At 47.6% G+C, this 288,358-nt stretch overlaps 1 protein-coding gene across 1 annotated transcript; it reads left to right on the forward strand.

Moving 5' to 3' along the window:
- The first annotated feature begins 50,296 nt into the window (after nucleotides 1-50,296).
- Nucleotides 50,297-223,924, forward strand: FAM135B (family with sequence similarity 135 member B). Its single transcript, XM_045899186.1, has 19 exons — nucleotides 50,297-50,383; nucleotides 88,729-88,808; nucleotides 128,318-128,457; nucleotides 137,141-137,211; nucleotides 142,267-142,440; nucleotides 147,397-147,523; nucleotides 182,823-182,976; nucleotides 185,157-185,206; nucleotides 194,996-195,151; nucleotides 195,895-195,968; nucleotides 202,902-203,056; nucleotides 208,089-210,084; nucleotides 212,066-212,232; nucleotides 216,585-216,676; nucleotides 218,422-218,519; nucleotides 219,776-219,927; nucleotides 221,917-222,027; nucleotides 223,408-223,521; nucleotides 223,719-223,924. Exons 1-19 carry the CDS (start codon nucleotides 50,307-50,309, stop codon nucleotides 223,922-223,924), a joined length of 4,194 nt encoding a protein of 1,397 aa, XP_045755142.1. The 5' UTR covers nucleotides 50,297-50,306.
- The last annotated feature ends 64,434 nt before the right edge of the window (nucleotides 223,925-288,358 follow it).

The following is a 288,358-nucleotide window of genomic DNA, read 5'->3' on the forward strand; positions in this document are numbered from 1 at the left end:
CCAGGAGTTAGCATGAAAATCAGAGAGCACTGGGCAGGACCTGGACAGGCTCTGCACCTAGACAGCTTGGATATGAAGCAGGTTCTCTCCCGTTGTGGTAATATGCAGCACTCTACTCACAACATCTGAAGGGCCCCTTGATTACCTGCCATCGGAGGGAAGCCCGGAGTACTCCCTCTCCCCATATTATGCCCTCCTCTGATAGCATCTGGGTTTGTGCGAAACATTTCCTTCAGGGTTGAAGGGGACGCTTCTGCTTGTGCGCAGCAAGGACCACTGAAGTTACACAGTGTGGAGGAATGAGCATAGGCTTTGGGATCCAGCAGGCTGGGGCTCACCCTGATGGCATCATGTGTAATTAGGCACTTAGCCCCCAAGCCTCATTTATTGCTCTGGGCGCTGTAGATTTCTCTCATACCGACCACCCGGGACCATTACAAAACGACAATTGGTCATTTGTGTGGCGGAACTTTGAGACCCGGAAGAATACCATTTTTGTGTTGGCCCTCAAACAAAGCATTCCACAGATACGTGCTCTGGAAACTTTGCTTGGTAAAGCTCCCCATGGATGAATGAAGGCCTTCAAATGGGCAGGAAATAATTTCATTTCCATGCAAGTTAATAGAGATCTGTGTTTTCTAAAGGCTAATGGTCTGGTGAGAGATGTCCTGAGTCCAGCTAATGTGATGACCTACTTGTAATTTTTCAGGTACCCATTATCAAACAGAAGTCCCATCTGTCACTGTGTACCTGTTTGCACAGTGACCTCTCCCGTCCCGCCCACCAAATCTCCATGGCTTTTAGAGGGGAAGAAGGCCATCCCATTGAAAGACACGAAATGCACCCCCAGGCAGCTTGGTTTCAGTTGCTGCTACATTCCATGAAGCAGCCAGACCAGTGTTCGCTTAGGGCTACTCTGGGCCAGGCACAGGCTAGACATGAGCTCACGGAAAAGAAGCCATGACCTCCATGCTTAGAAGGCTCTCGTTTTTATTGGGCGTGAGAAGAAGATTAGAAAGAAAGTGAAAATGTCGGGCGCCTGGGTGGCTCAGTTGGTTGGGCGACTGCCTTTGGCTCAGGTCATGATCCTGGAGTCCCGGGATCGAGTCCCGCATGGGGCTCTCTGCTCTGTGGGGAGTCTGCTTCTCCCTCTGACCCTCCCCCCTCTCATGTGCTCTCTCTCAAATAAATAAATAAAATCTTAAAAAAAAAAAAAAAGAAAGTGAAAATGTCAATGCATATTATAAGAGCAGCCATGATTCTATATAAAATATGCATGAGGTGGGGCTGGTCCATCATTTAGGGCAGTTAATGCTCCTTCAATGTCTTTAACAATTTCTTTTTTTTTTTTTCTTTAACAATTTGTAACAGCTCAAGAGAAAGTACAAATCCCATATTATAAAATCATAGGAGACAAGAAAATCAACTACCCCTCACCCCAGGCTTGCTTTCTTCTATTTTATTTATTATCTTCATACTGCTTATCATGATTCAAAATTATATTATTTTTTTCTCTTTCAGTACACACACAGATGCAAACACACACAAATTGCCACATGCACACAAATGCACACATACATACACAATGCACATGGAGAGGCCACCTCTTGATACCTTGATCAATAGATGAGGGCTTTGAGGAGAAGATAAGGACCGAATGCATGAAATAAGGTTTAAGAAACCCAGATAATATAGTTTCAATTGTCAGTTTTATGATGTAAACTAATTATCTCACACAAAACAATGATAATCTTCATTTTATTTTATTTTATTTTATTTAAATTCAATTAATCAGCCTATAGTGTATTATTAGTTTCAGAGGTAGAGTTCAGCAATTCATCAGTTGTGTATAACATCCAGTGCTTATTCCATCATGTGCCCTCCTTCATGCCCATCACCCAGTTACCCCATTCCCCACCCACCTCCCCTCCAGCAACCCTGTTTGTTTCCTAGAGTTAAGAGTCTCTTATGGTTTGTCTCCCTCTCTGATTTTGTCTTCTTTTATTTTTTCCTCCCTTCCCCTATGATCCTCTGTTTTATTTCTTAAATTCCACATATGTGTGAAATCATATGATAGTTGTCTTTCTCTGACTGACTTATTTCACTTAGCATAATACCCTCTAGTTCCATCCATGTCTTCCTTTTTGATGGCTGAGTAATATTCCATCATATCTCTCTCTCTCTCTCTCTCTATATATATATATATATATATATATATCTCACATCTTCTTTATCCATTCATCAGTCAATGGACATCTAGGCTCTTTTCACAGTTTGGCTGTTGTGGACATTGCTGCTGTAAACATGGGGGTACACGTACCCCTTTGGATCACTATGTTTGTATCCTTTGGGGTAAATACCCAGTAGTACAATTGCTGGGTTGTAGGCTAGTTCTATTTTTAACTTCTTGAGGAATCTCCATACTGTCTTCCAGAGTGGCTGCACCAGCTTGCATTCCCACCAACAGTGTAGGAGGGTTCCCCTCTCTTCCCGTCCTCGCCAACATCTGTTGTTTCCTGACTTGTTAATTTTAGCCATTCTGACCAGTGTGAGGTGGTATCTCATTGAGGTTTTGATTTGTATTTCCCTGATGCCGAGTGATGTGGAGTATTTTTTCATGTGTCGGCCATTTGTAAAACCCCCATGAATATAGAACAGAAGTTTCAAGAAACCTGGTAACTTATTAAAGCCAGTTCTAGAGGTATGCCTGGAACCTGTGTGTGTGCAGTGATTATCTCTTGAGTTAATTAATTGATTAATTATACTGAGTTCCCAGGCTCCTGTAGCTGATCTATCCAAATACTTTGTCCCCAAATACTTCAAAAGCTAGTATATTTGTGAGATAAAAACTGTCCAACCTTATAGGATTCTTCACTTTTTTTTCATTTGAAGTAGGGGACATGCTAGCCTCATTTTCATGCTTAGCTAATTTTCATTGATTGTAAGCCTATTTTCCATTATGTCATTAAGTATAGTTATAATGTTTGCTATTTGCAACACCTGTGTCATCTTGGGGTCGGTCTCTATTGATTGTCTTTTTTTTTTTTTTTTTAAAGAATGGGTCGCATTTTCCTGTTTCCTGTCCTGTTAAACTCGTTTTGGACTCCCTTCTGGATATTGTGAATGTTGCATTGTGGAAACTCCAGATTCTATCATATTCTTCTGATGACTGTTTTGTTGTTGATGTTCCTGTTGTCATTTTTTGGTGTCTTTGTTGTAGTGAGCAATTGACCTGGTTCAACTCAGATTGCATTCTCTGCCTATTGGGCAGTAGTTGAAATCTTGGTTAGTTATTTTATCTTTGGTCTGGCTACTCGGAGTCTGCCCCATGCATGCATGGTTTTGGGGTCAGCCAGGGATTTGGACAGATTGTATATAGAGACTGTGTGGTTCCCTTCTCTGCTTCTTTCCTTTGTAGGTTTCTGCCTCCCTTTATGGAGGTTGCAGTTTTCCTGAATTCTGTCCTCTGGTCTTTTGGACCCAAAAGACTATAGTCTTTTATAGGGATGGTGTTCCTCATTTGTGCTCAAAGCCATATAAATAGCAAACAGTGGTGTACTAATAGGAGTGCAAATTGAACCTGATTTGTAGATTTAGGAGGAAGGTAGCTGGTGTTTGAAAGGCACTAAAATTCTCTTTCCTATCTTCTGCTGTATTTTTCAACTCTACCCCACATTCTTGCTAAGGAAGCAGAGGGAGTCAGTCCGTAGGATCCTGGCCCTCAACTAGAGAGAGCCGTGCCGTCTCTTGATGAGACGTGGAGAATTCTAGGAGCTCCTTTTTACTTGAGAGCCCCCTTGAGTAACAGTCATAAAGAGATGTTATAATAAAACTTTGCATTTAAATTGCCTCTTATTCTTAGGATGTCAAAGTGCTTAACAAACACGAATTGCTAAAAACCTTTTAGATTAATTAAAATGAACAGATTTCCCAGACAAAGAAGGTGACTGTGTTTGTACTTTCAGATTTTTTTTTTTCCTTTTTCCCCCTACAGGTGAGTGAGTGGAAGCACAAATAAGTTCGTTTTTCAGACTAAGATGTTCTGAGAACAGGTGAATTCAGCGTGAGCACAGTTAACTATATTGCCCAATTTCATCGCTCTTCAGAATAATAGTGATGATAATATCAGGGCTTCATGAATACTATGATTGGGTGGAGAGGATTTGTGCGGCCACTTACTGAAGGTCTGTGGTAAATCAGGCATGCTGCCTGGCACGCGGTTTGCACTCATGCATTGTTTTCCTCTCGGTGCCTCTGTGAGGTGGATCCTACCTTCACTTTGGGGGGGGCGTCTTATCTTCATTTCACAGCCTAGGAAACAGAGGCTGTGAAGCTGCTTGCTGTGGTCCTCCGGCTAGGAAGCGTCAGCGCTGGGATTTAACTCAAGTCTGTTTGATTCTTATATACTTCTGATAGTCTTCTCTGGATTTTTGGTATTTCTATAGAGAGTCCCATTCTCTTCTCTACCAATATCATTACCAAATATGATGCTCTGCCCCCACCCCCCATTTCTAAACTCCGAAGGAACATAACACAGTCTCGTCAGAAATAGCAGCTCATCACAGACCCAGTAGTTGCAGGTAGAGGACATGAGGGCGGAGTGTTCGTCGAGCTCAGATGGGAGGCTGTGCATAATGGAAGCCAAAGTGTTTGGACTTTGTTCTTTAGATCACACTGTTTGTCAGAGCTGACATTCAGTACTCAGCAGTCCAGAGGCAAAGGGAAGGAGACTCCTAGTCTCTGGAGCATAGAAAATGAACAGATCCTCTAGCAAAGAGGTTGCCAAATGGTATTCTCACGAAAACCCTACAAGTAGGTTCTCGTCTCTATTTTACAGAGCAAGAAACTGAGACTTGGAAAGATTAAAGGTTTTTTCCAAGGTTGCATCACCTTAAAAATGTCGACAGCTTGCTTAACTTCGAGACCATTCCCTGCCCTTTTCACACTGTTTAGAAAGTCACATTCTTTAATCAGATCTGACAGCCCAATCAGTCTGCGTCGAATATGCCCATCTATGTGGACATGCTGTGTAAGGATTTTCTGTCCAGGGTGGACACATGGTTGCCAAGTTCACGTTTGGAGACTTTCTGATTTTCCATCCTGGCCATACCCGCAAAATATGAGAGCACGCTTCCCGTTGTACCCACGCCAGCCTTGGCATGCTTCTGTGTGCAGACGACCTTGCCCAGGGGTAAGCCCAGCAGGGTGCCTTTGCTCTTCTCATTTCCATTTTGTTCTTAGGATTGTTTATGAAGCTCAGAGCAGCTCTTTGATGCAGGTTGATGTGCTGGGAAAACAGACCAGACATCTGTGCATTTCACAGAAGGTCGGACTCAGGGCGTGGTGCTCACTGGCAAAACCAGCAGGTACTTTAATCCCTGCTGTCCACCTCCGCTGAAGACATTTTGACAAGTGTTTCTGTGGAGCGAGCCATTTCTCCACGATTCACTGCCATCGCTCTCCTGAATTCTCACTCACGACATGTCATGGGAGGGACAGTGCAGGGGTTTTCCAGGGAAAGGGAAAACGCGCCCAGAGAAATGGGATCTCTCCAGCACTCCCAATACGTTTTCCTGCCACGTTATGCCCAACGAACTTCTCTTCTTGTGAATCCATCCAAGGTTTTCTTACCCTCTCATCACCAGGGACATTGCTTAGTTCTGTGTTGACCCTCTCCAGGGCCCGAATGGCCACATCAAAGAGAAGCCTGGAAATAATGATCCCTGCCTGTCATGTTGCACGAAGGGGGAGGACTCTGGCTGCACCGTTTAATGGCACGGTTGTTACAAAGTGGGGCTGCACCAGCCCTCCCGGGCCGGTAGGGCACACAGCTTGTCACAGATTCTGTGGTCCCAAGGCCAGGAAAGGTGGGCTGTTAGGAGGCCACCGTAGGTCTGGGTGACAGAGCAGTGCTGACAAGGTGGTTTTGGAGTATCTGCTGAATCCAGACCCACAGCCTTCAGCTGCTGACGGGCTGGCTTACTTCAGTTCCACTGGAGATCAGAATTGAAGTCTCCCATTGTTTTTAAACAGAAGTAACAGGACCAAAACTGCGACTTAGAAAGAGCATGTTGAGAGCAGACCAGAGGGCAGTTGGCAGCCTTTAAATAGGTGTTTTGATGCACTTGTGTGATTTGTTTATTTAATTATCAGAGAAAATTGAGGTAATATAGTTGAGAATACGTGGAAACTTGCAGAACTCTATACCTGAACTCTTTTTGGATATTGTTACTGTATTTGGTACGTACTATTTAATACAGTAACATCACTGCATTTTAATAAGTAATATAATAGTATTATTATGGTACTTGTATGCAGTGGTGATGCGGCATGGTTAAATGGGACACCTGCAAAATGAGGGTAACCCTCTCAGCTTGCCATGTGGTTAGGAGGCATTGGTGGGATGCCAAGCATGGAGCCTGGCACATGGCTTCTGCCAGACTTGGAGGAGCAGAAGCTCCAGGGGGATGAGCAGGAGGGTGCTCCAGGGCCTCGTGGTCAGAGGCTGGCAGTGCCACTGCTTGAGGCTTGTCCTTGGAGCTCAGAGGGCCCCAGTGTGACTGGTAGTTATATGATACGGGTGTAGATCCCTGCTCCTTTGAACCATGCATTTCGTATTAGCTCTAAGAACCAGATTTGTTTGGTGTCCCCAGTTCATACGCAGTTGACAGGTTCGGAGATAATTAGCTTCCCAGCTGCTAATACAGTGTCCTAAAATGACGGTGGACAACAAATGTCATAACCATGTTGGGGAGAGTTTTGAATGTTACTTCCAGAAGGAACCATAATGTGGAGTCAGTCTGATAACCATGTTTCATATTATAACCAGTGAGACGGGTCAGGAGTGTCAGACGCATGGGGTTTGGTGTCTGATTCACCTTAATTGGAATCCTAAGGTTCTCCTCCTTACTAGGGAAAATAAATGGCTTATGTATGCTTGGGGTTTCTCTTAACATCTACCTTAACTTGGAAAAGCATAGAGCCAGAGTCACGGACAGGGCAGACCCTCAATATGTCGCCTTTTTTTTTTTTAAGCTTTCCTGATTATTTTTACTCCCAAAGAAAAGGAAAGTTCAGAATTGAATAAATCTAAGAGCTTCAGAAGCAACATTAGATTCATATTTAGACAGCAATTAATTTTTTCCTTGGGTAAGAAAAATTATACATTTGCTTCTAAAATATGAAGAGTGGTGATTATGATTCATGCACACATGATTCATAGCGAAAGCTGGAGCTAAAACACAGCTAAACTAATAATATTTCATCCTTGTGACTGAAGCTTGTCTAAGCTTAGAATGTGTGCCCGCCGTTAGAGCAAAGAGTCCCAAGGACAGCTTTGCTGATGCTTTGATTTGGTGATGGGGCATAAGCAGAGAAGGTGTTCTCACTTTCCCGAGGTGTGTGTGGGGGGGGTGCCTCTGTGTCCTCTTCACCTGTTTCCCGCTCTGCACCTGCTTCGTTTCCAGGTATGATTGATTTCTGGTAACAATGCCCAGAGCCAGACTTCATCCTATCTGTTGTGGATTATTACAACAGCTCCTAAATGGGTTTCCCAACCTATAATATCTCTGCATCTCCAGCAAACCTGTTCTCTCTCTTCCTACCAAAGTGAATGAATCCTTCAAGCATGGGTCACCTGTGTGGCTGAGAAGAAAGGTCATTGACTTGGGCATTTGCCATTTTCTCGCATGTGACCCTCAGCCACCATCACCTCGCTGAGCGTGAACTTCATCATCCATGAATGAGAGATTGCCACAATTTAATAGTCTCGTTTAGGAGGATTAAATGTATATAAGTAGCTTACACAGTTCCTGAAATAAAATAGGTAGACAGCAAGCTGTGTTTGCTCTTCAATGGCTCTTCATCACTGCAAAAATCAGACCTAATTTTCTTATGGCATTCTGTGTGCGCCTACGAAGATACCTCCCCCACGTGCATCGTCCCCGCTTCACTGTCTGTGTACAGCACGCTCTTTCCTGTCTCTTGCCTCCCTCCTCTGACTTTGTACTTCTCCCCGTCAGAGTCTCCCAGGACCTGATGCTGGGGTGGATACTTCCATTGGTTTTCTTTCCCGTGTGCCTTCTGATCCGGTACCTGGACTGTTCCAGGAAAATCAGGGTCTCCTGGGACCCCTTCCTCCCCAGCAGACTGGAGCAAGCAGCACCCCAGGTCTGCACCTTCTGAGCGTGATTCAGTGGACATTCATTAAGAATGTACTGTGCGCTCTGACCATGCAGTGTGGGTCTGAGTCGGGTGTGGTCACTGACCTTAAGGATTCACACCCTAATAGGAGATGAGAAGGCAAAACGAATCCACACCTGAGTGTCCACCAAGGGGAATGAGAGTAGTACCAGGACGGGCTGGGGAAGAAGGCTTACCCAGGAGGACACTCTGGTTTGCAGAGTGTGATCAAGACTTGAGGAAGACCATGATAGGAGAGCCTGTACCTGAAGAATAGGAGCAGTTTCTGCAGACAGCTTGGGGCAGTGGAGACCACACAGGCTTTGGCTCAGAGAGAGGGGCTTGAATGCCAGCAATTCCCTGTACCCGAAAGCTCTTTCACACGGTATTTCTAAACCCTGCCCCTTGTCGTGCTCAAGGCTGTTTTCAGAGGTCCCATCTTGTAAGTCCTTCTCTGAACATTCTTTCTAGAGGTGCCTGTGACTCGTATACCGACTGCAGTCACTCTTCATATCAGACACCATTGGTGTCTAATATCCTCTCCCTCCTGGGCCCCCAGTGTTTTAGGTCTGTACCCCTCCAAAGCATGCTTTAGGGGACAGGGATCCCAGCCCCAGGGATTATTCTGACTGGCATGAGTCCAGTATATTGGTCCCCTTCCCTTGCCAGTGCCTGGTTAAGGGAGGACAGAAGACTCAGTTCTGGGTGGAGAGGCACAGAGGGACATTGTGGGGACCTCAAGGAAGGATTGGTTTGTTTCCTCCCAAGAGGAAACCTTCCACCGCAGCTGAGCGCTCCCTGCAAAGCTGGGGCCCAAGACCTGGTGGTGTCCCTTGCTTTCTCTCTGTCCTGGAATTGATCTTTCCAGACCTCAGTTTCTTCGTCCTTGGTGTTGCTTGGGGAGGTGGGAATTTCTGAAAGGGACCTTCCAGATGTAGAGAACCCAGCTCTGATTTTTGAAGTACCTGTGAGCATATTTTCATTGATGCCGAGACAGCGTCTTTGATCTCTGCTCTGGGCTGGATGACACCTCTGTGTCTGCGCCCGCCTTGTAAGATGGTGTTTTAACCAGGTTAAATGCAAAACCCAGTCATGGCTTGGGAGTTGTGAGGAGTCACTAACAGAAAGCTGAGCTGCTGCAAGCTTGTGAAGGAGCCTGGGGAGGAGGCATGGAGAGCAAATTAGCCTCTCAGAGAGGAAGTCGGAGCTAGGCAGTTTTCTTATTTCTTTGACATCCACAAAGTGCTCTTTCCTTCCTTAGGTGCCAAGAAGATGCCCTTTAGTAGAAGTCATCACTCGGGGCTTGTGTTCACTCAGACACTGCCTACATCTTTCTTCAGTCATGGTGGTGGCCACAAGGGTAGCAGGTGTAATGCTGAGGATGACATCCCTTGGCCACCTACAGTGGGCCACCCAGGGCTTCTAGGGCATGGGATCGAGGCATGAATAAGACATAGTCCTGTCATGTTACTCGTCGACTATCGTGGAAACACATGGGAGGACAGATTACAGTGCAGTGAGTGCAGGTGGTATCAGTCAGTACCATCAGTCTCCCCTGATTTCCAAGACCAGAGCCAGTGCCCCACTATCCTGTTTTAAATCTCCCTGTACTCTTCACTCACAGCACTTACCGCAGTTGGAGATTGCATCTGAGAGTGATGCATGAGAGCCCCCCTCAAATACGTAAGCACTGGAAGAACGGGGAGATGGCTACTTATGCACCGTCGAAGACTCCGTACCTTGGCTACTGACACTACATTATAGGCCACTGGGGACAATTTTTTGAAGGAAATAAGGGAGTAAAAGATCTGAGAAGTCCTCTGAGAGAATGAGATATTTGAATTAGGTTTTGAGGGTTGAGTGAAAGCCTGCATCCAAAACAGCAGGAACAAAAGTAAACCTAAAAATATTGACAATTTAAAAGAAAGGTGTGACCCCCATTAGCCCTTCGTTATGGAATTGTCAGAGATCCCTGCTAAGACTCACTGACATCTGAATCTTTAGGGAGGTGGGTTTGTGTGGGAGAGAGCCTGGCATAAAATCATTAAGGTTGATGGTTCTAAGCCCAGGTCCCACTGCTCCAGTTAACACGTCTTCAAATTGAGGAGAATATTCTCTGTCTTCTTAGGATCAAATAAAGTAACACAGGTTAATTCTTTGGCTGCTACGGATGACACTCTGCATACATATGACTCCCATCTTATGATTCCTCTATTGCATAAGATATAGTGACCTAGGGACTGAAATAGACCTCTGCCTCAGTTTCCCTGACTGTAAATGGATAAATCACGATTGTGTTACCGAGAGAGACAGCCTTATGTCTGGATCCACTGTACTGAAAATCTGTCAGTCAGTTGTCAGTGACAGTCTGAGGTAGTTTGGGATAGGACATTTGGTATGGCAGCCCACCAGACCTGGTTTGAACCCCAGCTCCTCTTGTTCCCAATTTTGTAAGAAAGATGTATCACTTAGCCACCTGGAACCTCTGTGTCCTCATTTAAAAACTGGGATATTAATGCCTAATTTCCTTGGTCCCTGTCAATTTGTTTCATAATTTGTTTATTTTAAAGCTATTCAAGAATGTATCCATATTGTTTCAGGGATAGATTGGGTTATAAATTAATGTATGTAAAGCATGTATCCTAGAGCTTGACACATGGTTGATACCCAATAAGTGGGAACTGAGTATGATAGTGATGCTGTTATTGTTCTTGAAGGAATAGACAAAGTATGGGAGTTAGAAATTGGGAGAGGACTTTGGGGAGGTTGCACGTGGTGTGCATGGACACTGAGAAAAATAAGAATGCTCTGGACAGGTTGATGAGATGAGAATTCCAAGAAAACAACATTGGAGTCAAGACCAGGTGCAGAAACAAAATGGGTTGAGTTTGGGATGAGTAGGGGGTTTATTATAGCAAGAATGAAAAGTACATCAAGGGGTACAAATTGAAATATGGGACATTATCAGGGAATGGTATAAAATCTGTTTAAACACTCTACATTGTACAACTAGCTTACAGGATATTTGTAAGTCCAGGTTTAGTAGATATTGCTGCATAGTTTTCCAAACTATGGAGCGTATTGAAGTAATAGTATTGCTAGGACTCACTCACTGCAAGCATTTGTTATGCCAGTAAGTTGTTGGTACAGATTTTCTAATTTAATTCTCATATCCACTTTGTGAAGGTAAATGTTACCATTCTTGTCTTACAGGTCAAGGCTCAGAAAGTTTAACTTGCGTCTTTGAAATGTAGTTTTTGTTTCAGGATAAAACATATGACTTTTGGAAAAAATCAAGGTCCAAGGCATATATCAACATATCAGTATCATGGAAGAAACTTAAAGAAAAATTTAATTGAAGTATACATTTGTATAGTCTCCACAGATGTTCTCAAACTCAAAAATCTAGTTGAACTGGTACAAAACTCAAGAAACGACATCATCCTGTAAATCCCCTTTGTGCTTTTCTCCAATTACTACCCACCACCACTGCCAAGTGTAGATACTACCTTGACTTCTGGCACCATATTGTTATTAGTTTTGACTGTTTCTGAACTTCATACTGTGTGTATCATTTTGTGCTTGGCTTCTTTTGCTCAAACATGATTATGCAGTTCATCCATCTTGCTGTATCTAGTAGTATCTCATTCTTACTGCCATATAGTGTCCAAAGTATGAACAAAGCACAATCCATTCACCCATTCTTCTAAGATCTGTGTAATCTTCATTGTTGGAGTATTATAAAAAATGATACAAACATTCTTATACCTGCTTTTTATTTTTATTTATTTTTTTATTATGTTAATCACTATACATTACATCATTAGTTTTAGATGAAGTGTTCCATGATTCATTGTTTGTGCATAACACCCAGTGCTCCATGCAGAACGTGCCCTCCTCAATACCCACCACCAGGCTAACCCATCCTCCCACCCCCCTCCCCTCTAGAACCCTCAGTTTGTTTTTCAGAGTCCATCATCTCTCATGCTTATACCTGCTTTTAAATTCCTATGTATATGCATTTCTGTTGGGTATATTATGGAGAATGCACAGCTATGTTATAGGGTGTGTACATATTCAGTTTTAGTAGATACTGCTACATAGTTTCCCAAAGTGGTCATCTCAGACTTCCTCCAGCAATACATAGCAGTGTCAGAGTCTGCTTCTCCTCACACACTTGGTATTGCCTGCCTTTGTCCTTTTGGCCCCTCTCGTCAGTGCGAAGTGGTATCATCTTATGGTATTAGTTTGCATTTATAAGATTGTAAATGAAATTGAGTATCTCTTCATATGATTATTGGTCTTTTGGCAAAGTATTTTGGTGTATGATTTAAGACTTGAGTTCCTTTCTTGCTGAGCTAACTGTAATGTACTTAAATTATCCAGTTCCTGTGAACTCTTTGATGGATGGCATCAGCTGAGCCTCAGGCCTCTGTGTGGTTTCAGCACCAGGGACAGCGTCTGAAACATTTTGCTGGCCAAAGCTCAGGTGAAAGCCCAGGGTCCACACGGAGTAAGAGGTGAAGCCAGGATGGAAAGCCAAGCCTGGCAGATGCTAATCCTGTGTTCTCACTACTCTAAAGAGGCTGAATATGGGGTGGTTCACCTTTCCTTCGCTGTTGCCCAGAGCCATTCCAAGTGGAATGCTCAATTAATCCAATGAGTAGAGTCCTTATGAACAATGGGCATTCTAATATGGCCATGGTACAGAACACACCTGCAAGAGATAACACCGCATTCTCTCTGAATGGCTTTATGAATTCAAGAATGGGCTCTAACCCAACTCTCTCCACAACGACATCTTATCGATGGGGCCTTGCTCAGTGTGATATTTGTCTTCTCAGCAACTACATTTGATATTTCCAAGTAAGTACTTGTAGCTGAAATATACTGCCTAAAACTGTGTGCTTTGGGATCTAGTTCTGCTTCTCATTTACTCTATTTGAGCTTTGGTTAAATTATTTGCCCTCTCTGAGTCTTTTTCAAGCCTAATATTGAGGTGATCTCACCCACTTCAAAGGTCATTGTAAGGATCAAATTATCCGTGAGTATAAAATACTCAGGTGAGCTCCTGGCAACTACTGATCACTCACTAAATGCTAGATCTTATTATTAATGGTAGTACTTGGGGGGTTAAAAAAGATAGTGATGACCATGTGGTTGGCCCAACATGACAGACCTGTTTTGAAGTAAGAGGCAAATCAACGGAGCAGACTATGGCTAATTGAACATTGCAAGGGTTACATGGTAGCAATACATAGAGAGTATACTTTGAAAAACCACCTGAGAAATAATATTTATAAAATGCCATGTGATGTATGGCACAAAAAATGTTGTGGCCAAGGGAAGGAAGGGGGAGGTTCCCTGGAAGACTGGGGTGAGAGGTGAGACTAAGAAGGTACATTGAAGCCAAAACAGAGGGCTTTGAATGCTATGCCAGGGAAGGGGACTTTATTTAGTTTCTAGACATCTCAGGGCCATTGGAAGCACTTGATAAAGGAGTAAGTAGATGAAGCCATTTTTCAGGAGATGGACCTAAGGGGAGCTGAAGGGTTAGAGTAAGTTAAGTTACTGTGTCGCTGTCATTAATTCTTGGACTCTGGAGAGCAATAGGATTGCCCCTGAGGCCATATCCCCCTAATTAGCTCTTTACACTAATTAGCTGCCTCTTGTCCTTCTGTCTTCAGCCACTTAGATCATTTATGATCTCCTGCAAACTCATCTTTAGCTCTGCTCTTTGGGAAGCTCCATGAGAAATATAAGGAGGTCTGCATGAAATTGAGGGACCTAGGTCTCAGCCCTGTCTCTGCTGCTACCTTGCTGTGTCCTGGTCTCCCTGGGATTCAGTTCCCAAACTCTATATTGAGAGAGCTGGCCTGGAAAGTTACCCACTGGGCAAAGATTCTGTGATGAAATCCTTTGTCATTGTCACCACAGATAGCTAAACTGGGATCCGTGGAGCATTTCAGGAAGCTCAGGGAGGGTACTGCTACTTACTGGACACCTGCCGAGGGCCAGAGGCTGTGTGAGGCCCTTCAGTCATGGTTGCAGAGCTCACCCAATCAGATTGACAAAGAAAGGTAGCTGTGTTTCTCTAGTTGAACCTCGTGTCTCTTCCAACCTCTAGGCCATAGAGAACAACAAAGTCCAGAATCTTCCTTCACTCTTCCGTGAGGCTGAATCCAGGTTCTTAGACTTGCAGAAAGCCACAGCGTTAGAGATGGGGGTTGAGGGTGGGAGATTGGGTGGTTAACCCTTGATCATCATCTACCCTCACTGGCATCCTTGGAGTTTATGTTTTCCCATGGGAACCTCAGTCATCAGCCTCTTGTCCCTTACCCCAAGGCTTCCACTCCTGGCTCCCTGAGCCTTTAAGGTCCTTCTGATAGGATACCAGTTGGTGCTTGAGGAACCCTGTGGACCTGCTGTGTCCCCAGGCCCAACCCAGGGATGAGGACACAGGTAGTTTCTGCACAGAGAATCCTCCAGGTCGTGTGGGGATTCTTGTTCTCTCTTTAGGATAAGAGCACTCAGCAGGGTTTGAGGGTGGGGAAGGAGCATGGGGTCTCAGCAGAGAATGAACCAGGTGTACGGTCATTTCTGCCTCCTCTTCAATTCACCCTCAAACTGCTCTTGTCCGATCAGCCTTTATCTAGTTTCTAGGTTGGGGAGGGGAGAAGTGATTCCATTCTAGACTTCTAATCTTCTTCTAATTCCTAGACTTTGGAAACTCTAAAATCTTTGCTGTCAAATGACAATCTTTCCCATTAAATTCAAAAGTCTGTTTTGAAACTTATAATCAAGAACCGGCTGTTCTCTTTGCATGTCTGCAGTTGTAATGCACCAGCTGTCTTCCAGAGGTGGGGATGCAGGTGCCCAGTTACCCCGAGTGGAAGAGGGTGCAGGGACAGAAGTCTGTACTGGAAGGAGCCATCTGTTTAGAGTCAGAGGATTTCCTGTAATTGTCCCTGCTGTCCATCGTGTGAGGCAGTGTGGGCCCATTATTGTTTCAGTTTTATAGATGAGGGAACTGAGGCTCAGTGGCCTGGTGACTTGTTCCAGTTCACATATCCTAGGAGAGGACATATCAAATATGCTCTCTATTCATTACCTAGCTGGAAACTAAATGAGCTCTCTCAAGTGGTGATGAGATGAGCTTTCCACGTTTGGAGTGTGTGTGTGTGTGTGTGTGTGTGTGTAAAGGATTTTAAGCAGATTCAATTATTAAATTATCTCAGCAGTTCCAAAGCATTTTAAAGTCCCCAGTCTGTAGACACATTTCTTATGGTTATAGAGCTTTGGATGCTCTGTGTTCTTGCTCTTGAAAATAAAGCCCAGTTAGAGGTGGGGTGATGGGAGGTGAGGGTTGTTGGCCTAGCCAGGGAAAAGAGGGATGTGAAAAATGCTTAACACCCTTTCCCCAGACTTTGTCTCATGTTTACTTGGTGATTTCACAAGCTCTCAAATGCACAAGGAGTAGGGCCGGATCATTGGTTTTGCTGAACTGAGGCAGTGGCTTATCAAACTGTTGCCTGGATATAGAAATGGTAGAAGAATATGTGTTTTTATTCTAATTCCTCTCTTCCAACAGAGGAGTGAACAGCTTTTGGATTTATGTCGAACTTGTCAGTGCTGTGTTCAAGGGAAAATTAGTTTTTGCCATTCTTCTTCTATTATTCAGTGCATCCATTCATTCAGTGAAAAGTAACGAAGCACTCAGGGTGCCAGATGAGAAAGCATTCTTCCCTGTCACAGTTAACTTTGCTGTGTTTTTTGAGAAAAATGAATAATTTAAGCAGACATATACTCGAGGTACTTCCAACATCTCAAACAAGGCATGTGTAGACCAAATTGGGGGGGGTTGGTTTGGGGAAGATGTCCTAGATTATTGGATAGGATGACCCTTAAAATGCATAATTAAGAATACTTAGGAATTAACTGGAAGGTGGGAGGCTCATCAAGGAAGAGGGAACAGATGAGCAAAGACTTGGCAGTCTGAAACAGATGGTGAGGTGTAGGACACCTAAGCTGGAGAGTGTCAACAAGGCACACAGGACAGGGAGGGAGAGAGGGAGCTAGGAAGGAGCAGGTCAGAACCAGCTCACTGCATATAACTTGTGTCTTCTGTTTTGCTCTGTGCTCTGCTGAAGGTGAGACAATGTAACAATATTTGGAATTGTAAAACTTTCAAACTGAAAGAGACACAGTTCGGTCTCCCCCAGCCATGGAGAGAAAAGGCTTGACCATTCCCATGGGTTGGGCATTCCTGTTACATTAGATCCTGTCCGTCCTAGCCTTGCCAGCCCCGAAAGCAGAGCTGGAGACAAGGGTTGTGTGCACACAGTGCTAGGAAGTGTGATCCTAGGGTTAGGGAAGCAAAGCATGAAAGGAGAGAGAGCCAGTGTGGGTGCCGGCCAGGTGGCGATGTCCACAGTTCTGGATTCGTAGTCCTGTAGATGCCAAGGGCAGTGCCTGATGAGCAGTGTAAAATGTATCTTAGGATGTCCATCCTGGCTGCTAGGAAAGAGGAAATCATGTATTTGTTGTTCCTCTACCCTTGGACCAAAATTTATTCCAGGGCAAGTTAATACCCCTTTACTTCCAGACTGGACATGCAGGGGTGCAAGGCAGGTGCAAGAGAGAGTGCAGTGTAAGGCTCAGGCAAGGTGGGAGCAGATCCCACTCCCAGGAGGTGACTGGAGCCCCAGCAGAAATGGTCATCTGAGATGATTTGGATCAGAGTCAGGTGAGGTCCAGAGGATGGGAAGTAGCACATAGGAAGAATCCAGTAGGCACACTGTGTGAGTTACCTCTGACCTCAAAGATCATCAGCTTAAAACAATAACATGCATTTTGTCCCCGGGTCAGGAATCCCAGTGTGGTTTCGCTGGGTGGTCTGGACCAGGACTTGACATGGTGCAGTTAAGCTGTTGCCTGGGCCTGCAGCCCTCCTAAGGATGATCCCCTTTCAAGTTCACTAAAATGGTGGTATACAGGATTCGGTTCCCAGAGGCTGTTGACTGGGGATCCCTCAGACCCTTGCCATTTGGCCCTCTCCCTGGGGCAGCAGGCTCTTACCAGAGAGAGCAAGAGATAGCAAGCAGAGCGGGAGCCAGAATCATTGTGGTCTTGGGGGAGGGTTACCCAAGGGCATAGATCCCAGGAGATCAGGTCTATGGGGCCCCTTTAGAGCCTTCCTGCCACATGAATGTATGGCATGGGACATTCACCGAAGTCCCGTGGGCATGATCATCTTATTCCACGAGGAAATCAACTCAGAGGTTTGTCATTCTCTCCCCCTGGAGTGGAGCCCTTCCTGAGAATGTCAGCCCCACGGACAGGGTATCTGCTTTCTCTAGGCCTTCCATTCCCTCTCCTTCCATGAGATAAGAGTATTACCAGGCTCATTGTCTCTTCTGAAGATGACTTAATTGATACATTAAAAGCACTCAGAACAATGCAGGACTTTCTTGGCATTTTATGTTCTCTTTATTCCTTTTGCCCAAGATTCTCAACCTCAACAGGATCGCTGTGGGAAGGACTGCCCTGTGCATGGTAGAACCCTCATCTCTGGTCTCTCCCCATTGAATGCCAGTGGCCCTCTCTGGCTGTGAAAACCAGAAATGTCCCAAGGTCTTGCCAGCAGAATTGTCCCCACTTGATGAACCTCTGCCCTGTACCAATCAAAATGCATGACTGTAGATGGATGAATTTGAATGCATGAGTGTGGGGATTGGGTCTTTGTGATGAGGAGAATAAAGGCAAGGGAAATGGAGCTCAAACGAAATCTCCTTACAACTTGCAGCCCACTGAAGAAATCAGTTCCTGAGACATGCAGAGCATGACATTCCTCAAGGAAGTCATGGCTGTCTTGATGTTCATGTCTTGCTAGAGACTAAAAACAACCTTCTCTTGACAATAGCCGGACCCTCCAGGATCCTGTCACTCTTCCTTAACATGCAAAGGTCCCTTTAGGGACTTAATGTTATCTCTGTCCCTCCCCCCAAAACTTAAAAGTATATCATCCGTCCCTCTGCACAATCACAAGTGTGGATCTTTCTGCCCGTGGGTCCTGTCCCTGTGCTACCATAAAAGCACCTTTTTGCACCATAAAATGTCTCAAGAATTTTTGCTTGGCTGCTGTGCTACACGGCCCTGCATCATTTGGAGAGGGGGATGGGCAGAGGGAGAGCCGGAGGCGGGGGGGAGGGGGGTTGTAGAATGTGCTGAAGGGGCCAAGCTTTAAGGTCACTGTGCCCTGAGCACAAGGTCAGTGTCCGGCCTGCTCTCCATTGGCGCTGGGAGCCACTTCAAATCTGCGGCCTTGTTTTTTCACCCGTAGAACAGAAATAAAAATCCCGACTTTCTGGATTGTTGTAAGAACGAAGTCAAATAATGTCTGTGCAACAGTGTGAGACAGTTTACCTTTCATGACACCAGACTCCCTTTTACACGTGGAGCTCTGTGTTGTTGGGTCAGCAATGTGATGAGCTGCCTGAATCAACCGTCCTGGGAGACTGACTTGCAGACCATGATTCCTGGGCCACTGGCCAAGACGGTTGTCATGGTGGTTCTGCCGGGTGGGGCTTGGGAGTGGAGGCTGAGGGCCTCGCCTCGACCTTGGGAGGGTGGAGCAGGAGAAGGGGTCCAAGAGGCTTGCATCTGGAGAGGACCGTGTTGAGAATTTGTGTCCTGGGACCATCACTGAGTTTTGCTGCGCAGTGAGTGGGAGCCGTATTTTCTCATTTCCCCGAAAACTTCGCCTTAATCTCTGTTATCCGCCTTTGCGCTGGGAGCAGAAACTTGGAGCCGTGAGCGTGGTGGCTGAGAGCACAGCTCTGGAGGCAGACCAGAGTCTTGGGGCCCAGCACTGTCCTTTTCGACTGTTGGACCTCGGATAGATGACCTGCTCTCCTGTGCCTGGCCCAGGGTGAGTGCTTTGAGCCTGTGACAGCTGTGGGTCCTGCCCGAGGGGGGCTGGTAGAAGAGCAGCTGTCCTGTCTTTCACATCTGGGGCAAGAATGTCCAGGGCTGAGCACAGAATTGCACATGAGAGTTTTTCCCTATTTATTCCCGTGCGTGCCTTCGTGTGTGTGTGTGTGTGTGTGTGTGTGTGTGTGTGAGCTTTCTTACGTACGTATTTACTTATGGTGGGAGCACTGTCCCAGCTGAGGGTTTGTTTTTTGAACCATTTTATTTTTAAAGATTTATCTATTTATTTGTCAGACAGAGACCAAGCACAAGCAGGGGGAGCAGCTGACAGAGGGAGAAGCAGGCTCCCCGTGGAGCAAGGAGCCTGCCGCAGGGCTTGATCCCAGCACCCCGGGATTATGACCTGAACCGAAGGCAGACGCTTTACCGACTGAGCCACGCTGACGTCCCTAAACCATTTTATCGAAGTATGATTGGCATGTAAAAAGCCATACATACTTAATATATGCAACTCCACGAGTTTGGGGGACCCGTCCTCTACCCGAGTTTCCTCCTGGCTTCTTTCTTATTCCTCTTCCTATTTTATTATTTATTTATTTATTTAGCTTATTATTTATTTATTTATTTATTTATTTATTTATTTATTTATTTATGAACATTGAACATAAGATCTACCCTCTCCGCCGATTTTAAATTTATAACATTGCATTGTCAGCCGAAGGTACTAGGCTGTGTAGCAGATCTGCTGAACTTATTTGTCTTGCATAACTGAAACTTTGTACTTTTTGACGGGTATCCGGATACCTTGAGGTATCCGAGGAGTGCCTCTGGCTCCAGCATTAGCCCACCTTCCATTTGCCCTCGGGCAGCATCCCAGGCCACTTTTCCTGACTCAACCCATTTCCCTGTCCTCCTCACCCTTGGCCACTGCTTCTCTACTCTCTGCTTCTATGAGCTTGACTCTGCAATTCTACATATAAGTGAGATCGTACAGTATTTGTCTTTCTGTTCTGGCTTATTTCTCTTAGCCTCATGCTCTCCAGTTCTATCCATGTCATTACCAATGACAGGCTCTTTCTTTTTTAAGATGCAGAAGTAAAGCTACGGATAGGCCACATGTCCTTTACCCATTTGTCCATCATTGGACAGTTAAATCATTTGGATATCCTGGGTATTGTGAATAATGCGGCAAGGAATACAGGAGTGCAAGTATCTTGTTAAGATCCTGGATTACAATCCTTTGGACAAATACCCAGAATTGGGACTGTTGGATAATATGCAAGTTCTGGTTTTTAATTATTTGAGGAACCTCCAGGCTCCTTTCCATTAAGGTTATGCCAGTTTGCATTCCTCACCCTGTTTCTTGAATGTGCATTCTGTTCCCCAAGCAAAATAAGAAATCCCTTAACCTGGCTTTGTAGGACCTAGTACAGTACCAGACATACCCTGTGGGAGAGGTTGATGCTGCCTTGGAGGAAGTGGTCGAAGCACTCCCTAGTCCACAGGTTTCTAAGACCCCAGAGAATTAGGAGTTTAACTCTAGCTGCATTTTCTTCCCGTTTGCTCTGCATGGGAGCCCTATTCCTGGGAGGGCTTTGCAGCAATCTCTCTCTCTCTCACACACACACATACCCCCCCCCCCACAGGCACGTATACCAGGAACAGACACACAGTAGGCACTCAGTAGCTAATTGCAAGCTGCCTGACTGGTGTATGATTGGTGTAGCTATCTGTGGAAGTCAGGACTCAGCCGGGGAAACCATGCCTGTGTTCCCAGGATGCTGGTACGTTCCGTGAAGATCCACTTAAGCCAGATGGTGCTCAGAAACGATCAGGTCTCATGGCTTTACCCTAAGATATATTACCCTGGGTGTGTTCCTGGCTCATCAGTCACATTCAGCACCTGGCTCTTGAGAAAGGAAATGCAATTGGTCATTATTGCTACAGGAAAAGACTGCATTAAGTAGAAGGATGCTCATCTGTGGCCTTCCCAGCTCCCACTGCTGTGGCAGTGGGGTTAAAAGGCCATTTTTCTTTCTTTTTTGCTGAAGATTGGGAAAATAGATATGAAACATGCCTGGGACCAACATTTGGCTCAGAGCCCAGGCACGTAAGCAGATGGGTTCCTTCCAAGCCTATGGCTGCCACTCAGGCAAGAAAGCCAGCATGAGCACCATGGGTCTCCTGTGTGCTTGCTCATGGTTTTCCATTACCCCACACTTGGTTCTGCAGGATGCAGATTGCAGAAGAGGCAACCAAAGTTCACAGCATTTCAGTGGCTTGCTCAAGTTTACAGAGCTAGTAAATGGGAGTTTCCTTGTCTTTAATAGGATGGTATTTGATTAGATTAGGTTTTCTCTATGGAGTGTACCATAGTCTATCAGTCCAGGTGGTAACCCACAAAATAAGAATTCCATATCAGGGAAGGTGGAGAGAGCGTCTGTACTTTTTGGAATGTCATAGGGGAATAATCCTATCAAAGGCTCTGAGAAGTCCTGCAGGCTTGACATCTGTTTAACCCAGTTTCTTCCAAGTTTGGTTGAGGATGGAAACCTCTTTTGATATAACACCAATTGATGTTTCATAAAAGAGTGTCCAGGTTCATAATTTGGTAAGTAAATGCTCAATTAGAAGATCTCTAAGGGCTCTCTCTTTGGACCCCTAGCATTTTGTGAGTTTCCTGAATTTCCAAGTTGCTTGTTAAACATACTGCTCTGTGAAATCCGATCAGAGGTATTGAAGTTATTGATGGTTTAGTTTGTGCAAAGTCACCAAACTTTAGACAATAAACCACAAATAGTTTACGAGCATTTCAGCTCTTCATCTAAGATGGCATTTCTGGTACATTCCAGTTCCATGTCCAGGGCATATTAGAATCTGGGATTTGGAGGGGTCAGTTACCATAGGAGTGGAGTGAAGCTGTGGGGGGACCAAGGAAAAAAAAAAGGTCTTGGCAGCCGTGGAAGGTAGTAAGTGTTGAATGGGTTTAACCAAGGGTTGAGCCACAATGTGCTAAGGAATTAGGGGGACTCCTCAGGTTGCATCAGGTAGATCCTTCCATATTTGGGGTTCTGCTGGAAAGCAGGCCACTTTTCCTGGCTCAACTTTCCCCGTCCTCCTCCTCTCATTCCTCCCTTCTTCCCGTTCCCGTCCAAAGGCGGCGGGTGGAGGCTAAGACTGGGAGAATCCAGGGAGACACTGGGACCTCAGCCTTACAGGATGACCAGGCTTCTGGTTTACCACCCGGTCTCTGACTGCTGGTGAAGCATCCTGCTCCCCAGCCATTCCAGAACTAAGAGTTGGCATGCTGCCATTCTGTTCCAGGCCCTGAGTAAGTGGCACAGTGATTTGCCTTATGTCTCCTGGCCTGGAACATTCGCATTCTCCAACCCCGTCTGAGCTGGGATATCTGAGGAGTGCCTCTGGCTCCAGCATTAGCCCGCCTTCCATTTACCCTCGGGCAGCATCCCAGCCAAGCACTGCCGTGCTTCCAGAGCACCCAGAGCCCAGGTTCCAGAGAGATCCAGCACAGGGGATTCCTGGACCTCAAGCACCCATTCATCCATCTAATATTTAGTGGGTCTTTACACAGTGCCAAGTACGCACAGGAACTCTGGGGAATAGATACAAATAAAACCTAAAACCTGGGGCTCCTGGCATGAAGGGAAAAACAAGTGAATGAGAGATTGTCTATGCACTGGGTAAACATAACGGATGCACATACAAGCATTGGGGGGGGGGTCAGAGAATATGCATGCTAATTAGAGGCAAGCCTTAAGAAGAAAATTAAAAGTATGTGGTTTGCTCGATAATGTTAACAGATGACAATATGTATTCATGCTTTCTCTTTATAACCTTGCCATGGGTATACTTTTTACGTCCAAAGCCAAGTGAGCGCAAGGATTCCTTCTGTAATTAGGACTTTTTGTTGTGTATTTCCATGTTATATATAGCCTATGAAGTTAGGGTGGATCGTTCTGACATGAGTATTTTGGTAGTGAATTTTGCCATGAATATAATCGGTCACTAGAAAGTCTGTGTCAGTCAGTTCAAATCAGCTGTCGGCCTGAGAAGTTACTAGGTAATGACTAGAGTTCCTTCAGTCATTTATTCGAGAAGCATTTACTGGGACCCCACGGGCCCGGCATTGTTCTAGGTACTGGTGATACAAAAATAAAGAAATCAGTTTGTTCAAATTTTTAAATATTAAACTTTTTATTCCCCCAAGGAATTCTTGCAGAGACCTTCCTTCTCCCTCTGTAAAATAGATAGCAGGGGTTGGGTCTGCCCACGGTGGGGGTGGTAGGACCCCTAAGCCCCACCCTCCTGGTTTTTCTGAGTTCCCTGGTGGATCCTAAGGAATGCCTCTCTCTGCCCAGGGGCTAAGGGACATTATCTGAAAACCATCCATTTTGAGTGGAAATGTTTGGGGAGAGATTAGCTCTCAGCCTCTATTTTAGACAGACTAAATTTGAATCCTGGTCTGCCACTTAGCTGAAATAATTAATCTGTCTGAGCTTCCATCACCTCACTTGTAAAGAGGCAGCAGTAATAAGGCATGTCTTAGAGAGTTGCTGTGGGGAGGATGGTCATAGAAGCTCTTGTTCACACCTGGCCACTTCTGAGCACAAATGGGGATGCTATTAATCATCGTACCGTGGGACACTAGATATTAGCAGGGCATTCCCTGGAAAATGATGTGAGGGTTAATTAAGATGATGCCATGGAACAACAGCCTGAAATTGGTGTTTTCAAAATTTTTTTATCGTGACTCCCATTATTCTTTTATTAATGATGAAAGTGAGGGTAAATATCCATAACATGGTGTTGTGGTGGAATGAGCTTGTTCCAGAGTCTTGGAGATCTGAGTTCAAGTCCCAGTAATAAGTGTTTATTATTTTCCTAGTCAAACTTCCAGCGAGAGTCTGTCAAAGAATTGACCATACTCTATATTAGGGGAAATCGAGGCTGGAGGCGGGGCCAGGTCTGGGTGGGGACTGAGCACCTAAGAAAGACAAGGCATTTTTACTCCTTTCTCTTGGAGTCTGACCACTGACCTCCCTCATTTCTGTGGCTGCCTCACACAGCTTTCAGCATAGGCGTAAAACCTTCATGTCCACAGGCTGCCTTAAATTCATGGAAGATCTCCACATTGGGAGAATGTCCTCCACCCATCCTCTGCTCCCTGCACCTCCTCTCCCAGCCCACCCATAGGTGCATTTAATGCCTCTGTTATCCCCAGAGCAAGTCTCTCCTGGGCCTGGGGCTAGGTCTGCAGGTTGGTAAGCTGGACTCCTTTCTTCATGGGCTCTGAACTTGGCCAATTTTTCTTAAAACCCATGGCTCACTCTTGCATGTGCTGTGAGCATCTGTTCCAGGTTACCTGAGGCTAGTAGGGGTGGGGAAGAGAGGTAGCAAGGTTTTGACATGTAAATTGGGCAGATTTAATGTGAAATCATCCTTAGAAGAACTGCTATATTTAGCATCCTCGTATTCTTGAAAAGCCAGTCATTCCCCCCTCTCTCCCCTGGGCCTTTCCACCTGCTTGGACCCCAGGAGCACCCCACCCCTGGAAGTGAATATGCGATGTCTCCTCTCGGCCCCCCACGAGCATTGTCCCCATTTTACAGAAGATGCAGAGCGGCCCAGCCAGCCTCACAGGGTCCTTGAATGAGCTGGCTGCAGAGCCGTGGGCCCCCTCTGTGTCTGCCTCATCTGGGAGCCCAGGGAGAGGGGCAGGGCTGAGCACCTGGTAAGGAGGCTTACTTGCAGGGGAGCTTCACACCCAAGCCCAGGACGTGGGAAGGCACCAGAGGCTGGAGTGCACTTGCTCAGGTTGGGAGAAGAGATGCAGTGCCCACCGGAGGGTGGTGGCCGCCCTGGCTTGGCAGGTGGTGAGCCTCCCTGCAGGCATGCCGGGGCCGCGATGGGCCAGGGTATAGCAGAGTCTCTTCCTCTCTGAGGCTGAAAGACCCAAGTGTGTGTGGTCTTTGGAGGAAAATGTTCTGGGGTCATGAGCCCTGAGTTCAAACTTCTGGAGCTCTGTCCGTGAGAGATGGAGACTCAGTGTAGGAAATCAGAACCAAGAAGTGGGCGGGCAGCCTTGAAGTCAGAGAAGAGACAAAAGAAAATCATAACTGTTAATTTTTTTTTCGGAGTGAAAGAATTTCTTATTCCTGAGCGACTGGCTATGAGTCGCATAATACGAACATATTGGACATTGTATGTTTTTGTCGAAGTGAAGCCAACATAACATAAAACGTAGGATTGGAAATGTCTTCAGCACCTTCAAGGTGCTGTGTGTCTCGTTCCCAAACACCTTCATCCCCCGCAAAAAGAGAGGCCAGATCTGTTAGCAGCCCTCACTCCTACTTCTCACCACATCTTCGAAACCACACATCGCCCTCCTTAAGGATTTACCTGTTCTGGACATTTTATAGGAGCATAGTTGTGTGATACATGACCTTCTGTGTCTGACTTCTTTCACAGAGGATAATGTTTCCAAGATCCACCCATGTTGGGGGGCTGGGCTTTGCACGCTGGCCGAGTTTGTCTGGAGATCTTGGAGACATGCAGCCTGGCCCCATGCAGGATCTCATATGCGTGTGGGACCTGGTGGTACTAAAGCCGTGCACTGGTCTTGGGCTGCTCAGGATCGGGACTGATCACCTGGGGAGGTGGTTAACTGCTCCGCTCTCCCACCTGGGGGACGGCACACCCCAGCTCAGGCACACATTCGCTGGGGTCTCAGGCAAGTCAGTCAAGGAAACCTCTTTTGTCACACGTTTAGTTTGTCTCCTGGGCTTCTCTGGCTGTGTGACCGAATGAGCCACGCGTACCCTGTGGTCAATGCGAGGGCCAGGTGTGTGCTTTGCAGAGGAAGCAGGTGCTGCCTTGGGGTAGCTCGGGGGAGAGGGCAGCCGGGGTTCCTGCTCTGTACAGCTACAGGTGGGGAGAGAGGGTCATCCCAGTCAACAGCCCTGCTGCTTCGGATGAGGTTGCTCTGAGCCTGGCAAGGTGGGTAGCGGGAAGCTCGGGGTGGAGGTCTGCACTTCTGCCTTGGGCCTCAGTATCCCCCTGCCCCCACTAGTGATGGTTATACACAAAGGACCATGAGGGTTAAGTAAATAAATGAATGTATCCATATGCTAATATTTATTGAGCCTTCACTAACCGTGTAGGGGCTTCTGTTGGATGCTGGGGAGATAGGGCAGGTGACCCTGCTCATGGTCCTTCTCCTCCTCCCTACCCCATCCCTGTGTCCTGGGCACTCAGTAGATTACATGGCACCTGAACACGGTTAAGAATGAGTTTACTCTGGGGCGCCTGGCTGGCTCAGTTGGAGGAGCATGTGACTCTTGATCGCGGGGTTGTGAGTTTGAGCCCCATGTTGGGCATAGAGATTACTCAATAAAAAAAGAAAAAGAAAAGAATGCGTTTACGCTATTTCATGCCATCTACAGGCACAGCTGCCAATCTCTACCTTCTGTCCCTTTCCTTCCTTATTCATGCTAAGTGACAGTGGAGCCTCACCTGCTGGCCATTGTGCTTCCCTGAGAGATGACACATGGCCAGGGGCATGCATGAGGCTCACAGTTGTGTGGGGAGACACCAGGGAAAGGAGCCCTGAGAGGGTCTGTAGCCCAAGGCCATTCCACCAGTAAGGGGCAGGGCTGGCCTCTGGTGCAAGTCTGGCCCAAAAGCCCATGCTCTTCTCAGCAAGCAGAGCTCCCCTTTCATTGCATGGATGGGTAAACTCTGGTTCATAAACAGAAAAATAAATGACGTGAATGTATAGCAGGGAAGCTGGTATTGCAGTCCTAATGCCCGGAGTCCTGTCTGTAGGAAATCAGCAGAAGAACTACATCACTTTGTGGAGCAGAGGCTGGACCCAAAGACTGTGGTCGGGGTTTTGCCTGCATTATTTTAATCATCACAGACATCGGAAAAGATGACTCCTATTCTCATTTTGTAGATATTGAAAATGAAGTGCCACAGAGTAAAATAATCAGCCTAAAGTCATCTCTTTGTTAAGTGGCAGAGTGGTTAAAATCAAGGTCCTTAGGAGTCCAGAATGTCTCTGCTCTCTGCCCCTAAAGCACAGCTATCAAAGGTGCTCTGTCATGTGCAAATGCCCAGTGCCAAGCATATTAATTGGCACATGATATGTGCTCAGTCAGTGTTTGCTGCGTGAATGAGACCTGTTTCCAAGGAGACCCACCTAGGACCTAGAAAGATGAGATCCCTCACATCTGTCCACATCCAAACCCTAGGATCTGGTGGGGCCGAATTTCGAGGAGGTGAGGGGATAGCACCAAGGCCACCCAGCTGGTAAGTGGCAGAGCATGGATGCACACTCAGGTGTGTCTGGCCCTCAGTTTTTCCTCTTACCCTAGAGCTCCTTTGGTTTTCCAAGTGCTCTGTTTTGCTCAGAGCAGAGCCCATCTGCAAGTGACACTAAACACTGGGTGTGTTAAATGCTGCTTAAAGTCTCTGAGAACAATATTTATTCTTCCGATCCATGAGCATGGAATGTTTTTCCATCTTTTTGTGTCTTCTTCAATTTCTTTCATGTGTGTTCTGTGGTTCCTAGAGTATAGATCCTTTACCTCTTTGGTTAGGTTTATTCCAAAGTATCTCATGGTTTTGGGTGCTATTGTAAATGGAATCGATTCTCTAATTTCTCTTTCTACAGTTGCATTGTTAGTGTATAAGAAAGCAACTGACTTCTGTGCATTGATTTTGTATCCTGCCACATTACTGAATTGCTGTATGAGTTCTAGTAATTTGAGGGTGGAGTCTTTTGGATTTTCCACATAAAGTATCATGTCATCTGTGAAGAGAGAGAGTTTGACTTCTTCTTTGCCAATTTGAATATATTTTATTTCTTTTTGTTGTCTGATTGCTGTTGCTAGGACTTCTAGTAGTATGTTGAACAATAGTGGCGAGAGTGGGCATCCTTGTTATGTTCCTGATCTTAAGGGAAAGGCTCTTAGCTTTTCCCCATTGAGGATGATATTCGCTGTGGGTTTTTCATAGATGGATTTTATGAACTTGAGGAATGTTCCCTCTATCCCTATACTCTGAACAGTTTTAATCAGGAAAGGATGCTGTATTTTGTCAAATGCGGTTTCTGCATCAATTGAGAGGACCATATGGTTCTTCTCTCTCCTCTTATTAATGTGTTCTATCACACTGATTGATTTGCGAATGTTGAACCACCCTTTCATCCTGGGGATAATAAATCCCACTTGGTCGTGGTGGATGATCCTTTTAATGTATTGTTGGATCCTATTAGCTAGGATTTTGCTGAGAATTTTGGAATCCATATTCATCCGGGATATCGGTCTGAAATTCTCCTTTTTGATGGGGTCTTTGCCTGGTTTGGGGATTAAGGTAATGCTGGCCTCATAGAATGAGTTTGGAAGTTTTCCTTCTGTTTCTATTTTTTGAAACAGCTTCAGCAGAATAGGTATTATTTCTTCTTTGAATGTTTGGTAGAATTCCCCAGGGACTCCCATCAGGCCCTGAACTCTTTTTTTGGGAGATTTTTGATCACTGCTTCAATCTCGTTACTGGTTATTGGCCTATTCAGGTTATCAGCTTCTTCCTGTTTCAGTCTTGGTAGTTTATAGGTTTCCAGGAAGGCATCCATTTCTTCCAGATTGCTCGGTTTGATGGCATATAGTTGTTGATAATAATTTCTAATAATTGTTTCTTTTTCCTTGGTGTTAGTTGTGATCTCTCCCCTTTCATTCATGATTTTATTAATTTGGGTCCTTTCTCTTTTCTTTTGGATATGTGTCTGGCCAGTGGTTTATCGATCTTATTAATTCTTTCAAAGAACCAACTTCTAGTTTCGTTGATCTGATCTCCTGTGTTTCTGGTTTCTAATTCATTGATCTCTGCTCTAATCTTAATTATTTCTCTTCTAATGCATGGCTTAGACATCATTTGTTGCTTTTTCTCCAGTTCTTTAAGGTGTAATGTTATTTGGTGAATTTGGGATTTTTCTATTTTTTTGAGTGAGGCTTGGATGGCTATGTATTTCCCCCTTAGGACCGCCTTTGTAGTATCCCATAGGTTTTGGACCAATATGTTTTCATTCTCATTGGTTTCCACGAATTGTTTAAGTTCTTCTTTGATTTCCTGGTTGACTCAACCATTCTTGAGCAGAGTGGTCTTTAGCTTCCAAGTGTTTGAATTTCTTCCAAATTTTTTCTTGTGATTGAGTTCCAGTTTTAAAGCATTATGGTCTGAGAATATGCAGGGAATAATCTCAGTCTTTTGGTATTGGTTGAGACCTGATTTGTGACCCAGTATGTGGTCTATTCTGGAGAAAGTTCCATGTGTGCTCGAGAAGAATGAGTATTCTGTTGTCTTGAGGTGGAATGTTCTGTATATATCTATGAGGTCTATCTGGTCCAGTGTGTGATTCAAAGCTCTTGTTTCTTTGTTGATTTGCTGCTTAGATGATCTGTCCATTGCTGAGAGTGGAGTATTGAGGTCTCCTACAACTAATGTATTATTATCAATATGACTCTATTTTGGTTAACAGTTGGCTTATGTAGTTTGCTGTTCCCATGTTGGGGGCATAGATATTTACAATTGTTAGATCTTCTTGTTGGATAGACCCTTTGAGAATGATATAGTGTCCTTCCGTGTCCCTAACTACTGTCTTTAGCTTAAAATCTAATTTGTCTGGTATAAGAATTGCTACCCCAGCTTTTTTTTGAGGTCCGTTGGCATGGAAGATGGATCTCCATCCCTTCACTTTCAGTCTGGATGTATCTTTAGGTTCAAAATGAGTCTCTTCTAGACAGCATATGGACGGGTCCTGTCTTTTTATCCAATCTGCAACCCTATGCCATTTTATGGGAACATTTAGGCCTTTCATGTTGAGAGTGATTATTGAAAGATATGGCTGATATCCAAGATCTATAAAGAACTTCTCAAACTCAACAGCCAAAAAACAAATAATCAAGTCAAAAAATGGGCAGAAGACAGGAACAGACACTTCTCCAAAGAAGACATACAAATGGCTAACAGACACATGAAAAAATGTTCATCATCATTAGCCATCAGGGAAATTCAAATCAAAACCACATTGAGATACCACCTTACACCAGTTAGAATGGCAAAAATGGACAAGGCAAGAAACAACAAATGTTGGAGAGGTTGTGGAGAAAGGGGAACCCTTTTCCACTGTTGGTGGGAATGCAAGTTGGTACAGCCACTTTGGAAAACAGTGTGGAGGTGCCTCAAAAAATTAAAAATAGAGCTACCCTATGACCCAGCAATTGCACTTCTGGGTATTTACCCCAAAGACACAGATGTAGTGAATAGAAGGACTATATGCATCTCAACATTCATAGCAGCAATGTCCGCAATAGCCAAACTGTGGAAAGAGCCGAGATGCCCTTCAACAGACAAATGGATAAAGAAGATGTGGTCCATATATACAATGGAATATTACTGAGCCATCAGAAAGGATGAATACCCAACTTTTACATCAACATGGATGGCACTGGAGGAGATTATGCTAAGTGAAATAAGTCAAGCAGAGAAAGTCAATTATCATATGGTTTCACTTATTTGTGCAACATAAGGAATAGCATGGAGGACATTAGGAGAAGGAAGGGAAAAATGAAGGGGGGGGACATCAGAGGGGGAGACGAACCATGAGAGACTCTGGACTCCGAGAAACAAACTGAGGGTTTTAGAGGGGAGGTGGGTGGGGGGGATGGGTTAGCCCGGTGATGGGTATTAAGGAGGGCACATATTGCATGGAACACTGGGTGTTATAAGAAAACAATGAATCATGGAACATTACATCAAAAACTAATGATGTAATGTATGGTGACTAACACAACGATAAAATAAAATTAAAAAAAAGTCTCTGAGAAGTCCTGTAGGATCAAGGGTTAACCTTGTTTAGTCTGGTGAATCCCAAATTTATTTGTCCAAGAGATTCTTTTGGGAAGAAACACTTAATAAAGAGTACATTCAGAACACAGTCTAATTCCTTCCAAGAGGCTTGGAGGGTGGAGGAAGCGGGGCAGAGAGTTTGGCACAAGGAAGAGAGACCCACACCCGTGTCTCCTGGGTGTACCAGGACTGTGTTGGTCTAATCCCTCCAAACCCCCCTTACAAGTGCACTGTTCTTTTTCCCATTTTGACTTAGAAAAATCCCACGCTGGTGGGATTAGCTCTGTGACTTCGAGAAGGAGCGAGAGGTGGACGGGCTGACTGGGGTTACTGGCAGTGAAAGGTCAGGCTCCTGGAACCAGCACGGGATCTGTGCGGCGTCTGCCTTAAAACGCATTCCCCTCCCTGCTCCCCTCCACCCGTTGGCTTCGTTCACACCTTGGTGAGAATTACTCTAATTAGCTAATGTTTTCACACACGGCAAAGTGCTACTCAGTCTTCTGGCCTAGGGAGCTCTGCAAAGCAGGCTCTGGGTACACACAAGTTGGGAACAGAAGCTAGGTTTGGGTGGGAGGGGCTCCTCGGCCAGAGGCCAGACGAAAGAGTAGTTTGCAAAGACAGTTGCAAAGTCAGGAAAGGCAAACGTTTATTTAAATGAGATGGTTAAATTCCAAACCTATTTGAATGTACGACATTCGATATGCAAGTGGTTTTCCCTATGTTATGCAGTTTCATTCAGTTAATCCTATTCGCCAAGTGCCCTGGTCCCCCGTGCTCCCTCCTGGCCCGGGTGCTGGGGCCGGTGCTGCAGGGGGCCTCCTCCCTCCCTGTGCAGTGCCTGCTAGAGAGGCACAGGCAGGGCAGGCCAGCTGGGACCCCAGGCAGGCCCCCTTGGTTGTCAGGTGGGTTTTGTTACTTATTTAGCTGTGCGACCCTCAGGCAAGTTGCTTAACCTGTCTGTGCCTTGTGTGTAAAATGGGGATGATCATAGTAGTACTTAAGTGCATGGGCTTGTTGGGAAGATTACATTAATTGTATAAACATCTTAGAATGGGGCCTGACACACAGGGAGAGCTCAGTAAATATTAGCTAATGTGATCATTACCGTACAACCATGACTGAGAGGAGATTGGGCTGAAGCGGGGCAGGGACGGAGGGCCTGCCAGCTAGCCTGCTTGGTTTCAGATGGCAGCTGACACCTGAGTCCTTCTGGAGGGAAGGCGGGAGGTTGCTGGGTTGGAGAGACGTGAGATCAAGGCAGGGGAATAGTCTGCACAAGGCTAGGCTGGAGGAAACTATGAAACAGCCTAAATATTCTGGAAACCAGTAGGGTCTCCATGATGCTGGCAGGTAGAGAGGTTGATGGGGTGGGTGGAGAAGGGGGGCTGGTGCTGGAGGTGGGGGGTGGGAGAGGCCAGTCTTGTGGGGGAGAGGGGTTCAGAGCTCTAGATCCTCAGCCATAAAATGGGAATAATGACACCCACCGGCCAGGAGACATTCAGTGGAAGGGATCGGGACAACCAACATCTCCCCAAACCCTGTGGCTCTAAGACCAGAGAGAAGGAAGTGAGCTAGTCAAGAACAGCCTGCAAGGGGTGGTGGGAGGGATGGGGAGCAGGTGGCTCTTTGGTTTCGGAGTGGTCTTTTGCTGCCTCTTACTGTCTTGTTCATCCCATCTTCTACAGTCCTGCTGGAGGGTCCAGATCCTCGGAAGGTCGCTCTGCAGGTGACCTTTCCCCTCTGCTTCCCCAGATGGCACTCACAGAGTCATCACCATTGCTCCCCTGTCTTCCCTTTCCAGTTGCAAATTTCCAAAGGGCGGTTCCATGACACTTACTTGATATCCCCCATGCTTATTCTGTTTCTGCACCACCACAGTGGCGTGGAAGGGGACGGGGAAGGGAAGGAGAAGGCAGATCTAGATGTGGCCACCTCGCCACCTTCCTCTTCTCATTTTGCTTTCTCTGCCCACTAGAGTATTACAGTGATCAACACACACACACACACACACACACACACACACACACACGGTGACTGAATTCCTCATTAGTGAGCACAGAGGTATCGGCCTACGGATTGTGTCTTCATTCCGTTTTTCATAAATATTTATTCTGCACCTACTCTGTGCTCTTGGGATACACTGGTGAGACAAGGCTGCTAGAGAAAATACAGGAAGCCCCGTTAAATCTGAATTTCAGATAAACAAAGAAATAGTTCGTCTTTTTTATTTTTTTTAGTGCAAGTAGGTCCCCCATTTTGAATTACTTGTCTTTTTTTTTTTTTTTTTAAGATTTTATTTATTTATTTGTGTGAGAGAGAGCACATGAGAGGGGGGAGGGTCAGAGGGAGAAGCAGACTCCCTGCCGAGCAGGGAGCCCGATGCGGGACTCGATCCCGGGACTCCAGGATCATGACCTGAGCCGAAGGCAGTCACCCAACCAACTGAGCCACCCAGGCGCCCTCGAATTACTTGTCTTTTTAATTGCCAAGTCTGGCAATGCTAAATGCAGAACAAAGTAGAGGAGGGTTATTCCAGTGGGCACATGCATACATTAAGAAGATGAATATATAAGAAGATAGGAATACAGTGGGAAGTACAGCGTGGATCCTTACAAGAGGGTGTCCTTGTCCTAGCTGGCTACTTACTGGGGCCCCCTAATGGCCTTGGGGCTAAATTGTTCAGGGAAGGATGTTTCAAAAGAGGATGAAGTAGAGAGACTTGGTTTTCTTCCCTTTTTTATGGTAAAATACACAATAAAATTCACCATTTTTTTCCATTTTGAAGTGTAGAATTCAGTGGCATTCAGCACATCCACAGTACCGTACGATGACCACTACTGTCTTGTCCCTGCACATTCGTCACCTGAAAGAGAAATCCTACACCCGTTAGCATTCATTTGCCATCCCCCTCCTCCTAGTCCTTGGCAACCGCTGATGTGCTCTCTGTTTCTATGACTTTCCTATTCTGGACATTTCTTATTAGCAAAATGATACAACTTGGGACTTTTGTGTTGGCTCTTTTCACTTAGCATAATGTGAAGGTTTGTGCATGTGGCCCCACTTCATTCTTTTTCATGGCCAAGTAATAGTCCACCGCAGGGAAAGCCCACCTTTAAGTTTATCCATTTGTCAGTTGTGGCAAATTTAATTCATTTCTCCCTTTGGATTCTTGTGACTAATTCTGCTATGAACATTCAGGGACAGATTTTTGTTGGAACATGCCTTTCGGTTTTGGGGGTTCCATCCCGAGGAGTGGAATTCCTAGGTCGGATAGTCGTTCTGTGTTTTTTTGTGGAGGAACGGCCAAACTCTTCCCTGGTGTCAGTGTCATTTTACATTCCCACCGCGATGTACAAGGGCTCCGATTTCTCCACATTACCGCCAGTGCTTGTTTTCAGTTATTTGCTTACGCTTAGAGCCATCCTAGTGGGTGTGAGCTCATTGTGAATGGCATCTCACTGTGATTTTGATTCGCATTTCCCTGAGGATGAATGATGTTGACCCTCTTTTCCTGTGCTTTTTGAGTATCTGTACCTCTTTAGAGGGACTTGATTTTACAAAGATGGAGGGGAAACTGGTGGGGTTATGGGGGTGGATGTTCATACAACAGATCCTCTGGTTTCTGGGCGAGAATGGGGGAAGCAGACCGATCACTTAGGGGGGCGTATTTTAGGAGTTGGGGGAATGATAGTGGAGGCTTGAGTGATGGTGGTTCACGACTCTGTCACTTCCTCTCTGACCCTGGGTAAGTCACGTCACCCCTGACCCTCAGTTACCCCTGAGTGGAATGGGGGAGTTAACAGCACCATCCTCACAAGAGCATGCGTAGGATTAAGTGGGGTTGTGGTTTCGGAGAGCCCACCCTGGGCCCGGCATGAAGTAGGAGCTCCGAGAAGCAGGAATAATGTCCCTGGCAGCAGCTTGAGGGTGTGTCCTGGCTGGAGTCCGATGGGGACCCTGAGGAGCTGGTCCCTTGGCAGCTCCATCCATTTCCTCTCTGCCCTGTTGCTGCCAGGCTGGTGGGGAGGGGAGAGCAGGGAAAAGGAGGAGGGAGAGGAAGGTGGGATAGAGAGTAGAAATATCACAGACTACATTTTCTTCTCTCTGTCTCTCTATCTGTGTATCTCTCTCCAAAGCTCTATTTATGGACAGGCTCCCTGGTCCCAGACCCACAGAGCATGAGGAAGCCAGAAGCTCCTGGGGTCTGTGCAGCGCTTACGATGGGGGCTGTGGGAGGCTGGGCTAGGAGGAATGGAGGTCTAGATCTTGTGAGGCCTGGGCCCCAGCTCACTTGGAAAGTCTGATGCTCCTTGCTGTCACCTCTGTGCTCCCCACTCAGCCTGCCCCATAATGCTTGGCTTGTCTCTGCAACTGCATGTCATGTTTATGTGAAGTGTTTACCATGCGTCTTTAATTCCTGAATGTCAAATAACACTTTGTATGTGGCTAAATATGTCAAGTTAAGTGGGGAAGAAGTGTAACTTAGCGAGTGTGTTTCGTACTTGCTCAGCCCTTATGGGGCCCAGGGCCTATAAGACCATCTCCAGCTCCCCGACTTGTCACACAGGTGCAGGAGTGATTGCCCCCCACCTCCCCAGGGCCCTGTGGCAGGCTCCTTGCGGAGTCACCTTAGAGCACTTACTGTGGCGTATCCTGATTATCTGGTGTCTCATTTCCCTTTCTTGAACTCCTGTTTTATGCATCCATGTCTCCCTGATACCCAGTGCAGTTGCCAACGCACTCGTGGCCTCTAGTTAATATTAATGTTTGCTGAATGATTGAATGAACCAGTGGTCTCATCACGACGAGGGCGGTGGTCTGAGCAGCCTTTGCGGAGACACTTAGGAAGGGAAGATTGTTTTTAAAATTTAAAAAGCATCAGTTCATGATTAATTCATGCCCCCAAACAGGTTGTTCATTGTCATTTTATAAAGATTAATATCCAAGCCAGCATGAAGGTGTCTACTTCAGGTGAGTTCTGTGTCACACTTGAAGGTAACTGCTGAAATCCTGGACACTGCTTGGTCTTCCACCGCCCTACCCCCTCCACCCAGGGCCTTTCCTTGCAGCCTTGCACCCCCTCCCCGAATGCCACACCAGACCCTGGGTGTTTGCCAGGATGCCCATCACCCTTCTCATGGCCTAGGGCCCATAGCTCAGACCATGCTGTGGTTGTGGGGTTCTCTTTGCTTCTGTTTCCTCCCACAAACACGTGGGTATTTTTACAATGATCTATTGGGCTGGGTTTTGAAAACTAAGTGGAATAAAATGACCAAGTATCCAGTATCATAGCTGTTCCAAAAGTTCTGTCCCCGCCCACCCACCCCCCAACCGCCCCTGTCCCCTCTGCCTTAAATATGTCTTTCCCGGCCCTCAGCTCCTAAATCGTCTACTTTCTTCAGGACTCTGCTCGATTTTGACTGTGGGCTCATTCAGTAGAGAGGTATGGAGTGCTGTGTCTGGGTCAGGCCCTTTCCTGCTCCAGGGGATACGGCAGCTCTGGAGTGGAGGAGAACCTGTTCTCCCAGAGGGAGGGAAGAGTCCCGGAGGGGGGTTGCTTGCTCTGGAGGAAGAGAGAGGAAGTGAAAGTTCTTGTGGAAATGACATTTGAGCACCCAGAAGGAAAAGTGAGGGCCAGGCCCTGGGGCAGGCTGCAGAGAGAACCTTTGAGACCTGCCTCATGCAGACCCCATCCCCGAGCCTTGGAGGAACAGTGAGGAGCCTGTGTGCAGGGGCATCTTAAGGGAAGTGGATTACCTGAGGTAGAGCCGGGGCACGTGGGGCACGCAGGCCAGGGCTTTGATAAGGAACTGGGAGGCCGCTGGAGGGTGACGTGATGGGGCTGACTTCTTAGGAAGATCCCCGCCCCTCATGCTGCTGAGTGGGGAAGGGCCACTGGGGGCAGGGACCGAGTAGAGAAGCAGGGACACCAGTGTGGAGGCTTGTGTCCACCAGCTGAGTGTCCAGCAAGGTGGTGGTGGAGGAGGTGACCGGTGGCCAGCCTCTGTATAGAACATGTCTTCACATGGCAGGGCTTTCTGAAATACATATTGGGCATCCAGGACCATGGTGTTCTTGCTGCCTTCCATTCCCCCTTTGCTCTAATACACCCATTCTCAGATTTTTATAAGGAGATAATCTGATAACTGGGAAAATAGAAACACCACATTCTCAGGACCCCACCAACCTGCACGTCAGCTCACTTGAATACTTCTCGTGTGCAAATTGCACTTATGTCCGTTCATCTCCACTCTTCTCCTAAGAGATGAGTGTGCTTTTTTGCAGACAAAGAAAACTGAGGCCCAGCTATGTTCAGCCACTGACCTTGAGTTTACAGAGAAATACACACCGGTTGGGTTTTGAACCAAAGTCAGTCTGGCTTTTGAGGCCCTGAGTGGAAAGTAGCAGAATTGACTCTGGGTACCTGTGGGTTTGCGGGGTCCTGGATCTGAATCACTTCTTAGGGAGCTGAAGGAGAGAGATCATCTGCCTCGTTGATGTCTGGATCAATAGATGACAGTGCCCAGAGGGGCATTTCTGTGGTTGGGGAGAATGGGGATACTCTTTGTGGTCGTTCAAGTTCATGAACTTTGCCAGCCCTGGGATTCTATCTGGCCCTCAACAGTGGACATGTCCAGGTCAGACTAATGCCTGCCCCTGACCTGTCCCCACGCTCTCCATCCGCGAGATGTCCTCTCAGACTCCTCCCCACCTTCCTGGGACAGCTTCTTGCAAGATCGTGCCTGAAGGGCAGGTTTTCAGGGAAATGTTAAATATGAAATGAAACCCCTCCACTCATTTTAAGGGAGACTATTTCTGACCTTGAATGGAAGAGTTGTCGTTTCTCTAAATTACTCTCCATCCCATGCTTGTCTCCATGAAAAGACCATTAGTAATAGTAAGAGCTATTTAGTAGCGATTTGTGCATGCCAGATACTGTGGTGATAAGTCCTTCACTTTCTCACTCTAACCCCCCGAGGAAGGTCTTTATTAGCCCTATTCGTAGATGAGAGAACCGAGGACCAGAGAAATCAAGGCGCCGGCCCCAGGGACTAATAAAGGGCAGGCTTTATGGTTGATGATGGTTTGGTACCCGGCTTTGCTGCTTCCCCTGCACAGAGCTGCCTCTCCAGACCGCACATGGCCTCAGTTTCCTCTTCTGTAGAATGGACTGCCCCATGAGCCCCCCCAGCTCTGTGGGTCTGCGGGCTGACCCCCTGGAGATGCCTGCGGCCCCGCAGGACGAACCCGCAGGATCTCTGACCTCACTGAGCGCAGGACAGACTGACTCTCCCCTTTCTCCTGGCACCCGGAGGCTCCAGGAAATGCTGCTGGTTGCTGCTTTGAAGGCCTTCCCTCTCCTGTCCCTGCTTGGCTTTCTATTTTGGCTGGGAGGGTGGCTGGACGAGGCGCCCACGCGAGTGTGAGAGAGTTGAGAAGGCTCACAGATCCTGTGGGTGGTCAGTGCGAACACAGAGGCAGGCTGAGTCACTGCCGCGCTTGGGAAACTGATGACAGGCGCCTGCAAAGCTGGATGCCCAAGCGTGGCAGCCGGGTGCAAACAGCGGGTCTGAAATGCCAACCTTGACTCATTCGCTGGGGGCCCGGCGGCTTGCATTCACCTCCTCTCCTGTTTATGCTGAGGCGTCGGGAAGGGTAAATAGAGCGCTCCTCTGCAGGGGGGCCACCCTCCTCACTGCATCCCCGCCCTGCCAGCTCCTCTGCGGGATCTCCTCCGGCATGAAGTGTGGCACCGCCCTCCCTCCCCCCCTTGGTGGACACATGCAGAGGACAGAAGGAGCTCAGGCCTGTGCTCAAAATAAGAAGGTACAGTTAGCATCTCAGTCCCAAGTAGTGGCTGCTTCCAAGTCTCAGGGAAAGTGTATTTGATTAGAAGAGTAATCGGCGTGCATGCATCCATATGTGCCTATCTCTTGCATTTGTTGATTCTTGCATCCCTCCTCTCCTTCGCCCTGCACATGTTACTGCGTACTGTTCGCTACCCTGTTGTATTGCTAAAAAGTGGTGGCTGGCCCTTCCTTTAAAGGGCTCAGAGTCTAACCTGCAGGAGAAGTAAGCTTTTAGAACATCACGTGGCCAGGGCTGTTTCCGTCCACACGCAGCCAGCTGGGGCTCGTGTGGGGAGGGGGGCCTGGCCGCTCAAGAGGGGCTTCCTGGAGCTGCTGCTTGGACGGGTGAGCCTGGGAGTTCAGCAGCTGGAGGTCAGAGGTGGGCCATCCAGGGGGAGTAGAGCTTGAGTACCGGGGGGCATGTTCCAAGGAGGCCAAGGGGTGATTCTGGCAGGGGGGTGCGCTGACATACAGAGGATGGGCTGCAGGGCAGGAAGGGCCTGGAGTTTGCAGTGCCTGGTGTTCCTACCCAGAGCATGTGCTGTGCTGAGGTTAAAGTCTGGCGTGTCAGGCCGGGCTGCCCCTGCCTGAGGGTGTACAGCTGCCGAGGGCTGAGCTGTAGATCCTTTGGTCTGGCCAGGCCCAGGCAGGCTGCCCATGTGTGCCATAAACTTCTCTGTGCACCCTCACATCATGGCACCTGTCCCTGTGGACCACACTTGTGACCTGGCTCTCTCCTTTCCGACCTGTGTCTTCTGAGGGCCCGAGGGCTGTGGCTCAGTTGTCTCTCTGTCCCTGGGGCTCTGAGCAGTTCTGTGTGCTTGGTCCAGTGTGTCGAAGGGATGCCTATGTCCAGGAGATGCTCCGCCTTTGTTCCTAAGCATCTGCTCTGACAGGACAGTGTTGGCCCACATTCCAGATGTGAACACTGAGGCTCAGAGACGTTCCGTGACTTGTCCAAGTTCCCGGATAGAGGTAAGGCCCCGGGGTGGGGCTCGAATGCCAGTGAGATGCTCTCAGGGGACCCTGCCTCCTTGATGAAGAAGTGCTGATTTTCATACCTAATGAGATCATTGTCCTTGAACATGGAGCAGATTCTCCCTGCAGTGATCCCGCAGGAGTTAGTCCCACGGTGGAATGTCTGCCTGGAGTGAACCACCTGGGGGGACTGAAACCCACTGAAGTGGCTACATGTGTTTGAGAAGGATCCCTGGTGCTCGATGCTCCTCCCAGACCCCAGGGAAGGCAGCACATTCTGACTGGGGCGGAGGGTGGGGGCGGGTGGGGGGGGCGGGTGGCTCCGGGCTCCCACATGCCTCTCCCAAGAACATTCTTGGCCATGCTCTTGTGGTGTCCCTTCTCTGTCCTCATGGTCCTGCTCTGTAGCATGAGAGGGCCCTTTCCTGAACCTGTCCCCGCTTACCCTGTTGTCAGTCTTTGATTTATCGTTTTTTGAGCACTTTAGCTTTGCATGCCCTTTTCATAAAGTAAATGCTGATGCATGTTAAGATCAACGCGCTTTTTTTTTTTCATTTAATCTTCCAAAGGCCACGTACTTTGAAGATGGATGTTTTAAAAGAAAAAATACATATTAAAGGGAGATGTGTTTGTAAAAGGATTTGTTTCTAAATAGTATCTAATGAGGTGTTGAAATCATGGTATTTCTCCATAATACAGCTGTATCCACCCTCATCTGTGGTGGATATGTTCCAAGACCCCCAGTGGATGCCTGGATCCACCTGTAGTACAAATATGTCGATTGTGTTTTTCCCTGTCCATCCATACCTGTGACAAAGTTTCGTGTATAATGAGGCACAGCGAGAGATTCACAGCAGTTACTAATAATAACATAAAACAATTACAACAATGCTGTAATACAAGTGATGGGAATGTGGTCTCTGTCTTTCAAAACATCATACCGTTCTCCCTTTCTTGTGTTGGTGGGATCTGGTAAAGGGCCCACATGACGAGAGGGAGTGAATGTTGCAGGCACTGTGACGGAGCTTTAGGCCACTCCTGACCCTCTGATGATATGTCAGCAGGAGGATGACCATCTGCTCCCAGACCGCGGTTGACCGGTTGGCCGCAGGTAACTGAAACCACAGAAAGCAAAGCTGCGGATAATGGGGGACCACCGTAGTCTTAGTATTTTCAGCAGATGTCCTCAGAGGCAACTGAGAACAGTCTAAAACATATGAGAAAATGCAAGTAACTGATGAAACATTTTAGACATATCACAACAAAAAGCACAGTTACTCAGTGTTAGTTGACGTGGAGGCCAGGCCTCCAGGGACCCTGGACTTTGGAAAAGAAAGGAGGGAGGCCTAATGCTGTGCGCCTGGATTCCGTGAGCGGCCTTTTGAACTCCTGCCAGCAGTGTTGAAGGCAGAAATAAAATAAGGACCGATGGCTGCTGAGGGACGGCCCACCGCTGGGACCTGGCCGGAGTTCGTCAGACACACGACGGTCTCCAGCCCTCAGCACCTGATGCTCTGGCTCACTCCCTACATCTGTGGAGAGATGGGGCCCTTAGAGGACTCAGGCTCAGCTATGATGCAGGAGGGGGAGGGGGGAGTGCCCACGCAAGAGGGAGGTGACCAGGACAGCCAGGGTGGCGGCTTTGGAGACAGAAGGGGTTGCATTTGAGAAGCTAACAGTGGTCAGAACTGGTTGCCTTTGGGGGTGTCTCTGTCCATTCCTGTGGGTTGGAACAAAATACCAGTCTGGGCGGCTTATGCATCACAGAAATATGTTTCTCACGGTTCAGGAAGCTGGAAGTCCAAGGTCAGGGGGCAGCGTGGTCTGACGAGCGCCCTGGTCTATTGCAGTCATCTTCTGTCCTCACCTGGCAGAAGGGGAAGGGAGCCTCTGGGGTCTCTTTTGTTAAGGACACTAATCCCATTCAGGATGGTTCCACCCTCATGACCTCCTGGCTTCCCAGGAGGGAGTGAAAAACTTCACTTTGGGGGTTAGGTTTCATCATATGGATTTGGGGGGACCCAGTTATACCACAGCAGTGGGGAAAGGGGAAGGGAGGACTACAGGCTGATGCCCGGTCAACACCAGACAGCTGGGTAGGTGGTGGCCGCCTTCCTCAGCTTGGGTGCCAGTCCTCGGGCCTCCAGCACAGGGAGCGGAGAGTCCTCTATTTCCTGGCCCCATTACCAGGGCTGTGGCTCTCTGGAAGAGAGAGAACAAGGATCCTCTCCCGCCCACACCATGAGTTTTGCGTGTCTTTGAATATACCGTTCTGGATCAGAGTGGCTTACAACTGGAGGGAAGCAAACACACAGAAAGAAAAAGCTCAATGAAATCCGATGATGAAAGAAAAAAAGCAAATTCAAAATGAAGCATTCCTACAATTAACTGAATGTGTTAACAGTTCTTCTTGGTGACTTCAGCTTTATGTGTCACTGGAGGGCTGGGACTAACGTCTGTTGTCAACCTTCTCTGTCACCCCTGGGGGTAAAGAGTTATCTCTGATTTGCAGAGTTTTGCCACGTGCAGTAAATTGTAGAGCAGATATCTGGCTCCTGGCTTGTTTATCCCCAGACCTGATGATCTTACACACACACACACACACACACACACACACGTCACGTGTTCACTGCCCTGAAGGCTCTGTTTCAGATGCCATTCAGAATTGCTGCTTTCTGCCTGGCGATTGCTATATCCAGACCACTTAATGAAGCTCTCTAAGAAGAAGAGCTTCATTTCTGAAGGAGAAGCCTCCAATATTTCTTCCCAGAGGGGCTTCCTTGCCCTCGGTAGGTCACACGAGTGGACAGCAGATGCATTTCTCTGGTCTCTGGTTCAGGACTTGGCTACGTGCATGGTTTTCCCATCCGAGCTGGCATGAGAAGCAGGTGCCTCAGGGTTCCTCCTTTAGCACCAGTGTTCCTCGATCCCATTCCGAGTCTCATTAGGTCTGGGGGTAGGACCCAAGAATCTGTTTTTGTGTGTTTCCTAGGTGGTTTTGTGGGGGAAGGTCCTCGTCCCCAGTGCTGAGGAAGGCTGGACTACCCACAGTGTGGTCCCTGCCATGCTGTGTATGGAGAGATTAGGATAACATCCTGTCCTCGCCCTGCATGCGTTCCTCGTGGACACCTCACGCTGCACGTGTCACGTCTCTTGGTCAGAGCTTGGTGCCAGTCCTCAGTGCTGGACAAGCCTGGAAGGGCTCGCCGGGCCAGCCTCATCAGTATCTGTAATCACAAGGAAGACGTGGGCGCCTGGGTGGCTCAGTTGGTTGGGCGACTGCCTTCGGCTCGGGTCATGATCATGGAGTCCCGGGATCGAGTCCCGTATCGGGCTCCCTGCTCGGCGGGGGGTCTGCTTCTCCCTCTGACCCTCTTCCCTCTCGTGCTCTCTGTCTCTCATTCTCTCTCTCTCAAATAAATAAATAAAATCTTTAAAAAAAAAAAAAAACAAGGAAGACGCTCTCTCCCACATAATGCACGCCTTGTGCTCATGCTCCTTCATGGTGCAGCGTGTGTTTTGTGTTGCTCTTTTCCCTCGTTGAGATTGGCCTCCCTTCTGCACTCACACTCCGACTGCAGCTCTGGTTCCCGATGCCGTCCTGTGTTTGTTAATTCCACATGCATCTGTGAATGTCTGCGGTGTCCCAGCCACCGTGGGAGCTGTGCAGGGCCCAGAAAGCCATAAATAGACATGACTCCTGTTTTCAAGGACCTTAAATATCTCCGTCCTCAAGGAAGAATAAGTAACATGCTTATTTTTCAAAAATAGTTTTTGTTCCTTACTTTAGTAAGACCCTATTTGACACCAAACATAGTTTCATACTTTTTATTTTTTAATTTTTTAAAAAGATTTTATTTATTTGACAGAGAGAGAGAGGGAGAGGGAGAAGCAGGCTCCCGGCAGAGCAGGGAGCTCGATGCATAGGTGCTCGATGCCAGGACCCTGGGATCATGGCAGACACTTAAGCGACTGAGCCACCCAGGTGCCCCAGTTTCATACTTTTTAAAAATCCCTTTCGTTAGTTACCCTTGCATATCATTCTCTTGGTTGATTTTCCCTTGACATACAGATGTGGAAATCCGGGCTCAGAGAGGCCACGTAACGCATGTAGTGGGTGACTCCGTGGACATTGGCTCTGAGATGGGGGCTCCCTGACTTTGCGGCCTGGTTCTCTCCTCTGCTGTCTTCTGAACCTTATAACTTTTTCCTTGCTAATCCGAGCTAAACATGGTCTGCCTGGGGATGATGCGATCTCACGACATTGAGGCTGGGAGGGAATTTCATTGCCACTGAAACCCAACACAGGGGCCTGGGATCCCTGAGCAGCGGGGCCCCTCCTTTGCCCGGACACCCCCAGTGATGAGAAGTTCATTGCTTCACGAGACGGGCCCATCCCTCGTGGGACAGATGCGATGTGAGAAGTCTCCCAGAAAGGGCAGGCCTGTGGGGGGTGCCTGATAAAGATTGCTCTGAATGAATGCAAAGCAAAGGGGGCGGCAACTCCAGTGTGTAGTCCCGCTCTGCCTCCTGGGATAAGATTAACAGAAGCCAGCCTCTGTCGGGGTTCCTTCTTTGCCAGGTTCTAAATGCCTATGTGTATTAACATTTTTCATTTAACAAACCCATGAAAGAAAGTGTTAGGAGGCTCCCATTTTTCAGGGCGGGAAGATGAAGCCCAGCGAGGGCAGCAGCAGGTTCTAGGTCACCTGGTGTGGGCCCAGAGCATGGGTGTGTGGTGCCCTAGAGACCGACGCTGTTATCCCCCCACCAACAAGGAAGGCCGCTCTGAAGCTTGGTCCCGTTGTCTCTGCCATATGCACCAGGGGTCCCTCACTTACCCTCAATTTCTCTGTGGGTGCCCGTCCCTAAATCATGGTCTCCAGGTGCAAGGTGTCCCCACCCGGGTGCAGGCTGCTGGGGGAGGAGCCTTACTCCGTGTGGGGGGAATAGCAGGGCAGGTGTGCCGACGCCAGGTGGGCTGAGGCCCTGACAACCTGCTGGGGGGTTCTCCTTGCTTTTTGTTTTAAAGTTTTTATTTAAATCCCAGTTAGTGAACGTACAGTGTAATATTAGTTTCAGGTGCACAACATAGTGATTCAACACTTCCGTACAACACCTGGTGCTCATCACAGCAAGTGCTCTCCTTAATACCCATCCCCTGTTTCCTCCATCCCCCACTCACCTCCCCACTGTGACCACCAGTTTGTTCTCTAGAGTTAAGAGTCTGTTTCTTGGTTTGTCTCTCTCTCTTTTTTCTCCTTTGCTTATTTGTTGTGTTTCCAAAATTTCACATATGAGTGAAATCATACGGTATTTGACTTTCTCTGACTGACTGACTTCACTTAGCATGATACTCTCTAGCTCGGTCCATGTCATTGCAAATGGCAAGATTTCATCCTTTCTGGTGGCTGCATAATATTCCATTGTATATATACACCATGTCTCCTTTATCCATTTGTCTGTGGACGGACACTTGAGCTGTTTCCATTGTTTGGCTCTTGCGGATAACGCTGCTGTAAACATCGGGGTGCATGGGTCCCTTCTCGCTTTCTAAGCAGAGGGAGGTTTTCGTGGATGACCCTGGACCAGGCATGACCTTGTCACTCAGAAGTCTGCCTTCTCAGGGGCGCCTTCCCCGAGCATCCAGGTCTCTTTCTCCTCGTCCTCATGCTCCTTGTGAATGGCACTTGATTGCCTTGTCCCAGTCCTGAGCATTGTGAGGACAAGGTCAGCTCCTAAGATCACGAGGCGCAGCACCTGGACATGCAGCGGGCTGTCAGGAAATGCATGTTGGGAGTTGAGCTTCTCAGGACCACAGCAGATGTGGTCAAATGATTGCAGTCTCCAGCTTTGGAGGTGACAGTGGTTGTGGTAGGAGGTTAGCGCAGAGATGTCCGGTGTGCATGGGGTGGGTATGGTGCCTGTGTGTGTTTCGTGGGTCACGTGTGTTGCGTGTTGCATGTGGTGCGGTATGTGCCATGGGTGTCTCGTGTATGGTGACTGTGGCATGTTGGTGTGCGTGTATTATGGGTGTGTATCTGTGTTTGTATCTGAGTGTGCACGGGTGTGTGAGTGTAACGTGAGTGTGGAGTGCACTGAGCGTGTGTCACGTGTCTGCCATGTGCATGTGGAAGGTTTGGGTTATTTGTCATGATTAACGGTGTACCCGTTAATAGTCCATACACTTTGTATTTTGAGAAGCCAATGAATTCCACCACGTGGGCAATGGGGCTATTGCCGTGACCGCTCTTTGAGCCATTTGTATGTTTACGAAAACTGTTGTGTGGCACTTTCTCCCACAGAGCTGACATCTTCCTGCCTAATGGGACATTTTAAAAATAAAATCTGGCCTATATTTTTAAAAATGCCTGTATTGCGTGCATATGCTCTAACCTCGTATTGGGCACTTCCTGGGCTTTATCTCTGTTGATCATGACAACTACCTTATGGAGCAGGTACTCCTTTACGACCGAGGAACAGAGATCCAGCAAAGCAATGGGTCCAAGGTCAGGCGACTCCCAGGGAGCTAGTGATCTCAGGCCCGGGTAACTCTAACCTCCAGTCTCTACACCCGTGGTTCTCAAAGGAGTGTTGGCGTCAGCATTCCCTGGAGGGCATGGACACTGATTCCTGGGTCTCATCCTGTCCCTACAGTTTCTGGTTTTGTGGGTCTAGGGTGGGATCCAAGACTTTGTTTTCATAACAAGTGATGCTAAGGCTGTTGACCTCGGGCCACATGTGTAGACCACTCCTCTTAATATGCTCTCTCTAGTCCTCAGATAGAGAGGGCAGAGGAGGCAGTTGGGACCCAAGCCAATGGTTAAGATTCCTGCAGATTCCTGCAATTTCTGCCGATTGGACCAAGTACAATTACCAGTAAAACCAATATGGAGGTTTTTTTTTTTTTTAAGATTGTATTTATTTATTTGAATGAGAGATAAAGAGAGAGTGGGTGAGAGAATCTGAAGCAAACTTTGTGCTGAGCGCAGAGCCCGATGCAGGCCTTGATCCCATGACCCTGAGATCATGACCTGAGCCCAAACCGAGAGTCAGACACTCAACTGACTGAGCCACCCAGGTGCCCCATAATGGAGTTTTAAAGCATATTTCATTTTATTCTGTATATTTGTTATGGCAGTGTAGTTGATTTACAATGTTACATTAGCTTCAGGTCTGCAGCAGAATGGCTTAACAATTCTGTACCTGACTCAGTGCTCACTGTGATGAGTGTGGCCATCATCTGTCACCACATGTCATGACAGTGTTCCCTATGCTGTGCCATCCACCCCTGCGACTTATGTATTTTATATCTGGAAGTTTGTACCTCTTCATCCCTGTTGTCTATTTCACCTGTCCCCTCTGACAACCACCAGTTTGTTCTCTATATTTGTGAGATATTTCCAGTTTTTTGTTTGTGTATTCATTTGTTTTTAGATTCCACATATAAGTGAAACCATCTGTTGTCTTACTCTGTTTGACTTAATTCACTTAGGGTAATATCTGCTAGCTTCATCCATATTGCTGCAAATGGCAAGATTTCGTTCTTCTTTACAGCTGAGTAATATTCCACTGCAAGTATATACCGTGCCTTCCTTATCCATTCATCCATCAGTGGACACTTGAGTTGCTTCCCTATCTTGGTTATTATAAATAATGCTGCAATGAACATAGGAGTGCATGTATCTTTTTGAATTAGTGTTTTCATTTTCTTTGGGTAAATACCCAGCAGTGGAATTACTGGATCATATGATCTTTCTGTTTTTAATTTTTTGAGGAACCTCCATATTGTAAAACTGGTATTTTAAATGTGAGCTTATCTTCCTCATGGTCTAACTGGGTATTTGGGTTATAATGAATCACATGGCCTTAAAAACGAACAGGCAGCTTTCCACCAATAAGCTGTGTTCACATTTACATGTTTCAGGCTCTAGCTAATTTGTCCTGAGCAATAGGACAGGAGGGTGCATCTTCCCAGGAGAAGACAATGTTTTGCCGGGTATTCTCCATGCATTAAGTATTTTTCTCTTCTAAATACTAATTCCCTAGAAAAACACTGTCCCAGCCATTCTACCAGTAAGGGCCAGAGGTGGAAAACTAGCACCTGCAGCTTCTGGGTCAGTGCTGTTCTTCTGTAAGGTGCTGCTGTCTCCTGGGTGACCCGGGGCCAGGACTACCGCAGAGATGTTTTTATGCAGTGCATGAAATGCGTATGAACCCTCCGAGCAGTGTTTGGCGTGCAGTAGGCTGGAATGTTAGTGTGTGGTGTTCTTGCTCTCCCTCTGTTCCTTACTCTGTAACATCCTCCCAGAGTTAGGGACCAGGGAAGGTCAGGAATTATTGACACTGGAAACCACAAGCAGGGGTCAGATGGCTTTGCTGGCTCTGCAGTATTTCAAGGATTGAGACTGAGCGCGGGGCAGGGAAGTAGGGAAGAGACAGCCGTCCCTCTGTTTAACGTGATAATGAAATTAGGTGCAGAGTGGCTTTATTTGCTCACCCTCAGTTCAGCTCTTACTGGAAGTGCCTTGACGTTGAAATCGAGGGGTGGGTTTCTGACCTTGACCGGCTCAGGTGTGCACCTTGAGGGCTCTCCCATTAGGGAGATAGGATTTCAGCACATTTTGTGAGCCAGACATCTCTGGGCGCGTCAGCTTGAAATTCCGTCTTGCAGGATTTATAGAGGCTGTGTTCTGGGATCTGCTGCATTTTAATCTGGTCAGTGGAATTCTGCATCTTCAGAAATGTTTCCCTGCGTGGCACCCTTGCCGGAACCAAGATGCAGAGTTAAGGCCACATTAATCTCTTGTGCTCTTATTCTTGGGAGCTGGCCTAGCAGGGCCCCACTGGCTACAGCGAGGTTGCGCTCTGAACCCCAGTGCTGGTGTTCTGGTCATTGAGGCATCAGGGGAGCAGAAGGAAGAGAGGCTTTGAAAGGAGACCTAGGTACCAGCTAGGAGAGACTGGATCTCCTCTTAGCTTCCGTGCTCCCTCTCTCTCATTCTCCCCTTCCCCAAGTTCATGCCAACTGCCACCCAGTAAGAACCTGCTCATTGCAAGTAATTACCTCCTGTCCTGTGGGGACTCCTCTTAGGTAGCTTGTATCACCCCATTACACATGGTGGCAAACTGAGGCTTGGAGAAAGTGCAGACCCCTTCCAAAGTACACACCACTAGAGCATTCTAGATGAGGAAAGTGGGTCCAGATTAGAGCCTCTCTGATCCTTTTCCTAATCTGCCTTATGGGGCAAGGACCTTTTATCACAAAATTCTTCTTGGACAAAATCGGGCAACTTACAGAAAATACTTTATGCAGCACCAAGAATATAGTAGGTGCTCCATAAAAGTGAGTTTCTTTCCCTTCCTCCAAATCACTGGTGTCTAGACAATCTCATATCCTCAGAAAGTTCAGCCTGCTTTGAGTCTTTCTTCCCCTTGGCTCATTTCTCAACCTAGACTTGGACTATTTTAATTTTGTTCCCTCCCATCTTCCCCATGCAGCCCTCTTGTTATTGGCCCTAAGGCCTCCAACTTTGAAAATGAGCATCCTGTCAAGTGGGGTTCAACATCTGGGCAATGACACCCACTCCCTTGGCTTCCCGGGCTCAGTAGAAAGCACATCCGGAATTGCCACCCCAGGTCCCTTAGCACTTTCGAGATGGCATTTATACTAACAATGATCAAGTCATTTTCTTTTTTTATTTTATTTTTTTTTAATAATTTTTTTTAAAGATTTTATTTATTTATTCATGAGAGACAGAGAGAGAGAGAGAGAGGCAGAGGGAGAAGCAGGCTCCCAAGGAGCAGGGAGCCCGATGCGGAACTCGATCCCAGGACCCTGGGATCATGACCTGAGCCGAAGGCAGACGCTTAACCATCTGAGCCACCCAGGCGCCCTCAAGTCATTTTCAATTACTGTTATTAATCATTATGCATGTCAGGAACTGTGCAAAGTGCTCTGTGTGGTAGATGCGTTTAATCTGTCCATCCTCTATCAGTTTTGTGCTATTATCAGGGCTCGTGTTATAGAGGAGAAGTTAAGTGACTTACTCAGGGTCACACAGGTAGAAAGTGGAAGAGCCAGGGATTCTTGCTCCATTGGCCATTGGCCATATGCTCATGGCTGGGCAGCTGTTGCATCCACAGCACGGACAGATAAGGAATGGCATAGCCCTGCTTTAGGATTAGGATAACTGGGTCCAAGTCTGGTCCTTCCAGGAGTGAGCTGAGTGACGACATTAAGTGCGTCTTCTGTCTCTGTGTCTTTTCCTATAAAAGGAACCTCTGAGGGATGACATCCAGTGGATGCACCATGCTCCCAGGGGTCAGGTGCATTGGGTTCCCCTTGTGGAAGCCCAGGCTCTCTGTGTTTGGCTGATGGGATCTCTCAAGCTGTTAATTTCTCTCTTGTTTTTCAGGTAATGAACCAAAAAGATCATGTCTGAAGTACAAGGAACGGTTGAGTTTTCAGTAGAGCTACATAAATTTTATAATGTGGATCTCTTTCAGAGAGGGTAAGTATGCATCACTATATCTATTGGTGTGTGTACACACATGTGTATACAGTTGACCCTTGAACAACATGGGTTTGAGCTATGCAGGTCCAGTTGTACATGGATTTATAAATATAGCATAGCACTGTGGATGTCATTTCTCTTCCTTATGATTTGCTCAATAACATTTTCTTTCCTCTAGCTTACTTTAGAGTAAGAAAGAATACAGTGTATAATACATTCAACATACAAAATATGTGTACTTGGCTGTTTATGTGATCAGTAAGGCTTCTGGTCAACAGAAGTAGTAGTAGAAGTGGCTAGTAGTAGCTAAGTTTTTGGAGAGTCCAAAGTCCTACATGATTTTCGACTCTGTGGGTGTGGGTGGATACCTTGAACCCCATCATTGGTCAAGGGTCCTGTGTGTGTGTGTGTGTGTGTGTGTGTGTGTGTTTCTCCTGGCAGGAGGTAGAGGTGGTAAGGACAGGTTGTAGGACATTCTGGATTAATTGAGGAAAGGATTTTCATTATTTTTCCTGCCAAGTGGAGCATCCAAAAGTTTGGTACAGTTGAAAATCATCCATATATTGACAGATTTGAGGATGCTCATTTCTCCCCTCCCTCTTGCACTTCTGTCCACATCCTCTCTTCTGGGTTGCTCTTCCCATGATGTACATCAGTCAGTTTTAAATTTATCGGAAATGAAGCTTGCTTGTGTTGCTCTGAAAAAAAAGGTGCCTGCATGATCAATATTTGGAGGGCCCATCTCCCAAAAGCTGCATATCATAAAACCTGTGCCTAGATCTCTCAAGAACTAAAAATTTGTGATGTCCTTTTTAAATACAGAACTAAAATGTAGTTGCTTGCGGTATTTGGTATTGTGCATGTGTGATCTCAGTAGGTCTTCAGGATAGACTTCCCTCTCAGGGTCACCGCAAATAATAACCACGTGGAATGGTTATGTGAAGCATCCAGTCCCACAGCAGGACTCTGTGTACTCCCAGTGGCAGCTGCTGCTTTCCCGGGATTACAGACAAGGAAACCTAAGTTCATAGAAACTGAATTTGTGATGTGCTCAAGTTAACAGAGCAAAACAGGAGGTTTTCCATGTTGTGGAAAGTTGACCTCCATGCTCCAGAGCCAAAATATAACTCCAAGACAGAGTTGGGGATGAAGAAGAACAATAGTTTTATTGCCGTGCTGGGCAAAGGAGGCTGCCCATGGCCTTCAAAAAACCGCAAGGCTTCCCAGAGGAAGGGGCTGGGGCATTTTATTGGGAAATGCAGGATCTAGCTGGTTCCACCAGGAACCGTGGATAAGCTGCCAGCCTCCTTGTTAGTTATGGGTCATTTTCAGAACCGTACCGAGTTCCTGAAAGGCAAGACCAAGAAGGGAGGAGGGGAGGTTTGCGGAAGAAGGGAAGAAGGTTACTTTAAAGTTGAGCTTAGCTAAAGCATCAGGGCAGCCATTTTGATTTTGGTTCAACTTTATGCTTTTAGGTGGTTCCATCTATTGGTTTGTTTTTGCTGCATAACAAACCACCCTTAACTGTAGTGGCTTAAAACTGCAGCTTTCCATTTAGCTCCTGATTCTGAGGGCAGGCAGGTTGAGCCCGGCTCGAGTTGGGCAGTTCTGCTGAGCTGGAGCAGGCCTGGCCACCCTCACCGTGGTTTGCTCCAGGACTGGGCCCTAGGCTGGGAGGCGGCAGCTAAGTCCTCCAAGCGGAGTGGAAACACACACAATGTCTTGCTAGCTAGCCTCAGACTCACAGAGGGGGGTTTCTGTGGCCTTCTCCTGGCCAAAGCCAAGTGCAAGGACAGTCTGGATTCAGGGCGGAGAAGTAGAGACCATTTCACACTTTTACCATCTGCCACCCGGGTCAGGCTCCAGTTTCAAAAGGATCGTTCTGAAGGTCATGCTTCCAGTGTCTCTTGTATATGATGGCCCCTTGTTACATGAGGTGTGATTCGGTGACCAGACCATTTTGGTAGATGACCTGAATCAGGTGGTGTGGGGTACAGGCAATGATCCTGGGGCCAGCTATGTTCCAGGGACTGGGCCCATGAAGGGTTCTGGTTGGGATTCTGGGGCTGAGTTTTGAGGAACTAAAGCTCTGTGCATCCTCCAGAAGCTCATCACCATCGGTCTGCCCCGCCTCACTTGATCAGAAGTTGTGCGGCAGAGTGAGAAGAGTCTGGCTTGGGGCCCCGCCTCCTGAGTCATGGCTTGGTTTCTGCTTCCTAGAGCCCCTTTGGTTAAGAGAGCAAAACAGGAGGTTTTCCATGTGCATGTGTGATCTCAATAGTTCTTCAGGATAGACTTCCCTCTCAGGGTCACCGCAAATAATAACCACGTGGAATGGTTATGTACCTTTTGGTACCCCCCATTCTGCTGTTCATGTTTGAGAATGTCATGTGTCTATCATAGTGTTAGACACTTCTACTGATTATTTTCTAAATCCTCATCACCAACCATAGCATGATTGACAGTATCTTTATTTTGCCTGGTATTTTGGGATCAGGGTGGTGGAACAATCCACAGCTCTAACATGGCATAGGGGGGATCTGGGGCTGAGTTGCTTGTTTTCTGTGATGTAAGCCTGACCTCCAAAGTGAGCTGCCTTCTCCCCAGGGCTGCACAAAACACCCATCAGGATGTGGGAAGAAAATACTAAAACTTCCACTTAACATAATTGTTCTCATCAAAAATCAGAGAGAAATCAAGCTCCATTAATAATTAGAATCCAGGCTGACCCTGGAAATCTTTTGTGTCCATGTGGCACACAGTCGTGAGTTCTACTCAGTAACTCTGGCCTCAGATCAAAGAGGGTGTCCCACAGCACAGATGAGTTGATGACATCACCCTCATGTTGCAAAATACTACAGTTTGGACTGGGCAGTTATGCACATCTGTAAATTGTTTTCTACCTTTAACTACACTAACCGCCATAAAATAGCAAGTGCCTTAAAAACAAATACTGTAAAGCAGTTATTAATTGAAGGTAATATTACTAATGAAAGTATTGCAAACAGCAGGAAATGACAGAACCACACTGGTCTTCTCCTGCACAAGCCTGTTCACACACACACAGAGATTGAATGACAAGCTGATCAGATTCAAAAATAAGTAGGATGTGGGGCACCTGGGTGGCTCAGTCGTTGAGCGTCTGCCTTCGGCTCAGGTCGTGGTCCCGGGGTCCTGGGATCGAGCGCCGCATCGGGCTCCCTGCTCGGCGGGAGGCCTGCTTCTCCCTCTCCTGCTCCCCCTGCTTGTGTTCCCTCTCTGGCTGTCTTTCTCTCTGTCAAATGAATAAAATCTTGGAGGAAAAAAAAATAATAATAAGTAGGATGAGAAATTTGAACTTATTTAAAGAATTATTTGATATATGGATTTGTAACCATAATTGTTCATAATACACCTTATCCTATGGTATTCTGGGCCTTCAGGTACTGACTAAGTCTTGTATGAAATTGTCACCATTAGCAGGACATTTCAAGGGACACATCCAGAACTAGAAAAGGGCCCTGTCCAGTTGGTTAAGGAGTTTACAAGACGAGTGTGGAAACCATGACCCACTCAGCCAGCCTAAGATCCTCTAGGTCTGTGTGTTTTGGGGAGTTTTCTTGTGTAGCCATGCTCACCACCAAAGTCTAATATTTCATTAAACTAAATTAAAACCAGAACATCGAATCACTGTAATATGCATATTTTTAATAACAGCAAAAAGGTTATGTGTTCCTTTAATATAAAAAAGAATTGATTTTTAAAACGGATTATTACATTCCTTATCTCATCTTTTAAAAGATCCTTTTCTATACTTACAATGCATATTGCATAGGTGTATGCCGTCGTGCGGGTATATTTATAAATAAATATATGTATACTGGGGTTGCATGCTTGAAGATGTTTTTACTGTAAGTATGAAATCACTGGCAGTTGGTGACCTTGGGTCTAGTGGAGCAAGGGTTCTCACAAATTTCTTCCAGCTCTCCATGCGAGCACTTCATGGTGATGGTACTTTGATGTGGATGAGGGCATAATCTTATGATCAATATGCTTGAGGTGGGCTTCATAGCAGCCATGGCCATGAACAGGCTGGGGCATCATTTGGATGAAGGCAGTCAGACCTCTTAGGGGAATGGAGTGGGTTCTTAGATCTCTAGAGCCCTGTCAGTAGTAATAACTTGAAGTTAAGAGTCCCCAGTCCTCTGGGTCCACGCTGCAGAGAGCCATGGACAGGCCAGGTGTGGTACCAGCCAGGATTCTGCATCTTCCAGGTGTGGTCCATGCTGCTCGATCACCAAGGATTTTCCTGCTCTGAACCCCACAGGAGCCATGCTCACAGAGAGATGTCGTTACTTTACCCAGCAAACACTCCGCGGGGAGGTGATTGCGATTCAAGCCTAGTGGGTGAGGTGTGTCCCATGTGAAAGAAAATGGAGGATTTCCATGTGTCATTGAAGAAAAAGAAGGCAGCGTTTGGGGAGGCTGGCCCATTTTTGGGTGTGAGGATATGCTCCAAAGGCCCTTGGGCGGTAGGAATTAGAGATAGGGGTTGCAAAGGAAGGCAAGTGCCCTTCCTCAGACTGCACTTGCCTGTGGGCATCCACATTCCAGCAGTTTCTCCAGATAATGAGACATGGCCCTTGTACCTCCATCCCGATGTTCTAGATCATCATTGCCCTTTCTGGCCAGGTAGACAGTCCCTCTTGGTTCATTGTGAGATATTGTGTCAGAACCACATGGATGCAGAACTGAGAGTATTACATGAGATTCTGCCCTGATCAGGGATTGCTTGCTTCTAGCACGTTTACATTTGTGGATGGTTTTTCTAGTCCCAGAACCTATATTGCCTTTTGGTGATGTTTACTGTGAGCAAACAGTTAACTTGCATTTATCCAAAGTCTATATTGACTGAAGCAGATTCTCCAAGGAAGAGCATCTCCTGAAACCAGTCAACAGGCATTGTGAATTGTCAACCCGTGCTTGGCAGCAAGACTCATCCTGACAAAAAGGGCAGGGGCAGGGAGACACTGGGGAGCCTGGCTTGGGGGTCAGACCTGAATGTGAAGCTACACTCTGCCCCTTGTAGGCTCTGAGAGCATGAAAATGTCCCTTTAAAACACTCTGAGCCACCATTTTGTCACCTGTAAAATGGTGATGACACAGTCTCACGGGGTAATCAGAAGTCTTATGGTATTAATTGCATGAGCTAATATAAGTAGAGCAGCTAACATGGCGCCTGGTATGTAGTAGACGCTATCTAAATTGTCATTACTACTAATACTGATGTGACCACCTCTCTTTCCTCTTTACAACCCTCTAGCTTGCTCATGCTCTCATCCAGCTTAGTGTTTAAAACCTGAATGGTTTGACCTTAAACTTCTGCACTTTATTGTCTGTGCTCAGATCATTCTTACCCTCCTCCTTGTAATATCTACCTTGAAGATTCTACCCTATTAAGTTCTAGCTTAAATATAATCTCCTGTCCAGACTCTTTGTTTACTGATATTTATATACTGTATTCAGCCCAGTTTATAGGAATCCCTCATTCCCATATTTTTAAAAGCCTGTCTCTCATATGTTTTATTCCGCCATCCACTGACATAGTCATTACTTTAAACACAAGTAAGCATATGCTGTGGTAATAGGCTCTAGAAACATGAAGGTGAGAGACTCTGCCCGCAGAGTGTTTACCAGCTAACGAGGGAGGCAGATACACACAGAGGAAATGACCACCATGTGGGATAAGTTCTGTGACAAAGACAGTCTTGGGATGCTATGAAGAGAAACAACAGGGGGAAGCCACTCTGTGGGCAGGGTCAGAGAAGGTGTCCCAGGAGGAGATCACACAGAGCTGTCGCTTGAAAGGTGGGTGGGAGCCAGCCGTGCAGGGGACCTGGGAGGGCAGGACCACAGAATGGCTCAGTGGTCAGGAAACAGAATCCATCTGGAAGGCCACGGGGAAGTGGAGAGTAAGAAGGGGGGAGTGGAGGGTCACAGAACTTATCGCAGCCTGTCTCTTGTTAGACTGGTGATTACAGGGATGTTAATGTCAGTGCCACAGATGTTCTGAGATGGCAGTGGTGGGGGACAGGGCTGGGCTGCAGAAGGGAATGGTGGTGATGGCCTGTCTGGCTTTGTCTTCTCGTCAACTGGCTTGAAGCTTCTTAAGGCTAAGGACCCGATCTTACCTGACTTTATATGGCCTGTGTCCGGCCTGGCACAGAGCCTGGCATCTCCTCGGAGATCCATAACAGCTTGTATTGGCCCTGGGAACTTTCTGCTTCTTTGAGAACTTCCTGCAACTCAGATGGGGGTCACATGGATCTTTGTTAAATGATACCAACAGTGAGAAAACAGTTCCTAATTCCTAACGTACTATTTACATCAGTGCATCTCAGAGTGTGGCCTGTGGGCTACAGCATCCCCATTACACTGCTGTTAGAGTTGCAGACTTGTGGCCCTGTCCCAGACTGGCCAGGTCGGAATCACTGGTCATGAGGCTCAGATAACCATGTCTTCCCATGTTCTCCAGCTGAGTCTGGGAGAACAGCACAGGAAGTCTCTATGACAGTATCAGCCTAGACTCTGTGCTACAGTCATCTGCAGAACCAAACAATTTCTCCTCTAGGCTAATTAATAGCAATTTTTAGGGTGGGCCCCAGGCACCAGCACTAGTAAAGTTTCCCAGGTGGTTCCAGGTGGAGAATGATGGGGTTAGGACCAAGGGAAGAGTCCAGACGCTGGAGACCTCTTGGTCTCCTTGCTTGGAGACCTCTTCTGCCAAAAAGAAGAAACTCAGGTCCCTTCCTTCTTAGCAGGACTGTGGCATCTCTGCTTCCCCAGTAGAAGACTGGACCTTGCCTCCCTTTGCACATGGATGCCTCCTACTCAAGAGCCCATGGAGATTCCGTGTTAGCTTTCCAGTGTGGATTCTGGAAGCTGGAAAGCAGGAAGGTCTTACTTCATTTGCAACAGTTTTCTCATAAGGAAATACTTAGGTGAACAAGTATCAAGTATATAAGTATAACCCCCCCCACTATGTGAATATTTGCAGTTATCAATTTATTAATATCTCATTTATACTTAGGAGCGTGTGAGCCTTCATTCCCAAGGGAGCCAACACTTGTCCTCGAAAATGTTTTCAAGTTTATTTTAATTCAGACAAAGCTTTACATCAAACTGGCTTTCTTTCCCTTTTTTTTTTTTAAAGATTTTATTTATTTATTTATTTGACAGAGACACAGCAAGAGAGGGAACACAAGAAGGGGGGTGGGAGACGGAGAAGCAGGCTCCCCACGGAGCAAGGAGCCTGATGCGGGGCTCGATCCCAGGACTCTGGGATCATGACCTGAGCCGAAGGCAGATGCTTAATGACTGAGCCACCCAGGTGCCCCAAACTGGCTTTCTTTCTGAGCGAAGGTTTTCCCTGATGTTGTGATTCATCTCCTGGCCTTTCTTACATGCCTTCTCTACAATCTCACTTAGGAGATTCTCTGCCCCAAGGTTTCAGATGGTTACAGATACATTCTGTCCTACCCACAGAAAGACCTACAATCAGTATTATCAGATCTGATGTCTAAGGTCAGACACTCACGGAACTATTAGGATTGAAATCCCCTTTGAACAAACTCACCTGCCTTTTCGCTATGAGAGTGAAAATGGATGAGTCATAAGTCAAGGGATTTCTGAAAGAAAATGCCATCTTGTGTTTATGCCTTGATGTCCCCATCATAGTCTAATGGCCGGTGACAGCCAGCTCCCTGTGAAATGAGTTAACCAGCCCTGATGTGTCTTAATAGACTCAGAAATACAATTATCTTTGCTTGCCAGAGATCAATTAATTGATTTATCTGGTTCTGTCAGAAACAATCCTTTTCTTCTTATTAAAATAAGTAACCATCCTTTTCATTCATTCCCTCATTTTTGAAAGAGAGTAGGGATTATAAAGGGTTGAGAGCTCCATTGGATGTCCAGCTTTCCTAGGTAAGGAGAGGCCAAGATGGTTCTGGGAGGGCAGGGTATGTGCGAACCCGCCGGTGAGTATCTCCAGGGCCTTGATGGGTGCATTTGCTGCAGAGACAGAGTGTGTGCCCTGATGAATGGCCAGTGGGTCCGATCTTCATGGCGTAGAAACCATGGATCTAATGCACCATTTCAGGCCCATGACTCTACACATGTGCAAACACACAGATTCCCTTCACTCCTGTATAAGTTAGTGTGAATCAGGATTTTTATCCCTCAGAGTCAAGGGTTCCATCTAGCACAGGGAGTGTGGGTCAGCTCCATGGTCTCTAAGAATAAAATTCCATAATTGTTGTTTTAATAAAAAATTTGATCTCCCCTTCCCAGTAAAAAGGCATTATTAGAATTATTCCTATGATTGTTACTCAAGTATTCATGTAGTTGGGAGACCCTGGAATATTTTTCTAGCAAATCCACATTCCTGTCAACAATTGCCCCATTTTTTCTTCTTTTACCTTTAAATCTGTGACTTCCTGAGCCTGCTGCTTTAAGCCTTTTATCCTCTTAACCCCTGGCTGAGGACAGGCTCAGCAGGTCTGTGAAGAAGAGCCCCTTCCAGGGGGCTCAGTGTGGCCTGTAGAGATTAACATGCTTCTGGTGAGCTCAGGGCCACCCACAGGGGGAATCAGAGGTGAGGCAGGAGCCCCTGGGCAGTGTGGCCCTTTCTAGTTTTGAACTCAAAGTGGTTCTTGCCAAGGCCTCTCAGGGGAGCGAAAGGCCTCTGGTCTCGAAGGTGGTAGAGGGAAAGGAGTGCAGGCACAGATCTTGATTCGGATTCTGTTTTTTCTGTTATTAGCCAGGTGCCCATGGGCAAGATGCTAACTTCTGGTCTCCATTACTTCACTGGTTTTATAGGATCACATTAGAAACCAATGAGGTGATGGGCGCCTGGGTGGCTCAGTTGGTTAAGCGACTGCCTTCGGCTCAGGTCATGATCCTGGAGTCCCGGGATCGAGTCCCGCATCGGGCTCCCTGCTCGGCAGGGAGCCTGCTTCTCCCTCTGACCCTCCCCCCTCTCATGCTCTCTGTCTCTCATTCTCTCTGTCTCAAATAAATAAAAATAAAAATCTTAAAAAAAAAAGAAAAAAAAAAAAAAAAAAAGAAACCAATGAGGTGATATTTGTAAAGCTCCTAGTTAAACTGAGGTCCAGACCTTGCAGGGCTAGTCAAGACGGCCTGAAGTGGCCTGCTGATCTGGCCGGAATCTGAATTGGGTGTTCCTTCCTATGTTTTAAGCGGGTGATTTAATAGTCACCACAACTAATCCCCCAGGAAGAAGTAAAGGCCTCTTGGTTTTAAAATTATTTTAGGGGCGCCTGGGTGGTTCAGTTGGCTAAGCATCTGACTTCAGCTTGGGTCATGATCTCAGGGTCCTGGGATCGAGCCCTGCACGCAGCCCTGCATCCGGCCCTGAATCAAGCTCCTCGCTCAGCAGGGAGTCTACTTCTCTCTCTCCTCTCTCTGCCCCTCCCCATGCTCATATGCTCTCTCTCTCTCTTTCTCCTTCTCTCTCTCAAATAAATAAAATCTTAAAATAATTTTTTTTAAAGTTGCCAGTGGAAAACCAAGTGGACGCCATGCCGATTCAGATTGGCCTCAATGGGAGAAATCCTGCTTCCTGTTCTTTACCTCATACTTGGGATCTCCAAAGTAAAAATGCCACCTTTCTTTTTGTTTCCAGCCTTGTTGAGAGATCATTGACCTGTAAGGTTATGTAAGCCTAAGGTGTACGTGTGCTGATTTGGCCTATGTTTATATTGTGAAAGGATCACATTAAGGTTAGTTAACGCACCCGTCACCTCCCGTAGTTGCTGCTCTGTGGGTGTGTGTGTGTGGTGAGCACACGTAAGTCTCCTCTTTGAGCACCTTCCAATGCACAGTACATTTCTAAAGAAATAATTGTTTTGGGGACTCTTGTGAAATATAGTCAATAGAGATATACTAAATCACAGATGTTTCTTTTCTGGAAGGTTCTTTGAATAGATCTTGGGCCAGAGTAGAAGGCATAAGGGAGTGAGGTCCTTAATGGCTCTTGTTTGGTCCCATTGGTTGTCCAACATGGCTCAAAAGCAATTTTAAAATGCATTTCATCAGATTTCCTCATTTTAAACATTTAATTACACACATAGGCACAAATAAGATAATGTTGTCTGGTGAAGGAATCATGGTGACAGTTTCATCTTGTACTTTTCCTCATTTTTCACAATACACATATTACTTTTATAATCAAAATTCCTTCCCACCATCTCTCTCCTTTTCCCCACCCCTCCCTCCCTCCCCTTCCCTGTCCCTTCACCTCTTCTTTTCCCTCCCTACCCATCCCCCTTCCTCCTCCTCTTCCTCTCCCTCTCCGCCCCCTCCCCCCTCTCTCCCTCTCCTTTTCTGTCCCCCTCCCTCTCTCCCCTCCTGGTCCCTCCCTGCCCCTCTTTCTTCCTATAACCCTCCCCCCCTTCCTCCCCTTGTCCCCCTTCCTCTCCCTCCCTCCCCCTCCCTGTCTCTTCCTCCCTCCTCTGTCCCCCTCCTCCTCCCACTCCCTCCCTTTCCCTCCCCCTCTTCCTCTCCCTCTCTTTCCCTCCCTCCCTCCCTTTTCTTTCACTGAGCAAACACTGTTTTATATGCACACGTGTTTTCCTTTACAAAAATGTAATAGACCAGTTTGTTCTCTATTTTTTCTCTTTTCCTGTTGGGAACACTTCCTGTAACCCTGTGCATTCCTTTACATCATGTATAATCACTGCAAAGGATTCCCTTATAGGGTTCAACCATCAGTTACTTAACCAGGGCTCTCTTCTTGAACACTGTTTTATTTTTTAAAAAAATTAGAATGCATTTTATTATTTAGAATTTGTCATGACATTTATTTTAAAGTTAGGACATGTTTCACGCTTGATAACAAAACCCAGTTACCCTGAAGATGACTAAATTTTGCTGCTTCTCATGCTTCTAAGTCCCTGGTAATATTAATGGAGGTTAATACTGTAGTTGAGCATTTGACACGGTGAGGAAGGACATGACTTTCAGCCTAACAGTCCTCACTGCCAGATCTCTCTTCCTTCTTCTCCTGAACCCCTGCGAAAGGCGCAGTCCAGAGCTCCAAGGAATTCAACTTGGACTCAGGGGCTTTGTGGCATCAGGCAGTAGATCTCCACTCCTTCAGTGTGAGGAGCTCTTAGGAGCCGTGGAAGTCTGACCATCTCCCCTCCTGCCAATGCTGGGGTCTCCATGCCTCCACCAGTCCCACTCGCTGACATTCAGGTCTCTGAAGTTACTGTTTGGGGACTTTTGGGAAAAGGGGTGTCCCCAGTAGGAGGCTGGCCCTTTCCTGCTCTTCCTAAAAAGAGGTGGCTCTTTGTGTTCACCAACGCACTCTGTGTTCCCCAAAAAGGTGAAATTCTCGGCTTGCTTTGAAAAACTCTCTTTCCTTTCATTTGATGAAGCCATCTCTTGAATTCTGTCTCAACCCACTGGAGTCAACCAGAATTTCCCTGGAGAGGAAAATTTTAAAATTTGGTATCGTTACAAATAACCTCTCATAATCCCATAATTTGACAAGAAGTATTATCCGTCCACTGCAGAGGAAGCAGAGGCTCGGGTAGGCTCCGCGGCTGCTCACGTTCGCATGCTTGGCCAGTGGCCAGAGGGAGGGGTTCTCTCGGGGATGCCTGGACCCCAGAGTCTGGGCATTCTGTCTCTAGCCCACCAGGCATGTTTGTTTCCTTGGGACCAGGCTGGGTGTTCAGATGTTGTGAGGTCCGTGTGACTCCTTCCGTAAATACTCTACTTCTGCCAACAGCAGAAGTACAGAGTCCTGCTGTCAAGGGCAAATCAGACTTGGACTTGCTTTCCTTGCTGCTGGTCACCCGCTGCATCTCTTCCATACATAATAAGAGGATGACCTATTGGGAATTCAATCCTCCCGGCCAACGATGGGCAGGCAGGAGGGGTACTTTCTCAAACAAACATATTCACAACTCCATGACAAAAGTTCTTCCCCTAAATAGAACCCTCACAGATGAGCATTTGCTCCCCCTTTTCCTTACCCACTAAAACTTTCCCTAATGTCATCCTCCTCACGAGGGAATGTGTGGCTTCCCTCCCATGGAGTTCCCATACATATGCCCCCTGGTGAAGCAGATCACTGTCATCCCTGTTCCTCTGTTTATGCGTTTATAAACTTGTTAATGTACTCATCCAGGGGACATTGGGCTCTGGCTCTCCTCAGCAGTGCCCTAGGAACTCTGGCAGAACAAGGAGAAAGAGACATGAACTCAAATGGTTCACAGCGGACTGTGGGAGTTAGAGATGCAAGTCAAGAGAGTGACGTCCCAAACGGGACAGCAGAGCGTGAGCAAGGATGCCCTCCCCTCACCTGGGAGGCATCAGGACAGGTTACCTGCAAGAGGGGCTCACTAGTCACATAAAGACTGGGAGGGAGCCCCGGGCATTGAGACCCCCACGTGCAAAGACCCTGAAATGGAAAAGCGTGGCACCTCCTGGAAAGTGCCGTGATGTTCGGTAGTCTTTTCCATAACCTGGGAGGGGTGCTAACCCTGGTCATCGTGAAGATTTGCTGTGTCCTGGAGCAAATGGAATTGGAAGAATTGGGGCTTTTAGGTAGCCCCAATTTAGGTAGGCTTTTAGGTAGGAGAAATGGGTTGCAGTGGAAATCAGCTGTTCCCTTGGGTGAATTAGTAGATGAAGCCGGGGCGGGGGGGACAGGAACTGGGCAGTCAGGGTGGATGACGTGAGTCCACAGGTCCGGAGGCCACAAGGGAGCTGAGTCCAAGGACAGGCAGGAATCTGGGCTGGGATCCATCAGCTCATGGGTATTCAGTGACTTGTGACCCCTTGTGAGCTCAGACCGTGTGTCAGGAGCTTTAGGACCTCAGTTCGCCCGGGGCTACTGACAGCTCTATGAGTTAGGTATTATTACTTTTCATCTTCCAGATGAGTAAATTGAGGCCCGGAGATATACCTGGCTATCCAAAAGCAGAGCCAGGGTTTGAATTCATGGCTATCTGTCTGCAAAGCCAGGATGATCAACACTGTTCTTTATTCTGTTGGCAAGGCAGACTCCAAGAGAAAAATCACCCTTTCAATACATCTGAAGGTGAGGAAACATGCAAAAGTGTCTGAGCTAAAGCTGTTGAGGAGGTGTCAGAAGCACCAAAAGAGTGGAGAAATTGCATAAGTGAAGAAATGGGAGAGCCTGAAGGAGGGAGCATCCCCAGGGTCGCATGTTGCAGACGGATCAAAGGATATGGGGACCCAGAGTGTCTTGAATTTGGCCTCAAGCGGTCAAGGTTCACCTTTGTCAGAATAGTTTGTTTGTATGATGGGAGCATGGAGCCAGAGAGCTTGGTATGCAGACAGATGCGACCTGGCCCTGCAGAGGAAAATCTCCCGAAGTACTGGGGAGAGCGGACTCCTGAACTGGGCTTTGCTATTCAGTGTGATCAAGCCAAGTAGAGCCAAGGGGCGTGGCCATTCACCACCTGCTGCCCTCTTTGAGCTGATGCTGCTGGGGTGGGAGAGGGTACTGGGAGGGCCTCTGGGGGAGGCAGAAGTGCATACCAAGGAGCTGGAAATTTTTCTTGTGGGGTTGGTGCAGGAGGGTTGAGTATGGGATCTTGTAAGCAGGTGAGTGATCAGATTTGGATCAGAACATCATTTGGCGGACGTGTAGGACCAAGATTGTAGCAGGAGGATCCGTGTCCACTTGGAAGAGGATTGGCAGGCATCTATTTAAATTCATAATTACTGGGTGAGGTTACTTATATGAACGGGGTAGTGATGATGCAGTAGACATTTACTGAGCTGTGTGACAAAGAGGTTTCTGACCGCACTCCAAATCCTATGGATTAGCAATTTCCAATGTTTGTATAAAGCGCAAATCCCACCACTGATCTCTGTCTTCCCATGACTTAGTGAGCTGCGGAACCATAAGAAACAGTAATGAAATGGAACCAGTGTGCTTTATTTACAGCTGGGATGGTTCCTAAGACTCTCCCAGCACAGGGTATTGAGAAAACAGGGCAGTGAGGATTAGGCATAGGCTTGGAGGCCGAGGTGGAATTTCTTCCTGTCTCTCCCCACTCCAACAGAGATAAATCTTTAGACTCAAGTGTTCAGAGGTGGCAGGGAGGGAGAGGAGAAGGAGAGAAGATGAATGGATGTTTGGGTCCCGGGAGGGGCCCAGGGCCCACTGGCTGAGCTGTAGTTACTGAATACAAGGAATAAACTACAGGTAGAAGACTCTGTGGTTCTTGATAGTTAAGGCAAAGTAACGCTGCCCTTTATTAACATGCACCCCACTCAGTGTCACAGGCTCTACCAATTACATTGTCATTGCTTCTCTATGGACGCTCACTTCCTGGGCTGTCCAGTCCCCTGGGTTTAAATGCCATCCAGTGTCACTGGCTTCCTGGCTGATGTCATCAGCCTCTTCCAGACTTCAGACTTGCCCAGCACGAGCTGGACTCATTATCATCTTGCTGTCCAAGCGACACCCAGACCAAACACGTGCTCTCCCACCCTCCCTCCCGAACCTCTTTCGTCAGTCACCCCACCTCGGTTAATGGCACCTCCGTCCTCTGGTTGTGGAGATCAACATCGAGAGCAATTCTTGACTTCTCTCTGCCTCCCACCTCATGCCACTGCAGCCAGAGATCCTGTTGGCTCTTCCTTCCAAATGCATCCAGAAGAAGACCTGTCTCACCCCTACTGCTACTGCCCCAGTCAAGCCACCATCTGTCTCATCTGGATTTGTACGATTGTCTTCCCTGTCTGGTCTCCCTGATGCCACCCTTGGTCATCTCTGGTCCCCCACAACGTGGAGGCCCGGTGGTCCTTCTAAAGTGATGCTCCTGTGCTCTTCAGTTTGCTGGGAACGGAGCCAGAGTCCCTGCGACAGACGCTTAGTCTCCCTCCTTCACGTCCCGCCTGTCACAGCGGTGTCTCTGTAGCTCCCTGATTGTGCCAGACATGGTCCTGCGATAGAGCCTTTGTGCTGGCTGTTCTATAGTCTGGAATGTTCTCCCCTTCACTCTTTCAAAGCACTGCTGGAAGTCCCCTCCTGTGACCTGCTGCCTGGGGTCTCTAGCTGTGCGCCTGGGCACCTGCAGCTGGGTCCCTCCTCAGGAAGGTTACCTCCGTAGGAAGTCTCTGCCTTGCCCAGCGTTGCGTGCACCCCCTCCCCCTGCTCTGGGGTGTTGACATCCAGTGACTGGTTGATGAGTGCTGCAAAGGCCTGTCCTCCTTGCCATGATCAGGGGCATCTCTGACGGACCATCCCAGGTTCTGCGCTCCCATGGATTGACCAAATCTCCTGTTGCAGTTACCTCTCCATCTCTCCATCCATCTCTCCCACCCTCCTGTCCTACCTTCCTCACTCCCCCATGGGGATGTTCCTGAGATCATGCCTCAACATGCAGATCTCCAACTCAGAGACTCTTTATCAGGACATCCAACCTGAAACACCTGCCCTGAGCTTCTCTCTAAACCGCAGTCCCCCAGCGGCTCTCCCAGCCCTGTAAACGCTGTTACCTTACTCTATTGATATGTTTTTGGTGGTGTCTGCCTTCCCTTCACCCCCACTGTGGGCTGTAAGCTCCTGGAAGGAGGGACGCCTGGTGTGTTCACTGATGTCACTCAGGTGTCTGTAACTGGGCCTGACTCATCATAGTAGCTTGTCAAGTGTTAACTGAATGAAAGGAAGAGAGAAGCGAAGATTGTGGGTGACAAGCACAGGGGAGGGGGCTGTGTATTCCCTGCTACAGTGTCGTGGGCACCTAGAGTGTCACATCAGGGAGTCCGGGGTCCCTGGACCTGCAGGAAAGAGCACCCTGTTAATCAAAGGCAGGACTTGGGGGTGTATTGGCTTCCCAGGGCTGCCCAGCAGAGTACTGGACACGGGGTGGCTTACACAAGAGAACAGCATTGTCTCACAGGCCTGGAGTCCAAAAGTCTGAGCTCAAGGTGCTGGCGGAGTCGGTCCCTTCCAGGTCTGTTCCAGGTTGTTCCAGGCCTCTGTCCCGGCTTCCGGTGGTCGTCTGCTGATCTTAGGTTTGCTGATGCATCCCTGCACTCTCTGCCTCCATCCTCACATGGTGTCCTCCCTGTGTCTCCAAACCTCACCTTCCCTTGTGTGTGTCTGTCCTGTGTCCAAATTTCCCCTTTCCAGGGGCGCCTGGGTGGCTCAGTTGGTCGAGCATCTGACTCTTGATTTCAGCTTAGTTCATGATCTCAGGGTTGTGGGATCAAGCCCCGCATCAGGCTCTGCACTCAGCGGGGTGTCTGCTTGAGATTCTCTCACTCCCTCTCCCTCTGCCCCTCTCCCCATTTGTACTTTCTCTCTCTCTCAAAAACAACAACAACAACAACAAAAACCAACAAAAAACCCAAGAAAATAAAAACAAATTTCCCCTTTTAGTAAGGACAACAATCACTGGATTAGGGCCCAGCCTAATGACTTCATTTCAACTTGAATACCTCTTTAAAGATCCTATTTCCAAATAAGGCCACATTCTCAGGGCGTGGGGGTTAGGATTTGAACATACCTCTTTGGGGGGGACTTACATGCACCAGATCCCCAGACCCAGCTGCTCTCCCCAGGGTCCTCGCTGCTTACATGTCACCTCTCCTGGAGCCTGCCGCTGCTTTCTCTGGGTCCTCCCTGTCCCCACTCTCCCTGTGTTGTCAGCCCAGCAGCCAGAGGGTCCTTTTAGAAGCTGAGCCAGGGAGTGGCACTTCTCTGCACCAAACTTCCCAAGGACTTGAATCCCCGCTTCCCTCAGAACAGAAGCCCAAGTCCTGGTGATGTCCCATGAGGCCCTTCCTGACCCTCTGGCCACTCCAGCCATTGTCCTGTTCCTCCTACATGGACCTCTGTGGCCCGTGGGACACCCCCTCTATCTGGAATATTCGTCCCGGTACGTAGTCTCTCACCTCCCATTAAGTCTTTGTTTAGATGACCTTCTCTGGTTACCCTTCACACCTGCAGCTTCCTGCCTCTCACCCACCAACAAACCACGGAACTAGCTCATCTGTGACATCTGTATTCTTTTTGTCCTCCCCCCCACCCCAGACGGGGAAGCTGCCCCAGGACAGGGGTTTTATCTGTTCTGCTCACTGGTGGATCTCAGCACCGATACCGCCAGACGGGCCCTGAGTACCTAGCAACTATGTGCTTCGTACAGAGAAGGAATAATGGGGAGATACATGGTACACTTGGCATTCTGTTTTTGTTTAGCTGTATTTATTTATTTTTAGTAATCTCTGTACCCAGTGTGGGGCTTGAACTCATGACCCCAAGATCGAGAGTTGCATGCTCTTCTGATTGAGCCAGCCAGGCTCCCTTCTAACAGCCAGAAGGACCCCCCCTGCCACTCTCCCAAATGAAAACCCACCCCCTCCTTCTGCACCCAACCCCTTTCCTTCACTCCCTTCAAACAGAGCAGGGGCCTGGCTTCCATGTGAGGCCTCCGAGTAGGGATTCGAGAATACGACCATGTCCGTGTAGCCGCCTAATGAACAAGCGAAGGAGGCAGGGGGTTGTGGTCTGGGAAGGAATGCAAATGGAGGTGCTTTGGGTCCTGAGGTGTTTGTGTTATTAAAAGGACCAGAGTGTGACAGAATTGTAGAGATAGGATGGAGGAGAGATGGGGTCTCTAGGGGTGAGGAACTCAGGGGCCTGGGGAATCTGATGTCCTGCCCCAAACCAGGAGAGTAGCCATGGACCAGAGAGGCACACGGTGGGTGAGCCGCCTGCCCCGGGTCCCAGGAGGAGGTCTGTGGACAGCAGGGAAAGGCGGGATGGGGAGGGATGCCTTAAGCGGCATGGGCTCACGGGTAACGCTTGGACAAGGGGCTGGGGCCCCAGTGGTCTGAAAGTGGCTACGGGAGCCAGAAACTCCCAAACACCACCTCTGAGCCCAGCCATGTGCAGCTGAGATTTTAAGAAACCGGTGCCCGCTGCAGAGGGCTGGAGGGAGCCGGTCCTCGGGGGGTGCAGGCTTTCACTCAACGACAAGGAGACACAGGGAACATTTGAGGGCTTTTGCTGATCGCGAAATGAGAGTTCCAAGGGGACATGGTGGTCTGGGGTGGGAGGTAGCAGAGTGATCAGGACTTGGTCAAGGGCAAGGAAGAGCAGAACATTCTGGCAGTCTTACCCTTTGGATGTTGGCTGGTGAGAAAGCAGGGTAAGGGTGCCAGAGCGGGTCTCGTAGTGGAGGCTGGCCCTGCCACACTCATTTCCCCGCGCGTGCCGAGGCTCAGCGTGGGAGGTGAGCACGGGTCCTGCAGCTTCAGGTGAGCCCTGGGGGCCACATACAGAAAGCAGAGGTGGGATGGAGTTAGCTCTGGAGCCCCGAGGTCCTTCAAGGCCCCCCTGTGGCCCTGGAGATAGAGCTGTGTGTTTGGGAAGCTGAGGTCAGGGTGTCCTCGCCTTCATGTGGCTGCTCGTGGAGGCTGTCATGAGGATGGCGGCGGCTGAGAAGGAACCAGCACATTCATGCCTCGTGTTCCTTCTTGCCTGTACCTCCCAAGACCGAAAACCCAGGATGTCGTGAGCGTCAGTTCCCTTCGTGGCTGGCTCTGGGGTCAGAAGGCCCTGCCGTGGGCAGAAAAGCCTCCTCTCCTTCCCAGGCTTCCCTCCCAGGTTTCTCCCAGAACCTTCTCAGGGCATGCCCTCTCAGCTTCTTAAAACTACTGGTCGTGGGACCAACTCTTCAAGGAAGGAACTGCATGCAGACTTCAGGAGCCAGTGCACGTCCATTGCAGCCAAAACTTAAGGAAGACAATGTTCCTGGTCTTTAAGCGCATAGACTTCATTGTGGTCGGTTCTGAATTCCATGCACACGTTTGTGGAAGTGTGTGGCTGTGCATGCACGCGTGGCTGTGTGCAGGCATGTCTGGGCACGCGTGTCTGTGGGCACGCATGTCTGTGTGCAGGCATGTCTGGGCACACGTGTCTGTGGGCACACGTGGCTGTGGGCATGCGTGTCTGTGCACATGTGTGGCTTGTGCAGACATGTCTGTGGATACCCGTGCATGCTTGATTAAACAGATGGGCAAGCAGACATACCTGAACCCTGTTGTGAAGAATTGGCGACTCTGGGCTTTGAGGGATCCTGGTTCTGTTCCCTTTCTTGTGTTCTTCCCCCCAAGTGATGCTTTGTTTATCCACCTCATTGTGCTAAAAATGAAGTTTCTGAGTGTCACAGTCTCCTGCTCAACCACCCTCTCCAACGCCCTCCTCTCTCCCAGGGGTCTACAGGGCTGTGTTCTAAGAACAGTTGGAGTACTGAGGACCCTTTAAAGTCACCTGAAGGGCTCTTTGTTACCAGCGCAGGTTAAAGCACCACCCCCCTTCTCTGATCTGAAAGGAGGCTGTGCCTTTTGCTTCTTGGTAGCTGGCCATGCGGATTTAGAGGTCAGAGCAGGGATGGATAGATACTCCTGCTGATGGTGAGCTGAGGCGGTTCTAGGGCAGGTCCTAAATGGCTTGGCGGGACCCGAAGAGTCACTATACTTCTCTGGCTCCCGGCTCCCCATCCGTCACTGGTGCCCAGATCGGCCTGCTCCCGGGTGCTCGGGGCGTGATCGTGGCCCTGCCTCGCCAGAACAGGGGTTGCCCTGTCTTGTCTCTGAGCGCAGTCAACCTGTTTTCTCCGTATCATAACCTATCTCGTGGTGTTGCAGGGGTCAGAGGTGAAGAAATACGGAGCTCTCAGCACAGTGCATGGCACGCAGTGGGTGTTCTTAACGGTAATTCACGGCAGAGTCGAAGACAGGCAGAGGGTGTGTCGGACCTGCTGGTTTGAGAACACCAAGCGGCTGAGAGCAGGAACCTGTGAGGGGTTCCCAGACAGAGGGTGTATCACGAGCATCCCGTGCCTGCCCTTTCTCGGACAGCTTCATACCCTCCCTGCAGAGAGGGGCCTCGGAGGCGGGGCTGAGACTTCATGTTTTTGCTTTTGGGACCGGAGGGGTTGCGAGAGCAGGAGACGCGCACCCAGCCGTGTGTGAGGGCAGGGGAGCGCTGTCACAGGAGGCTTGCATTTTCTCCCGTTTTAAACAAATTGTGGTAAAATACACAATGAAAATGTACCCTTTTCACCATTTTTAAGTGTGCAGTTCTGTGTTTTTAAGAGCATTCACTTCCCTGGGCACCCATCCCCGCCATCCTTCTCCAGAACTCTTTCTCTTCCCCAGCTGAAGCTGCAGACTCCTTCAACACTAGCTCCCCGCCCCTCCCCCAGCCTCTGGCCCCACCCTCCACCTTTCCGTGTCCCTGCACTTGGCGGCTCAGGGCCTGCATGCAAACGGCATCATCCAGGGCTGGCTCTTTCGTGGCTGGCTCATTTCAATCATCATGTCTTCAGCGCTCATCGGGGTTGGAACAGATGTCAGAATTGCCTTCCTTTCTAAGGCTGAATAACGTCCCATTGTAGGGATGGACCACACCGTGCGTATCCATCCATCCGTTGGTGGACGGACGCTTGGGTCACTTCCACCTTTTGGCGACTGAGGCTGACCCTGCCACGGACGCAGAGTGCCAGTGTCTGTGTGAGGCTCTGCTCGCACTTTCTTCAGGCAGACACGCGGTACCCAGCACCTTCTGAGTACTTTGTGTCAGGGTCTCTCCCAGGTGCTGGAGACAGAGGGAGAATTTAGACAGTGAGACCCTGTCCTAAGGGAGCGCTCAGTGTTGTGGGATTGTGGAGTCCCGGGGGATAGGGCTGACGCAGGGTCATTTATGGTCATCAGGAAATGAGCCTTGAACCAGCCCTGCCAGGGCGAGTGGATGTGAAATGGTACAGTGACGTCTGGGCAGAGCCAGCCTCATGGGCCTGGGGCCGGAACATTCCAGGATGCGGCAGCTGTGCGTGCAGAAGGTGAGGAGGGGATGTGCGCAGAAGGGCCAGCTCACAAGGAGCCCAGAGTACCTGGCAAAGGGACGTGGGTGCCACCCCGTCAGGAGGGTCTCTGAAAGCAGAGCAGTGTCATGGTCTGGTGCTCAGTCACAGATGCGAACAGTGAGCGGGGCGGGAATCCTGGAGTCAGGCTCCCTTGGGTTTGTTCCCCAGCAGTGTGACTGCAACACGTCCCCCACCCTGGAGCTGTGTCCGTCTCCTATTTGCGGGCGACGGTATGGATTGCAGTGTGGACCCAGTGATGGGGATCCACGGAGACCGTAGTAGCTACGTGGACCGGGCTCTTGTAGGATGTAGGGAGTCACCAAGAGGCTCAGCCCAGAGCTGGAGGCTCGGCAAGGGCTCAGTGCTGGTCACTGCTCTGTAGTCTTTCCTTTGTTGTCGCCGTATGATTATTTCAGAAGACGCTCTCTGGTGGAGGCGGATTGGGTGGTGCTGCCTGCCCCGAGGGCAGAGACGCTCTGCATGGGAGCCCCGGACTGCCCTTGCCGTCCCAGAGCCCCGTGGGCTGCTCTCCGTGGCCAGCTGATCAAGGTCCCACGGAAGGGCTGCAAGTGGGAGGAAAGGAGTTCTTAGAGCTTCCTGCCCATCCCCGAATCATGAGTAGGGCCCGGCTCCCAGAGATCACAGGTCAGCTGTGAGGAGATCAAATTGAGGAGCTGTGCCCATGGCGGGCCGGGCTGGACGGTGGCGGGGACAAGGCGCAGCCTCCTCCCACCCCTCCCCTGCGCCCGCCCACCTCACATGCTGCTGCACTGGAAGCCAAGGGCCCCTCTACCTGAGGGGCGTGGGTGGGAGGGGTGAGTGGGGGAGGCTCTCCTATAACACGGAGCAGGGAGGGATGGCCTTCAGATGTTTGTAGCTTTTTTTTTTAATTTTATCTTTTTTTTTTAAGATTTTATTTATTTATTTGACAGGGAGAGGGAACAGAAGCAGGGGGAGTGGGAGAGTAAGAAACAGATTTCCCGCGGAGCAGGGAACCCAATGCGGGGCTCGATCCCAGGACCCCAGATCATGATCTGAGCCAAAGGCAGATGCCCAACGACTGAGCCAGCCAGGAGCCCCCAGATGTTTGTAGCGTTAGCTGCGATGTTGCAGGGCTCAGCCGCTGGAATGCTCTCATCACTGCTTTAAATGCAGCCCGGGCCCCGTTTGGTCAAAGCTCACTGCACTTGCCTAGGCCCTGCCGCCCCTTCCCCTGTTTCCTGATAGCCCGGCCGCATGGTGGAGATGGTAGGTGTCACCGTCCCTGACTCTAACCCGTCCCTGGCCGCCTGCCTTCAGGGCAGCACAGCGGTAAATACAGGTGGGGGGCCAGCGGTCCACATTGTTTACGTGTAAAATATATGTTTAGTTTTGTAAACACGATGCAATGGTCTTATCAAATTTGAATTACTGCCACATAGCCACTAACATTCTTATGATGGTTTGGGGTTTTAAAAATGCACACAACACATTGCACAAACAGTAGGAGGTGGAAAGGGGACAGTGGGCGAGAAATCGTTTAAAATACTAAGTGTGGCTGCAGCGTGACCTGGCTTCCACTGAGCTCCGGTGGCCCCGGGGTTGTCTGTCACCTGGCGCTGGGGCTCTGCGCTGGGCGGATGGCATGGGGGCCCATCTGGCTTCATGGACTCCTAGCCATGGCTCTGGGACAGGGCGTTTTCACCACGAGGACCAGTTTGTAAACTGCGGCTCAGAAGACCACCCTGGACTCTAAGTCCTGTCTAGTGCTTTGTGGGGAACCTCCCAAGGTCCACATTACATGCATCCTGTTGCACAAAAATGCATATTCATTTATGTAAATTAGAAAATGCAGAGAAACCCAAAGCCTATTTCTCAAAACCATTACTGAACTTTTAGAAAACTTACAGACCTCTCTGCATGGATACAGATACATGTACACACCGTCAGCATCTTAAACAAAAGGAAGATTCTACTTGTACATTGAACCCTGATTTTTTTTCTGATTGTTTACTGAAAGTTGAGTGAATGAATATTTCCTAAGGAGATCTACAGCCATTTGCTGTCGACCAAACTCTGGGTGATGTGAAAATGCAGAAGTATCGTCAGAGTGAGGTGGAGGTCAGGATTCGGAAATCAGTGTCACCTTCTGGCCCCCAGAGTGACTCAGGATTAAGTCATTCACTCATCCCTCACATAAACAGGTGGAGGAAGCAGTCTGGAGAAATCAGTACCTCACAGCCAGGGGCGTGGGTTGAACAGATAAAATGTGTGTGTTAATCCTTTCCTAATCCCTGGCGAGGGACAGGGATGGTTGGGGGAAGCAGGAACGGGCAGGAAGATGGGATTCTAATGGGGGCAGGCAGTGGGGAGGCAGAGTCCTGGGTGCAAAGACACTTAGAGAACAGAGGATGGGGACAGGTGGGGCCCTTTCTGCAGGTGCCAGGGAGGGAGGTTTTGAGCGGAGTCCTGATGTGTGAGGGCAGTTCCCTGGATGTTTGAGGCGGGCATTCCAGGGAGGGGTGGGGGCGTGTGTGCGAAGATGCAGTGCGTGTGCAAGTGCAGGAGGCGTGTGCAAAACCACAGTACCCTAGAGCAGCAGTGGAGGCCGCCCCCTGCCCCCTCCTCGCTGACCCCCTGCGGCGCCTCATGGGTGTGGCTGCAGCTCCTGAATCAAGTCATCTAATCACCAGCCTCTTCTGCCCACTACACTTTTGCTCATCTCTTTCCCGGGGACGAGAGGGAAATCACTCTCTTTGTCGTAAGTGTGTTTCTTTCTGAGCTCCTACTTCCCTTGAAAATGCAGTTCTTGTATCCCCGGTGTCTTGCGAGGAGCCAGGTTAAAGGAATGGGTGGTAGCAAATGCAGTCCTTTTTGTCCTGACCAGAGAGCAGGGCCCATATGAGCCCCCGAGAGTGGCAGCATCATTGGAAAGCTGGAAGCAGGGAGAACTGTGGGCCTTAGGCATTGGCTCACAGAAATACCCTGTCCTTGCAGACCAGAGGGATCAATCTTGGGCTAGTGGAGGGGGGTCACCTGGGTTCCAAGGGATGTGGTGCCTGAGCCTTGGACTACGAGCCAGGCAGTCCAAGTGCAAATCCAAGCTTCGCTACCTCCCCACCGAGAGCATCATTAATCAGAAGACCAGTGGACAGTCTCTTATTTGCACCTGTCCTTTTTTACTTTTTCTTGCAAATAAGCATGGAGACATGGCTCTCAGGCTCCCTGGGAATCTGAAGGTTGGTTCCAGACACTGCAAAAGGCTCGTTGGTCAGCTTGGAACAGGAATTAAGTCTGGGCTTCAGAACATTGTAGTTCAATCTCCTTATTTTGAACATCCAGACGGAGAGGCCTGGGGACATTGGGTGACTTGCCAGAGGCCACAGGTGAGTTGGGGGCAGCCATGCTTCTAGGACTTCTGACTTTCCTCTCCCAGAGGAATCCCATAGCGACATACCAGGGACGCTGACCATCTTGGGAGTTCTGTGGGGCCCTGCCCAAATTCCGCTAGTTTTCTTTTATCTCAGCTTCAATCCAGCCTGCTGTGAGAGAGGCAGAAACCCAACGAACCAGAAAATGATGGGTCACTCGAGAGTAAAGACTTTTTTCAGATATCCACTGATTTGTCATCAATGTGAGGTTACTCAGGATTGACTGTGTTGTCCTTGGAAGAGCTTTCTGGAGTTCAAAGAGTCTGATAAGCCTTGGTTTAAAATCCCAGCTCCCCTGTATCTTTGCTGTGTGACCTTGGGGAAGTCAGTCAGTGTCTCTGAACCTCTTTTCTCATATGTATTCTGGAACGATGCCTACTTTTAGATCTGCTTTTAAAAAGAAATGACACTATTCTTTGCCATCCTAAAGATAGTAGAGCCATTTTATTTCTTCACAAGTTAAATAATAACATAAATTATTTGGCGTTTTCACATTATTGATTAAAATGCCCCAAAGACCCTCAATTAATACCTTGTATGCCTGAGTCAGATGACGAAATGCACGCCAAAGGAGGCAGTATATTTTTCTTTCTTCAAATAATGCATTTATGATTGAAGTCTTTCATTACTCAGCACTTTATGGTTTTGGGTCTCTGTGTTAAGTCAGAAAACATTTCTAGCACCGACTATGCGTGGCATGCTAAGGACACAGGAATGAAAATGACAGATTTATTGAGAGAGGATGACAGCTCACCATGGAGATGATTGATTGCCTGAAACTCCCAGAATATAAGTCCTGCTAAGAGAATGTGGGGTGGGGAGGCAAGGACAGTGCTGGGCTTTGAGGATGGACAGTACTGCTCTAAATGCCCGCTCCGCTAATTATTAGCAGCAGAGCCTTGGGAAAGCCACTTAACCTCTGTGACTCTGTTTCTTTCATTAATAAAATGAAGATGGTCTTACTTAGGTGGTTCACTGAAGCCTACAGAAAAGGTGTCCTCCTGGATTGAGCAGAGGCATGTGGCAAGATTCAGTGCTTGGGAGCTAGTGATTGTACTAATTTTATTTGGAAAGGGCAGTGCCCTGGAGCAGGAAGTGTTGAGGAGATTGTGGTAGGGCAGTGAGTATTCTCTGTGCACCTGCTATTAGGCCTGAAGGTTGAGGGACCTGCGGCTTCTCACGTTCTGCTCTTGCAGGATGAGGGGTGGATTGCTGTCCACCGGAGAGACATTGCCTTGAACCACATAAACCAGCAGCTGGAGCTTTGAACTCCTAGCACCTTGATTACAGGGAAGGGAGAAGCCTAACAAGAGGCCACTGATAGTAAAAATGAGCAGCTGGTGCCTGGATGCGCAAGTAAGAGTGGACGCCCTCGCTTTATAGACAGAGAAGAGTGTGTATGTGTGTGTGTGTGTGTGTGCGCGCGCGCTTCAGAGAGAGAGAGCACAAGAAGGAGAGACACAGAGGAAGAGAGACAGACAGGCGGAGAGCGAGCCTGAAGAGACTGACCGGTCAGGGGGAGAGAGCCCATCCAAGGGCAGGCTGCGTCCCAGAATCACGTTAGCTTTCCTGGTTTCCATCCCCCATAGCTTTGTGAGGCAGTCCCTAATTCTTCCCTCGGCATTGGGGATTTTCCCCTTTCTTCCTTCTGGGCAATTTACTGCATATTTAGATGGTGCCAGGTCTCCATCCCTCTTCCTGACCCAGGTCTTCTTAGCGCTGACCCGGGCTTTTCCAGGCATGATGCTGCGGCTGTCCCTGGAGCCGGCGGTGCCGGGTCCTGTTCCGCCGCCTCCCTAGAGCCTCGCAGCCACGCTGGGGGGCGGGCCTGCTGCTCCCCCATGTCCGGCCGCGCCCGGGGGGCCCCCACTCCGTGCATCCCCCCGCCAGCGGTGTGCAGCAATAACATGCCTCCCTCAGCGTCAGCGCCGTCCGCTGTAATTACGGAGCCCATCTCTTCGTTACGTGGAGCTGAGGGGCTTCTTTGTTGTCCTGTCGCAACAGTTTTGCAGAAATAAAGATTTGATTGATGAGGAAGTGGGGAATTTTTATGCAGATGAGGAAATCCCTCAAAATCTCCAGGCCGCCTTCAAGTTCTCGCAGTTTCCATACCCAATGGTAATCAAGAGGCGGGGCTCAGGGAGGAAGACTGACTGGGGCCGTGACAGTTCCTTCTCAGAAGAGACACATTCTGATGGAAGGGGCTGGAAATCCGTCAGGGATTCTTCCTCCCAGAGGACAGTTGGCAGGTGTGTCTGTCTGTCTGTCAGCCCCCTATCTAGCTACTCTGGTGTGGGCCCCAGTGGCCTGCTTCACCTGCCCTCATTGCCTGGACGGGAAACATGGCTCATGCTAGGTGGCCCGAGAGAGGAGGTGAGGTAGACAGATGGTGGCATCATTCACAGGGAAGCTCAGAGCCTCTTGCGTTTCCTGAGAACAGGTATGTATGGGCACCTTGCAAATTCTGCCGCACGGACTCCTTACAGCAGACCCACCAGATGGGCCTTGTTGTCCCTCTTTGACAAGTAAAGAAACTGAGGCTCAGAGAGCTGGAATGATTTTCCTCATGCCACACAACCAGAAGGTGGCAGAGGCAGGATTCAAACCCAGGTTTCACTCCGAAGACCATACCTCCCCAGGGGAGCACAATGCCTCCATGAAGACTTTCTTTATTAGAATAATAATGGTAATACATATATTAATCAGTTAATGATTATTGGAGACTTACTTTGTGCTGTGCTGAACTGTTTTTATGTCACCCTCACTCAACCCTGTGCATTGGGTCTAATTGTTTATCTGCATGTTACAAAGGAGAAAATGGTAGCTCAGAGAGGTTGAGTAACTTTCCTATGGTCACACAGCTGGGAGGGGATGAATCTGACTCTTAACAAAGTTCTGTTCGATTTCACAGTTGGTGCCTTTACCCACTACACTTAATCCTCTGTGGAGGGTGAGGGTAGTGTGGGCCATCTGTTTACACAGTAGCAGATACTAGGGTAAATATTTGGGAGAGAAATATCTATTTGTAGTTCCTCATTCCCCATCCTGTACTCCAGCCAAACTCAGCTCCCCACTGTCCCTACACATATCTCCGGGCACCACCCCTCTGCATTTTTCCAAGCGTTCCCTCTGCCTCAAACGCCATTATGGCCTAGTCTTACCCATTCTTCAAGGGTGAGCCCAGATGACATGTGAGCTTCATCGGTACTAACTTACGTTTGTAAAATGGGTCAGATTCTGGATAAGTCAGGTGAACTCAGGCATGGCAATATGTAGCGCGTACAAAATTCCATTACAGAGCATCTCTGTCTACCAGCATCTCCGTCATGCTCTGGGTCAAAGCCTGCAGTCTAATACTAAAGAAGTGCCCTGTGATTCTTGGGGGAGTCTGGATCAATGGGACACCGTCCCAGCCTTGTTCCCCGGGACTAGCATCATAACAAGGCCCTGCTGCGAAGGGGTGATGTCAAAGATACCGCCTTCTGCTCCGGCCACTCCTCTCTCGTTCCTGGCCTTGACCTCCCAGCTCACATTCCTGTTCCTTGACGTGAGAGATCCCTCCTGCACACTACTATCTTTTAGGGACCGGTTTTAATTCATCCCTGCCTCGAGGCAGGATCTTCCTCCTCTGAGCTAACCTTGCCCTTTATCTCATCCTCTTGGAAACTCCAAGAGCCTCCTTAGGATTATAATTACTAGCTGTGAAGTTAGTTTATTCTCTAGTAGGCTGTAAGCTCCTTGAGGGTGGGGACCGTTTTGTCATTTTTCTAGGTCCTCAACCTCTGTTGTGGTGCCTTGTCCCCACATTGGTCAGTTCAGTTGACAATAACTAAGTAGTGAGAATATGAAGTCAAAAGCTTGCAATGGCTTTTTCCATCACTGTCACTGGTATGACTTCTTTTTAATTTAAATTTTTCATTTTTTAAAAGATTTTATTTATTTGAGAGAGAGAAAGAGAGAGAGCATGAGCAGGGGAGAGGGAGAGGGACGAGCAGACTCCCTGCTGAGCAGGGAGCCCCACTCGGGGCTTGATCCCAGGACCCTGAGATCACAACCTGAGCTGAAGTCAGAAGCTTAACTGACTGAGTCACCCATACGTCCCCTGGTATGACTGCTTAATGCTTGAACTCTTTGTGCTACCCATTGCTGTACCCCAGCCACATTTGTTGGCGGCCAGTATGTATAAGTGGACCCCAATTTGAAGAATACTTTTGTGTCTTTGGGGTTTCCTAGCCATGAGCTTGCATACCACTTGTTTTTATGCTCTATAAGTCTGTGAGTGAGGTCTGCTTCTTTGGAGCTCCAGCTTCCACATAGGAAGAGTGGAGGAGATAATGACCATCCTTTCTGAATATTGTCCAGGTCGAATCTCACATCACATGTACCACACCTGGTGTGGTGCCTGAATCAGGGTTGGCTTGCAACCCAGGGCAGCTTCCTTCACTCTTGCTCTGATGTTGTAGTTGTTATTGTAAATATTTATGGGGTCTCCAAAAGCAACAATAAGATAATTTTATCCACCTACTTGTAGAGTATCTTTTCTTATCACTTAATATCAATATCCTAGAACTAAGTTATGTCCAAGTGTATTGGTATCATGGATTAGGTGATGGGCCAAAATTGGCAGTCTTGTGTTCTTTTGTGGACTCTGCAAACTAGCTGGGTGTTCATGGGGATCTTTCCCCCCGCTTTCTAGGTCTACTTCCCATTAGCAACATCTGGTTCTAATGATGAAAACAGTTCCAACTACATTTTAGAAGGAATTGGTGCTTACAGTGTCTCATGCACCGTGCCGGGCACTCTACCTGTAGAGTCCCATTTGTTCCTCACAACCACTGATTTTTAAGATGAGAAAACCAATGCTTGGAGAGGTAAAATGGATTGCTGAAGGCCACACACCACTAGGAAGTGGAGAATCCGGTATTTGATACCCAGGCTGTCGGAGGCGAAAGCTGGGGCCTTGGATTCCCCGGTGCGTGTTCATATCACGCTTTTGATCCCTCTATATGAAAGACCTGGCCTCTCCCTCCAGGTGCTTGGAACTGGCTTTCGGATCTGGCCTTGCCAATTAGAAAAAATTCTCTCTGCAGAGCCCCCTGTCACAGTGTGATTATGCACAGCAGATTTTCTGGTCTGAGGTTTTAAATTACCCATGTCATTTCAAGCTGTGCAAGACGCTTAAAAGCCTGCTTCTACCTAACCTCACTTAATCAAACAACACAACTGTGAAGAAAATCCAGTGCTACTTCCTATTGAAAGGGAAGAGAACTGGCCCCTGTTGAGGATGCACTATGTCCCAGGGAGCTCGTGATGGAATCCCATTCCGTACGGGCTGTCAAGAAGGAGTCTTCGTTTTACCTGCAAATGGTTCTTTTCTGGTTGACCTGGAGACTGACACAAGCAACTTCTGGAGAGCCACATTGACACATGGCCACTCATGCAAATGAGAAACCTCGTCTGGGTTGACTCATTAGCTAGGAACAACAGGTTCACCAGGGAGTGCGAATCACAAAAGCAGAGGGAGATGCAGGGATGGAGAGGCACTTTGCAGTGTTTCAGCAGCCTGGCAACCTCATTTTTTATACATGGCATCTCCAACAAGGCTACTTGTGTTGCTGATTTGAGCTCCTTGAGCCACCTGCTCTGGCAAATAGGGAGGGTGGTTCACCAGCAAATCAGGCTGATATGTAAAAATAATGACCCATCATTTATTAAAGCCTAGTGTTGGTGCTGCGCATTGATTCCGATTTCAGTCTCTATCAACTCCAGAAGGTAACTGATCATCCCCATTTGCAAATGGAAACACCGAAGTGCAGAGTTTAAATTGTCTGAAGTTGGACAAAAAACATTATCATTGCCGTTATTGCTACTATGGGTTTGCTTTGTTTTTAACCTGAGTAAGAAGAGCGGAGAATGGGGGAAGAGGTATAGCTACTTTGTTCAGACTTTGAAATCTATACTCACAGGGTATACGCCTCTTGCAAAGGTCATTCTTTCTTCCTGCTCACAGGAGAATTATCCCAGGAGTGTCATGAGTAGAGCTTTTTTCAATGAGGTATCTCAGGGCAATGAAATAGATTTTTCCTGAGGGCTCAACAGTTGGAGTCCTACCTAAAAGTGACTTTCTTAGAACTCTTCCAAATTGCCCCCTTAGTCAATCTGTGTGGGCTCCATATTTCCTTTGGTTAAAAGGATGGAGTGGTGGTCATGGAGGGGTACACTGGCGTACTGAGAAATGTTTAAAAAGTGGCTCAAAAAAAGTACATAATGACATTTGTTGATTTCCATGGGGTAAATACTCCACTGTGGCCAGTTTTAAGCTACCAACCTGGGATCTCTGGCTGAGTCCTGATCTGTATATTTGTATGAGGCAACTGCCCAAGACTGAGGGGACTTTGGAAAATCTTATTTCCGTACCTGTAAGTGGGAATGTAATACACGATTCGGAGAGTTCTCATGAAAAAGAAATGTGGTGTCTGTTGGTGTCACGCCACATAGTGCTAGACATGAAGGACTCAGACTTCTTCTGTCTTTCTGCTCTGCCATCGTTTTCACGTGGCTTTTAATCCTCATGGCCAAAACATGGCTGTTTTAATGCCCACTGGTGTTTTCTTTCTGTATCAAGTCAGGAGACAAAGTCAGAGAAAGGACAGACAGCCCACAGGGCGTGGAACCCAAGACTTGCCCTTTGAAAGTGTTCCTCTTTGCTCCATCTGGCAATGAATGGTTTTCTCTCATTAGCCAAGAGAGGATCACACGATCTCTCCTAGCTGCAAGGGAGTTGAGGAGGGGTGAGCATTTTTAGCTAAGCATGTTCCTTTCTCTGGCAAAAACTGGTTTTTCTTTGTAAGGAAGGAGGGGGATATGGCTATTGAGCAGACAGGTCAGAGTGTGAGCATCGCACAGGCCCCTCCAGATGAGCAAGGAGATGGGGACGAAGGAACGAGAAAAGTCATCCCAGTAAACATCAGTGGCATCTGACTGAATCATTATAATCATTATGTTTTGAACATATTGAAGTATCCAGACAAGTTTTGCTGAAATGTTAGAGTGGGTTTTTCTTGAGAAAGTATCTCATTAGTTGCTATTGAGGCTAATAAAATCTAACAGAGTGGTGTGTAGTCGTCTTATGGAGTCCTCTTATGTTATGTAGTCCAGTGGGTGGACCCTGTCAGAACAGATGAGTCAGCCTGTGAGTGTACAGTAAAAATATATTGGTCATTTCCTGGGTACTTTTCCTTTTATTAACTTTTTAGAACACCAAGTTCTCTCTTACTGGCATGAGTACCCTGTCTTCCCTGTTAGGGCAGAGAGTTTTACCTTGGGACCAGTGGGTCTTCCATTGTCAAGTTAGGCCCCACAGCCAGTCAGGGCAGAGTTCCAGAGTTCACACTCATAACCACGTGCTCTATTACCTCAGAAGACTCAAAGATAGAGGGTTTTTTCTTAGCCATGTGGGCACAGCCATGTCAGAGCAGAACATTAGCTCTTGTGTCCGCAATTTTGTATTTTCAAGTACTACGGGCCACAGGCATCTCTGAACCTTGTCCTGCCCAAGTCATCACCCTTCCCCCTGCTTCACTCCAGCCATGACGTTGGAGGGGTTGGGACCACAGCTCGGACATGATGTCTGTCCCACACGTCTTAGGTAATGGTAGCAACACTATTTTCTCTTTAGTGAAATACTAAAGGTTGAACATCACACTAAGGGCTTTACACATACGTCCTGTTTGCAGCGCATGACAGTTCTGGGAGGCTGGTACACGTATCCTCACCTGTGAGGAAAGAGGCTCAGAGAAGGGAAGTTACTATTTGAAGTTTGCCTATTTGGCTTTGGGACCTAGGCGTTCTGACTACAGAGTCTTAGTTTTGACCCTTTTGCAAACACAGCGATTTGTACTTTAGGTCATGTCACCTGTCTCTGGGTCAGAGTGGTTGTTTCCTATCATGCCTGATATGAAAATGATTGTAACAAAATGTCATGGGTCTCTGTATTCCCATTATAGAATATCATTTCTAGTTTGTTAGTTTCATAAAAATTGCCTGTGGATTCTTAGTCACTCACAGAACTGTAGATGTTGGGAGTGAATTGTATAACCCCATGGTTTTTGAAGGAGTCTGTGTTACTGGATTCAGTCTTTCTCTCTCTCTCTCTCCTTCTTTCTTTCATTCCTCTGACACTGATTGGATGCTAACTGTGTGTAAGCACCATGTAAGTTGCTGGAAATACAGAGATGAATAGGACATAGTTTTCCTCCTCCAGCAGCTGGTGGTAGTGGATATTTCTATAATCAACCAAGCATTATTAGATGCTCTTCTCTCCTTATACAGTGCTAAGAGCTCTAAGGAATACAAAAGAAGCAAAAGATAACATTCCTATTCTAAAGATGGTTTTGGGAAAACAAAGGGAAATACATTAGTGATCAGAGGGAGAATGTGATTGGACTCCTGGTGATAATAGTGATGGGGAAGTTGAGGGGAGCCTAATGAAGTTTAAAGCACCTGCGTTTGCCTCCCTAAATAAGAGCTTGGTTTAGTCAAATGGCCTACATTTTAATCCCTAAACTTTCCATTAACTAGCCATGTGACTATAGGAAAATTACCTAACATCTCTGAGTCAGTGTGTATATTGTTAACATAAGGGTAGTCACTCCTGCCCATTAGCTTTGTCATAAGGAGGAAATTTGAAAGCCTGTATGCATTAGTTTACTATAAAAAATTGCCACAAACTAAATGGCTCAATACAACATAAATTTATAATCTAAAAACTCTGGAGGTCAGAAGTCTGAAATGGATCTCACTAGGGCAAAATCTGGATGTTGCAAGGACTGGATTCCTTTGTGGGGGTTCTAGAGAAGATTTTGTCTCCTTGTCTTTTCCAGGGCATGTAGGCCGCCTGCATTTTTGGGCTGATGGCACCTGCCATCTGTGAAGGCAGCAGTGGCTGGTAGGGTCTTTCTCACCCTGCGCTACCCTGTCACTCTCTCTCTTGTACCTCCTTCTTCCATTTGGAAGGATCCTTGTGGTTACACTGGATGTACCTAGGTAATGCAGAATAATCTCATTTCAAGGCCAGGTGGTCAGCAGCCTTAATTCCACCTGCTGCCTTAATTCTCTGTTACATGTTGTGGAGATGAGGATGTAACTGTCTTTGGAAGGGGCATTATTCTGCCTCCCATATTATGTAAAGGGCATAGTTTATGCCACTCTTACAGATGGAAGCCCATAAGGTAAAAAATGACTGTATGTATTTATATCCCAAAAGGAGTCACGTGCAGATCAAGACAAACTTGCTGGCACACTGTCTGAAGGTTTCTACGTCCTGGTCTCCGCTTCCTTATTCCTTCTGACTGCAACTCACTCCCCCACCCCTTGCTCACCCTTCAAGGACTTGAGCTAACTGTTCCTTTCTTCATCGTGTCTTCATGAATGACCCCCTCTGGAAGAAGGTAGATTTAAGATGGCTAAAGGAAATCCATGTGGGAAATAATAAAAGTCATGCCAGGAGATGTGCTAACATTACTTACTGAATGTGTGAACGTGGACAAATCTCTTCATCTCTAGATGGGGGTTTTCTCATCATTAAGATGGAAATCATAGTAAGAGTATCAAAGGTTTCCTGCGGAGATCAAACGATATCGTGTATGTCAGGTAGGACGCGTGGTTTATGGATTTATGACCTGGCAGCAGTTCGTGTCAGTTAGAAGAGAATTATTAAAGGGGTTTAAGCATTCTGTTTAATCAGGGCAGAGCCCGATTGGGCCAATCTAATGGAAACTTATTTCTTTCAAACATGTGCCTGTAACGCTTCTGAAGTTCAAAATGATGACTGATTCCTTGAAGTAAGACTCAGCAACATCAAGTGCTTTTAAGGAGTAAGAACTCAGACAGTGCTTTGGAATTGGTTGTAAAAGGTTTTAATGTATGCAATAAAATGGGATTCCTGTGAGGTGTCGCAGGCAAAAAATTAAAAACATACATTTATCTCTGGGTTAGAATGCTGGGTGCCCTTTGCTACTGGATAAGTAGTTGGATATTCCCAGCGTCTTCTCTGGGTAGCCCCTGAGGTGGTGCTTTCTCTCTCAGAGGATTTATAGAGGCTGCCACAGGATTGCCTGCATGGAAGTTCCTGGCCCAGGCCCTGGTGAGTGGTGCTGAGTAAGTCTTGTGCATAACTGTAACTGCTCCGAGCACCGCCTGATAGAAGAGTGATATATCGCCTCTGGCAAGGGGTGACCCATTTTGTGTTCAGAGAAGAAGCCTTTAGAATATTAAAACTGGTGGTGGTAGCGGTGGGATTTACATCTCTTCCTCTGCTGATGAAATTATTGCAATGCACGGGTCTTTTTATTAAAGAAACACCAGAAGCGGCCTCTTGTATTTGTATCCATCAGCGTTTGCCGATGATTGGCGCATGGGGAGGTGGCCTGAAAATGTGTTCCATTCTGCAGACACGGAGCTTGATTGTGAATGTGGTGGCCGCCTCTCATTGTTTCGCTGTTGCTGTTACTGCTCTCGTCACTGTCACTAATTTATGAAGCAGCATTTTACATTTTAAAGAGGTTTTATTAAGAATCCAAATTTCTATCTTTCTTTGAAAACCCCAACGATCTAGCAATACACAGTCAACCTTTCTGCCCAGTGGTAATTAGTGACTGCTAAGGAGCAGTGGTCTCCTATAGATAGGGTGGGAAGCTTCGCTGCCTCAGTCTCCCTCACGCAGATATGTGAAACTGATTTGTGATGGTGCTTCCCCCGTGGATTTCCCGGTGGTAGTAAACTGCCTCTGTGTAATGAGCCATTGCTCCCCAAGGACACATAGAGTGAGGGGCTGGGAGCCTTTGGTCACAACGTGTTTATCAACGGATCAATACGTAACCTTGTTTTAGGTGTGTTTCTGTATAAGGCAGTGCCATCTATCTAGCTATTTATCTATCTATTATCTATCTACCCATCCATTTATCTATCATCTATCCATCCATTTATCTATCATCCATCTATCTATGTATCTATGTATCTATCTTCTATCATCTATCTATCCATCTATCATCTGTCTATCCATCTATCATCTATGTATCTGTGTATTTATCATCTGTCCACTCATTTATCTATTATCTATCTGTCATCAATCTATCATCTATTTATCTATCTATCCATCTATCATTTATCCATCTATTTACTATCATCTATCATCTATCTATCTATGTATCTATCTATCATCTATCCCCCCATTTATCTATCATCTATCTATCTATCATCTAGTCTATCTATCATCTATCTACCTATCTATCTTTGAATTTTTTTTTTTTAAGATTTTATTTATTTGCGAGAGAGACAATGAGAGACAGAGAGCATGAGAGGGAGGAGGGTCAGAGGGAGAAGCAGACTCCCTGCCGAGCAGGGAGCCTGATGTGGGACTCGATCCCGGGACTCCAGGATCATGACCTGAGCCGAAGGCAGTCGCTTAACCAACTGAGCCACCCAGGCGCCCTATCTATCTATCTTTGATCCACTAACATTGAACTCATGGCCAGTGGCACTATGCCTCAGGTCTGAGTGCAGCTCATCTAACACACTCTTGTCTCTGCTGGTGTCCTGCATTTAGGGACATGGGACAGCACTTCAGCTCTACACTAGGGGCCATTTTAGTTAACAGAGTCACCAACAAAAAGCACAAAAATACAAAAATAGAAGGGTACTAAATAGATTGCAGAGGACACGTGTTTACAGCATAAGAACTGGAAACAGAAGGTAGTGTGGTCTTGCCTGAGCTCAGGTGAAACAGGTGCATGGGGGAGTCAGAACTTGTCTGTCTGGGAGCACATCTGAGTGACCATGGAGCCCCTGAGCACCGTGTGTGAGGGTGTAGATACACGTTAGCAAGTAGGAGAATCCACATATACAGAATCCGTAAATAGTGAGGGTCAACTGCATGTGACTGGCACGCATTTTCTCTCACCATGTAGCCTGTCTTACAGTCCTCTTAATGGCACATACTGCAGAACACAAGTGTTTAGCTTGGTGAAGTCCAGTTTGTCAATTTTTTTGTATGTGGATCATTCTTTTGGTGTTAAGAACTCTTCACTTATCCCTAGATTTCAAAGCTTTTTTTTTTATTTTTCTTCTCGAAGGTTTAATGGTTTTACTTTTTGCATGCAAGTTTATGATCCAGTTTGAATTAATTTTTGTAGAAGGTGTGAGATCTAAGTTGAGCTTTTTGTTTGGTTTTGGTTTGGTTTGGTTTTTGCCTATAGATATCCAAGCACTTCAGGATCATTGATTGAGAAGGCTACCTTTTCTCCACTGAATTGCTCTTGAACTTTTGTCAGAAACCATTTGAGCATACATGTGCTCTCGTTACTGCTGGGTGGGGGTAGAAACTCAGGCCCCCCACGTGGTCTGTACTTTAAAAAGGTGGGATTCTCATCACCATTCATTAGTAGTGAAAATCTGGCTCCCTCCTCAAAGACCTTCTCTTGCCAAATGAGGAAGGTGCCTTGTTAAAGCTTGCCAGTGACGTCGAGGCTCCCACTTGGCCTTTGCTGGTATGTGTGGGGGTGAGGTCACATCTTTTGTGTGTAGTGTGGCTGGAGTACAGCTACTACTGTCTAAAAGTTTTCTATCCCGCGAGGCTGCCCATTTTCTGGTCCTTTGTCTAGAGAAAACAGACAATTTTGTTGGGGATTTTGTTGTTGTTTTTGTGCAGCCATTAGAATTTCTGGGTGGTTGGTTTCTCTCTGGGATATACGAGGCAAAAAGAAGTGCAGAGAACTCACCACCATGTCTTTATCTGGACCTTGAGGTCCTTAGACTGTTTGCTTTCTTCTTTGTCTGTAAAAGTCTGTTGTTTGTTTTACATATACTGTCTAGAGGTTTTGTTGTATGTAGTGGGAAGGATGAGGAAAAGTATGTCTACTCATCTTTCCTGGAAGCAGATGTCATAGGAGGTACTTTCTTTCTTCTTTTTTTTAAAATCATCATTTTACAGATACAAAAACAAGTTCAGAGGAGTTGTGTGGTGTATTCAAAAGCACACAGCTCACAAATGATGTCACCCAAACTCAGGCTATGAATCTAGCACCAGTGCTCTTTGCTCTACATCTCCTCTGCTTATCACTCAACGCACACGTACAACAAACCGAGCCTGTCAACAGAACCTTCTATGAGTATATTCACAGTGCAGTGTCGCCCCCCGCCATACGCTTGATGAGCCAGTGGAGACTGATGGGTTCATGGTTCATTTTATCTCTATTTCACTTTGTTTTATTCACATCCCATTTCACAATGGGCTTGAAATCGGTGGAAGGGGAGAATAGCACGATGCCAGAAATCTTCCTGAGTGCTTGTGAGCAGAACGGCAAAGGCAGGGACCTGTAGGAGGTACTTCTGCACCTGTGGAGGAAGTGGACAGATAGGAGGGTTACTGATAGTGTGGGAACCTGCACGATGTCCTGAAATGATGGGATTTGGAAATGGGAGTGATGTATTACACATAAGGGCACAGAAATATGCTGGAAAAGCGGTTGGCAAGACCCCTGGGATTGGCAACCCAGCTGCTGTGCTTCTAAAGGAAGAATTTGTGTTTCAACATGACAGCGACTCAGTTTATGTATGGATTTTGCACGATGTGTTAAAGCTTCCATTTTCCCATAGAATGGACTTTCCTGACCAAACAAAAGCCATGCCCCTTACGGTACCAACCTTGTGACCAACCATCTATCCCTTTCCCTCTCCCTGTTACCATCAACCTTGTGACCAACCATCTATCCCTTTCCCTCTCCCTGTTACCACCAACCTTGTATGTGTCTCCTATGATCTCACTTCAACTCAACTTCCTGTGTCCATCTTGGTCCCATCCTAGCCCTCTCCCACTGTCCCTTCTTGATGCCAAATGACTGTGCACACTGCCTAGAAACTTCCATGGTTCCCTTTGGCCTGTACCTTTAGAAGAAACCAACAGTAAGGAGTCTGATCTTCATCAGCCTGTCCTCTCTTCTTTCCTTAGGTATTACCAGATCCGAGTGACCTTGAAGGTGTCCTCAAGGATCCCCCACAGACTGAGCGCCTCCATCGTTGGGCAGACAGGTGAGCAGGAGGATGGCAGTGGGGTACTTGCTTTCCACTGGTAAACTGTCCTTTATCACTACACACCAGTGCACAGCAGAGTGCAACGTACGTAGCGACATTCAGTAAATCGCATTGAATGTTGGATGCGTGAATTTTGGAAATGGAGGCCCATTCTTGGTGTAGCCATGTGTGCACATTGTTGCAAGGGGAACCTGGCTGAAGGAAAACACACTCTCCCAGGGATAAACCTGGCTGTGAAGGGTTGGCTACAGACAAGTCAGGGAGGAAGACGATGGCAAGTGTCATCCTGTTGTCAGTCCTGATGATCAGCTAGTTACAGAGGACTGAATAAGTTGGCAGTTGTGGTAGAGCTTCCCAGGTACAAGGAGGACTCAGAATCAACACTCCCAGCTTGGGGAGAAGGATGGCCAAAGACAGCCCTGGTTCTAACTCGGAGGAGGCTGGGTGTTAGTGGGCATCCAGGACTCCCAGCAGGTGTAATAGAGCACTGAGTCCAAAAAATAGTTTATTGCATAAGAAGTAAGGATAGGCATCAAGAGGAAATACTTATATTAGTACATTTGGGAGAATGTGTAGATCAGTCATAGCATATGAAGGAGAAAAACAGGGATGGCAGGGGCGCCTGGGTGGCTCAGTCAGTTAAGCATCTGCCTTCGGCTCAGGTCATGATTGCAGGGTCCTGGGTTCGAGCCCCATGGTGGGCTTCCTGATCAGCGGGTAGTCTACTTCTCTCTCTCTCCCTCTTTCCCTCCCCACTGCTCATTCTCTCTCTCTCTCTCAAATAAATAAAATCTTTGTAAACAAAACAAAACAAACCCTATATGGATGGAAGAGAGAGAAAGCAAGGAGATAAAAAGAACTATGGAAAATCTGCTTAACTTTAAAGATACAAATAGAGGTAGTAAAGATTGTTATAGACATAAAAACCAGTAGAGTCGAAAGCTCTCGTCATAGCTACCCTTCAAAGAAGTCCTTTTGGAATTTCCCTGGCAATCGGGTCACTTCATTATTGGCGGTGATATTATGGTGAGTGGAACCGCATGCAATGAAATACCCAGAGACTCCGGGTGTAGACACAGTGGTCTGCTTAGCTCCACCTGCAGGAGGCTTGGGCGGCGTGGGGCAGAGCAGGCTACTCAGACCACACAGGACAACATCAAGGACTGCTGGTGGTTGATCAGAGCCTGTGGTCTAGAAATAGAAAAACACTGGAGACCGCCTGCCCCTCCTCTGACTCTGGGCAGAGTTAAGTGTCAAGTACTAGGCAAGTCAACCCATCTCCAGGGTGTCCCTTGTCTTCCACTCTGCTCCTCTCTCCGGGGAAGAAATCGGGCAACTGAGACTGGTGGGCACCTGGTTTCCTGTGTCCCATGTGCATTCCGGAAGCCTGCGGTTCCCTGCTGGCCACTGTCTGTGTAGTGTCCCATCTCTACCCCACTTTCTTTTTTTTTTTTTTTTTAAGATTTTATTTATTTATCTGAGACAGAGAGAATGAGAGAGACAGAGAGCACATGAGAGGGGGGAGGGTCAGAGGGAGAAGCAGGCTCCCTGCTCTGCAGGGAGCCTGATGCGGGACTCGATCCCGGGACTCCAGGATCATGACCTGAGCCGAAGACAGTCGCTTAACCAACTGAGCCACCCAGGCGCCCACTACCCCACTTTCTGCCAGAAGAAGGTTGATTGGCAGAGGGAGTAGGAATCCTGCCATTGCATGAACTCCTGTGTGACCCCAGGCATTGGCAACTTGAAATTTAATTTCCTCACCCGAAAAATGAGGATAAAAACCTATCCTCTGTAGTATTCTTGTCTTAGAGATTATAAAGGAAAAGGACATTTTACATTCACAGAGATTATACATGTTAATTGCCAGGAGAGGAACTGGCTCAATGTCATTGTTCAGTCAGTCTGACCTGTGAGTGGCCACACAGGGCTGTGGGGCTGGGTCTGTTCTCAGGGACGAGGCTGGGACCTGGAAATTGGGTGGGATCTGTACCCCAGCCCACCTGCCCACAGCCAGCCCCAGGTTCCTGACAAGGACTCTGGTCCTTCCCTGTGACTCTAGCACCTGAGGTCAGTTGCTGTCGCCAACGGAGCCTTCTCTTGGAGCTGGTGGTCCCCACCCCCCACCGTGAGGACCAGAGGGCTGCTGGACATCCGGCTGCCGGCAGAGCCCAGCAAGGGGCTTGGGGAGAGGAGGACTTGCCACACAGAAACAAAGACAAATGAAATGCAGTTTGGGGGAGGAAAAAAAAAGCTTTTCTTCTTCTTTGGTCTGGTTTGACATAGGGCTAATTGGGGTACACTTGCTGTGCCCTTGGAATATCCCCGAGCATACTATTTAGAACAGAATGCTAACATAGAGGCCAGCAATAATTACCATAAGGATTGCTCCATGAGTGAGCAAGAGAGAGCTGTTGTGATTTCTTTCTCAAAGTGATTTCCAGTTGCATTATTTTCAGTTAGATATCATTGCACTGCCAGGCACGCCAAAAACTTAGTGGTTTAAAACCATGATTTATTCTCGATGTTTTGAGTTGGCCGGCCTCATCCAGGTCATTCATGTGCTGCTTTCTGCTGAGATTTCTGCAGAGAGGATGGATCGTTGGAGATCATGACATCAGACATGTCTGATCCTTGGTTGGGGTGGCTGGACTGCTCAAGGGAACAGCTGAGCTTCTGTCTCCAGTTGGGTGGTCCAACCTCTTATATGGTGGCTCAATTCACTGAAAGAGAGGGGGCGGTTGGGGGGAGAAAGGAGATTCTAGGTTTGTAACAGGCTGGGCTGGGAACTGGCCCAGGGTCCCTTCCCCACATTGCATTGCTCAAGGCCAGGTGCAAGGCCAGCCCACCTTCAAGGGGAGGGGAATATACTTTCACCCCTGATGAGGCGCCCTCTGCAGGTACAACAATGAAGGCAGTTTTAACAGTCGTGTTTGTATATATTATTATCCAGACATGATTTCCATCATATGCATGTAGTTCTAAGTAGGCAAAAAGAAAGAAAACCAGATGTTTAGACGATGCGGTAGGATATACTGAGAAACAATGAGAAGGAGTCAAAGCATATGGGACCTAATGATGTCTTTGACACTCATTAGTGGAGTGGTCTTGCAGGGACAAATGATTTAATTTGGCGGTTTTATTCCATTTATCTCTAAAACAGAAATAGAAAAAGTTTGCTGTGTCTAGAGGTGCAGAATTCAGTAGTGGTGAGAACCACAGGCTCTGAGCTTTCCACGTTCAAATCCTACTTCCAACACTTGTCCGCTGTGTGGATTTAGAAAAGTTTTTGATTTGATGGATGGGTTGATTGATTTTTGGATTCCTTACCTGTAAAGTGGGGCTGGTAAGAGGCACCTACCTCCGGGTTTGTGTTAAGGATTGAATGAATTATGCAAGGAAATGCCTGCAAGAGTGCCTGGCACAGAGTAAGCTCACAGTACCTGTTAGCTGGAGTAAATGTCCCTATTGTGCACACAGTGGTTATTCGCTTAGCAGCTCTCTGCCCCGTGCCGGTCCGGGACACATCGCCGGGGATGGGAGGCTGCCTTGCTGCTTTGGAAGAGCTCACGGTCCTCCAGGGGAGGTGGGCAAGTGTCCCACGAGTCCAGCAGAGGTGGATGTTGAGATGGGATCCCAAGTGAGGTCTGGAATTGGGAGCAGAGGTTGGCTCAGCAGACAGAGGTAGGAAAGGATGATCTGGGCAGATGTCGCAAAATGACTGGGGCCTGAGCAGTGCAGGCGCGAGCACAGGGCGGGAGAGATGTGGGGTGGCAGGGCCGAGGGGGGAAGAGAAACGGTGTGGCTAGGGGCCGGGGAGTGGGGGCCGAGTTGTGCTGACCAAGCACACGGACTCCCTTGCAGCCGGTTGGTCCAATGAAATGAGAGCACTTCAGAGACACAAACCCAACACAGTTCAAACATGAGATGTTGTCTCATGAATGAAGGGGCAGAATTAGACATTTTTGTTCTCTTCCTCAATATATCTGTCCTCTGGTAGCCACATTAGGTAGAGATGGTTTCAGTTAGGCAGACGATTTAGATACTGTTTCTCAAGATGTGAAACAATTGCTCATTGAATTTTCCAGGCTCCATGTTTATGGTTGGATTCTGTAAATAAGAGAAAACGAATAATTTCCCATGTGAGATGCAACCATTACCTGCCACCATCGCGTTGTCTTTTTTCAATATGTTTTTAAAAGATGACTTGGGGAAGGTTTCTTCTGGTCTGAGTGAACTGTGTATCTCATGACTGTGAGGGATTCTGAACTCAGAAGGGACCATCCCCCGGGCATTCTGGAAAGATCCCAGCATTACAGAACAGACATGCAAGCAGTCAGCTGACTGCACAGCCTGGGTGACAGGTGTCCCATCTGCTCCTGGAACTGGGGGCAGGGCAGAGAGGGGGCTGTTTCTCTGTGGATGTGGCAATACTGGGGGGTGTTTGGCCCTGGTGTCCGGTGGGAATCTAAAGTCTACAGCGTCTTGGTCATTACCAGAAATAGAAAAGTATAAATTACAGGCGATCCCATCATGATCCACTGGGGCCAGGATAAGTCTTGGCTGCCCCAAACCTTTCAGATGCCTCTACAAACCAAAGTACTGGGATCTCAGAGGCACAGAGATGAATTTTGGTCACTTAAGATGTGTAACAGGAAGAGAAACCAGAGTGAGAAATTTTAAAATGTGATTTGCTTGCCTCAGAGCCTTGCTTACCCTTCGTGGGTCTCCCAGAATGGTCACCTCCTCTCTCCTGAGGTCAGGGTTGCGAGTAATCGACATGTCTGTGCCTGTGAATAAGTATTATGTCTACTTAATTGTGATAATTTCCTTCCACCACGATGGTGCTATTTCATAGATTTTGCTGTTTCTTCCTCCCTGAAGGTGTTAGAAAATGTTTCCCTGGGGTGGGGCGAGGGGGGGGGATGATCACTGAAGTCAGAGAGGGCAACCTCAGGCTATTGAGAGCTGCGCACAGAAAAGGCATCCGCTTGTCACAGTTCATCAAAGCCCGAGAGAAGATAGCATAGGAAATTGTGGAAATGTATAAAAATTACCATGATTAGTTTTAGTACTGTTTTGAGAGGTGATTTCCATTAAGTAGAAGCATTTAAGGGTTTCATCATGTAGGGGGCGCAGGGGGGCATTTATTCTTTAAATGAATCAACCTGATTTCTTTTCAGGGTCCATCAAAGTGCACCTAAATATCAAATATGCCTGTTCTTATGGAGAATACTAAGCACGTAAAACAGTCGTGCTCCCAGGCTCTGAGTACCCACCTGGGGCCCGAGGAGAGCACTGCTCGGGGCCGTCAGAAGGAGGTCTCCGGCCAAGCCGAGACTTGAGCAATATCCTCCCACCCGCTCAGCTCCGAAATCAGTGGTCAGCTCAGAACCACTGAAGCCCAGGTCCCTAACTTTTGACCCCCCCTAGGCAGACCAGGAGTCTACTCTGCCAGCTGGCCCTGTGACATGGGGCCAAGCCTGGTGTTGCTCCTCCTTTGTCCTTGAGATGGCATCTTTAAGCCTGCTTGCCCTGCAAGGCCCTCCTCTGGAAGTTGTCTTCAATGTGCTCTATCTCTGCCTCTGTTCTTGCTGTTCCTTCCACTCTGAATGCCTGTCCCTCCCACCCTCCCCCTCGGGTCCAGGAGACTGGCAGAAAGGACTGATGCAGCTTCTGGGAGGGAGATGTCCCACCACATCGAAATTACCAATTCCCTATCTGAGTGTCCTTCTCACAATTGCCTACACACACACATACCTCCCCCATTGCCGTGCTTCCATTTCAGTGTGCCCTCATCCCCTGCCTCCTGCGACTTGGCTTTGGAGGACCACCCCAGGCTTCTGGGAGCACTTTGTTCAAGAATGGAACTTGCCTGAGCCTTTGAATCCCACTGTCCCTCACAGTCTTCCCAAGCCCAGCCCGCACCCATGATCCTCCGTACAGGGACAGGGAAGCCCCGTGCCTTGTCTCAGGATGGGACAAGCTGAGATGTAACTCATATTCCAGAGTCCCCTGCAGGGTCACCTTTGCTGAAATGCACCCATGTCTGCCTCCCTGCCAACTCCCTGCCTTCCCCTGCCCTGTGTTCTCCATCCTGCTCCTGCTGGAGCACATCCATAAGAAGTCACCAGCGCATGAGCCCTCGTCTCTGGGTCTGCTGCTTTATCAACTGTATCCAGAAACCACTAGAAGTTGCATAGCATTAGTTGTATTATAGGAAGTAGAGCGTGAAGTTAGCCAGAGCTGAGTTCACCTGGGTTCCTTGTGACCCTGGGCCAGGAGCTTCTGTGCATAGCGCCCTCTGTGAATGGAGTAACTGTGATAGAAACAACCCCGTAGGGCTGTTTGGGGGATCAGGTGACATGCATGGATACACCAGGAGCCCCACGTGCACACATGCCAGCTCATGGCCTCCTTGCTTCAGCTGCCCACCACGTTTGGCAGGAATAATCTCCTAATCCACCCCATACTCAGTGTGCATTCTGTGGAGACACTCAGCGTCACACCCCAGTTTCTGAAAGTCGGCTGCGTGTGAGGCCGTTGAAGCAGAGCTTGCTGACAGACCCTGCTCTCTCGGAGCTCAGATGTGGTGGGGAGCCGAGGGGCTGAGTGACAATGACAGAGAGAGTGATGAGGGCCCGGGAGGAGAGAGGCCTGGCTGCTCAGGGCTTGGGCAGCCTCCCTGGAAGGGCCGCAGTGCTCTCTTCCCAGGTTTGACTCCATCAGGCAGACCTGACCTCCAGGGGTCCAGGCTTCTGGCCTGGGGTCGTCAGAGCAAATCTCTTTGTGTTCAGAGAGGAAGGAGAGCCCGCCACCAGGTCCGCAGGGCCTCAGCCCACCTGGCGTCGGCACACCTGCCCTGCTATTACCCCCACATGGAGTAAGGCTCCTCCCCCAGCAGCCTGCGCCTGGGTGGGGGCACCTTGCACCTGGCGGCCATGATTTAGGGATGGGCACCCACAAAGAAAGGTGAGGGTAAGTGAGGGATCCCTGATGCATATGGCAGAGACAACGGGACACAAGTTTCAGGGCGGCCTTCCTTGTGGGTCGGGGAGAACAGCGTCGGTCTCTAGGGCACACCACACACACACACACACACACACACACACATGCACACACATGCTCTGGACCAGCCAGCTGGGTCCCACTCACACGGGAGACCTAGAACCTCTGTAAAATGGGAGTCATCCTCCACATCCTTTCTTCATGGAGTCATGAGAATTGAAAATATGAATATTATGAAAGGGAGGTTGACATCCTAAGCCTTCAATACATTCTGGCTATTTTTAGTTTTATTGAAGAAGCCACAGTCAGCAGACGAGGGTGAAATTTATATGGACTGAAACTAGGCCTGATGGGTTTTTGCTTATTCTGTAAATGCTCCTTCAGTGTCTCCTGTGGGTCCCGCACTGTTTCCAGAGCTCTCTGAACTCCCAGAGGCCCCCCGACAGATGTTGTCTTCCCTGGTGAACTCCCCATCACTGGAGGTTCCAAGCCTGGGTTTCCAGCATGGTTTGAGACCCTGGCAATGGAGAGGAATACTACAAGGTAGCGTATACTGACTCCTAGTCCTTCTAGTCTTATGAAGATGAGGTTGCCTTTTATTGTACTTTTTGTGTGTGTGTGGATATTTAGGGATGTTAGTAAATCCTCCATGTGCAAGATGATGTCTACAGCCCTGGCACCATGTGGCTTTATTCCGTTCTAGCTTCCTGGTGCCTATCAGTGTGTCTGGAACATAGTTGGTGTTCCCTGTACATTTATTGAATTGATGAATGAAAGACCAGGGAATGGAACTTGGACCAAAGAAAGAAAGAAAAGAAGCTAAATTCCACGCAATTAAAAAACAAAACAAAACACAAAAACATAGTGAGCTCTCGAAGGCTCGGTGATAATAGGGAGGAAGTATCTCAATGGAAAAGTATGCTGTTTCTGGTTCTCAATTAGTAGTCATAAGCTGTTGTTGTTGTTGTTTTTTAAAAGATGATTATTTGGAAAACAGCAAAGTGTCCCAAGAGGCAAGACAACCTCTTTCTGATTTGGCTAAATGGTCTCTGAGAGTCTAAGAATGAACCAAGTTGTGTGGAATTGGGAGCATCCATGTGGGCGATGTCTGGGAGGGGACGGACCCATCAGGCCTCTGAGTGTGGGGACCACACCCTACAGGATTCCTGAGGGATCCAGTTTCTAGATCCTCACTCCTACCCCTCCTAAGTCAGCTCTAAAAGTGAGATGAGATGGGGAGCAGATAAAGTACTGAAGAGGAAATAGACGTGGGGACACACAAGATGAACTTGGTGCTCTGTGAGAACCTTGAAATTCTGTAATTGTAGCTATTAAGTTGATCCTAACGGCAGATAATCGGATGGTTTCATCTTCTCTGCTCAGTGACTTACAGCTATGTGAAGAAATTCCAAAGTCTTAATGCCTTAACGTAAAGGACCTCTTCCCTGAGGATAGACCTGCGTGGCAGAGGGTCCTCATAACTGATCTGCCTACAGGTGCAGATCATCCAGGGCTGATGAAAAAGTGTAATCATGCAAAGAAGTATTTGTTTCTGAGCTAGCCGAGGTGGTTGAGCAGATGAAATAGTAACTGCCAGAAGCAGCAGAGAGCCTCTCTCTGTGTGGTCCAGACACATGCTCCCTGGCTGGGCCCAGGGTCCTCTCTCTCCACCGTGAGGAGCAATCAAGTTTATCCTGTCCAGTATTTCCCCAGTGAAAATGAGGGAGTCTGTGCCCCCATGACATGTGGAGTTTTTTTTTAATCCAAGGGATCAGGGATGAGTATATCAGAACCCCTAGAATAGAGGGAAGGGGAGCATTCTCCTCAAGACCAGATTCCTGCTGAGGGAGATTCTGCACGCCCCACACTGGGTCCTGAGAGCTACTTCAGAACCTCCGTCCGCCCGGCCCCGGGTACTCTTACTTTTGGTGACCCCACTCCACTTCCTAGGAGACATTGAAATGTACCAATTTCCCACATTGAATATACATTTTTTTCTGTAAACTTGTTTTTATTTTAGTTATTATTTTTTATTTAGAGAGAGAGCACACACGTGTGTGTGCACAAGTTGGGGGGAGGGGGAGGGGCTGAGGGAGAGGGAGAGAGAATCCCAAGGAGGCTCCACACTCAGCATGGAGCCTGACGTGGGGCTCGATCTCATAACCTTGAGATCATGACCTGAGCTGAAATCAGGAGTCAGACACTTAATTGACTGAGCCACCCAGGTGCCTCTAAAATGCATTTGTAATATTAATTAGCTCCAAATAACTATTTGTGAACACTTGTTATTTTTCTGCATACTCAGGAAATGTTGCAAAGTAAGACAGTCTACCTACAAGATCTTTGCAAAAGCAGCATAACATTTATAAAGACTAAATGTGACCAGTATATTATTTCGAGGAAATTTAATGAAGTATTTATTAATTTGACCTTGCAGCATTATGTTTATATCTCGAATCCCGTTCTTTTGCTTTAATCTCAATCATTTAGGCCCTTGGGCAGCTTGGAGACCCCAGGCATCCTGACAATGGAGGCCGAGCCATAAAGCAGACCATGCTGATGGGCCTGTGTCCTACATACGGGCACAGTCCAGAATTACTGGACAAGTTGAATCAGTGGCCATTTCAATAATAAAAATGTGAAATTTTCCATTTCCACATTTATTTTAAGAACTAAGTTTCATCCATGCCAATAGGACAAATTGGGCCTTGTGCCAGAGACAGAATAGTCAGGTTCTAAGGGGCTTTGAAGGCAGAGAAAGCTGGACTCACATCTTGGCTCAATCTCTTATGGGCTTTGTGCCTTCAGGCAAGTCACTTGATCTTCCTGAATTTCAGGTCTTTTATCCGTAGGATGAGGATCATAATTTGTACCTCACAGCACGCTTAAAGGCTGAAATCGGCCTTTCCCACAGTGTGGCATTAACGCCGGTGTTGGTTAGTAATTGTACGGGATTGTGAGTGACGCAGACATGACATATTGGGGCTTAAGCCAGATAAAAGATGGCTTTTCACTCACATTAAGCTCCAGATGCAGGCAGACCACATTGGCATGGTGCCGTCACGTGGCCATCAGACCCCGAGCTCTGGCTGTCTTTCTGCTTCTTCATCCTGACGAGCAGCCTCCACTATTGAGATCCCCTTAGGGTCCAGGCTGACTTCTGAAGTTTTGGCTGTGGCATGTGAGCCACAGGCTGGGGAAGGCAGAGAGGAAAAGCAGAGTGAGGGTGTGCAGTCCCTTCCTTTCCCTGGGGGGAGCCGTGGGTGGGGGGGTGATGTTCCTACATCTCATTTACTATTTATTTATCTGGCCACACCTGAGAAGCAGAGACGCCGAGAAGAGCAGCCTTTGAAATGGGCACCATTCTAGGTTTTTCTCCAGGAAAGAAGAGCCTTTGATTCGTCCTCTGCCACTCTCAGCCTTTGCCCTGAGACCACTGGGAAGAATCAGGATGAATTTAGCAGACCCATGAGATAATGCTCCTGAATAGTAATTCCTATGGAAAACTTTCTTCATTTTCAATTTTCTTTCAAGACTGTGTTTAATTCAAGAAAAAAAAAATGTGTTTTAGGATAATAAGCCTTTGCTAATCTTCGTTTTTTTTAGCAAGGAGAGCAGGGGCAGGATCAGCTCCATTACCTGTAACTGGCTAGACTTTAATGACACTGATCTGTTTTCCCAAACAAGGAAAGACGCGCTGCAAAATCAATGTATGCGTTTATTTGGGGTCTTAGGGATTGCAATCTGGGAGAGAGAGACAGCCGAAATCGGGTGTGCTCCATGCTACAGGCAGGAGGCAGGGTTTTGAAGGCAGAAGGACGCAAGCTTCCATAAAGCGTTTGAAAGACTTACGATTGGTGCTGACAACATTTAAACTGACTTTCTGATACATGATTGGCTGTTTAGTTAACAGTGTTGTACTATCTCTGTTTCAGTCTAAAGTGTGAGGATGTTTTCCAGGATGTGTTACCCTTATTGCTCAGTCCAGAGCACCAGGATGTTTTCCAGGATGGAGCTAAGCTGCGGTTGTCCAAAGTCAAAAGTCCATTTTCCATGTGGTGTGGACATGCCTGGATTCTGCCCGCACGCCACTGTAAACAGACACCCCGAGCCATACTTACTCCATTGTGAATCTTTCATATGTTCCACAAATCTCTCCTATGTATGGAAAGCAAGAACAGCTTCGTTTTTATTTAAGAGAATGATGCCAGTTCCCCTTTAAGTTAAATTTTAAAGCAGAACAGATTATTGCAAACAAATATAAGTAATTCTTAATCTCAGGAAACAAACTGAGGGTTGCTGGAGTGGTGGGGGGTGGGAGGGATGGGGTGACTGGGTGATGGACACTGGGGAGGGTATGTGCTTTGGTGAGCGCTGTGAATTGTGTAAGACTATTGAATCACAGACCTGTACCTCTGAAACAAATAATACATTATATCTTAAAAAAAAAAGAAGAAGAAGAAGATAGCAGGAGGGGAAGAATGAAGGGGGGAATTGGATGGGGAGACGAACCGTGAGAGACTATGGACTCTGAGAAACAAACTGAGGGTTATAGAGGGGAGAGGGTGGGGGGATGGGCTAGCCTCGTGATGGGTATTAAAGAGGGCACGTTCTGCATGGAGCCCTGGGTGTTATACGCAAACAATGAATCATGGAACACTACATCAAAAGCTAATGATGTAATGTATGGTGATTAACATAACATAAAAAAAAAAAAAGTAATGCCAGTAGAGGTAGTCTGGGGATATTGTAAAAATCATCCACTTTTTATATAAATAACTGAAGTTGGGTAATTGGCTACATTAAATCCACTAGTAGATCTAAAGCTCCCAGCTCAGTGTCTGAAGAGTTACGTTGTACTGCGAGCCATTTTTATTTCCTGAAAGAGCAAGATTCAAAGGTACTCTCGGTTTTATAGAGTACCTCTGATTCATTGCCCTATTTATGTGTACTCAGTAAAAAAATTAGGAAAATATTACTTGAGACAATGGTACAGAGCAAAATTCTCCCACAGAGGCTGACCATTTGATCTAGATACATTTTAAACCAGAGCAGGGCTGTCCTGGAGAGTGGGGTTACTAGATCAGGAATTCTCACAAATTGGCTTTCAGTGCATCTGTCCAATATGTCCCTTCTCCAGAGTTAAGAGGATGGGATTTATGTTAAAAATTTTCTCTGCAGGAAAATTAACAGAAAATGCTCCTCTTTTTTTTTTTTTTTTCGCATCTGTATCATATTTGCAGAATACGATCTGTATCGCAGTTGCAGAAACTACATTTCCCATTTTGTCTTGTTAGCTAATTGGGACTGTCTATCTCAAGGGAGAAGCCAGGAGGAATGCACTGCCTCTCGAGTCTGCTTTTACTCGGAATGCTCTTGAAGGAAGAGCCTGAGAGTCTTGTTCTGTTTTTCGACATTGCCTCCCCCCGCCCTTTTTGGTAATAGTACATCCACTTTAGGCAGCCAGTAGGTTGTAAAGACTTGACTTAGCTGGACCCAGCACGTACATATTCTCGGGGGAACATTGAAATCTCCATGCACAGAGCCATCAGCCACTAGTTCCATCTATGTGCAATGCAGTGGTCTCTCTCCAGCGCTCCGGAGGGTCAGAGCACCACTGCCAAAGGCCAACCTTTATGACCTGCTCACGGAAGCCAGAGGACTATTTTTTACTTGTGGATAATTCAGATGGTGTTTGTTCCCTGCTCAGAAGCCACAGATGATGATGATGAGGGTGGTGGGGACAGTGGCGGCTAATGCTTACGTAATGCTTGATAGGCACCTGGTGCTGTTCCCGCCCGCTCTTTGCAAATACTTCTTCGCAGCAACTCTAGAGGGGAGGTACTGTTAACATGCCCATTTTCCAGTTGAAGATACTGACAGACACCCCTGGGAAAGGTAGGGTCAGGATCCCATCCTAGCCTGTCAGTCTGGCTCTTACCTATGACATTGTATTGCTTCTTGTAGATCTTGGAGTAAAATACAAACTCATGGGCAGGTGCTGGTTGGCGCCTTATGATGTCATCCGGGACTTGCCCCTCCCACTCATCTTCTGCCCCTCCACCCCATCCATCTTACTTTTCCTTGGACGCACCACGCCCATTCCCAGCTCTGAGCTCCTGGACTTGGGGATCCCTCCACCTGGAGCCTGGTCTGCTGTGTCAGGTGTCGGCTCGATGGCACGTCCTCAGAGAGAACTCTTGCCTTAGGTTTCTAAATAGATTTCCCACTGTCACTCAGATCCCTGCTCTGCTTTAGCTTTCTTCAGACAACTTCAGCTGATTTTATCATATCCTCATTTATGGTCTGTGTCTCCTCTAAGATGTAATAGTCATGCCCACTTTCAGTAAATCATTACCAAGTGCCTTCTATGTGCCAGGAAATAGAATATTTTAAATATTTTATGTATGGGAATGTACTTAACTCATTACACCTACTACAGGTGATGGATCCCTTTTTGCAGAAGAGGAAATTTAGGCTTGTAGAAGCTCACGGACTTTCTCACGGTCCCCCAGACACTAAGTCATGGAGCCAGGATTCGAACCCCGTGAGTCGGCAGGTCTGTATGGCCCCTCCTCCACCCGCAGTGCTGAGAACAGGACCTGTAACAAGCAACAGCTGAAGGAAAACATAAGCTATGTTGAGAAATGGCCCTGCCGCCCAGCAGGTCCAGCAAGAGGGACCTGTCCTTCACCTTGAATCCCTCCCCTGCCCTCACCTCCACACTGAATCAGATTTCAAGTCCCATCAGTTGGGACTTTCTCCTCCTCAGGTCTCTTGGGGCCTCTCCACGCCTCCTGATGTAGCTATGGCTCAGGATCCCATTCTTCCTTCCTGGGCTCAGCCTCCTCACTGACCCTGCTCCCCGTACACCTCCAGTGTCCACCAGTTATTCACAGAGTAGTGACAAAGCAGACCTGCAGGGGCTGCCCGGCCCATGTTCTGTGGACCGGCTTAAACGGCATTGCATATACCATCCCAATTCTACTATTTAAATATGTTAAACTTTCATAAAAGAGGCAGTGAATGAAATGTTTGTATTATTAGCTCAGTCTATTCCAGTCTCTCTGGGTTTGAACCCTTGTTCCACCTCTTTGAAACCGTGAGACAAGTGCTTGGCGCCTCAGTTTCTCTGTCCCGGAACTGAGAGCAGGGCAGAACCTCCCTCAGAGGGTCACGTCGAAGATTCAGTTTGGTAACGGGAGTCCCTGAGGAGTCGCGCTTAAATGTCAGCTGCTGTCCTTCTCCTCGTCCCCGTCATCAACCCACGCTGGACTTGCTTCTCTCGCCGGCCGTCTTTGAGCCATGCATCACTGTGGGAGGGATGCAGCAGGTGCACACATTCAATCCCATTCTGTGGTCCCCGCACTCGAGGTGGCGCCGACGCCGGGCCCAGAGGCCGCGGCTGCTCAGCACAGATTGGCACCGCGATGTGACAACAGACGGCAGCCCAGGTCATGATAATATTGTGTCCTGTGCAATGTCAGCACTTAGAGTTTCCCTTGCTTCGTATTTGACTTTAATATTCATGAGGAAGAGAGTCAGCATTTGTTAGCTATAATTAGAGATAGAACTTTCCAACAGAAATCGATGACAAACCTTTGTTTTCCAATCACTTTCAGGACTCTTGAAATATCAAGGCAGATAGTGATCTTGGGAGTTAAAATGAAAAACAGAACCAAAACCAGTGTTGGGGGATAAGCATGGGAGCAATCAGGCATTTATCACAACGCTTATAAACAGTAATTATTGTAAATGTTAAATATACTGTATCTTATGCAATCAGGGGAAAAAGCAAAGCTTACCTGTGTTGCCTCAGCTGCTGATTTCAAGCTTGCGTGTCAAGCAGGATGGCTTCTTGGTTTCATTTTCTTGCACAAATGTTATATATTTGCAATATATGAACCAAATGACATTAATAAAACCATGCTTCCATGTTTTACAGATTCGAAATCCATAGAAGATTGAGTTGGGAGGGAGGGGTAGGGACTCCATCGCATAAAAATAATTCAGTATGACCGCGTGCACAAAGGCCCGAGTGCAGGGAAGTCCGAGCTGGCTCCAGGGATGATCTGAGCTGCAATTAATTCATGCGGAGCCACCAGCAAACAGCCAGAGGTTAAAGCCAGAGGTGCAGACAAGGTTACACGTGGAGGCTTCTGGGGCTGGGTGGACGTCTGGTGTGTGGGGGGGCAGATGAAAAGAAGCTCATGAAGAGGCTCAAGGAGGAACTGAGAGAAAGAGGCCAGGCAGGGATTGGAATTCAAAGAGGAGGTCTCAGTTTCAGGGCCAGAGTTAGAGAGAGGTTTCTGATAGGGAGTGGGAAGCATCCGTTAGCAGTAAATTTCTAAATTTTGGCTTCAAAGTCTTGAAGTCAAACTTTCCGAGTCATCCCCTGACAGGTGCCCTGGCTCGGCCTGGACCGATTCCTGTTACCCTGCTCTTTCTGTGACCCCCACTCCATGTGCTTATCCCACCTCCATGTTTCCCTGGTGAGGTCCTACTGGATCATCAAATTCCCCAGCCCTGTTTCCTCTTCCCACTTCCACAGAAACTTATCCTCCAGGCAGGAGTAATCTCGCCTCTTACAACCTTTTCCTAATGTTACAGCTGAACATCCCATAGGGTTCTTACTGTTTCTGACCACGTAGCATGTGGATTAGCACTCCCTCGAATGTGCTGGCCCTAGAATATAGGACATTTGCGTGTATCTCCCTCTGTCTCCCCTGCCCTTCACCCCTCACTACCACTCTGTCTTCACAAATTTGCCCACAGATCACATGCTCCCCGGAAGTCTCTCCTGGCCTGGCTGAGTGCCAGGTGCCTCTGGTCTGTGGCATCCATCACTGCCATTATGTATTTGTGTGAAAATACCTGGCTCTTCCCTTGGTCCCTGAAGCTTCAAGCTCAGTGAAGGCAGGAAACACATGCTCGTGTATATTCTCTGCACATGACCCATCACCCAGTGGTTTCCTTCAGGGCCAGTAGCCTCGTTCTATAGATAAGAGGACTTGTCTCCTCTATAAAGTAGTAGCTCCCAAGAGTCAATGTCAAAGCCACCATGGGAACATGCATGCCGGTTCTCAGACCGGTACCCTTCTTAGCAGGCTAGACTGTCCCTCTCCCCTAGGAACGCTGTCTGAGAAGTCCATCCCTTGGGAGCCTTTACTGCATTGGGTGCCAGTCCTCCTTGGACTTCTGCATTTGAGCGACCGAAGCCAAGGGATTACTAACCAAAGGAATGAAGCAGCAATGGTGGAGTTTTAGAGTTGAATCAGGAGCGTGTGAGGACCTATCATGGTCTAACTCTTCTTTCTGGTTAGTTTGCATTCATTGAGAAAAGATTCTGAAGATCATCGCCTTGAAGTCTTTGAAGTAGGAGCCAGAAGAAATTGGAAGTGGGAATTAAGTGGGAAATTCAACACTGCTTTAGGGCCAAAAGGGACTTTAAAGATGCAGTGGAAACCTTGCAGACCCAGAGTCAGTAAATGGATTGGCTAAGGTCATTGGTCAGTGGAAAAGCTGGTATTTTAAATTCAGGAACTTGAGATCTAATGGGTATTTTCTCCTTTGACAAAATTTTTGTTCCATTATGAGAAAGGCCCTCCATTTGCCGTTTGAATAGTGAGGACTTTATTTAAGATTCCTGAGTTTTAATTTCCTGTGGGGAAGAAGAGGCCATGTTTTGTTGTTCATCCAAATGGATCAAGCGCCATGAAGCTCCCAGCATAGCACATGGCACTGTCATGGAAGATGACTCCTTGGATTCTATCCCTCCTTTTCTACCAACAGAACCCTACTTTCCCTAGGAAAACGTTTTCTCAGCCATGTGGCTTATTGATTTAATTCCCACCTACAGGTCTGTCTCTGATGAGCTTACACCAATCAACATATCCCTTGGTCCTGGTCCAGGGAGGGACCTCTCTTTTCTCTCTCTTCTTCTGGATATTGGGTTGCAGAGATACTGAGTTCTGATACTGCTGTGTCCATTTTTCTATGATAGAATCTTGGGCTGTTTACACAACGATCGGGGAGGGAACTAGAGAAAGGGAAAGCCGAAAGAACATCAGGGTTTTGGGTTTCATCCCTGGGCCGTAGAATTAAGCCATCCTTGAAGCTAGAACTGCTGTTGGGTTATGATTTGAGTTTTCTTTCTTGTTGAAGACAGTGTGAGTTGAACTTTCTGGTCCTTGAAACAGATTTCTCAGCAATACAGATATTTAATAAATGAGAATTTTCTTAAGTTCCCCTTAATTTTAAAATCAGTGTCTTTGAAGACTGTGGAGGAGGTTGCATGATGTTTCGGGGTCCACTGTACTTTAAGGACCCTGACTGAAGGGTTAGAAGGACCTGCTTGATGGCCTTCAAGCTAAATTTTTTAAAGAGGACTCTGAAGTTACAGGAGTCACCTTAACACTTTTTACCAAACCAGCCTCTCCCACCTGCCCGGAGACCCAGCCAGGGGGCTTTGTAGGAGTCCTTGATCCACAGCCACGCGGCTGACTCTTCTTCCAGCCTGAGTTGTAGCTATGAGCATGTGGGACTTTCTACATCTCTGCCCTGCCCTTGTCTCATTAGGCAGGTGGATTCTTGGGGTGGGTTTCTCCTAATGGCAAAACGCATGCACGTTCATTGAGAATATATTTAAAACCAAAAGTGCAGGAACACAAAGAACCCCATAATGTCACTGTCTAGGTATCACATAAGCATAGCATTTGGTGAGTTATCTGTTCAAATTGTTTTCTTTCCCTCTTTTTCCCCCTCACCTCTTTCCCCTTTTCTCTCTCTGCTCTTCCCATGTTTCTTTCTAAGCTCCTCTCTTTCCAGTCTCTCCTGTATATGTATGTAAACAAAATTGAGATGGTTCCCAGCTTGTATCTTTTATTTCTGTCTATTCCAAGTGTTGGCATTTCATTAATGAGGCCAGGAGCTACATCTTTTTACTGCCTTCCCAATTTTCCATGTATTGGGTCTCGGGTGATGTATTTAACCTCTCCATGAGGTTGCGTGGTCTGATTTCAGTGTTGTTTCTTTATAAATGATGACATGATGAACATTTTATGCCCGAGTTCAGCCAGTGTCTTTGTTGGCTTAGAAATGTCTTACAAGAGCCAAGTGCCTAGTTACGTTAATGAGCATGCATATAGATGACCTTTTAAGGTCCCAACCTTTCAGGAAGACTTGCTAGTCTCCCAGTCTGAATATAGCTACCTCGATCCAGCCACTTTTCAGCCAACTTGTTTGTTCAGATTCAGGCTAATATCAGCTGGCTCTGCAGGGGCATTTTATGAAAAGTTCTACGTAATGTATTAACGTACAGCTGATAGTTGATACATTTTGCAGATCACAAGAGTACATAGTGGGTACGGAGGTGCAGAGAGGCCCCGCCACCTGTCATAGGCAGCACTGGATGATGGGATGGAGACAGCCGAGTGAGTTTGCATCTTGGCCAAACCCCAGGGGTGGTGCACATTTGCTCTTCCTGCCTTGATTCCATGAGGGCAAAGGTTGGCAGGGTCTTAGGTCACTTTCCCTCTGTCAGCCTCAACTTTCCCCACCATAAAATGGGAGAGCTAACAAGCAGTGTTCATGGTATTGCTGCAAGAGTTAAGTGAGGGATGGAAACAATGAGATGAGGAGCGGTAGCCTAACGAGTGGCTCATGTCCTTCCACGATAAAGGCACTACCTGTTTCCTTGTCTGGATCTTGCTGTAAGACTTTTTGATCATTCATTCCTTAGCTCCAACCGAAGGAGAGCAGTTGCCAAAGAGGAGAGCGAGAGCCATGTGGAGCACAGGATGCTGGCTGAGCACACACAGCCCCTCCTTTCCCTATCAGAAACTGGTGTGACTGGTCCACAGTGGCCAAAGATTGGAGACAAATGAGAGTCATAGAAAGCACAATTTTGCAGTTTTGAATTTTGCAACCGGACGAGCCCTCCCAACCTCGCAGGTGCTGTCTCTGTGGCAGAGCAAAGATGCAAACCAGTACCCAAGACTGCATTCCGCCTCCACCGTGTGCCCCATGACCTTGGACATGTCGTGTAGACTCCCCGTCTCACTTGATGCTTCCATATGATGGTGCTCATGGACATACTGCACACGGCTGTGAGGGCGGGGTGAATTAGCAAGCACCCCAAAAGTGCCCGGTGCACAGTGTGCAATCTCTAGAGCAGGGCAGATGGAGCAGAAAGGGTCTAAGCAGAGGCCCCGGGGGGAGGGGGAGGGGAGGATGAGTTGTGCCCCTGACCACATTCTCTAATACTCGAGGTACTTAGACGGTGGAGGTAGCCAAAGGATGGCACCTTGCTCCACAACTTGGGCCGTTTGACTGAGAAATGCAGCTTTGCATCCTCACCCTACCTGAGCCTGGGTCATGATTAGAGCAGATGCATGGATGGACCCCAGGACAGGGGGAGGCAAGCCAACTGTAGGGAAGGGATATCTAAACTCCTCAGAGCATATACATTATGGCAGAGTTACTGCATTCAATTAAAATAACAAATCTTATGTAGAGGATTAGATATTCCATAAATACCTTCTGGTGCAATACAAGAAGATCATGGATCGACCATGGCAAACTTCTGCATAGAATGTATTGCCTAGACTACAAAAAAGTAAGAACCCCCCCGCCAAAAGAAAAAAAAAAGAGTGGAGGGAGGATGGGCAAGAGAAACACCAGCAACATAAAGACAGAGCAGTAAGCGGGGGCATCTCTGAGGGCAAATGCTGGTTCTGCACTTCCGACCAGGAGCCTCAGGTGTGGGCCTCCCTGCTCAGCCCCGGGAACATTAGCAGAGGAAAGGAAGGGCAGAAGAGTCCCAGTTAGTGCAACCCCAAGACACTCATTAGGCGCAGATGTGAATCCGTTCTGCAGGAGCACATCCTCCGTTCACGTCCTCAGGATTTTCACAGATCCCACTCCACCAAATACAAACACTCAGAAGAAAAAAATTCCAAACGCACAAATGCACCTTGTGTTCCGGGCTCCATCCCTGTGTTTCCCTTCTGTGACCTCCTGTGTCTCCTGAACCATGTAGACCAGTGGGGTTCCGTGGACAGAAGGTGGTGGTGGAAGCCACTGGTGGAAAACGGGAAGCCAGGAAGGAGGGAGAAAGCTGCCTCCTTTACCCCAGCATCTCTGGTGGGGCCCCTGGCAGCTGTAGCAGCAGGGGCAGACAGGGCGGGCCCCCCGAAGCCTCAGCAATGTTTGCACGGAATCCTTGCTTCCCGCTCTGCGTCAGCAGCGAGTTCCCAGCAGCCCCGGCTGTGCTGGAAGTGTCTGCAGGTGAGCAGCGGCAAGTTGCAGCTCCAGGGACAGCGGCGGCTTCCGGAATCCCCGTGAGCACCGACACCCCCTCCCTCTGGGCGTTCCCAGCCCCTCCAGTACCTCAGTGTCCAAATCCCTGCGCTGGGTCCCTTCCTGCTCGAAAGATCTGGCGCCCCTCTGCCTTCCCGAGTGGACACTCCCAAGGGGGAGTGAGCTACTGGAAGCGAACATCAACAGAGAACAGTTGACAACGGGACCAAGCTGGGTCTGCCAAACCAAATCTAAATATCTTAAGTAGGGCCTTTTCCCTTGAAAGTAGGAGAAAAACTAAAAAGCCCACAAGTTAGAGCTAAGTGTGTTGGGTATGTTGAGACCGTTGAGGTCTCTTGCAAAGGAAACAAAATGCAGGCATTTGCTGCTCTTCGGAGACCCACGGCATCCGGGGTAAGGCGCCACGTGAAGCTTTCCTGGGTTATTTCTCTGCAGATTGAAATCCCGCTCACCACCCACCCCATGTGATTACGCATTCCCCCGGTTCAGAATAACACTTGTCGCTGCCCCAACAGATGCCTTAGATGGTACCTTTACTTTCTTACCTGCATCTACCCCACCAGGGGTGGATGGATTCTGAATCCAGCACACCCCCGTGGTGCATGAGGAGTTCAGCTGTGCTTCATGACGGGGATTCTGGTGTAGGGTTCTGGGGTATTCTGTTGATCCCTTCCTCCTGAGAAGCAGTGCAGCCTTTTTAAACTCTTGTTTTAAGGCTCCAGACATGATGTAACTTCTTTATAAAGTGTCCAGGCTGCACTTCTGGCCTGGCGTGTGTGAGCTCGGGCCATCTCAGCTTCCTGTGCGTGCTGCCCCCTGCTCAGTGCCCCGGACAATCTCTCACATCACCAGCTGACCGCTGGGGCTAGTGGTGTCCTGCCCCCCTTGAGTTAATTGATGTTTCATGATCATTAAATGAAACGAAGAGAAAAATGTTGGCTAGCACTTGGAGAAGCTCCCAGGATGCTTGAGATGGAACAAGGATTCCAAAAGCAGGTGTGTGAACAGAGCTGTTGGGCTGACAGGCTGCAGGTGAGTCCAAGTACTGAGGGGGGTTAGCTAAAGTGTACTGGGATGACTCTGGAGAATAAGGTGTCCCGGTCCCTGCCCTGGGAAGACACGACAGAGGAGGGCACAGTGCTGGGGAGGGTCCAGAGCCAAGGGTGCAAACCTGAGCAGAGCTTAGGAACTATATATTGAATGAGTGAAAGTATGATTCACTCATCACTCCATCGACCCATTCATCTGCAGGTACATTCTTCAAGGGCTCCGAGGGGAAAGTGCAAGGTAGAAAATGAGAAGAAAACCCTCCATTATCCAAGGCTTGTGATTCCCTTTAGGTGGGGGTTTCATGGTGATTACGAACTGATTTCTCCTGATTGTGGAGGCTTGGCGAACAGTGTGCAGGAATCTGCCTCCTTTGAGGAGTGATGCTCTGAGATTTGATTGACAGTTGAAAAGGCTCTGATGCTGCTGGCTGAGCTGAGGGTGTATTTAAAGGGAGGGAAGAAGGGAGGGAGGGAGAAAGGAAGAAAGGTTTTCATGCACAAAGAAACTGGACATGTGCCCAAGGGAATGAGGATTTAAGTTGATGGTGGGTAATGAGAGGCTCAGCAGGAAGGTGCTGGGATGATCGGCGAGCAAATGCAGGTATGACTCTTCAGAAAGCCTCAGTGGGTCAAGAGGACCCCTGTTGCAGGTAGACTTCCAGCCTGCAGAGGCAAGCCCCATACCAGAAAGGAAACCAGTCTTTACTGCGGACCCACAGTGTGACAGCCCCTTCCAGACTCTGCAGGGTGAAGAATCTTAGACACATATCCTAGAAAAGGTTTCCGGGAGACTTTGTCATCTGGTGCTGTGTTTTTGAAAAATTTCCTGTTTTTGTTTGCTTCTGTCACAAAAAATACTTTGTTTACCAGCGTGGCCCTGGCCTCGTGGCTTCCCAGTACTGTCCAGTACCAGCCCTCCTGCCTGCATGGTATCAGCTCCCCCCATGGCCTGTTTGCCTGCCAAGTTCCAGCCCCGCTGGCTTCTTGCAACCCCCCACAGCCCCTGCTCTCTCTCCTCCGCCTGCTTTAACATGATCTTTCCCCTCCATGTGGTCTTTTCTCCCTTGCCCTTCCCTCTGCTTCTCCCACCTTCCTTACTGTAGATCCTTCTGGTGTTGTACCAACCTGCAGACTTACCCCCTCCCCGGCACCCAAGACATCGCCAGTGTCACACCTGTGATGTGCCTTCTTTCTCCCTTTCTCCACTCTTGTATAGTGCAAATTATTCACCAGCCGATTATGAGCTCCCCCAGGCTGGGGGTCTTGCTCCCCGCCATATTCTCCTGCAGAACGAAGTTGGCACTCAGTAACAATGTATTTAATGCTTGCATGAACAGACTTGATTTGTTTCCCTCAGAGTGCATGGCCATGGTAGGAGGGAGCAATGGAGGAATCCCCATCAGTTGGCCGTTCCATCATTTGCCACATAAAGACTATAACTGTTACTTCAGTGTTTACACTGTTAACTTTGTTACATAAGTGATCTCCTTGAACATATTACAAAAAAGGCTAAAGTTATCTTTGACTACTCTCGAAAGGCAAGACCCCGCCCCTTCCCAAAGAAAGCATTGCTGATTTATCAGTATATATTCTCCGCCTTTTTTTTTTTTTTTTTTTCCATGCTCTACATACCACCAGGTAACGTGTAGATGCTGGGTTTTCTTACCTTTACACAATCTGTTCACATACCCTGTTGGGGGCCGTGGTGTGCTGAGGTCGGCTTGCACCAGCTCCCGAGAGCCCCCTGTGCTCCTCTCTTCCAGGGTTTTGAGACTTCACCAAGGTAGCTTAAAACTGGCCATGGGTGGGGCTGGTTGCGGCAGAAAATCCGCAAACACCACAAGCCTGGTGTGTTTGGAAAGTCACTTCTTAACCCATGTACCAGCATGCTACTATCTGGGGGGCTTTGGTAAATCGAGACGACTCGTAAACATTTGTGTGCATGCCTCCTTGTGCAAACGTGTGGAGAGCTTCTCTAGGGGAGAAAACAAGAAGCCCCCCCGCTAAATCAGGCTCAGGGTGCGCAGATTTAATTTTTTTTTTACCAGTGACTGCCAAAACTGCATCTAACGGTGCCAATTTAAACTCCCAGCCACAGTTCATGAGACTATCTCTCCCCACACATCTAAAGGGATAGCATCTAGTATCATGTTTTCCTTTGCATTTCCCTGAGGTTGACCCATCTTTTCATGTGGGTATTAGTCCTTTTTATTTCTCCTAATGTGAATTTCCTATTTATGACTTTTGTTTCTTTGTCTTTGGGCCATTTGCTCCTTTGTGATGCCGTTTTGCTCCCTCTCTCCCGCCAAATGCATCTTCCAGAGCGATTCTTTGATCTCTCAGGTGGAAAATCTCTTCTCCTGAGCTGTAGCTTGTCCTTTAACTTTGTAGGTAAATTTTGTCATAAAGAAAATCTAACCTTTGAAGTATAACATATCAAAGATTCTGCCTATTGACCTGTCCAGATGAGCTCTTTTATCACACCGTTAGGATTTATTCTTCCCAACAATCTGGGGCTATAATAACACTCCCATTTACAGGAGGAGAAGCTGAGGCTTAGGGAGGTAAAGGGTGGGACAGGATCTGTACCTGGGTCTGTTTGGCCTCATTTTCACTTTGCCTTTGAGCCAAGGCTCTGTGCTGCTACTGCGGGGCACCCTCGGGGCCCCTGCCAGCCATTCCCAGCACCTTCTGCTGACTCTGCCTGCCCAGCATCTCGACCTCCTCACTGGGTGTATTTCAGCCACACAGGTGTTCCCTGCTGGGATCTTCTTGTCCTTCCAGATGGTCCCCCTTGGGTCAGCCTTAAAATAGCACCAGGCCAGCGCTCCTCCCCATGTGCCTCAACTCTGGTCCATAAACAGTGCCCCCTTTCTCTCAACAAATTCCAGATGCCTAAGCTTATCCTAATACACTAGCCTCTATCCTGTTGACTTTCACTTTCGGAGGTATGAAACGTGCACTGGCCCTCTGGTTCCCAGACTGTGGGGATCTATATCAAGCTGGCTGAGTAGGCACTCCATGTCTGGATGAAAGGAGGTGACACGTCTTTTCTCTCCTTCATTGGAGGAGGTACAAATAGAGACTGACTTCCCAGCAAGGACTCTTTCCAAACATCTGCACATATGCTCTCTCCAAAATCCTTTCTTCCCTCTCCATCTGACGCCATGTGACTCCCCTAGCCTATCCAAGGGTCAAGAGCCATGGTTCCCACCCTCTCCCTCCTGAGCCTTGCTCTTGAGTCTGGCCCTTCTCATTGGTTTGAGGGTCAGTGTGGCCCCTATCAAACTTCACTTTTAATAACTCATAAAAATGGTCATTTCTGTATGTTAACCAACTGGAATTTAAATAAAAACTTCAAAGAATGCAAAAAAAAAAAATCCCAAATCTAAAAAAAAAAAGAAAAGAAAAAAACCATCATATAAATTTAAATCATTTTAAACAATGATGTAAAAATGATGTCCTTTGTTTCATATGTGATAATTGAATGTTATAATCAAAGATTCATAATGTCAAGTAAGAAGAGCTTTCATTAAAGTATCTTGTTGCTGTTAAGAAAAATGATTGTTTTCATCTTTAGACTATGAGCTCCCCCACTACAAATTAAGTGTGCCATATTTCCTTCAGTCTTGATTTTTACAACATTTAGGACATTATAACTGAAGGATTATTTGAGTTTTGGGGGATTTTTCCCCTTAGTATAGCCTAAGTCCCAGGAGGACAGAAAGTCTCTCTCCTTTGCTGCCATGGCTCAGGAGCCAGGGACATGTCTCCCTCACTCAGGGCTTCGTGCTGAGTCGGTGGATGGATGGGTGGGTGGAGGGATGAGAGAGAATGACAAGACTCTCACGTCACTCCCAGACCTCAGGGAAAGAGCCCTTCCTCTCACCTCTGTCTGTCTGAGAGCTTCACCTGGACAAACACTGCCCAGTATTGATTGCTTTGGTTTAGAGCAGTTCAGGTCGATATTGTTAAAGTTTAAAGCACAGTAAAAGTCATGACTCCTGAAAATGAATGTTCTTGTTTATCTTCCTTGAGGTAAATGTACTTCACCTCAGTTTTCTGAAATATGTACCAATTGGCTGACCCACATTTTTATGGATCGGTACCAATGACACTAATAAATTTCTGTTGATTGTGCAACTGAACATACCAGGCACTGTGCTTGGTATTTTGTAAATATTATAAATCCTCCCAACAATCTTTGGAGGAAAATACCTCTGTTCCTATTTTCAGAGGAGGAAACAGGATCTCAGAGAGTTTATAAATGAGTAGAGTCAAGGAGTTGGGTGTTTCTGAATCATTGCTGTGGTTGGGTTATTAATTTTGTTTCCTCAAGTGGATAACCAGACTTCTCTGTCTTTTTGTAATTTATTGTAATGGTCAGGTGAGAAGGAAGTGACTTTTTTTAATTAAAAAGGTCAATGAGTTAATACCTTTATACTTTTGTCAGAACTGATAGTACACATTTTTTTAATTCCACATTCAACAAATATCTATCAAGCAGCTACTGAACCTGCTCTAGAGGCTTTAGGTCTTTTTGAGCAGAAAGAACCTAGCCGGCATCGAGGACACAGTCTAACACGGGACGTCGCCATTTTTATTCCCGCTAATATCACGACCCTCAGAGAGGTGCATTGTGTAAGGAGAGCCTGTAATCAAAGATTTGACCCTGTGAGGGAGATTAGAAAGCACTTCCTGGGGAAAGGGATTCCTGAACTGAGGGCAGGAGGGTGAGCAGAAGTCAGTTGGGTCCTCAGGGAAGAGAAGCCCCACTGCGGGTGGAGGGGACAGCATGGGCACAGCTGATGTGGTGACAAGGAGGGACTGGCTGGCCAGTGTGGCTGCAGGGCAGTGAGCAGGGGAGCCAGGGGTGAGATAAGGACAGAGAGGGAGAGAGGTGGGGAGGGCAGAAGGGCTTTGAGGACTCCATGAGGAATTGTTTCTCTTTACCCTACAAGGTATGGGGAGATTCTGAAGGCTTTTGGTCAGGGGAACAGCTTGGTCCTATTTGCATATTGGAAACATTCTTCTCTGGAGACTTGGTGGGGAGTCAGTCCACATGAGGGGCAGGTGGAGTAGAATGAATCCCTCCGTGGTCCAGGTGAAGGGTGGGGAGATTGTGTGCAAATCCTTTGGTGGCCGAGATGGAGCAAAGCAGGAGCGTTTGCTGGGGGGTTACATTTGGGAAGTGAAGGCGAATACATCAAGGATGGCTCTCAGATTTCTGGCTTACATGAGAGACCGGAACATAGAACCACTTAATAAAATAGAGAGTCTTGGAAGAGAAAGCAGCTTTTTAGCTTTTTTTTTCTTTTTTGTTCTAGTGGCAATATAGAAAAGTTACTTTTTTTTTTTTAAAGATTTTATTTTTGAGTAATCTCTACACCCAGTGTATGGGGCTCAAACTCACAACCCCGAGATCAAGAGTCTCATGCTCCAGCAACCAAGCCAGCCAGGCGCCCTGGAAAAGTTATTTTTAAACAGGTTAAAGGTGTGGTGCCTTAAGAAGTCCAAGCGGAAGGTTTCAGGTAGTTAACTAAACGTGCAGGTCTTGAACTTAGAGGAAAAGTTGGAATAGGGACATAAATTTCTTTGAGTGGCCATGTGTTACATTCCATTTTATGTACCGGACTCAGAATGCAAACGGGCAAACTTACTGCTCTCCTAGGGCTTCCATTCTGGTTGGGGGCAAAGACTGTCAATAAACCTCCAATGGTATTGTGTTTTGGAGTAAAATAAACCTCAGGAGGGGTGGTAGGAAGCACTGGAGGGGAGGGGTGTAGGCATCCCTGACTTTCAGAGAGGTGACTCTGCCATGGAGACAGAGAAGGGCTACCAGAGTCAAGAATAAAACTAGTGGAGCTTTATTTCCAGAGGCCAAGGGAAGAGCGTATTTCAGGGAGGAGGAGTAGACTGACATGGCAAGATCCTGCTGGGGATTGAGCCTGATGTGGGCTCACACTTCCCTTAAAATCTGAGCAGTGTATAGAATGCTCCCTTGGTGGTGGCCAAGGAACCAGGGGCCAGAAACCAGGTTTTTGTTTTGTTTTGTTTTGTTTTGTGGGGAGGAGGGAGGTTTGAAGAGTGAGTTGGGTAATGAAGAAGAGAGGCCACCAGTAGACCTCCATTGGCTGAGCTCATTGCTCCAGCAAGGAGGGAGATAGGGTAGTGGCCGGAGGGACTTGGAGTTTTGACTTCTGTATGTATTTTATTTCTAATGAGAGAAAGTTGACTATATTTAAAAGCCATTGGGAAGGAACTAGTTGAGAAGCTGGATATGTAAATTAAGAAGAGAAAATAATTGAAACTGTCGTGAAAAGTTTACTTTTTCTCTGGCCCTATGCCAAACGCCGTGGCTGCTGAGATGAGTCACAGCACTCCTGAGCCCCAGGGAACTCACCCAGACGTGCAGACCTGCAATGTCGAGACGCTGGGTGGCCCCGAGGAGTGTGGAGCCGTGTGTGTGGTGGCCCGGCCTTGGGTGGGGCTGACTGCCCAGGACGTCCCGCTGACCCCTGTCCCCGGCCCCCGACAACTTACACTGGCCACTGGATAGCGGCCGTGATGCAGAAACAGCAGACTTGCAGGATTGCCTCCGCGCCAAGGTGGAGACTGAAGACAAACGAGCGTGACTTAGCAGGCCATCTGGGTATTGAATCTAAGGCTGCAGTCATTGATTCTGAGGACATAGGCCCAGGCAGGCACTGATTTTGGAGCCAAGTGGCTAAACGTTGGCTGACACCCAGGCAGGTGCTGCTGTGACTTTCAGATGTCGGTTATAGAATTTGCTCAGACACAAAGGCATTGAGCGATCCCCAGCGAGTGTCAGGACAGGGCAGGGAGCGGCAGGAGGAACGGCCCTGGTCTGGGATGCTGGCTTCTGGGTTTCATGCTGGTTCTGCCCTTGAGCTGGATTCTCCATCTCCCTAAGCCTCCTGGTTTCTATCTCTGAAATGGGTTTATAGAACTGTGTGATGGTCTTTTAGCTATCAGCCCCCATATTGAATGTGTGGATTCTCAGACTTAGGATAGCGGCTCAGAGATGAAAAGGGGAAAGCTACCTTCCCTAGTGAGGACGCAGCCTTCCTTTGGGCGTAATCACGGTCCATAGGCTAACCGTACCCTTATTTTGCTAGACTCCTATTGAGCATTTAGTTTATTCAAATACTCACCTAGGTCACTGCGAAGACCCAAATGACCGGCCTATTGTCTATGCCTTCACATAGCTTGTAGAGGGTGGAGAAGCCGGCCAGTATGTGGGTGGGGATAAGGTGATTCCAAGATGAATAAATAGAAGGTGGACCATATGGGGCACAACACTGGTGTAAGGACAGAAGGACAAAGTGGGGGTAGATGTGTGTTTTTAGTAACAATAACTACATTGTCTTACCTATCACAATGACCCTTTGGAAGAAGAGGGCCTCATGATTAGTTTACATGTGAAGAACATTAGGCTCAAGAGGGTAAGTAATTTACAAGTGGATGGAGAGTCTGAACTTGAATACACATCAAATTGTGGAGCCTGCGCTGCTTGTAACTACAGTAAATGGGAACATCTCCATGAAGAGGTGACATTTGAAAGGTCATTGAGACACAGGCAGGATTTTGAGATGAAGATGAGGCTTTCAATTCATTAAGGAATATTAATCGTCTGCCATTTATGCCAAGCTCCTTGCTAGATGCCAAGAGCCCAGTGGTGAGTGATGGACTCTGCAGGCTTAGAGGGACCTTCAGTCTAGTTACAGAAAACACCAAGAGCTGTACCTCTGCATGACAGGTGTCCTTAAGCTGGTGCAAAATATTGCGGGGACAGAGGAGGGGTGATTATCCCTGCTGGAGCTCTGAGGGAAGAACTTTGGAAAAAGGGACAAGTAAGTAGGGCCTTCATGGATGAAAAGCAGAAAGCTAAGTGGGGAAAAAGTCCGAGGGTAAAGAATATTCAAAAAATATTTCTAGGGGCGCCTGGGTGGCTCAGTCGGTTAAGCATCCAAGTCTTGATTTGGGCTCAGGTCATGATCTCAAGGTTGTGAGGTGGAGCCCTGTGTCAGGGTCCTCACTCAGCACAGAGTCTGCTTGAGATTCTCTCCCTCCCTTGCTTCTGCCCCTCACCCTGCTCACACACTCTCAGTACAAAAATAAAATCTTTAATATATATATTTATATACATACAAGTATCTACAGATATATAGATTATATGTAGATTACCCACTTAGGACCTCGGAAAATAATCAGTGAACAGGAAGAACTTGTATTTGGCATGGTGGAAGTCACTATGAGCTAATGCCTCCTGACTAAAAAACATAGTTAAGAAAGTGATTAGAACACTGAACAATAATGTTCATTTATAGTGAACCATAGATACTCATTTCCCTTGCCTGCTTGATATTCATGACCACTCTGTAATTAGAGATTATACTTCCATTTCACAGAAAGCAAAGGGATTCAAAGAACATCATGATCTTGTACTAAGGAAAGATGTAGACTCTAACCCAGCTTTTCAGTGCCCCCCGCCACGTCCCAGCAGCCTAAAGAAGCTCTCAAATGTTCCTCTCACTTTCTCAACATATCTGTATAATTGACCAAACAAACTGTATTGATCATCTATGATAGGTTCGAAGTACAAAATTCAACAGGTGATTCCACGGAGGAAATCATAACCTTTATTCAAGGAAACACAATGATGGTCTTTGTTAAGAATGGGGGTTGTCTTGAGTCTTAAGTCCTGCACGGGCCCTGCATTTTCAATATGTTTGATGAGCGGTGTGTGTGTGTGTGTGTGTGTGTGTGTGTGTGTGTGTGTTGGGGGGAGCAGTGGATAGAAGGATAGCATCTTCTGAATGCTAAGTGGTAAGAGGTGTTGAAAAGTAAACTTATGGGATCCAGAGGTGAGGACATTCACTCTAAGCTGTGGCAGTCAGAGAAAGCTTGCTCACAGCAAGAGCGTTTGAAATAGGTCAGAAAGATGGAAAGGGATCAGCTCCTGCATCAGGCCCTCGGCTCCTATTCCCTGAAGTGTTGGTGCCAAATAAGGGGAGGGCTGTTCTATATGGCCCAGCTATGCCCGAGACTGGTCCGATTGTGGGCGGGAGCTGGTGGGGGCAAGTGCAGAAGTGCAGATGGAGAAGGATCCCAGAACTTGGTCAGGGCATGTGGTAGCAACCCATCTGTCCTGCACTTGCTGCATGTGGAGTTGAAGGTCAATTACCAGGCTCGGCTGGGGCCAGGTCTGAGTCAGGGTGACCCATCGGGATCCAGATCACCGGTTGAGCTGGGACTACGGCAGGCAGGCCAGCAGGAGAGCCTGAGGAGAGATGGAGGAGGTCTGAGTTGGAGAGGGGAGCGCTGGCCCTGGAGTAATCCCCAAGTTCACACATGGACAGACTGCGCTTCTGTGGCGTTTGGCACAGATGTCCCACGGCAGGAGAAGGAGCTGTTAGAGGGAAGGGGAATGTGCAGGCGCATCCGTGTCCTGGAGGACCAGCTCAGGCCACTCTGGGCCGCCCTGGGGTTTAGAGGGAGGAAGTGAGGGATGAAGGATGTAGGCTGAGAACACAGCCCTGGCTGCAGGAGCAGGTCTCAGCAAGGAGGGCTGGGCTGACCTGCACGTGCAGTAAAGGTGCCTTGTTCTTTTGAACCGGGGGCGGTACTCTGCCAGTATGCAGTTATCATAGTAGCCCCTGCCCTAAACTTCCCAAGCGCCCCACCCCATTGGCTCGTTGGCCTGGCCCCTCCCCCAGATCCTCCCATTCCCTACAATCCATAGATCAAGGAGGTATGCCTGGCCCACCAGATGGCCTGCAGGATCCCGCTCATCACTCTTGCTGGCGTGGGTTCTAATTGGTGGGCCCCTGCGCTAACCTACTCGGAATATCCTGCCCCCTCTCCCAGCTACAGGTACGGCCCAGGTGCATGCCCTACTGAGCAGGATGGAGGAATCCAGTAGGGGAAAAGTGAGGCAGAGGAGGACAGGGTCCAGGTGAGACTGTCCTGTGACTGAAGAGCTCCGCTCATTCATGGCTTGGCGAGGGGCAGGGTTGGGGACAGTCCTTGGAGGCAGGAGGGGGCTGGGCTGCTAATCTTTCTGGACTGGTCAGTCCTGGCTCAGCCCTGGGCAGTGGGGCTGGCCCTCCCTCTGAGGGACCTTCCGTCTCTGTGGAAGGAGAAGGCGGCGTGACCACCTGCTCTCAGCTGCTCAGCACTGACGCTGGGCGGGTGGGGGGGGGGGGGCCTGCTTTGTGGTAGCAAAGCACACTGCCTCCTACGTCCTGTGGCTTCCCGTGAAGGCCGAGGTCACCGTGGGCTGGGGAATGGCTCTGTGCTCCTTGCAACATACCAGGGACCACGACTGGGCCTGGGCGTGGTCGCTGCCGCTCCCGCAAATATTCGATTAGCTGCAATTGTGGTTCTTCTTCGTTCTCCTTGGGAAGCATATGGCCAAGGCAGATGGCTCAGAAAAGTCTGAATCACATAAACAGGGCTCTTTGTCGCCCATTTGCTGTCTCTTAATGACTTACTAACAGAAAGGGTTTCAGGATGAGAAGACAGGGCCTTACACCCTTCTCAGAAAACCCCCTGTTGTCCCTTTCAGGCGTACTTAGCGCCTGCTGTTTGCAGGGGGGCATGGATCGGTGTGGGTGCCGGGCCATCGTGAGGACATAGCAGGAAACAGAGCCAGCCTCGGGAGCTAGCTGCTCAAGCTGAGGTTCAGCACACTTCCACAAATGTTTATTAAACGCCACTGCCAGATTCTCAGGGATTGGGTCACTTGGAGCTTTGGGCAGCCGTGCATTCTGTAAATGTTTGCCCGGCCGGGACACTGCCCGAAGCGCCGGCTGTGCTCAGCCCTCGCCTTGACCGCAGCATCCACACCAATCATTTAGGACCAGTGAATTTAGATTTTATTCTGAGTGCCATGAGGGGTGATGATGCCCGGTTTATATTTTACATTAACAGACTCAAGCGTGGTAATAGTAGAAGCATGCTCAATATTGAGAGAAAATCCTAAAACGACAGAGAAAGGATTAATCAGAACCACGTTTTGAATGTGAATGTGCAAGATTCGCAGATGATTGGTTAAGGGGGTGAGGGAGAAGCATTGTCCTACTGTGAGTAAGAGACTGGGGGAGAAGCACGTTTGGGAAACGAGAGCAGAGGTTCTGTCTTGGGCATGTAAGTTTAGGGTGTGTATCGGACATCAAAGCAATGATGGTGCAGGGCGGAGGGATGGTGCGCACCCACGTGGGAGAGAGTGGGGTATAAAGTGTTGGAAGTGGCTCGGGTCCCCTGGGGAGAGACAAGAGCCCATAAAGGAGAACAGACGTGGGTCCAAGACCCTGATGGGGGTCTACAATGCAGAGAGGCGGGAGGTGCAGGAGGAGACATCCCGTGGGATCAAGGGGGAAGCGAGGTGGTCAAGCAAAAAAGAGCCATAGTTTGTTATTTTTCCTCCGAACTGAGGCTGGGGGAGTTAAAATTCACCTGAAGTCTCCCAGCTAGAAAGCAGGGAGATTCTCCATGCTCCTCCATCCTTGCAAGCAATATCCCCTGCTCTGGTCCAAGCCCGCTCTCTCCCCAGAGCTGAGGGACACTTGAGGATTCCCCTCGCACTTCCCCTGACAGTTTCACTAGTAGCTGGTGGAATTCTGTTGTGGGTCCTGTTTACAGTCACATCGGCGACACCCTGCTGTCCACGGAGCTGCACCTGTGATGTGCCACCCCCATGTGCCCGGTGCTCCCACAGGTCATCTTGTTCAACCCCTCCAGCCCTAGAATGGGAGTTCTCTCTCATCCCCAGTTCACAGGGGAGGAAACTGAGGCTCACACCCGGGTAAGTTCCTTGTTCACAGGAGCACAGTGGACAAATGCCAGAGCCCCGGGCAAACGCATGGCGTTTCACTCAGATCCATTTCTTATTCTTACAAAAGCAGGAGGTTGTATACTGGACTCTGCCATTGACGTGCACGTGGAAGAACCTGGGTTGGCTGGGTGGTTAGGACAGAACTGCAGGAGGCCGGGTGGGCCACTGGAGTATATTAGAGGCGACATGCTGGCCTTTTACTTTTGAGATGACATAGCCGTGCATGTTATTGGCTAGCAGAGTATTATCAAGTGCTGTCCTTACCGGGCTCCCTCTAATAGGTAGGTCGCCATGGTTATAATTAAGTAATTAAGGCTGCTCAGTGTAGATGGGAGAAGGCTCACTGCTGAATTGCAGCGGCAGCCCTTGTTCATTTTCAGTAGGTTAAGTGGTGTTTTTTTCTGCATTCATTGGTTTAGTTTCTATAAACATGAATTTCTGCCAGGCCATGGTATCTGCTGCGTAACTTGATTCTTCATGCGGAGGAGGCTAGGAGTCCGATATCCTGGGTGTTGGAACTATTGCTGGCATTCAGAAACTTCTGAGCACCAACCCCCTTCACCCTGCACTCATTAGTAATGACTTCATGGATGGATTCTGTGAATATCCGAGTGACTATAGTATGCACAGCCCACTGTTCCATCATTCCAGGACATCACCTCTTCTGCAAAACAGAAATGGTGGAGTAGCAAGTCCAGCGAGGAGAGAACGAACTTGGGAAACGTTGGACTAAATGTTGGAGAATATCCCTTGTCATTGTTGTACCATCACCAGCGACTGGTGTTATGTACACCATATTGCCTGTGTGGTTGTTTAGTTAAATAACACATGAGTGAATAGACAAACTTAGGACGAAAGAATGCAACAAGATTCGGAGTCCCCTATGTACCATCTACTATATTTGGTGGTGAGGATGTAACTTAACTGTTGTGATCCTGAGCTTCCTTGTGAGTAAAATGAAGACTCTCATATCTAAGGTCAAGTGAGATGAGGGATATAAAGTAGCTAGAGCTCAAACCAATCCCAGGCCAGCGTCTATGGAGCAATTCACAATGGGTGAACAATTTTGGTATTTATTATACCCTACAGAGAAGCGATGTTTCCAAGCCATGTAGTTAATAAATAACAACGTCTGTGCTCAAACCCAGTTGGTTGTATGTAACTCGCCACCTCAGTTCAAATTGGTTGAATAGGCCATATAAGATGTTGCAAATAATGCAGTGTATCTGGAGAGATGAGACATGCATTCAGACAAGGAGATGTCTGTGGAAATGAACAACAAAGGGATTACCCATTCCCTGCTCCACGGACAGATGTGCAAGATGGATACACCCCAAAAGGAACTCTGATTGTCCATTTCTGAATTCCACTGTCTTGCATAGGACCTGACACATAGCAGGTGATTAATAAGAATTTAATGAATACGTGAACATGTTTTATAGCAAAAAACACAAAAACATACTAATCTGGGATTATGGGTAAGGCAGAAACTCATATCCTTGTTCATTAAAGCAACACATTAATATTCCATGGGCATCCCATATTTTAAGTAGAAAGCAAGGAAAATGTTTGTATTTTTTCAAATGGCAACACAAATGACAACTAAAATATAGCCTTTTATTGTCACCAATATGATGTACTTCAAAAATTGAAGGTCCAAGTACATTCACATCTCTTCAGACATTTCACAGAAGTGCTTTTGTATCTGAATGTTCTGTTAGCAGAAATGCTTCCCTCATCTCACATTGGCTGAGGAGTTCCAGGCTTACACGAAGTGAGATCCTGTTTTGAAAGCCAGGCTAGGAAGGAACTGGGTCTGATCGGTCTCTTGCTACTGGGGCTTCTCATGGGATACGGGTGTTCTGTTGAAGGGGGTTCTTTAGAGTGCCAAGAAGTTTGTAGCCTCAATGGTGAGCTCCTTGCTGGTCCAGGCGTCTGCATAGGGCTTGGGGGCCCCCTGCCTCAGGACTTCCGATGATCACTTTTTAGGTGACATTTACATGTTCAGCCATTGCTATTCAGAACACAACCTTTGTGCCAAGTTAGATGGATCCACAGAACTTTCCAGCTCGTAATGTGACCAAACCAACCCTTCTACTCATGAATCCTTGGGCCACTGTGAACATCCAGAGTCATCATCCTCGGGTCCAGCTTTCCTCAAGCTACCTTTATTTCTGGGAAAGGGTAGTGCCTTATCCATTCAGTATGTTTACACCTCTTTGGTTGGGGAAAGTCTGTCCCAGTCCAGTGGGTCTCCCCACTTCCAAACTCCAGAAAGACTCATCAGTGCCTTGGCTGTGTGCTCCCAGGGGTTATACTTCCCTGTGTTTTACTTGTTTTACTTGCACTCTTGTGACAGGGTTTCCAAGGAAACTAGCAGCTTTGGTGGAATCACAGAAGGGCATGTCATACCTCTCTAAGCTTGGCAATTAGTGTTCCCTGGTCCTACCAGCCAGAAAACACTTAAGTGATATGGGAAGTCACTCTGGTCATTCTCTAGAAAAACAGTGCACCCTGGGATCATGACCTGAACCAAAGGTAGATGCTTAACCTACGGAGCCACCCAGGCGCCCTCCCACCCCTTTTTAAAAGATTTTATTTATTTATTAGAGACCGAGCAAGAGAGAGCAAGCGAGAGAGAGAAAGAGCGAGAGAGCGAGAAAGGAAGTCCCGTGTTAAATGATAAGAAAGCCAAGGTCCTGACCTTGAGTTGCTCTTAATCTAACTTGGCTTTTCCACTTCTATGAGCTCGGACATGTTGGAGGATTCTCACATCGGAATATGGGCTCCATTTGAAGAAATTCAGTGATCGCTTCTCAGCATCTTCTTTGGTCAAGAGTCCACATCTCACCCAGCTGTCTCCAGGCCTGGAGGGTTGGAAGGAGTCTCCCAGAGTTTTGACTGTTGAGTACAAACCTGATCATCCGGGGAGCTCCTATGTGCAAGCAGAGCCAAGGCCATGTTCTTGGAATTGGAGTGGGATTCATTCCACAAGTAAATGCCCACGAGAGTACTGCAGGCTTGTACTCTGGGGCAGAGGGTCCATGTCAGATGAACAGCACCTACACTCTGTGATCTACACTCACAGAGGCCCCTGGGGCTGGTGGGGTCTCCCCGCGGAGGGAAGGTCATCCTCCAGGTTGTAGACATTTAGAGATAACGTACATACGCAGATTGTTGATATCACTCATTTGTGGGCAGGGTGGGGGGCAGGGGGAGGGAACTCAGCAGAACCTAAAAATTTTTTTTACTCTTGCCTTCTGGCCTGAAATTCCAGATTAAGCTGTTCAAAACTCACTTCTTGATTGGTGGGAGCCATGGAGGAGTCCCTCTGCCTCTGTCCTATTCTCTTTCCCCTGCTCCTCGCCTCTCCTTTTCTTTTCCATTCCTTTTTCTTCCTTCTCCTACCTTCTTTCCACTACTTCGTTTGCCCTTAAAGTTCCAGCTGTCCTTCCAGATACTTATGCATGGTACAACCCTGGCACACATGGAAGCAGACAGATATTTGGGGAGACTCTAGTCTACACCTTCTCCTTGGACCACTTGAGTAGAAATCCGGTTACCAAACAAGTAAAAGCATTCTAAAGAGAGATGTGGCTCTTTACCCCACAGCTAAGTAAGGGCAGCATCCCGAATATCCCCAAGGTCTTTAAGGGTGGAGAGAGCATGCACATTCCCCAACTCTGGGTGCCCAGTGCCTGGTGCATACAAGGAGGGTGAGCTGGAATAAGCGCCTTCTCTTTGCCAAGGAGGGCTCCATAAAATGAGCTGGAGAGCCGGTACCAGAAATTCCAGGAAGAGGCCTTGCCAAGGAGAAGAAAGTCACATTTCCTGCAGAATGTCAGGAAGAGGGAGCCAAGATAATGGGCAAGGTATCAGAGTGTGCGTTGTCATTGTTGAGGCAAGAACCCCAGTGGGAATGAAGGAGACAGGCACTGTCTCAGTGATGCCCACAGTCCCAGACGGTGGCCGTGATCAGCGAGCCTTCCCTTGTAAGAAGACACCTGTTTTATGCCCTACTTAATAGTGATAAGAAAATGACACAGGAAGTCCCATAGGGCATAAGAAATGCTTCATCCTGGGCCTAATGGGGGCATTTTGGGATTTGGTGATCTGTAAATATCATTGAGTCCTATGGTCCAGTTTGTCAATCTTCTCAAAGTCAGAGGAGTTTAATCTGCCATAGAAATGTGGCCAGTGGGCAATGCCTGGGTGGCTCAGTTGGTTAAGCGTCTGACTCTTGATGTTAGCTCAGGTCATGATCTTGGGGTCATGAGATCAAACCCCAGGTCAGTCTCTGTGGTCAGTGGAGAGTCCGCTCGAAATTCTCTCTCTTTCTCTGACCCTCCCCCTGCTCACATGCATGCTCTCTCTCTCTCTCAAATAAATTTTAAAAATCTTAAAAAAAAATGTGGCCAGTGGAACTGTATTCAACAGAAAACGCTCAGACTTTTTTCTAAGCATAATTAGAGTCATCCTACTGCATATTGCACACCCAGTATGTGCCTGGTCTTAGGATCTTGATTTATTTTATGCTCCTTATGTCTATACAGATCTCAGGAGGTCAGGGTGGATATGCCCATTTTTCACGTGGAAAGCTTTGGTTATAAGGGGTGATGTCACTTGCCCAAAAAGGCCGATGATTGAACTGTTTTGCTGGTTGTCCCTCCTGGTACTAGATGGCTCAGTGCTGCTCTGACCTTCAGAGTCTTTACCCCATCCATCCTTTGCCACGGTGTTGGGCTGGCTGATAGAACAACTAGGCCTTGACAGTGATAGAGAGAGGGCTGGTGCAGCAAATAAAAACAGAGAGGCATTTGCACACAAGGATCACTTCTATTTAAAGGCCACATCACTTTGAATCCAGCGGATCTAAATAGGTCTGCATTAGCCTGGCAGTTCTGTTTCCTTCATGACAAAGTGCAAATTAGAGCAGGCACATCTGAGCAGCCTTGGTAATCACCTGGGATTTTACATGTTTTTCTTCCGTCTGCTGAAGCTACAAGGCAGGTGTTGGCTTGCACATCACTCTGCATTGGGCGCTGAGAGTGACCCTTTCTTCCTGTTTCCCTGGGATTCTTCAAGCTATCCGAGGACAATGCACACTGCACTTGAGCTGTTTTTCTTTGCTGGTTGCACTGGTTTTTTCCTGTTATTTTCTGGGCTTTCTTTGCAAACATGCTATTTCATTCTTTCTGTAGTGATTTATAGAGGACCTACATTTTGCTAGGAGATGGATGCATTTTAGTCAATCACCTGAGACTTCTTGGTTGTTAAATAGATAGATGTGATGATGAAGCCACACGATGCCTCATCACATAACAAATACCAAGACTCCTGCCTCTTTTCCTTTGAGCTGTGCTCTCTTCATCTGTAGTAAAATCTTCCTTAGCAATTTCCTGGAAAGATTAAGGAAAAGTAACATACATGAAAGCATATTGGAAGCTGTAAAGTACCACATGGCTGGTCATTTTATGAATAGGTAATCATTGCCTTATATTAGAGAAATATTAGCCTTATTTATTTGAGAATGTTTTTATATTTTCCTTAGGGTGCAGTTCATGTGTTAAGTGGTTCTGAGAAATTCACCTGTTTGCTTTCCATAACTCTGGTCAGCGGATGCAGTCAAGTCTCTCGTCATCATCAGATAGATGTGTCTTCCTGAAGTTGAACTCAACTTGCAGACAAAGTTTAGGGATTAGGGTGTATTTAGAATGCTTTGGAAGACACTGAGTCGAACAAGTTCCTTTGAAAACTTGATGTCTAATGCCATTAGAATTCACTTAATCTAAAACTCAAGACAGGGTGTTTTCCGCATCATACATGTTATGTGAATGACATTTTCAGGAGAGAGATTCTATGGGCACTAAGAAGTCCTTGGAGAAGGAAAAGAAGTTTCTGTCCTTATCTCTCTGTTCTCTTCCCTCCTGATTTCAGGAGAGGAGGATTACGGAAGGGCTCACAGAGGAGGGCACATGTGAGCAGTTGAGTAATTTAGCAGACACCAATTTCTAGCCGAGGAGCACTACATGACAAGGTCAGATCATGTGGTGTGTAAGGGATCCATAAGGTTCTTCCAAGATGCCAGCCCCGTTCCCTCAACAGCAGTCTTTATAGGACGGGATGCCATTCTTCTATGGTTTTAATCTTTGGACACCACAGTGCATTTGGGGGCCGTGACCTTCCTTGAGCTGGACTGACAGCAGAGGAGGCTGCAGGGACAGGGCAGGCCTGGAGTTCATGGGCTCCTCCTGGTTCTTGTTTTGCAGACAGCAGCAACCTGCACTCAGCCTGCGCCCATGAGAACGCCGTGCACAGCCGGGTCTTTCAGATCTTATACAGGAACGAAGAGGTCCCCATAAATGACGCCGTCATCTTCCGGGCTCATTTGCTCTTAGATGGAGAAAGGGTAAGTTATGCAATCTGCTACCAGCCACAAGTACTTTTGTATCTGTTGCTGGGTAAATGGTAAGTGAAGGAGAAGCCAGAGATTTGCTCTAAAGCCCGGCAGGGATTCATGACTTTAGAGAACCCACGCACTTACTTATTTATTCTTTTTTGTACTTATTCTTTCATTCATTTGCTTCCTCCTGCCGTGTTCCGAGCAGTTTCCATTAGCTACCTGACTGATGCTTTTATTCCTTCTTCATGTGCCCGTTTGCTCATCAGTTCTGGGGCTCCATCAAGCAGTCAGTCAGCAGACACCTAATGGGTATTTGCTTTGTGCAGGGCTCTGTGTTGGGCCCTTGGATGGGGGACAAAGCTGCAGAAGGTGGTAGGAACTCTACTCTCGAGGGAGTGGGAATTCAGTAGGAACACAGGTATAGAAAGCACCACCCTGGTGGGTGACATGCATGATGCTGGCTGCATTTACAAATAAACAAAGGACCCCAAGGATGGAGAGATGAGCTCTGTGGGGGCCATCGATGGTTCCACCAAGGAGCTGGCTTTGAGATGCACGAACTAAGAGTCCTTCAGATGAAGAGAAATAGAAATGGCACCCCATGCATGAGGAAAAGCCCATAAACCTTGGGGATCTCATTCCATTTGTTGGAAACTTGATCAAAAATTCTCTTTTCCTCAAATGAACACATTTCAAAGGAATACCTGAAGTCTAAGCCCTTGCTCCCACTTGCCCAGTCCCACCTCCGATCCCCATTGCCACAGCCCGGCTGCTCATTTCCTGCTAGAATACCTTCAATGATGTGGAAGTGTATTCCCATTTTAGGAAAGTCAGATTAGAAGCATGTCCCCCACTCCCATTCCCTGAGTGTGTGTGGAACAGCTCCTGCTGGCCAGGTGACTTCTTCCCCTTCTCGTGCCTCATGGCTTTCCGTCCACGTCTTTCACAGTCTAGGTGGTAACCAGGTTCCACTGTGTGGCTGGAGGTGAAGAACTCATTCTTCGTTCATCAACCCGTCCATCCATCAGAGATTTATAGAGTACTGACTAGCACCTACTATGGGCTAAAGATAGAACAAGAAAATATCCCTGGTGTCTTGGGGCTTGTATTTTACCATTAGATCAGTACATTACAGTGAAGCCAAATAAATAAATCCTGTACATCCCACCCCTGAGCCTTGCACTGCTAATGCTCAGCTTACTCGTCTATAAGATGCACCCACAAGGGCACAAGAGTGGGAGCTGGTACCCCTGTTGGAGGTCCTGTGAGGCTACCTGGACCCGACATGGAAGAGAACGCATGGCAGGCCCACTCGGCAAGACCTCGGCTGCTTCACGAATGCCCAGAGCTCAGCTCCTACACAACCTTTTCACCAGATGGAGCTTATTCCCTGGAGGACAAGGGACAGGCAGGGGAGGCCTCCCTGAGAAGTCAACATTGAGCTGAGACCCCAATGCCAAGGAGCCAGGCATGCCAGGAGCTCAGGGAGATGGCATCGTGGGGGAGGGCATAGCAAGGACAAAGGCCCTGAGATGGGAATGAGGTTGATGTGTCCCAGCAAAAGCGATAAAGCCAAGGTGACTTGCACATTGAGTGAGTGGAGGGAAGGAGCAGGAGGTGAAGCTGGAGAGGTGGGTGGGGCCAGACTTGTGTTGCGAGCCCCGGGAGGGAAGGCGGAGATTATTCTTGGGTGATAGGGAGCTATTGATTTGGTCAGAAAGGTGGAAGGGCATGATGTTTATCTTGGATTTTGCCCCTCACCCCCACCCAGTCTGTGAGCTTCTCAGGGCTGGAGTCTCCCCTGTCTGTCTTTAACACCAGCGTCTGCCATAGTAAACGCCATCGGAGACCCCCAGCTAGGGTGAGCAGATGACTCAGTTGGCGAATGAACCAACTGAATTTGGAATCCCTCCTTCCAGGGGCTTTGTAACCCCTTTCTTTCCAAACAGAAATGAATATCCCCAGTGTGCCCTGTTAGCCTCCAGTTGCCCTGAGCCCCGTCTTCCTTGGGCCATCACAGTGACCATGAACACTTTATCTGTAATTGAAATCGAAGAGACCCAAACAGCTGCTCTGAGCTGTGCCTGCTGTCTCTGGATGGCTGGCTCATCGCCCCCCTCTCTACCTTCCCCACCTGCTTTGGACCCCGTTGCTGATTGCAGGCATTGCTCAGTAGTATCCTTACCTTCTGTTTTCTGTTTGGGTTCAGCTTGTGAGAGGCCTAGCGGTGATTGGAGGAAAGGAGGAGAGTGGAGCCAGACTATTCACTCCCCAGGCTTCTTCCATGCTGGGTCGGGAGGGCTACTTGTCCAGTGTGCCGGGGCCTGGCTTGTGAGAGCCAGAGGGACACGTCTCTTTCCACCTCCCCATTCAGCAATGTCACATGGGTAGCTGGAAATCAGTTGTGGTGGAAATATTTGCACCAGAGAAATCGGCAATGCTGCAAATCAGAGTTTTTAATTTTCCTTCTGAGAGCCACTTGTTAAACATTTAGCCACGGTCTCAGCTCAGGTCAGGGGGCTCACTCCATGTAGCTTTCTCTCCAGTTCTGATAACCGTTCCCTCGGCCTTTGTTTCCTGGTCCAGGGTGGCCTGGACGTCCTGCGGTGACCAGCCCTGATGCATGGCATCTGTGGCTTTCCATAAACCCTCCCCACACTCTTGTGAATCATCCCTTTCCTGAACTGCACACATTCTTCATTTTGAGGGCTTATCATCTGCTTCCTTCTTGGGCCCAGTTTAGGAAGAGAGCACTGAGGTTATTTTGAGTGTTAAGGAATTCCAAATTAGGCTGTGCGCTCACACTTGGCTCATCCAGATTATGGCAAGAGAACATCAGTTTACCTCTCATGGACCATCATCCTTTGGCATGTTGATCTCAGAGCCCTTCCGGGCAGCAGCTGTGTTAGGAGGCTGGGTTTGGACATTGCTCAGGTGTCTTGGTCATCCTTCATCTGAATTTACCACGTGCTCCTGCCCCAGCAGTCTGTAGCCCTTTCCCAACACCCAAGTTCAGCTCATGTGAGGTTGTAACAAGCCTCGGTTTTGAGGTTGAACAGGGAGTCCTTGTGACAATACATATTGCTTCCTCCCTCTACCTAGTCACTCATCTCTACAAGCCAATAATTTGCTGCAGTGCTGGGGTAATCCAGACAGCAGCAAACAATGCTACAGTTAATCATTATACCCAAGTCAGTGACAATTAAAGTTAGTTAGATATGTTCATAAACATTGTATATCGAGAATGGACGCATTAGCTCTTTTTCCGTGCACATCTGTCTGTGTTTGACAACCAAAACACTGCCTATAGCCACTTGGCCAGAGTTCATGTTCCCGCGTGCACACAGCCCGTCATTGTGAACAACAGACCCTTATATGATGGCTACATGTCAAGCATACTGGTGCACATGCTACGGGAAATGCAGACATGAGGATTGTGTCCGCACTATGAGGGCATGGGTCAGCAAGACATGACCACAAAGCCATCGCAGCTCAAGGCATAGGATGGGCTGTTCTCATGATGGTTGCGAAGAGTGAGTGTGAAAGTAGGATGACTGTTTTATTTACATACACTCTGTGTAATCAATCAGAGGATTTGGGAAGGCTGACAAAATGCATAGAATAGTAAAAGGAAAAAACAACAACAATAGAGTTAGCCAGAGTACAGGGAAAACACAAAAAGGGGGTGGAAAAGCCTGGAAGCCTGGGATGAATGTCATAGACCAAAATGCACAAACACAGTGTTGGATGTTGCCAATGGCAGCTGACACATTTAGCACTGAGCTTCCCAGCAGCCTCGGAAAAGACGACAGTTCTTAACAGCAAGATGCTTAGTGCCCTGAGGAGGAAGAGGAGTAGATTACATCAAAAAGTCTTTATCAACAAGGTTGCATTTTTATAGGCTTAAAAAAGGAAAGTATTTCTCAAAATGTGATTCTTTGTTGTATCCACACCACAGAACCCTGGCATACTTGTTCAAAATGCAGATTTGTGTGTGTGTGTGTGTGTGTGTGTGTTTGTCAGCTTTATTTATCCTGCAGTCATTTATATGAGCAGATCCCTTAAGCATAGAAGAGTAAAGAAGAAAGAATTACAATAAAAACATAATTCAGTACATTAATAACCAAACCCAGGGTTCATATGTGGCCCTTTATTAAGTCTTCCGTGTAGTGATCCTTCTGTGGTAATAACTTACTAGGGAGTGAAGCTCAGTGTAAGATCTCCAACATTAGGTTGAGCTCATTGCTTTCTTAATACTGATATGTATCTGCTTTATTTGAAATGGAGATTGTTTTTTTATTATATTAGTCACCATACAGTACAGCAATCGCACTTCTGGGTATTTACCCCAAAGACACAGATGTAGTGAAAAGAAGGGCCATATGCACCCCAATGTTCATAGCAGCAATGTCTGCAATAGCCAAACTGTGGAAGGAGTTGAGATGTCCATCAATAGATGAGTGGGTAAAGAAGATGTGGTCCATATATACAATGGAATATTACTCAGCCATCAAAAGGATGAATACCCAACTTTTACATCAACATGGATGGGGCTGGAGGAGATTATGCTAAGTGAAATAAGTGAAGCAGAGAAAGACAATTATCATTTGATTTCACTCATATGTGGAACATAAGGTATAGCACAGAGGACATTAGGGGAAGGAAGAGAAAACTGAAGGGGGGGAAATCAGAGGGGGAGACGAACCATGAGAGACTATGGACTCTGGGAAATAAACTGAGAGTTTCAGAGGGGACGGGTGTGGGGGGATAGGTTAGCCCGGTGATTAAGGAGGGCACGTGTTGTAATGAGCACTGGGGGTTATACACAAATAATGAATCATGGAACATTACATCAAAAACTAATGATGTACAGTATGGTGACTAAAAAATGCGGATTCTTGAGCCCATCCCAGACCTAGTGAGCCAGGCAGAGGGAGTTGATTCAGAGTTTCGAGTTTTTACAGAATGCATGGAATTTCCACAGGAGGCTGTGATGAGCTTTCAAGAGCAAGGGTAGCGTATTGAGGGCAGGGAAAAGCAGTGACATAGATGGCAGATCTGGGGAAGAAAGCTTCACTTGCAATGGGGCAGAGGCAGCACGGGGGGGTGGGGTGGGTGCTGGACAGGAGAGTTAAGACTCAACACGCGGCCCTGGACATGCCCTGCTAAACACCACATGCTTACCTATTCGGAAAGAAGGAGGTGCCCTCGGGAGTCAGGAGGAGGGGAGCTGGGATTTGGAAAGGTCCATCTGGCAGAAATATGGAAAGTGGGGCCCAAAGCTCCAGAGCATGGAGGGAGTGCTCTGGTCCATGTGAGTGCTGGTGAGCACCATGGCAGAGGCAACGGCAGTGGGGATGGGTGGAAAGAGTGAGCTGTGTTTCAGCCGAGCACAGCCCATAGACCTGGGCTCAGGTTAAGCATAGGGGATGCAGCACGTCCTGTACTCAAGAAAGTTCAGTGGGAGTTGACTATATGGTTTGGCCATGAAATGGGCTTGGGGTCCATTGACAGCCCAGGGTAGTTAGGAGAAGACACATTTCTTTGGGGGGAGTGATAGGAATTCAGGTTGAGTTATGATAACACCCACATGATCTTAACATGAATAGCACCTTGTGTTTATAAGGTGTGTGTTGTGTGGCAGGCATTGTGCTGAGTGCTTTTCTTGGGAGATCTCATCGAATCATCACTCCAGTACTGTGATGTGTATTACAGATGAGGATACAGAGATGTGGAGAAAGTAAGTAATTTGTGCAAAGTCATGCTGCTAGGAAGTGGTAGAGCTGAGATTTGAACCCAGGCAGTCTGACCAGGACACCTGTGTTTACGAGCAGTATGCAGGCCCGCCATGTGGAGTCAGTGCACGGAGGGTCCTGGGGGGGGCGGGGAGCAGGCCCACGGGAATTTAGAAATAACAACAATAACTAATATTTGTTGAGAATGGTCTTTGTTCATACACTGTGTTCAGCCCTGTATGTGTATTTTCTTAGTCACACAATAGCAGTGCTGTCTAAGGAATAAGGGTAATATTTTACTCTCGTCTTCCAGATGAGAAAACCAAGTTAGAGAGGTTGATTGGCCCAGGGTAGAGCCAAGAATGGCACCCATGTAGATTGTTTTCCAATGTTACCTTTCCTACCCGGCTGTGATGTAGCTCAGGAGAGAATCTAAGAATGGAGGGGAAGAAGTGAGAGTCACCATTATGAGGGGTGCCGAAACCAACCAGGGAGAGAATGCACAACCCAACACGCAAAAAGGCCAAAGCAGCAGACGAACCCTTGACCGAATCTAGGCTGTGGGATTCACTCACAAGTTGACCTTGGGAAAGTTGAATTGGGAACGTGCTGCTACACTGAGCCTCAATGTCCTTATTTGTGAATGGGGACAGTATTTCTGAATTCACAGTCTTCTCCACACAGAATAAGATAGAATGAGCAGTGGACTGCTACCCAGGAGCTCCTCTGCAAATCTAGTTACTGTTACTACATCCATGGCAACACTACATGGCTTCCTGGTGTTAAACGTCGACTCTGAAAGGGAGGTGATGTCTTTAACCAAGTAGGACAGAGCAGTGGAAGAGCATGCGTACAATTGTGTATGCACGCATGCATGTGCAAATGTGTGCATGTGTGTGTACCCTTCTGCACGTGCCCATGTACGAGTGTGTGTGTGTGTGTGTGTGTGTGTGTGTCTGGAGGGCGGGGAAGGCAGCCAACAGCCAACGGTGAAATCAGTGGTTAAAGAAGCCAGTGACTTCATTCTGGAGCCTCTTGGAATTAAATTATTGAGACATCACTAAAGTCATAGCCAGGCTCAATCTAGCCACAGCTCATCCTGGCCCAGGATTCCTCTCCTGGTTCCAAAGGAATTGCGGCAAGTTTAAAACTGGAGTGTACAGTGAATTTTTGCTAGCCAGCATGCTCAGGAGGTGGTTAGGCGGGCTTGCTTTGCCAATCTCACTTCCTAGGAACGGGTAGCAGGAGGCTCCGTTGCTTGGGTTGTGTGTACGAAGCAAGGTTTGTGATTATGCAAAACAAAGCTAGAAGTGGAAGTTATTCATAGCACTTGGATCCAGCAGAATGTTAACTTTTAAATGCTTTTTTCTTTTTCGAACAAATTTTAAAACCCTGGGGACCTAAAGATAAATTCCATCCATATGTCTCTGCCTGAGTTATGCTTAACCAGGAACGTGTTTCCAGAGATGCCTTTGGGTAAGAGATTTCCACCCCTGTGGGATGAGGACATTTTGCAAAGAAACAAAACCCAAAAGGAGTGGGGGTGGCGAAGAGCTTTATTTATTCCTCAGGGTACATGAATACTTTCTATGTGGCAGGCTCTATTGTGGGAGCTGGAGATCCAGAATGAATTAAGACTACTCTCTCCCTTAATGGTGACTGATTACTGTGGGCACAGTACTGTGGGCAAGAAAATGGCCAGGGGGTTTAGCCACAGGCCAAATGGTGAATGTCAGTGAATGCGGGGACCCTGATCCAAACAAAGCTTCTAGATGGCAGCCCTGTGTTGCCAGATCTAGGGATTTTTTTTTTTTTTAATAGAAGCTGGAAACTTGCAATGGAAATGTGAAGTTGCCTGATTTTTGAACGTTTGGGGTTTGTGAGTTGCAACTTGCAGCTTTGCGTGGGCTGAACAAAATGTGTCTGCAGATAACAGTTTGGCTCACTGGCTTCTAGGTTAGGAACCTGAAACAATTATAATAGGAAACATTGAATGCTGAGACAGAAATTAGAAACCAGGGTTTTGTGGGTTGCAGGGGAGAAGGGCTCTGGCCAACCTGGGCATGGAGAGGAGCCCGAGTCCTGGCCCAGGAGCTTAGTGCTTCCCTGGGCTTCTCCACTGAGCAGGAGAGGCAGTGGGATCTGGTATTCTGCAAGCAACCTTCCTGGAGGTGGGGGGATGGGGTTCAGTGTGGGAAAAGAACAACAGGGGGTGCCATCTTTTAGATATATGTGGGAAGCTGGCAGGTGAAACAAATAGAATCCTTTGCGAATTGATGAAAACAGGAAAGTTACGAATGAAAGCAGCTATGGAAAGGACAGGAAATGCCAAAGTGTCTTGAAGTGTAAATGGTTGAATGTAACGGACCTCAAGACAAAAATGGAAGATCTGCTTTCTTAGGAAGCTGAGCCACCTTGGGGAGTGACTTCACTTCCCTGAGCATCAGCAGCCTCCTCTGGACACCCGGAGAGTGGTGCCCACCAGGCGGGCGTGCCTGAGGGTAGAGACCATGTCACCTCCAGCATCATCCCATCACTAGCCAAGTGGGGTTTCCTGTGGTCAAGTTCACAGCTCCCCCCTTCCCAGAGAGGTGTCACGGAACACTTCCCTCCTGCCTAAAAGGATTCCAGATCACGTCTGTTGGGGAAAATGTGGTTCTCAAAAGTCCTGCGATATAGCAACCTTATTAACATTTTTTTTTTTTTTTTTTGCACATTGGCTTTTCCCCCATGTTTGACTACATAAATCCCTTCCTTCTGTTTTCCTGGTAATACCCACAGATCTCACCTTCAACTGGAATTCCATGGAACGTGCATGGGAATTCCGCTTCACGAATAAAGGACATTAGCCTTGTGGCGAGATGCTTTTCCTAAACTTTGAGAAATAGACCAGCCACATTTTTTATTTGGGCCAGATTGACCCCTAAATCCCTCGCACTGTGTTTCTCTCGCAGGTGGAAGAAGCACTAAGTGAAGTCGATTTTCAGCTCAAGGTGGATCTGCACTTTACCGACAGTGAAGAGCAGTGAGTGTCCCTGACGTCTCTGAATCGTGGTCCTATGACTTCCTTCCTCCAACCCTTCCCTGCCCCCCAGGGAAGCTCATGGCCGTGAACCTCAGAACATCGTTCAGAAGCCCGGTTCCTGAGCAGCTGCAGTGTCCACCACTGCCACAGCCCACCGAGCCACGGGGCTGGACGTGTCCGTGTGGTCACTGCAGACGGCATGCACTTTAGGCAGGGCACTCACATGCTGTGTGCACAGAAAACAGCCTGCCTGCTTGCCTTCATTATCCGGCACCTTCTCATCCCTGACACCTCCCTTCATTTTTTCAGTGCAGTATTATTTTCATTAGGTCTTTAAATTAATGACCCTACGAAGCGGCAGGTCTCAAGGCTCTTCCTGAATCCAAGGAGATGCGGCCGGGATTCTGCATCTTTGTACTAAATGCCCGCTATTATGTTTCAACTCTGAAAATTGAAAATCCATTTATGTCACCTGTTGATTAAACAAGCAGGAGACAGTTGCTCTTCTTTCCCATAACTGCTTCCTCTCAGCCTGTTCTGGGGCCTCCTCTCCTCCTCCAGGCGAGCTGTCAGCCGCAGGTTCTACCAGGTCAGAAAAGGATAGCCCCTGTTTCAGGGCTCGTAAGTCCAGTCAGGGATATTAGCAAAACTGCAACCTCTCATCCAGTTTATGACATCTTCTTTGCCCCCATCCCCACCTGCACCCACCACCCCCAGCTCCAGGCTAGCTCAGCTCAGGAAGCTCCCTGTGCAGGCGCGGGGCGGTGGGCGGCTTCATATTTGTTCCTGCCTCCTTCCCCACTGGGGTGTGTGGACCTTGCAGGGTCAGGCATGGTAAGGAGGGAGGAGATTGCGGGGCGGGGGGCAGGGGTCATGAAGGGCAGATTTAGTTGCAAGCAGCTTCATGCAGTGGAGGCTGATTCACTGGGTCCTTTGTTCTTGGGGTGTCCCTATACATTCCTTGGGGATCTACCCATTAATTAGGCAAGCTTCCTCACACCCTTCCCCCCAACCCTCCACCACCAGCCCTGCAGGTCTTTGATACAGCAATGCTTCCTGTGGCTGGCTCAGCCACTCCTTGCAGGAAGCTCTTTTGGCGTATTCCTCTCCAAAGAACCCACATCTGGTCCTTGGGAAATGAACAAGGGCACTTGCTCCCCACTGGTGGGGCCTCCCTCCCCCTGCAATCCTGCTCACTCCTCCTTGGGCCGATGCAGCCACCCTCAGCTTCTCTCCTGAGGACTTCTGCAGGATGAGTCAGGCACAAGGACCTATGTTCTCTCAATTCTAAGGGACTTGATCAAGTTCACTTGAAGATCCCTCCCATGAGGCTTACAGTTATGGAGGAGACACTCCTTTTTCCTCTGTTCTGTTAGCAGATTCTCAGAGAATTATTCTGACCACTCTCCACAAATTAATCTGCTCTTCTGGTGTCTACAACCCCTTCAGCAGATACTTCATGCTCTTCTGTGGATAATGGAGAACCAGGTGGCCAATGGTCTAATGCTGGCGGAACAATCCTCCGGTCCCCCAATCCCTTCATCCCTTCAAAGTTAAGACTCCCTATTGGAACCTTCTCCCTTTCTCAAGGACTTGCTCATCCCTGAGATTGGTCTGGTTGTTATGGGAGTTTCCGTAACATGAGGAGTTGAAGCAGATGGGATTCTCTGAGATGTTGGTGACCTGATGTGTCTGCACCTTGAGAATGGACATCTGCTGATGTGCAAATGGTCATGTCTAGTGTCTGGGGCGTCAGGAGTATCTATCCATGGTCTTACCGTGGGGTTTGGGCTCAACATCACAGATTCCTCATTCTTGTCTGGACCCAAGCCCCTCTGGCCACATGCTTCCCTCATCCCTGCTGATTACTCCTTCGTGGGATGGTGGATGCTTGGGAAATCTTATTCACCTCACACCATCACCATGGTTTGTTGTTCTAGCAGAGCCCCTGCAGGAGGCTGGCTTTCTTCCTAATCTAGAAACTCAGAAGTGAAGCTCCTGCCTCTGGTCTCTTATGCCCCTCAACTATCTGTGATTTCTATCATTCACCCATCTCATTAACCCACCTGCCTTCTTTTTCTGGACCTGTTTCCTTCAGAGACATTCATCTATTACTCCATGGGAGACATTTCTAAGTCATCAACGAACCCTACACCTCAGCCTAGGAGTTCTCCGTCCGTTCCACCAGGCAGCCTGAATGATAGTCATGGTAGACCCAGGAAATGAGACCATCTTGCCGTCAAAACAGTGGTTAACGGAGATGGGCCCAAAGTGCATGAAATTCAGCAGCTCAGGCTCTGTGCTCATCAACCATGAGATGTTGGTCAAGTCCCAGAACATTCCTACATCTCAGCAGCTTCATTTATAAAATGGACATTATTATACAATCGGGGCCTCATAAGTCTGTTATGAAGATTAACAGAGACAATATCTCAAGTGTGTGGACTGCTGAATCAATGTCTTCTTCCTCTTTGTGGCTTCCTAGATGCACATGGGGCCAGGCTTCCCTGTGTCCCTTCCTCTCTATAACACAGAGCACTTAATCACAATCAGAGCAGGGGGCTTCATGGAATATAAGATTAGCTAAGAGGAACAGGAAACCAGAGGCTGGGGAAGAGTTTATAATGACATATTTTTTCATTTTCATAAATTGGGTTTAAGGATGATACATCCTGGGGATACACATTAGGCTTTGAAACATGACCCAGGCAGAGGCTTCTTTAGAATCACATAGGCCAGGGTGGAGACCAACCAGAGAAGCACAGTATAGAATATCGGGGATTTCAAAAGGTCTCTTGACACCCATCTCCTCCAGTGGTTTTCACTGTGGGTAGGGCGATTCTGTCCCCCAGGGACATTTGGGCCACATCTGGAGACATTTTTGATTGTTACGCAGGGGATGCTCCTACTTGCATGTAATGGGTAGAGTCTCTGAATGCCAAGAAACATTCTACAGTGCACAGGACAGAACCCCCTCCCCGACAAAGCCTTATCCCATCCCCAAAGTCAAGATCACCCTGCTCTAGTCTACCCTCCGCTTGCACCTGGTACGTTGCGAAGGCCCACGAGCATATGCCTGCCTAGAGACAGGGAGCTCACTCCTTCCCATCAGATCCCATTCTGTCCCTGGGCAGTTCTGCCTATGAGGAAATTCTTCTTTATTTAGGAAACAGGTCCTTTTTGTGTGCCTTCCTTCAGTTGCCCTGGATTTTAGTCCTTGTAACCACTTAGAAAAATTCTCAGGATGACCCTTTAAGATCAGATAAACAAGACTCTTCAATAAAATGATCTCCTCATCTCCAATTAAATATCAGGGCTCTTTCTCTGTGTTTTTTTTTTTGATTGGTGGTTTGATTTTTTTTTTTTTTTTTAGTTCCTTTATAGAAATGCAGACATTCTCCTCTCATTGCTCTCAGGTTTACCTCATCCTTTCTAAATTGAGACCCCCACGAACTGAGTTTTATCGCCATTGATTGGCTCTATTCCATTTTAGAGCACAGAACAGCTTTTACCTCCTTTATTCTTAGGTCTTTACTCCTATTAATGTGGCTTAAATTCTTCTTCACATTTTTGACACCTTTGCTACCCTGACGTGCTCTTCACCTCCTGTCATTCTAGCCTAAGAATATTTCTGTGATTCCTACAAGCCTGTGAGCGAATGGATTCCAGTAGAGTCCAGTACTACAGAATGGACTGTGTGGTCAGATAAACGTGGGTCTAGCATTCGGTTTTCTCTTGTGACTTTGAACAAGTCCGTTAACTCATGCTAGCTTTACTTCCTTGTCTGTAAATGGAATAATACTAGGAAAGACCTCATATGATTGTCTTACGGATTAAGGGAAAAAGCACTGGATTCAGTTCATAGTAAGGCCTCAGTAAATTGTTTTCAGAATTGAAATTACTATAAATGTTAATGACTTTCTGAGGCTCAGGAGGTATACTCCTAGCCCCTTCCCCATCAGGCTTCTCCTGGGAAAGAGAGGAGGCCCTGTTTGTGGTCTGTTTGTGGAGTCACATTGGGCTGCAGTGATTTATATGCTTGGCTTTCATTTGCACACAAGGATTCCAGGAAGCAGAGCCCGTTGGGCTGGGTCTTGGGAATTTGCTCGCTTTGCTTTCTCTGTGTCTCATTTCCTCATCTATGGAGGAATGAGCAGTTTGTCCTCTATTTTCTGAGCTCTCTGCTCTACTCAGGGAAGATGCCCCACCCTGGCTACCCAAGTGCTCTGATTCAGAGAAACTTGGAAAACCTGAGTGATTGATTTCCAGAGCTTGAGATTAACACTGGAGGAGTTTTATTTAGAGAAGAATCAACCCTATTTTTATCACCAGAGGCTCTGTTGGACTTTGCCTACCAGCCAGTTCATCTCTTGGGAATCAGACATGCACCAATGACAAAATGCTAGAACAAAGGTAGAGAAATCCTTGATGAAAGCGGTCAGACTGTTTAACCGATATGCTTCGGGACTCATTTGTTCATTTGGTCAGGCAATTATTCTTTTTAATAAAGCAAACATTGGGGCAGCTCCTATAGTATGCCAGATACGATGTTAGGTGTTGGGGATAGAAATGTGAATTAGTCACATTTCCTGGCCTCAGGAGGTAGAGATGCAGTAGAGAGTGCAGATGTACAAAGGAAGTGCTTTCCTGCATGTGGGGGGAGGGAGTGGGACAGTGGGGGAGGGCGAGGGGCAGTGGGGGGAGGGAGCCCAGGAGGGCTTCAGTGTTGAGATGAGCCCTGACAAGGGTCCGAGTGTGTCTCCCTCACTGGCCTGACGGGGGGCTTGGTGCCCGTGGCCACAGCGCGTGAGCCCTGGGGGCTGCTGAGAAGTAGCTGTGAGATGCCTCCTGCCTTCTTTTTCTTCTTGGACACGGAGTTTCTTCATCTGCCATTCACGGGAGAGATGATTTCTACCAGACAGGGTGATTGTAGGGATTGAATAAGATGCTGTGTGCATGGTGGTTGTCCCGGGTGAGGCTCTCACACAGACCTGCCTGGGTGACGGCAGGGATGGCCTGCCATCACTCACGGGCACTCACTCACCTGCCTTCCAGGCTGCAGGACGTGGCGGGGGCCCCCCTGATCAGCAGCCGCACGCTTGGCCTACACTTCCACCCCCGGAGAGGTCTGCATCACCAGGTCCCCGTCATGTTCGACTATTTCCACCTGTCAGTCATCTCGGTGACTGTCCACGCTGCCCTCGTGGCTCTGCAGCAGCCCTTGATCAGGTAGGAAGCGATGACTACGATCTTGGAGGTGCAGGGGCGCCGCTCTGGGTTTCTTGGGATGCTCTGTCCCCGGCGCAGCTGAGGGGCACGGGGCTGGCCGGGATTGATGGGTGCAGACCAGAGGAGCGTCTCCCAGGCTTACAGTTGAGGCTCTGGGCCTCCCTCAGGAGCAGGGGGGTGGGGGGCGGGGGATGTGGAGGGGGGCATCAGGAGTCAGGGGTGCACGGGCAGGGAGCCAGTCTGAAAACCTGCCAACAGTGGCTCAGACCTGGCTACGCTGGAGACAGATCCAACCTGGGCCCCATGCCAGGCTTTGTTTTTTCTCTCGGTGGCTTATCTGAGAAGTCCCTGCATGTCCCTGAGACACACAGTCTTCATCTCTAAACCAGGAGCACTCATGTGGCCATGCACAGAAGATTTTAGTGACTCTCAGATGAGGATGTGGCCAGGCCCGGGGCAGGGGCTCTGTCTTCTGCCCCCTCCCAGCTTGCTGTTTGTTCCAAAGCAGGACCCCGTGTGTGGCCCTGTGTTCTCCGCATCAGTGAAAGCCCACGAAGTGCTGAGGTTTCAGGAATGCCACAAATGGAAGAACAGAGCTGGTACACTGTGTTTTGTGCCTGGCATGGCCAGACATACGCCAGGTCAGTTCGAAACCTTGCCCGTGCACGTGGGCATGAGTTGCTCAAGTGTGCAAAGGGACATTCAGAGGGAGACTCTTTTTTTTTTTTAAGATTTTATTTATTTATTTGAGAGAGAGAGAATGAGAGAGAGAACACATGAGAGGGGATAGGGTCAGAGGACGAAGCAGACTCCCTGCCAAGCAGGGAGCCCGATGCGGGACTCGATCCAGGGACTCCAGGATCATGACCTGAGCTGAAGGCAGTCACTTAACCAACTGAGCCACCCAGGCGCCCCAGAGAGAGACTCTTGCAGCCTGGAGTCTCAGGATGGAGCTAACTTCCCAGTGTCCCTTTTCAGGACAGCTTCTCAGTGCGGGGAGTTAAAGTGCCTGTGGGAGAGACTCTGGTCCCCACGGTTTATTGTTGGGTAAGACCCAGGCTCTGATGGGCTGGTGGGGTCAGGAGTAGGGAAGGAGGAACCTGGATCCTGACCAGGTGACGTGGCCAAGAGATGCTGTTCCTGGAGGCCTTCACTCAGTCCCTGGGCCCCTCGGCCGAGCTCCACCTGGGCTGTGCTTGCTGATGGGGCTAATTCAGACAATGACCTTGAATGGTAGACAGGATGCCTATGTATCACATCAACCATAATCCTCAAACTGAGGAGTGTCGCCCAGAGATAAAGTCTCGGTGGGCTAAAGAGCATAGTTTCTGAGAGAAAAGGGGGCACCGCATAGGGCGGGCCTTGGGCAGCGTTGGGTTTTGACCTGAGGAGAGCCCATGGGGGGTTAGCTCAGGGCCTGAGAATGGAGCCAAGGGCACTGGGGGTGGAGGGAGCTGGTGTCCTGGGCTGTGTGAGTGGAGCGCCTGGCCCCCAGCCTCTGCTGGCGAGTGTGGACATTCTCCTGCCCATCGAGGATTGGGCTCCTCCATGGAAACTGGACCACTGTAAGGGAGACCATGGAACTAGTCATGGTTCTTTCTCCACGGCTGTACGGAGGGCCTGCCGTCCCGGGAACGGTGTTAGGACACACACAGTATACTAAGGAGACATCACCATAGACTTTTCCCTCCAGGAGTGCAGAGTGGGATGGAGGGAGCCCGTCTGCACTGACAGCATTATCATATGGCAGAGGCTGCGCCGAGTTTGACAGAAACATTGCAGAATCAAAGGAAAGCAGACCTGAATTTGGGAAATTGCAGGAGACATAGAGTCCAGAAAGCAGTCCAAAGTATGATGATCCTGCAGAGGATACCCCCTGGCTGTGAGCTCGCTCCAAGGCTTGATGAAGAGTGGCCCTGGTGTAGACATGAGGACATAGTCTGTCTGCTGTCAGGGATGCAGGGCAGATGGCCAGTGTCCTGTGAGTGGCCGGCTCTTCACCGCTGAAGGTGAGCCAATAGCCCGGCTGGGAAAAGCAGAGCTCCCTGCAGGCGGTTCTGGGTCCCTGAGATGGAGCTCTTGTGCCTCGGCTGCATCAGGCCCATCCTGATGTCTAGCACTGCCAGGTAATTTCTGGGGGCCCTTGGAGAGGTGTCTAACTTCTCTAGACATCGGTTTCAACATTGAAATAGGGGAGGGAGGGAGGGAGGACGGAAGGAAGGGAGGGAGGGAGGGAGGAGAGAAGGAAGGAAGGGAGGGAGGGAGGGAGGGAGGAAGGAAGGAAGGAAGGAAGGAACTTAAGAAATGAGCAGTGAGACTCACCCAGCAGAGATGACAGGGGTACAATGAGATGAAGCGCACATTCTGTGTCACACATGGTGCACACGTGCTCCGTTAGTGGTGGGTGTCCTAGGCTTTAGCCATTTCTGGAAAGGCCAAGCCAGGAAGCTCTGGGATGAACAGATCAGATCCGGGACCCTAAAAGGCTTGGAGCCTGGCAGGGCAGAGACGTGCTTAAGTATCTAACCTTGGTTCGGTGGTGCAAACCATCCTGGGAGCATGATGTAGGATGTGGTTAAAGTGTGGGCTCTGGGGTGTGAGGGACCTGGGTTCTGTTCTGAGCCTCCTGCCGATTAAGCTTGTTAGCTCAAGCACGTGACTTCAGCTCCCTGGGCTTCTGCGTCCGTGCATGCCGGGAGGTTATTAGGAGGATTGAATGAGATAGTACACAGAGAACCCTTGGCCCTGCATTTAATGGATTAATATCTATGCATTGCCTGCCTTGTTGCAGGCCCTGCTCTCAGCCTCCCTGGCTAGTGCCTCACAAGCACGTACTGAATTGAGGAAATTTCAAGCTTGGGGAAGAAGTAGTTCTGCTCGGGGGAAACCAGGGCAGGCTTTAGAGAGGAAACAGGCTTTGAGCTGGACCCGGGGGGATAGAGATTGTGACAGTGAGAAATAAATTGGGGAGGGTAAAGGTCACATTTAATAGTATAACCAATGACAGGTTACAGAACTGAGAATCTGTTTACTGTCTAAGAAGGAGACATGGGGGATTTTCAGCAAGAGCATCACTTGATTAGACCCATTTTGTGAAGATCCCTCCCATGGCTAGAATGGGCTGGGCTGGAAGTGACATCAGGGTAGAGGTAGGAGGACCAGCTAGGGTCCCGTTAGGAGATTAAGGGTTCACATTGAGAAGCAGGTGTCACTCCTCTTGCTGCTGGGAGTGCTGATACTATCTAACGAGGATTTGGGATCTGGAAACTCCTTGTAGAAAATGTAACCTTCTGATGGAAAGAGCTCCTTGCAAATCAGATGCAGCAGAGAGGAGCATGAATAGACATCCAGCGTCAGAGCCTGGCTTCTCCCGGGATGGGGGTAAAAATAGAACTGTCTTCTGTTCTCTGGATTTTACAGGAAGCATTTCTGTTAGTTAGCTCACAGTGGCTGGGAACAGAGGGAACCCTTTAAAATGATGGGAAATACCTGTCAAACAGCGCAAGCTCTAGTTCTTCCAGAAAAGCGAGTTTCACATCATCAGTTAAATCCAATCAGGGAGAAGCAGGTGTGAAATTAAAATTTAACCTCAAAAGACCTTCCACCTTTCCTGATACACCCCGAAGAAGAGAATCTGATTTTTCATCCTTAAATGGGGAGAGATGGATTTCACGTGAGGGATTCAGATCCACTGCAAAAGCCAATCGAGCCCACCGTAAAGTAAAATAACCAGTCACTCCCGTTATGCATTGGCAGTCTGTCCCCGAATGTGCCTTGAGCATCGCTGCTCAAGCGCACATTCTCTGTTTCCCTGCAATGTTCCTTTCATCCATTTGTAGCTAAACTGTACACTTGCTGAAATCGCAGTTCCAAGCAAATCAGAGTAGTGATTACATTACACTCGATTATATTTGTGGTGTTATCAATAATAGCGATATAGAGACAGTAATGGTTTTGTGAAATTTTACTGTATTTGTGGTATTATTGACAGCAGTTAGAGCATTTATGGAATCATTTTTGCCTGACCCCGTACTTACAGCCATGTTGGGCTGATCTCATGGAATCTTCAGAGCCTCTGGGGAAAGCGCTGGAACCCACCCTTCCCACGTGTCAGCCTTTCAGAGGCACTCAGAGGCTAAAAACGTACCCCTGTCATGGAGCTTATGGGTGTTGCTGCTGGGCTCGGAGCCGGGGCGGACCGGCCTCTAACCGCTGGGCCCTTCTCCATGAGGATCACCCCTAACACTGTTCTGAGTTTGCGTTCATCCTGTTACATCTGCCTCCCTCCCTAGACCAAAAGTCTTCACAGAGGGGGTCGTGCCTGCGTCCTCTGGCCCCCGGCCACCTAACACTCTGCCTGCTATGTGGCTTGCACCTAATACGTATTTGCATAAATGAATTAAACAGAAATATGACAGGAGCTTTATTTCCCTGTCAGGATTTTAAGCAGGCACGTGGGACGCTTGGACTAAATCATTCCAGGATTATTTCTTGAGCACCTGCCCTGGAGGGGGCTCTGGTTGCACCTTCTACAGAAGAACAAACAGAGGCTCGGCAGGGGCAGGGTTGAAGGAGCGCACCCCGGATTGTGCCCTGAAGGGAGTAGAAGCAGGACCCAGACCGTAGTGGATGGAGGCCCCGTCCTTCTGGCCTGGAGCCTGTCCAAACTGTCCCTCCAGTCCCATGGCCTTGGAGCTCTGCCTCAGTGACTCTCAGCAGGCACATGGTTGGCCTTTAGGGGCATTCTTTTGTCCACAGAGTAGGATGTGTGCCATTTTGCCTTCCAGGATCTCATGCCAGTTGCGCCGCCTCGTTGGGCCAGCGTTCTGGGTGGGGGGGCAAACTTCTTCTAGATGACTTATCTTGCAGCGAGTCACTGACAGCCCCGAGGGGCTGAGCTCATGACACCATCACTTTCTTCACACTGTTTCCCTCTTCAATCTCCCTGCCTTTCAGTTTTACCCGTCCGGGAAGAGGCTCCTGGCTTGGTAAAGGCGGGCCAGACACGGGACCAGAACAATCTAGCCTCTCTCTGGAAAACCTGGTCTTCGGAGCTGGATACTGCAAGCCGACTTCCTCAGAGGTATGGTCCGCATGGGACGTGGCCCCAAGGCCGCCCTCAGTTTTGCAGGGTGTGTGTGTCCCTTCCTCTCACCTGTCCATCCGTCCCTGCCTTTCTGTCAAACATATTCCTAATGCCAGGGCCTGGGGTAGACGCTGGCCCTGGGGTCCTCATACATGTCTCCTCTGGGTGGTCCCCCTTCAGGGCGTGTTGTGAGGGGCCTCCCCTGGACCACGTGGGAACCTGGAAAGCCCCTTGGCCTTGAACCGTTTTCAAAACTTGGCTCCGTCTCTCACTTGCTCACTTTTCTGAGTCTCACTTTGCCCCCCTGAAGGGTGAGGTCATGAAAGCGTGATCCTCTTCTGGGGTCGTGTGTGTAGCCGTTGCTGTAATGAATGTAAAGTTCCTAGCCCAGTGCTGGTACTCAGTAGGTGCTCAATAACTATGCATACCCTGACCTTTCCCTTGTTCTCTCTTCTCCATCAACACCCATCCTTACCCCTCTGTGAGGCGCATGTCTTTGGCCACACTCAGCATCACTCTGCCCATATCTCTCCTGAGCCGACAAAGGATTATTTTTATCAGGGACCTGCTCAGAAATAACCAGGCTACATTAGTCTAGCTTCTCCAGAGAAACAGAACCAACAAGAGATAGATAGATGGAGGAACAGATTATAGTATTTCCAACGAGCATTGACATATTTATGTACATGCAATATATATAGAGAGAGAGAGAAATCTTTTGAAAACAATTGGCTCACATGATGATGGAAGCTGAGAAGTCCCAAGCCCTGTCCCCTGCCGGCTGGGGACCCAGGAGAGCCGAGCCGGTGGTGGGGTTCCAGTCTGAGCTCGAGTGTGCAGGCAGGAGAACACTGGTGTCCCAGCCGGAAGGCAGGCAGAGAGAGGACATTCTCTCACTCAGATTCCTAGCTGGTCAGCTGATGCCCACCCCCATCGGGAGGGCCACTCCGCACTCAGCCTGCCCACCCGCTGCCCCAGAAGAGGCGCTGCCCTGTCCTATGCAGCCCCGCTCCCTGCTCACGGCGTCCAGCACAGCGGGTTCTGCACGCTGCTGGCTCTCCTGTGACGTCAGCTCTCCCAGCCTGCGCCCCAGCCAGGAGGCCTGGCTGCAGAAGCTGCCCTCAGTCATGCGTCCATCTGGTTCAAGCCTCTGTGTCATGTTCTCCTGTGAGGAGCTGAGGAGAGAGCTGCCGACCCTCCTGCGGGACCGGGGACCCAGACCCAGGACAGGGCTCTGTGCCCAGAAGGAGCACAGAACTTTCTTGAAGGTGGACTCCAGTGACCTGTAGATGTAGGACCTCGGGCAGCCACTGAGTCTCTGGGAACCACGTACTTAGCGTTGACACTGGACCCAGCAGATAGTAACAAGGGAGTGGAAAGCGGGAGACCAGCCCGCCCGGGGTGGGGGTGGTGGTGACGTGTCTGCATTGCTTCATGCACGGGGATGGCTTCCAGGCTCGGACATGGGATTGGGAAGGAGTGGAAGGCAGGGACTCCCAGCTCCCTCTGCATCCCCACGGCCACACAGCGACTGTGCATCATTAGTGGATCCCGCGGGCTTCCCTGGACCAGCCCGGACCCCCTGCTGCAGGCCCAGCCTGGCTCCAGACTCCCCGTGGGTGGACTGAAACCTTCGTTGTGACCTCATCACATCTCCACTACCCCCTCAGCTGGGTCCCCCTCCTCACTCCCAGCACGTGCTGGCCCCAGAGCCTCCCCAGGAGATCTACCTGAAAATCTCCAGCTCGGACCATTTTCCATGTAATGCGGCGTAGGACATTAGGGAATATCAGAGGTCCTAGATCAATTCAAAGCATTTTTGACACGTATTCCAAGACAGGGCTTTTGCTGGGTCCACAGGAGCCTATGAGGATGATTATGATACAGTGTCTCCCATCTGATGCCTCGTTCAGATGCCACCACCTCTGAGAAGCACTCTCTGATTTCCTAGCCTTCGTTCTCTCTCCGTGTGGGTGCGTGTGGCTGGGGATAGAGGCCAGCTCACTCGGCACCCCATGCCCAGCCCCAGCAATGTGCAGGGCTGCCCTTGAAGACTGTTCAGAGCCCTAGACTTGGGGCACGCTCAGGCAGGGCACACTGACTCTGTGGCATCTGAGAGGCTAGGCATGACCCAGCCAGGTCCCTGATCTTGAGGCGGTGTGACATGGGAGAGCGAAGATTATGGTCTCAGACACCTGATGTGCCCCTCAGAGCCCTGTGACTTGGCGGAGTTTGACTCACCCTTGGAAACTCAATTTCTCAACACGAGAATGGGGTAATACCTGCTTTTAGAAAGGATCTCAAGAGTTAATATGTATAAAGACAGTACAAAAATAGACCCATAGCAGGCACATGATACAGTATAGTTCCCCCCCCCATTTCTTTTCTTGGCTATTTTTGGGGATGTGTGTCAAAGAAGACATCCCTGTCTTTTACAAGAGTCAGATAAAATAGCTTATTTGTGGGTGCTCAGCAGTGAACTTGCTCATGGAGCTTAGCTCAATGGGTTATTTTCAGGACCTGATTCTTTTCCTGTGTATTTTCCATTTGGGTCCCATCCAATTATGCGGGCTCAGTGCTGCGCACCCACCCCATGCCTTCCCACCAGGCAAGGGCTGCCAAGCAGAGACTAAAATCCACTCCCCCTTCCTCCCCTAGGAGCTGTGCATCCAAATCCCCAAGAAGCCCAGTGCATTAGCAAATAACATGGGGATCCACGCAGACTGCAGCATCAGCTGGAAGGATTAGACACCAGGTGTTCCCTTCAAAATAAGCCTTTCTGTGCAAAGACATTTACAGAAACCAGAGTTCAGGAGCAAAAGCAGCTGACCGCATGAAAAATCATGGGAGGCCAGGGTCCCTTTCCCATTAGCCGGGCCCATCCCTCCCTGTGTGCAGCCCCACTCTTTCCTGCTGCACCCAGGTGGCTGGAGCCTCAGATTTAGAGTTGGAGCTCACATCCCCTCCCCATCGCAAGCCAGCAGCTCTGCCCTACGGGAATTATTTTCCCTTCTCTGATTTTCGGCTTATCTGTCAAAAAGGGACACTAATGCCTGCCTTGCAGGGTTGCTGAGAAGATTAAATGAAATAAGCATATTAAAGCCTGGAGTGTAGAGCCTGGCACAAAGTGCTCGGTAAAACCCTCTGTTGGATTATTTTACTTTTAGTTTATTCACATAATTAAATTGAATGTTACTCTGGAAGCCCCCATGTGGTCTTGTGGGTAGGACATTGAATGAAGGGTCTTAGGTGTGGTTTTGTTCTTGGCTTTCAGCACTAACCTGCTGTGCGACCTTGAGTCAGACATTTGCCCTCTCTGGGTCTCAGTTTCCCCGTGTGTATAAAGAGGATAGAATGAGATCGAGCTGGGGCCTCCCCTCAGTCCTTTCTCTGCTGTTTTCCCTGTGATATTCCCGTCACTGCCTGGTGCATCCAGGGGCATTTGATTGATTTATTAGTCCAGATTCTCCAGAGAAACAGAACCAGGAGGATGTGTGTATGTATATACACACACAGATGTATTCTAAGGGATTGTTCTGTGTGATTATGGAGGCTGGTAAGTCCAAAATCATCAGGTTAGTCCAGTGGGCTGGAGACCCAAGCACGAGTTGCAGTTTGAGCCCAGAGGCAGTCTGACCCAATGACCAGATGCTTTCTTCTTGGTGCCGGGGCGGGGTGGGGGCGGTGGGGGGGGGGGGGGTCAGTCTTTCTATGAAGATCTTCAGCTGATTGGGTGAGACCCACCCCGATTATGGAGGATAATCTGCTTTCCTCAGAGTCTGATGATTTAAATGCTAATCTCTTCTAAAACATAACTTTACAGAAACACCTAGAATAGTGCTTGACTGAGGAGCTGGGTATTGTGGCCTGGCAAAATGGACACATGAAATCTGCTATCACACTTAGTAAATGTTCAGGTTCTGGCAAGCTCTCATTGAAGATCAGGAATCCAAATCCAAATAATCCCTTTTTCCCTCCAGGTACAGCCCCTGCGCAGCCCCCCACCCCCAGCATCACGGAAATCCTAGCGTTGTTCCACTCCCTGGGGGCAGGATGGCAGCGCCTGGTGGGGAAGCACGGGCTTCAGGTCTCTCTGTCCTCAGAGCTCGGCCTCCATGGGCAGGGACCTGACTGCGCCGTGTGCTCCTCCGTCGGTCATGTATTTAGCCCCTACTTTGTGCTGGCACCCATGTACCACAGGGCTAACATGAATGCACCCCGGTCTCTCCCTCAGTGGGTCCTGGGGCCTAGTGAACGAGACAAAGCAGTAATTGAAGGTTTACAATTCTGCACTAGTGTGTAAAGTGAGACGCCAGTCGTTTTACATCAGATGTTTGAACACCTGCTCTGTTAAGCCCTGGACGCACAAGGGCTCCATCTGTCTCCTCGACCTTGTATTTCCTTTGACAGATGAGGAACCTGGGACAGAGTTTAAGTTCCAGCTCTTCAGTTATGCAGCTGAGCAGCCTCTTGCCCTCTCTCCACCCGGGCTTTGGCCATGAGGAGGTTAATGGTTAAGCAAAGAAGGGGCAGGACTCCCACTCTGCAAGGCTGGGCGTGGTTCTGCTTTGTCTGCCTGTGTGTGCAGGGCGCAGTGCATGTGCTCGGGAAGCCTTTGTTGAAGGAACAGGTCAGAAACCGTGGAATCTGAGAACATCTGAATGCAAGAGAACCAACGCCCTTGCAAGGAGACTGCTAGATATTTCACTTTCCAATCGATGTGTTCTAGCGGGCAGTTTGAGCCTCCCAGGTCCTTGGCTCACCCGTGGAAATCACAGACGCCGTGCAGAGCAGATGAATATGTCGGAGATGAATGTATCCGCCACCGAAGTGAAACCCCTCCATCCTCAACATGACTTAGGTCATGCTTTCCAGACCCAGGAGCATGTCATTGAGAGAGTATGCTAGATTGCGGATCTGGAGCTACTTCCCCTTTAAGTAGGATTACAGAGAATTGTAAAACAGCATCGTCCTGGAAGAGCCCTTCCCCCCAGCACAGGCACACGGAGTGCTGAGCTTTACATAACCTTCCATGTTGAGCCCCGTGTCGTGATGGGCCCTCACTGAAGGCAGGCACGTGTCTGGTGGGGCTGGGTGGGGATGGAAACTGAGGCATGGAGCTGCCTTCCAGACAGACATCTCCCACCTCCTAGGCATGCTCCTTTTTTACCTCTTTGCCTCCATTTTTATTGGGCTCTTTGTACTTTACCCTTGCTTTAAATTTACCCTTGCTTGTTATTGTAAACATCCTCGTATTCCCTTCACGAGGATACAGAGTCCCATAGCTAAGGCCCAGACCATCATTACTGCTATGTGAACACATCACTAGATTACCTCTGGCGTGTGATGTCTCCGTGAGCAGAGATGCTGTCATTGGTCTATTCACTCATCTGATATTCATCAAGCGCCTACTATGTCCAGGGACGGGACACAGCGCTCATGGGAATGGCAGCCTCAGCCCCCACCTGGTGGGCATCTTCATTTCTGTAGCCCTCAGTGCCCATTCGAGTTGCTGGCACACTGCAGGTGCTCACTCAGTGTTGGACGTACCGATGAAGGGAGATGGCGTGGCATTAGGTTCTCGATCCTGTTTGAGGGGTGACCACTGCCTACTTAGCCCTAAGACACAGTAGACCCAGGACCCAGTGACTACAATACTTTGGGGACAGATGGAATGTTTTAATGTCTTGTAAAATCAAAAAGTGTGTGTTGACTAGCTAGCTAGCTAGATGATAGGTAATTTTATCAATGCCGTCATGAAAATAGGATTTTAAATACATTTTCTAACAGATGAAAAGTGCCTGGGGACCACAAAAGGCATAATTCGACTTTGGGAACAATTAGGATTAGTCCCCATTTTTACTTCCTGATGACTGACATAAGGAAGCAGAACCCAGTATACCCAGATAATTTCCCTGCGGCGGGCAGGTGCGCACCTAGAACTCGGCTCTCTATTCGGCCCCATGCTTCGCTGCAGCTCATTTCTCCAGCGGGACGCCTGCTCGGGGAGCAAGCTGCATAAGCTTCAGCGTGGGGGCAGATAGCTGAGTGTGGAGGAACAGCTGTTTGAAATCTGGGAGCACCATGCTCTAAGGTTCACTACCTGGGGAAGAATCAGAAGTCATCGGGAAAACACAATAGTTATTTAACAAAAAACCTGTTTTATGGTTTAAAAAAAATGTGTTTAATGATGTTTGCTGTTCCAAGAATTAAGATGTCAAGCACTGTTGTACTTACCCTCTCCACCAGAATTCATTTAAAGCTTTCTCATTTAAACGATTATCTGATTTACTGAAATCTTGCAAAACAAATAACAAGTTGCTCTCCAGCGCACAGCAATGATGGGCTTTGACTCTCTGGCGCATTGCGTTCACACGCATATGAATCTGGCGGCATTCCACAGGTCATTTCCACAGAAGAATATAAATCCCTGAAAGTGGACTTTTCATGCAAAAGTCTACAGTATTGCTTATTTATGCACCATCCTGTTCATGAGTGAAAACGGCCTTTATTCCACATCGCCTGCCTTCGGAGGCCTTCTTCCACTCCAGGGTTTCTAGGTGTGTGGGATGTTAGGTGGCCAGGATGGGTCGGAGAATCCCTTCCCAGACTGCCCTGTGTTTGCCCCCGTCTCAGGGTGCAGGGCAGCAGACAGCAAGTCCACACAGACTGAGTGATCAGCAGGCGAGCAGGCAGCAAGGTGCACAGACAAGAACACTGGGTACGAGTACGGAAACCTGGCAGGGCTAAGGTCAGATTCTTCCGCGGATGACCTGTGAGAGCTTGGCAATCATGTGACCACTCTGAGCCTCTGTTTCTTCTTCTTTTCTTAAAGGGGAGAATGAAACGTGTTCACCTATAAGGTTTGCCTGGGACTCAGGAGGGGAAAGAATTTCCCCCCTTTGAGCATCCTTTTCTCCCCACGCCCTCTCCCCTCCTGTTCCCCCCACCACCACCCCGGGATGGTGTGATGACGTCACCACACATCACAGTCACCATTTAACATAATTATGTCAGCTAAATGTGTTGAGCCCTTACACGTGTTAGGCTCTGTGCTGACCATTTTTATTGTGCTGCCTCATGGCTCCTGGAATAATTCACATCATAGAGGTGCTCTAGTAACTTCAGAAAGTTGCTGGTAGTTGGGCAGCCGGTCTCTGGTGGGGCCTGGATATGTGCCCAGGTCCCACTGCATCCAGCACTCGCCTTATGTCCCCTTTGAATCACTGTCACCTGCTCTCTCCTGGAGCACTCCCAGTAAGTGGGTGGCCGTGTGCGGCACATTGGCCACCGAGCACGCCGGTGGCAACAGGTGTCTCTGTTGGTGTTGGCTCCTTTTTGCAGTGGAGGAACCTGAGCCTAAGCCACCCTTTGCTCTCATTGAGACAGCAGTTATATTTAACACTCAGGTGGAGGAGGAGCGGAGCGACCATCAGAAAGTCAGCCCCAGACCTACCCTCGTGGAGTTTGCAATTTAGCCAGAAAAAAGAAGGAGGTTGAAAAAGTAATTTTTAATTACAGGAGAGAAACATTAAGGAATAATTTGTCTCCAGTGTTGTAGTTGGCTGGAGCACAGAAGAGAGGGGCTCACCACCGGGGTGATCGATGGAGAGCTTCCTGGAGGGAGGGACTTTAAGCAGAGAACAGGATGTAGGACTCTGAATCTATATCTGTCTCTTGCCATGGACTAGTAGTTTCCTAAGTCCTTTGTCTTCCAAGACCAGACATTGGTAGGGACCTTCCAAATCCTTTCGCTTTTTTTTTTTTTTTTTTTAAGAGAGGGAGAGAGGTGGGGGGTGCAGAGGGAGAGAGAGAATCTCAAGCAGGCTCCATGCCCAGCACGGAGCCCGAGGCAGGGCTCGGTTTCACGACCCTGAGATCATGACCTAACCTGAAATCAAGAGTCAGATTCTTAACTGACTGAGCTACCCAGGTGCCCCTGGCCCCCCATTTTTATTTATTTATTTATTTATTTATTTATTTATTTATTTATTTATTTATTTATTTATTTATTTATTTTTTAAAGATTTTATTTATTTATTTGACAGAGAGAGATATAGCGAGAGAGGGAACACAAGCAAGGGGAGGGGGAGAGGGAGAAGCAGGCTTCCCGCTGAGCAGGGAGCCCGATGTGGGTTCCATCCCGGGACCCTGGGATCATGACCGGAGCCGAAGGCAGACGCCTAACGACTGAGCCACCCAGGAGCCCCCCTGACCCCCCATTTTTAAAAGAGAGAGTGTCATTTCCTTGAAACTTGAATTATTGCTTTACTTAACATGTTTTTACAGAGCACGTAACTTGATCACCCTCGTGTTGGGGCAGTATGCGCAGCCTAGAGAGGCATGCTGACCCCAGACAGGGACTAGCGCTCCAGGAATCATCCATTTGCTGGTGGTGCCGGCGGTCCGCTAGGGAAATACAAAACAGGGCCAGGTTCCTGAGACTGGGACGCCGTCCAGAAACACTTCCCAGAGGGAAGGAGCTCTAATCTGAATCCAAAGGAATGAATTGTCAGTTGTGGAGGGAAGGGGTGAGGAAGAGTAGCATCAGGGCAGAGGGCAGTGAGGGAAAGGGCGTGCCACACTGGGGGACTCGGGGAGGTCAGTGTGGCCAGACCCGGGGCTGGGAAGGTCACCAGTGACCTGATGCTCGGAAACCCTGTAACCTGCTTAGCCACGGCAATGTCGTGTGCAGGGGATCAGCGCGATAGGATATGTCATCCTTCCTCTTGCTCTGTCCAGGATTGATTGGCAGAGGTAGGGCTGGGGCAGAGACGGGAGGTCACAGGCTGTTACAGTGGTCCACTAGTGAGTGCAGTAGAGGCCCGAGCAAAGTGGAGGTGAGGCAGGTGGAAGAGCGAGAGAATGAATGTCCTGGCTGTGACTGAAGTACAGAGGGAACTTGAACAATAAGCACGCGTGGTGTCGTCTGTCATGGGGCGTCAGGGCTCCGTGGTGAGCTAGCTCCTAACAAGGAGAACCAGCAAACGTGATTCATGCTAAAGTGTGAATGGCTGAGATCATGCATTTTGGGTGACCCTACTTTAGGCATTTACATTTTTTAAAAGAGCATCTAACTCAAAGAGGGGGACATCGCCTGTTCTCTCTGCCTAGAATATCCTTCTCTGAGCCTCTTTGATCACTCTTTCCCCTGGAAGAACTCCTCTTTATCCTTCAAAACCCACTCCAGTGATCACCACTGCTGTGAAGCCTTCTTCAACCACTCAGGTACACTAACCCACTGCTTTCTCTCCTACATGTGCACTTTGGACAGGCCTCTGCTGTCTCGTCTGAATGTAATAATTGCTTCATGAGTCACTTTGTTCCACTTAAAAGCATTCCAAGAGGGCACAGTCGTTCATCTCGATGCTCCCAATTAAATCACTCCAAGGACATTTTACCCTTCAATCCCAGGATGAATCACAGTTGTCACCTTGAGGAAGCAGACAGATGACAGGTTTGCTCAAGAGCCAGAGTTTTAAGGAGGAGTGGGATTGGGGACCCTGGGAGTGGGCTGCCAGTCTTCAGAGCTCTTTGCCATTTTCCTGCCTGTGCCCTCCTATGGATGTCACAGCCTGTCACATGGAAGTCTAAATCAGGAGGATTAGGGGCTGAGAGGTCAGGGCTCCATGTGCTGCCCAGGCACCAGAGAGAGTTGGCCTCTTGGGCAGATGTTGTAGCCATTCGCTGTTGTCTAGCATGCTAGCAGCCTGCCAGATGCTCGTATGAAAGTTGCCTCCATCGTCACGAGCTCAAGAGCCAGCAAGGGGGTACCACTGCCTTGAGGAGGAGGTCACAGAGAAAACGTGTAAGCCAGAGAGTCAGACACTTGCGTTGAGGCTGATGTGCATCCCATATCTGTATTTGATCCTTCATTTTGTAAGCATCATATTGCATATTTAACCTGCAGTGCACGCTTGACTCTGGGAGTTTAGCTAAGAGCAAGATACACATTCAAGAAAACACACCATTCTTTACTTAATATTGTCATGAATGTCGAGGAGCTGCTATTATGTGGAACCTGGCCTGGTCTTTGGTACAGAGGAGCTTCCCTGAGCAAGGGGAATTTAGGCTGTGATGTGAAGGATGAGGCACAGCCAGAGGTGAGGGGGGACGTAGGGCTGCCCTGTACAGTTGTGTAAGTTGCACACTACACAAAGACACCTGGTGGAGCAGGTGAGTTGGGGCTGAAATCCTGCCCACTCTCCACTTGCCAAGCTGTGCATCCATGGGGCTGTGTCCATCCAGATGAGGGACGTTCTCTCTCTCCCGTTCATCCACCAAGGAGGGAAACTCTGGTTAGCACAAAGGCAACCTGTGAATTAACAGTGGTCCTGGAAGGGGAGGAATGTTTGAGCTAAGTCTACTGTGGCGAAGGCCCTGGGGTGGGAAAAAGTGATGTGATGAAGATGCTGTAACCCCGGGCGGGGACCTAGCGACTGAGAGAGGAACAGATGTGAGTGAGTCTCCTGAGGACAGGGCTGAGGTGGGGGGTGGGGTGGGGGGTGGGGTGGGGGGTGGGGAGGGAGCTGTCCCCTGCAGGGACCTGCAGGCTGTGTGCTAAGGGTAGCAGGATGAGCTCCCAGGGTGACTGTGATGAGCAAGCAGGGCACGGATGTGAAGCACCTAGACGATCCTTGGCGGGGAGTTTGGGGCTCCACACACCCCGGAGCTGCTCTCTGGCACTCCATCAGCTTCACCCTCAGCACCCACTCCCCCTCAGGGTCGCTGGGCTCCAGCCAGCACTCCGCACACAGCCGTGCTAGCAAAGTGGTGGTTAAGAGACGAAGCAGAGTTCGAATCTCACAGGCCCTTGGCAGGTGTTAGGTCTGACTCTTGTCAAGATGTGCCCAGCGTTGTGTGAATTTGAAAACCAAGTCTGAACATGAAATGTTTCACTCCAAATGTGAGTCCAAATCTCTGAACCAGGTCTTGCTGAATGGCGAGAGCCTGTAACTGACTCTACCCAGAATACTGGTAATTCATGTGCTTCTTTCTTGCCACCTAGCTGGGCAGATATCAGCCAGTGGACATAGAGCAGGCCTTTTCTATTTAATGTGGTCGTGGTGGAAGGGGCACTGTTGTGGGAGCCAGGATTTCGAGCCTCTAAAACCAGTTGCCCCCAGAGAGGGTGCTGTGCCCCCTGGCAGAGACAGCCAGGCAGATGGGCTGACTCTGGAGATGCAGAACCTCAGTGTGTGTCGGGGGACGGTGGGGAGGAATTAGGGCATGGCTCCCACATTCCCCGCAGTCTTCCCAGCTACGCCTGCAGTTCCCTTGAGGCCCTGAGACTAGGCTCAGGTCAATGAAATGGGGACAGAAGGTATACAAGCCCCTTTCCTCCTTACTCTCCAAACCTCTTGCTTGATCCTCTGGGCCTCCTTTCTTCGATGGTGACCTCAGGAGTCACGTGTTTGGGACCGTGGTGGCACAAAACGAAAGAACCCAGATGAAAAGAGACTGGAGGAGAGCCACACAGGAGATCCACTGACTGGTATCAGACTTTGGGAAAACAGAAAAAAAAAATGATGTGAAGTAACAGATTTATGGATTGCTTATCACAGCAGTTAGTGTTACTTAAGAAAAACACTTGCTTTCTATGGTCTGGCCTTAACAAAAACCTAAAAGCATGGCATGGACCCGAGGGATCGGAAGTCCAGAAGTGGAGACTTCCCGGTCGGAAGACAGAAGGTCAGCGGTGTGTCTGTGTTCCCTGTAGCTGTGTTTGGTGAGGGGTGACAGAGACATGAGCTCGGGAAAGAATTAGCTTTCACGCAGACATAAAAGGGGACAGAGAAAACCCATGCAGACATGTGGGGACTGGCAGAGGTGGGAAAGCCTCTTTCTTTTTAAACAAATGCATTGAGGTCATTTTAAAAACAAACAAACAAAAAAAACACAAAAATTTTGACAGACCCCAAGAACGCTTTGCAGTTGAATAAGGCCACAGTGACTGGAAGCAAACACCAGATTAATGCCTCAGCTCTCCTACATCGTGACCCAGAAAGCTTCAAGGTACCTTCTCCTTAGTTTCTATAGAGACCTGGGGGCAAAAAAACCAAAAATAAACAAACAAAAAATAACAAAGAAATGCAGCAGACTTAAGAGCACAGGGAAGAGACTGGAAACCAATAGACTGACAGCCTACTAAATTTTCAAGAAAACTGTGTTGCTGAAGAAACCACAAGCTGGGACTGCAAGACTGTTTGGCCATTCAGGGCTAATCTGAACCCTTGGGCCCCCCTTGCAGCATGTGTCCCCCAGGGACCATGCTCTCCCTGCCACCCCAGCCTCCCGGAAGGCAGACCCAGGGACTGGGGGTTGCGTGGATCCAGGGGGATGGACCAGGGAGTTCCATCATAGATTTTGTGCCTCCTCTAGAAACCTACAGAGCTCAATCTGCCGTGCATCCCACACTCTTCTCTATCCCTCAGGGGAGTGTCCGTGTCAGTTACTGCTTCTTGTTTCCACCATTGCCCGTTGTGAAGGCCAGTTAATTGATATCCTTAGGTCTTCGGTCATTGGAATAATAAGCGCCATATCAGACCCAATGTCAACTGTACCTTCCGCCACCCAGAAATCCTCAAGCTGGAATATGAGGCAGTGAATGCCTGGGACCAGGGCCTCCCCCCTTGCATGAGGGTATTGTAGGTGGAGGGAGAAGAGTGAAGCAGGGTTGGTGATCAGGACCACAGAGGTGGCCGACTGGCTGTGTCCTCGTCAGCCTCATTTCTCTGAATGTGTACACATGAAGATGTTTTCCCAAGCCTCCCTGGCAGTTAGTTGAAGGCCGTATACCTGGGTTTGAGCCCATGGAATACTTGAGAATTGTTCCTTAGAAATATTCTGCATGATGCCCCAGGCTATCTATTCATTCCGTGGCACCTTTGAAGGGTGCATGTCAAAGGGTGGGAGTGTCCCAAGTTGGGACGCCCCTGGATCCCCGCTTACGGGAAAAGTGCCCACAGCACTGCTAACCCACAGTGGCCTTTGTGTGGGTGATGACTCAGCTCCCGCAGTGTTATGCACTGAGAGCTCAGGGCTGTTTGTTAGTGTAGTGTGTCAGACCTATCCTGACTGTAACTGTGGGTCTCCAGAGAAAGGCGACCATGTATATGCCCCTGCTTCTCGCTCCTTGGTCTAAGATGTTCGCTGGTCCAGACAGGGCAGATGCTGTAGGTGATCAGCTGGAGAGAGTCTTGGGAACCAGGGGGTCATCAGGGTCCCTCCCCACCATGCCGGCACCACTTGTAGGCCTAACTGTCCTCTGCCCTCCTTCCTTCTTCTCCCGGTCTTGCCCTGGACTAAAGATCAGCTTGCAGTTTTGAGAGGAAGAGGGAGAAATTGAGATAGACAGCCTCAAGGCTGGCCTGTGTGCCACACCCCCCAGTAAGCTGACTCAGGTGTGTCTATTTTTCAGCTCCGCCTATCAGACCTACCTTGTCAAACCCAGGTCTATCCATTGCCAGCATATACCTGTCAAGCTTCACAGCTTCTCTGCTCTCAGTGTATATGGAAAATAGGTATAGACATCAGAAGTCCAACAAATCTGTACCTCTTAGTAGCTCGGTGGTGGTAGACAAACTTGACCATGGTACCAGGCCACCGGCAGAGAGAGCCTCTCCCTGGGGCGGCCCCCTGCAGTTGGGGAGACAGCAGTAATTATAAACCAGGAGTGCACAGCAGAATATCCTGGGAAGCCATTTAAAATATTATGCCCATCTGAGCTCTACTCCCAGGGATTCAGCATCGCTAGGTTGGGGTTTAGACCACAGTATTTAAAAAAGTCTCCTCAGGTGATTCTGATGCATCCTCCGGTTGAGGTCTCCTGGAATGGCCCAACCGGATACAGACTTTGGAGTTGGACACATTTGGGTTCCAACCCAGGATCTGTCACTCTAGTCCTTGAGCTCATCACCTCTGATTTAGAGATAATGCACACATAGGGCGCTTGATATGGAGTCAGAGCTCCAGAACATCCCTGGCAATGTGTCTGTGAAGAACACAGTAGACGCTCTACCATATAAACTTCCGCATATTCTCTTAGTCATCCTTTCTTCCAAAAGCCTCCCAATTCCACCCCTCTCCCCTGGCCCCAGGCTGGGTTAGGAGGCCCTCCTCTGGGCCCCAGATAACTTCTTGCTTACTCTTACCATGGCAAACTTTGTATTTCCTTGGCATTATCTGTTTTCTAACCCATTTCTTGCTAGACTTTGAGCTGCAAGACCACAGGTGTTGGGAGCAGTAACTGTTCCTCCAGAACAACAGTTGTCCCACAAATGGACCCAAAGTGAGTAGCCATTGTCACAGGGCAGTTGGTGCCCTCTCTACACTTGATCTTTTTTAATGCCCATGATAACCCTTTGAGCTAAACCTCATCACCTGCATTTTGGACACAAGGAAACTGAGGCCCAGAGAGAGGAACTTACTTGCCTCAGGTCATACAAATAGAAAGGGGCAGAGGAGAACTCTGTGTGGCAGACTTTGTGTAACACCTGTGTGCTATGTGTGTAACCTTGAAATCCGCATATGGAAGGACCTAGTCCACAGTGTAAAGAGCCTCCTCTCTCTCTCTTTTTTTTTTTTTTTAAAGATTTTATTTATTTATTTGACAGAGAGAGACACAGCGAGAGAGGGAACACAAGCAGGGGGAGTGGGAGAGGGAGAAGCAGGCCTCCCGCTGAGCAGGGAGCCCGATGCGGGGCTCGAACCCACGACCCTGGGACCATGACCTGAGCCGAAGGCAGACGCTTAACGACTGAGCCACCCAGGCGCCCCTCTCTCTCTCTTTTTAAGATTTTATTTATTTGAGAGAGATAGAGAGCATGAGCTGGGGTGTGGTGACAGAGGGAGAAGGAGAAGCAGACTCCCCACTGAGCAGGGAGTCCAACGTGGGACTTGATCCCAGGACCCTGGGATCATGACCTGAGCCAAAGGCAGATACTCAACCGACTGAGCCACCCAGGTGCCCCAAGAACCTCCTCTCTTTGGGACAGCAGCCTCCATGCTGCCATGCACTGTCCTTTGGTGGCCTTTCCCTCACCTGCAGCTTGTACAGAACATTTCTTTCTCCTAAATGTAGCAGAAATGCTCCCTTAGCCTGTTTGTGCTCATAATTGTTCCATCTGAGAAAATACACATTATAATTTGAGCATAACTATTCACTGAGGAGTTGAAGACTTGGCAAGAGTTACCAAAAAGAATAATTTTATTTTCTGGCTCGAAGGAATCCCTGGACCAGGAGCAAAGAAATCCATATTTAAATTGGACTCTGTCATGACTAGTTTTTGTTCTTGAGTAATTCAGTGAACCTTCAAGACTTAGTCTCTCCTGGTCAGTAAAGTAATAGTAATACTTGTCCCCATTCTTCTTCTTCTTTTTTTTTTTTTTAAAGATTTTATTTATTTGACAGAGACACAGCGAGAGAGGGAACACAGGCAGGGGGGTGGGGGGGAGAGAGAGAAACAGACTTCCCGCAGAGTAGGGAGCCCAATGCGGGGCTCCAACCCAGGACCCTGGGATCATGACCTGAGCCGAAGGCAGACGCTCAACGACTGAGCCACTCAGGCACCCCTGTCCCCGTTCTTTTTTAACATATTCAACAACTTGGCCATCTCAGTATATTCTGGGACTGTGTTAAAACTGCAGTGAGTAAGACACATGCTGTCCTGGCCTCACAGACAAGTGGGGCACTGGCGTGGCCCCTCTGAGGGATATATTAAATACCTAATTATATCAATAAGACATAAGTTATTGTTTTGGTCAGAGTTCTAAAGAAGCAGAGCAAACAATGCTATTCCACCCTTTCTGTTATCACATTTACATCCTTTCTTATCACTTCCTGGTCCTGCCCCTAACTCTGTCCTGCCATCTTGCCAGGCATCTCTCCCATCTCTCTGTCCTCATCTCTCTCCCTGCTTAGTTGATTTTCTCTTCTGACCCCCTTTTCTCTCTGCTTCTGCCTCCTTCTCAGCTCCCTCCCCATCTCCTCCTACCTCTCCCCCACACCTCCACCTCCCCTCACTACCTCCCCTCCTTTTCCTTGCTGTAACTCCCTTTGCTGAGAGCTTCTCTGTCATCTGTCATTTTTGCTTTAGTTTCTACTGTTTGACTTTTCTCCTCATTATGTCTTGTATTTTCCTGGCTCTTTGTATGCCTGGTAATTTTTGATTCAATGTCAGGCATTGTGTTTACCTTTTCATTTTCATTATATAAATAATATAAAAATATAAACATGTATTTATAATAACATACATATAAAAACAAATACACATATATCAATATATATACACAGAGAGAGAACTTTGTTGTGGGATGCATTTAAGTTATTTGGAATCAGTTTGATCCTTCTGGGGCTTCCTTTTAAGGTTTGCTAGGGGGGACGAGGGAAGTCTTTCCTCTAGGGCTAATTTTATCCAGCTGCTGAGATAGTGCCCCTCTGAGCTCTGCCCATCATCCCATGGATTGTGAGGTCCCCCACTCTGGTCTGTGGATGTACCCATCATTGCCAATTGTGTACCAGCTCTGGGAACTGTTTCCTCTGCTGTCATCCCTAGTGTTCTGTCTTGTGATCTCTGGGCCCTTGGTCTCCTGAATTCTCAGCCCCATCTCCTTGACTCAAGGAGACTTCCAGGATTTGCATAAGCTCCACCTTCTTGTGTCATGTCCTGGAAAATTCCTGCAGGCAGGATGTGAGGACAGTAGTAGGACTCACTTCAATTGTAGTCTATGCAGCCTGATGGCCAATGTCTGAAAACCGTTACTTCATGTTTTATGTGGATTTTTAGTTTTACAAATGAGAGTGTACCTTGGTCTCTGTTACTCATTGTTGGCTCAAGCAATCGCCCCTCCTTCCAGCCCCCCTTTTGGCAGCATCTTTAAACATGGATGCAGGTGCAGATACTATTGTTGCTGTTACCCTATTTCCTGTTTCCTTGTAAACAAGGAGCTGAAATCTATACAAGCTATTTGAGTAGAGGGCTTGAAGATTAATTTTCTTGGAAGTCTTTTGTGGGGTAGAGGTCTATACACATGGCTTCCTTTTATCCTCACCACTACTACACCACCATCATTATTGTCATTGATGTGCCAAATACATTTCTAAGCTCTTTACATTGATTTACTCATTTAATTATAATGACAGCTTCTGAGCCAGGTTATCATTTGCGTCACTTTTAAGATGAGGAAAGGAAAGTGCAGAAAGCTCATGGAACCAGCCAGCGGGCAGCATCTAGAATACGAACCTAGGCTTCAGAGACTCCAGTCTCCACAACAAGGCTATTTGCTTCTTACTAGCAGCTGAGCACAGCAGGGCCTTTCCAGGCTGAGCCAGAGCACGGAACAGCCCTGCAGCTATGACCGGAGTCATGTTTGAACTGCCTTTAGAAGGAACCCGGGTCTGGAGGAAACGGCGGGTTGTGTCTGGATTCCAGGCTAGAATGATGATCCAACCATGAGCCAGGAGGTTCTTGTCATCTTTGGGTAACCCAAACATAGACCTGCTGGAGTACCTGCAATATCCACCATGAACCCTGGGGGGCCAAGTTGCTACATTCTGTTCTGGACTCTGCTGCTTCTTGTGCATGAGCAGGTGTGTGAGGGTGTGTGTGATTCTAGGCAAGTTGCTTATTCTTTCTATATCTGAGGCAAATTCATCTGTAAGATACACAAAAAAAATATTGTGTGGAAAACTCACAGATTTGGGGTGAAAAGTAAATGAGTTAATATATTAAAACATGTAAGATAGTGTGAGGCATAGGCCAGCCTCCCATGAGCTGTTACACTGTCTGTGGTTTCTGGTAACTGCTAATCCCCAGCACAAGGGTACCCACGTCTCTCACCCAGGTAGCTCCTAGAGGAAGGGAACAGAACAGGCAGGTGGCACTTACAGCAATTCAGGCTGGAACTCAACCCAGGGAATGAAAGCAGGAAGGGGGGGGGCATTTTATCGGAGAATAAATAGGTCTAGATGAAGGAGAAAACCCAAGGGTGACTCCTTCTGTTTTTGATGAATTAGGGAAGGTATGGCCTTTCCCAAGTTACTTTAAACTGCTCTTTTGATATTTTCTTAGTCTCCATCTCAAATATTTAACCAGATTTGATGTGCTTTACTACATGATTGCTGAGCACTCTCCCTCAGTTGACTGGGCATTCACTGGTTCCCAGTAGGCTTTTGTAAAATGACTGAAGGCAGGAAGTCAGTCCTCTGGGATGAAAGCTTCCAGAGGCAGGTTCTGGGCTTGGCAATTCTAGGAACCACAGGAGGACTGGCTATTGTGATCCCTTCTCCAAAATATCAGCCTGTTCTCCCCATCAATGTCCTCTTTTCTTCCTGAAAAATGAGCAGGACAAAGGACTATTCCAGACCCCACACCATATCTCCAATGTGATGCATAATTGAATGTGTTTGGTAGTTTCTATCATCTTGAAAAATCGCTTTTCAAATACTGAAATAATAAAAGATCCATCAAAGAACAGTGGTGTGATATTACCTTCTGTTCCCATGGAGACCAAATTGCTGGTGTTCAGCTGTGTGATTATTAATGGCATTTGCCCATGTAACGTGTGTTGGCTCCGCCCGGAAAGTAGCACATGATATTTATCATCACCTGCAATGTGTTCAACTCATTTCAAATTACATTTATCGTTGGGATCTTAGAAATGGTTTTATTTGCTTGTTTGGTTCAATTTAATTTTCTTGAGGGGCATATTGCCAATGCCAGGTAAGCTGTTTCTGTGTTGCTTAGGCTGCTGGGGAACCATTCTCATCATGGGTGTGTGTGTATATGTGTGTGTGTGTGTGTGTTCAGGGGAGACAGGTCATTGAACAGGGTCTCTCGAGTGTAGACTAAGTGACTGTAGCACACATCTGGAGGCACTATGTTGTACACAGTGCTCAGTTTCTGCAAACATCGTCTCTTCTGAGTCTTCTACCATCCGCCAACATTTCTAAGCATGAGGCCCATTCTCCAGGTGGACAAAGTAAGGATCTGTAGGGTTAGGTGTCTTTCCCAAGGGCAGTTATTTGGACTCAAATTCTGACCTACTTCCATGTAATTCTGAAGTGATTGCTCTGTGCATTTTGTGTGTCGCACTAAATTACTTAGTAGTTAGCAACAGAACACAGTGCTAGCCCCACGCATAGTTCTCACGTTTAATGTATTTGCAGTGACAGCGTGTGGTGAATGTTGAAGAAGTGGTAGCGCTTTGTCTCCTGTTTTCCTTCTCTTGTTTTTATTTTTTCCCTATTTTTAGCACAGCTACAGTTAGAAGTCATAGAAGTAGCATTATTCCTGGTTTTGCTCATGTCCACAAAAGGTTTTCGGTTAACTCAAAAGCTACATTTGCGTAGATTTAGTCTTTGTTTTCTGCCAAAGTCTCATCGCTCACATCGTTGGGAGTAATCTCAGTTATCACGTTTCCATAAACACGAAATTTGCATCCATTAGAGTCTATCAATTATCCTTGGTACGAAGGGAGGCAGGTTCAATATGCCTTCCACTGAGAATCCTGCTGTTCCTAAGAAGAGAGAGATTGTTTTTGTTACAGAAGCAAGAATTCTCTCAACGTAAAAGCCTGCCCAGAAGAAACCCTCACGTTTCCTGTCTTCTGCCCATGGCTCTTTCCCAGTAACTTTCTATACCCCATCTCGTCCCCAATCTGTCCCCATCTCTACCAAAGCTCCGAGGAAGGGACCGTGTCTTTCGTGAACACCCCGTAGCCAGTGCCTTGGACATGCGAGTGCGCTCGCTCCTTATTTCTCTGGAAAGTGCAGTGATGAGGGAACAGATGAGTAACCAGGTGAGGAAGGGCAGCAGCAAGGCTGATTTTTTCCCCATCTTATGGAGGAGGTTACTGAGATTCCAAAATCAGTTCTTCCAACACTTAAGTTTTCTGAAAGCTCTTTCAACTATACCATGTTGTTGTCTAGATATGAGTATCCAGAGATACATGGATAATTCCAGCCAGAAAGCACATTTCCACATAGTTACCACTTGTTTAAATGTAGATTGCAGAAATACTTTCCAAACTCGACATAAGTGGCATGCTTGCCAGGTGCCAAAGGGCGATGGCGATTTTGATGATGATGTTCGTGACAGCCAGTGCTTGTGTTGATGATCTCATGAACCCTCACAACAACGACAAGGCCACCACGGCTGTAACAATGGTATCATCAGCAAACAGGCACAGAGGTTGTGTTATTTGCCCAAATTCACACCGCTAGTAAGTGAAGAAGTTTGGTAGACTCCATAGCTGAGGGCCTGAGTAAACTCTGCAGCCCACTAGTTATGGGGTCTCAGGCCTCAGTTTCCCCCCTTACAAAATGGTGAGCCTTGTGGCTCTCTTCCAAAGACATAGTTTATGCTACGTGAACACACTTCTTGCAGTGTCCACCAGGACAGAGGTTGCTGTGGGTAAATCAGACTTTGGGGAGCTGATTCTCCCTCCCCAGCATCTCCTCCATCACCAGCCGGTCAGCTCACTCAGAAGCAGTGACAGCTTCCAAGTGCCATCTTGTTCACAAACATAAACAGCGGAGTGACCACATCTATTCCTCCCCTGAGCGAGAAAGGCAGAACATGAGAGTTTTGTTTTGTTTTGTTTTGTTTTTCAGTTTTCCCCTGGCCCATCTTTCAGGATCCAGAATGAATATTCATTTCCCCAGGAGGCTCTGCCTGATCACCCAGACTGGCTCTGGGCTCTCACGCCTGCGTGGTGCACTGCCCACCCCATTGGACAGCATTGTCTGTCTTCCCTGCTAGACCCAAGGCTCCAGGGCAGACTGTGGCTTCCTTCAGGAGGTGGGGATCCTCCTCGAGTGGGCGAGCACCTGCACTCGGCAAATACCAGATGCATGAGTGTTCGTAAAGTATAATCAAAGTCCGATCCCTGAGAGCAGGAGATACGCCCTCTTTTATTGAACACCACCCCCCTCCCCGAGTTGCCGTAAATCGTGTTGACAGTGACTTCGTAGCCAGTTTTGTTGGCGTCACTTACAGTTTTATTGGCAACCAGCAACTCCCTACGTGCACTCACCCCGGACCTCCTATTCCAAAAGTAGACTCAACAATGCAGCCCTCCTGGAATCTTGTCTTCAGACCACTGCGGATATAGATGGGCTGCGTGTCTGCAGGCGCGGGGCTGTGCCGGCTGTCCCTTCCACGGTGGCAGTCATCTGCTCCAGGATTTATTGGAGACGAACCTCATCCCTCGCTGACTTCTGCCATACTCTCTGCTTCACTGGCTGCCTTCTCTGGGTAGCAAAGAATCCTGTGCCGTGTTGATCTCATTCACTTTCCCAGGAGAACTTTTGACGAAGCCGATGCTTGCTCATGGCTGCTGGAAAGTCTGCTTGCGGCTTCAGGGAATACTCTAAACTTTGCTCAGCGTTGCCTCTGGGATGTGAGACTTCCGGGGTGGAGGCAGGGCGGGGAGCGTGCACAGCCCATGCACACCTCCCAGGATGCCTGACCTGCACTTTTTGAGAGTCCGCACCGCTGTGGCGAGTACTGGGAACACGATCCCTGAGTTCCACTGTGCTCTCTGTCCCAAAGCCCTTTGGCCCTGGTATTCATTGAATATCATCACAGCCCCGGGATGGGTTAACCCCTCTCATCGAAGGGGAGCCTGGGGCCCCGAGGGTGGATGTAACCTGCCAAGGCTTGTCCCTGTGGTAATCTTCAGGTGCTGGATTGAAGCTTCCCGATACAAGTGTTCAGTGTGCTACCTGCCAGCTGTCTCCAGTGATGCCGGCAGTGAATTCACAGAGACATAAGGGCTGTGGTTCCATGGCTCATATTCAGGCCACACTCCGTGCTTGCAGTTAATTAGTAGAATAATATTCGCCAAACTTTGCAGAGTTCTTACTCGTCCGTCTTAAGGCTGTGTGCATATTCTCGGATCTACTCTTCACTCGCCCCCTGTGAAGGAGCTAGTAGTATTTCCCCTATTTTACAGATAAGGAAACTGAGGCCTGCGGAGAGCAGTTGGCCCAAGGTCAGGAAGGTTGTGAATGATGGCGCTGGGATGTCAACCCCAGGGATGGGGCTCCGGAGATTTCATCTCAGACACTGCGTCTCCTCATCTGGGGCCCTGTTCCTGGGACCCGGGCCTGTGCTCGGTGTTGCTTATTTGAGCGAGTGTCCAGGAACCTCAGAGTCATCCTGGGCCCCTTCCTCTCTTGCACACCGATGCCAGAGACGGGCTCCCGCAGATCTGTCAGTAAAGTATCTTCGTATCTTCGTTTTCACACCTCTCCTTGTCCCTCTTCCACTTCCTGTGCGGACGCTTCCCGTCCGCATCAAAAGAGAATCTTTTGATTCTCTTCCCTCCTCACTGTCTCCCCTTGGCTTCCATGAGCTGGTGAACCTGAAAATCACCCTCGTGACAACGAAGAGAGGTCTTGGTGCTGCCTCTGGCCTCAAAACCTAAACCCCTCTTCATGGGTCGTCCCTGCACGTACACTCTGCCGACATCATCTCGATTTTATTTTTGCTTCTGCCAAAGGTTGACCTTCACGTATGGAATGTTCCGCCTCCTACTTTAACCACTGATTTCTTTTAAATAATAAGATGGCCATTCCCTGACTGCCCCAGGATGGGTGCACATGCTTTACCTTGTGCCACGTGGCCTTGTGTGTAAACTTGATCCTGGCGCTTACCGAGCGGTACCCAAACCATCCGTCTCTGCCGCAAACACCCGACCACACGGGCCTTGCACCCAGAAATCACGTGCCAATAATCCTTCTATTCCCTAGCCTGCCCCAGAAACAAGAGCCACTAAATGACTCTTGAGTAAATGCGGACATGAGTGGCTTGGGCACCATGGTAGCATTTCCTGCATTCTACTTAATTCCAGAATATTGCTGGTTGTAGTGACACTTACCATACTCAGGCTCAAAAACATCCCGAACTCTTCTTGAAAGAGGTTTTTCTGCCTCAGAGTAGAAGTATTCTTAGCAGCAGCATCTGAGTCGAGGAAATTACAGAGTAGCTCCCAAAAGGGAGGGCGTCTCGTTGACTGGGAGAGATGGCAGGGGGCTCTGGCCAGCCATCTGGGACACGGGTGTGGGAGGTGAAGGCTCCGAGCCTGGAGGCAGGCAGCCTGGGATGGGAGGCCAGGTTCAGGGTCAGAGCAGGCTGGTGTTGGGCAGTGAAGGCCGGGCCAGGTGAAGCCACAGGGAGGGTGGCCAGCTTTGGTCTCTGGAGCAGGGGCTTCTGTAAGGGAGTGGGGGCCACAAGCAGAGTCTCTGGGTCGGGTTGGGGGCTGACTTCTGGCCGCAACATCCAGGGTGGATGGGGCGCTCACGTCCATCAGCCCCTCCTGTTCTTTTTTTTTTTTTTTAAGATTTTATTTATTTATTTGACAGAGAGAGACACAGCGAGAGAGGGAACACAAGCAGGGGGAGTGGGAGAGGGAGAAGCAGGCTTCCCGCGGAGCAGGGAGCCTGATGCGGGGCTCGATCCCAGGACCCTGGGATCATGACCTGAACCGAAGGCAGATGCTTAACGACTGAGCCACCCAGGCGCCCCTTCCATTATTCTTTTTTTTTTTTTTTAAGATTTTATTTATTTATTTGACAGAGAGAGACACAGCGAGAGAGGGAACACAAGCAGGGGGAGTGGGAGAGGGAGAAGCAGGCTTCCCACGGAGCAGGGAGCCCGATGCGGGGCTCGATCCCAGGACCCTGGGATCATGACCTGAGCCGAAGGCAGACGCTTAACGACTGAGCCACCCAGGCGCCCCAGCCCCTCCTGTTCTAAGTGGGCCCCAGCCCGGTGGAGCTTGCTGCCTTCTCTCTGCTCCTCAGTGAGCCCACGGCCCTTACGGTTCTGGACAGTCTGCTAACTGTTCTCCCGTTTCTTTTCTCTTCTTGCACCTGCCCTTCTCTTGCTTAAATCCACAAGCAGCAGCTTGCCAGCAAGATAAACTCCCTCAATATTGTATCCTCAACAAGCTAAAATCCTATCCCCAAAAGATGTTTCTGCCAGATCCAAAAGCCAAGCCTTAAAGATTTGAAGACATTACTTAAAGCAAAAGCGAATTACATGAAAATGAAAACAACACGCAGAACGTAACCTCCCTCATTCGTTGCTCCATCTGCCCACCTCCTATAGCTCCTGAGTGTGATCTGCTAATGAGGAAAACCAAGATGACGCTCTGTAACACTATAATGGGATTAATAAAAATAATAGAATTAACCATCATGATAAGGATATTATTTTATTCATTGTATCTACTATTTATGAAGTAACCAAATAATGCAGTTAATCTCTACCAGGCATTTTATTTGTCATGGAACCGATCCTGTCAACAATCTTATAGATGGTATCACATTCCAAAATTGTTTTAATAGAGAGACTTGGCATGTACATGGGTGCAGCGCTGATGAGCTTATGATTTGCAAAGCTAGTGTTTGAGTTCAGTTTGACCCCAATGATGGACCAGATGCTCATTTCACACAACGCACCATCTCTCATTTTTAAAGCATCACACGTAGTGACTGGTGATTTTTAAGAGACATGAATATAGATGATAGAGTTGGAGAAGAGTATTTTTTTTCTTTAAATCCGAGCCTTCCTCCAGCTAGACTGTAAAACTACATTCATCAGAAAGGTGTTTGGGCTTTTATGATGATCTGACAACTAAATTGCTTGTTCAGTGTGAGTTGTGTAATGTTGTTCTCAATTAGATTAAATATTAAGAATCCAATTTGCCAACTGCTAACAAAATTGCTGAACATTGTGCACAGTTTGGGGAATTGCTTTTAATGAAGAACAAATGGAAGTAAAATACCAGAAACTGGAAGTGCCAACGCTGGAAATGTTTCGATAGATGGATCCAGTGCTTTCCGATGTGGAGTGTTCAGCGTTTTCTGCACTGGAGTGATGTATCAACTGCAGTCACCTCAGTTGAAGAATCTACTGTCTGCAGAGTCCTTGTTAATAAACACAGCGGTAAAGTGGCCCCTTCACATCGTTTGGAGGCTCTGTGTACAATACTGAAAAGAGAAAGGCCGGAGGGTGACCTGCGTTGGGAAGACTGCAGGGAAGTGGGTTCTGGCCTTCTCTAATTTCCTCTTTCTACGCCTCGATCTCCTCAGATCAGAGAAAAATGAGGCAGCCTGTGCACAGGATGGTCGCTGGTATTATCATCCTGACTCTGCCTCGTCCTCCCTGCCCTTCAGGACTCTTGTCATCTCTCCCGCACCTCTTGTGTGTCCCCAGAGTGTGATGATCTGTTCTTTGCTGGGTGCCCATTCTTTAGCAGATGCTCTTCTAAGCACCTTGCTTCCATGACCTGTCTTAGTTGCTCCTCACCACAGCGCTTGGAAATAATTGCCTTTATTACAGGAGAGGCAGGAAAGGATCACAAATACATGGTGGGCTCTGTACCCCATAGAAGGTGCTCACCACATTCGCCAGAGTACTACCACGTAAGAAGCTGTCGATAGACGCAGACCAGCTTGGACGACAAGTCAAATGCCCTAGCCTCGATTAAGAAATGTCACAGTGAGACGTCAATGCAGTCGTGTTGGTGGCCATACGTTTAAAGCTTCATCTTGAACCTGAGGCAAATGCAAGTAAGAAAACTGCACAGCAGTATTTGATTGCAACATGGCCAGAGATGTGGTCCAAATTTTACTTAAAATGTGTTCAGCTTATTTTTGGTCTATTAATTTTTTTAATTTAATTTTATTATGTTATGTTAATCACCATACAAAACATCATTAGTTTTTGATGTGGTGATCCACGATCCATTGTTTTCGTATAACACCCAGTGCTCCATGCAGTACATGCCCTCCTTAATGCCCATCACCAGGCTAACCCATCCTCCCACCCCCCTCCCCCCTAGAACCCTCAATTTGTTTCTCAGAGTCCATCGTCTCTCATGGTTGATCTCCCCCTCCGAGTTCCCCCTCTTCATTTTTCCCTTCCTTCTCCTAATGTCCTCCATGCTGTTCCTGGTCTATTAATTTTGACAATTTCTTTTTCATAGGAAACTCAATTCCCGACACTGTGTCTGACAGATCCACCCCTCTGCCTCCTCATCCATAGAATGAGGCTAATAATGACCTATACCTTACATGGTTGATTTAAAAGCTCTAGATAAACTATAATATTTTATGCAGATACTCTTGTTTTGGTTTCTACTATTGCCATGATCATTCCAATGAAAGCCATACTTGCTTTGAGCTGGTTTCCTATAATAGTAATTACCTATTAGAAGTAAACATTCTAATATGGTAATATTGATATGGTGGCCTCCCATTTGCCTTAATAATCTCTCAGAACAGAATCATCTGTTTCAGCAGGGGCCAAGAGAGGGCCCACATTCACTGAGCATCTTCTACAGGGAGGCAGGAATTGGCAGTGATTAGGAGTGTGGGCTTGTGGATCAGGCTCACCTCATTCAGGGATAGCCATGCCCTGTACCGTACATCTGACTTTGAGAAAGACAGTCACTCTTGCTTCCCCCATCTCACTCCTGGACATGAGTCTGGGTGCTCTGTGTGTCTCAGATAAGGAGGCTTATGAGGAGACACATCAGTCTTTGTATGTTTGCTCTCAGAACATAGAATCCATGTTCAGTGCTGGTTTGTCTGGTCTACCTTCCAGGTTCCCTACAGAGTGAGCCATATGGAAAGAGCCTACCAGGTGTGCCAGGAGGAGAGACAAGGACCAAATCCACATGAGAGACCTCATAGCTCCCAGTAGGAGAGTAATTACAGATGCTGAGTCTATGTCTGCCCTGGTGTTAGCTGAAGGAATTTAATACCTTTCATAATTAAAGTAACAAAAGCATAGAATTTTACACCTTGAAGAGACCATAGTGAACCACTTCAGCTTCCAAAGTAGAAATAGTTACAATGGTCGCAGTGTCCCACTGAGATTGACAGCTTGCTCATCCTGCAGATACATTGGAGTTTATGGTCTTAGAACTGGCCTCTTGAGGATGGATGTAATAACCGCTCGACCCTTCACGTACTGCATAATTAATCCAGCATTTCTGATGGCCATTATCCCTATTCTCACTGTCTTGCCCTCAGTTAGGAAGACTTTGATTCTGGTGAATTTGCAGTAGTGCCCTGTGGGATGAGAAAGCATGGCTATACTGTATTGGAACCCTGGACTTGACTCTTAATAATTATGGGATCAAGGGCCATTTACTTAATTTCTCTGGGCTCATTCCATTTTTGTAAGTTTACATTATGATTTCGACTTCCCTGAAGGTTTGGAGGACCAGACGCAGTAGCTACTGTGAGAAGCCAGCATCCTAGAAGAGCCTCAGCACATGCCTTCCCCTCCCCAACTTGACAAGCACAATGGCACACATTTTGTACCTTTCTTATGTGTCTCTGGATTCCTGAGAATTGAGTTTTGATGAACATGGTATGCCTGGCCCTCTGTGACCAGATCCCACCTGTCCATCTCCCACCATGTCTTGCTTTTCTCTCCTGGACTCATGTGCCTTAGCATCATAACATGGATCCCATAACTGGGACCATGATGATACACGGAGTTGGGTTGATCCCATTGACTTAGTGAAAAATATAAAGAAACTCAATGGGACTCTGAATCATAATACTTATCATGTGAAAATGTAGTTCTCTTAAGTCAAATAGATCAAAAGCAGCAATATATATGCATTCACCTGAAACACATCACAGGCGTTAAGGTAACTTACAAGACGGTGGTGAATTATTTAGGGTCAATATATCAACTTACTTAATTACTAATGAATTATTGCCTTTTAAAGCTCTAAACAGGTCAAAAATCTCTTGGTAATATAGGAATTGACCAGTTTACCAAAGGAAATGCCATGAGGTACATCAGCAGAAGGTTTCTTATGGAATTCTTACCTGTAATAACCATAAGACTAAGGCTGCATATCTGTTGTGCTCTGCAGAAGGTAGAGAACTACCCCCTTCACCCTCACTCTTGACCTGTGAGGGCACCTAAGTCCCTGTCCAAGTTGTTAGAGCTGGGGAGTAACAAAGGTCAGATGTGACCCCTGGCACCCAGGTCATTCCTGTAATTCCAAGTTCACCAAATGTGTATGGGAGTCTGTTGCTTTGTCCCCACAAAATACAAGCAAAAGCAAGCTGAATCAAAATGGTGTCTTTTAAAAAATGTTGTTTAAAACAGGCTTATACACAAGAGAGAATTAATATTTAGGAATCAGGAATGAAAACAATGGCCACTGGTCTTCTGAAGCCTTCTGCCCAACACCAAGCGGCTCTCCTTGTGGGCTCCCTCTGGTCCTGAGCACCAGGCAGTACCGTGTCCACAGCGGGATAGTGTGAGTGCCAGGGACTCCATCCTCAGAGGAGATCAGATCTACTGTCGGGTGTGAGGGGGACTGAAAAGTAAGACCGTTGCCTCTCTACCCGAGTGATCCAATCAGAAAGTAAGACAATAAGACAAATTGGAGATCAACCCAAGAGAGGACATCATGTAGCTTACATCTTTGATCAAGGGGGCTCTCGGATCTTGAATTCCAGAATGAACTACTTACCTGGTCAGGTACAGCAGTCCTGGACAGATGCAGGCCTCCCCAGCTGAGCACCTCCTCTGCCAGGCTTCCCCCAGGGCCGAGGGATGGAGACCAGTGCCTCCCAGGGAGGACTTGCTGTCAAGAAGAAAGACAAGGAAGATGCCAGTTTTTGACCCCCGACTCACCATGTGCCCAGCAAATGGGCAAAGAAGAACCGGGGGTGTCATGCTAATGGGCGTTCCTGCACATTGAAAACATAGCAAGAGTGGAGAAGCTGTGTTCTCACACATACACGTGCCTCTGGACGCCCTCGCTGGGACCTGGTGTGACCGCTCCCTGTGATGGCCCTTCAGAGAGCTCTTGCAGCTCTCAGCCACATGACTGGGCGCTTCCTCATTCTGACTGTTGCCTCAGCATCTGCACAGATGCGTTGCTCCCATGTGAAGGTAGCTGGGAGTCAACGAGTTCTATTTTGTCCCCGATTCCCAGGAGGGGAGCTGTGGGGACAGCAAACTTAGGGAGGGGGAGAAACCTTGAGCCACATTCACTCCTTTTGTGGCCGGAGCTGTATAGAGCTCTCTGTGGTCACTTGGTGGTCACCTGCTGGATCCTTCGGTGCTGGAGTGACATGCAGGTGGAGGACAGGCAACAGGCACATGACGTAGAGTGTAGACGTGTCTGGATGAGAATGTAACCTAGACCAGGGCCTGTCCACCGCGTCACCGACCCCCATGCCCAACCGGCTCCCCTTTCTCCTGCTCCAGGAACCCTGTGGGGTGCCAGGAAGAGGACAGTCATGGCAACTTAGATGTGAGAGCATCTGTGATTTCTACAGTTCAGCTGTTTTGGGGAAGAGGTACTTGGTGTTCAGCCCACAGCTGGTCACTACAGCCTGGCTATGGGGGCACAAAATCGCGCTGCTCCCAGGATAACAGCGGGCTGGGGCCAACCAGATGGAAGAACAGAAAGACAAAACTGCTTTCCCAGATCCCAGCTAGTTGGCTTCAGAGCGGAGGCTAGCCCAAGGGGGCTTTGATTCCCTTTGCAATGTATAGAGCGGGGTTCCTTTGTTAACCTGGGCCCTAGCTGGGGTTAGAGGCTTCACTCTTCTGCGTCCTGGACGTGGAAACACAGGCTAATACTATATAAACCTCCTCCAGCTCAGTTCCCAGAGTGAGCTCGGCGCTGTGAGGCTTCCCACCCAGCCTGTGTCTGAGTTGTTGATCCACCACCTGCTTGCCCTTAGACCTACACATGGGTTATTTACCACTCTGGGGTTCAGTCTCCCATGCTACAAAATGGGGGGACATAATTGTACTTATTTTATAGGGGTGGCAAAAGAATTAAATGATTAATACATGTAGAGCACTGAGACAGCGCCTGGCGTGGAATAGGGTCAAGTAATAAACATCAACTGCTTATTAAAGCTGTCGTAGTTTCCTCGATTAAAAATAAGATAATAATGAAAAACCCCCTGAATTACTGAGAGGAAGGATCCAGGGACCAAAATATAATGCCAGGTACATGGCAGGCGTCTAGTGAACAGTGGCTACTATTAGTAGAACTCTAGATGGTGAGGTCGGATGGAACTCGCATTCCTATTTCAAATAAACATCCAGAATATTAAAACCCAATTCCATTATGTGTTCTCCCACAATTGTAACACAGAAGATGTACTGATATTTCTATTCAAGAATGTGTCTTAACTTTCACTGGCGTGTTTGTGTTAAATGAAAAGTTATCAATGCTTACCACGGGCCAAATAAATCTCAGATTGTGTACGTATCTCATATAAAGCATAAATAAGTGTGTATATATAGGACATAAATTTCAATAGCATGATTTTTGTGGCGGTGTAGCAAATCCCAATCCCAGTCCCCAAATTGTGTGAAAACCCATGGCTCTAAGAAGGGGGAGGTGACGGTGATTTGGACCTTCCACCCAGGCCCGTGTTGTCCTGTGTTCTCGAGATCCCCCAGAGGAGGCTACAGCTCATTCATTCATTTATTCTTTCCCTAATCATCAAATTTCTATGTGCTCTTTCAGGTTCAAAGACAAAAGACAAACTGCTTCTACCCTCAGGGTGTTCAGGGAGGTTGGAGAGATCATGGTGGTCTAAGGAGGCATGTGAAGGATCTGGGAGGAGTGAGAGGATGGAGAAGCTTCACAGAGGAGAGGACGTTTGACCCGAGTCTTGGTGGCGAGTTACAGGCAGCCAGGGGGCAGGTGTTAAAAGGAGAAAGGCAACTGGAGATCTGTTGTGGTGCAAGAGACTACAGAGGACCTGGAAATGTGGTGCAGACTCAGGGCTTTGAATGCCATACTAAGGAACTTGAACTTTATCTTGTAGACAGTGGGTAACGCTATAAACTAACCTGCACACACTAGTGCTACAGATGGAAGGTAAGACCAGCGCAGTAAGACCCTTTAGAAGGATGCTTTAACAATTAAAGTAAGCAATATAGACTCAAACTAGGGCAGAAGCAAGAGCATGGTAGAGGCAGAACCTTCAAGACTTTCTTAGAGATTCTGAGGTGAGAAAGAAATCTGGAGTCTCGGAGAATGTCACAGCTATCGTGGATGTTGGGCCAAATGGGTCCACTAAGGACGACCAGAGGGATGAGAAGGATTGGGTCAGGGTGATAGCAATTAGGTCCTTTGAAGATGCCTCTTTGGCAACAGACAAGCTGCCCAACTAGCACTCTGGAATAGAGATCTAGAGCCCCGGGCGGGGAATTAGATCTGGAGATGTAGATGCGACCTGATGTGACCTTCATTTATAGGAAGGTCCAAGTTGATGGCAAGCTTGCTTTGTCTGTTAGATAATGGAAGAAGTAAAAAGCAAACCTTCCTAACACCTATTAAGTACTGAATATAACCCCGGCACTCTCGTGAGCACTTTGGCTTTATTACTCTCCCCACTCCCCATCAGAAATGGACACTTCAGAGGATGGGGGGCTAGCCCAGTCACACCGTTAGTGAGTGGCTGATCCATGAGCAAGGTGCAGGCCTACTGGCCTCCAGATTCTGTGTTCTAATCAAACCATGTCCCAGCAGAGCTCCCAAGGAGCTTCAGTTGAATTAAAACCCATTTTGTATAGGTTTCTAAGTGGATCGCTGTTGATGTTTGAGCCGCATCATCCGTAGGCATGATCCTGGAGGCCATCGGTGGGTGCATCTTGTCCTGCCCACTGACGTTACCCTGGGACGTCGCACAAGTCTGCATTCTACCGGAATAGTCTTGCTTGATCTTTAACAGCCACCCTAAGAAGCCATGTCATGACCATCCCCTCCTTACATCCCCTGTGTGCCTGTTATGGGCTGGGCCCTGGCCTGGAGCCTCCCATCGTGAGTTCGAGTGCAGCCTATTGTTCTGCTGGCAATATGTGAGGCTTGTCATTGAGGGTTTCAGTTCCAGACTGGGGGAAAGGGAGTGCTCGAGGCTCCTGTCTTTGTGTGGGGAGTTTGTGCTGTAGGCCCACCCTTTGTGCAAGGTCCATGGAGGCGCGTGGGCTCTCCCACGCTGGCTTTGCAAACCCCTGGAGGGGGCGGGGGGGATGGCTAAGGGGATTCTGCAGCAGCTCGCTCACTTTCAGAAAGTTACGTTGTCGACTCTTTTATGGGGAACAAGATTTGTTGGTAATAATCTCAAGCCATGCATTTTTCTTCAGGATTTCTCTTTGGGTTACCATTTTGACTTCGTATTACCTCAATAATCATATTGAATCAGAGTTATGAAGATTCCCCAAAGATTATCTTATGTGTCTCTTGAGAAAAATCCATATGCTATTAGTATCTAGTTTTATTTTTTTATTGTTTCATTTAAATTCAATTAGCCAACTTACAGTACATAATTAGTTTCAGATGGAGCGTTTAGTAATTTATCATCGTGTGTAACACCAGTGCGCATCATATCTGTTTTTTTAAAGATTTTATTTATTTATTGAGCGAAAGAGACAGAGCACACACGTAGGGGGAGAGGCAGAGGGAGAGGGAGAAGCAGACTTCCTGCTGAGTCAGCCAGGAGCCTGACACGGGGCTCGATCCCAGGACCTGGAGACCATGACCTGAGCCGAAGGCAGACGCTTAACAACTGAGCCACCCAGGCGCCCCGCTCATCACGTCTAGTTTTAAAAGTCAAAGTTAATATCAGACTTCCAAGATCCCTTGCCTCCCATAGGTCCCGAAGCTTTTTCCATCGGAGGCATTGGTGACAAGAAAGTTCAGTTGCGAGCTGGTGGCAGGACCAGGAAACGGGATGCTCAGGGCTGCTTGAAGCAATCACAGTGGGGACTCCTAGCTCCTGGATCTGATGCCTTTGTTAACCCCCTGTCTGCTTTCATTTCTGCTTAGTCACAGCGACTGGAGGCACTGCAGGACTTAAATTAATGCCTCCGTCAAAGCAGGCAGGCCTGGGACCATCTGTCCACCTCCAGGCGTGGTCTCCACGCGCCTGTGCACACTGGGAAGGTACTGCCCCCATTTAGCACCTGAACTGGAGAATCACTTCTGCGGGCAAAGCAGGGTGACCGGGTACAAGTCATTTGATTCTTTGACCCACAGTCTTTTGATCTATGAAATAGAAATTGGAGTTCCTACCACTTATTATTTGATCTAATTAGAAAGAATTTTGGGGGCATGATAAGTGATAAAAACAAGGAACAAAGAACCGTCCAGGGCATTTTTCAACTTGTGAGTGTGTCTGTGTGTGTTTCCAGGACACACATTCATATATTAAGTGCACGTAAAACATCTATGCACATACGCATATGGACGTATTCTAGAAGGATCCACAAGAAATTACTGGACTCTGGGGAATGAGGTACTTTGTGTTGTGTTTCCTTTGGTAATATTGAGATTTTTACCATATGCATATTCTCATTTTGAAAGTCAAAATGAGAGCATCTGTTCTGTATGCTGTTTGTTGAACACCAAATGAGATCAAGGTAATGGGCGTACGTGGATGCTTCGTGAACAGTGGATTCCTTCTTGCTCCATGGGTCTGGGGGTTCCTACACACACACCCTGCTATGCACAAGCTCCACTCGTCTTTCTACAACTGTACAAACTTCTGTTCCTAACATATTAGGAAGGATGATAAATGGGAGTATATGGATTACCTTGAGTGCCTAGCTGACTGAATTTTCTGCTTATGAAATGGAAAAGTCTTTTGATTCCACACCTCACTGAATGTCTCTCATAAGCCTGAATCAAAAGGGAGCTGGTGGCCTCGGAATGCAGGTTTCAGTGGAGGCCCCGGGGAGCGGAGGGTCCACTGAGGGCCTCTCCAGTGGATGAGGTGGTGCACTGCCCAGATCCCCTCCTCAGGCCGGAGTCGTTCATTCCCTCACAGTGCTGAGGATGTCGGTAGCCAACGGTAGTTGGCCAAGCCTCTTTCTGGAGGTTGCTGCTGACCAAGGGCACACCTGTTCCTGGGGTAACCCACACTCAGTAATGGTCAATGCCCGGGTGCAGAGACCTGGCCCCTCCTCCAAGGCCACCGGGCCCTGTAGCTCCAGAGCTCCCCGTGGGATGGACCGAGGTCTCTGCTGTGATACATGACAGTGCGGTCTAGCTCTTCCCTCTGCCCCAATCCACTCTCCCACAGAGTTGCTCCCGACCCCACACCCAGGATCTCCTGTAGACACAGCTCTGTCTCAGAGTCTTCTTCCTAGGGACCTGACTTATGGCCATCTCAGAGCTAGATGACACCTGCATCCCGCTTTCTAGATGTGTAGCACCTTTCATGACCCACTCATCATGACGCCGTGATTAGCACGAGTACAACACACCCATGATCATCCCTCGTGGCACCACTGGGACTGCAGATGGCATGCGGATGGCCATTGACCCCCATCAGACCTGTCCTGCCCCCGTGGACCAATTCGGTTCTCTCGGATGGCAGCAAGGAAGGAGACCAAATGAGGCAGGAGGCTGCCGCATCACCAGCTCACGAGAACCCAGAGCGGGGATTTCTACCAGCTCCCCATGTGGAGTTGCCTACGGCAGGACAGGGAGAGCAGTGTGGGATCATGAAGAGCCATTGGCTTCCTCCCTTCGCTGCGTGAGCATAGATGGACAGGCAGGTCCCACATCCATGGGATTCTCCAGCCCAGTACCGGCAGCCCCCTCCTCTGCGGCCCTCCCTGGGGGCTGCGTTTCTCTGCCCTCAAAACCAATCCCTCCTGAAATTTACCCCAAGACATCCTATCTTCTCTTCCACTGTGTCTGGGTCTCCAGGTCCACGGTGGACTTGGCCACCTTTTCCTCATCGCACAAACCCCATTTGGGCCCGACATCTGCAAGCAAATGACAATGTGCAGAGCACCCAAATGCACTGCTGGCACTGAGTATCTAACCTCACATTTTACAGCTGTGTGTCTTCCTTCCTCTCGGCATTAGGTACTGCTCACCCACCTCCCACGCGGGTCTCTACGCATTCCTCCTCTCCCCGCGAAAGGAGACCTTCCTGCCCATTCCCCATCTTCTGTGATGCGCCGTGCAGGGCCAGGGAGCGAGGGCTTGTGAGTGGGCCCCCTGAGGTTGTCCCAGACCTTCCAGGTCGGTGCCATCCCCTTCCTCCTTATGGTTATTATTACTCTTACTATTGCTATTTTTTAAATTATTTTAACATGAATACGTACGACAGAGCCTCGGCAGGTTGCGGTGTTTTTCCCGGACGGAGAGGTGGGGGAGGGACACAAACTCCCTCTTCTCCGGGATTGCGGACCCCTGCACAGCTGTTCTCGGAGATGCCCCGTGGGGTGGCCCTCAGCGTCTGTGTCTATCCCGCCCGCAGGGGAGCTTCTACGTGCCGTCCGAGAACTGCATGCAGCGCGCACACAGGTGGCATCGGGAGCTGTGCTTCCTGCTGCTACATGCCTACCGGGGACTCCGCGCCTACTTCCTGGTCATCATGAGGGACATCCCAGAGCTGCCGCACACAGAGTTGGGTAAGGCGCTGGGCCCAGGGGACGCCTCAGGCCGGTGGCCCACCTGCCCCGTGCGGGGCCAGGCTTGAGAAAGCTGGCGGTTTTGTCAGCGTCCCGGTGACAGGTGCCATTCCAGGTCTGTTTTCTCTGTGTTACCTCCGGGCGTGTGTATGCAGGAGGGAAAGGCAGGAGCACCCGAGGTGCATGCACTCGTGCGTTCAGGCACCCAGCAGGCCTTTACTGAACGCCTGCTGCATGTCTGTCACTGTTGTGCACAATGTCAAGCTGCTTGCGAAGGGAAAGTAGTTACAGGATCGCAACTGACAAGAGTGGAAAACAACCCCAAAAGAACATATGTGCATTCTATATGTACTATACATATATACACAAATATATGCTTGTATGTATCTTTCATATATATTATGTATTTGTGTGTATATATGCACATATATATGTGTGTGTGTGTATATATATATACACATCTGCATGATTATAGAAACCTCTCAGCAGCCATCATCTTTGGTTTTCTGGGGATAAATAGCTTCATGCACATCATCAGACATCATGGAGATCATTGGGCCTGAATCCCCCTTTGCTGACAGGTGTCGGAACCGAAGCTCAGAGAGGGGCAGTGACCGCTCAGGGTTGCACAGCAATACAGGGCGGAACCAAAACAAGAGGACAGAGGTCCTACATTGACTCTTGGGGCAGCATCCTTTATATCATCCCACTCATTTACAGCAGGTGACACAGTGTGATTCTGCTAACAGTCCTCTACTGGGGCCCCTTTGCTTCCAGAACTGAAGCCAGGTCCTTAGCCTGGTTTGGGGTTAAGCACAATCCTGCCGGGGTGCCTCAGCTTCCCCACCCACACCCCCAGACCTCACCTACTGAGACAGTCATGGCTTTGGCAGGATTTAGGGCTTCATACAGTGCCCACTCCTGCACTGAAAACACCACATGACAATGATTTATTTGCATGTTTCACTTCCCCACTAGTTGCAGGGTCTTTGAGAGCAGAGGCCCCCCTCAGATCCCTTGTGCACAGTCCCTGGCAGGTAGGGTGAAGGAGTACGTGCATCGCTGTTGATGAATTGTCCTGCCATCTTCCCTTCTGGCCTTATCAGCTCTAACACCCTGGACAAGTCAGGCGCTATTCTTTGAATCATGCAATCGTGAGGTTGCATTTTTTTTTTTTCAGGTTCAAATGTTATGCACACAAAAAGACGCACACAGAATCAGAGACCGTTTACATTGCTCACAGGGAAAATGGAGATTGTGCAGTGTTCGTTGACTTCTGGCTTTAACTTCTTTTTACCCAAAGGCACTGAATGTATTTGCTCATTCATTTATGAACATACTTTTATTGAGCATCTATTATGTGCCAGACGCCAGGGACAGAGCCATGACAAAAGTCCACTGTGACTGGTGGGACTCAAAGAGCTAACAGAGGTGCTGGGGGGACACGCATGTGTCATCAGGCCATCAGTGAGGATCCGGAGGCACTGAGGGACTGCCCCTGCTCACCTGGGCAGCAACATTTTAAGTAGAACTCATGCCAAAGCCAAGTGCAGATCACTGACCGCAGCATCATGGAACTGGGCGAGAGAGTTCAAAGACAGGCAGAACTTCGCACGTGGCATCCCAAATGGCCAGAGGCCAGAGGTTCCTGCTAATAAGAGCTGATATCCCAGCTCCTCCGTGGGTTGTGATGATCGTGGGTGTCAGAGTTGGTGGAGCTGGGCTTGGCTCTGTCACTTCACTTCTCTGTGCTTCCCCACATTCACCTGTATGATGGAGATCCGAATCCATGCCCCACATGTGTCACAAACACACGTGTATGTGCAGGTGTGTGCACACCCACGTGCACATACCTGCAAAAGCCCAGAAGAATGTGGGACCCCTTTGAATCACACAAAGTGCTGTGTGAACGCGGGGGCCTTCTGTTCCTCAGAGAAGCATCCAGGAGATGATGTTGACCTTCATCTAGTGTGGGGTCACATGGCTCCAGATCAGTCTTATCCTTTTTTTTAAATATGACCCCTTTAGGAAGTTGGAGTAGAAAGGAGGTGAGTCCTCGGGAGTTGTGTTTCTTTCTGTGACTTTAATGCCAACTTGAACGTATGCTTCTTTATTGTACTTAGCAACCACCGCATTTCAGAGTGTGTCCATTTTATTGTGCATCTTCTGTTTCTTCCTAGAGTCCCTTGCTGTTGAGGAAACGCTCTCTCAGCTGTGCTCAGAGCTACAGGTAATTAAAAAACTCGCCCTGTGGGATAAAAGGGCAGTTGAGATACAGGACCAACATAGGTCCCCGCTCAATGTAGAAATCAGAGATGAAAGCACAGGGCTTATAAACGCACGTTAGACCTGAAACTGAAGAGATACTCTGCCATTCTTTGTTATTAAGTGTCCACTAGACCTCTCTTGTATGTCTAGCTCTCTGCTCGAGCCCAGGGTCCTGGGATCAAGCCCCGCATCGGGCTCCCAGCTCCGCGGGAAGCCTGCTTCTCCCTCTCCCACTCCCCCTGCTTGTGTTCCCTCTCTCGCTGTGTCTCTGTCAAATGAATAAAACCTTTAAAAAAAAAAATAGATGTTTTGGAAAAAATAAACAGGTTCACAGGTCTCTGTCCCTGGAGCTGAGGCTACATTTGTCTATTACTCATCCATTTAACAAAATGTATTGACTACCAACCATGTGCTTCTCCTGGAGGGCGATGCCTGTGGCCAGACAGCCTCAGCCATGGCAGGAGGCTAACAGCGGGATGACGCTGATGATGGAAACAGTAGTGTGCATCTGCCAGAAATTCACCGAGCATCTTCTAAGAATACGTGCTTAAATAGGCGCTTGGCAAATGCACACTGCTGTTATTTGCAGTCTCTGGAACACTTTCCCATCCCATTGCGTGGATGGTCTGGGTGGGTACTGCACGTCGTCCTTACATAGCGAGAGGCAAATGAAGACGGAAACCAGTATGGCAGTCAGGCTTGATGACGGTGCTTATCAGGGCTGGCAGCTGGACTCAGAAAACTGTCTCATCGTCGTCTCTCACACCAGTGTTTTCAACCCTTGCTGCACAGTGGAAATACATTTGGGACTTCTAAGATGTACCTTTGCCTGGGTCCCATCTAAACCGGGTGAGACAGAATATCAGGGAGCAGAGCTTGGGCATTTGTATTTAGTGAAATCTTCCCAGCTGGATCGGAACCACCGTGAGATACCAGCTCACACCTATGAGAGTGTGAGAAGACCAGAGATGTCACGTGCTGGCAAGGACGTGGGGGAAAGGGAGTTCTCGAGCACCGTTGGTGGGAATGGGAACTGGAGCAGCCACTCTGGAAGACAGTACGGAGGCTCTTCAGACACTTAGAAATACAACCACCCGATGATCCAGCAATTTCACTGCTGAGTATAGATCTAAGGAAATGAGATCACTATCTTGTAGAGACGTCTGCATCCCTGTGTTCACTGCGGCGTTATTCACAATAGCCAAGGCATGGAAACAACCTGGGTGTCCACCTACAGCTGAATGGATAAAGAAAATGTGGTGTATCTATACGGTGGAACACTACTCAGCCATAAGAAGAAGGAAATCCTGCCATTTGCAACAATGTGGATGAATCTTGAAGGCATCCTGCTACGTCTGATAGAGTCAGACAAAGACAAATAACATATTATCTCACTTACATGTGAAATGTAAAACAAACAAACAAAAACCTAACTCATAGGAACAGAGGATGGGGAAATGGGTGGAGGTGGTCAAAAGGTACGAACTTCCAGTTATAAGATGAATAAATTCTGGGAATAGAACACGCAGTGTGGGGACTAAAGTTAGCAATACTGTGCTCTGTAATTAGAAGTGACTAAGAGTATAGATCTTAAAAGTGCTCATCGAAAGGAAAACATTTTAAGTATGGAAAGTGATGGGTATGTTAACGAACCTTATTGTGGTGATCATTTCACAATAGATGCATTTATCAGATCATTATGTTGAGCCCCTTAAATGTACATAATGTTATCTGTCAGTAATGTTATATCTCAGTAAAACTGGAAGAAAAATCATAGAAAGAAGAAGCTCCCCAGATGAGTACACTGTGCAGCCAGGGTCGAGAATCCCTGCTTTAGAGCACGTTATAAAGTCAGTGAAACTCAGTGTTACCGCGGACAGATGGCAGCCCGGTGGGAAGGCAAAGCACAGAGCAGGTGCCTGGCGCTGGGGTGGGGGAGGGTCTAGGACAGAGAGGCCCTTTGAAGTGAGCCCTGAAGAAAGGGTGGGATCATCAAGGAGTCACGTCACAGGCACTGCTCCTGATAAACTCGGGGACATGTGAAGGACACGGGAAGCCCATTTAGAGAGTGTGGAAGGCAAACCTAAGGCTGGCCGAGGACTTGGATGCCAGTGTGTGGAGCATCCACTCCCTAAACCCGGAGGCGGAGGCGGAGGATGCAGTGCACCAGGGGGCTGGCTAAGCTGACCACAGGGCCGAAGACTCGGGGGGCCGCAGCTCCCCCTTCCGCCCCAGAGGGCACCCAGGGCAGCATCGCCTTGGAAAAGCCCACAGGCTTTGCAGGTTCAAGTCCAGGCTCCAGCCCTTCTGCACATCAGCTGCGTGATCCTGGATGTGCGATTTAGGATCTTAATGGGCCTCAGATTTCTCATCTGTGTCGCGGCTATTGTGGGGAGACCAGGAGAGAGCTCACGAGAGGAACCTGTGAACGCCTGGCTCACGGGTCTGCGGTGCAGAGCTGGCCTTGCCCTCCAGGGCTGGCCCTCCTCAGGCCCCATCCCTCCCAGCCTGGATGCTGCTCAGCATCCCCAGGAGACACTTGCAATCTGTAAGTCATCGAAAATTGAGTTGTAGCAGTTTAAAAAAACGCCAACTCTTAATAGCTGTTATATACCACACCCACCATCTTTCCTGTCGCTACCAACATGATGAGCAGCAAGAGATGGGGTGCCCTGTGGGTTCTCTGCTGGTTGCCGTGCCTCTTTCACTCAGGTTCCAGAAGCTTCTCTTCTGAAGCCCAGGAAGACAGGCTAGCCCGCAGTGCTTTCGCCGGAGCATCCGCACCTCCACGAGCAAGGACTGCCCACATTGACCGGCGTGCTCGGGGCCAGGAGCAGGTTAAATGCTTGTCCTGAAGACTCTCCTCTGGCCTCCCAGTAACCCCTGAGACTGCCTTTCTGCAAGTGCCTGGCCGGGGCACCCAGTGAGTGGTGCAGGGAGCCGGGGCTCACACTCCCAGACTGCATAGCGCCCAGCCCACTGCCTCAGTTTCCTGCTGTGCTCGCTCCTCTGGACAGGCCAGGGGCTGCTCCCTGTTTCTTCTTAGACCTCACTGGGTAGTGGGTGGGTTGGGGGACTGTGGAAGTGATGGGGTGTCATGACATGTTGCAAAAGTGGTCACATCAGAGCCAGTGGCTTTGAATTCCTTACCTACTTACTGTGCGACTTTAGAAAAGTTGCTTAGACTTTATGGACCTTGATGTTCATACCTATAAAGTGGAGATAAAATGGCTCGGTTTTTATTAACCTCTTTTTCTCTGAGTCAGTAAGCTCGTACCCTGGCTAGCTGCTGGTTGCTATTTTTATGTGCATTCCTCATGTAATGTATACAGCCGTTCTATGGAGGGAGGGATCCTGTTGTTCTCAGGGGATGGAGAATCAGGACTTCACTCATAAAGGGTGGGTTGTTTGCCCAGAGTAACAGCACTGGCCGAACAGGGCCATTGCTGGTCACTGCGACGCCGGAGCCCACCCTCCCCACCAGGATGCCATCCGGGGAAGCAGAATCCTCCTTTGCAGAGAACACAGGTAGAGTCTGTGAAGTCTGCATGCGGCCCGGCAGGGCGGTGAATGGAGAAAATGCTAACTCTTGCTTGGTACAATTATCACTGCCCTCTGGCTTGTCACTTCCCTGGCCGTAAAGAGTTTCCGGTGTCACATGTGCCCCTCGGGGAATAAGGTTAAAAGGCCCCCATGTTGCTCTTGTCTTCATGACCACAAAGGGTCAGTGTTTCTGTGGGAACTACTCTAGAGAGTTGATTCATTTCAGCAAACGTTTTGTGAGTCCCCACGCTTCGCCAGGCCCTGTGTTAGGCTCTGGGGGACTCAGCAGAGACCCCCTTCCCTTGGGGGCACACAGCCGAGGGGGTGACTCGTTCACTCTCGAAGCTCCAGTGCCTAGAAGGGTTCATTGCTGGAATGAATGAATGCACTAATGCATCACAAGAATGCTACATGCTACCAAAGGTGAGGAAGCCAGTGACCCCCGAGCAGCTGTCCTCACCCCAGGGCCGTTGGCTCATCTGCGGAAGGAGGCGGGAGTCGACGTGCTCATTCACTGATCGACCAAGCCCTAGGTGTTGCTGTGCCGTCGTGCGCCACGGAGGACCAGTGGCCAGAGTCCGCTGCTGCGTGGGCTGCGCAGCGCTGTCCTGAGGGTGCGGGCTGGCTGTCCACTTTGGGCAGGCCGTGTCCCCTCTGGGTGGCTGGTTTCCCACGTGTGGAGGGCCGCTCTGAGGGTGAAATGAGCTCACACATGCACACGATACCTCTATCCCTTGTTGACCCTGTCCCGGTGTGCCTCGCAGGCTGCAGATGTGGACACAGACACGCGTGTGGCCGTGGGGTCCCACTGTGTGGGAGAAAGCCTCATGGCCTCCGGTAAGAGGACAGGGCAGGCAATGGAGGCAAGGCTGAGGGAGCACCTGGGTCCAGGCAGTGAGTGTGCATCCGTGAGCGGAGCTCTCAGAAGGGGAGGCGGGGGTCACTGAGGCTCTGAGGGGGAGCCTGAATGCCCTGCACAGTGTGCTAGAGCTTGGGCTAAGCCCCATGTGACAGGGAGCCGGGCAGGCGAGTGATGAGCTTGCTGGGGGCTGTGTGGAGGACGAGGGTGTGTCTTGAGGCAGAAAAGGGTGGCTAATGGCATTTACAGCGGAAGCAATGACAACGTCCGCTTCCACCTGCTGGATTCTGTCTCCCACCTTCAGGCACCAGGCACTGCCTCCCGGCAGCCCTGAGAATACAGGGGGACACACAGATGTGTCCCCAGTCATTTTGCTACAGTGGACTCTGAAGGGTGGTTTCCTCTGACCACTAAGGGGTGGGCTTGGGGCCCACTGCTATTGTGATGATCTGGTCCCTGCAGTGGTTCAGGTGAGAACTCGGGCTGCCAATGAGTCTATCTGATACCTCTCATGAAAAGCCAAGGAACGGGTTGCCTTCTTCCTCTGGTGCCAGACCCCCGAGTTGCAGGGATGCTGCCGCTGGTTTTGAGTGATTGTATTGCTGCAGGCTTGATTTTGTACAGAGCCATCAAATTAGCATACTGATGCAGGGGTACTAGTGGGTGATGGGGAGGGAACCAGGGAGTGGGGGTGGGCTTCAGCCCACTCTCTTGTTTGCTAGAGAGCTGCCCTAATGCTCACAGTGACAGAAACAGAGCCCCCTCCCCAACACCCCCCAAAGGGCACTCAAAGCCCACCAAACATTTAGAGGCAGGACATCGCCACCTAGTGGCCAGCTGCACCAGGTAGGGAACCGTCCATCAAAGGGGATGGATGGGGGTTAGGCATGGAAAGGTTTCTGGGATTTAAAAGAACTTGCAAACATAGAGTTCTGTAGTCATGGAGCAATTTGCATGTATCTTTATTCCAAGTGAATCCTATAAACACTTATTCAACACCTATTGTATGCTGGCCACTTTGCTCTCTGTTGGGAATACAATGGAGACCATTCCCAGGACTAGCAGCCTCAGGAGGAAGAGGCTTGTTCAGAAGCTGCCAATAGGGTCAGGGCTCCACCAAGGGGTGTAAGACGAGAGGCACCCGGCTCTCCGGGAGGCTAGCCCTGAAGGGGTCTGAGTGTGCCAGGTGACAGGGAAGGAACATCCACAAAATTCCAGAGTACGGATCCACTGAGCTGAGCGGATGGGCCAAGTGCATGGAGGGCCAAGTGCATGGAGCACAGGAAGCCTGTGGTGGGGGCTGGGCTGGAAATGTGAGTGGGGGCACAGGATAAGGTCCCTGCTGTGCAGACTGATCGCGGTGTGCTCTCTACCCAAATGGGAAGGTTCCAGTGGAACTCAGCCTTGTGCTTTGCTACAATAGACAGGCTCAACACATGCTGATTGTCTGCCTGCAAGCAATTGCCAGTTTTCTTTAAAGAATTCAGCAAGACTGGGCTTGTTGTCATAGAAAAGATTCTGTCTGGGTTGCTCCCATACACTTCTAGGAGATCCTAAATTGCTGAATGGTCTTTCCTCGAGCTGTACCCTCCTAGCAGGAAATACTAAAAATTAGTTATCGGGCATAAATGAACAGCTACCAGTTGGGGAGGCTGGGGTTTTGCTTGTTTTGTTTACTTAATTGTGTGATTTTTTTTTTTTTTTTTTTTTGCCAGTTGCCTTCTGTGAGGGTTTTTAAAATTATTTTGCCTAAGACTGAAAGCATCTTTATGATGTGGTTCAGAACAATGATCCCACTGACAAGGATGTTACATGACTTCTCATTGAATCCTTGCTTTGGTGTGTATGTTTGGGCATGTAGGTCTTTTTAGCCGAGCTCCCTAGCAGAGGAAACTAAAAGTGTAGTGCGTGCTTGTCCCCTGTGATCACAGTGACTTCTTTCCTGGCCAGCCACAGTCCCCTGTGGACAGAACTCTGAAGGGACCTCACAGCTCTGGTCATTTAGAGTAGCCAGGGAGTGCCAGAGCTCAGCTAGAGGCAACGTGTTTGGGTAACATCCATATCTCTGTCCAATTTTAGAATCTCTCAGACTTGAATATGCATATGAAATGCCTGGAAAACTTGTTAAAATACAGATTCCAATTTGATCTGGGCTAGGGCAGGAGATTCTGCATTTCAAACACTTTCCTGGGAGATGTCCATGCAGCTGGGACGCCCCGATCTGCCATGCCATGAGGCTGAGCACAGAGTCTGACTCTCCTCAGCCTAGCTTCCCTTCCCCAGTGTGCCCCCTCAAACTGCAGAGCCCCCCCAAGCATCCCCACTGAGGAATCAGGCTTTGGCCCCCTCCCCTTGAATGTGGAGGTCCACGGACCCAGAGGGACCTGGCTCGTTACAGAGGGTTATCTGCTGTGACTGCAAGGCTCTGGGTATTAGGGAACATGGTTAGTTCAGGGAATGTATAGAGGTTTTTATTTACCTTGAGATCACAGCACAGGTTATCACCTCCTCCAGGAAGCCTCCGTGATTTTTTGATAACACTCAGTATATATCTCTTTCATAGCACATTGTAGGTGTATTATAAGTCTCTAAATAAATGGCTGTCACTGAGCCATCTGCCTCTTCCAGGACTGGCTGTATTTATCTGTGGCTCCCCAGAGCTCAGCATACCCCTTCGCATATAACAGTCACTGGATAAACAGAGTGGGGGGCAACAGGAGTGAACAAAGGAGTGTGGTTAGAGCGCAGATGAGAAGCGTGACAGGGGTGGCTGAGGTGAGTGGCTGAGCATTCTTCAGGCAGCTTCACTTGAAAGAGCATCGGGCCCAGTTGTGCCCTCGCTCGCGTGAAGGGCCTCTTCTTGGTCCTGCGTGAGAAGCCCCTCCATGCCCATCTGTAATTACACAGGCCCAGGCGAAGAGTCCTCTTGTGGCCTAATTAGAAGCTTCCTTAACCTTATCTGAAGCCATTTCTGTAATCAACGAGGGGAAAAAAAAGTCATTCTCCCAAAGACACATTCAATGAGTGGCTTTGCTTTCTCTGGTTTTCACTCCAGCAGCTGAGCTCAGAATTCAAGCTGTGTTTGCTGGTTCCACTGCGGTGGTGGTGGGAGAGCTGTGGGAGCTGGAGTAAGCAGCCCAGTAAGGGAAGTCCAGTTACTGAGGTCCGGAGCGCCTCTCATTGATGCAATCACCAGAATTTTCAATAAAGAGTTACCGAATCCCCGCAACTCGTCCACCACCACGTGGTTACTAAGAATACGGAGAAGCCTAACACTCAGAATGTAGGCAGAGGAGGGTTGTAGGAACAGTGTCTGGCCAGTGGTGCATTGAGGGTGGTGTGTGCAAGGTCGAGTCGACTTCAAGGACAGGAGGTTAGACCTACCCTTGAAGCAGAGTAGACGTTTCTAAAGAATCATCAGAAACAAGGGGGACTGTGTTGGCTCCTTAAACTGTCCCCCGGGGGAGAGCAGACATGCCCAAAGTGGTGAAAAGAGGGAGAAGAGAGGCTGGAAGGTGGAAGGAGAAGGCCTTCCAAGGAGGATGTACAGTCTGGTCAGAGCCTGGTATGTGGAAGGAGCTGGGTGCGCTCAGGCCACGGTGAGCAGGTGGCGTGGCTGGAGTAGGGTGTGCCCTGGGCCAGAAGGGAAGGTAGCCAGAGATAAGGCAGGCCATGGCATCGGGGGGAAAATGGTGCCAAGCGCTGATGCAGGTGTTTGGTGCTCATTAGCGAGGGTAACTGGTAAGAGGAGCCACTTCTGGTCCACCCAAAAACCTCACGTTCCAGCCTGGAGGTTTTCCAGGGTCTGACCATGTTCCCCACTCTCCCCAACGCATTGCTCAGCTTTCTGCCTCTGAACACCTCTGGCCACAGATCGTAGGGCTGAACCAAGAGCAGACAGTCCCAGTTTGACCCCTGCCCTCCAACAGAGCCGGTGCAGGAAGTAAGCCTTCCATCAGAAGAAAGTAGGGCCGTTCTTGCACTGTGGAGCTGGCAAAATTATTTTGCCTAAGACTGACCTTTGATTGTTCATCAAAGACTGACCCTTCCTCTTGGAAGAAGCAGCTTGGAAATGCCCCACTTGGTTGATGCCCTATATCTGGCAGCCAGTCCTTAATTATAAAATACCAATACCCAAGAGCTAAAGAACCTTACTGGGTGCCACGTTCGTCCTTCCCTCTTTTTCTTCCTCTTAGATCGATGCCTCGCTCCAGCCCACCTGCCTTCCTCTAGCATCAGCCTTTAGTCCAAGAATAGCAAGAGGAACTTCTACTGTTGTAAACAAGGCTTTCAACCTACTTTTCCTGTTGTTATTACATCCAATAAGTCTCCATTTGCTTTGCATACCCATTTTACAGTTGAAGAAACTGAGGCACAGAGCAGAGATAGGCTTGAAACGCTATGGTTGTCTGTCCCTGATGGTCTTCCATGACAGAGCGATCCCCACTACTCCCAGTTGTTAACTCACTTTCCTATTGCCTCTGCCCAGTGAGGCTCCCTGCCAGCAGAGACCTTCCCTTATTCAACTTTGTGTCCCCGTTTATTCAAAACATGTGCCTGGGACATGGAAGATGCACATTAAGGGCTTGTTGAATAAATGGTGGTGTGTACCACTCAGTGTCAGGCTTTGACACCTGGCTCCCTGCCTCCCCTCTGAGACTTGATCTCCCCTCCAGAATCAAAGTCTGCCCCATCCCCCAGCGGATGGCCTCCCTGTTCTAAACTAAAGCTTTCCAAAGGTTCCTCCAAAGGCTCTAGGCCCTCTCTAGGCTGGCATCTTCAAATTGTAGTTAAGGCAACCCAAGATCCTCCCTGAAGCTATTTGGAGTGATTGTGGGAAGATGGTGGTAGGGCTATTGAGCAGCCCCCCCACCCCTGGGCAAATCACCTAACCAGTTAGGTACTCTGAGGTTATAAAGATGTTAGCATCTCTCAGGAAGTGTTTTCAACACCTGTTATGGAAAGGCGGCGTGGTGCTGTGGGTCTGTGGTTAGTCAGCTGTGCCCCTGAATCCTAGCTCTGTGTGGCCTTGGCTGGGCTACTGAATTCCTCTGATTCTCGTTTTATTTTCCCTGTGAAATGATACGCAATAACTCTACTAAAGGGTAATGGTGGGCATGAAAAGGGCAGCACACACAAAATGTCTAGTGTTCCACCTGCCAAATAGTAGCCCTGAAGAAGTAGATACTGTAATGATGAGGAGGACTGAGCTCAGAATGTAATGTAATACAGAGTCCAGAGGAAGGAGAGATTCCCTAACAGCAGGGAAGTCAGCAAAGGCTTTAGGAGGAAGCCTGCAGTAGCTTCCCAGGGCAGAGGTCCTTTACTACCACCGTTTTGCCTCCCCAGATGTTGAACAATCCCGAGAAGATAGCCGAGCAGATAAGTAAGGATCTCGCCTGGCTCACCTCCCACGTGATGGCTCTGTGGACCCAGTTCCTAGACACAGTGACTCTACACTCCCAGGTGACCTCTTATCTCACCCAGGAACATCACACCTTGAGGGTAAGGTGTCAAGTGGTATAAATTCCCTAATCACGTGCCAGTGTTCCCTTGAGGGAGCTTTCCCACAGTTAGTTCATTGGGCAGAACAGGAATTGGGGTTTTCTCCCGTAGCTGCGTGTGCCGGTCCTGGCCCCACCTTGAGCTCTCGGTGAGACTTTGTGAACTGGTTCAGCCTCTGAAACCTTGACCTCCGCCATTCATAAAATATCTGTCTTGGCTACTAGATGATAGCATGAGGGATGTTCCAAATGCTCTGAACGTATTTTGGAGAAGTGTTTTCAAATGTCAGACATTGTTCTTGGTGTATTTCTTTGCCACCAGGTTGGGTTTGTATGGACAGGTACTAATGCATAATAGATGTCGGTCTCCTTGTTTACAGCAAGAAGACCAAAGATCTGGGTCCACAAAGTACTTTGTGGATGCACTTACATGACTGGCGTTGCCAATTCTGTTTCCTCTGCATTTACTTATGGTCACGGTTTTCAAGTGTCTTCTTCTAGTAGAAGAGATAAGACCTACATAAACAAATTATAGAAAGCAGTGTAAGAATAGGTTCACAAATCTGCATTAAACTGTGTCCCTAAACCAGCTTTGGGCTAAGAGAGGACGCCCGTGGAAGTACTTGTTTCAGACCCTCTGGGCGGGGCGGGGTGGGCTCAGCTCTCCTTTGTCAGTTTCCCTTTGGAAAATCAAGATAATGCCCGCCCTGTGAATTAAACTGTTCATGCAATCTTATTCCTCAGGTCCGAAGGTTTTCTGAGGCCTTCTTTTATATGGAGCACCAAAAGCTTGCAGTTCTGACCTTTCAGGAGAATCTGTAAGTAACCAATTGCATGCCCACGTCACACTGCCAAAGTGGCCACCCAAGATATTCTCTTTCAAAGGCCCTTCTTCCCTCCGTCTCTGACTGCGAAGGAGAGAAGTCTGCCCACCTCTGCACATTCGAGCTGCATTTTCTCTGCAGGCAAAAGAGTCAGACAGATTGCAGAGGTGGGAGCTGGTAGGTGGCAGAGAAGGTCAATAGCCAAAGTTTTCTTTTGTTGAATGTTATTATGGTTCTATAGACAGAATCAAGACTTCCTAGGTCCCCGAAGACATCTGTGCTGAGTCTTCTTTGTGAAATGAATTAGAAGCAGGTGCTGTGACCACAACCTATGTCAGAAAAAAAACACAGAATTCGCTGGAGACTTTGCAGTAGCTTCGAAACACATTTAGCATAAGAATGAGGACGGAACTACCTAATTAGGCAGACTGATGAATTTCTAAGTCTGCCTTCCTCCAAAATTAAAGAAAAAAATGAAAACATACGAAAAAAGTCAGAGGGTTAACAAAAAATGAGGTCATTCTCTTGTAGATCTCCCCAGTGGGCAGGAACAGATGGGTCCGTCCAAGACGGGGTGGCGTTTGCTACCCAAGTCCAAGGGGTTCTTTTTGTTTCTGAATGATACGTTCACCTCAAGGAATAAATGTGGATGCAGTAGTGTTCGAGACGGCCCGATAAATCCAGCAGGAGAAACATTTCAGGTTCATCTGTCACACAAGACGGACCTGAGACCTTTTCGCCCTCCGCTTTATAACCTTCTCTTCCTTCTCTCCACACTTCATCCAGTTGGACAGCTAGGCGGCATTTACAGTTTGCCTTGTGGAATCTGAAGTGGGGGGTGGGAAGGCACCAAGAAAAACACATCTATGATGAAAATAGCTTATCTGGAACCAGGTAGACCTTCACTCACTCACATCTTCATTCCGCCCAGCAACTACAGTCAGAAGAGTTAGTGTGAGCAAATGTGAGCAGAATTGTGAGGGCCGCGGAGCAAGATGCTGTAAATCAGGACTGTTGTGGGAACCTGCTTCCTGAATCCCCAAAATAGGCGAACCCTCAATCGCCGGGTGTGCTGTGTTCCCCAGGAGCGTGGGCGCACGTGGAGGGAACAGACACAGAGGCAGCTCCTCTTCCGGAAGAGTTTCTTTGAGATGCTAACCACTCAAGTTCAGACGATACGGTACTTGGTGGACTTGGGTTCAAAATCCTACTCCTCCATTGGACCTACAGCAGGTCCTTGAGAAAGTGCTGTTCTGTTGCTGTTTTTTTCCCCCCCCTTGTCCTCCCCTAGTCTTAGTTTCCCTAAAACAGGTAGGGCAAGAACTGAAAGGACCAAATGAGAACATCCATGCCCATGGAATACACTGTCCAAGCCACAGACTCCATTCAGAAAATGTTAGGTGATGACTCACACATTACACGGTTGTTGGTTGTGCACGTAGGCACTGCGACATCGCAGGGAACAAATTAAAGATGCTGTCCTTACGGGTCTCTCATTCTAGGGCAGAAACAGGCAAGACGTAAATCGAATTATCTCAGGTAGTGACAAGTAAAGGAAACCAAATCAAGGTGAGGACACGGAACACGATGAGAAGGGACATGGCCGGTGTCCTCATAAGTGTTGAAGGACGAGCTCTCAGAGCAACAAAAACAATATCCGGGGTCTGTACTGTTTGCTGATTTCCACTGCATGAATTCTCCCACAACGGTGGCTATCATGTGCCAATATGTGATCTCTGGACACGGGACTGGGAAGAGATGTGCACAGTTGGCTCTTGCAAGCTGGTGGGACCTCCTCCAACACAGCACTGGGTGTGGGATAAGGACTCTTGAAGCCAAAGTGCTGAGAGGGAGTCTTCCTGAGGATGTGGCATTTGACTAGAGACTGGGGTTCTATCCGGCCAGACCTTGATATGAAAGAAGACCAGTCAGAGGGAAAAGCTGGTGCCGAGGCTCTTACACGGGAACACGGGGTGTTTGAGGGGCAGCAGGGAGACAAGTGTAACTATAGGACGGAGTGAGCAGGAATGAGGGGGAGGGAGGCAGGACCAGTGAGGTGGGGAGGGACCAGCCCATGTGGGACCTTAGGGACCAGGACAAAGAACTCAGACTTTGTACCATGACAGTTATGATTAAGGCCTTTCGCAAAAGCTGGCAAACAGTAGGGTGGAAAGACCTGATCTCAAACTGATATACATGGCTTGAAATCTTGGTCCTGGAACTTACAAGGTTTGTGACACCAGACCAGTTCCTGAACCTCTCTTTGGTTGCTGCTTAGAAGTAAATAGGAGAGTCCTTCATTCAGCAGCTATCCACTGAGTGCAGACTATGGGCCTGACACTCTTCTGGGCATTAGATATTTAGCAGTGACCAAAACAGACAAATCACTATTTTAATAGCAGAAGGCATATAGATAAATAAATAAATATGATACGCAAACGCAGTAAGTGCCAATGAGAGCTATATCAGTGTGGTAAGAATGGAGAGGGCTTTTCCTCTGAGCTGTCACAGAAGAGGTCTGAAGCAGGTACAGACTGAGCCCTGCAAATACCCAGGAGACCAGGGTATCTGTCTCACAGAGCAGTTGCAGAGGCACTGAGTACTATTCACGAGAAGATACTAACCTGTAAAGGAAGGTGTACACAAGGCTAGAAGCAATATTATTCAGAAAGAAGTAAACTTTTAATTAGGTCATTAAGGGTAAGAGGTACGGAACCAAAAGGGGCATTTTACGTCCAATTGAGAAAGTTACTGGAGGAAAGGTCCAGAGTACTATGAATGGAGTTTCATCTCAGAATGAGGCAGTGAGCAGGTGTGAGGCCAGGCTAGTAAGCGTGCACCGGCATGGGTGTACCCACCTGGGGGTTGGAGCTGGAGAGGGAGGGTGTGCTTAGGAGACAGAACCATCCCCCCAAATCAGGATTGACAAGTGGACAGACAAGGTAGCCCTGGTGACACTCATCTGTCAAGACCCATCTAGTTCAAGACCCATCTAGTTCAAGACCCATCTAGTTCAAGACCCATCAAGTTCAAGACCCATCAAGTTCAAGACTCATCAAGTTCAAGACCCATCTATCTAGTTCAGACCCATCTAGTTCAAAACCCATCAAGTTCAAGACCCATCTATCTAGTTCAAGACCCATCTAGTTCAAGACCCATCTAGTTCAAAACCCATCAAGTTCAAGACCCATCTAGTTCAAGACCCATCTAGTTCAAGACCCATCTAGTTCAAGACCCATCTAGTTCAAAACCCATCAAGTTCAAGACCCATCTAGTTCAAGACCCATCAAGTTCAAGACCTATCAAGTTCAAGACCCATCAAGTTTAAGACCCATCTAGTTCAAGCTCATACTAGATTGTGTTTCTCGAACAGTGGGGCACATTGAGTACACTGTGAATCCACATCGTGGGTTTGAGACAGCACTTTTACATGAAATAGATAGGATAGGACAAGATGGAGTAGGGAGTACCAGTAAGACGTGTTTCTGAAACTTTTGCTTCAATGTGTGTTTCTGGGAGCGTGTGGTTGTACTGGGTCGCCGTGTAAAATGGAGACTGTTTCTTGCCATGGACTGCAGTATTTTTGTCCACATGCAGTATTTAAAAATGCAATGTTGCAGTGTCTGAAAATGGTTTAGAACTGGCCAGTAGCAAGCGTGTGTTTTATTGTCCTTTGCCTCTGCTTTACCCCTAGCTAGCCTGTGCTTTTCACACAGTAAGGAGGGGCTCAGTTGAGACCTTCTTGAATGAATGAATGCAGAAGTGTTGGTGTGCAGGAAGACCCATCCTGGGGATTTAACCTCTGGAACAATGACAATTGACTGATCACTCTGCCTTTTAGGTTTCTCTGTAGAAATAAGTGTAATGCTAAATTTTAAAAGTCGTTCATTTTACAAGACGCTACGTCTATAGTGTTGAACACAAAAGGCACTTTCCCCACCTTCCTGGTGCTTTGCCTGTTGAGATGCCTCGGGTAAGAAGCCCAGCTAAGTGCTCTCCCTGCATTGGCTCATTGAATGCCCACACTAACACTATGAGCTCGGAACTGTTTGTATCTGCACTTCACCGAAGAAGAAACTGGGAAAACCTGGGCTCAGAGAGGTTAAGTAACTTATTTTGGACGACACAGCAAGCATGTGATGCACACACAGATCTGCTAGGGTCCAGATCCCACACTCCTAGCGTCCCTGTAGTATATAGCTGTGGCTCCATGATACGGTGGTGAACCATTATCCTAAGGAGCTGCATCTGGATTTCTCAGCCTCCAAAATAGAAGTATCTTTGTGTTGTTGGCTATACTCTGGGTCAGGGAGATAAGTAGGGGATGAACTGGGCCCTGGATGCTGCAGATAGCAGGTCTCTAGAATTTGTCTTTCTGCCTTGAAACTTTATGCCCATTGAATAGCATCTTCCCATTTCCCTACCCAGCCCCTCGCAACCACTCCCCTTTATTTTTTTGACTCTGAATTTGACTATTTTCAATTCCTCCTGCAAGTGGAACCACAGAGTATTTGTCCTTGTGAGGTTGACTTCTTTTGCTTAGCATAATGTCGTCAAGGTTTGTCCACGTTGTCACATAGGACAAGGTTTCCTTCTTTATTTAAGGCTGAGTAATATCCCATTGCCCTGCGTTTTCTTGATCCTTTTTCTGTTCACGGACTCTTAGCTTGTCTCCGTGGCCGGACTATTGTGAATGGTGCTGCTATGCACGTGGGGGTGCATGGATCTCTTATAGACCCTGATTTCCATGCTTTGGGATAAATACCCAGAAGTAGGATTGCCAGATCATATGGTGCTTCTATTTTTAATTTCCCGAAGAACTTCCATACTGTTTTCTACAGCAACTGTGATGTTTCATCAACAGTGTCCGAGGGCTGCAACATGGCCACATCCTCACCAACGCTTGCTTTTTTCTTGGGTTTAAGAATAGCCATCCTAGGTGTGAGGTGACAGAATTTTGTATGTGCTCTAGAATTTTTAGTCATTTGTTTAAACACATGCTCAGCACTGTTTTAGGTGCTTGGTCACATCCACAAAGTCACAAAGTCAAGAAGCCACCTTCTGGCAGGAGGTAACCCGGACCCGACTCTCCAGCACCTCTCCTGCTGTGTGGTAGTTACTTGATTAATCACCTGATGTATTCATGACTGTGAGCTCTCTAGGTCCAGAATCAAGTTTCCATCCTGGAGGTATATACCTTTGCCTGGGGACCCAGTCCTCCGCACGTGGGTGTCCAGTCAGTGTACTTTTTTAATAAACTAAAAACTGAACCAAAATTTCCAGGTTCAGGTGATAGCTAAGAAGTACAGGATTGATTGCAACAAAATTCCCTTTAAATATTCAGAGAAAGCTTCACAGTATTAAGAAGTTGCTACAGCCTTCATGGCTTTGAAGAAGAGAATAAATACATTGCTTATCCTTTTTTTTTTTTTTTTTAAGAGACAGGGAGGGTGGGGAGCAAGGGGGAGATGCCAAGGGAGAGAGAATCCCAAGCAGACTCCCTACTGAGCACAGAGCCCGATCTGGGGCTCACCCTCACGACCCTGAGGTCACGATCTGAGCCAAAGCCAAGTCAGACACTTAACCGACTGAGCCACCCAGACGCCCCACATTGTTTATCCTTTTTGATCATAGGTTAAAATCCAGTTGAATAATAAGAAAGAAATAAAATATTCATATTTCATATGTATATTCAAAATACATGTATAAGGCATCCTATATGCATATGCGTTCAGTATATTTGTTCCCGAGAGCGCAGAATGAGAGAATTTTCCCTGGGCTTGTGTGGAGTTCTGCCACTATGAGTGGTTCTGTGGGAGCAGGTGACCTGTCTACATAGCTGAAGAGTGACGTGGGGGCTTCCAGAGGTCAGGCTGCTCCAGGCTGACAGACAGACAGATAGAAGCTAACTGTGTGTGTGTAATTCTTCTCCCAGACGTACCAGCCTCTTCTCCCTGGGTTTAAGAATGATTGAGGTAAGGGGCGCCTGGGTGGCTCAGTCAGTTAAGTGTCTGCCTTTGGCTCAGGTCATGATCTCAGGGTCCTGGGATCAAGCCCTGCATCAGGCTCTCTGCTCAGCAGCGAGTCTGCTACTCCCTCTCTAGAGCTCCGTGATCTCTCTCGCTGTCTCTCTCTCTCTGTCAAATAAATAAATAAAATCTTAAAAAAAAAGTGATTGAGATGGAATGGTGAATGATGGAATGTTAATATTTTTCCTTTGTGGGAAGAAATAGACTCTCTCCCTTCTACAGGGACTTGAGAAAGGGAATAAATATTTCCTATCATCCCATCTTTTGAATGAGGAGTACTGATGATCTCAAACTCCAAAATCCAATTCCTGCTGGTGGAAGGGTGTTTGGTCCATGGAGGAAGAATTTGGGGCATTTTTTATCTTACATGGAGGAACCAAAACTCATGGCTCCTGAGCTAGGGCACTTAACCGCTAATCCAGGATGCTGGTGGCCACAGAGTAAGCAATAAAACAAGAAAGGAAAAAAAAAAAGCAATCTTAGATGGTTCTTAATACAATGCCACAACCTAGAATTCAGACCCTAAGTGTTATAGGTTAGAAAAGCAAGAGTAAAGGATAAGGAGCTTGAAGTTTTTCCTCCAAAGTACTAATTTAAGATTCCTAGCCATTTAGAAGCTCAGATCCTGCTCCACTGGAATGGTATTTATTGCATCCCACTAAAATGGAATGTGATACGTGCCCCGGTCGCACGATCCATGACCTCTAACCTCAGTGCCCAGACCAGTGGGGCTGGGTAGGTGGCTGGGAGAAAGGAAGAGAGGATGGACACACAGATGATGTATTGTCAGAGCCTGCTGAATGTTTCCTGAATGTTTTCTTGGGATGAGGGGATGAGGCAATGATTCTTACCACATTTAAAACTTGTTCCGATGCTCAACCAGTATGTGTGTCCCCAGGATACAGACCCACAGCCAGTTGTCTCTGGACATCCGAAACTCGGAGTACCTCACCACCATGCCCCCGCTGCCCGCGGAGTGCCTGGACATCGATGGCGACTGGAACAACTTGCCAGTTATCTTTGAGGACAGATACGTGGACTGCCCTGCAACAGGTTGGTCTTTGTTCTGGAAAGACTCAAGACTAAGGCTTATCGGTGGGTCCTGGTCAGTCGCCCTACTTACGTTCCAACAGCAGTGGAACCAAATCAAGGAAGTGATTTGGCAGTTCATGGAGGAGATGCAAAATCTCCGGCTAAGCGAGTTACTTAAAATGACCTTGTGTCAGTGCAACTGACAAATCAATGCAACAGAAGGGCAACTATGGTAGAGATCCCCTTCCTGACTCCCTCTGGGGTAAAATTCTACCAAGTGCCTTGGTGTTTTCACCTATGAAATGGGAACCAGATTCTCCCCTCACCATGAGCAGAGAATGGACATCCTTTCGTATATCAAATATAAAGTCATTTCTCATTGAACTTTGGTAGCATTCAGTTCAGACTCCTGTGGAGTGCTTGCTTCATGCCACGAACCAGGCAAGGTATTCAAGAAAATAGGCTGTAATCCCATCTGTGTGTATCTGTGCGTATCTGTGCGTTTGTATCAACATCGTGGTCTGTCTTGCTGGGCTGCACAGTGTGTTAGGGAACTGATAGGTCAGCGGGAGAGAGCCTGGTGCCCACGGGGCATTCTGTGGATGTTAGTCCTCTGTCCCCTCCCACAGCCCTGCTCATGGAAACCCAAAAGCTATCATAGCTGAAGTAGACCCATGATCCCTTAAAGAGCCAGAAAGTTGCCGGCTGGAAGTCTTACGTGTTTTATCTTTTGAATCCTATTCAAAACAAAACAAAACAAAAAACTTCATAAGCTCTATTTCACAGAGAGAAACTGAGGCACGATGAATATAAGTACATATTAAAGATCTGCCCTGCCATCTCTTTGTGAGGCATTTCAAACCATGATGCTGGGATGCCCATCATTTAAATCATGTGTCACTTAAATTTCAGAGTTTCTGCAGGCAGAGATTTGTAGGATCTTTAAAAAAGAAGAAAAAGAAAAAGAAAGTCAAGGAGACATCCAAGGACAGTATAACTTTGTGATGGAGGGATGTTAGTGGATTCTCAGTTGTGCCCTGACATCTAGCGTCAACACTGTGTATGACAGCAAGAAGGGGACGCTCGCTAGAGAAGGCCGCCTACCCAGCTGGTCAAAAAAACACTGAGTACTTTGCACAAAGGCTGAGTGTGCGTGGTGCATTTGTATGTGTGTGTGCTCGTCTTCATTATAGTTATATACGATAGCTACAGAACACCTGAACAGGTAGGGAAGAAATTTACAATAAGCACTGGTGATCAGCTCCTCGGATTTACTACTTGGCTTCCTTGCAGAAAGTCTTCAGTCTGTTTTCCTTTACATAGGAATAGACACCCTGATGGATGCAAATTTCAGTCCTGCAACTCACGCGTACAATTGCATTGCATGTCTTTATTTTTTATAAATCTTCCTATCCTCTGAGCCCATCCATTCTGCCACACATGATGGGAAGTCCACCTCGGGCTTTCGCAGGCTTCCCTGCTGGCCCTTCTCTGCTGCCCTCAAGTCAGTGCTCTAGATTTAGATGTGGCTGGAGGCCATCTTTCTGGGGCCGTCTGCCCCTGCAGGAGCCTCGAAGCCGTGTATGGTCCGTCTTTGCCTGTCTTTCAGAGGCAGCATCTCTTTGAAGCTTCTGGAAGGTGCTTGGGACAGGGAACTTGACTGAGTCTGTGACCCCAGCACTAAGGATCCCGTCTTCCCAGAAGGACCCCAAGGCAATTGCTCTCAGAGGATTGGCTGTCTCCCCAAGACTTCTCTCTACAGACCTCTCACCTGTTCGTTCCCTTTTCCCAAGACTACTTCCCACTCAGAACTTCTCTTGACCTTCTTTGTTCCTTCACAGTGTGCTCTGATGATTCTTTAATCCCAGAGCAAAAGCATTAGCAAATAAAGAACTATTTCCCTTTTCCCCCAGGAACTGGTGACCTTAATGTAATTTCCAAGGAGGTCATCAGATTTGCATTCCATTGTTTCAGTGTGGTGAAGAAAGGGAAATAAAAGAGTCCCATTTCCATATTAAAATAGTAATATTTATTCATGGTCTGCTGCAGTACCATGGGCTAGATACCTACTGTGTGCCAGACCCTTGCAAATTCTGTCTGTATTATCTGTGATCCCTCCTCCCCGGGACCCCTCACTCTTCTGCCCCAAGGCAATTGAACCTTTTACCTAAGGGCCTTAACAGTTGACCAGACTGCCTCAAATGGAATCTTTGCTCCAACCATTAGTGACTGTGAAATTGGGCAAAAGCAATTGTAATTTATATTCTGTAGGCCTACTGTGAGCAGTGGATAGGTCCATCCACAGAACACTTAAGGCACAAAGGAAGTTATGAATGCATGTCAGCTGATACTGGTCGTTAGTTTAGGACTAAATCCATTCTCTTTGAATTAGATCCTCCGCTACTCTCATTTTTCCACAGTTGTGGTAGTGAAGCTAGTGTTGTTATTTTGACAATCAGAGGCATCTTTCATCTCTGTTCCAAGAATTTGCCGATCTCCTGATGCCTGTAATATAAAGACCAGACTCCTCATTCATACAGGGCATTCAGGTAGGTCCATCCATATCGTGGCCTCCCTCTACCTTCTAACCCCATGCCGCCTCACGCCCCCGTTCACCCTAGCTCCATCCACACGAGATCTAACTGGTAACTGGCCAGAATGTGCACCCCAGGCTTCTGGGTCTTGGCCCTTGCTGTTCTCTCTGCCTCATATGACTCATTAACTCCATCTCTGAAGAACCCAATTCATATTCTCCAGGATACAGCCCACATGCTTTAGGTAGGAGAGCCTACTCTACTGTACCTTGTATGCTTCCCAATATTTTGAAAATCCCTTAGAGAGAGAGACTAATTCATCATTAAAACTGATCCCCACTTCCCCTCTCCCTAACCTGTGGCCTAGTGTAGGACTTTGTGCATAAGGCTCTGCCAATGCATTATTCATGGATTAAATAACATGGATATTGCAGTTTTTTCAAACCAATATAAGCAGTTCGTGAGACTAATAGTCTTTGTTCTGCTGCATTTCTGTTCTATTCTCATTCATTTTATGAACACAGTTCACCATGTGGCAGCCATGGTGTTAGCCGTGGGCACACTGATATTCATACAACACAACCCTTCTCTCCAGTGGGGACAGGAAATGCACAAGTGAGTTGTATTGGTGACGGTGTTAAGAGTATGTTTTTGTAGAGGGGATGCTGGGAATTTGTTCAGAGAACATCTAACCTGCTGTTGGCTATGGGAAACCTCCCCCAGAGGCAGGGATATTTGCTCAGTCTCTCAAGATCCCAAGAACATATCCACATAAGGAAGAGACCCATTCTTCCCCGATCTTTGTTCTCATCTTTGACCCAGCCATAAATTTCACCCCAAGGTGTGAGCTGGTGATATGGTTTGTAAGTAGATATCTTAGTGATTCACTTCATAACTTCCAATAGTGGTTATATTCCTTTAACTTCTATGAAAACCATTTGAAGAATTTAAAAGTTCTAAATAAAATAAAAGCCCAGTCCCTCTTTTTTTGTCTGGTGTATGTGGAAATTGAATAAACTATCAGATGGCTTTTTCAAGAGAGCTGTGGTACTGACAGACATGGGAGACACTTGTTTTCTTCCATTTAGGCTTTATTAGAAGGGAGAGAAAGAGAAAGAGATGGGGGGAGGAGCAGGAAAAGGAGGAGGAGGGGCAGGAGAAAGAGAGAAGACAAAAGAAAAGAGAACAGAGAGACAGGATGAGAGAGGTAATAGTTTACCGTGAAGAAAAATACGAGAAAGAAGGTCATGCTTTGACGCTGCCATCCTACCAGGAAGATCAGAGGAATCCGGGAACCTCTGTGGTCTGAATGCCATGCAGGATAATTGCCCTGGTGACAGAGCTCAAGCTTGGAGGGTTTCTCTCGCGAAGGCAGGAATCCGTCCTCCCCACATGTTGACCGTTCATATCATGACTCTCCTGTGAGCTAGGTCTATGAGGCCTGCTGGTTGCTATGAATCTGCCCTTCCTAGAGTTGAGGAAAGTGAGCTCGAAAGGGAAAAAAAAACTTATTTAAGTTCTGTCATTGTCCAAGGCCTCATGGCTGGTGGCTGCTGGTGTCAGGACCGGAAAACAGGCCTTCCTGGCTGCAAAGCTCTTTCTCCACTGTAAATACTGTACATGATGTAGAGAAATGCTCTAATATTTATAAGTAGTAATTAAATTAAAACTGGTTTGGTAAGTAAAAGACCAATCATGAATTACAATATTTGACAGCTTTGCATTCATGCACGGTGATTCTGACACAAATTACCTGGTATTAGGTCAAACAGGTTGAGGGCACAGCCTCTGATAAGACTTCCCTCATGTCAGACACGAGCTTGGGGGTTCCTAGGCCACCTGTCCTCCTGACCAACTGGATACCAATTCAGGGGGTTCCACCCCCCTCCCCGGTTCCATGATTTGCTGGAACAATTCACAGAACTCAGGAAAATGCTATGCCTATGATGACCACTTTAATATAAAGGATATAAATAAAGACCAGCCAAAAGAAGACACCTGTAAAGCAAGGTCTGGAAGGGTCTCAAACATGAAGGTCCCATGACCCCAGGCCTGGTCATCCTGGCAAATCAATGTGTATTGCCCACCGGGGAAGCTTACTCAAGCCCCAGAGTCCACAGATTTTAGAGGGGTTTCATTATCTAGGCATGGCTGGTAGAATCATTGGTCACATGATTGAACCACTCTCCCCAGAGGTCATACTGGTACTACCTGGCTCAAAGCCCCAGCCGAATAGTTGGTCTTTCTGGCATGGCCAGCCCCCATCCTGAGTCATCTCCTTAGCATAAACCATTAAAGGACTCATATGAGTCACCTGGTTAGTATAAGCTCTTAAGGCCCACCACCAATAACAAAGACCGTTCCATCACTTGGGAAATTGCACAAATTCAGAGGTTGTCCCCTAGGATCCAGGAGCAGAGTTCAGCCAGATTATTTATTATACAGTCGGGCTTTTGCATAGTTTGTGGACATAGGTTCTTAAACTACGATACATTTTTCTTTCTTTCTTCTTTTTGTAGGGTACAATTTGAGTGCTTACCCTAATTTTGATGTTCCAACGACAAGTCCTGCAATAATGAATCTAAAAGACAGAGAAGAGGACCCTATTGTAAATAGAAAATCACCTTTTAGGGAAGACCTTGTCTTGCCCACCATGAAACCACCCCAAGTGGACTCTGATGAGGAAGTTATTAGGTGTTCAGAGCCAGATGACAACATAACCACCCCAAAATGTGTGGACATGTGCTCTGAATCTCAGGTGTATCTGACAATTGGTGAGTCCCAGAACAAAGCAGGTTTGCCTGAAGAGGAATGTTGGACTGGCCAGTGGTCTGATGTTGGAACACATCCACGGGCAGATGAGGAGCTGCCCAGAAGGAGCCCAGGTCCGGAGGATGGCCAGGCCCCAGCACTCACCTACATTGATGTGAAATCTAGCAATAAGAGGCCTTGCAGTACTGAGCCCACAGTGGTCATTAGAGCTCAGCAGGAGAGTGGGCACTCTGCTTATAACTATGAATCACACAGAGCTGTGCCAGGCCAAGAGGTAGTGGGTGGAGGTCGTCAAAATGCCATCCTTTCAGAGAAAATAATGCTCCATGAGTCAAGTACTCTAGGAAAGGTTGCAGACCAGGAGGGCAAGATGGCGCTGCTAAGTCTGAAGCTCATCCCCTCTGAGCCCTGCGATCCACTAAACTCGACTTTGAGGGATCCTTTGAATGTTAGGGCTTCCCCAAAGGACCCTCACTCAGAGGAGCAGGAGGAAGTGTCGGTGCTCTCTGGGGTCATCAAGAGATCTTCTTCCATCATCTCTGATTCAGGCATTGAGAGCGAGCCAAGCTCTGTTGCCTGGTCCGAGGCACGAAGCCGGGCCCTGGAGTTACCCAGTGACCGGGAAGTCTTGCACCATCTGGTTCGAAGACATGCCCTGCATAGGAACTCCTTAGAGGGTGGACACACAGAGAGCAATACTAGTTTGCCAAGTGGGATCCAGGCGTCTCTCACCTCCATAAGCTCTTTGCCTTTTGAGGAGGAAGAACGGGAGCTGGCACTCACCAAGTTGACCAAGTCTGTGTCTGCACCCCAAATCAGTAGCCCAGAGGGATCTGCTGAAGACGCGGACACCGTGCAGCAAGGTGGAGGTCTTGCTGAAAGTCCAGCCGTACCCATGGAGAGCGTAGACTCCCTGGGATCCAGAATCCAGGATGCTGGGGCAGACCATTCCCTTGTTCAGGTGGTTCCAGGTGCCGACAGCCAGCAGGGCCCTGGTTACATAGACATCCCCAAAGGCACAGAGAGTCAGTTTGATCCTCAAGGGCCTTGTTACCTTGATGGCAGGACTGAGAACCCTCTGGGTGTTGAAACCAAAGGTCTTAATGTAAAAATACCACATATCCTAGCACTTGAAATCCCTAGGCACGGATCCTGTCCTAGAGTACTAACGGAGACCCCAGAGGGCATGCCTGAAGACTTGAATGTGGGGAAAGGCGCTCTTTCCGACAGCAGCATCTCAGATGATGAGACGATTGCCCACCATAAGGTGCCTGAATGGAGCTGTAGGGCAGCTGCTGATGCCAGCGGCCTGGATTCCACAGGCGAGCAGAGCAGCTCACCGCACATCATTGATGATGCAGCAGTTAGCGAAGGAGCTGACGCTCCTCTGGAGGCTGGACGTGAAGCAGGCACCGTGTGCTCTCCTGTGACTCACTCCATTCACTCCCAGGTTTTAGGAAACCAAGAGCCAAAGGCAGGCACTTCCGTCATGGCGTCCCACCTGAGCCCGGCGGAGACCTTCACTCTAGACAGCCTGAAGGCCGTGGAGGTCGTCAACCTGTCCGTGTCTTGCACAGCCACGTGTCTCCCTTTCTCCTCTGTGCCCAAGGAGACCCCTGCCCGGGCTGGGTTCTCTGCCAAGCAGACCCCATTGCCCATCACTCATCAGCCCTTGGGTTCCTTTGCAGTGGTCTCTACGCATTCGAGCAAGTTGGAGGAAGAAGTCAGTGAAAGGATGTACAGGTAAGCCGACTGCTGGCTTACCTGCCCCCAGCATGGTTTTAGATTCCCCGCATATTGCTCAGGTTCATGCATACTCTTTCAGTATTGAAATAGGAGTTACTTCCTAATTTAGATAAAGTAATATATTTATGTCCTACAAGTCGGAGATGCAGAATAGTAGAGGTAAAATCTATCAGCAAGCCTGTCTCTCAATTACATCCACTGCGTAAGTTCTTCTGCACTTTTTTTGTGTACATCTCTATTCTCTTCTTCTTATGCAAAAATAGGATGATTCTGTACAAACTGTAAGGTTTTTTTTTTTTTTGAAGATTTTATTTATTTATTTGAGAGAGACTTGAGAGAGAAAGCACATGAGAGGGGGTAGGGTCGGGAGGGTCAGAGGGAGAAGCAGACTCCCTGCTGAGCAGGGAGCCCGATGCAGGACTCAATCCAGGGACTCCAGGATCATGACCTGAGCCGAAGGCAGTCGCTTAACCAACTGAGCCACCCAGGCACCCTGTAAGGTTTTTTTCAATCTAACATATTGGGAAAGGTTCTATATGTACCATGATTTATGAACAAACTCCTTTAGAGAGGGATATTTGGGATTTTTTTTTTTTTTTTTAGTTTTTATTATGATAACTCTGCTGTGAATGTCACTATATCTCTGTCTTCGCACATTTTGAGAGGGCTGTTCTTTAAGGGCCTTTGAGGAAATCTGCCTCAGATTTGGCTCCTCAGCCCTTTTGTGTGGTTCTTACTCATGTCATTCCTTGTGTAATGCCAGAATCCATCCCTTCATCCTTGCGTTAGGTTTGTATTCATATTGCTCCCTCATCTATAAACTATATATTTGATTAAGTATATTATAGAATCCTTTTATTACTCTTCTGCAAAATGCTGAAGAGTTACATATTAATGATTCCCATGAAAGAGATTGCACAGGCAGGTAAACATTGGATCCCTCGCTTTATGAAGAACATGAAGTACCTAATATGCCTATGGCATCAATTTAATAAATAGACAGCAATGACCAATGCCTGCTTGTAAGGTTACCGTCCTTACAGCCTAAGAGGGAGACAGAAAGATGAGAAGAGTGAAAAAGGGTAGCTGGGTAAACAGGAGAGTTCCTGTGTATGCGCAGCTGAACCAGAAGAAGGACCCGATCTGGCTGGGGGCAGCGAGTGTGCCTAGAGACGGGTGCCAAGGGATACCTTTTAGAGGTGACTGCAGAGCAAATACGAGAGACACAGTGGTGATGGTGATGATGGGGATGGTAATGGTGGTGATGATGATGGTGGTGATGACGGTGATGAGGCTGGTGCTGAGGCTGGTAATAGATCATGTTTCTTACTGTTTCATCAGTTTTAAGTACTGTTCTAAGCATTTTGTATAGACGGTGTCACTTAACATGCAGAATAACTTTATGAATTAGGTAATGGTGTATTCCCCTTTTACAGTTGAGGATACACAATGCAGAGATTTTAAGTGGTTGGCCCACAGCTAGTAAGTGTCAAAGCTGAGATTCTGACCTTAGCAGTCAGACTCCTGAGTTCGTGCTCTTAATCACCACCTTGTCTGATAATCGGGCAAAGATTGTGATAACCCAGTGGGAAACCCATTTCAGACAGACCTGAACGCACCAAGGCACGGAAGTAAGCAAACTGCCTTGATTCAGGCAGGGAATCCTGAGAAATGTGTTCTCTCTGGAGGCTGGGAGATGCTGCTGGGAAGCAGGTGGCCTCCAAGCCATGGTAGCCTGTGCACATAGAAATCTGCAGAACCCAAATCACACAAAACTTTTCCTGGAATGCTCTCCTGCCTCCTGGCTCAGAAAAATCATCCCTCACCAGCATCTCCTGAGGCCTCATATTCTGCCTTTGCTGCTCGCAGATACTTCCTTGTAGATGTTCATCACTCCCACGTCCCAGCCAGCTCAACTCATCTCCTGCTCAACACGGCATACACAGTGTGGCTTCTGATTAATTAGTGTATTCTCCAGTTTTTATCAGGCCAAAGAAAAATTTAAAAAAGAACTGAAGATTGATGGATTTCTGTACAGTGACTTATCTGTACTAGCTTCTGATATACCGTATTTCCCACCAGAGGAAGAGGAAGAAAATTTGGAAGATGGGATTCACCTGGTAGTCTGTGTCCATGGCCTAGATGGTGAGTCCCCAGAAAAGTTTCCTCCTCAAAATTCTGTACTGTAGACAATTTATAACATTTATGAAAGAATTTAAGTCAGGTACTTGTTCAACAGTGTTATTAGCAACCATGGGACGGCAGCATCCTGGGTCTAGGGAAATGGCCTGGCCTTATTCCCAAGGAAGAGATCTATCTCTCTGACACAAAAATCTGTTGAGCAAATGAAATTCATAAATGAATGCAATGATGCAGTAAAGGAATAAATGCAATAAATAAATAATGGAATGAATGAAAAAATGGAATGAATAATGAAACTAATGAACAAAAATAAAAGAAGGAATGGAGCGAGTGGATGGATGGATGGGTGGATGGATTATTGGAATGAAAATGTCAAGGGATGCATGAGTCAAAAGCACAAGGGAAGAAACGGAGTGGAATGAATGTGGATTCATGTGGGACGGGCTCAAGCTAGTGGCCCAAGCTGTTTTGTTGCCTATTTTTATTCTTTTCTCACTTATGGGGCAGTTTTTGCATGTCAGATATTGTACCAAGTTCTGGGATTGCAGAGACCAACATGGTTCCTGACCTTAAAAAGTTCTTAAATTAGTGAGATCAGTAAATATGGACTGAGAGCTGAACGCTATGAAAGATACCAGTACTATAGAGGTCCAGGGGAAGAGAGAAGAGAGTGGGAAGGGCTCCTTCTCCCCACCCTGCCTCCCAAATGACTGAGGCCCCAGTGTCAGCTTTCTTTGGGTTTCTCAATCAGTCCTAAGACTCTGTAAGATAATAGAACTTACCAGCTCTGCCGGAAGATCTTGAGGTCCCAGCTCAGCCTGGACCAAATGCAAGCACTTGGTCCTGCTTGCCCTTGTGAATTCTAGCCTCTCCCCAACTGGCTGAAAAGGAAGTGATCTGATCAGCTGGAAGTACAGGGCATCTGAGTTCTCCTCAAGCTCAAGTTTACATCATAACTGATCTGAAAACTGGAATGTGGAACATGATTTCTGGAAGCATCTCGACATCCACTTCATATGGATTCCAGTGCATAACTAATGTCAGAGAAGGGAAAGGACTTCTCTAGGGCTTCACAGGTGATGAGTGGCAAAACCTGTGCTCAGTGTCTTCTGGTGATCATGTAGTAGGGAGTGGTGGTGTGTTATGCTTCCAGGGCACACTGTTCTTTATACCCTCAATTCCCAATCCAGGGGCTAATGCATTTAGCTGTCTGGCTGTATGCCGTGGATACCGGGACACTGGGTCAATAGGTCTATTTGGTGAAGTGTCAGATAATCCAGTGGTAAATGATACATTCTAGATGAGGAGGAAGGGGAGGAGAAGCAGCATTGGTCTATCACTCAGGGGCCAGGCACTCTTCTAGATGCTTAACATCCATTAAGGTCATTGATCCTCACAATAGCTCTGCAGAGTAGGTGGTGGTATTGTCCCATTGTAACTGGGGACACTGTGTAAGAGGCCAGCTAAGTAACTTATGTAAGTTCACACAGCTAACGTGGTTGAGCCAAGGTGAAAACCCAGCTGTCAGAGCTCCAGAGCCCATGGTTTCATTCTGCCTTATGCCAACAAATTCATCTCTTCGCCATCCAAACCATCGTCCTCATTGCTGTTTGAGTCATCTTCTAAAAATCTTACCAGATCTGGTTGTGCTGGTCCATTAGTAAAAATCTTTCTTTGTAGCTCTCAGAAAATAAAATAAACTTCTGTCTTAGAAAACTCCTGTGTTCTGAGCCTCCCCACTATCATCTCCTACCCTTTCCCTCCTGGGATTCAACCTCACGCCTTTCCCAGAGATGCATGCCATCCCACACCACTGTGTCTAGTCACCCCGGGCTCGCTGTCTGGTGAGCTGTCCCTACTCAGCGTCAATGTCCCTGCTTCTCAAGTACCAGCTGTTTACATACCTTTCCCCAATTTTGTTCCACCAGGTACCTTGTCCTGGTATTTCAAAATTTGTATTGAAATTGGCATACTTTTTGAATATATTTAAAAAAAAAAAAAAAACTTCAAATCGCCACCACAAGTGAAATACTAAAATCTGTTGGCACACATGAAGAGTAATATTAAATATAATTACAATGATATGAAAATAATCTTACTGAAGTTTGACTCCACTGTCAGAAGACTGGGCTTTTGAGACTCACTTTTCTCTCTTAAAAAATAAAAAGCTACTAAAGACATACTTGTGTTTTTTTTTTTTTTTTAAGATTTATTTATTTATTTTAGAGAGAGAGAGAACAGGGGGAGGGGCAGAGGGAAAGAATCTCAAGCAGACTCCGTGCTGAGCATGGGGCCTGATGTGGAGCTCCATCTCACCACCCTGGGATCACGACCTGAACTAAAATCACGCGTCGGATGCTCAACCGACTGAGCCACCCAGGCGTCCCTGAAAACATCCTTGTTTTTTAACTGGGATTTGCAATTGGAAGTCCCGCAAGAAAGACAAAGAATGACTCTCCTCAGCATGATGCCCTTTTAACACAGGTGTTGTGGATGACTTAGCTTCATATCCTGCATGACCAGTGTGCCCTCTTAACTTATCTGATATTAAATTAAAACGAGAAATACTCTCAGTGTGTCCGTTAAGATGAGAAATCTTGTCAGGCCACGGACTTTTATTTTTGTCCACCATGCATGTTGGAGAGGGAGGTTATGAAGACAGGGCAACTTTGGCAGTGTTTGGGCTAGGTCCGAACCCAGAACCGGCAGTTACAGCGTTATCGGCCAGGCAAACAGCCACCTCAAACAGAGCTGATACCACACCTAGGTTTCTCTTGGCGACTTCTCTGGTTCAGTGTACCAATGTCCAGATGCTGAAGAGTTGTACAGGACCCATTTGTTCAAGTTTCAGTGGCAAGGATATATTTATATCAACAGAGAACTGAAGAAGTTGATAAGAGTTATGAATATTCACACAACTCTTCAGGATGTGCCAAAGGCCCAAGATTTGTGTCCTTGCAAATATTCTCAGTGTAACCCCTTATCAAATCCTATTTTCTGAGAAAGTTTCAAGTTTCACTCAGTAGCTGAAGGGGAGGGAGGGGACCACTATCATTCCTTATTTAGACTCCTCAGGCTAAGTATAAACACTTGCTGCTTTTCTTTTAGGGCCAGTAGGTCACTTTAAATAAGAACCACTACAGGACCAAAGAGCCTAATTTTATCATCAGAAATGAACAGAAAGAATAAAATTTAACTTACAACACAAAATAGAAACCTTTCCTAAAAGAACATGAGCAATTTCGTGGCTGTGATCCCCCAGGTTTGGGCCTGTGCTCTGCAGATCACCATCACAGGGGGCGTGTGGGGTATCGGGTCATCCTTACTGGTTAGGGATACCCTCACATCCTGTAGTTCTCCCCACTTCCATATGGCACCCCCACCATCCTTTGAGTCAGTTGGTAGTTTCATGAAGAAGGATATAAGCTGTTTGTAAACTCTATCACTCACAGTTCCACAAACTACTTTGAAATTCTGGTTGTATGGGAAGGTAGGTCCCCTGTCTGTCCGCTGACTAGCTTCTAACTTCTGACTCTACAGGGATCCTTTTGAGGAATAGACCAAAAATTCAGTACAATGCAATCCACCCCCAGAGCCTGCATGAAATCTACATTTAAAAATCCTTGACTCTGAAGCTCATTGGGTTATAGCAGATCCATCCTCCGGATGATCTTACTGCAGGTGCTACAAGGATGCTCTGCCATTAGCGGTGGCCTCAGATTCCTTAGCTGTCACAGCTCTGTCCTGCGGTCACGATGGGTCAGGTGGCATCCATGGAGTTGGCACAGTCATGACTCCTGCTCCCAAGGGCGATCCTTACTCTATCGCACATAACCGTGCCCTGCCTGGCCCATCCGGGGTCTTGCCGGCTGCCTGTGGATGGCACAGCTGGTCTTTGTACGAAGCGGGAACTTGAAGAGGGGCCATGTAGATTGTGGGGCATGTAGACATAGGGGGCATATAGATGTTGGGACATGTAGACATGTGGGACGTGTAGACATCAGCCACCCCGTGCGCCCCGTGCAGCGTGTCCTCACTGAACAGGATTGGCTGTAGAAGAGGAGGGGGCAGTGTGTTTTCAGCTGTGCTGTGCGTGGAATGTTCATGAGCCACATGTTTGTAGATCAGGGAGAAAGTCCACTGAGGTAGGACTGCTTGAAAGGCCCTGACCTTGTGTCGGGGGGCGGGGGGAGCCTAGGACCGCTAGGATGGGCTCGTTTCCACTGCTTTTATTATCTGCTTAACGAGCAAATGGAAAATTGGGGGATGGGAGAAGAGGGGGACCTAAATCCCTTGTGTGTCCATTTTGATATGAGTAACTATGGGCCTGGGGTGGGGTTATCTGTCGTTTTTAGGGAACAGTGCGGACCTCCGCCTGGTAAAGACTTTCATAGAACTGGGACTTCCTGGAGGAAAGCTGGACTTCCTAATGTCTGAAAAGAATCAGGTATGACAACAAAAACATCAGGACTGAGAGAATCTCTGAGCCGTGTCTAGAAGAACCTTCTAAAGTCACCCTGATAATCTGTGGACACTCCCACAGAAGGGGACCCTGCCAAAGAACACTGGATGGTCCAGAAAGATAAAACTCATTATTTCCTTTTGGGAAGGTGAAGAAAGAGTAAAAAGTGGGGACATGTGGGTCAGGTGGCCAGGGCACTTGGGGGGGGGGTGACAGCTTGGATCATAAATGGTTTGGGGGTCCATGGGCCTCTACTGGGCAAAGGGGGCTGTCACAGGCCTAACCCAGCCCTTGTGATGCAGCCCTCATGGCAGAGGGATTTGACCGGGGTACCTAGGGACTACTGGACCGGGTCTAGACAGAAGTAATGAGCTGGTGAGTGTGGGGTGGTCACTCAGGAAGGATTGTGTCCCATGACACGTTGTCATTACAGCTTAAAAGTTGTAAATCTCATAAGCATGTGCATTTCCAGTACATCCCTTAAAAGCACCCTGGCTGGTGAGTTCCTGGTACCATTTTTTAAACCTACTGTGTCTTCCAGCACATTTCTCATCAAGGTCAACTCAGGCCTTATAATTATTACCATTGATTCAATAATTCATGTTAAATTCACAGTATGTAGCTGAGGAGACGGGGTCTGAGATGCTGGAGCGTAATGAACACAACAGCATCTGTCTTCACTGTGTCGTAAATGGTGGAAGCCTGACACTGGTGTGAGGAGTAGGCTGCCTTATCCCCCTGCAGGACTCGAGAGGAGACAGGCTCGCACTGGAAAGCACAGCCCCAGGCACAGGTCCTGTGAGCAGGAGAGCGCGCCTGCTGGCCTGTAGGCATGAGTCTCTCTTACTCCGTGGACACTGAGAAGTGACCGGAGTGCTCCATCTCTGTGGTGTCTCTAGGACCGTTGAGTGGCAGGTGACAGTGAGCCACAGACCCCCTCTTCACGCCTTCTTCCCCACCCTGGTGAATGCTCATGAGTCCCCTTGTCCACCTTTGTAGCTTGGCACTCAGCACAGTTCCAGGTAGCCCACGACCCTGAAGGACAACTCCACTTATGAGAAAGCGTCTTTTATGTTGGCCCCAAATCTCTCTCCCTGTGGTTCCCGTCGGTTTCCAAAAGTTCATCCTTGAAGGGATATCTACCAATCTAGTATGACTTCCTCATGTCTGCCCTTCCAGACTTTCAAGGTCACATCTGATGTTCCTCCTCTTCCTTTTCTGCACGCATCCTCTGACCATCCCTGCTGAGTCACGGATGGCTTTGGAACCTGCTCTGGACGTGGCCTGGTCGCGCAGTCCCGAGGCTGTGCTGGGAAGACAGCAGGGTTTCGGGGCCGGGCGGGCTTGGGTGTGAGTCCCGGGGGCACGGGCTCACCCTTAGAGCCCGGTGCCTCCCAGTACCGTGGGGCCGGCAGGCCGCAGGCAGGTGCGGCCCCTGGCGCGTGATGACGTGTCCGTTGGTGCATGGCCCTGCTGCTCTTGTCCACCAGCTTCTCCCATCGGTTTCCAGCCAGCCTTCTGACAGGATTCTCCAGCGTCCTGAGTCTCTTCCTGAGAGCCCCAGTCTGTGGGCCCCTTTCCTTGGTGCTGAACCCCCACCTGTTACCCCAACGTCGGGCTTAGGCACACTCCCAGAATGCGCCACCATGGAAGAGGGCGGGCTTGTGCACAGAGCCTGGCCTTGCTGTGACCCCACCCAACCTACACCCGTTCCCTCTCTCTTTTTCCAGATGGACACATTTGCGGATTTTGATACCATGACGGATCGGTTGTTGGATGAGATCATTCAGCACATCCAGTTGTACAACCTCTCCATATCCCGAATTAGGTAAAAGGAAACCACAGGTAGTTAATGCTGGGGGAAGAGGAGAGGCATTTCTGGGTGTTGGCTGTAGACAAGTTCAGCATGCTGCCTTCTGTCTACAACCTTCAGAAGCTAACTTGTGACTTACTGGAGTAGGTGACTTTCAGAGCAGGAGTGAGTGGGGGAAAAGGAGCATTTCATAGCTCAGTAGAAAGGGAACTGGACTTCAACACAGACCCCTAGGTTTGAATTGCTCTTCTAACACTCACACATCTGAGGACTGACTCTACCATGCAGCCTCTCTCAGGCTTTCTAAACCTCTGAGCCTCCATTTCCCCGCCTGCTAGGTGGGATAAGCATGAGCATCTGGTGGGGAACAGCAGAATGCATCACCTGCCCCATAAGCGGGCTTCAGTCCACACTCATTCGGTCCTTCCACTCCGAAATGAGCTTGGCCGGAATGTTTCCTGATTTAGGCGAGAGCCAATGGCTTGTGTTTTTTGTGTGCTTGCAGTATGTGGACAGAGCGGTGAGGCCACATGCCTCAGTCCTTTGAGGCCCCAGAGATAAAATATCCGTTCTTTATTTCACAAATGAGAAGGGAGAGGCCTATGGAGATGGAATGAAAAGCTAGGTAAAGCCATTTCATAGACAAATGTTCATTTCCTTTCTCGGCCTGTTTTGTGCTCACCATGAGCAGAGCCATGGACCCTCATGTGATAGGGTTTCCGTAAACAGGTATTCAGTTTGAAAATAATGCTGCGTTGGGTCCTCAGATGTGTGAGTCACAGTGTGACTGGAGCAGAGCATGCAGGAGGGGCATCCAGTGGCGCGGGCCGGCAGCGGGCGACTCCTTACATTTGCAGTGATGGTGGGCAATGAATAAAATCACAGAGGGAGTCAGACGTCAGGTCGTGAGCGGCCTCATCAGCCAGGCCAAGGAAGTGGGGTTTCATCCTGGGGATGGCCAGGGCCCCCCGGCGGCTGGAGACGAGACACAGACCACAGGCGGGGCTGCTCTCAGAACACAGAGCCCGGCCACACGCCCGCGCTTCTCTTCGGACCACACCGGGCGGCAGAGGCCTCGTGCCCTAGGTCTCTGTCTCAAGCTCACTGTGGCCAGAGGCTGGAAACCCAGGGAGGGTGGGCTGGCAGCCCCCATTTGCTTTGCCAGATCCCCCGAGTCGGGGTGGGGGATGGCGGGACCCCTCGGTGCTCCCCAGCACACCAGCTGGCCTCCCACGGCCACGCTCACGTGCGGTTCTCTTCTGTCCTAACAGCTTCATCGGCCATTCCCTTGGCAACATCATCATCCGGTCGGTCCTCACGCGGCCCCGGTTTCGGTATTACCTCAACAAACTCCACACGTTCCTGTCGCTGTCTGGGCCTCACCTGGGGACCCTGTACAACAACAGCACCCTGGTTAGTACAGGTAAGACTCCTCCGAGCCCGTCCCTCCTCACAGTCGATTCCGGGCAGAGGGAAGATGAAAGCCCAGCAGAGGTTCTTCTTGATGGAATCTTGTGGTTTGGAGGCTCTTCAAGCATGGGACTCTGAGCAAAGAGAAAGAGGGCCTCTCCCGTGTGAGTCCAGTGATCAGACTAGATGCCACCGAGACCTCGTCCGTGAACGGAAGGGTCATGCCCTGGGGTCCTGACTGGACAAGATCGAGCAGGCACAGGAGTGGGGAGGAGGGAGCAGGGGCATCTCGGTCTGCTCAGGCTGCTGTAAGGAATCGCCATGGACTGCGTGACTTACAGACAACAGAAGTGTATTCCTCGCAGCCTGGAGGAGGTCCTGCTTCACGGGCGGCACCTTCGCTCAGCCTGTAGCGATGGGCCTTGAACCATGTCCCTGCCATGGCGAGCCTGAGGCTGAGTTCTGACCCAGACACTTGGGGGACGACTCTGGCCAAGACATTTTCATCCCTACGCAACTTAGAATATTCTTATTTAAAAATAAGGGTATTTTTAAAATGGAGTTAGCGTGTGTATGTATGTCTGCTTGTGTATATGTATGGATGCGTTTATGATCTTTAGGTATATGTATGTGTGTAGATATGCATATCTATAAATGTGTATATTATTTCTGTGTGTGTGTGTGTGTGTATCAGAATTGTCGAAGATTAAGCAGGAGAAGGAAGGAAGAAGTTGACTAACATGTATGGGAGGTCAGCCAGGGCCGGATTCTGTACTTCTTGCCGGAATGGAATGACACGGCTCGCAGCTTTGAGGTCCTCAAAATTTCCTCTGTCAGGTTAGGAACACCATGGAGAATAAAGAAGCAAGGCTCAATGAATCTTGGACAATGAGCAGAATTTCTAAGATAGTGAATGGCGGGACAAGTGTTTTGTGCGGAAGAAAACCGTATGTATAATAACACAGAAGCAGGCGACAGGTGGCTTTTTGTGACAGGAATACAGGCTGAGCTAGAGGAACAGAAGATGACCATGAAGCGCTCAGCCAAAGCCTGATGATGAAGGGCCTCCCGTGACATGCTGGTCTCTGTAGGGGCCACCAGCATGGCAGCCCAGGGAGGGCGTCAGGTCTTGTGGAATAACAACTAGTTTATTAAATCGTACTCCTGACAAAGACTTCAGTGGTCCCCAATTGTCCCCAGCCCGTTAGGTGGCATCTGGGCCACCCCAGTAAGCTCCCACTCCCTGCCTGTGTCCCAGCCCCTGCACCCTGAACTTGCCCAACACCCCGGGCAGACTGGGCTGCTTGCCTTCCTCACAGAGGCAGGTCAGAGCTCTTTGTCTGTCTTTAGGTTATTTTAAGGACATTATTTGAAACGTTGGTCATAACAAGTGGAAGACCATTCCTTTGCCATTCTCTCCATCCCCACAAACCAGGGAAGCCATCCTTGGACAGAAACACATGATTGAAAACACATCTAACCTTTTTCATACTTTTAATCTTGCGACATGACAAAAAGAACTATATTGCATTCATTTCCTTGCATTTTTGTCACGCTCACTTTTGTCGTGGTGACGCAATACTCCTCAGCTTTGGTGCTGGTGTAACCAGGGTCAGGGATGGGCTCTGAAGTGGAAGGTGCTTTCAGTTTTTCTCCATGCTACGCGGATCTGTAAGGAGCATCCATATATACGGCTTTGTGTTTGGGATTGCTTCCTTAGGCTGGATTTATGAGGTGAGGTCGAATGGGTCAATGGGTGCAGAAGTATCATGACTCCTAATGCCAGTCACAATATCATTTTGCAGGGTGATCTTATATCCCTGCCACAAGTACATCATAAAAACTTTCCTCTAACTTCCTAAGAATTTGCTGAAGTGCCTACTGCTCTCTTATATTAAAATTAACTAAAAACCACAGTTTCATATTAATCTCTCCCCAATTATTTTTGCTCTCTTTAGGTTATATTTTTGATTTTTGTTCTGTTTCATTTTGGTCTTTCTAGGCTTGTGGCTCATGCAGAAATTAAAGAAATCCGGGTCCCTTCTGCAGCTGACCTTCAGGGATAACGCCGATCTGCGCAAATGTTTCCTCTACCAACTAAGCCAGAAAACAGGTGAGCGCCTTCCTCTGCAGCATGCTGCTGTGGTCACAAGTGTGAGCTGGAGGTGCAGCCCTGAGACCCAAAATCGCTCCACCACTGCGTCGATGCGCTCAGGGAAGGGTTTAGTCAGGAGATGCAGCGTGCACAGACTCTTCAGCTCACAGGGAGGCTGCCAGCTACCCCCAAACTCAGCTGCTCCCGGGAAGGGCGTCCCAGGTGCGCCAAGGTGTGCGTAGAGACCATCTCTACACGCAGAAGCTATAGCTTCTCCTTCCCGCCAAGCTTTCAATGCCCTGATCTGCGTGCCCACACACTGCTCCTTCCCAGGTACAGATCCACCCACAAAAGGGGCAGGTGTGCACCGTTCATTTAGGTTGATAGTGCAAGGGGAGACGGGGGTCCTTCCCAGGCAGGGCTGAAGTCACGCCTTCACCCACACTGTGATGGCAAGTGCACAGGGCTGTTGGAGACCCTGCCTGTGTTGTGGGAACGAGCAGAGGGCAGCAGTGGTCTGTGTGTCCAGCCTCTGTCCCATGTCACCGTCTCCATCATCCTATGAACACCACCCCCGCTGACATCTCTGCACCTCTCTGAACGTGAGACCCCAGGCAAGTCCTTACCCAGTGTGTCTCTGTGCCAAGCTGAGCTTTCAGAAGTCCCCCCAGGGGGAAAGGAGGGAGGAGGATTGGGCAGAGGGGAAGCTGGAGGGCAGTGTGGTCACCGCAGAGAGCTCAGGAGCTGGGGCGACCCCGCAGAGTAGGGTGAGGGGCTGGTCTTCATAGCCCTGCTCTGCGTCCGCCAGTCACTGAGGCAGGCTGGCCCCCAGCAGGTGGTCTTGGGAGGCCAGAGGTCCCACCGCGGTGCAGGGGCACGGGGCTGAGGGCCGTGCAGGCAGAGGGCCTGGGGGGCACGCTGCAGTGTCTGTCTGCAGGCCCGTGCTGGGCTCTGGGGACGCAGGTCCGCGCCATGCTGTTTAGCCCCCCTGTCTACAGCTGCAGGCAGGGAGGCACGTTCGGAGGCCGTTTTCCTCCATCGGGGACAGGATGAGCACTGCACTTAGGAGCTGTCCCCATTGTTGAGAAGGAGGAGCAGAGTCCTCGCTTTATTCCTCATGGACTCCTTAGCGCTTGCCTCCCAGGAGGGCCCCTTTGTCACCTGCGTGCTGCTCCCCTCCCCCCGTCGAGAGGAGCTTGCCCCCGCGTCTCTTTAGCTTCTGTGGCCGAGGAGAACAGGGCTGCCCCTCCTCTCTGAGATACAGAAGCGACACTGCAAAACCCACAATGCCACAGCCAGCTGGTCTTCCCCCTTCCCCTCTCTGTGCTCCGTGTGCAGAGCTGGGGGTGTCCTAGCACCACCCGGCCCGGGAACAAGCGCCCTCCTGGCTCGTTGCAGGTCTGCAGTATTTCAAAAATGTCGTGCTCGTGGCTTCTCCCCAAGACCGCTATGTGCCATTTCATTCAGCCAGGATCGAAATGTGTAAAACTGCCCTCAAAGACAGACACACAGGTGAGCCACGTTTAATTATTATTATTATTTTTATTTATTTTTTTTACCGACTTTCTGGTGTAAAAAGCACAAGTAGATTCGAGAAGTTGCCAGTGCCTGCGAGGGCGCAGGGGAGGGCCCGCGGGCACGCCCGCAGCTTTCCTCCAGATCCCGCCCGCCCCCTTCTGCGGGGGCTTCACCTGCGCCCCCCCCCCCAGGGCCCGTGTACGCCGAGATGATCCACAACCTCCTGCGCCCCCTGGTGGACGCCAAGGACTGCACCTTAGTCCGGCACAGCGTGTTCCACGCGCTGCCCAGCACCGCCAACGCCCTGATCGGCCGAGCCGCGCACATCGCCGTGCTGGACTCCGAGCTCTTCCTCGAGAAGTTCTTCCTGGTGGCGGGGCTCAACTACTTCAAGTAGCGGCGGGGCGGGGGGCCGCGGAGGCCTAGCGAGCCCTGCGCGCTTCGGCGCGCACCTCCTCGGCAGCCCTCCGCCGCTCCGGACGGAGCCCCGGGAGGCAGGGGCCGGGCCGGGAGGGGCGGGGCGGGGCGGGGCGGGGGCGGGGCGGGGCGGGCCGGGGGCGGGGCGGGGCGGGGCGGGGCGGGGCGGGCCGGGGCGGGGCGGGCCGGGGCGGGCCGGGGCGGGGACCGGCCGGCCCAGGGGCTTCCGCTTCGGAGGACGTGTGGGAAAGCTGAGCCCGTCCACCGGAGTGTCGCCCGGCGAGACGTGCCCGAACGCGGCCGACCACCCGGAGTCCCTCAAGATGCTTTCTAGGAGAAAGAGGACAAAATAAAGAAACAATCCTCGGGGTCGGTGAGCCCACCTTTGCCCCCACCGCGGGCCCGCCGAGCCCGCTCCAGTTTCCCCAGATCCGCCCGGTATGTTCCTAGCTCGTAAGCTTATCCTTCTGATTAAATGGAGCGCATACAAGCATTTCAGAGCTCGGGTGAACCTGTGTGTGGAAGTGGGACATATTCGTGTAAATACAACCCCTAATAGACTCCAGTGTGCCACTTGCTCGAGACAGCGTGATGCCCACACGATCATTCTCTCTCCTGTTTTCTCAACAAGGGGCAAAGGAAGGCTTTGTACACTCCGATCCTAGTTTATGAACAGCAAGGGGTGGGGCGACTTAAGGTGGGGGGAGAAAGGCGATGCTCCCGGTGAATGCAGGGCTGTTACAAAGAAAAACGACTAGAGGGAACGCGCTGAACCCTCTTGCTTTACCTACTCCTCCACACTGTCTAGGCAGAGCCGTGGCCCACAAATTATTTTTGTGAACGCTTAAATCTCTGTCCTTGGGGAAAACGGACTTAGATTAAATGTAGAAGGGGGCACTGAGATGGATGCACAGGCTGATAGGAAGCTCCTGCTGGTATTCTTCCAAAGAAATGCTACGTTAGCATTTGATGCGATTGCAAATAAATAAATACAAATAAAACCATTAACGTGACCAGCTGCTTCTCCTCTCCGTGGAAGGAGAAACATCTAAACGGAGGAGTGCTGGATTAAACCTCAGGGGAGCTCTAAGAAGGTGCTGGCTATCTTTCAATAGAAATGTCTTCTTGCCTTAGGAAAATAAAGGGCTAGGAGAGGTCACCATTGATAAAAACCAATAAACAGCAGGGACAACAGATCAGAGAGGAGGACCACAGCCAGATCGAGGACCCAGCTTAAATTGTTACTGGTAAGTCACTTAAGGGGAGTTTTGAAAATTGCCAGGCTATTTGATAGGGTCCCAGAGACTGAGTCCACTCTTGGCCTAAAGGAAGCCTGGAGAATCACCTAGTCACACTGAAGGAGGGCGCGAACCAGGACAGGAGGGATGACTAACACAGGAGACCCATCTGCAGGAGGTAGAATCTCCTGTTTCTGCAAAACCCCCTTCTCACGTGTTTCGGAAACTCCTCTGGGACCAGATTCCTGGTCCCAGCACCTGGACCATGACCTTCGCTCACCAGTGCCATGGTCCTAAAACTAAGTAAATCTTGGCTCATCTGAGAATCGTACTCGCACGTTAACAGTGTGACTTTGCAAAACAAAGGTAGACCATGAGAAACCAGTCCAGGTATGTAGGCAGCTTCACAGGACAGGAGACCCATGGATTTCTCGTGAAAGAAGGCGGGGATGGAGATGAATGAGCCTCCGAGGCAGACTCGCATACAGTGGAGTTAGGGTTTCTCTGTGGGTCTCCTGTGAACTTTCATTATATCCTAGGCTTCACCCATATGGGACCAGTAAGTCCTGTGGGTCTTTTTCCAAGTTCCCGCTGGACAGAGACTGGTTACTCATGAACAGGACCGATCCGCAGGATAACCCACCAGGAATCGGTTCCTGCGGTGGAGCCCATGATGTGTTTCCTGGTCTAGACGCGTGTTCGTGCTCAGCGCAGGACCATACGATTGTGGCAACTTCTCCTTTTTGGCCAAATGAGGAGCCCTGCCCCTCCGGTGAAAGCATATCATTTTGTGTTTCCGACACCCATCAGCAAAGTTTGTCATTCCCTGGTCATTTGCAAGACCGTGTAGCCAGTGGTTATGGGGCCAGGGTGAATCCAATGACCATCGTCTTTTCCAATAACCAGATGCCATTTTTAACTTCAATATGCTGTCTGGACATAGAACTCATGGCAATAAACGTCCAGCTGCATGGTGTGCCCCTTTTTTATAGGGGTGATCTGCTGTCTTTGTAAACCCTCTCTGGCCTCTGAGCATCCAATCTATTGTGTAGAAAGTACATCTCTATATTGTAAATAAGAGTGTTCAGTGTTGCGTGTCATGCCTCATTTGAAAAGGCTTTTTTATGTCTCTTTCTAATGAAGTATAGATATCTAATATATATATACATAAATATATATATATAAAATGTAAAACAGGGACATTATATTATTTATTATAAAAATTATAAACAAAATGCCTGCCAAGATAATGGTCTAATATGTTTTCATTCTTAGCATCATTTTTGTTTCTTGTTTTTACGGTTGGTTAAGTTTCTCAGAAGTAGTTAGAAATAAAGATTGCTACTCCTGAGATCAATTGGAATCCGTTGTTCACAAGCCAAATAGAGCCAAGAAGTAGATGGGAACCAAAAGTCCCCTGGGGGCCAAACTCATACCTCGATGGCAGGGTGAAGGCGCTGGAGGGCTCTGAGCCCGGGGAGAGGCTGCAGAGAGGAGAGGCTCCTGCTTGTGCCCACAGTCCACAGGTGTCTGCCGAGCGACTTCCCTCCGTGTCTGGTGGGAGCACAGGGATCGAAGGTGCAGTACCTGCCCTCAAAGAGCCCAAGGGAGAGGCAACCTTGTGATGAAGGAGGGCTTTGGTGAGGCAGTTCGTTTGTTCTTTCGTTCATTCATTCATTCATTCATTCAGCAAATCTGTGTGGAGGGTCTGCCGTGCCAGGGATGGACAGGTCAAATTGAGCAGCTCGCAGTCTGGTCAAATGGGAAGGCAAAAGAGGTCAGCACCACCCAGAGGTCGGGATCAGAGTGTGCTCAGAGGAGGGTCACCCAGCCCGCACTGGAGATGTGTGGTGTCTGAAGAGGCCTCTGCAAGAGAGGACATCTACACCCAGACACCAGGGCCGAGTCAGGGTGGGCCTGGTGAACGTGGGTGACAGGGAACCCCCTGGACAGGGAACAGAATGACTGAGAGCCTCGAGGAGGGAGAGCTGGACCTCCGGCACACTGGACAGGCGGATGGAGACTGTGCTGGGGTCAGAGCGACAGGGCAGAGGTGTGAGAGCTCAGCCTCCATGCGGGACTCTCTCTCAGGAGGAGATTCCCCTCATTCCCACTAGTAGGAGAATGTCCTCTCAGAAGCGGGTCTCTGCCAACCCCCTGCGTTCACATCCTTCTCCCGGGTTAGCCCGTAAGACAGACCTGACCCTCTGTCTGCGGAAAAGCCCAGGACCACACGTGCCCACCCCAGCTCACTTCCGATGACACTGTGGACATGTCTTCCCTGCTTCTCACCGAGAAAAGCCAGAGCAAAGGGCATCACATACACAGCCATGAAGAGGGAATGGCCATTTGGTTAAAATTACTGCAATTAGCACGATTGTTACTATTTTCTTATTTTTTTATTTTTCTTCCTGTGCATGGAAGCCATCGGGTGAGATGCGTGCAGGGGTGTTTGGGGTGACCACACTAACTGCTCTTGATTGTGTGTGTACGTGGGCGAAGAACCTGCTTCTCCATTGACAGCTGGGCAGTCTGCAGTCCCAGCAGGTTGAAGTAACATGCTCAAAGCTACGGTCCCTCATTCAGTCATGGACATTCCCTCACAGCCGGCCACGAGCCGGGGATCGGTCACAAAGCAAAAGCAAATAGGCAGACCACCGATGGAGAATGCATCAGGGGGTTAGGGGGTGCACAGAAAGTCACGGGCATGGTGAGATGGCAAAGGCCAGGTTCGGAAGGAGCCGCGAGAGGAGCCTGTGGGGTTTGCAGAGGGGCCAATGCAGTGTGCGAATGGGAAGGAACAAACTAGAAATGGTAGCGTGTGACCCAGGTTTTCCTGTGAAGAATAAAAACATGTAAAAGTGCTAGGATGGGACAGAGTATTTGGTGAGCCCTCGTTTGTGTGAGATGATGGCACCTCTCCAAGACATGCCTATTGAGTTGAGAAAGTCTGCTCTAAGGTATTTGCAAGCCCCCAGACATAACTGTCACTTCTCTTTTGCTGTGTGGCTTGTTTGGGTTTCATTGGAGTATCCTTCTGAGTGTCGGCAATAACAAGGGAGGCTCCGTACAGTTGCATGGGTTGTGTAAAAAAGAATCGCAATGACACATAGAGGAAGCCTTGTGCTTGCTTACCTTGTTCTTGCAAGGTATCCGTTCCAACACCCTTAGGGAGGATGTGTGTCAGTCTTCAACGGATTGAGCCAAGCACCATAAGCTAACATCTGGACCAGTTTCATGTCTTTGTTTCCTATTTTTTTCATTTGCTTATTCTTCCCATGCTTTATTGAGCACCTATTTTGTGCTTGTTACTGTACTAGACTAAAGAGCTAGTACCATAAATCACATAACCCTAAACAGGATCTGGAAGGATAATAACATATAATGTTTTATTTTTAGCTGTTAGTTGTGAAATGAAAGCCATGGGACTTCAGCATCATAAGAGGAACGTTGCATGTTTAATCCAGACTCTGTCTGATGGTTAGCATCTTGAGCTTTGCTCTTCCAACCTCCGCTTATCCACACGGAGCTCCAGTCACATATCACAAAGCAGGAATGCACTGCAGTGACATTACAAAGTCTTTATGTGTCCCTTCCTCCTTTCCTTTCCTTTTTTTTTTTTTTAATTTAGTTCTGTTACTTTTTCTTTACCCTTTTTTGGCTTTATCCATGGTACCTCAGCATTACACATAATGCTAGAGATGTCTCAGTAGAAAACACCTTTGAAAACCGTTGTAAACAGAGCTGAGCCCTTCCCACATCTTTTCATGTGGAGTGGTGGTAATATGCTCTCCTTTCCAGTGGGCTAAACTCTGTACACCAATTTTAATTTTAGGGACTAGGGCCCCAGTGCCTTCTGTCACACAAAGGAACGTCCCCAGTATATAGAGCTGGACTTCTGGACCAAATGGGAATGTGGGGATGCCACTGGGTTATGCTTTGTTAATCTCTAAAACAGGGTGTTTCCCATATTTGTAAAGTACAGAATGTGTTTTTGTTTTCATTTCATGGAAGTGGTTATGATTATATGGCTTTGAAACAGTCCTCAGACTCAAGCATTCTTGGTTCATCACGTATTCAGTGCTTGTGGAGGTAAACCTCAGCTCTCATTTGCCTCCTTTTTAACAAATGAAGGAGCAAAGGAATAGAAACAGCACGTAATGCTCAACTTCAGTTGGCGAGGTCTTCTGCATGTATGATTTCATTTCATCTTTAAAAGCCACACAACGGGGGCACCTGGGTGGCTCAGTTGGTTAAGAGTTGGACTCTTGATGACGGCTCAAGTCTTGATCTCAGGGTTGTGAGATTGAGCCTTGCATCAGGCTCCTCGCTCAGCACAGAGTCTGCTTGAGCTCCTCTCCCTCTCTCTGCCCCTCCCCCTGCTCGCACATGCCTATTCTCTCTCCCTCTCTCTCTCTCAAATAAGTAAATCTTTAAAAAAAAAAAAAAGCCACATAGCATACAAACGATGCTGGTACAAGGCAAGTAACTTGATGGAAATCACACAGTTTCATAAAGGTGGAATCCAGCTTTGTTCCCTGGGCCTCCCATTTTGTCTGTTAGGCTATGATTCCTCCAAACTAGAGAAGTTCATAAATCACGGAAGTCACACATCTTGTTCAAATCCATGCCAGGTTGTCTTCATCACCTAAACCACAACCTCATGAGCTTTCTAGTATAACACGTTGCTATACAAGAGACCCCTTCATAACCAGCAATCAGATGGCAGAAGACATAATTCCATGACAAAGGTGGTTTTGGAAAGCGTGGTCAGGAAGCGTGGTCCGCGGTTGGCTGGCTGGCTGTGCTCCTCAAGCGCTGTGTCTCAAGGCTCTCGTAGTCCTGCTAGCCCGAAGCCACTTTCCCTCAACCACGATGCCTCCCCTTGCACAGCTGCTCTAGGCCACTTCCATTTACACCTCCTGCCTCTTTCTGCTGCTCCCACATTGGAATATCCATCCAGGAATCAATCCCCTGTGTTGTGAGCTTCAAGCACGCACTAAACGCTGCGTGGCCCTTACGTCCCGGCTCTGGGATGAGTCTGGGCTCCTTGTGCCGCCATCAGAGACAAGTCTTCTTAGGGCTCCAGGAACCAGTCCTTTCTCACTGTGGCAATGTTGCGTCTGTCCTTGTAGGTCTCCCACATGCGTTCATGGTAGCTTTTGAGAGAGGGAACCACGTGTTCATGACCAGTGTTCCCTGCTGCTCTCCCCGCCGCCTGGCTCAGAGTTGGAGTTCAGCAAGTATTTTCTGGGAGGGTCAGTTCCTCTTTGAGAGCTCACATTTTGTTCTCCACCATAGCTGATTCTGATGCAGGAAGGGTTTGACCTCGGTCCCTGTTTGCCCTGTAACCTTCTGAATCTGCCAGAGGCAAGTAGTTTCATGAGATCAGATAATGACACTGGGAGGTGCTTAAATGGGAAGAGCCATGGTACCCCCGGGGCATGCTTTGAAACCAGCAGGGACAGGGTCAAGTTCCCTTAGCTGTGAAATAGATCTGAAAGTACTTAGAGAGTTGGGGGGTAAGTACAGAGGAAAGAGGGAAAAATAGAGGGTCTGGAACAGTGCCTGTGTAGAGCAGGTTTTTAAAAATTGGAGGGTGGGTAGCCTAGGAATACTTCGTAGCAAACATTTGGCTGTAGGGAATTTTTTTTTTTTTTAAGATTTTATTTATTTATTTGCGAGAGAGAATGAGAGACAGAGAGCACGAGAGGGAGGAGGGTCAGAGGGAGAAGCAGACTCCCCGCTGAGCAGGGAGCCCGATGCGGGACTCGATCCCAGGACTCCAGGATCATGACCTGAGCCGAAGGCAGTCGCTTAACCGACTGAGCCACCCAGGCACCCGGCTGTAGGGAATTTTTGTAATAAACTAAGAAATTGTCTACATGGCCTCAAAGAGATTCGTACGTGATGGCTTGAGGGGGATCGCCTGGTATGAAACTTCAGGCCTAAGCTTCCAGCATTCAGAACATTCATTCCATTGTGATTCCAGAAGCCACCGAACTGGAGTTTTTTCAGCTCATTCCAGTGCATAATTGGATGATCTATGGAGTAAAGCTGTTTTCTTGCTCAGGGTATAGCTGTTAAATTGAGAGTTAAGAAAAGGCAGGGACTTGACATGCAGCCGAGAACAATATTACATCTCATCTAAGGCGTTTGGAAGTTTGGATTCTGTAAATATCATTCAGGATCTTTTTATTGCATGGAGCTGAAAAGACATCTTGAAATGCCTTTTAGCCCAAGGTTAAACTTAGTGCATATGGGAAAAATACCCTGCTTCATGCTTCTTGTTCCAGAAAATTTAATAATCATCCAGGTATGTCCGATAACATATGCATATGTCTTTGCTTGTTTTTTTTTTTTTTAATTTTTCTTTTAAAGAGAGCACCTCGCTTTGTCCCACCTTGTCTGTATGTAACTTAATATGAAAGTCTGTGATTTTAGCTTCATTCACCAATGCCTGTAACTTACTTTTGAATGCATCCCCTTTTAAACAGTGTTTAGTCTCTGCCCAGTTCTATGTGCAGCATGAGTGGCCACAAACATTTTATCACACAGGACCCTGCCCTTTAAGAATTTATGATCTAGTAGGGGGAGTGGATGCCCACATTAATGGAAGGATGTTCACATAAATAGAATCATGAGTCAAGAGAACAGGTAGGAAGCATTGAGAATATATATCATCATCCCAGTGCCCCTGAAAACAAATCATCCTTGGCATCTGGGTGTGGACATCCCTTCAGGGTCTGGAAGCAGAAAACCAGCCCAGGGGAGAGGCCACGGTGATGTCAAGCCATGCCCTTCAGGCAGGACCTCAAAGTTTCCCTGGGACTACCCTCCCCAGATCAGTGTTAAGTTAGGGAAGTCACAAAAGGAGAAGCTCAATGGTCCCTCTTATAGCCCACTCTGTCAAGACCACCTGAGTGGCATATTACTTGTCTGTAGTCCGCAGTCATTGGATGCTCCGTGACTTAGTCTTAACTATTTGTTTAAATTGATAGACCGACGTAGATGATCAAATAAATAAAAGGCACGGCGGTAGGTGTCCGTAAGCATTGCCACACTCAGATCTGACCCCGAGAGCTAGCCTGTGGCGTGGGTCTATTACCGGACAGCACAGGGTTCTGGAATTTATTTTATTTTATGCCAGTCTTCTTTGGTTTTCAAATGTGACCTTCTACATTGCAGAAGGTGAAGAGAGGCAGGGTCTTTCGCATGGTCCCTTTCTCTGAAAAAGAACTTGAATGTATAGCTTGATGTCACTGTGAATTCCTAATGTGTATCTATTCTGGTGACGATATCTGTATACAATGATCACCACCTCCCGCACAGCCTTGCGCGCTGTCTGCAAAACAACAATAGTAATAACCAAGTCGATAGTGCCAATATAATTCTACTATTTTTCTACATCTGCTCTTTGGCATTTTGTGTAGCTTGTGATGTGTATAAATGATCAATAACAACAATAATAAAATCCTTTGACTTTCTTTTGCCAGGACCTTGTGTTTATGGGATGCACAGTGACCACTCACCAGGAATGTGTTTAGGGCTGAGGAAATTCTTTTTACGTGTGTTGAGAGGACATTTGGAGCAAGGTGGTTATTTCTGGGATCCAGCCTGTAAGGAGGGCCTGGGACATCCTGCGATGGCTGAATAGAGCAGGGAGGGAACTCCAAATGCAACCCTGGGAGGATGGGGTCAGGGAATGGGAGGGGTTGTTCAGTGAACGGGCCACCCGGGTCTTCATCCCTATATTCAAGGCACCCCGATTACTTGGACTTTTTAACAATCAGAGCTGATTGTTCAAAATGCCTCTGGAGGGATGTATTCTCAGTCTCTGCACGGAGCTTGGTCGAGCCGTCTGGAGGACCAGAGGCAGATGCTGTGGGAGGGAGGGTCCCTTGTTTCCTGCGGTACTGAAGGGTTGGCCATGATGAGTGCTGCGCCCAAGAACCCGTTCCAGTAGAGACCACCATGACTACAGCTCCTGCCAGAAAGGGGGTCCCTGGGCAGTTCTATGGTTGGTGTGGTCCGGTGTCCACACCACTTAACCCTACTCCACCGGCCACAGCTCATAGGACCGGAGATAGACGATGGAGCAAGGACAGAGCTTCCGTAGACCGGCAGACAGGCAGAACAGGGGTGGGAAACATTAGCCAAACCAATAAGGATATCTCTGGAACCTGAACTGGAGAATGGAGTGAGCATCAGGCCTTTGCAGTAGGAGAGGAAAGCCACCTGCTCAGGCTAAGTCACCGCCAAAGGCACTAACAGGAGGCAGCTCATCTCGGAGAGGGCAGCAAGGTGACCAGACTCTGGACCTGCCTTGGATCCCTAACTCCAGTCTCTGTGCGGTCAGGAGAAGAAGCCAGGGTCCTGGGATTCCCAGGCGGCACAGAGGATTCTGCATCCAAGCGAAGGTCAGGACCCCCGGAGGAGGGAGTTCGAACACATGTGGCTGAGGGTAAAAAAGGATCACAGCTTAAACACACTCTTCCCAAGTTTATGTTCTTTGTGTTTTTACAGGTTCTTTACATGCGTGATTCGAGTCAAGCCTGTGCAATAGGGAGAGCAGATATGATTGGCCCCAAATGAGGCAGAAAGAAACTGAGACTCCGGGAGGCTTACGGAATGAACCCTCTGTGTCCATGATAATCAGTGATGATGGCAAGACCTCCATCCAGCTCTGATTTTGTGCAAACATTTAAAAAGTCTCTGGAACCCGAATGTGTTGGGAAGGGGTTATCACAGACTCCATGGTGCTCATGCTCTCACAGGCTCTGGAAGGCAGGGCCGGAGGGATGCAGATACTAAGGTGCAGAGAGTTCAAGTGTTTGACCAAAATTATGTCACTAACAAATGCAAAGCACAGCACTCCGTCCCCAGTCTTCCCTCCTGAGTCTGCTTGTGCTTTCCATCAAGTTTCAGTGGAGATGCAGTGAAGACACTGTTTCGGGGGCAGATGCTGTCTGGGAAGAGCACTTAGGTGGGGTGGACAGCAGTGAGTCTCTTGAGGGGGAGGCAGGAGGGCATCCGGATGCAGGATGAGCGGGACGTAGGAGTGGGGGACAGTTTGAACCAATTTCTCCACATGCCCCAGGCTTCGATTTCAGAGATCCTAAGTCACTGTACCGATGTGATTGTAGGGGAATGTGCATGGGCAGCCAGGGACAAGAGCGTCCACCAGACACACCCTGGGCGTCAGACAGCAGGCCGGGCACTTTCTTAACCCTCCGAGCCAGTGTTATTGTCCATGTCTCATGGCTGGGGAAACTGGTTGAGCAACATGCTTGAGTTCACACTGGAACTTGGAATTGGTCTCTGAGGGGCTTCATCTCCTCACAGCAACCGATAAGACCTTGCTACATCTGGCCCCTTGTGCTTCTGCTGCCTAATCTGCTTCCCGCCCCTGCACACCTCCTTCTTCGAGGCTTGTTCTCTCCTGCCCAGGCTCACGGGCTGCTCTGCCTTTGCTTCCAGACTCCAGCAGACACATGGCCTGAGGGCACCCAAAGACCCAGACCTGCAGAGGGCACCCAAAGACCGGCAAATGGGGCTTCCGCTGTGGCTTGGAGGTTCTGCTCCTGGTTGCACAAGCAGGCTTGGAATCTGAGCAAGAAAATGGAAGGATGAAATTTATGGAAGGCTCATCCTTCCAAGTTCTGCTCCTTCCCTTCCCTCTGGCCTTTACTGCAAAGTTGCCCTGTTAGTGACGCTTTCCCTGTTCACCTGCTGTGGAGCCTTCCAGCTCCCCAGCCGGACCCAGACCCTTCACAGCCCACTTCCTGCCCACATTTTCTCCTTGGCACTTAACCTTCCCCAAAGGTGCTACCTGTCTCACTTATTTATCTTATTTATTGTCTTTCCCCACTGGAATGTCAGCTCCGTGAAGGAGGAATTCATGTTCGCTTTCTGCCCTGCTTCATGGTGCAGCTTTAATGAAAAATGTGATGAGTGAGTGAATGAGTGAATGAATGAATGAATGAGCATTTGAATACCTAACCTTGGGCTAACCTAGGCATAAGCTGCAGCCCTTTCTGCTACGGCTGGCTGTCTCCCTGGGTGTCTTTGACCAGCTGTGTCCCCCAGCACCTGGCTCCTCTCCAGCGTTTTCCCATTATTTCTCTCTCTGGGGGCTGCAGGGCTAGGGCTGTGGGGAGCCCCCCCCAACCCCCGCCCTCCAGGTTCTCACACCTGAGGCTGGCCGGCGGCAGAGAAGGATCCACATGGCCTGCAGAGGGCGCCCAAAGACCGGCAAATGGGGCTTCCGCTGTGGCTTGGAGGTTCTGCTCCTGGTTGCACAAGCAGGCTTGGAATCTGAGCAAGAAAATGGAAGGATGGAATTTATTTTGGAGAACAAGAGAGGAGCATGGGAGTCAGGAAGCTAGAATTAGGGAAGGCAGCATGACTTTTTAGGATTTGGGGCTAGGATTAACATGGTGAACGGATCTATCCCAGTTCAATCCACACACCCTGATAGAGGCGTGTGGGTGCAGGTGGTGGGGCCAGGAAGACATCCGTGTAAGGACAGGCTGCTGTCCTAACGGATCCAGCTAACTGTTCAGTGATGAGCTAGAAAGTTGCCTTCTCAGACAGGGGCACCCAAATTCCCCTCTGAAAGATAGCGTTTGCCACTTTCATTTCGGAGGAGCCCCCTACCTCCTGCAGGGCAAAAGAAATCCTCTGGACAATGGCAGGAACCAGTCACGCTCTGATTTCACTAATATTTATTGAAACCAGCAATGTCCCAGGCTCTGTTTTAAGCACCTGAGAGAATCATGTGCCAAAGCCAGCAAGATGCCTCCCTTAATGAAGCTCGCATCCTACTGAGGAAGCTGACAATGACCACAGATGAGGATGGATGAGGATGTGGTATCGATGAGGAAGGATGGTATTTATATTCCTGCCTTCCTCAGAAACTTTCCCCGAGGCCCAGAGGTGGAATTATTTTTCCTCTCCTTTCCTTATTCTTTTGTCCCCTGAATGCACATCATGTCATATAATAACATTATTATTTATAACTATCATTGCTAATGATAATAATATTAATGCTTGCTTATATTATTGAGAGTTTGGCTTCCTCCTCCCCTATCAGATTGGAAACTTCTAGAAGGAATGGCCATTGAACATGCCAATGAGAAGTAAAGCATGGATTGACCTTTCTAGGTTTCTAGTTCCTCATCTGTAAAACAACAGCAAAACCCTGCATATGCCACATACTTGTAAAAGTTGTAGGGAAACCGGGTCACCACTTCTTGGCCCTATGACCTTGTCCTGTCCTTCAGTTTTCTCTCTGGGGTCCCTGCTGATCTGACCCCCATGAGAGCCCAGATAAGGAGCCAAGCCTGCCCAGTCCTGCTGCTCCCAAGGTGCCAGAGCAGGGGTGGGACAGAGGGGGCAGCCTTCTCCCCAGGCACTCAGCCCGGCTCAGGGGACAAATGTCCTGCCTGAAGCAGCTCCCTCCTGTCTCCTTCCTGGGCCCCAACTCCTACAAGCAGCTTGCACCATTTTCTTTTCCACTGAAATAAGCATTTAAATTAAGGCAAACCTGTCCCCCTAAACCTAACCCCTTCACACCTTTATTTTCTCCCCCATTAAAAATACTAAACAAAATATCATTTAAATCTCTGAGACAGCTCCAGGCTAACCCAGCTGAACAAGAGCTGAACAAGCTCTCTCGGCTCAACATTCTACTATTGCCAAGGCAGGAGGAGCACCAGCTCTAAGCTCCTACAGCTCTGTAAAAGAAAGACGTATGGTAATCCCTTCCCGGACCTGTCCCCCTGAGTCCCACCTCAGGTAACTAAGGCTCCATCTGCAGGGCTAGGACTGCTATGCTTTGCAAGGACACTTTCTAAACTCCCTCCACTGCTATCCCCTACTCATGCACATTTCTAGAATCTTTGCACATGTAAAGTATTGCTGACATTCTTGCCTCTAGAGGGAATCTGTAAATATTAGTGCTTCCTTATTGTCCCATTATTCACGTAGAGGGATAAACTTAGACCCAAAGATAATCAAAGGTGATATGAAGTGCAATATGCTCTCGGGACAGGGAGGCATAAAAGATCAATGATGCCAAGGGCAGCTGGGGGTGAGGGAGTTTGCAGTGAGGGTGAGGTATATCTGAGTCGTGAATGAAGGTGCAGAGTTTTGCAGATGGAAGATATGGAGGACGGTGTACAGTCACGGAAAATGGTCTGTGTAAAGGCACAGGTGTGTGGGGATCCATGCCCAGGGATTGATGAGGGCCGCCGTGCAACAAGAAGAGGGAAGGGCCTGGGGCGGGTGCTCGCTGGAGGTGAGACCTGAAGAGCATCAGGATACAGTGTTCTGAACTGGAATGTGGGAGTGCATGCATACAATGCGCAACAGAGGAACTGAGCTTGTGCAAAAAAATGCTTGATATCTGGACGCCTGGATGGCCCAGTTGGTTAAGTGTCTGCCTTCGGCTCAGGTCATGACCCCAGGGTCCTGGGATCGAGTCCTGTCATGGGCTCCCTGCTCAGCAGGGAGTCTGCTTCTCCCTCTCCCCGCCCCCCCCCCCCCGCTTGTGCTCTCTTTCTCTCTCTAACGCCCTCTCACATAAATAAATAAATAAATAAATAAATAAATAAATAAATAAATAAATAAATAAAATCTTCAAAAAAAATGCTTGATATTCAATTATGCTCTATGTAGCACAGCAAAGAGAAGCAGAACGTTTAACACAAGCTGCACGGTATAGACCAGTGCTCAACAGAGAGAGCACATCCATCAAGCTGACAGGTGCTGGATCAATGCTGGTGGCCCCTGGAGCAGGTGGATTGCCAGGAAACTTGGCATATCTCTAAGAACAACCATAATCTAGTTTGTAATATTTTTCTTACATGTGTATTTTTAAGTGATATTAATTGTACTAATGGATATCATTATGTGCCAAGAATTCTGCCAAATACCTTGCATGGGATGCAGTGTGGTTCACTGAATGTCTGGCTGGCTGACAATGGCCTTAGGCTCACTAACCAGGCAAAGGCAATTGGATGCCATAGTCCCAAGAGGGAAGCTGGTTGCATGCACTCGCTGGTCCAGTGCCTCCCAGCCAGCTGGCCCACACACTGTTTTAAAGGCAGAGACTCAGGTACTATCAGTGCTAAGAGATTTAGCTTACCTAAAGTGGACACAGATAGTGTGCGAGGTCATTGGTGTTAAAGGACATACCCCACTTCTCCTCCACTGACCCTCATACCACAGAACTTTGTTTCTGAGCTGGGAAGGTCCCCGTGGGCAGTAGAACTTTCTATGGCACCTGCTTATTGCTCTCTTAGCCCTTCTGTTTTTCTTTTAACTAAACACAGACATTATGCCATTTAATCCTCAAAACTCCATGAAATATGAATGGATATTATTCCCATTTTATCAATGATGAAACGGAAACTCAGAGTGTAACTTGCCAGCAACACACAGCTGGTCAGGGGAGCAAGGGTGCCAGGAATCTGCCTGAGGGCGTCTGGGAGCAGAGTCTATGCTCTTAAAAACCACACTGCTGGAATCATTTCAACTTCTCTTTTTCTTGTCCCTCTCTTATGTTAAATAAATAGGCTTATTCCAGAGAGTGTATTAAAGGCTCTGACATCTGTCAGATGGTGGGTTGGGAGAATAGTGGAATGACCGGAGACTGAGGCACCTGCTGGCTAGTGTTTCCAAAAGTGCTAAGAATCAGCTAAGATGCTCCCAGGCTCCAGTGCTCTTGGCCACATGGAACCCAGTTCCTTTTTCCTTATGATACAGAGGGGTGTCAGTGCCTTTAGAACCAAGAGTTTCCCTTAAAAGCATCTTTTCAATTACCTTATTTTACAGTCAAGATAACTGAAACGCCAAAAGAGCATCTCATTTGCTCCAGGCCACACAGTGCGTCCCCTTGGCCTGGGTCCTGGTGGGCGATGCCGTGGTGGGACAGAGGGTTACATTTGCAAAGCTTCCTGTCCCAAATATCCTTGCCTCTACCCGTCCCTTAAAAAATGTTCACACTGTTGAAAAACAAAGAGTGGTTTTCGCTCATATTTCAATCACGAGGGTGCTCTGAGCCCCTTTACTGTGAGACTGGTTGTTGGGCAAGTTCTCATTAAGTCCTGGGCTTGTAGGTTAAATATCAATATTTGCTTTCTGGTTTCATATTATCTTAAATCATTCCAATAATATATTTTTCAATAAATTAATTGGAACTTTCCAATAAATTAAATGGAAAAGGCTTTGGGCCATGTTCTCTTCTTCACGCCTTTTTCCAGTCACCCATGGAGACAGAGCCCGGAGTGGCCTGTCCCTTGGATGAAGGGACGATGATTAGAAATGAATCAGAGTAATTGAAAATGGATACTGGGCTCAGAGCACCATAGGGGGGAAAAAAATCAACCCTTGCATTTGTAAAACGCTCATTTCACAGATTCATCTTTTAAAAATACAAATGTGATATGTCTAACACCCTTCAGTGGTTCCCCACTGCTCTTAGGGCAAAAGCTAAATTTCTTACAAGACCTGACCTGATCCAGCCTGCTCTGAACTCTGCCTCCTTTACTCATCATTAAATCTCCAGAACCCGGCTCAGGGCCTGGATCGTCGAGCTTCATAACTGCTCCTTATCCTTCACTCCTCCGCCATGTTCAGAGAACCTGCTTTGGGGTGGGCAGCAAGGATGTAGAGGGGCATCCAGCCCTGGGTCGTGCCTCAGTCTAGTGTACGTCTCCTGGATGAGGGGCTGAGACTTCCAGAAGGGAGTTCAGTGGACACTCTCCCCAACACAACAGCACTGTAACTGGTAAAAATCAGAAAACAATCATTCAAAGTGTCAAAGCAAAAACTGCCCTGGGTCAAGTTAAACAGGCAAGTTAGCCTTCCTTCCACGCTACTGCAAAGGGGAGAGAGACCAGAGCTCAGCTGAGCCGTTGCTAGGACAGAGGACGTTGGGCTGTCTGTGTTTTGCTGACTGGTTTTTAACAAAGGAAAGTAGGGTTTCCCTTATGTTAGGACAGGAGGTATTTTTAGAGCTTGAGCCAGGTGTCCACAGTTAGGCCCCTAAACTCTGGTCACTACCTTCTCTGATGATTACATTGCAGAGGGAAGTTCCCAGGTCCCGAGAAAGACTTTCCTGGGCTGTGAAACGGGCAAAAGGCTTTTAAGAAGATGTGCATCTCCTGGGTGTTGTGCACAAACAATGAATCATGGAACACTTCATCTAAAACTAATGATGTAATGTATGGGGATTAACATAAGAATAAAAAAAAAAAAGAAGATGTGCATCTCAAAGGGGCAGAGACAGAATTTATAATTGCATGTTTAAAAAAAAAAAGATCTAAGAAAGGGGAGGTCAGGGGCCCAGAACCGGGAAGTCTGTCTCAAGTTCAGTCAAGCTGAGGGGAATGTGAAGGCCTTCTTGGTCAAAAGTTTCTGAAAACTGTCCTCAGGGCATGCAGAAATGGAGAAGCACTCGTTCAAGAAAATGCACGGCATCTCAGTACGAACAGCGGACGTCCGTAGCATTTGAGATGTGGTCTGATTTGCTGCCTCCATGTTACGGAAGCTCTGTCCTAGGCACATGCAGCCAGGAATACGGGGGCTCCCTCTCCCCAGCTCCCAGTCTGGGGCTAAGCCAGGAGGGCAGACGGCTGGCCTTTTTTGTCACTATCCCTTCAGCTCCATGATACAGAAACTCTATTCCAGGCAGGCACAGCTGGGGGGCCTGGGTCTCTCTTCTTCCACCCAGCCCCCACTTGTGTGTGGAAGCTCTATTCCAGGCACGGAAGCCCACGGATGCTGGTAGCAGCTTGCTTCCATCCCAGCTCACTCGTGTGAAGGTGGCATGAGAGAAAGGGCGAGTCAAGACTAGGGACTGCCACGAAACGTCCCCTACACACACACACACACACACACTGCCCCCTCATACAGTAGGATTGTTACTCCAAGAAACACATGTCCTCGACCTCACCTCTGGCGCTCTGGTGCAGGGGGTCTTCCCAGGAGGAAAGCAGGTCAAAAGAAAAAGGGCCCTGTAACTCTGTCTGCCCAGGACCGGCTGTATTTGGAACACAGATCAGAGCTCTCCACATCCAAGTATGTTGTTGAAAATGATGGAGGTCTTGGGGATCCTTGTAGGAGCTGGTCACCATCAAGAGAACAGGGACCTCAGTCCTGCAACCACAAAAAGCTGGATTCTGCCAGGAATACATGACCTTGGAAGAAGGTTATGAGGTTCCAGAGGAGAACACAGACCACCCAGCACCATGACGGCAGTCTGGGTTGTGAAGCCACGCCCAGGTCCTGATCCATAGAGACCATGAAAAAATAAATGTGTGTTGTTTAAGTCCCTAAGTTTGTGGCGATTTGTTACGCAGCGTGGGAAACTGATACGCACACAGAAGGAACCCTTAGGACGCTCTGCTACGTGCTATGCCACATTCTCTCTTTTTTTAAAAGATTTCATTTATTTATTTGACAGAAAGAGTGAGCAAGCACTCAGGAGCAGGGGGAGGGGCAGAGGGAGAGGGGGAAGCAGGCTCCCCGCTGAGCAGGGAGCCCTTTGCGGGCTCCATCCCAGGACCCTGGGATCATGACCTGAGCCGAAGGCAGACGCCTAACGACTGAGCCACCCAGGCACCCCTGTGCCACATTCTCTTTTATGTCCATTTATAGATCAAGAGTCTGCCACACAGAGAGGGACCTGCCAAAGTCACACAGCTCAGAAGGGCCACCAAGATGGGAGAGTGAGTGTTCTTTCTCCTCTAGCAAAGGGATTTCCCGATGGACCCAGCTGCCCCACAGCTGAGTGCTTTCTTCCAATTCTTGTAGAAGTGTCACCCCATGGCAGAATGGGAGGGAGTGGATGCTCCCATTTAGTAGTTGGAGGAAAAAGACCCAAGAGGCTTGGGGACTTGTCTGAGGTGACGTAGCTAGACCCAATATCATCACCCACCGCTGTCTTCTGTGCCACAATTCTTTGCTTAGGGTTTGAGAGGCAAGGCCTAGATTGAGCAGTAAAAAACCAATCTTGGGAATCTATAAAATCTCGACTCTCTGGAAGTAATGGGCATCACCACTGTGGATGATGATGGCCTAAACCAATTTTGGATAGGAAGATAATAGAGTACTACATCTGGAATATTAAAGAAAAAAAAACAAACCTCCTTAGTCTATTATACAAATGCTGTCAATGCCTCCTTGATTACCATTTAAAAAAAAGAAGCTGAAGGGGCATCTGGGTGGCTCAGTCATTAGGCATCTGCCTTAGGCCTGGGTCATGGTCCCAGGGTCCTGGGATCCAGCCCTGAATCAGGCTCCCTGCTCCCTGGGAAGCCTGCTTTCTCCCTCTCCCACTCCTCCTGCTTGTGTTCCCGCTCTCTCTGTGTCTCTCTCTGTCAAATAAATATATAAAATCTTAAAAAAAAAGAAGCTGAAGAAGAAAAATAGGCTCACGATAACACACGTACTGAATTTAGATTTTATGAGCTACTGATGTGTCTTGATTAGAGTCTGAGAAACTATGATGTTGCCAGTGCATGCGGCAAAGTGAATTCAAAAAGGCAAAGAGATCTTGTACCTAAATGAATGGATACCCTTGCAGAGATGGAGCCGAGAGAGCCCCAGGGACAAGGAGAGGCCCATGTAAGCTCTGCATGCTCCCTCTTTGATTCTCACCTCCGCCCAGGGAGAGGAAAGTGGTCCGCTTTGTTAAGAAGACAGGACCGGGGTGAACACTGCCCCCTGTCCACAAGGTTGTGGGAAGTGGCCTCGGTTAGAAAATGCGACCAGTACCCAGGACTGTGGGGATAGGCGGAGAGGTTCCCATAAGATGCTTGCTACTCAGTAAATATTATTGGGCAGAACTAAATATTCTTTTATTCAGCACAATAGTTAGTAAAATGATGTTCCTTGTCAGCATTCATTTCACTTCTTCTATGCATTCTTCTATCAATCGGAATTTGGGGTCTCCGATCTCAGAGTTGCTCCCCCAGCAAGAGCTCACTGCTGCAGGAATGGAAGCACCACAGACTTCACACTCAAGTCCAGATCAAGCATCACATCACCCTCCGTACCTCCTCCTTCCTCACTGGGCAGTGCTCATCTCTTCATTAAGTCTCTCAGACGCTTCCATCGCAACACATCCCACTTTGGACCACTTCTCATCATTTTCATGGCCCCACTCTCATTCAAGCGACCACCGTCGTATGATTGTTGCAAATGCTCCTTTTCCCCCTACCACCTGTTCTCCCAAAGCAAAGTCAAGGCTTAAAGGTCACCCTGTAGAGCAGCCTGAAGGCTCGGTTTCCATTTTTGTAATGCAAATGCTGGACTTCAGCGTGATCACCAGACATTCACTTCAATGATAGCTATCTCCAATAAACACCTGCCAACCACACTTCTAGGTGAAGAGCCAACCCTCCCCCCTCCTTTGTTTTCCAGATCTTAGTTGATTTCCATACCTGACCACTTGAGCCACTTGCTTTTTCCCCCCTCCCTTTGTTTTAAATTCCTGCTTTTATGTTTTAAATTCACCAATAAAGAGTGAGCCCTGAAACCCTAAGCCCCCACCCTTGACCCCAATAAAAGCAGCACCCCTTGGCCCTGTGCACTTGCTTTATCTCTGCCTGCAACCTCGCTGTGTGGCCCCAGGTGTACCCTGTGCTTTCCAGGACCTGTAAGCGGTGAACTTCTTTTTTTCAAAGTTTCCTGATGATTATTGCTGAGGGTTTCTTGCAATCATAATAAGAACTGCAAGTGCCAGTCCAGCCACAACATTGGTTGTGGATAGGCTGGGACCAGTATATGGTACACCTTCCTCCTTAAGATCCTCAAATGGCTTTATATTTTAGCTGGACTAAAGCCCCTCATCCTGGCCCTGTTTGTCCTCCAGGATCTGGTCCTTGCTCTGTGCTGTGACTTTTCTGCCCCCTTCCCTCCTCTTCCTCTCTGTGCTCCAGCCACACAGAACACACCTAAACCATCCCCACCTCAGGGGCCTTTGCCTAGAAAGCAGGGACCTTTGTATGGGTTCTCCTCTGCCATTCAGATTCCAGCTTAGCTTCACCTTCCCTGAGAATCCTCCCTGACCACCCCAAAGTCATCTCCTGTCCCCTCTGATTATTCTCTGCCAACACCGACAATTAAATGGATTTTTTTTTTCAGTTTCATGGAGGTGTAATTGACAAAATTGTAAAGGTATTTAACGTGTACAATGTGATGATTTGATATGCAGGTATAATGTGAAAGAATGTCCTCTTTCAATTTAATTATCACATCCATTACTCCACATATTTATGTATTTTGGGGAGTGAAAATTTTTAAGTTCTACTCTCCTAGCAAATTTCAATTATATAATACAGTGTTATCAACTATAGTCACAATATTATACATTAGATCCTTAGAACTGACTCATCTTGTAACTGCAACTTTGTATCCTTTTACCAATCCCTCTTTCTCCCCCAACCCCTAGCCCCTGGCAACCACTTTTCTGGCCTATGTTTCTATGAGTTTGCTTTTTTTTTTAGACTCAACATATAAGTGATACAATGCAGTATTTGTCTTTCTCTGTCTGACTTATTTCATTTAACATAATGCCCTCTAGTTCTATCTATGTTTTGCAAATGGCAGGAGTTCCTTCTTTTTTAAGGCGGAATAAGATTCCATTGCATGCCTAAACCCCACATTTTCTTTATTCATTCCTCCATGAGGGACACTTAGGTTGTCTCCATACCTTGGCTACTGTGAATAACGCTGCCATGAACATGGGGGTGCAATATCTCTTTGAAACACTGATTTTGTTTCCTTTGGATATATACCCAGCTGTAGGATTGCTGATTCATATGATAGCTCTATTTTTAATTTCTTGGGGAACCTCCATACTGTTTTCCACAGTGACTGCAACAGTTTATATCCCCACCAACAGTGCAGGAAGATTTCCTTTACTTCACATCCTCTCCAACCCTTGTTACCATTTCTCTTTTTGATAATAGCCATCCTAACAGGTGTGTGGTGATATCTCATTGCGGTTTGACTTGCGTCTCCCTGATGATGAGTGATGTGGAGCACCTTTTCATGTACCTGCTGACCATCTGTATGTCTCCTCTGGAAAAAAAAAAAAAAAGTCTGTTTCAGTCCTTTGTCCATTTTTTTTTTTTTAAAGATTTTTTATTTATTTGAGAGAGAGATACAGCGAGAGAGGGAACACAAGCAGCGGGAGTGGGAGAGGGAGAAGCAGGCCTCCCACGGAGCAGGGAGCCCGATGCAGGACTCGATCCCAGGACCCTGGGATCATGACCCGAGCCGAAGGCAGACGCTTAACGACTGAGCCACCCAGGCGCCCCCTTTGTCCATTTTTAATATGGATTTTTTTTTTTTTTTAATTGTTCACTGTCTCTCTTCTCCAAGTAGAATATAAATTTCATGAAAGCCAGGGTCTTGTCTGTTTTGTTCTTTTCAATCCAAGGCATTTAGGACAGGACACAGCACAGATAAGACCCATAATGAGCCTTCCAAGATGCCTTGAGGTGAGACTAAGCCCCTAGCTTACTTTCTTATCAGAGGTGGTGGCTCTGAACAAGGCTCATCGCCCATTTGTGTTTTGTATGTGAGTCTCTGCAACTAGGACTTTTCTCCACTAGAGGGCAGAGTTCACTGCTTTTTTTTTTTTTTTTTTTTAAAGACTTTTCCTTCAAAAAAGGGCCTGCCTTACTGTCTTAAACAGTCTCAGGGTGGGTTTTTGGTCTGTAAGCAATAATACATAAAGGGCTCTCAATATCCACAGAGCCACTGTTTAATATAATTTGGTGTCTTGCCTGCCAAAGTTGGAAATCAAAGCAATTGAAAACAAAAATCAAAACGAAAACTCACATTTTCTATTAAATGATTTTTCCTCTTACCAAATGCTGTCACAGCAATAAAATGTTCAAACCAAATAAACACATTGTTATGCCTACATTTTGCATTAATTGTAAATCAATCACTCCAAGTCCCTATTAAGTAAATGTTAAACAAATATTTAGAGACCATCAGTTGGGAGGGCCTGGGGTTATTGGCTTCTTTGGGGCATGTCCCCTACTCCAGCCAGCTGACTCCCTCCTGCCTGTTGTAGGTGGGGACTTGGGGTATTCTCTCCCCTCACCCCCTTGCAGAATGAGGCCTATTGCCCCACCCAGGCCTTATCCTAATGCTAGGGCAGGAGATACTTAACCAGCTGCTTCATCTTTATTGCAGTGGTGTCCAAACTTGCTGGGAGGTGGGAATCACAAGCTGTGATTGTTACAGACACACAGTTTTCGCCTCCATAAATATCCAGCATGAGCCCAGAGCTTTTTTTTTTTAAAGATTTTATTTATTTATTTGAGAGAGAGAGAATGAGAGAGAGCATGAGAGGGAAGAGGGTCAGAGGGTCAGAGGGAGAAACAGGATCATGACCCGAGCCGAAAGCAGTCGCTTAACCAACTGAGCCACCCAGGCGCCCTGAGCCCAGAGCTTTAAACCCTTCATCAAGCAGTTAGGTCCAATGAAGAATGTCCTTCTCCCTAACTAAGTGGCTCTTAAAGTGAGTATCCATTAATATCATCTGGGAACTTTTAAAAATCCTAATGCTGGTCCTCCCCCAAGTTCAGTCAGTCTCTGGGGCTGAGCCTAGGGATGGATGTTTCTAAATATCTACAGTCACGTTGATTGTGCAGCCTGGGTTGAGAATTACTATGTCTGATGTGATGCCCAAGCCTGGTAACTGGGCGTTTCATACATTCCTTCACTCAGTCACTGATTCATCCACTTAAGCAATCAATTATCCCTTCATCTACGGTGCTTTTTTTTTTTTTAAGAGAGAAAGAGCATGCGAGCAGGGCAGGAGGAGCAGATGGAGAGGGAGAGAGAGAATCGTAAGCAGGCTCCACACTCAGCACGGAGCCCAACATGGAGAGAGGGGCAAAATGAAGAGGTGGATGCTTAACCAACAAAGCCACCCAGGAGCACCTAAAGTGCTTTGGTTTTTGAAAGCCAACAGTGAGAACTCAGAAAAGTGATCTAAGCTCTTGAACTTCGGGTGTCTTCTGTATACTCCAAGACAAAGACACTTACCTACATCGCTAGATTGTTGTGAGGCTTAATTGAGATAACATACGAGAAGCAGTTAGTAAATAGTAGGTGTTCAATAAATTGTAGGCGTTAGATTATTAATTTATTCTATAAAACATATATTGTCAGGCACTGGGTTAAGTTCTGTGGTGATGGTCGACCTGACATGCACAAGGAAAATGTCCCACGACTTGCCCAAATTTGCCAATATCAAGACAGCGCACCATGTCCCCCAGACAATATCATAAAGTACAACTGAGAAAGAGTGATCTATTCAAACCCTCTGATGATCCTATTAATTAAGGGGTACTGTGTCTGGAGACCCCTCCTGAATGGGGAGGAGATGCTGTGGGCTCTGTGAGTAGGGACCGTGGTGGGGCTTAACCGGGCCAAGGGGCCGTTGCGAGAGTATGACCCGGGGAAGCCAGACTCAAGCCAAATATAAAGCCTTCCCAAGTCATCCACTAGCAATAGTGATAAAGCCATGAGGTAGCAGTCAGAGGCCTCAAGACTCTCAAAGAAAGATCCACCATGGAGAACAAGGTAGAAACTGCCAAGTGTTGCCACGAGGAAAAGAAAATCCAATGTAACCACATCTTCAGATTTTTGCTTTGAAGAATTGAAAAATATGGATTTCTAGGTGAAATCTTCCATTTCCAACAATGGATTCAGATTTTAAAAAATTAAATATACCATAGCAAAAATACTTGGGGCCAGTGGATCACCGTTCTATAAACTCTTTGGTCTGTGGGACTGGTAAGTCCTATGAAGGGCTCTGAAGTAGTTTGGAAAATCAGGATAAATGTTGTCACTAAATTAGCCACAACACAACATTGCATCCTTAAAGAAATGACCAAACCTGTTTGGTTTGGCTTCCAACGGTCTCCCTGATGAGCTCCCCAGACTCACGGGAAGGGCTCTCCACCCAATGTGGACAGGGCCCTAGTATTCGAGGAGAGCACCCCTTCTCTTCTGGTCCACGGACATGTCCTGACTTCCTCACAGATCTCTTCCTGCAGAGAGTGAAGGGCCCTCTGGGTATGGTGGTGCCACATCTCAGGCTAACTGCTTTCTGGATTTTGTCAATTAAGAAACTGCTTTTTGTCTCCGTCTGAAGGGTTTACTTGAAGAGTTTCACAAGCTGTATCTGTGGATTAATTCCGCAGGGGAGTGCAGACTGTTGCCGAATATGTTTTGCTCTTCAGTGAACGGTTCCCTGCAACTTCCCCGGGCCCCGGTCTTCCCTGTACTCTGGACGCACGGCAAGGCTGACAGGTGAAGGCCACTCTGCGGAGGCAGCTCTGCCGGCCTCCCCCGTGGAGTCTGGCTCAGGGCGGAGGGCTGAGCACAGTTGCTGCTCCCACCGGGCTCAAGACCAGGACCCGTTTCCCATGCTCACCGTGTGCCCTGCCAGGGGCTCACTCCCCACCCTCGCTTCTCCCTCCTCTTTCCACAGCCCCTCCCAGACCCCAGTCTACCCGGGCCTGCGTGAAGCTGGCCTCCCTTGTCCCCAAGGGTAGTGGAAGTGTGCCGCCTGCCCCATCCTTGAGTATCTGCCTCAAGCCTCAAACACCAATTCCTCTCATGTCTCTCTCCTGACTTCTCTACGAAATGTGAAGAAATCACCTGGAATGTCCGACTTACGCCTCACATCTTTCTCATCTTGCCCTATTTCTCTTATTCTTATGCATCTACATAGTAGCCTATTTCTGTTCTCACAAACCCCAGCTCACATCCACGACAGCTCCGAGGACCACAGGAGGTGCACCCCACAAGTGTTCTGCACCCCCCGGGGGCTGAGGAGGATGCCGAGGGCCAGGCCGTGCCCGTGAAGGAGTAGGAGTGACTGTCCCCCACGTCCCAGCTTCCTGCTGCCCACTGCCCACCCCCACCCGGCGCACAGAGACAATGGACTCATTTCCTCTTTGTTCATTCATTCAGAACATCTCTCCTAAGAACCTGGTCAGTGCCAGGCACCGCGGACACACTGGATACTCGAACAGTTAAGCCATAGGCATGCCTTGGAGACACTTGGGGTTCTGGCAAGAAGACACAGGTTGGGGAGGGTAGATTCCAGCAAGGTGTGTCAGAAACAAAACAGAGGAAGATCACAGGCAAGAGGGAGCACGGTGGAGGAGGGAGGATGCTGGGGCGAGGAGGATCATCTCAGAGAGGAGATGCTTGAGCGCTGGGTGATAACGAGGGGTTGGCTGGGTCAGCAAGGAGGGAAGGAGACTTTAGCAGCAGGGGCCCTTCCTGCAGGCTGTTCCTGCAGCTCTGTTCTCTCTCTCGCTCACTCATCCAGCAGTTACTCCCTGCGCACCTTCCCCCGTCCTGATGGAATTCACACACCCTCATGTTTCAGACATTATAAATAATGATGGTGATGGAGGGCATTGAAGAACAAGTGAGGGGACAGGTAGTGAATGGCGAGAGCCTATCCAGGGCCAGACCGCAGAAGGGGCTGAAGGACCAGCTTCCTCAGACTGAGCACTTTATTACATGGTTTTAATGTCTAGGACTTAGGATGCTGGTGATCATTTTTGTTATTTCCTTGTAATCCCCCTCTCTCTTAAGTCATTCTTGCTAGGGGGTTTGCAATTCTGTAGGTTTTTTCACAGAACCAAATGGACTTCGTTGACTTTTATCTGAGGAAGTTTGTTTTCTGTTTCATTAAATCGTATTCTTATGTTGATCATTTCCTTTTGCCCATTCCCTTTGGGCTTAATCTGCTATTCTTTTCCTAAATTCTGCAAACATAGGGACGCCTGGGTGGCTCAGATGGTTAAGCGTCTGCCTTCAGCTCAGGTCATGATCCCAGAGTCCTGGGATCGAGCCCCACATCGGGCTCCTTGCTCAGCTGGGAGCTTGCTTCTCCCTCTCCCTCTGTCTCTCCCCCTGCTCATGCTCTCTCTCTCTCTCTGTATCTCTGTGTCTCAAATGAATAATAAAAAAAAAAATCTGCAAACATACATTCAGATTATTGATTTTTAATATTTCCTTATTTTGTATAGACACCTTTAACTATAAATTCAATTATTTTATAATTAAGCTATTCAGTAATCTGTTTCTTTTTGATTGACCTTTTGTAGTTTGTCTTTTAAAGAATTTGTCTATTTCTTTTTTTAAGATTTTATTTATTTATGAGAGAGAGTGAGCGAGAGAGAGAGCACACAAGTGGGGGGAGGGGCAGTGGGAGAGAGAGAAGCAGACTCCCTGCTGAGCAGGGAGCCCAAAAACATGGGGCTCCATCCCAGGACCCTGGGATCATGACCTGAGCTGAAGGCAGACACTTAATGAATTGAGCCACCCAGGCGCCCCAGGAATTTGTCTGTTTCACCTAGGTTTGCGAACATATGGTATAACTTTGTTCATATTTTTTATTATCCCATCAATGCCTAAAGAACTTATAGAGCTGGCCTCCCTTTCATTCCTGATATTGGCAACTTGTGTCTTCTCTCCTTCCTCCTTATTCAGGCTGTAGCGCTTTATCATTTTTGTTGATCTTCTCAAAGAGCCATTGTTTTCCGTTGATTTTCTATTTTCTTTTCTTTACAATCTCATTGATTTCTGCTCTTTACTTCTTCCTTTCTTTTGCTTGCTGTGGTTTCAGTTGCTTTTTTTCACTTTCTTAACATGGAAGTTTAGATCACTGATGTGAGGGCTTTGTTCTTTTCCAATAGAAACATTTAATGCTCTAAGTGTCTCTTGAAGCCTTGGGTAGCTGTATCTACGTGTTTTACCACGGCATATTTTCATTTCCACTTGATTTAAAGTGTTTTTAAATTATTTATAAGTGTGTGGTTCAATTTCCAAAATATCTGAGGGTTTTACTCCCAGGTACCTCTCTGTCAGTTTCTTGTTTAAATCCATGTGGCCAGAGAATATACAATTTATCCCTCACAATACCACCCTCGCTCTCCCCCCAGAATATGGCCTATCTGGGTGAATGCTTCCACTGCACTAGGAAAAAAATCTGTTTGTTGCTGGATGTTCTATGAATCTCAAATAGATCAAGTTGGTTGACAATGTGTTAAGTTATTTTATATCCTTGTTGAATGTCTCTGTTTTGTTCTTCTGATTATCAAGAGAGGAGTATTGAAATCTCTAATGATAATTGTGAATTTGTCTATTTTTTTAAAGCTATTAGTTTTGCTTCATGTATTTTGAAGCTGTGTTGGTAGATGGATATAAAATTAGGTTTGTTATGTCTTCTTGGAAAATAACTCCTCTATCATTTTGTAGTGCCCCTCTTTATTCTCAGTAACATTCCTTGTTCTCAAGTCATATATGTATAATATTAATGCCTGCTGCTACAGCTTGCTTTAATGAGCGTTTGCAATGTACATCTTCTTCCACGCTTTCCTGGTGATCTATGTGTATATTTATGTTATTGTTTGTTGTTGTGTATATATGTGTGGTTTTTAAAAAAAAATAGGTATTATATGGTTTGGCCTTTCTTTTTGCTCTCCAAGCTGACAATATCTGCCCCCGCTTTTTAAAAAGATTTTATTTATTTATTTGAGACAGAGAGAGAGAGAACACAAGTAGGGAGGAGGATCAGAGGGAGAGGGAGAAGCAGACTCCCCGCTGAGCAGGGAGCCTGACCTGGGGCTCTATCCCAGGACCCCCAGGTGCCCCAATAATATCAGCCTTTAAACTGTTGTGTTTGGAGTATTTACATTTAATATAATTAGTTATATCTTAGGGCTTAAATATATCATCTTATTAGTTGTTTTGCATTTGTTCTATGTGTTCTTTGTTCTTTTTTTGTCTTTTCTACCTGTTTTTCGATTAACTAGATGTATTTGCGATTTTATTTCATCTCCATCGTTGGCTTGTTCTGTATTTCTTTTTAAGTTTTTCATGGTTACCTTAGGATTTGGATATATATCTGTAATTCATCACAGCCTACCTTTGAACAATGATATACCGCATCATGTAAAGTGTAATAAGCTCATAGCCTTGCAACAATATCAATTCAGTCTATTGAGTTGTTTTATTTTTGTCATGCATTTTTTACTTTGCATATGTTCTAGAGCCATGGTACATTGCTACTATTTTTGCTTGAGAACATTCTCTTTTAGAATCTCTTTTTAAAGAGAAATGCATGTATATATTCATATTTGTCTTTCTTCCAGATCCTTTAAATTTCTTTGTGCAAATCTGATTTTTGTATCATATTATTTTTTGCTTGACAGAGACAGCTTGTATTAGTCAGGGCAAAGAAGTCGAGCCAAACGAATGGAATCCAATATTTCAATTGTTTAACATAATATTGTTCCTAATGTAACAGCTCTGGACAAGGATTTGTACTGGCAAGGAAGGTCCTCCTGTACTCAGCATTCAGCACCTGGGATAATGGCCTCTTTCCCATCTTCAGTGCCTGACTTCTAACATTGCCCTACATATTGATAACAGGCAGCCAGGAGGACAAGAGCATGGAGGATGTGGGCAGTTCTGTGTGAGGAAGGCTGGAAGTAACATCCCTGCTTCTGCCAGCAGGTCCAACAGCTACAACTCAGACTCATGGTGACACCGAACTACAGGGGAGGCTGAGCAGTGAAATAGAGCTTTGTGTCCAGAAAGAGGAGGAAATAGTTTTAGATGAGAGTTAGTAGTCTTCTTAAAGAGATATGGCCTGCACATGTGTTAAATGTTACCTTACTTTCTCCTCCAACAACCCTGCAAGAAATGTTGTCATGCAGATGGAGATGAATTTTCAGAATCCAGATAAGCCAAATAGTCATCTGTCTTATGGATGAATATGTGCTTGGACCTGGTGACTAAGAAAAGTTTCAGGAACCAGGCAGCTCTGGAGAAAGAGTGTGAAGAACAGAATAAAGCAGGCCTGGCTGGAAAGCATATTGCTTGGACAGGGCTGAAATTCTTCCTCCTGGGGAAGGATTAAGAGGAATGTGATGATGTGGATTAGGAAAATTCACAGAATCTGCTTTGAGGAAAAAAAAAAAACTATAGATGGAAAGCATCCAGATAGGAGAAAAGTGGAGATGTTTCTAGATATGCTATCACTTAGGAAACTCTTAAAGGAATTGTAAAAGTTTTAGGAAAAGAAAAATAATGTTTATTTTTATTTTATTTTATTTTTAAGTAGGCTCCACACCCAGCGTGGAGTCCAACGTGGGGCCTGAACTTATGACCCTGAGATCAAGACCTGAGCCGAGATCAAGTTGGTTGCTCAACCAACTGAGGCACCCAGGTACCCCAAGAAAGATAATTTTTTAAAAGATTTTTATGTATTTATTTGAGAGGGAGACAGAGAGACAGAGAGACAGAGAGAACATGAGCAGGGGGAGGGGCAGAGGGAGAGCAGGGAGCTCCATGCGGGGCTTGATCCCAGGATCCTGAGATCATGACCTGAGCCGAAGGCAGACGCCTCACCCACTGAGCCACCCAGGCACCCCAAGAAAGATAATTTTTAATGGTGAAATAGATCATCTCCATTTTTTTGAACAGTTCTCATGTGCAAGAATGTTTTGATTTGATATCATTGAAAAAATATCCAAAAGGAATTTTTCCTAACTCATGTTATTCTCTCTGCTGAAAGATAGATGTGCAGCATGGAACCTATTAGATGCTGCTGAGCCGTCTCTGCATCTTATCTTGCATCTGCTGTTGTTGCTTTTTACTGCACTGCCTCTAGGAGCCACATCCTCTCCCCAGGAAAAATGGTGCTGTGGTCTCAGTGTTTTTACCCACCCCCATCAAATTCATGTGCCAGAAGACTAAAGCTTTCAGTAATGGTATTAGGAGGTGGGACCTTCGGGGGGTGATGAGGTCATGAAGGTGGAGCCCTCACAGGTAGGATCAGTGCCCTGATAAAAGAGACCCTAGGGACCTCCCTCACCTTCTGCCACAGCGGGGGGGGGGACACTGCAAGAGATCTGCAACCTGGAAGAAGCCCCTCACCCATCTACTCTGCCCCTTGAGCTCAGACGTCCAGTCTCCGGAATCACAAGAAATAGGTTTCTATTGTTTATAAGTCCCCCAGTGTCTGGTATTTCGTTACAACAGCCAGGATGGACTTAGACAAATGGATCGAGCCCCCCAACAAGTCAGCAATAGGCTTGGAGAGAGTCTGCAGTGCCTTCCAGTTATAGCTGCATGTTCTCCAAGCCTTATCCTTTTGTTACCATATTTACACAATTTTAGCTCCTCTTATTTCCATCATAGGTATTATAAAAGCATTTCCTAGGACATACAGAAGGTTGCCTTCACCGTTTTATCACCACTAAGACCATGTACCTAGCTCATGTCAATATCTATGTCCCCATTGCATAATTTCAACCTCCAAACTTGCCAGCAAGTTTTTTCAAAACCTCTCCATAACTTCACTACCATATCATTAACCCTTAGCCATGTGCACAAGTAACAGAGTTGAGATTTGAGACCAGATATTTATAGCTTAAAGGTCTTTTTAAAAATTATATCATCCTAGTTCTTTAAAATTTTCATTATATAAAGTGTTTTATCTTTCCTTGGAGTCAATAAAGCCTGAGTTTGAGCATTGGCTTAACCATAGCACCAACCACAGTTCCTTTTGCAGATAAGAGAATTCCCTCTAGATGATTAATTGGAAAGAAATTTAACAGGTGCAAGGCTACCTCTGAACCATTGGGTAGGCTGGAGAAGCAGGCTTTCTGGGTGTTCTGGAATGACTTCCAAAGCCACACTGCAGAAGTGGACCTCCCAGGGAGCTGCTGCCTCTATCAAGGTCAGAAATCAAGAAGCTCCACCTCATCTTCAAGATCTGAAAGTATGTCACTTTGGTCATGCAAACAAAATGGGTGCCTTGATACCCCACCTCTTTCTTCAGGAACCAACTCCCAATGGAGCCTCACACAGGTGTTAATGTCTCTGACTGGTGGATTCTAAATCTCAGCCGGTGCACTAGCTGCAAGGGAGTCTGGGAAATGTAGTTTTAGCTTTCTTTCCTTTGCACACCCAGGGAGCACTGCAATGAGTATTACATGTGCTAACCCACTGCTCCTTCCTACTCTGATGAACAGATTTGCTTTTGATAGATTTCTTGGTCCCTTTCATCCTTTGTCTTACTGTCTAAAGTGAGATCTTAATCCGGTACTGCCTGTCTCTTGGGACTGTGAGGTCAGAATGAGATGCTAAATGTCAATGCACTTGGAAAACAGAAGATATCTGCAAGATTCTGTAATCAATACAGGCATTTAAGATTGTGTGGCCAAAACATGGAGGTTATTTTCTAGCAAAATGGGAACTTGCATGCTGCCTTATAAGTGCTAATAGAAAGGGAGTAGTGTAGAACTCATTTATGACCTACTGTGTGCTGGGAAATTTCACAGATAACTTCATTGCATCTCTTATAATTGTAAATCATAATGATGCTGGAGATTAGAAACAAGCACTTTCTCCACCAAGATTATTTGTTTTTGTTGAATGCTGAAGCAGGATGGGGCAGTCAGAAGGCAGTCACCACTGCTCTTCAAAAGAATTGGGTCTTCTATTTATTAAAAGTACTTGAAATTCTATGTTGTGTGGGAAAAAACCCCAAACAATGGATTTCAAAGTGAAAAAAGACAAGTCTGGTTCTTGGTTCCCGAAGGATCTTGTTTGGATGCTCTCTTCTGTTTTGATATATGAAAAGAAGCCCACATTTTGTGTGAAATATGGAAACCAAGGAGAAAAACTGCTTGGGTCCATCAAGTACTATAGCACTGTGGCAAGGAATGATAAATAGATACAGAAAGATAATTAGCAATATAAACACCCAAAAGAATTGGTTAGATGAGACTCAAATTTTGCCAATTAAAATTTTTAAAAGAAGCATAATTCTTTATCTAGATCTATCCGTTTTCCCTCCCAGTATGTAAACAAGAATAAGGAAAGATGTAATTGGTCCAACACAAATCGCCTTGGATCCTTAGTCCTAACTCAGCTTTTTCTTTTCTTTTCTTTTAATTGGCTGTTTTAGCAGGGTGGGGTAACCAAGTGGCCAGGGGCTGTCTTTACAGTAATCTGGACTTTGACTTACCATTGCCACTTACTAGCTTGAGATGTAGCAATTTTATTAGACTTTTGGGGCCCCAGTTTCCTTTATGTTTAAAACATGGATCATAATTCCAATGTCAAAGGTTTTGGGAAAACTGAATGAGACAGTAAGTGTGGAGCATTGAGCACAACGCTTGATGTACAGTGAGTGCTCATAAGTGGTCTTTCTCCCACACTCACCCCTCCCCCTATGACTCAGAGCCCTCTAAAATGCAGAACGTCATCTCCAAAAATGTGGCTGGTAATCATGCGGTCGGGATGTCGGAATGGATGGCGCAGAAATTACCCCCTTTCAGAGCCAGGGTAGGTGGAGGCTAACATTAGTGCAGGTGCCCAGCGATGACCAGAGTGGCAGGCACAATGACTATATGTGATGACATCAGAGATCAGATGAGATCCAGAGAAAGAAGCAAGGTAAATCCTGCACAAATAGCCTGTTATCTTCTGAGTGGTTGTTTTGATGGGAAATACTTGGATTCTGAGACTTCTTGTTCAAGACAGAAAGAACTGGAGGCAGGGATGGGGGGGATGGTGGATTGCTGCTGACAGGTGGCTGGGCCCATATCATAAAGCTGTAGTCCAGGGGCAAGATTCCAGGGGCTAAGCAAGAGAGGAAATGTGGAATGAGGAGTGTAGAGAGATGTGTAGAGAGATACATTTGTTAGACAAACTATCCAGATGGATATTTTACACAAGAGACAAGAGAATAATCTAAAGGCTGTAATTGGGGTCAGGGAAGGGAAATCTGAGATAAGGGGTTCATTTAGAATTGGAGCAGAAGCTCAGGACTGGGCCAACAGCCACGGGGACTGGAGACTGCATCCTAGAAAAAACTGATGAGAGCCCTCCTCGGATAAGTTCGGTGGATACAAATAGGGTGGGAGCCGTGAACTGGGTATTGGGTTTGACACCAGAGGCCTCTGTTAACTCAATAAAAATAAAAGGCAGGTGGGTGATGAGTCAACTCCACCCTGTTTTTATGGAATGCCTCAGGTACTTCTCAATTGACTTAAAATTACATTTGGGTTAAAAGCTTCTAGCTTATATTCCCAATCTCTCTATTTTTAAGCAAGTCATTCAACTTGTAAAATATACTGTGTGAATCCTAATTACAAGGTTGGGGGAATACAGTATTGTAAGGTCTATGAAAAGGTGGACCCATTATCATCTTCTTGCTGCGAGCTCACACTGTTCAATACAGCAGCAACATGGACCATCCAGCGCCTTAAATGCGGCTCGCTCTAACTGAGGTGTTCTGTAAGTGGATTTCAAAACCATGGTACTAAAAAAAGAGAGAGAGAGAGAGAGAGAGAGAGAGAAAAGAATGTAGAATATCTATCTCATTTATAGTTTTTATTTGATTACATGTTGAAAATGGTAATATTTATGGCATATTAAGTCCTATATATTATTGAAATTAGTTTTACTTGCTTCTTCCTACCTTTTTAATGGGACCACTACAACATTTTAAATTACCTATGGGATTCACACTGTATTTCCTTTGGGCATGCTGCTTTGAAATCATTCTTCTTCTTCAGGCAGTATCTCGGATTGACCCCAACCCAGATGGTGGGACACCATCAGCACTCAGGAGTGAGCCTTGGTTTAATCTAACCCACCAGTTGGGGTAAAATGACCATGGCAAAATGTACAATCCAATCTGTATAATCCTACTTTGTCTAAACCTCTAGAAGCAGCCAGGAAGATCCTGAGAATTAAACCAACCAGAGAAAGCAGAGCCAAGAGCTAGACCCAGATAATCACTCAAAGTAGACCATCTCTGCAGCCAGAGAGCTATGCCTTGGGCTGTTCAGTTCCATGAGCCCAAATGCCTTCTTGCTTAAACCATATTAATTCTTGTTCATTTCTGACATAAAGAATGCCAGCCTTTCCTAAGCACTTCTCAACTCTAGAGAGCTGTCCACATACACCCTGCCTGTTCTGTCCTTTCTGCCGGGCACAATGAAACCCAAGAATGTTCAGTGACTTGCTCAAAGCCACAGTGTCAACTCATACAGGTTCTGAAGCTGCCCCACTCAGTATAAGAGTGAGGATGACAGGTGGCCCAAGACTGCACCATGTCTACTTGTCTGTCTCTCCTGCCCTTTGCAGCCCTGCTCAGTGTAGGGCTGACCAGCACCCAATCCCAGCCACTCCTGGTGTGGGCTCAGAGCACATTAGAACCTTTCAGACTGCCAGCGGGCTATCTTGAAATAGTCCTATTGCCCTAACCCTAAAACTGGTTGTCTGTTGAATGAGGCCAGGACACCCGCTTAACTACTGTGTGCAGCCTTCTCTCAAACTTTAAGTTGTGGACTATGGGTCGCATTTTTCCCTGCCCTAGTCACTGGCGTCACCAATGACTGGCACCAAGAATGCCAAGTTTGCAGTGATTCTAGGACAGGTGAGTAGGCGACCAGGAGAGGGGGTTTATGCTGAGACATGCCACATGGAATCATGAGCAGGGGAATGCAGGTTTCTCCCTTAACAAGAAGATCCTAGGAGAAGAAATAACCCGGCTGTTCAGGAGCATGTTTCTTCTGACGACCTCACAGCTACCAGTTTAGGGGCTGGTGTAGCTTCATCAAGTCCACAATTCTCTCCTTGGACTGCAGTGGCCTTTTCAAATTATTCCCTAGGACAAGGTAGTGGTTGTTTTTTCTTTACCTTTTTCTGTACCCCTGAATTTTCTCGATCTCCCTGAATTAGGATACCTTGGAGGTGCCCAGAGAAGTCCAGAGCTTACTTGTGTGTGAGCCACTTAATGCTTCAGGCATAGGGGAGCGTGATGGTGCCCGTGAGAAGCACAGCGTCTTATTGCATGGTGGTGAGAATCCACTGAGTGCCTAGGTGCTGCTGGACATGTCTCAAAAACTCATCACTCTACGAAATACTGGAGAAGTCTAGGAGAGAGTCAGTCCTTTCTAAAGTGTAATTAACAACCACTCACAAGGACCATCTTGGAACCCACTGAACCTGACGCACGAGCTCCAAATGCTGGAGAACATCTGTTTCCAAACATCAGCCTCCCCCTTTCCTCTCAGCTGGCTTCTGCGAAAAGTCTGGCATGTGACGTGCTCAAGGCCACCTTGGGGGGTGGGGGGAGGGGCAGTCCCTGCGTTCTCTCCCCCAGAACCCCACTGTCTCACTGTGCACGTGCCCCATAAAACACTGTTGTCCTTTTCCCAGATTAGCATACATAAGTCCTTTGAGAGATAGATGAGTTTCTCATTTCTTTATAATGCATACATTATTACATGTTTTCTGTGCTGAATAATGAAAATTTAAGAGGAGAAATAGAGAAAAGTAAATAATAGATTCTCAAGTCTTTTTTTTCTTTTTTTTAACTTGAGAGCATTTGAGGCAAATACAAAAGCTGATTGTCATGAATCTTGTGGCTTGGTCAGGCAATATGCACTCCCAAGTCCTTCTTGTGTGCAGCCCTGTCCTATCAGGGTCAGAAACTTAAGTATTTGCCACTTTCCCCCATCTTTGCTTGTTTCTAGAGTTCCACATGTGATTTAGGGCATTTCAATTAAGTGCATCCACTTGGACTCAGGACAGAGATAAGGGGAAAGCATCTACTTAGCTGATGCTGATCACAGCCTGGTTCTGGATCCCATGGTTGGAAGTGGCTTCCTTGACGGGCAGGCAATGCTCTTCTTTCAAAGCCTTCCATTCTTGGAGGCCCAACATCACCTGCAGTGAGGTCTGGGACTCCTTCCTGGGAGCCAGGCTGGTCCTCTGCTTCTCCCCAACGATCCTATTACCTCCTTAGCACACTCTAATCAGTCCCTTGAAACTAGCTAGATGGGCTTCTGTTCTCTGCCAATGAGCCTTGATTAACATATCATTCAATTTATATGCTTAAAAATAGAAAAAAATTGGCTTCAAAACAGAACGTAAGTGTCCAAGGAGGGGAAGATTGACATTTTCAGTCTGTGTCTAGACGTTATAGTCTTCTAAATGTTGCCAGAGCCTGCTGCGTGTGCAGCCATAATACTGTTGACTCATCCTGAAACTAGTACAAGAAAAAGCCCCTAAAACTTCTAAAGCACTTGCTTTGTCCCCACTACCCTCTCCTAAGAGACTCTTGGCTACTGCTGATCCCTTGGCATGAGCTACCCTTCATCTTTTCTAAGGAAAGCCAGGCAGGGTACGGGAAAAAGGCTTTCTGGATTATTTAACAAATCAGAGATAGTGCAATGTTTTCTCTTCAGAGAGAGGAAAGAGGGCAGGATGAATATTAAAGAGTCACATGTAGCCGTGGGTAGTGATGTTGAGTGACCAGAGTTCCCAGGCTCTCCAGTGACACCTGATCCAGAGACCCCCTGTCAGCCAGGCTACCCTATAAACAATCCCCTGCGCCCACCTGCTTAGAAAGAAAACAGCTTTGAACAGCAGATGCCCTATTGAGAACCACATGGGTCATCTGTGGGTAGAAAACCGCAGTACTGAGAACTCTTGGCTCATTTCCTTAAAAACTCATGAGCTTCAGAGGCAAAAAGTTTGGATTCAATCTGGTGCTGTTTTGTTGTCATTTTAACTTTTAATATGTACCCAGATGTCCAGTCAACCTCCCCGGCTGACGTGGGGTTGCCTCCAAGGCATAGTACACACCACTGTGTTAGCTTACAACATGCGTCCCGTAATCATGAGTTTAGGCAACTCCCCCCCCCCCCCCCCCCCCCCCACGGATGGACATTGTGTGCAGGAGCTGGATGTATAAGAGGGTGAAAGCAGGGGCTTTATTTTATTTTTTTTTAAAGATTTTATTTAATTATTCATAAGAGACAGAGAGAGAGAGGCAGAGGGAAAAGCAGGCTCCCTACTGAGCAGGGAGCCCGATGCGGGACTCCATCCCAGGACTCTGGGATCATGACCTGAGCCGAAGGCAGACGCTTAACCATCTGAGCCACCCAGGCACCCGAAAGCAGGGGTTTTAAAACCAGATCAAAGCAGATTGAAATCCCTCCTTAACCAAGGTTTAATGCTACCTTATCCAGGAGTTTTAATTTCTCTCTGCCATGGTCACTTCATTAATAAAATGGGCATAATAATGCTTCACAACCCAGGCAGCCAGAATGAGATACTTTGCGGTGCGCTTCGCAGAGCGTCTGGTTCATGGAAAGCAGTCCAAACCATCAGCCAATGTGTACCATTTCTATTTTCAGGACACAGTCCCGGGGTGCCCAGTGAATGCTAAGAAGTAATACATGCTAATCACTCTAGAGCGCACTCGGGAAGGAACCTGCTGTCACAAGAACTAAGTTCGGGTCAGCGGTTTACCAAGCACCATCTCCCTGGCCTTGGACACCATGACCTCCCTGGACCACCGCCTTCATCCCTGCCTGGAATCCGCAAGGACAGTTCTTCACAGAGCTACGATGACAGCAAAGGGGAGTGTGCAGGTGCAAGTTCTTTGTGAGTCTATAGAAGGGGACTCCACAAATGTCATGAAGAATGAGCCCTGGTCACCACCCACATCCGCACTGGTCGCATCTCAATCCCAGGATTGTCCTGTCATTGAACCATCCACGTAGGTGGGAAAGCAAACAGGGGGGCCTCCTGGACCCAGTGCTCCCTACAAGCTGTGGGGCAGGAGGAGGGTCTCCTGCTGGGGGTACTGCAGGGGCGGGAGGGGCTGCCCCTGAGCCTCCCAGCCTGCGAAAGGGCATCTGTAGGTGGCCCTATGCTCCCCGGGGACTGTCCTACCTAGTGACGCTGCTTGAGGGCTGCAGGTGATGTGTACCCCACACAGAGATGACCCCCCACACCACAGGTCTGAGCCACACCCTCACCTGTTTGACCTGGTGTCCCATGGGCTGGTTCTGGGTGGCTGAGAGGCAGGCGGTGCTCACTGTAAGGCTAAACCATCTTCCAGCAACCTGTTATTTGAAGCTCCTAGTAGATATTCTAGGAGAAATAATGTAACAAAAACGGGCCAGCTCTGGGGTAGCCCACTGATGCCATTTTAATTCATGATATAGCCATGGTCTGTTCAGTAGTAACCTATGATCTGAGTCCTAGGTTCCTTGCAAAAGGAGAAGCAAAGAGAATATGTGTAAAGTCAGTTCTTACACACTTTCTGGATACAAATTCTGCTTGAGCAAACTTTAAAAAGTGGCAAAATTGGCATTTGAGACCTAAGCACCCTATAGATAGATGTCAACTTGGAAACAGTATGATGTATGGCAGATTCTTTAAGTTTATTTTTATTTTTTAATTTTGAAAGATTTATTGATTTATATGAGAGAGAGAGAGAGCAGGTAGGGAGGAGCAGAGGGAGAGGGAGAGAGAATCTCCAGACTCTCCACTGAGCATGGAGCCTGACACTGGGCTCGATCCTAGGACCCTGAGATCATGACCTGAACCAAAACCAACAGTCAGACGCTCAACCAACTGAGCCACCCAGATGCCCCAGGTTCTTTAAATTTAACTGAAACAACCCCACTCCCATCTACCCGCCCCCAGAGGTGGATTACCCTACCCTAAATATCAAGATATTGTGACTTGGCCTGGGCCATCCTTTTGATTAACATGAAAGCTCTCATTTTACCGGAGATCTGTTGAGCATCATAGTCCGCTTGCATTCCATTATCCAAATCTTACTTCCTGCCTTATTCAGCACTTTCCCCTGGGCCTCAGTGCCCAGAAGGATAGCTGGCAGGTAGGACAGAACACGTTTCTTTCTTCCTGCAGTTCTCCTCTATCAAATCTTATGCTTTCTCTACTAAGGACACAGAGAAAAGCCATGTGGTTATGTACAGTCTCCTTTTAACCACCTGAGAGGTATTTTAGTGTGGGTATATATATATATAATCCTAAAGAATAAACCTCTTATAAGAAACTAGCCTCAGGGCGCCTGGGTGGCTCAGTCGGTTAAGCGACTGCCTTCGGCTCAGGTCATGATCCCAGGGTCCTGGGATCGAGCCCTGCATCGGGCTCCCTGCTTGGCAGGAAGCTTGCTTCTCCCTCTCCCACTCCCCCTGCTTGTGTTCCCTCTCTCGCTGTCTCTCTCTCTCTCTCTGTCAATTAAATAAATAAATAAAGTCTTAAAAAAAAAAAAAAGAAACTAGCCTCTTATGTAGGAAACACAGTTTCTGTCTTCAAGCATCTTAGGGCTGTCAAATGGAAAAGAGAAAAAAGGAACAGGTGTATTTTGCATGTCCTCATGGGACAGAGTTTGTGTCGATGAACAGAGTGAGGTGTATGTTTTCTCACCTTCTAATGGAGAGTGAGGCACAGGTGGACCAGGACTCCGTGATGAGGGATGGTGGCGGGCTGGTAACAGAGTGCTTGCTGCAAGAAGGGGGGGCTGTGTACCTCAAGTGTCTGCAGACTGGGGGCTCTTCTGCAGTTTCTGCAATCCTCCTTATCCTTTTTCAGAGGAGAGAGAGATGATCCCGGGGAACTGGAAACAATCATTTCCCAGGAGAAAAGGAGTTTAAAAGAATAGCTGAGATTCCGCATTTGATTAGCTCAAATGAACAGGGCCAAGTTGCAGGAAGGACAGATTTCAGATTGGGGACCATCCAGACAGACCGCCTAGACATACTGGCCTGATAAAGTGAGTCTTCCTGCTCTGTCAGCTTTCTTACACCTGCTCCTACACCCAATCCCCAGGCTTCACTTCCCATCGTCCTCCTTTCCTGCCTCAGGGAGACCCGGGAGCTCCCAGGTGGGACTACCTGCTCATCTCTGCATGCAGTGGTGCACTTGAGGCAGGTGATCTATGGCTCACTTAATCGGGAGAGATACAGGAGACAGCAAACAGACACCGGGGTCAGCTTCAGGGACAAGCCATCTGGAGAACGTGGTTCCCTGTCCGTGAACCCCAGGGACTCAGGAACACCCTTGGCCACCACACCCCCCACGGCTCCTCCCCACCCCTGCTGTTGGGGGAGGTCGTGCAGAGGCAGTGACCTCAGGTTGACCTTTGAGCTGGCCCCCCAGCAAGTAAGGGGCAGGCCCTCCCCTCCCCCATCCTTGGAACATGCACTCTGACCCCATCGGGTTCCCACAGTGGGAGACATTTACAGGGGTGCAGCCCTGAGAGAGCCACGTGGAAGTGGTCAGACCTGATGAGGCCTCTCTGTAAACTCCGAAGATCCCGAGTGCAGGTGGGAGACTCCTGGTGCTGGGGCCAAGGCAGGCCTCCTGAGTAAGTCCCCCTGCTTCTCCAACCCGTCGCCCCTCCCTCCTGGAGGGCCTGCCCCTTCCTCTCTCGTGGCCTCCCCGAACACTGGCCTGCTGGGATTTCCCAGGGAGCGACCAAGGATGCTGGGGACAACAGTGGGGCCATCAGCCTGGGCCCTGGGACAGGGGCATCCCGAGGACCCCTGGCGTGGTCATCAGCCCTGTGGATGGAGTGGTGGCTCGTGTATCTGTGCTGGGGGACACGCCACGGAGGCCCTGGACTTGGTAGGCTGCAGAGCAGGGGTGCAGGGCAGAGACGGGGTGGGTGCTGCCTGCAGGGCAGACACATGGGCCACCAGCGCCCAAGCAGAGGCTGGGGCCGGCGGGCATGTGCAGGAAGAGCCCTGTTCTGCTGGCTCCGGGCCTGGCCGACCAGGCAGGAGAGCAGGACAGGCAGGTGGGGACCTTGGCCACCGTTGGGCAAAGCCAGGACGGTGCAGGCTGTTGGCCACACTGTGACAGTCTGATGGGGGTGCTGAGGGCTGGAATCCCTGACAAATCCAGACAGGAGGAAGGTGTAGTGGTGATGGGGAGTGAAGGGGAGGAAGCCGCATGCCCTCGGCCCCCTGATACAAGGGCATGTTTTAAATCCTAATTACTCTGGACCTCTGATAACAGACAAATGTACCCCAAAACCCTAGGAGAAAACTTATATTCTTTCTCTGTCCCTTGAAGATGTACATCTTGCCCTGGCTTTGAAAAGTAAACACGAGTAGATACCAAACACTGCCTCGGGTGCCTGAGAATGAAGAAGGGGGAGGGGTGGCTTTTCCAAATCCAGACTGCCATCGAGGCTTCTGGCCCAAATCTAGTCCACAGTGGTTGCCCTCAGAACTTCGATGTGGGGGGTCGCCTCTGTGTGGGGTACACGTCACCTGCAGCCCCCGAGCAGCGTCACTAGGAAGGACAGTCCCCGGGGAGCATAGGGCCACCTACAGATGCCCTTTCGCAGGCTGGGAGGCTCAGGGGCAGCCCCTCCCGCCCCTGCAGTCCCCCCAGCAGGAGACCCTCCTCCTGCCCCACAGCTTGTAGGGAGCACTGGGTCCAGGAGGCCCCCCTGTTTGCTTTCCCACCTACGTGGATGGTTCACTGACAGGACAAAGTGCACTGGCCTTTGGGAAAGTTCCTGGGATTGAGATGCGACCAGTGCGGATGTGGGTGGTGACCAGGGCTCATTCTTCATGACATTTGTGGAGTCCCCTTCTATAGACTCACAAAGAACTTGCACCTGCACACTCCCCTTTGCTGTCATCGTAGCTCTGTGAAGAACTGTCCTTGCGGATTCCAGGCAGGGATGAAGGCGGTGGTCCAGGGAGGTCATGGTGTCCAAGGCCAGGGAGCTGGTGCTTGGTAAACCGCTGACCCGAACTTAGTTCTTGTGACAGCAGGTTCCTTCCCGAGTGCGCTCTAGAGTGATTAGCATGTATTACTTCTTAGCATTCACTGGGCACCCCGGGACTGTGTCCTGAAAATAGAAATGGCACACATTGGCTGATGGTTTGGACTGCTTTCCATGAACCAGACGCTCTGCGAAGCGCACCGCAAAGTATCTCATTCTGGCTGCCTGGGTTGTGAGGCATTATTATGCCCATTTTATTAATGAAGCAACCATGACAGAGAGAAATTAAAACTCCTGGATAAGGTAGCATTAAACCTTGGTTAAAGGGATTTGGTGTAATTTCTTCCTCGAATGTTTGGTAGAATTCACCCAGTGAACCATGTGGCCCTGGTATCTTTAATAAATACATGCCTATTCAGTTTGTTTACCCCTTCTTGTGTGAGTTTTGGCAGCTTTTGTCCTTTAAGGAATTGGTTTACTTCTAGGTTATCAGATTTGTGGGCATAGAGTTGCTCATAGAACCCCTTCATTATTCCTTTAATGCAGTGATGTCCCCTCTATCATTCTGATCCTAGTAATTTGGGTCCTCTCTCTCTCTTGTTTTTTTTTTTTTTTTTTTTTTTTAAGATTTTATTTATTTATTTGACAGAGAGAGACACAGTGAGAGAGGGAACACAAGCAGGGGGAGTGGGAGAGGGAGAAGCAGGCTTCCCGCGGAGCAGGGAGCCTGATGCAGGGCTCGATCCCAGGACCCTGGGATCATGACCTGAGCCGAAGGCAGACGCTTAACCGACTGAGCCACCCAGGCGCCCCTCTCTTGTTTTTAATTAATCTGGCTAGAGACTAATCAGTTAGTTGATCTTGCAATGAACCAGCTTTTGGTTTCATTGATTTTCTCTATTCATTTTTTTGTGTTAAATTTCATTGATTTCTGCTCTCAGTTTGTTATTTCTTTTGTATCGCTTATTTTGGATTGGATTTGATCCTCTTTTTTTTTTAGCTTCCTAAAGTAGAAACTTAGAGGATTAATTGTAGAGTTTTCTTGTTTTGTAATGTGTACATTCAGTGCTATAAATTTCCCTCTAAGCACTGCTTTCACTGCATCCCACAGATTTGGCTAAATTATATCTTTGATTTCATTTAGTTTACAATATTTTAAAATTTCTCTTGGGATTTCTTCTTTGACACACATGGTGGTTAGAAGTGTGCTGTTTAATCTCCAGGTATTGGGGGATATTCCAGTTATCTTTCTGTTATTAATTTCTAGTGTAACTCTATAACCATCTGAGAGCAGACATTGTATGATTTCTAATCTTCTGAATTTGTTAAGGTGTGATTATGGCCCAGAAAATGACCTGTTTTGGTGAGTGTTCCACGTGAGCTCGAGAAGAATGTGTATTCTGCTATTGTTAAATTAAGTGGTCCTCAGGTGTCCATTATGTCCAGTTGATCTACTTCCATGTATTAATATGCCCGTCAGAGGCATTCTTCATTTCTGTTGCAGTGGTTTTGATCTCCAGCATCTTTTTGTGGGTTATTTCTTCAAATTTTCATCTCTGCTTACATTGCTCATCTCCTCTTGCATGCTGTCTGCTTTATCCAGTAGAGTCCTGAGCATGTGCATCAGAGTATTTTTAAATTCCTGGTTTGATAATCCCAACATCCCTGCTATGTCTGGTTCTGATGATTGCTGTCTCTTCAAATTGTGGGTTTGTTTTGTTTTTTTTCCTTTTAGCATATCTTGTAATTTTTTTCTTGATAGCTGGACATAAGGTACTAGGTAAAAGGGGCTGGGTTAACTAGGCCTTTAGTAATGTCGTGGTGAGGTGTGGGGGAGTAGAAGTGTTCTATATTGTATGGTTAGGTCTCAGGCTTTTAGGGAGCGTTTGTCTCTGCCCATGAACTTTACCAGTGTTTCTTGTTATTTTGCTTCTAGAGTGATCTGGAGTTGGGTATTTTCCTTGCCCCAGGTCAGCCAGGCTCTGACAATACCCAAGCCAGCTAGGCTCTGGTTAACCAGTTTCTCCTGAGGTTGGGCCTCGTTAAGAAGAACTCAGAGCTCTGGCATATTTCAAGATGGTTTTCCCTATACCTTGCTAGAAGGACTGGAGTATTTCGCTCTGATATGTACTGTGGAAACCTGGCCAAACTCCTGGAGGTAAGCCTCATAATACTGTGCCCCCTTCCCCAAATGACTGGGTGCCCTTGGAGTTTGTAGGTCTCAGAGTTGTCCCCACTAAGCCTCCAGAAATTTATCATTTACAGTTCAGGTTTCCTGGCCCTGGCCCTGGTTCCCACACTGGTTTCTACTGTGAGTATCTGCTCTGGTAGTAGGACTCCCTGTATCCTCCCAGCATCTCTGTTGTTAAAGGCAGCAGGTTGTTCTGTGTCCTACCTTTGCTTCAGGATCCAAGAAGAGTTTTTGAATTTTCAGCATTTTCAGCTTTTTACTTGTTATGACAGTGTGGTGTCTTCCAGGCTATATATAAATTTATATGACTAAGTATTTCATTTCCATCATTTTATCACATTGTTTTAGCTCTGCTTTCCACATTTGCATTACTAGTGTATAGAAATTCAATTGATTTTTGTATGTTGATATTCTGTCCTGCAACTTTTTGAACTCATCTGTAAACGAGGACTATATTTATTTCTTCCTTTCTCATCTGTGTTTTTTCTTGCCTTATTTTTCCCTTTCTCAGTGGCTAGAACTTGAAGTAATATGTTGAAAAATGTTGTGGGAGTGGAGGTCCTTGCTTTAGTGGAACGGATTCAGTCTTTCACTATTCAATATTCCTACAAATGTACATTTTTCTATATTCTCTATATTAATTTGAGGCGATCTACCTCTATTCCTAACTTGCTGATGGATTTTGTCATGAAGAGGTGTTGGATCTTGTCATATGCCTTTCTGTGTCAATTAAAGTCATCATGAGATTTTTTTCCCCCTTCAGCTTTTTGATATGGCAGATCACACTGTTTTTTTTTTTTTAATTTTATTATGTTATGTTAGTCACCATACAATACATCATCAGTTTTTGATGTGGTGATCCACGATCCATTGTTTTCGTATAACACCCAGTGCTCCATGCTGTATGTGCCCTCCTTAATACCCATCACTGGGCTAACCAATCCCCCTCCCCCCTCCCCTCTAAAACCCTGTTTGTTTCTCAGAGTCCATAGTCTCTCATGGTTCGTCTCCCCCTCTGATGTCCCCCCCCTTCATTTTTCCCTTGCTTCTCCTAATGTCCTCCATGCTATTCCTTATGTTCCACAAATAAGTGAAACCATATGATAATTGACTTTCTCTGCTTGACTTATTTCACTTAGCATAATCTCCTCCAATCCCATCCATGTTGATGTAAAAGTTGGGTATTCATCCTTTCTGATGGCTGAGTAATATTCCATTGTCTATATGGACCCCATTATTTTAAAAAATTTTTATTGTTATGTTAATCACTATACATTACATCATTAGTTTTTGATGTACTGTTCCATGATTCATTGTTTTTGCATAACACCCAGTGCTCCATGCAGAATGTGCCCTCTTTAATACCCATCACCAGGCTAACCCATCCTCCCACCCCCCTCCCCTCTAGAACCCTCAGTTTATTTTTCAGAGTCCATTGTCTCTCATGGTTCCTCTACCCCTCCGATTTCCCCACTTTCATTCTTCCCCTCCTGCTATCTTCTTCCTCTTCTTCTTCTTTTTTTTCTTAACATATATTGCATTATTGTTTTCAGAGGTACAGATCTGTGATTCAACAGTATTGCACAATTCACAGCGCTCAACATAGCACATACCCTCCCCAATGTCTATCACCCAGCCACCCTATCCCTTCCACCCCTGAACTCCAGCAACCCTCAGTTTGTTTCCTGAGATTAAGAATTCCTCATATCAGTGAGGTCATATGATACATGTCTTTCTGTGATCAACTTATTTCGCTCAGCATAACACCCTCCAGTTCCATCCACGTCGTTGCAAATGGCAATATCCCATTCCTTTTGATGGCTGCATAATATTCCATTATATATATATATATATGTGTATATATATATATATATATATATATATATATATATATATATATATACCACTTCTTCTTTATCCATTCATCTGTCGATGGACATCTTGGCTCTTTCCACAGTTTGGTTATTGTGGACATTGCTGCTATAAACATTGGGGTGCATGTACCCTTTCAGATCCCTACTTTTGTATCTTTGGGGTAAATACCCAGTAGTGCAATTGCTGGATAACATGGTAGCTCTATTTTCAACTTTTTGAGGAACCTCCATACTGTTTTCCAGAGTGGCTGCACCAGCTTGCATTCCCACCAACAGTGTAGGAGGGTTCCCCTTTTTCCACATCCCTGCCAACATCTGTCATTTCCTGACTTGCTAATTTTAGCCATTCTGACTGGTATGAGGTGATATCTCATCGAGGTTTTGATTTGGATTTCCCTGATGCCGAGCGATGTTGAGCACTGTTTCATGTGTCTGTTGGCCATTTGGATGTCTTCTTTGGAAAAATGTCCGTTCATGTCTTCTGCCCATTTCTTGATTGGGTCATTTGTTCTTTGGGTGTTGAGTTTGATAAGTTCTTTATAGATTTTGGATACTAGCTGATATGTCATTTGCAAATATCTTCTACCATTCTGTCAGTTGTCTTTTGGCTTTGTTGACTGTTTCCTTTGCTTTGCTTTTTTATCTTGATGAAGTCCCAATGGTTCATTTTTGCCCTTGCTTCTCTTGCCTTTTTCGATGTTTCTAGGAAGAAGTTGCTGCAGCTGAGGTCGAAGAGGTTGCTGCCTGTGTTCTCCTTTAGGATTTTGATGGACTCCTGTCTCACATTGAGGTCTTTTCAACCATTTGGAGTCTATTTTTGTGTGTGGTGTAAGGAAATAGTCCAGTTTCATTCTTCTGCATGTGGCTATCCAATTTTCCCAACACCATTTATTGAAGAGACTGTCTTTTTTCCATTGGACATTCTTTCCTGCTTTGTCAAAGATGAGTTGACCATAGAGTTGAGGGTCCATTTCTGGGCTCTCTATTCTGTTCCATTGATCTATGTGTCTGTTTTTGTGCCAGTACCATACTGTCTTGATGATGACAGCTTTGTAATAGAGCTGGAAGTCCAGAATTGTGATGCCACCAGCTTTGCTTTTCTTCTTCAACATTCCTCTGGCTATTCGGGGTCTTTTCTGGTTCCATACAAATTTTAGGATTATTTGTTCCATTTCTTTGAAAAAAGTGGATGGTATTTTGATGGGGATTGCATTGAATGTGTAGATTGCTCTAGGTAGCATTGACATCTTCACAATATTTGTTCTTCCAATCCATGAGCATGGAACGTTTTTCCATTTCTTTGTGTCTTCCTCAATTTCTTTCATGAGTATTTTATAGTTTTCTGAGTACAGGTCCTTTGTCTCTTTGGTTAGATTTATTCCTAGGTATCTAATGGTTTTGGGTGCAATTGTAAATGGGATTGACTCCTTAATTTCTCTTTCTTCGGTCTCGTTGTTGGTGTATAGGAATGCCACTGACTTCTGTGCATTGATTTTATATCCTGCCACTTTACTGAATTCCTGTATGAGTTCTAGCAGTTTTGGGGTGGAGTCTTTGGGGCTTTCCACATAAAGTATCATGTCATCTGCAAAGAGTGAGAGTTTGACTTCTTCTTTGCCAATTTGGATGCCTTTTATTTCTTTTTGTTGCCTGATTGCCATGGCTAGGACTTCCAATACTATGTTGAATAGCAGTGGTGATAGTGGACATCCCTGCTGCATTCCTGACCTTAGGGGGAAAGCTCTCAGTTTTTCCCCATTGAGAATGATATTCGTTGTAGGGTTTTTCATAGATGGCTTTTATGATATTGAGGTATGTACCCTCTATCCCTATACTCTGAAGTGTTTTGATCAAGAAAGGATGCTGTACTTTGTCAAATGCTTTTTCTGCATCTATTGAGAGGATCATATAATTCTTGTTCTTTCTTTTGTTAATGTATTGTATCACGTTGATTGATTTGGGGATGTTGAACGAACCTTGCAGCCCAGGGATAAATCCAACTTGGTCGTGGTGAATAATCCTTTTAATGTACTGTTGGATCCTATTGGCTAGTATTTTGGTGAGAATTTTTGCATCCATGTTCATCAAGGATATTGTTCTGTAGTTCTCCTTTTTGATGGGGTCTTTGTCTGGTTTGGGGATCAAGGTAATGGTGGCCTCATAAAATGAGTTTGGAAGTTTTCGTTCCATTTCTATTTTTTGGAACAGTTTCAGAAGAATAGGTATTAATTCTTCTTGAAATGTTTGGTAGAATTCCCCTGGGAAGCCATCTGGCCCTGGGCTTTTGTTTTTTGGGAGATTTTTGATGACTGCTTCAATTTCCTTGGTGGTTATAGGTCTGTTCAGGTTTTCTATTTCTTCCTGGTTCAGTTTTGGTAGTTGCTACATCTCTAGGAATGCATCCATTTCTTCCAGGTTATCTAATTTGCTGGCATAGAGTTGCTCATAATATGTTCTTATAATTGTTTGTATTTCTTTGGTGTTTGTTGTGATCTCTCCTCTTTTATTCATGATTTTCTTGATTTGGGTCATTTCTCCTTTCTTTTTGATCAGTCTGGCCAGGGGTTTATCAATCTTGTTAATTCTTTCAAAGAACCAGCTCCTAGTTTCATTGATCTGTTCTACTGTTCTTTTAGTTTCTATTTCATTGATTTCTGCTCTGATCTTTATTATTTCTCTTCTCCTGCTGGGTTTAGGCTTTATTTGCTGTTCTTTCTCCAGCTCCTTTAGGTGGAGGGTTAGGTTGTGTACTTGAGAACTTTCTTGTTTCTTGAGAAAGGCTTGTATTGCTATATACAAAAATAAGTGTTGATATGATGAAGGGATGGAATATGACTGTAAAGATGGAAATTATAAAAAATTTTATAAAAGGAATTGATAAGTTGTTTGAAAAAAGAAAGAAGAGGATTAAAAAAAAAGGAAAAAAAAAGGAGAGAATGTGATCAGGCAGGGGAGTAGAAAAAAAACATACAGTAGTGATTTAGGGTATATTTTGATCTGTTAGAAGAACCTCAAAATTTTAAAGAGAGAACAACTTATATATATATGTCAAAATACAGGTAACTACTATGAAGGGATAGAATATGACTCTAAAAATGAAAAATAAAAATGTTTTTTAAAAAGGGGTTGATCAGATGTTGGTTGAAAAAGGGAAAGAGAAAAATTCAAAAAATTCAAAAAAAAAAAGACAGTTAAAAAAAATTAACTTTGAAAGACTACAGAATAATGGTAAAAAAGCCATGGATTCTATGTGCATTATTCCCCTAGCGCTGGAGTTCTGCCGTTCTCATTGATTGGTGAACTTGGTCTTGGCCGGCTGTTCTCGCTGATCTTCTGGGGAGGGGCCTGTTGCCGTGGTTTCCAAATGTCTCTGCCGGAGGCGGAATTGCCCCGCCCTTGCCCCCTCCCGGCTAAGTAATCTGCTCGGGTTTGCTCTCCGGGGCTTTTGTTCCCTGCGAGCTTTCCGTACAGCTTTGGAGGCGGAGAGTGAAAATGGCGGCCTCCCAATCTCCGCCCCGGAGGAGCCGAGAACTCGGGGCCCCGCTCCTCAGTGAGCCCCCAGAGAAAAGCCGCCAGTCACTCCCGTCTCCCCGGTCTCTGGCCTGTGACCGCGCGTTTCTATCTCTGGCACCCGACCCGGTCTGGAGTCTCCAAACCCAGCAGATCCCTGCAGTGCTGTCCCGCGCCACTCCTCCCTGGGGAAGAAGGTGAGTCTCCCCGGATCTGCCGCTTGTGGGGTCCCTGCTGGAGGAGCAGGGGCCCGACTGGGCCGCGGATCCCGGTCAATGGCCACCCCGAGCTGAGAGCCCGCGCCTGGGCTCCGCCTCTGCAGCCGGCTTCCCCGCTCCGATACCTGGGAGCCCTGCCACACTCAGGCACCCCCGGTCTTTCTGTGACCCCGAGGGTCCTGGGACCACACTGTCCCGGAGGGTTCCACCCCCCGCTTAGCCACCAGAGTGACGTCCCTCGGCAGAGCAGACTTTTAAAAGTTCCGATTTTGTGCTCCGCGGCTCTATCACTTGCCAGAAGCGGCCAATGGAGCCCCCCCCCCCCCCCCGCGTCTATCCTCCCGAATATCGCCTCGGATTCCCTTGTCTGCACGTCCTACCTTCCAGAAAGTGGTCGCTTTTCTGTTCAGAGAATTGTTGCTATTCCTTTCTTCGATCTCCTGTTGGGTTTGTAGGTGTTCAGAATGGTTTGATCCCTATCCAGCTGAATTCCTGAGAGGAGACGAAATCCAGGTCTCCTACTCCTCCGTCATCTTGCTCTGCCCCCTGGAGATATATCTTGAAAGAAGTTGCTGTGGCCAATGTCAAAGAGGTTACTGCCTATGTTCTCCTCTAAGATTTTGATGGATTCCAGTCTCATATTGAGGTCTTTCATCCATTTTGAGTTTATCTTTGTGTATGGTGTTAGAGAATGGTCGAGTTTCATTCTTCTGCATGTGGCTGTCCAATTTTCCCAGCACCATTTATTGAAGAGACTGTCTTTTTTCCATTGCATGTTTTTTCCTGCTTTGTCAAAGATTATTTATTTGACCATAGAGTTGAGGGTCCATATCTGGGCTCTCTATTCTGTTCCATTGATCTATATGTCTGTTTTTGTGCCAGTACCATGCTGTCTTGGTGATCACAGCTTTGTAATATAGCTTAAAATCAGGCAACGTGATGCCCCCAGCTTTGTTTTTATTTTTCAACATTTCCTTAGCAATTCGGGTTTTTTTCTGATTCCATAGAAATTTTAGGATTGTTCAAGCACTTTGAAAAATGTCATTGGAATTTTAATCGGGATGGCATTGAAGGTATAGATTGCTCTGGGTATCATAGACATTTTAACAATGTTTATTCTTCTGATCCATGAGCATGGAATATTTTTCCATCTTTTTGTGTCTTCTTCAATTTCTTTCATGAGTGTTCTGTAGTTCCTAGAGTATAGATCCTTTAACATCCTTTCCTGATTAAAACTCTTCAGAGTATAGGGATAGAGGGAACATTCCTCAAGTTCATAAAATCCATCTATGAAAAACCCACAGCGAATATCATCCTCAATGCGGAAAAGCTGAGAGCCTTTCCCTTAAGATCGGGAACACGTCAAGGATGCTCACTCTGGCCACTATTGTTCAACATAGTACTAGAAGTCCTAGCAACAGCAATCAGACAACAAAAAGAAATAAAATGTATTTAAATTGGCAAAGAAGAAGTCAAACTCTCTCTTTTCACAGACGACATGATACTTTATGTTGAAAACCCAAGAGACTCCACCCCCAAATTACTAAAACTCATACAGCAATTCAGTAATGTGGCAGGATACAAAATCAACGCACAGAAATCAGTTGCTTTCTTATACACTAACAACGAAACTGTAAAAAGAGAAATTAGAGAAGCAATTCCATTTACAATAACACCAAAAACCATAAGATACCTCAGAATAAACCACACTGGGTTTTGAATGTGAGACCACTCTTGCGTATCTGGAATAAAGCCTATTGGGGCATCCTATATGATTCTTTTTATATACAATGTTAGATTAATTAACACTCGATTTATTTAATTGTTGTGGGACTATTAAGATACATATTTCTTCTCGGTTGAATTTCAGTTGTCTATGGTTTATAAGGAATTATTGTTCCTTCTAGATGTCAAAGGTAAAAGTGTAAATTTGTTCATAATTGTAATTTGACATAAGAACTGACCACAAATGTGTTGACTTTAAAACAGCAGAAATTTATTCTCTAATAATTCCAGAGGACAGAAGCCCAAAGTCAGGGTGTCAGCAGGGTTGGTTCCTTTGGAGGTTTGAGGAAATGTGTGTTCCATGCCTCTTTCCTAGAGTCCGGCAGTGGTGGTGCTCATTTGTTGATGGTTGTGTAACTGCAGTCCCTGCCTCTGTCAGCTCATAGCTCACCTTGTGTGTCTCTGCATCTCACACACCACCCTCTGTTCTCTAACAAGGACATCAGCATTTGGAAGTAGGGCCCACCCCAAATGCAATGTGAACTTATTTGGAGATCCTTAACTTAATTACACCTGCCAAGATCCTATTTCCAACTAAGGTTGTAGTTATAAGAACTGGGGGTTAGGATTTGGACATACCTTCTGGGGTGCAAAGTTCAATCCAGTACCACAGTATTCCATAATCCCCTTGATAGCTGAGGATGTGAAATGATGTACCCTGTTTCATTGGTGTTTATGTCTTTTCTCTATTTTTGTCAATCTTAACAGAGGTTTATCAGTTGTATGTAGTTTTTGGAAGAACTAGCTTTCTGTTTCATTTTATCAGGGGGTCCTATACCTGTTCACTGCCCCCCCCCACTGGCCACCTTCCACAATTCTCCTGTTGTTGTCTCTTGAATGACTTCCAGGGTTTGTCGTTGTAATTAGCAGGGATGGGGAGGGAAAAAAGTTTCTATGTTATCCTTTCCAGTCTGAAGAAAATGTAATTCTCATTTTCAGGATGAAAAACTAGATACATTGTGTTAGTGTCCAGTTGTCCCCAGATGTTAAGTGGAGGACAAGCCTTGGATGGGTTCTTCTGACCCTGAGTCTTCTTTCTCTTCTACATCATTGCACACATTCTTCCCATGGCCACACAGGAACACCCCCTCTTCACCCCAACATTTAGTGTCCACACTTTTGAAATGTTTTCTAAGCTTCCCAGGAAGGAGGCTGACCAGCTGGAGAGGCAGCTAGCATTTTCTCCAAGGCCTGGATATGGACCACCTCACATAAGACCAAGATTTCCCAAGGGTGAGTACTGGTGGCTCCAGTGATGTCCGTGAAGAAATGGCCTTTCCTAAAAACACGCATGGGAAGGACTCACCATCCTTGTCTGCTGTGAAAATACTGCAGTTATTAGCATCATTTTAATGAAATGCAATGGTTGTGTAAACAACGTCATGCTTGCTTGGTCTCTGGTGTCCCTGGCCCCTCAGTATACACCCCTCATTATGCAGACTTCCTCCTATGGTTCTGGAATTGTCCGCTGTTCCTTCTCCTCCTTCTGCCGTATCAGCCATGACACTGCTCTGTTTTCCCCACTGGAAGATTGTTTTTTGTTGTTGTTGTTGTTTATTGTTTTTCCTATTAATTATATAATAGATTTGGCCTCTGGAACTCTGGGGATAAATTGTTGTGAGGGAAACAGGAAGGACAAAGGCAAACAGGGTCCTGAGAGTGGAGGCTGTGCAGATGGAGAGATCTGACTTCACCTCCTGTCCCTGCTTCCTCCTGCCGAGACACCCTATGAGGAACCACATCTCTTCTCGCAAAATGGGGATAATCAGCAGATTCTTCTCCTCCTGGGTCTTCTCAAAGGTGTTTGAGAGTCTGTTACAACCACAGTAATGGTTTTATAGGAAGCTGGGCCTTGTAGGATAAAAAGTGGTTCCTCATCTTGTGTCTTCTGCCTTCTTCTGTCCTTTCCCAGATAGAATTCACTCTTTCCTTTCCCTTTCTCAACTCCCTTAACTTCTGCCTTGTTGTCACTGCACATCTCCCCCAGGCTTCTTCCAGTTTGCTTTCTCTGCAATCCCTCCCTCTCTCCCTCCTTTCCTCCTTCACTCCCTTCTTCCTTCCCTCCTTCCCTTCTTTCTCCTCCTTCTCCTCTACTTGTTCCTTCCTCCTCCTGCTTCTCTCCCTTTCCTCCTATTTCTCCAACTCCTTCCACTCCCTGGCCTCTAACACCATTAAATGTTTACTGTGACCATGTCCATAATCTGAGACAGAACAGAAGTCTCAACATGGACTTATTTCCAGTGCTTTTTTTTGAGGTAGAGACTACCTGGTGATCTAAACTGTCTCCCAGGGAATAAAGAAGGCACACCACCAATCTTCCAGATTTATTTTCATCACTTTCTTAAGGCCATCAAAAACCGATTGCTGTGATGGTCCTTAGGAAGAGTCTGTACTTCACTTGGTGATGACAGATGGAAATATGTGGTATGAATTGATGCAGGACAGATGGAGCTGGACTGAGGCAGTGGTTGCTCCAGATAGAGTCATACATTGGCTCCCCTACAAAGCTATCTGAAGGGGAGGCTGAGGACATGGTAGGAGTTGAAAAGGAGGACCTCTGGTGGCAGAGAGCTGTTCTGTGGGGAAAAAAAACAAAATAAAACTTTCATTTGAAAAAGTGCTATATTAAATCATCCAAATTATCATATTCATTAATTCATTTTCAGCACTTATTTACTGAATGCCCACTGTCTGCCAGGTATACTGATAGGCACAGAGGTTGTGGCTGGTAGTAAAATTAAAGTCCTTGCCCTTATGGGGTTCCATATTCTAGTTGGGAAGACGTGGCAAACAGAAAGTGGACAGATTACAAGAAATCATAATATAAGGTAGTGATAAGTCCCAAGAGAGAAGAAGAAGTCAGTGGAAGGGGATAAAGAGTAACCAAAGATGCAACCCTATGCAGGGTGGGTTGGAAATTTGGTGTACCAGTAAGCACTGGGGTAAATGTAGGGAGTGAAACACAAAAGCATCAGGGAGAACAGCATTACAGGCACAGAACAAAGCAGATACAAACTCCCTGGGTCAGGAGGGAAACTGGCACCTTGGAGAGAGAGAGAGAAAAGAATAGCTGAGGCGGAAATTGGTGAGAAATGAAGTGAGAAATTAAGTAGCTAGGGTCCAGATGATATTGGTCCTTGAGGTCCATGTAAGGATTTTGAATTTTATTCCAAATAGGAAAAGAAGTTAGTGGAAGATTTTGATGAGAGAAGGAGGTGGGGAGGCTGACCTACTACATTTTTAAAGGATCCTCTCTGAGTCCCAAGTAGAGCACAGACAGACATGTATCAAGACTCAGAAGGAGGGGGACAATTTGCAAGTTGCTATAATGTTGGCTAGCAATGATGATGATTTGGATCAGTTCTTTTCAGGTGCTTTTGGGATTTATTTTGAATGTATGAAATGGCAGGACTTGATGGTTGCTTTAGTTTTATATCTCAGAAGTCAAAGATAAAACTAAAGATTTTGGCCTGGGTGCCTGGAAAATGGTGTCAAGAAGAATTCAAGGAGAGGATCAAAAATCAGGGAAGTCAGACTCGAAGGTGTGTTTTGTCCATGTTGGCATTGAGACGCTAATGAAATATTCAGACAGATTTCAAGTTAGATGTAGTCTCAAGAGTTTAGGGAAGAAATCATACATATACATTTATACATAGTTTATTAAAAGCTTTAAGAAGTCCTGCAGTAAGACAAAACACTTTATCCATTTTCAGCCCAGCATTTTCCAAAGCAATTTGACTAAGAAACCTTTCTTTCTTATGACACGTATATGTGTTCTGGGGAATGAGTGTCCCACAGAACACATTTTGAGATATGCTGGCAGATAAAGCATAGAATGGAGACCTCATAATTATATGTCTTGAAAGTTCACTGATGAATTAAAGAAGAGAATGGTTCTTCTTCATGCATAGAGGTAGCTTTGTAGAATACTATTTATGCAGTGTATCTCTTTGTGATCATCCCACTGAAATTAGTAAAAAATCTTTGTTGGAGGGAAAATATGCTTAAATCCGTTGGAGGCTAGATAACAGTTTTGTTCTTCTACCTTATAAATATGTCAAAACTCTCAAGGTCTGAGGCAATTTATTCTGAAAGAGGGAGGGGATAGCAGTCGAGAACTTGGCAGGTTGTTTCTAATCTGTCACACTGATGGAGGTTCATAAAGCATGTGGACATCACATCTAGCACCAATTTTCAAACTATGAATAAAAAGTCATTAGTGCTTGGTATATAGCAAAATGTACGTAGGTTTGAAACACTGTTTAATTCAACATGCTAGAATGCTCTGACATGGGAAGAAATGGAGTGGGATGGATGCAATACGAAGAAGCAATATCAGAGCACATCCCAGGTAGAAGGTGAAATGTTCTTATATCTTTGTTTCAAATCTGTGCTCTGTGTGTGTGTGCCTGCACACGTGTGGGTAAACTCCCACACTGTGAACCAGATTGTGCTGATGTACAATATATTCTTACAGAAGGCTGTGATCAATCAGTTGGAAGGCTAAGACAATAGATGGATGACTCCATCCATGACTGAAAAGATAGAGAAGATTAAAGAAAGCCTAATTTGAAAGTCTGTCAGTGGTGTTTGCCTTCAGAGCCCACATTGGATGACTAGTCAATTTCCGCTCGCCGTCCATTTGAGTGTCTTTTGAATTGTGTCCCTTATCTGTCGCCCTGCTGCCTCCCCTAGTCCCAGCCACCTCCTGTTCTGAGTCTCACACTTGCTTAAAATGAACTATCATAATAGTATCTGATTGGCCTTCCATTCTTGCTTTCTCCAATTCATACTCCAATTACCTTTAAAAATATAAATATGATAAAGTTTTTCTCACACCCCTCAGCTGACTTGTCATCACCTTTAGAATAAAGTTCAAAATATATAATCTAAACTAAAGATTCCTGGCTTCCACCTCCTATTTGGCTCATTTATGCTTAATGTCAACTTTTTTCAATCCTGCATATCTCACAGTCCATCTGTGACTTCACTGCCTCTAACCAAGCTTTATTGGTTCTTGTAATTCTGTCAATCTGTGTCTTTTAATGTGTGTAATGTGTATATCTTTTTAAAAAAGATTTATTTATTTATTAGAGAGAATGAGTGGGGAGGGCAGAGGGAGAGGGAGAGAGAATCTCAAGCAGACTTTGCATTGAGCAGGGAGCCCAATGTGGGGCTCAATCCCACAACCCTGAGATCACAACCTGAGCCAAAACCAAGAGTTAGATGCTTAATGGACTATGCCTGCCCAAGTGCCCCTGTATTGAGATCTTTTTTAAAAAAAAAATTATTGTCATGTTAATCACCATACATTACATCATTAGTTTTTGACGTAGTGTTCCATGATTCTTTGTTTGTGTAGAACACCCAGTGCTCCATGCAGAACGTGCCCTCTTTAATACCCATCGCCAGGCTAACCCATCCTCCCACCCCCTTCCCCTCTAGAACCCTCAGTTTGTTCTTCAGAGTCCATTGTCTGTCATGGTTCATCTCCCCCTCCAATTTCCCCCTTTTCATTCTTTCCCTCCTGCTATCTTCTTCTTTTTTTTTAAACATACATTGTATTATTTGTTTCAGAGGTACAGATCTGTGATTCAAAAGTCTTGCACAATTCACAGTGCTCACCATAGCACATACCCTCCCCAATGTCTATCACCCAGCCACCCCATCCCTCCTACCCCACCCCCACTCCAGCAAACCTCAGTTTGTTTCCTGAGATTAAGAATTCCTCATATCAGTGAGGTCATATGATACATGTCTTTCTCTGATTGACTTATATTGCTCAGCATAACACCCTCCAGTTCCATCCACGTCATTGCAAATGACAAGATCTCATTCCTTTTGATGGCTGCATAAAATTCCATTGTATATATATACCACATCTTCTTTATCCATTCATCTGTAGATGGGCATCTTGGCTCTTTCCACAGTTTGGCTATTGTGGACATTGCTGCTATAAACATCGGGGTGCATGTACCCCTTCGGATCCCTACATTTGTATCTTGGGGCAAATACCCAGTAGTGCAATTGCTGGATCATATGGTAGCTCTATTTTCAACTTTTTGAGGAACCTCCATACTGTTTTCAGTTGATTATTGACATGTAGGCTTTGAATCTGCCATTGTAATATTTGTTTTGGTCTGCTGCCTGAGTTTCTCATTCCTCTGTTGTCCTTTCTTGCCTTTCTTTGAGTTATGCAAACAACTCTTTACATCTTGACTTATTTATAGTAGTTTTGGATGGATCACTTGGTATAGTTTTCTCCGTGTGTTTTCTCATTGTTAAGATATACATACATAGCAAAGTCTACTGATATGTTGGTTTTACCACTTTGGATGTAGAACCTACTTTCATTTGGGACCCTTTACATCCCCAACCCTTATGTAGCCATGTGAGGTATTTCCTCTCTATGTGTTGAGCACCATATTGAATGGTGGTGTAATTTTAGCTTCAACCATCAAATATGACTTAAGAAATTCATGAGGGCAAGGATGGTCAGTTGTATTTCCATGTGTTTTAAGTCATTCCAATGTTCTTTCTTTAGTTCCAACCTTCTTCTCTTAACATGTTCTTTCTGTTTAGGGAACTTGTCCTAAAATTAGAAGCTACTGATGGTTGCACAACTCTGTTGATCTCCTAAAAACCATTCTACTCTTTAAATTGGTGAACTACATGGCTTATGGATTGTGCTCAGCAATACTGTTAGAGAGCAATGTGTATGCCCTTGCTCTTCAGTGGCTACAATTTAGTTAGAGCCAGCTGGTTGTAGGTTTTGTTCAGTCCTTCTATATCCTTGCCAGTTTTCTGCCTACTACATTTTTGATTACTCAAATAAGGAGGATTAAATCTCCAACTGTAATTTTATATTTTTCTCTTTTTTAAAAAGGACTTTATTCATTTATTTATTTGAGAGAGAGAGCATGCACAAGTGAGTGCGAGGGGAGAGGGAGATGGGGAGGGAGAGAGCAAATCCTCAAGCAGACTCCCCACTGAAAACAGAATCTAATACAGGGCTTGATCTCACGACCCTGAAATCACAACCAGAGCTGAAACCAAGAGTTGGACACTTAACTGACTGAGCAACCCAGGTGCCCCTGTAATTTTATATTTTTCTGTTTCCCTTTCAGTTTGTGAGATTTGTTTCATGTATCTGAAGTTCTGTCTTTAGGTATATACACCTAATGTCTACATTGTATCTTGACCATGAAATCATTAGGTGATGTCCCTTACTGTCCCTAATAATCTGTTTTTCTCTGAAGTCTACTTTATCTGAGATTAATATAACCACTCCAGACATTTTTTTTAACTAGTATCTACATGACATATCTTTTTCCATATTTTAAATTTTAGCCTATTATTACGTAACAGTAAATTTCTTGAAGAACTCCTGATCTCAGCCATGCTTTTTTTTTTTTTAAAGCTATGTATGTGTTTTTTTTTTTTTTTTTAAGATTTTATTTATTTATTTGACAGAGAGAGACACAGCGAGAGAGGGAACACAAGCAGGGGGAGTGGGAGAGGGAGAAGCAGGCCTCCTGCGGAGCAGGGAGCCCGATGTGGGGCTCGATCCCAGGACCCTGAGATCATGACCTGAGCTGAAGGCAGACGCTTAACGACTGAGCCACCCAGGTGCCCCTCAGCCATGCTTTTGAAAATTATTTTTCACATTGACAACCTTTAGCTTCAGTTAGTCTGTTTGATGTAAATATTGATATGTTAGTATTTAAATTAGGTTTTCTCTTTCTTTCTCTTTCTTTCCTGTTTGTTTTTAAATCTGTTTCCTCTTTCCTGCCATTCTCTAGGGCACTTTAAAAAATATTCTGTTTTGGTTTATCTAAAATGTTTTTGAGTCTATTTCTACATTTGTATCTATCTTTTTTTAAAAAAAGATTTTATTTATTTGTCAGAGAGAGATTGAGAGAGAGAGAGAGTACAAGCAGGGGGGGGCGGCAGGCAGAGGGAGAAACAGGCTCCCTGCCGAGCAAGGAGACCGATGCGGGACTCGATCCCAGGATCCTGGGATCACGACCTGAACTAAAGGCAGACACTTAACTGACTGAGCCACCCAGGAGTCCCTATTTGTATCTATGTATCAGTGGTTGCTCTAGGGATTACATATACATACAAAACTTATTACAGTCTGCTAGTTCCAACATTTTACCACTTCAAGTAGTGTAGAGACCTTACCACAATTGAAGTCCCTTTATACACCCATCCGTGTGATATATTACCTTAAATATTACCTCTATTGCACTGAAGTAATATTTGTTAGGTGCTTATTGTTGTCACCTGGTACTAAATGTTCTACTTGAATATTTTTATATACACTCCATGAAATAGTTATTAATATTGCTGTGCTATTTTTATTGATGATTAATAATACTTTTTTCAACATTGTTATAGATGCAGAAATTCAGATTTAGAGATGTTCAGTGTTTTACCTAATGTTACTCCTTTGAGTGGCTGAGTCAAGATGTTGCTCAGGTTCTATATTAGTATAGAATCTTAATTCTGCATTATTGCCCCTTTCCATATGAAACTATTCACGGATGTTCCCAAGCTGGGAAGTGGGGTAAAGAGGAAATGCTGCGGGCCAGGAGGTCCAGCCTGGCTCTACCACAAACAGCTCTGAATTTGGACAGGTCCTTGAACCAGTCTGGAGCTCATTCCTCACTTGCAAAAGTAAATGTTTACATTCAACAGTCTCCAGCATCTTTGCACCTCAGGCCCTCTGAACTAGATATTGGCCAGCACATTTGGTTATGACGACTTTGGTTTTAATATAATGTGGAGACATTTGTATCCCTGAAAAAAACCTAGCCTTTCACCTTAGTTCAGGTCTGAGTCTCACCAGCACATTCTAGAAATTATTAGCCCAAAAAGATGCTGTACACAGGATTGGAGGTCCTGAAGTCAGTGTGGTTGGGCGGGCCACACCCTTCATCCCCCTTTGGAGATTCAGAATGTGCCTTAACCCACAGCATCCTGGAAATTGTGATCCACTTTAATTTCTATTAATCCAGCATTTTCCCTACTGGAGTATCTCACAACATACCCTTTTAACCAACTTTGGAAAAATTTAGATTGGATTTCTCTGGCTTGAATGCAGTGGCTGAGACAGATGACTTCTGAAACCATCCATCTTGTAGGATTCTGCAAAGGTAGACCTGAAAGGAAGAGTTGCTGGATGGCTATTTTATTTTTGCCTTATTCGCTTGACAAGAGTAGAGAGGGTGTGATCTGTATAATAGATGATCATCAGTTAGGGACTCTTTCTGACTCTTCTTCAGAACATACTTCATTTTGACTGATGAGAACCTACTCTGCACGCCTACTGTGTGCGGGGCTGTATGTTAATAAGAGTGAGAGAGAAAACAATACACACATGAGTTAATCAAATCATTGCAGCCAGCCTGGCCTTCTTTCCACCTTCCGAACCCTGAGCTTTTGTCAGGCAGGTTCCAGGAACTAATTAGGAACCTGCACATTTACAGAAGTAGGATGTATTCATTCAAACTACTAGCTGTGGTCTGCACCTCTGAGTCACTGATGTGATTCGTCAGGACACGGATATCCAGGCCCATTGCATCTCTGCAAGTTCCTGCTCATTTGTGAAAAATAACGTCTCATTTCCAGCGACCTCAGCTTCACACTTTAAAGTGCTCAGAAATGATATATAAAGGGTTGGGAAGCGGTTTTAAGAATTTCTTCAATTTTCTGTCAACAGGGCTGTGTGTAGGATATGCAGCCGAGACAGAAAGACTCATCATTTTGTCACCGGCAGAGGCAGCATGCCTCTCTGTGCCTTTGAACTTGCTGCTCTGAGGCAGCATGCGAAGTGTTCTGATGCCAGGGAAAGGCCCGCAGCGGAGGACTCGTTCAGCCTCTGCCATGTTCCCTTCCTGCCTCTGTGTGAGCCACACAGCTGGCCCGGGACCGCCTCTTCCCACTGACCCATACTCCAGCCCTGTGCATTGCTCCAAACCTTGCTCAGTTACCGCCTCTTCTCTAGAGCATCCAGGTCCCTCCAGGTGATGTGACTCATCTTCCTCATCCCTCTTGGAGTACAGGATATGAGCCTCATTTATGTCTGCGTCACTTTCTTTTCACGTTGCATCCTTACCCCTCCTAGACTCGAGAGCCAGCACAACCTGGGCCCACAGGGAAGACAAGACGCTGCTCCTCATGAGCCAGCTCACGGTGGGCAGTGACAGAGCTGTGGCCTCCAGCAGAGGTGACAGTGGTGGAGGGGGCTTGAGAGCAGACGGGGACTGCTCTCCCACAAGGGAGAGACCCTGATCCTGAATCGTGGCTGGGCATGTGCCAGACTAGTGATGATGGCAGAGACACGGGAGGGAGACAGAAGGTGGTGCACAGAGGAACTCTCAGAAAAGTCAGGGTGTGGGATGGGATGGCAGAGGACAGATGATGACAAATGCAGGCAGAGGGCTTGGCAGAAGCCAAACCATGCAAAACCGTCCTACAGCCCATGGCCAAGTGCATGACAAATATATTTTTCAAGCAGTAACTAGGAGGCATACAGCACTCCAGGCTTTGTGGGTATGCTGGGAAGAGTACAATCCCTGCTCTTGAGCTTATATTCTTGGTGGTAAGATAGGCAATTAAAATAAGCATTGCAAACGCATTTTCAGAAATGAGTGCTATCAAGTATGCAACAGAGGTAATGTGATACAGAGTGAAGGAAGGGAGGTGAGGGCTGCTTTAGGCTAACTAGTGAGGGGCAGCCTTCCAGAACGGGAATCAGAACACGAAACCATTCTGAAGAGTGGGGAGAGATAAGGCAATGGGCTTGGCAGGTGGGCCAATGACTCCAGGGTGACTGCAGCAGAGTGAGGAGAGGGAGGGAGAGAGGAGAGCAGGGACACAGGCAGGAAGCTGCTTGGGGGTTTTAAGTAGGGGAGCACTGGAAAGCTCACCCTGGCTCTGGAAGGAGGATGGGTTCTAGACAGGGGAGGTACAATGGTTGAAGGACACATTAGAAGGCGAGGGATGACCATAGCTTGCAATAGGTGATGATGGACGTGGGGAGAATGAACTTGACCACTCCTGACCACCTTGGGTCACATAACCAAGTCCCAGGCCCCACTGTCTCTCACCAAGATAGCTGACTTAGCCACTTCCCTGGTCCCTTGTCTCATTTTTCTGCCATCTCTTACCATACTGGACCCCTGGGAATATTGCTTTTTATTAGCATATAACATGCATACAGAAAATAGCACGAGCAATAAGCACACGGCTTGAGGAACTTTTACAAACTGAACGCTCCTAATAGCCAGCCATTCTCAAGCTGCCCCTGCTGCCCGCAGTCACCGTCTGCTCTCAAGCCCCCTCCACCACCGTCCTGACTACAGAGAAGTGTATTGCTCATCTTCCCACTTAGTATAAATGGAACACAGTGTGTGTTCTTTTGTGCCATGCTTTTCCCTCTGTACATTGCAGAATTCATCTATATGACTATATGAGATCCTTTTGAAACTAGAAGTCATACCATGCCATTCCTCTGCCCCAACGTCTGATGGTTTTCTGTCCCATTCAGAATCAGACCCTCACATTAGCACATAGGTGCCTACCTGTTGTGGCTCCCCTGCCTTGCCTTGCTTCTTCTTCTGCACCCCTGCTGCTATTCCTGGGACCCACCAAGATGCTCCTCATGTCAGGAAACCATTGTCCGAGGTTGGCATTATGATACCCAGTTTATAAGTGTGACTCACCCTAGGTCACACGACTCAGAAGATGAAAAGCCAACATGCAACCTTGACTCTCCTCCTCAGTGTCCAAGGCTCTCTCCTCCCTCATGGCCTGACACATGCCTCCTGTTGTCCCCTGCATCCTGCACATGGGGCCTCATGGCACGACCATCCTTTCTCTCAGTCGCCCTTTACTTCTGCAGCGTATTCCAGAGTATGGGCATCTACTTTGCCCATATTCCTTCTTCCCCCTGGAATGTTCACTCGCCCTAATACCAGGCCCACAACCTCACCTGCCCACTATTACAACATGGTTTTTTAAAAATCCTGTCCATTGGCCATGGCTTAGTTGAACAAAGGATATTTTCCTTTTTTTTTTTTTTTAAAGATTTATTTATTTTAGAGTGAGCAAGCGAGAGAGAGAAAGAGCAGGGGGAAGGGCAGACAGAGAGGGAGAGAGAATCTCAAGCAGACTTTGCACCGAGCATGGAGCCCATCGTGAGGCTCAATCTTACAACCCTGAGATCGTGACCTGTGCCGAAACTGAGAGTTGGATGCTCAACGGACTGAGTCACCCAGGTGAAGGGCATTTTCTTGATATGGAAGCAGGGACTCTGGAGTCAGGGGACGTGGATTTCAGCCCATCTCAGCTACTGTCTCTGACTTGAACTGCAGGTGACTAGTAGTTAGTAGTAACTAGCACTTATTGCTGAGTAGTTCAGAACTTGAATCTGGGAACCAGATCACCTGGATTTGCAGACTAGATTTTGCTCTGTGTTCGCAGTGTTTTGCAAAGGTTAAATGAGTCAGTACACATAAAGCATTTAGAACGACACCCGGCCTGAGCATGCTCAATGCATGTCACCTGTGATTCTTATGATCCGCCACCTCTCCTAGGAGCTCTCTCCAGGCGCACTCCCAGGGCTCATTTTCCCTTCTGCACTGGAGACACTTTCTAGAAGCTCACCTGGTGGACTACATGGGCTTCTCCTTTTCCTTCTCTTAGTTGTGGGCATGCACATCTCTTCAAATAGGCATTTTGCTTTTAGAGTCAGGAAAGGTGTTTTATTTAGGTCTTTGTATGCTCTGTCTGGCAGAGATGAGGTGTTGGATTTTCTAGTTTGGAAAAAGAAAAGGAAAATCCACAGATGCCCACGAGATGGCACTGTCAGTCCACAATAACAATGAACAGGGATCCAGGCAAGGAGGATCGGGCTAAGACCCCATACA

The sequence above is a fragment of the Mirounga angustirostris genome, unplaced genomic scaffold, assembly GCF_029215605.1.
Source record: "Mirounga angustirostris isolate CCGP_5_RB_7025 unplaced genomic scaffold, mMirAng1.0.hap1 SCAF_4, whole genome shotgun sequence".
Classification (NCBI taxonomy): Eukaryota; Metazoa; Chordata; class Mammalia; order Carnivora; family Phocidae; genus Mirounga; species Mirounga angustirostris.

Excerpts from the sequence above, each read along its gene's own strand:
- FAM135B (XM_045899186.1), top strand. The coding sequence starts at position 50,307 with ATGTCTGAAGTACAAGGAACGGTTGAGTTTTCAGTAGAGCTACATAAA. Across the intron at positions 216,677-218,421 it reads TAATGTCTGAAAAGAATCAG|ATGGACACATTTGCGGATTT; the intron begins GTATGACAACAA and ends CTCTTTTTCCAG. Across the intron at positions 218,520-219,775 it reads CTCTCCATATCCCGAATTAG|CTTCATCGGCCATTCCCTTG; the intron begins GTAAAAGGAAAC and ends CTGTCCTAACAG.